Below are 255,209 nucleotides of genomic sequence, written 5' to 3' on the forward strand. Positions count from 1 at the left end.
ACACGCTCTCCTTGCCTGACTCTTCAGGGTGGAATGAGGTCACTGCCAGGCGTCCTGGATTCCCTACAGACAGGGGTCAGGCCCAGGCTGGGGCCCCTGTGGATGAGGCAGGGCCTCAGAGCAGGAGAGCGACCCCAGGCAAAGCGTGTTCTGCTCCATCTGAGGCTGGCCTGGTTTGCTTCCAGGTTTTGTTCTTTTTAAAACTGGTTCACTCAGTGGGTATTTAAGACAAAAACCACAGACCTCGGTCTGATTCAAGCGGAAGAAAATAGTATTGGAGGCTGGGAATCCGACAGATCTAGGTCGAATCCCAGCTCTGCCACTTACCAGCCGTGTGGTCTTGTAGTGGGGATAAGAATAGCTTTCACCTCATGGGTTTGTTGTGAGAAGAAATGAGATGAACTATGGAGAGCACCCTACTGGGTGCCTGGCACACAGTAGGTGCTCAATAAGTGTCAGTTACCTTTCCTTATTTCTGAGCAGAGTATGGCTGTCTCCAGTCTCTCTCCCATCCTCAGGGCCTAACAGTGAAATGCTGGTTATATCCTAAGTGCTCAGTCAGTGTGTCTTAAATGAATGGTGAATTTCTCAAAGTCCTTTCAAGTCTTCTCAGCTCATTTCTTTCTTTTTTTTCTTTTTTTTAAATCTGCACCCGAGGACATGCATTGATTTGAGAGAGAGAGACATTGATGTGAAAGAGAAACATCAATCGGTTGCCTCCTGTATTCACCCTGACCAGGGGTCAAACCCGCAACCGAGGTACATGCTCTGACCAGGAATTGAACCCGCAACCCTTAGGAGTACGGGATATTGCTCCAACCAGCTGAGCCACCCGGCCAGGGCCCAGCTCATTTCTAACCTCTATCCGCAGGTTGACTCATGTCTTTCATCAGGTCTGGGAAATTCCTCGAGTGCTGCCTCTCCCCCTTCTCTCTGTTCTCTCCTTGGGATTCCAAGTAGACATTGTGATACCTTCCCAGTCCATCCTCTGTGTCTCATCTCTTCCTTTTTCTCTCTCCCTCGCCCTCTCCTCCCCTCTCTGCTGTGTTCTGGATCGTTTCTCCCGATTCCAGTTCACATTTTCCTCTACATCCGAGGTTAAGCTGCTGCTTAACCTTTCTAAGAGTTTTAAACTTCCAGTTAATATATTTTTTATTTCTGGACGTGTGACCTGGTTCTCTTTCAAATCTGCTTGTTCTATTTGGAGAGCCTCTTGCTCCTTATTGGTGTTTTTGACTTTTCCTATTATTTCTCTAGACACCTGATGGGTGTTTATTTTATATTTCCAATCCGATAATACACACATCGAAAGTCCTTGGGGATCGACTCTCTTGTTTGCTGTTTCTTCTGTCTTGCTAAGGGTGACGTGTTTCTTAAAGGCTTTGAATTTTTGAAAATTGTCTGTGGGAATTCACTGAGGACTGGGTTGAGGGGTTTTCTTCCAGGAGAATTTGATTTCGTTTCTGTTGTGCATCTGGGAGCACCACAGACTTAATTTTGTATTTTTTATACTTTTAAAAATTGAGCACTTTTCTTAAAAAATTAAAATCCACAAGACATGAGAGGGACCACTATTGTAACAGCGGTCATCACTGATTAGCAGTGAAACTTTATACACATGGACTAATGCAGGGCTCTTTATCTTGATGTAACATTTGTGAGAGTCATCCACATCATTGTATGTAGTGATAATTTGTGGAATATTTCATTGGGTAAATATGCCATAATTCATTCATCCAGTTCCCCGTGATGGACATTTGGACTGTTTTCAGTTTGGTGCTATTATGAATGAAACAGCTATAAACATTGTTGTCTATTACTTTTGGTGAAGATAAGCACTTATTTTTTATTGAGTAAATACTCAGGAGAGAAATTATTGGGCGATTCGGTATATGGACGTGTGGCTTTCATAGATTCTGCCAAACAGTTTTCTGAAACGGTTGTGCCAATATCCACTCCCATGAGCCACATATGAGTTCCAAGTGTTCTCCATCCTCACCAGCACTTGGCATTGTGGTTACTTGTTGCTGCTGTGGTGAGGGTGCAGTGATGTTGTCCTCTGGCTTTCATTTGCATTTTCCCGATGATGAATGACATGGAACTCCTTGAATATGTATTGGTTATTTTGATACCCCGTGTGATGTGTGTTCAAACCTGTTTCCCTCTTTGTTGAATTTACTGGAATTAATTGGAATTCACTGGGAAAGTAAAGTGGCACATACTCCACACATGTAACCCCTCGGGTGGTGTGCAGGGCAGGGTGTGCTGGTCAGTGGGCTCTTGGAAATTTTTTTCAAAAGAACCTGATTTGTAGCATATTCTTCTTTCATGTAAACACGCCAAGCCTGGCCAATTTCAAGCTACCAACTGAGTGGGTCACAAAATTCCTGAATATTTAACAAACTAGTGGCCCAGTGCACGAAATTCGTGCACATCAAAGGGAATTAATTAGAGGAAATATTTTAATATTGCTATTTGTCCTTTCTCTATAATAGAAGTGTCAAAGATGAAAGAAAATTAGTAAAATGTATATGAAAATCTTCCTCCTGTCAGAGTCTGGGGCACGCTGCGGGACCCAGAGTCAAGTCCCTGCATACCCACGTGCACCTTGAAATCGTGCGAGACCCAAACCCGGCCGGCCCCATCCCCATCAAGCCCTGCTGGGTGGGGGTGGGGGGGGGGTGCAGTTTCAGGGCCCCCATCAAGCCCTGCCAGGTGGGGGGCACAGCCACAGGTCCCCCGTCAAGCCCTGCTGGGCTGGGGGTGCACCCTCAGGTTGCCCGGGACAAGGGGTACAGCCCGAGGTCCCCCAGCCTGGCGCTGGGGCAGGGTGCGCAGGTCCCCTGCCCAGGCCCAGTGCCACTCAGCCTCAGGTCCCTGCTGATTGCTCGTTGCGGCTCGTTACAGGAACCCTGCCTCCTCTGTGGGCACAGCCATCTTGTGACGGTGTGACAGAGTGAGTGTCAATTTGCATATTACCTCTTTATTATATAGGATGGCTCCCCTGAGCCACTTTGGATCATCTCTGTGACACCAGTGTGTGGAAGTATCGCCTGGAATTAAAGGAATTGATATCTCTGCAGCAAAATATGCAAATTCTCACACTGACTGGTATAAAACAGACTCATAGCAGTTGAGGTCAGATTTTTGCCTGCAATGAGTCAACCGCCAATTAACAGTAAAAGAAGAGCTTTCAATTTACAGAGCTCTTTGGGTTTTCACAGTGCACATAAAAGGTTGTAGATCCGTTTCTGCTTCTTGTCCACTGATTGCAGACTTGCTGACGCTGTTGGGGCATTTCAGGAAATCCTCTTGAACTTCTGTGCAAAGCAGCAAACCATGATTTTGAGCTAACTGACCTCCACGGTCCCTTCTAGTTCTGGAAGTCTACAGCTAAATAGTCAAGAAGTATTCCACTAATTGTCCACTTTGCTTTATTTCTGTGTTAGCATTGCTGAGGAATAGAGTCTTCCACACACAACTTCTGGAACTAGTGACCCCAAAGTTCACTACACAGCTCTTCCCACAGAAGGTTCTGGAGTCAGGCTGCCTGGATCCGAATCTTGGCCCCACCACTTATTTCCCCTTTCATTGGGGGCAAGTCACAGGTCCCTCTGTGCCTCCGTTTCCTCACCTGGTCATGAAAACTGAGGTTACAAAAAACTGAGTTCCTAGAGACCATCTCTGAACTGCCTCACACCTGAGACCCCAAGTAGCAGCAAGTATCTCGAGTCAGGGTGGGAGGGTATTGGGCAGATGGTTGTAGTGGCCACAAGAGGACCTGACCTTGCCCACACTGGTTGCAGGGTTGTTTTCCCATCTTTGCACTTCGAATGCCCACAGCGGTGGTCAGGGCAGCCGCTTGGTCCGTGGCACGCAGGCCTGAGGCCACTCCCTTCCCTCAGGAAACCCTATGCCTGCAGAGAAATACCCTGCCCAGCCTTCCCAGACTTGACAAACGGTGGACGTTCACCACTGTGAGCTATCTCAGACACGATTTCTCAAGTCTTTTTCTTCCCCTGGAGCCGCCATTTAGATCTGTCTCCTCCCTCTGAAGGGCAGTGGCAGCTGTGACAGACCTCGCGTCCTGTGCTGCCCAGCCCAAAGGACGAAGGATGCTCACCTGCTCCGCGTGGGGGCCGTGTCTGAGCCTGTGAGGTATGAGCATGCCCAGTGGCCCCTCCACAGGCCTTTACCATCAGACTACTCGATGCGTATTTTTCAAATTGGGTTGTCTGTCTTTTTCTGATAGATTTGTTGTTGTTGTTATTAATCCTCACCCCAGTATATTTTTTTTCCCTCATTCATGATCTCATTTTCTTTCTTCTTTCTTTCTTCCTTCCTTCCTTCCTTCCTTCCTTTCTTCCTTCCTTCCTTCCTTCCTTCCTTCCTTCCTTCCTTCCTTCCTTCCTTCCTTCCTTCCTTCCTTTCTTTCTTTCTTTCTTTTTATTTTTATTAGTTAAGGTATTACAAATGTGTCCCAGCATATTTTTTTATTGATTTTTAAAGAGAATGGAAGGGAGGGAGAGAGACATAGAGAGAGACACATTGATGTGAGAGAGACACATTGATCAATTGCCTTCTGAGCACCCAGATCAGGGGTCAGGGATCAAGCCTGCAACCGAGGTACATGCCCTTGATCAGAATCGAACCCAGAACCCATCAGTCCTCAGGCTGATGCTCTAGCCACTGACCCAGACCAGCTAGGGCTTTTTCTTATAGATTTGTAGGAGCAATTTATATGTTCTAGATATGAGCTTTAGGCAGATACATGTATTGAAAACATACCTTCTCCCAGACTGAGACTTGTCTTTGACCTCTCCTTAATGAAGAGTTCAATTTTAATGAAGTCTTCTTTATCATTCTTTCATCATTAGTCTTTGTTATATCTTCTAGGAGATCTTTAAGAAATGAAGATATTTATCCATGTTTTCTTCTAGAACTTTTCTTTTAATTTTTGTGTATGATGGAAGGTAAGGGTCGATTATTTTTTTCATATGCATATCTAGCTTTGACAGCAATATTTTTTGAAAGAACCATCTTTTCCCCACCAAATTGCATAAATTGTTACATAAATGGAATCACACAGTATGTAACCTTTTAGAATTGGCTTCTTTCACTCACCTTTAATTCACTTGAAATATACCCACATTGTTATGTATATCAATAGTTTGCTTCTTTTCATTGTCGCCCACTCTTCCATGGGTGGATATACCGGTTTGTTTAATCATTCATGCAGTAAAGGCTATCTGTCTGAGTTGTTTTCAGTTTGGGGTTATTATTATTATTTTTTAAAAATTAAATCTTTATTGTCGAAAGTATTACATATGCTCCCCTTTGTCCCCCATTGACCCCTTCTGGCCGGCCCCCGCCCCCACCCCAGGCCTTTACCACCCTATTGTCTGTGTCCATGGGTTATGCATATACGCATACAAGTTCTTTGGTTGATCATTTCCCACCCTTCCCTCTGAGATTCCACAGTCTGTTCCATGCTTCCATGTCTCTGGATCTATTTTGTTCTTCAGTTTATTTTATTCATTAGATTCCACATGAGTGAGATCTTATGATACTTGTCTTTCTCTGACTGGCTATTTCTCTTAGCATAATAGTCTCCAGGTCCCTCCATGCTGTCTCAAAGGGTAAGAAATCCTTCTTTTTTACTGCTTCATAGTATTCCATTATATACATACTAGAGGCCCAATGCACGAAATTCGTGCAAGGGGCTCAGCCCTTGCAGCCCTGGCTTCATGCAGAAGGTCATCCAGAAGGTCATTTGGCTGTCTGGTCTAATTAGCATATTATGCTTTTATTATTATAGATACCACACCTTTTTTATCCACTCATCTTATTATTAATAAAGTTGTTGTGAGCATTCATGTACAGGTTTTTGTGTGAACATAAGTTTCTATTTCTCTTATATAAATGCCCAAGAGTGCAATTTCTCAGCCGTATGGTAATTGCATGTTATACATATGTGTGTGTTGTGTGATATCTATATATATAAAAGGCTAAGCGACCGGCCGACCGGCCGACTGGCTGGTAGGTATGATGCGCACTGACCACCAGGGGGCAAACACTCAACGCAGGAACTGCCAAGTGACAGCAACTTTGCAGAGTGTCCTCTCGCACTCTGGGACCCCTCGGGGGATGTTGGACTGTCAGTTTCTCTGCCGAGGGACCTCACCTGCCAGAGGGACCCCACTAACTCCACAGATGCCCTTCGAGCCCTGGTGCCACCCCAGGTGCAGCCGGCTGGGGAGGGACCATGGGAGGTTGGCTCCAGCGCATGTCTAGCTCATCTCACCCAGTCTCACCCCACTGGCCACCTTCTAATTAATTTCCTTTCAATGTGCATGAATCCATGCACCAGGCCTCTAGCATTTATATGTTAGAGCAGTTTAGGTTCACAGCAAAATTATAGAGTGGAAGTTATAGAGATTTCCCACATATTCCCTGCAACCACTGTTGTTCAGACGCTCCTATTACCAATATCCCCCACCAGAGTGGTATATTGGTTATAATCTATTTGTTGTATATCTACAGTGATACATCATTATCACCCAAAGTCCATAGTTTACATTAGGGTTCACATTGGTGTTTTACACTGGGTTTGGACCATGCATAATCCACCATTGTGGTATCATGCAGAGTAGTTTCACTGCCCTAATAATTCTCTGCCTATTCATCCTTCCCTTTCCCCAAACCTCTGGTCATTACTGATCCTTTTACTGTATCCATAGCTTTACCTTTTCCAGAATGTCATACAGTTGGAACCATACAGTCTGAATCCTTTTCACACTGGCTTCTTTCACTTAGTAATATGCATTTAAAATTCCTCCATGTCTTTTCATGGCTTGATAGCTCATTTATTTTTTGTGCTAAATGAGATTTTATTGTCTGGATGTACCACAGTTTACCTATTCTTCTACTGAAGGACATTTTGTTTGCTTTCAAATCTTGGCAATCTAGGTATATAAAAGCCTAAGCGACCATTACAACCTGTCGACCAAACAGCAGGTCGAATGGTTGCTATGACGATGCACTGACCACCAGGGGGCAGATGCTTAACGCAGGAGCTGCTCCCTGGTGGTCAATGCACTCCCACAGCCAACCTCCTGTGGCTGGCCAACCTCCCACGGTTCCTCCCCCTGGCCGGCCAGCCCTGATTGGCCCCAATCATCAGGCCAAGGGACCCCGTCTGTGCACAAATTCGTGCATTGGGCCTCTAGTTATGAATAAAGTGCTATAAACATTCATGTGCAGGTTTCTGTGTGGACTTAAGTTTTAACTCATTTGGGTAAATGTCAAGGAGCATAATTGCTGGATCATGTGGTAAGAATATGTTTAGTTTAGTAAGAAACCAACTTCCAAAGGGGTGGTTTTATTTTGCATTCCAACTAGCAATGAAATAAGAGTTCCTATTGCTCTATAGCCAGGTGTTTTTAATGTTTTGGATTTTGGCCATTCTAATAGATATGTCATGGTATCTTATTGTTGTTTTAATTAGGAATTCCCTAGTGACGTGATGTTGAACATCTTTTCATATGCTTACTTGCCATCTGTGTATCTTCTTTGGTGAGGTGTATGTTTGGGTTTTTTGCCCATTTAAAAATATATATATATTTTTTATTGATTTCAGAGAGGAAGGGAGAGGGAGAGAGAAACATCAATGATGAGAGAGAATCATTGATCAGCTACCTCCTGCACGCCTCCTTCTGGGGATCAAGCCCACAACCTGGCCATGTACCCCAACCAGGAATTGAACCATGAGCTCCTGGTTCATAGGTCAACACTCAACCACTGAGCAACATTGTCTGGGCCCATTTTTTAAAATTGGGTTGTTTGTTTTGTTACTGTTGAGTTTTAAGAGTTATTTGCATATTTCCTATAACAGTCCTTTATCAGATATGTCTTTTGTAAATATTTCCTCCCAGTCATGACTTGTCTTCTCATTCTCTTGACATTGTCTTTTACAGAGCAAAAGTTTTTAATTTTAATGAAATTCAGTTTATCAATTATTTCCTTCACATATCATGCCTCTGTGTTGTATTTAAAAAGTTATCATCATACCCAAGGTCATCTAGGTTTTCTCTTATGTTATCTTCCAGAAGTTTTATAATTTTGCATTTTAATTTAGGTCAATGATCATGTTTAAGTTAATTTTTGTAAGTAGTGTTAAGTTCTGTGTCTAAATTCATTTCTTTTGTATATAAATGTCCAATTGTTCCAGCATCATTTGTTGAAAAGACTATTTTTGCTCCATTGTATTGCCTTTGCTCTTTTGTCAAAGATAAGTTGACTATAGCCCTAGCCAGTTTTGCTTAGTGGTTAGAGTGTTGACCCTTGGACTGAAGGGTTGTGGTTTGATTCCTGTCAAGGGCACGTACCTGGGTGGGACTTGTGCGGGAGGCAACCAATCAATGTGTTTTTCTCACATTGATGTTTCTCTCTCTCTGTTTCTCCCCCTTCTTCCACTCTCTCTAAAACTCAATGGAAAAAATATTCTTGGGTGAGGATTGACAACAACAGCAACAACAAAAAAGATAAGTTGACTATATTAATGCAGGTCTACTTCTAGGCTCTCAATTCTGTTCCATGGATCTATTCTTTCTCCAGTACCCCACTCTCAATTACTGTCGCTTTATAGTAAGTCTTGAAGTTGGGTATTATCAGTCCCCTGACTCTGTTTTTCTCCTTCAATATTGTGTTGGCTATTCTGGGTCTTTTCCTTATCCATGTAAACTTTAGAATCAGTTTGTTAATATCCACAAAGTAACTTGCTGAGGTTTTGATTGAGATTGCATTGAATCTATAGATCAAGTTGGGAAGAACTGTCATCTTAACAGTATTGAGTGTTTTTATCAATAAATGTGGAATATCACTCCATTTATTTAGTTCTTTGATTTCTTTTCATCAGAGTTGTTATAGTTCTTGTACATGTTTTGTTAAATTTATAGCTATGTATTTCATTTTGAGAGGTGCCAATGTAAATGATACTGTGTTTTTGTCGTTGTTTGTTAATCCATTGATTTTTGTAGAGTGGAAGAGAGGGGAGGGAGGGAGGGAGGGAGGGAGAGAGAGAGGGAGGGAGGGAGAGAGAGAGAGTGAGAGAGAGAGAAACATTGATATGAGAGAGACACATCGGTTGGTTGCCTCCCACATGTGTTCTATCTGGGGCCGGGGATCAAACCTGCAAACCTTCAGTGTGAGGACTGGTGCTCCAACCACTGAGCATATCGGCCAGGGCAATGATACTATGTTTTTTTAATTTCAAATTCCATGTGTTCATTGCTGGTATATAGGAATTGACTTTTGTATTTTAACCTTGTATCCTGCAACCTTACTATAATTGCTTATTAGTTCCAGAAGGTCATGTTTAGTTTTATAAAAACTGTCAAACTAGCCAAAACCGGTTTGGCTCAGTGGATAGAGCGTCGGCCTGGGGACTGAAAGGTCCCGGGTTCGATTCCGGTCAAGGGCATGTGCCTTGGTTGCGGGCACATCCCCAGTGGGAGGTGTGCAGGAGGCAGCTGATCAGTGTTTCTCTCTCATTGATGTTTCTAGCTCTCTATCTCTCTCCCTTCCTCTCTGTAAAAAATCAATAAAATATATAAAAAATAAATAAAATAAAGTAAAATAAAAACTGTCAAACTATTTTTCCATAGGGGCTACATCATTTGACATTCCCACCAGCAATGTATGAGTGATAGGTCTCTGCATCCCTGACAGCATCTGATGCTGTCACTGCTTTTTACTTAGCTGTTCTGATAGGCATGTATTCACATCTCATTGTAGTTTTTCTTTGCATTTCCTACTGGCTAATGATGCTGACCATCTTCTTAGTGCTTATTTGCCATCTGCATGTCTTCTTTGGTAAGATGTCTATTCATGCCTTTTGTCCATTTTCTAGTTGGATTATTTTTTTACTGTTGAGTTTTGTGGAGTTTTTCTTTCTTATATTCTAGATAATAGTCCTTTGTTGCAAGCATTTCCCCCAAGCTATAGTTTTCAGTATACCCTGAAATCTAGTGATGTTATTTATTCTTTACAGCTTTATGCTTCATCAATGTACTCTCTACAATTTTTTAAATTTTTATTGAATTTATTGGGGTGACATTGGTTAATACAATTATATAAGTTTCAGGCATACAATTCTGTAATACATCATCTGTATATTGTAGTGTGTGCTTACCACCCAAAGTCAATCTCCTTCCGTCACCATTTATCCCCCGTTTACTCTCTTTTACCTTTCCCTCTAGTAGTCACCATACTGTTGTCTGTGTCTATGAAGGGTTTTGGTTTTGGGTTGTGGTTGTTTTGGTAGGAAATTATAAGGGTCTGTTTTATACATGAGGAAATGGATGCTCGGAGAGGTAGGCAAAGTCACATAGCCAGGAAGTGGTAGATCTGGGATTCCAGTGCAGATCGTGAGACAGGAGAGCCGTGGGTCGTGGACACACAGGAACTGAGAAGTGATGCCGCAGGAAGGTGGTTAGTCCAGGGCTTGGCTGCCTGCGTTCACTAGAGGAGGGCTATTCATGCCTATCTAGGACAAATCCATTTCTTTTTATTAAATTCAAAATGAATAACCTATTGTGCTTTTGGCCAGCCGCTGGAGCTATCTCAATCCCACCACAAATGGCTAATCTCTAGGTGTTACACTCTGTATGGAGAGAAGCTCACAGCTACCTTTATCCAGGCAGGGTCATTCTGGACGGATACCCTTTCCCTTTCTCATGGTAACTGGCCCAAATGGCCCTGGGGATTTTAGCCTATGCATTTCCTCTCCAAAAAATTAAGTTGTCTGTTTCATACAAAGAATTATTTGGATAAGAAGAATGCTGTGATTGTGGATTTTATTTCTTTTAATTGAATTTATTGCATATGTCAGAGGGAAGAGTTGGGGGCGGGAAGAGATTAACCAAAGAATGTATATGCATATACCATATATGCATAACCCATGGACACAGACAATATTGGGGAGGGGGCAGGAGCTGGGTGCAGGGGGTCAATGAAGGGGAGAGGGGGATATTTGTAATACTTTCAACAATAAAGATAATTTTTTCAAAAATAAAAACAGCAGATTAAAAAAATTGAATTTATTGGGGTGACATTGGTTAATATAATTGTATAGATTCCAGGTATACAATTCTATATCATCTGTATTCACCACCCCAATTTATAGTCTCTACAATTGAAAGCCGTTGGAATTTCACATAAAGTTTAGAATGAGTTTATCAAGACCTTGAAAGGATTTTGGTTGGGATTGGGACCTAGAGATTAATGTGGGGAGAAGTGGCATCTTTCGCATAGTGTGTCTCCCAGTCCATGAACACAGCATCTCTCTCCATTTGTTCAGGTCTTTAACTCTCCCTATAGGGTTTGTAATTTTCACTGTAGAAGTCTTACACACCTTTCTTTTCTTCTTTTTTTTTTAAATTAAATCTTTATTGTTCAGATTATTACATTGGTTCCTCTTTTTTCCCACCATAACTCCCCTCCACCCAGTTCCCACCCCACCCTCCCCCCTCACTCCCCACCCTCTGTCCTCATCCATAGGTGCACGATTATTGTCCAATCTCTTCCCGCACCCCCTCACCCCTCCCCCCCAAGAATAGTCAGTCCATTCCCTTTCTATGTTCCTGATTCTATTACAATCACCAGTTCATACTGTTCATTAGATTATTTATTCACTTGATTTTTAGATTCACTTGTTGATAGATGTGTATTTGTTGTTCATAATTTGTGTCTTTACCTTTTTCTTCTTCTTCCTCTTCTTAAAGGATACCTTTCAGCATTTCATATCATACTGGTTTAGTGGTGATGAACTCCTTTAGCTTTTTCTTATCTGTGAAGCTCTTTATCTGACCTTCACTTCTGAATGATAGCTTTGCTGGATAAAGTAGTCTGGGTTGTAGGTTCTTGGTATTCATCACTTTGAATATTTCTTGCCACTCCCTTCTGGCCTGCAAAGTTTCTGTTGAGAAATCAGCTGACAGTCGTATGGGTACTCCCTTGTAGGTAACTGACTTTCTTTCTCTTGCTGCTTTTAGGATTCTCTCTTTGTCTTTTGCTCTTGGCATTTTAATTATGATGTGTCTTGGTGTGGTCCTCTTTGGATTCCTTTTGTTTGGGGTTCTCTGCACTTCCTGGACTTGTAAGTCTATTTCTTTCACCAGGTAGGGGAAGTTTTCTGTCATTATTTCTTCAAGTAGGTTTTCAATATCTTGCTCTCTCTCTTCTTCTGGCACCCCTATAATTCTGATGTTGGTACGCTTGAAGCTGTCCCAGAGGCTCCTTACACTATCTTCATATTTTTGGATTCTTTTTTCATTTTGTTTTTCCGGTTGGGTGTTTTTTGCTTCTTCGTATTTCAAATCTTTGACTTGATTCTTGCGATCCTCTGGTCTGCTGTTGGGAGTCTGTATAATATTCTTCATTTCAGCCAGTGTATGCTTAATTTCTAGTTGGTTCTTTATCACAATATCGAGGGTCTCACTAGATTTCTTGAAGATCTCACTACATTTATCGGCAGTCTCACCAGTCTTTTCGAGGGCCTTACTAAATTTATCGGCGGCTTCTAGACAGTTCTTTAAAGACCTTAAAAGTGTGGTTTTGAACTCTATATCCAGCAGTTTGCTTTCCTCCATTTCTGTCATTTGTGTCCTGTTTCTTTGTCTTGGCATTTTTTATGCTTTGCTGTGTCGATAGAGTGCCTTTCTGTGCTAAGTGTCCCAATTACCTGAGGTAGACACTCTTGGTGCACCCCCTTGTGGGCTTTGTGCACAGTCTTGTTGTAATTAAGCCTTGATTGTTGTAGTTATCACTGGGAGGAATTGATCTCCAGGCCAATTGACTGTGAGAATCAGCTGTGTCTGCAGTGGGAGAACTTCTGTGCTGGAGACACCCCTCTGGGGCAAGACTTGCTTCAGTGGGGCTTTGGTGCTCACTGAGTCTGCCCCCTGAGTGTGTCTTTTATGGTTCCACGGAGCTGCAAACTGGAAGGTCCCACTCTGACCTCTGGGCTTCCTGGCTCCTGGATCTCTAGGGAGGTGCTAATCTAGCCTTTGCCTGAGGCTATCCAGCAAAAGCCTCCCTGCAGGGCTTGGGTGGGGCAGGTCCCATGGGATCAACAGGGCGGGGCTAGCAGTTATGGCTGCTCTCAGTCTTGCCCTCAGAGGCTCTGCTTCTCAGTGTCTGGGTAATTGCTGCAAGCCCCTCAGAGAGAAAGCTGCCCTTGGGTTCTGACTGAAGCCAGACAGTCCCACTTCTCCCATATGAGTCTGGGTCCCTAGAGACTCGCCCGGAACTGGAGCTCAGAGCCTGAGACTCCCTCCTGATTGAAAACGACAACCGTGCCCTCAGCCGCCAGCCCGCTCCGCATGCACTCCGCACCTTAGTATTTTACTTCCACACTGCGCCTCCTCTGAGTCTCGGTATGCTTTTCTCTTTCCTTCTAGTTGTAGAATTTCCACTCAGCCAGCCTTCCTATGGTTCTGGATGGTGTCCTTTCCGTCTTTTAGTTGTATTTTTGAAGTGGTTGTTCGAGGCAACAAACTCCGGTGTTTACCTATGCCGCCATCTTGGTTCTCCCACACCTTTCATTAGAGTTATTATTCCTCAGTATTTGATGGATTTTGGTGCCATTGTAAATTGTATTATTTATTTAAATCTTATTTTTGTTTGTCGCTTATATATGTAAATACAATTGATTTTTGCAAATTGACTTAGGTTGCTGTTTCTTGAGATTCTACTCAGGTGATTTCCTTATTTCTCTGGATGACCCCTCTTTGAAAGACCTTATCCACTCTGTGCCTTCAGTCACTCTATCTCCAACCCCAGCCTCTCCCCTTACTGTCCGTTTTCCTGGACATCTTCTTGAAGCCTCTGGACAACTGGGATGCTCCTTGGCACCCAAGCCATGGTCCTGACGGCAGAACACCTAGCTCCATCACCCACTCAGTGGAACCCTTGGATCAGTCATCACCACTCTTGAAGCCTGGAATTTTCTCTTTGAGAAAAATAGTGTTGACCTCACAGAATTGTTGGAAGGTTCCAGGATTGGAACCTTCTTGGTTGCAATCCAACCAAAGAGTTTGATTGACAGCTCTTTGTAAAATGTGAGCCGTGGAGCCCACAGGAGGAGCAGCACTCACTATGTATCCCATAAACACCACGCAGGACACACGTCCCGGTGGGCTTTCCTCCTCCTTCCCTCCTTTCCCTTTGCCCAGACCTCCCTTCTTAAGGGCAGCCCTGCCAGCCACCCACACGAGAAACCCGAGCCTCATTTTTGCCTCCTCCCCTTCCCTCACCCACATCAGAATCATTAGCAACAACTATTGATTCTGCCTCTTTGACTTGTCTCTTAACTGTCTCCTTCCCCTTCCTTCTCACAGCTCCAGCCTAGTCCAGGCCCATCATCTCTCCTCTGCACAGTTGTGGGGGCCTCCTGCCTCTTACCCCGCTTGACAGCCATCATCCACACTGACCACCAGGGGAATCTTCGTTAAACACATCTTCCCTGTGCTCTGAGCCCCATCATAGCATCCCGTGTCCTCCGAGATGAAACCCAAGCTGTTCACCTGGCTCTCAAGGTCTTTCCTCTCAAGCCCCTTCTCTGGCCTGAGCTTTGCTGCTCTCCCCACGCTATTTGCTTCTCTCTGAATCCCCTGTGCCTCCTCCCTTTTGTTCATGCCAGCCCTCTGCCTAAACTCCTGCCTCCTTTCTCTGCCTGCAGTGGGGTTGCCACAGCCACTGTAGTGAGACCCACACTGCAGGGTGGGAGAGTGAAAGGCAGAGTGTAATCTCTGCACACACAACACACACAGCATTTTGATGTGACAGGGGTCCCACTTTTGCCAGAAATCTTTGGGGATAACCTCTTCTCCCCTAGGCTTAGCCATCAGATATGAGAGTTGCCTCTAAACCTAGGATTCAAACAAGTGGGTTCAACCAGATGGACTGCTGGGGTCGGGCCAACGAGAAGCTCCCAGGGCTTTGGGCTTGCCTGATGCCTGCCAGGTGAGGTGTTTCTCCCAGGTGCCCTGAGGGGGATCCAGAGACTAAGGCAGGTGGGATTTGGTTGTCCCTCTCCTCAGGCCGGTGGTGCAGATGCCCTGGTGATGTCAGCCTCGGAGCTGGCTGGAGAGAGCTGAGGCCAGAAAGGGGCAGAGACCCACCTGTCCATGTCCCTTTATTTCTCCCCTCTGCTCCAGGGGCCTCGGCTCCCAGCTGCACCCGCTCCCATGCCCCAGGGCAGCGCTTGGTGCAGGTCTCTGGGGCATTTCCAGCAAGTTGTCTTCTATTTTTAGCACAATCTGGGCCTTTATTCTGGTTCCACCACTTGCTCCTCGTATATCCTTGGAAAAGTGAATTTACTTCTTTGGGCCTCAGTTTCCTCTTTGAAAAATGGGACTGGGGTTTTGGGAGGATCAGCTGGAATGGCCCCTCTGAAGTGATTGGTGCTATTGATTGAACCCACGGTGACATTTTTATCTTTCCTGCCCTCCCACTTCCCCAAGGGAGAAGCCCTTTGTCTTATTCATACCTGAGGCACTCCTCCCGCCCCTGATACACAGTGGGTGCCATAGTGTTTTATGAGTTGCATCAGGTAAGGGAGAGTGATTTGGGAGGAATGGGTAGATGTGGGGAACGGGTGGCCCTAAGTGCACCTACCCATCCTGTCACACAGGCTTTCATTTTTGAGGCCTAACACCCAGGCTCAAATACTCTTTACTTGCTGTGAGACCTGGGGCATGTGATCTGGGGAACTGAGGTGTCCAAGCCTTAGTTTCTCTTCTGAAAGGGGGTGCTGAGTGATCCCCAGTTAAAGGGATGTGGCCAGAGTCAGGTCTGGCACACAGTAGGTGCTCAGGAAATGGGAGCCAACCTGTCCTCTTCCCTCCCTCCCTCCCTTCCTTTCTTCAATGTGAGAGATGTCTCCAAGGAAACGGGAGGAATTATTTTAAGAAAAGAGCTGAGGGCTTGGGTGGGAGCAGATGGTGGCTCAGGCATCTGGAGGCAGAGGCAGGTGGCTCTGGCCCGTCAAGGAGACAATGGAAGCCAAGTGCCTCCCCATCCCAGAAAGCACCAGGGCAGGGCCTGGAGGTAAACCTATGTGGAGGAGCAGAGAAAAAGCATTTCTAACATCACCTGAGCAGGGACAGAGCACTGTTCCCAGCTGTGCGTTTGACTCACTTGATGACCCTAGAAAAGCCCCAGCCCTCCTGCTTGTTGGCCTGTAGGCAAGTAGGAGGCCCTACTGCAAAGGGCTGGACAGGGAAAAGGTAGGACGGGGAGGGGCTGAGTTCCAGGCTTGGAATCATGTGAGTGAAGGTACCAGGGTGCTCCTGAGCCTGGCAGAAATTCATTATTCATTCGCTCACTCACTCATTCATTCAGTTCACATCCACTGAGCACCTTCCTGTGGCAGGCAATGAACACACCTCATTTCAAGTCCTCCTCAGAACATCCTCTTGTGATATTTTTGTCTCCGTTTTCCATAAATGCCCATCACCTTCAATTGAAAATCCTGACTCCTCAAAGGACCTCAAGGTCATGATGATCCAGTCCTTGCTGATCTTTGTGGCTTCACCTTTGAACTTTTGAGACTTTAGCCCCAATGAGCTGCCCATCGTGGCTTCATGGACCCCATCTGGCCTTTGTGTATACTGCCCCCTCATGATGGAATATCCTTTCTATCCTCCCTTTGGTCATCAGGCTAAATCCTGCACAACTCAGACATCACTCTTCCTGGAGGCCTTCCCATGTTTCCGACCCTAGGTCAGGGCCCCTCTGGGATTGGTGGGTTTTCTTGGGTCTCCCCTGAAGATAGCCAGCCTCCTGAGGCCAGAGGTGTTCCTTTTGCTACTTTGTGTCCCCGGTGCCCAGCACAGGGCTTGGCCCACGTGAGTGTCAGTGAACACGAGTAAAGGAAGGAGATAAGGAACCCTCTGGGGTTTCCACTACTAGCTTTACTCATCTCTTCTCTAAACATTTCCCAGGCACCTCCTCCATGCCAGGCCTGATATCCCTTCATCCCAGGGAAGACAATAAGTCAGGCTTGCAATTCACTTTGTGGTTTATAAAGAGCTTCCACAGTAGACACCACTACCACCATGCAAAAGTAGGTGTTCATGCTTGTGTCCATCTTTCAGATGTGGAAACTGAGGCCCAATGAGGTTGGATGACTTACCCAGTGACAGCCAGTATGTGACAGAGCTAAGATCTGAACCCAGGCCTGCTCATTCCATATCCCATACTCGTGTCACACTGTGAAAGCAAAGCAAAACAAAGCAGAAGAATATATGAATGCTCAGAAAAAGTGGAAAGTATAAGAAAGAAGGAAGGGGGCAAGTCCTATGCGCCACCCCCCCACCCCACGCCCCCCCCCACCCCCCTGCTAGGGTATATTTCATTAATAGTTTGGGAATCTCCTACTTATTTTAGCTGAGCCTGTGGGTGTAAGGAAGTGACCTGGCTAAGGTCACACAGATGCAAGCAGCATAGTCAAGGTCCCAGACTGTTGGAGGCCACGATTCGAGATCAATTCAATGTGGCCCCTGGCTTCACAGAGCTATGTTCAGTCTCATAGGAGAGATGCAAGCACACAGGTGTGTCTTTGGTTGGGTTCCCCCCAAAAGTAGTCCCTGAGCCAGGAACTTGAGTGCAGGTATTTATCTGGGAGGTAATCCTAGGAAGCAGGATGGGGAGAGCGCAGAGGGCATGATGGGGTGGGGAGAGAAAGTAAATAAAAGGTGCGTTAGTGAGCGGCCACTGTAACTCCATCCTGCTGGGACCCTTCTGAGACACAGGGAGGAGACGCCTCAGAACTATCTCCCCAAGCAAGGGAGGCTGGCTGAGGATTGTGCCTGAGGGTGGTAACTCCCCGGCATTCCAGGTTGTCCTGTGCTGGGGCAGAGAAAATGCAGAAAACACCCCAAGTGGAGAGACTTGGTGAATGCTTGCAGGAGGCCAATGTCTTGGAGCTGCCCGACCTTCCAGCGGCTGTGGCTGGGACCCAGGGTGGGCACTGAGTACTGGCAGCGAGGTGTTAGAGGCGGTGTCTGACTGCGTCTTCCTACACACGCTCCGAGTGTCTAGTTTGCAATGCTATCCTGTGTACATGGAATTTACTATGCTATCCTGTGTACATGGAATTTACTAAGTGGGTAGATCCTACGTGTTCTCACCACATTAAAAATGGGAACTATGTGAGGTAATAAACTGGACTGCGGTGATTATTCCACAATATATACACATACCAAAGCATCAAATTGTGCACCTTAAAGATACCCAATTTTTATTTGTCTATGACACCTCATTCAGTAAAGCTGAAGAAAACAAGTGCTTGTTAATACCACGGGGGTGGGGTGTGGGGGAGATGAAGTATTTTGGGGTGACTAACTGGAATGGGAAGTGGGGCATAGAGAGTAGGGAAGATTTCTCCAGAATAGGTGACTTTTGAGTTAAATTTTGAGATGCGAGTATTCAATGGGGAAGGGGCCCCTCAGGCTGAGATGTGAAACCACTTGTCTTCGGGAGAGACTGCAGAGCCTGTACCCAAGTAACGGGATTTGACCAGACTGGATTAGGAGAGGGTGCAAAGGCCAAATGATGAAGGGCTTCATATATCAGGGCAGGCAGTCCAAACGTTCTCCCCAGGTGGTAGGGAACCAATGCAGGGTTCTGCTCAGGGGAGGGACACAGATCTATGTTTAGAAAGATCTCTCTGGAGCTGGTGTGGAGGATTGAGTGGGAGGGGGAGGGGGAGACTGGAGCAGGAGCCCTGCAATGGTGGCTGAGCCAGGGCAGGGGCAGAGGAGGAGGAGGGGTCAGACCTAATGGCTGTTTAAGAGAGAGAAAGTTCAATAAGGGGGTGGGGTCAAGAGGGGGAGACCAGCCCCCCTGGCTGAAGGGGCTCAGGGAGACTCCTCTCTCTCTATTTCCCCAAGGGGCTGGCCCAGGCTGACCAGATGCCTGGTTGACCTGGGGCCAGGCATCCCCTGGCCCACTCCTGATGGATCTGGACATTGTCTGGTCTGTTCACAAGCCAAGTCTCATCATTAGCTGGATGTGGTCACTCCCTGGATCTGGTCATTATCAGGGTCTGTCATTATGCAGGGCTGGTTGTTACCTGCTGCCTAGGGGACTCTCTCCACTTGGTTTGAGTCATTCTGTCCTCTTCCAGAGTCCCTCCTGAAACCACGGCTCCGGCCTCGGCATGGTCTGAACTGGCGGGCTGATGGCAGGAGTTGGTAGAGAATCTGACATCCAAGGCACCACAGCCTCTTCCTTCTGGGCCCCTGGGCTGGGTCGGCAACTGTCCCATAGTCCCACCACTTCTGCTCCCCTCAGAGCCCTGACTGCTTCATGCTGTGCTTGTGTTTAAACACCCTTTCCCAAGTGGACCTGCTTGTACTCAACTCTCTCAACATCTCTCTTTGAGCCTCTCTGTCTCTCTCTTAAAATATGGACCTCAGGTGCACACAATTGAATTTAAAGTATCCTTGGTTCATGACATGATCTCAGCATTGGTCTATGAATGGCCCTGTGTATATGATATGACACAATATAGTGTAAAATACAGCATGATATGTACACCTGTAAACCACTGCCCACCCCAGGAACTAGGACAGAACCAAAATCTGGCATCACCTCTGTGCTCCAGCCCAGCCCATCCCCCAGCTCTCTGCTAAATCACTAATATTCTCCATTTTGAATTTCTCCTTCTCTAGTTTCGTTGTTTTTAGTTTCATTACATGTATGAATGCCTAAGCAATTTCTTATTTATTTTTATTTATTCATTTTATTTTAAAAGGTATACTGTATACAGTCTTGTCCCTTTTTTTTTTTTTAATTCAATGCTATGTTGGTGAGAATCACTTGTGTCATTGTATGTAGTTGTGATTCATTCATTTTGAAGGCTGTGTGACTATCCCACAATTTATTTTATCATTCTTCTGTCAATAGATAACTGGATTGTGTTCAGGTTTTCTGCTACTACAAACAATGCTGCTATGGAGAGATTAAAAATGGCGGCAGAGTAGGTGGATGCTGCATGGACATGCTCCCAGGAACAAGCTGGAATTACAACTGAAATACGGAAAGGCTCCCTGAATAATCAACGGAAATTCACAGGAGAGAACCCTGATACCCAAGGACTGAAGGTGGAGCCCGCATAGAGACTGGTAGGAGGGGTGGAGGCACGAAAGGGCTGGCCGGGCACCCACAGACAGGAAATGAAGTCCCGGAGCGATATCTCAGCTGTGGAGGGAAGGGGGAGTGCCACTGAGAACTCTGGGATCCAATCCCCAAGCTGGGCTCCCCAGCAGAGAGACCAGATCTGAGGGGTGCTGTCTGCCAGGGAGTGGCAGCTGAAAGTTCCGGCACCTTCCTGAAGGGCCAATGCACAAAAATTCCCTGTGGAGCTACCCACCGTGTGCTCTGGCAGAGGGAGGGTGAAGTGGATTGCAGCTGTGAGAGCAGAACCCAGGACTGGGGACTCGGGGGATAGAGCTCAGAAGGCAGACACCCCAAGTTTCCTGGGCTGAGTCATTCCCTCATGCAGTGGAGGACATCTTTCCCACATAGACATTTGCCTTGCTTGGGGAGAAGAGAGTCGACACAACCTATTGGAAAACACCTTGCCCTGAGGCCACTTAAGAGATTAAAAGTAACAGTTAGCCTCCAGGCAGAAGAAACTGCCCCGCCCTGTTGAAAAAAAAAATGCTCTTGCCACACCTGAGGATGATTTCCTGGGGGCAATTCAAGTCAGAATCCTATTAGTCTGTAAACCAGTGGTTCTCAACCTTCCTAATGCCAGGACCCTTTAATACAGTTCCTCATGTTGTGGTGACCCCCAACCATAAAATTATTTTCGTTGCTACTTCATAACTAATTTTGCTACTGCTATGAATTATAATGTAAATATCTGATATGCAGGATGTATTTTCATTGTTACAAATTGAACATAATTAAAGCATAGTGATTAATCACAAAAACAATATGTAATTATATATGTGTTTTCCGATGGTCTTAGGCAACCCCTGTGAAAGGGTCGTTCGACCCCCAAAGGGGTCGTGACCTACAGTGTAAACAGAGGTGGTCTCTGGAGGCTTTGAGTCTTTGCCTGATCCAATTAGTCAGAAACAGCCTTTAACACTGTTCAGCATTAGAGATGGAGAGGTGTAGAGGATCTACCTAAAACATAGTCACAAACCCAAGCAGACAACCAAAATGAGGAGGCAAAGAAACCCTCAAATGAAAGAACTAGAGAATTCTCCAGAAGAAGAGGTAAATGAAGCAGAGATAAGAAATTTATCTGAAATAGAGTTCAGAGTAATGATGGTAAAAATACTCCACAGTATGAAAAAAGATATAATAACTATGAAAAAAGAACAGTCTAAGATAAAGAATGACATAACACAAATAAAGAACACATTGGAAGAAATACACAGCAGATTGGGGGAAGCTGAGGATTAAATCAGTGAATTAGAAGACAGAGTTGAAAATATCACTCAATCAGAGAACCAAAAAAAAAAAAGAGCAATTAAAAAACAGGAGGACAGCTTAAGGGAGCTGTGGGACAACGTTAAACATAACAATATTCGAATAGCAGGTGTGCCAGAAGAGGCAGAAAGGGAGAAAGGAATAGAGAAGGTGTTTGAAGAAATAATGGCAGAAAAACTTCCCTAACCTGGTAAAGGAAAAAGTCACACAAGTTCAGGAGGCACAGAGAACCCCTAACAAGAAGAACCCAAACAGACCCACACTCAGACACATCAAAATTAAAATGCCAAAAATTAAAGACAAAGAGAGAATCTTAAAGGCAACAAGAGAAAGGAGAACTATTACCTACAAAGGAGTTCCCATAAGGCTGACACCTGATTTCTCATCAGAAACTCTACACAGGCCAAAAGGAAATGGCATGAAGTACTCAAGGTAATAGGAAGCAAGGATCTGAGACCAAGATTACTATATCCACCAAGGCTGTCATTCAAAATAGACGGTCAAATAAAGAGCTTCCCAGACCAAAAAAAAAAAAAAAAAAAGGCTAAAGGAGCTCTTCACCAACAAGCCAGCATTACAAGAAATGCTAAAGGGATTGCTGAGAAGAAGAAACAGAGAGAGAAACCTAGCCATACAGAATTAAAATGGCTATAAATAAGTTCCTCTCAATAATAACCCTAAATGTAAATGGATTAAATGCTCCAATCAAAAGGTGTAGGGCAGTGGTCGGCAAACTGCGGCCCCTTGAGTGTGGCTCTTCCACAAAATACCACGTGCGGGCGCGCACGTACAGTACGATTGAAACCTCGTGGCCACACTCAAGGGGCCAAAGAGCCACATGTGGCTCACGAGCCGCAGTTTGCCGACCACTGGTGTAGGGTAACTGAATGGAAACAATGCTGCTATGGATATGCTTGTGCATTTCTCCTAATGCTCTGCAAAGTGTGGTCCGGAGACCAATAGCTTTGGCTTCATCTGGAAACTTGTTAGAAATGCAGAACCTTGGGCCCTGCCCTAGGCCCACCAAATCAGAGTCTGCCTTTTAGTAAGATCCCAGGGGCCTTTCTCTGCGCGTTGGCCCAGCATGTGTATGTAGAGGTTTCTCCCGCAGTGGGTTTGCTGGGTCACAGGGCACACTGGTGCACTTCCCCTCAGTCCTATAGAAGAGCTGCAGGGTCCTGCATCTTCCTGACACTTGGTATTGCCAGAGTTTCGGGGTGGGGGGGCGGGAGGGGGTTGCCAGTGGAATGGGTGTGAAGTGGCATCACATCATTGTCTTGTTTTGCATTTCCTTGATGACTAATGAGGTAATGAGGTCAGGCACCCCTTCTGTGTTTATGGGCCATGTGTTTTCCTTCTGCGAAAGACCCTGCTAGTGTTTTTCTCTTTCTTAAGCTCACTCAATTCAACCCCTGCCTTTGCACTTACTGTTCTCTTAGCCTGAAATACCCTTCCTCTTTACTGCCTGGTGACAGTTCTTCCAGGAAGCCCTCCCTGACTGCTGCTTAGGTTGTGAGCCTCTTAAGCCTTACAGGAAAATTTGGTATCCCTGTCCCATCATTTTATCTCCTAGAGCCTCTTCCTTGATGAAGAGATTGCAAATCTGTAGGCTTGGCCCCTACAAAGTTGTGGAATTTTTTTATTTTTCAATTTAGTTGCCATAATTTAAAATATGGGAGATTTTGCATTTTTAAAAAATCTGAATTGCTGATTTCTCTTGAAAAAGAGAAAAGATGTATTCCTGCTGGGCCTCATTTCCTACATGGCAACAATCAGCTGGCCCTGAGTAGAGGCTGCCCCTGCCAGATTGTGTGTCACAGTCCCCGTGACTCCATGCTCATGCCCTGCTTAAATGACCTGCCCAGGCCCTGTAGGCATTTAAGTTTGTGATCCTTGCCTAAGTATGCCAGTTGTTTATTCCTCCAAATCGCTCCCATCTTTTCTCTCCTTCACATAACCCTGTCCCTGCTCAGGCCGTCAAACCTCTCATCTGGACAGTCACACCAGCCTCCCCTGGCTTTCTTCTAGTCCACTGGCCAAGTCACAATCCCACTCAAGAACCAACAATGACTACCCATTGCCTTTCCAGGCACCAACTGACATTGTAAAAAAAAAAAAGTATATGTAATCATGTTCACAAAAAAGTCTAGAGATCAAAAGAACAAATATCCATGTACCCACCACTCAGCTTAAGAAATAAACCAATTTAACTATATTTGAAGCCCCTTTTACATTCCCTTCCCTTTCTCCCTCACGGTCACTTCTCTCTTGAATTTGCTATTTATCACTCCCATGTGTGTTTTTACACTTGTATTACATATGTATGTGTCCTTAAATAATATATAGTATTATATTACACTAGTGGCCCGGTGCACAAATTCGTGCACATTGAAAGGAAATTAATTAGAAGAAATATTGTAATATTGCTATTTGCCCTTTCTCTATAATAGAAGTGTCAACCAAATTCACGATCAACAATGACAGATCGAAACACACGCGTGTGACTGGTGCCAGTGAGAGCTTTATATGTATCACGCATGCGCGAGTCAACTTAGCCTTTTATAGATATAGAATAAACTTGCTTAATTAGACCTGCTATCTGATTTAGCTAAACTTTTTCCAGCCCAGTGAAGCACCCCAACTTCTCTTTCAGGTAATTGTCAGCAACACAGCAGTAAATATCAACATGAAGCAGATTATTATTGTAGATTACGTAGGGAGAACAAAGGGTACAATATTTAACTGCAGCAGTGTTTAACTATATTCTGCGCAGTTTAAAAACCTGAAGTCATTTTCAAGGTCCACTATTTCTTACTTCTTTTCAGTTGGGTCAAGTTTCTAAGCTTTCTCAATTTCCGTTTTCCGGCTAATGAAAAGAAAATAGAATTCCACCGAGTCTCCCATCTACCTACTCCAGGACTTCTGTGAGAATCAAATGAGATGAGGCATGAGAAAATGCTTCACAGACATTTGGTTACAGTGTAAAATGTTTCCACCTGGTTATAAAGAAGTTGTGTTCCTGGGCTGAGGAAACTCCAAGGAGGCTAGTCACTAGGGAGAGGAAGCCGGGCATTGCTACTTGATGTCATTACCCGGATGGACACTTAGCACATTAGCCATATATATATATATATATATATAGAGAGAGAGAGAGAGAGAGAGAGAGAGAGAGAGACTAGTGGCCCAGTGCACAAAATTTGTGCATGAGGGGGTGTCCCTCAGCCCGGCCTGCATCCTCTCCAGTCGGGGACCCCTTGGGGGATGTCCGACTGCTGGTTTAGGCCTGATTCCTGTGGTATCAGGCATAAACCGGCAGTCAAACATCCCTCTCACAATCCAGGACTGCTGGCTCCTAACCACTCACCTGCCTGCCTGCCTGATCGCCCCTAACCACTCTGCCTTCCAGCCTGATCACCCCTAACTGCCCCCCTGCCAGCCTGATTGCCCCCAACTGCCTCCCACTGCCGATCTGATAGCCCCCAATCACCCCCGCTGCCAGCCTGCTTGCCCCCAACTGCCCTGCCGGCCTGATCACCCCCAACTGCCCCCCTGCCAGCCTGATTGCCCCCAACTACCCCCTGCTGGCCTGCTCGCCCCCAACTGCACCCCCCACCCCCCTGCCAGCCTGATCACTCCTAACTGCCTCTGCCCTGCCACCATGACTTTGTCTGGAAGGACGTCCAGAAGGTCTCCCAGTCTGATTAGCATATTACCCTTTTATTAGTATAGATGTTTTCAAACTTTATATATAGCTGGCATCAAACTGTGTTTTCTTCTGCAACTTGGTTTTTTAATCGAAAAATATATTTTTTTATTTTTAAAAACTCTATTGAAGTATAAAATGCATACAAAGAGTACTCGGATGACAACTTAGAATTTTCACAAACTGAATGAACAGTGTGTTTTTGAGATTTATCCTATGTGCATGCGTGTGGCTTGAATTCAGCTGTTTTGAGGATTATGGTGTGGAGAGCTTTCCGTTGTCTGAATGCTTCCCTATGTATCCAGTCTCCAGATGATGGACAGTCAGACTGTGTTCGGTGTTTCACTATTACAAATGATGTTGCCATCAACATCCTTGTACGCGTCTCCTGGGGGCCTTGTGTGAGGTATTCTTGAGGCAAAGCCTGCTCATTTTGACCTGACCTTATATTAGCAGATCGTTCTCCAGCCCTTGGCTCTAGGTGGCTCCCAGCTCAGATGACAAGGTCTTCTAACCTGCTTCAGGCAGTTCATTCTTCTACTTACTGATGCCTTGCCCAGAGGACAGCCACCTCTTTGCCTGCCATATACTCTCCCTCCCCTATCTTCCCCCCAGAACTCCAAACCCACCTTTCCTTCCAGGCCCTGCTGAAGCCCCACCTTCTCCAGGGAACTCTTGGGCAATGTTGGTCCTATGGTATCATCTCCTCTGAGTGACATCCTCTCACCATAGGTGTCAGGGCCCACAAAGACAGAGACAAACCTAGACCAGGCATTGGAAATGATGAAGGGAAACAGTGATGGACCGTTAGGGAGTGTGAGCAGCTAGAATATGCAACCAATTGCCCTGGGCCTTGATAGATGAATAGGAGTTTGTCTGGTAGAGATGGGAGGGCATTGCAGACACAGGGAAAGGCAGAGAAGCACTGGAACAGACGTTTCTGAGATGAGGAATGTGGGCAGGGTGGGCAAGTGGTAGATGAGGCTGGTTGAAAAGGGGCTCTGAGGACACTTCAATGCCATCCTTCAACACTGTTGTGACTCAATTTGCATTCAACTGGCATTCTTGGGAGATGGCTGTGTGTGGGAGCCAGGGAGTGTGGGAGCACATTCATTTGACACCTACTGTATGCCAGGTACCAGCAAGGAGCTTGCATCCATTCTCTCTGGTTCCTCAACCCCAAGTTTGGGATGTCATACTAGTGTTGTCCACATTTTACAGATGGAAGAATCTGGGGCTCAGAAGAGTCAGTCTCTAGTCCATGATCTCAGAGCCCCAGGAGAGGCAGAGTGGGTACTCAGCCCAGTTCCATCTGACTCCAGGGGTTTTTAACTCCTTTGGTGCCATAGACAAGAAGGCACCTGGGAGAAGGTTCTGCAGGAAACGGGTCACCAGGAGGGGGGCACAAGTTCCCAGAGGCAGGAGCCCCAAGTTCAAATCCCAGGGCCCTCCTGGCTTGCGCATGTGACCCGGGCCAGTTTCTGCCAGTACGGGCCTCAGTTTCCCTCCTCCGTGGGCCAGCCATCCTCAACAAAGGTTCCTCCTCACCAGCTCTGTAGCCTAGGGCTCCAGGCTTCTGCACTCCCGCAGCCCTGCTGTGTGACCTTGTGCCAGTAGCCTACACTCTCTGGGCAGTGGACTGAGGATCTCTAACTGCCCTTCCCGTTAGCGACTAAGCTGCGCTGGCTACGGCGACCCTTCCCCTCCCCCAGGGTAGCGGGGCATGAGTGGAGTTGAGCGCTAGAAACAGCGCCCGCCCCCCTCCCATCACCAGCCCCAAGCCAGTGGCCGAATCCACGCCTGGTTTTGGGCGCAGCCACGCAGCCCCCTCCCCCGCGCGCTTCTCCCCGCCTCCCCCCTCCCCTCCCCGCTGCTCTCGGGGAGCCAGGGCGTGCGGCTCCTCCTCCCGCAGCCGCATCTGGGGCGCCGCGCCGGCCAGAGGAGAGGCATGGGGCGCCCACGGGCCGGGACCGGGGCCTAGGCGGGCGGACCTGCGAGTGGACCGAGAGGCGGCGGCGCAGCGCAGCGGCCAGCGGGCCTAAGGCAGCCGAGGCGCCGGGCGCAGGTGAGGGCGCGGGGGTGGCGCGCGGTGGCCCTGAAACCCTTTCTGAGGCTGGTACGCCCCGTCCCTCCGCAAGACCCCAACATCTGGTTCTTTTCCAGGATAGACCTCCCTAAGCCGAGGGGTGACACTGGCGCAGAAAAGCCCCCCCCACCGGCCCCCAGCAGTTTTGTCTGCTGAGCCCCTAATCCGAGGGGGCAGCTCTGCGGCTGGGAAGCCCCCTTCTCTGGGAAGGATCTCCCCAATCTAGGTCTCCCTGGACCCTCAAATGAGGGGGCGGTGGCGCTGGGGCCCGGAACCCCCTATCAGGGCCAGACCCCGCCCCCCCTCCCATTCCAGCTCTTATTCCCCCCAACTCCTCCATGTCAAGGGACTGCCAAAGCTGGGAAGCCCGACCCTCGATCTGCAGGGCGGCCAAGGGACGAGGCAGACCCCTCTGCATGGCTCACCAACCTTGGAGCTGAGGAGAGGGAGCCCTGCCAGCGCGGGGCCATTCCTCCATGCAGCCCCGCCGCCTCCATCCCACCTCGGCAGTCCCGGAGCCTGCCCAGCAGGCGTACCCCCTTCCCAAGCTTTTTCCCGGGACCTGGTATCAGGGGAGGGGGCGAGGGCAACCTCCACCCCTCCAGCGCGGCATAGTGCCCCCTCCCTGTTCGGTCCTCAGGAGGGGCCGAACTGACCTAAGCACCTGGACTGGGAGGGAGGGTTGCTCACATGGCTATGGGAGGCCCCCACGTGCGGCTCCCCCGCCCCCCGTGGTAAAAGGGGTTCGCGTTCAGAGCGGATGGCAGGTGGACCAGGTGGCCAGAGAGGACAGCTGGGTCCAGATGTGCCTTCTGAGAGGGGACATGTGCTATCTGGACATGTGATGTCCCCTGGCCTCTTTGGACCAACCTACCTCCTCCGATCCTCCTCCATCCGTACATTCCTCTCCCTTCTCCCATCCTTCCTCCACTGCCTGTGCTGCAGCGGGGCTGCCAGAGACTGTTGATGCTATGGGGGAAATGAAATGCCGGAAGGGGTGATGGGTTGGCGAAGGCCAGTTGTTGGGGCGAGAGGGTGAACGAGGGGGCCGGAGGATGGGAAGCCTCAAGCTGGGAAGGCAGCCCTCATGGGGGAGGGTTCCTGCACCCCCCCTGCCTGCTAGTGGAAATGACAGAGGGGGAAGGGGCTGCAGTCCCCAGCCCAAGGGAGGCTGTGCCGGCCTGCCTCTGCCGCGGCACCTCCCCTCCCCGCCCAGTTCCCTGGGTCCAGGCTCTCTCTGCCTCTGAGCCTTCACCTGTGGGAGGAGCTATGCTTCTGCCCAGCTGGAGGTTGTATGAGACCATCTCGGAAAGTGGCTGTTGGAGGAGCCCACTTTCTGTCCCACAGAGGGGACTGTGGGCTGTCTGGTCCCAGGGTGGCCCGAGGGGCCTGAGCCAGATGGCTGTGAGCAGCAGAGCTGGGTGCGGCTGCAGAGCTGAGTGGCCGATGGGCTGGAGTGTTGGGAGCCACAACCAGGCCCCGGAGCTGGCTGTTGTCCAGTTAGCAGCAGATGCCGAGTGTGTTCCCAGCAGCTCCTGGGGACACTGCTGTGCACACGGGGCAGGTGCGTGTGCACGTGTGCCTGCACTGTGGCAGGGGTGCGTCAGGGCTCCTGGGTCCTCCTGGAGCGAGAGACAGCAGCTCAACTTCTGCCCGTGTGCCTGTGTGTGATGTCCATAGCACCCTCCCCTCATTCATCCATCAGAGCCCAGGCTAGGCCTGTGCTGGGGACATGTGATGGCTGGATGTGGTCCCCACTCTCAAGGAGCCCTGTTTTGTGTGAGAGGCAGTCTGTGCTGGGCATTGGGGACAGGCATTAGGGCCCAGATTAGGGAGAAAGTGTGGGGTAGAATGGGCCTGGTGGCTGAATTATGTGGGACCCAGGGCAGCATTGAGAAGGAGCTGCAAGTTTGAGGGCTGTGCCCTGGCTGTGCCTGACAGTGGAGTTGGTGTTTTTGAAGAGGCCATGCAGCACTCGGGAACTAAGGATAAACTGTACTTTAGACTTTTCAAAAAACTCAGTGACATATTGGACGCACCAGGGGCACCCACTGGTATCTTGTTAGGTTCTTGTGTGGTTTATGGGCCATTTGCTTTATAAATGTCAGCATCTCTATATGATGGGAAGGCTCTGAGGAATTGTGTTGGGTACTTTATGTGACAGGAAGCAGGTGGTTTCTATCCTTTCATTCATTTGTGATTGATAGATTCATTCATTCACTCAAAAAAAACATTAAAAATAGCATTATCTGGCTAAGTACATTTAAACACTTCCACTTAAACATTCTGAAATGTGAATTAATAGAATCTTTTTAAGATATATTTTTTATTGATTTCAGAGAGGAAGGGAGAGGGAGAGAGAGATAGAAACATCAGTGATGAGAGGGAATCGTTGATTGGCTGCCTCCTGCACGCCCCCTAGTGGGGACCAAGCCTGCAACTCGGGCATGTGCCCTTGACTGGAATCGAACCTGGGACCCTTCAGTCCGCAGGCCGCCGCTCTATCCACTGAGCAAAACCGGCTAGGGCTGAATTAATAAAATCTTGAGTGCAGATTTTTTTTTTTTAAGCACACAGAAGATACTCAATAAATGCCTACAGCTCCTAGGATGAAGCTCAGCCTCCTCCCCCAACTAGCCACCTGTATAGCCACATCTTGTACCCCCCTCTCCTCCCTCTTTGGCTCCTGTTCCCGTGGCCTGCTTGCATTTCCTGGAACAGGCCATGTTCCCTCCAGCCTCAGTCTTTGCACGTGCTGGTTCCTCTGCCTGAACATCCCACCCTGACCTGCATTTACCTACTTAACTACTACTCATCTCCAAGCCTCACCTTAGCCATCATTTCCAGCAGAAAACCTTCCTTGACACCCAGGCCAGGTTGTGTCCCTGTCACCACCTTCACAGCCCCTGGGGCCTCTGCCTTCACTACCCAGTCACCACTCGTTATTGGATGCTTCTTGGTGTGGTTAGTGTGGGGAGAGGCAGGGCCACCTCTTCAGGTCATTCCCCTGGTGCTGAGAACCAGTCTTGGCTCTTCCTTTGCCCTCAGTCCATTTGTCTTGGCTAAATAAATGGACGAACATGGTCTGGGCCAGACTGAGTTGAGGGCTTGGAGGTAGGGCAGAAGCCTTGGCCAACCCCAGTTGCCAATGTGACCATTCCCATGGGTTCCTGGCCTTCACCTGGGTCTGCAAATCCAGAGGCATTTGGCTGACTTCTGTGGAAGTTATAAGCTCATGGCTTCTAAAATCCCAGTGTGTCTGTGGGACCCCAGATGCTTTAGAAGAGTATGGGGGGGCCACATGTGGGCAGGACCCTGTGTTTTGGGGAGGAGGTGTCAGTGACCAACTAGTCGGGCATTTATTCCGGCAAAGTTCATTTGCTCACATCATCACCTGCTTACTTGTTCATTTGTTCTTTCATTCAGTAGGTCACCAGCTGGTCAACCCTCCATTTCCTAGTCTTCAATTTCTTCTTTAGGCCACCAGGGCTCTCAGTGCCCGGCTGTATGCCAGGCCTGGGGACACAGAGTCAAACCCAGGGGGCCCTGTCCGTAAACTGTAGTCATCTTGCCTGGCCCCTCCCAGTGATGGAGGCTGGTTCGATCCCAGTGCTGGGAAGGGGCCACTAGTTTGGACCTGTGGAAGTGCTTCCTGGAGGACAGCACGGGATCTGGAGTGGATTTTGGAGGATTAGAGGGATTTGGGTAGATGGAGAATGGCGGGGAAGGGCACTGCTGGCTGAGAGGATGGCCTTGGTAAAGGCAGGGAGGCAGCCCAGGGTGAGGCAGGCTTGGGGATGATGGGTCACACGTCCATTTAAGAGGAGGCCCTCCAGAGCATGCTATAGGGAGACTGGTCATGGAGGAGGACAGTGTGCCATCATGGTGGGCATCCAGTCTATGCCAGGAGCCCTGCAGTTCTGTGCCCCTAGATCAGGGGTGGGGAACCTTTTTTCTGCCAAGGGCCATTGGATATTTATAACATTATTCACGGGCCATACAAAATTATCAACTTAAAAATTAGCCTGCTTTGTTTGGTCATACATGTAATGCCTTGGTGGGATCAGACCAAATGATTCTGCAAGCCTTATATGGCCTGAGGGCCCGATGTCCCCCACCCCTGCCCTGGATGAAGCATGTCCCCTCTCTGGATTCAGTTGACAACCTGAAGGCTTGGACCCAGTGATCTCAGAGGAGCCCTCTGTGTGCCCTGCTGGGGGAGGGAGGGAGCTGACATGGGTCCTGACAGCCCAGGAAGGGAGTCCTCAAGGCCCTTCTCCCCTTTGGGCATGCGAGGGGCTGTCACAGGGTAGGCTAGGCTCGGTTTGCTCTAGTGGCTTTGGAGGGCTTTGAAGGGTAGCATGTGTTAGCTTCGGAGGCATGGGTCATCGGGGCTGACCAGGAAGAGACGTTCCAACAGAAAGCCCTGTGGGGGGGGGGGGGGGCGGTGCAGGGGCTGGCAGGGTTGGGAGGGAGTGCCCCCTATGTAAACTCTCCCTGCACCTTTATTGGGAAAGGCTACCACCCAGGAAAGGCTTCCTGTGCGTGGCCCAGGGCAGCCCACCACCCACTTCATCACACTCTTGTGGAGGCCCCTCGAGGAATCACACGACTAGGCTTTCTTCTGTTGTGGTGTGTGGTGTATGGTGTGTTCTGCTCCCACACCCCCTCCACGGTGACCCAGGCCAGGACTGAGGCCTGTAGGGTGTGTGCAGCAACTCTACAAGTTTGCAGAACAGATTTCATCCCCACATCTTCTAGCTACTCCCAGGGTAGGAATGAAAAGGGATAGTGTCTCCATTTGACAGATGAGGAAACTGAGGCTCGGAGCAGTGGGTGGCTGCCCAAGGTCACTCAGAGGAGGGGGGTTAAACCCGCAGCGCAGGAGCCCCCTGCCACTGGGTCCCTGTGGGTGCCAGCGGGCAGGGCCCTCTTGCTCACTGATCATACATCATTTCATGAGCCGATGAGTGGGTCCCTGGATCCCTCTGTGCCGGGTTTCGCAATGCCGCCTCCTCCCTGCCGAGTTGTCTGACGTGGCCTTTTCAAAAACCCAAAATGAATGGAAGCAAATTTTTGTTTGGAGAATTTTGCTACACCCTTCACTAGGGCTGGTCGCAAAACCAGGCTTGGGGATCCCTGCTGGTGTTGATGATGATGATAACAGCAACAGTGTCCTTGGCTGACATCCATTCATTCAATGAAGCATCGTTGACCTGACCATCTGCCAGCAGTTTGCACATTGCTGGGCCCTTTATTTCGTGAGCGTCAGCTCTCAGCACCTTAAATCCGCCCTCTCCTTTAGTCCCATCACGCCCTACGGTTCTGATCCCCATTTTACAGATGCGGTCACTGGGGCACAGAGAGCTGTCGTAAGCTGTCCAAGGCCCACAGGTGGCGAGGTGGCAGCACCAGAATGCAAATCCAAGCCGGTTATGTTGAGGGTCTGGTCTTAGTCCCGGAGATTCTGGAATTCCCATTTGTTCAACAGAAGTGATGGTGGGGCTGGAAGGTGGGCGTCAGGCCCCTGAGAATCAAATGCAGACCCGGATCCCGGCTTGGAGAACCTGGACACACGCTGGCGGTCAGCCTGACCTGAGAGAGTGGCCTCAGGAGTCTCCCTGCATGTCAGTGGGCACTCGTCGGTGGCCCACCTCCCAGGCCCAGTCCGAGGTCCCGGTGTGGATTTTAGGAAGAGGAGAGCTGTGGCCTCTCCCAGCTCCTCTCCTCACCCACAGTTCTGGTAGGTGGCCCATCGTTCAGGCTTCCTGGCGGGGGAGGGGAAGGTGACATGGGTGCTAGAAGTGACCACGCCTGCAGTATAGAGGGAGAACCAAATGCTTGGTCTCTGGAACCATCCTGTGAAGGGACAGACCACACACACACACACACACACACACACACACACACGTGCACACACACACACGCACACGCACGCACACAGCAGCCCCAGGACTCAGCCACAGGGAACGCGGTGGTTGTCTTCCCTCCCTCAGTGAAGAAGTCTGCGCAGGAGCCCTTCTCGGAGTTTGCTTCAGAAATGGCTAAAGCCCTTTGGTGTGTGAAGGGTCATCTTTAAAAAATACATCATGTGGGCAGGTTCTGTCTTTGATAGTAGAAATGGGGCAGGCATCCTGGAGTATAAATAAAACACAACACCATGTATCGAGTACCTGCTGTGTCCCCAACACTGTGCACACAACAGGGGCTCAGAGCCACACCCAGCAAGGTGCTTGTGATTGTGCAGGGCTGAGGGGTGCTGTGTGCCACCAGGTACCAGGGCTGGGGAGCGAGAACTTGACCTCTGGGTCCGGGTGTTTTTCTTTCTGTTGTGACAGATGAGCCTGCACTGAGGGAGGTGGTCCCAGGAGATGAGGACTGGAATGAGGGTGGTGAACTGGTTTGCTGCTGTGTCCCCGACTGAGTGCCAGCATCTCTCTGGGCATCCTGGTCTCCATCTATTTGTTGGGGTGCTGGGGTTAGGTCTCCAGGGTGACTCTAGCGGGGAATGGAGGCGGGCTTCTGTCTGGGTGGTGCAGGGAGCCCTCATGGTCCTCACCCCTGACCCTCTGCCTGGCCTCCCATCTCTCCCTGTCCCCCCAGCCCTAGCCAGAGGGAGGGAGCCTTTCCTTCCACCCACTGCAGACTGACTGCGTGATGTGACGCAGCAACCCAGGGCTCTGGAGCGCAGCTTGGAGACGGGATTCGGGTTTGCTAAAGACAGGGGAAGAAAGGTTCTTCCCACCACCCCCAGCTGCCTGCCTGCCTGCCTCCCTTCCCGGGCTGCTGCCAAGCCCTGGCACCTCCTCGGCTCTGCCAGATCCACTTGGGTGGTGGGAGACTCAGGGTTGGAGGCTCAGCTGAACAGGGCCCAAGTTCTAGTCTCAGTGTGCTGGGGCCTCGCCGTGTGACCCTGGCATGGCTGCCTGCCTTTTCTGGGCAGTGTGTACCGTGAGTGATGGGCTTCGGGATTCTGAGCTGACTGGGCAGCTGTGCAGTGGTGGCTCTGAGGGGGTTACCTGTGACTGCTATTTGGAGGGACAGGGCTGTAGTCCAGACATGGGATTAGAGTTAGCTCCAGGGCCCTGGGCCGCATGTGCTCTCCATGTGTGCACCTGCAGTGAGGGAGCAAGGTGCTGGGATCATCCCCATCTTCTATCTGGGAAACTGAGGCTGTACACTGGTGGGTGCTAGAGTGAGGATTTGAACTCAAGTCTGTGTGACTCAGGCATCCAGGTGGGAAAGCAGGCCCCAGAGAGGGCTGTGAGCCTCCCCATTCTCTCTCGGGGTCTCAGTTTCCCCATCTGTGCAGTAGGTGTGGAGTGAGGGGTTGTGGCTGCCCCTGCCCATCTCTGGGCCCTCACCGGCTCTGCCGGGAATTTTCTGAGCCTCTCACCGACCTCCAGCTCCCATCCTCAAAGCCAGGGTGTGAAGGCAGGTGAGGTGTCAGCATCTCACGCCTGCCTCTCCTCTGGGGAACCTGCCACCTTTGGGGTGTGAGAGATTCCTGGAGGACTGGGACTGTGTGAGGCCTCCCAGGGACAGCTGGGCCGGGCAGAGGCTGTTGGCTCTGGGTAGCCTGTGGTCTTGGCTGCTGTGAGGCCAGGCCCTCTGCCTGTCTATGCATCTGACCCTGTGTATCTGGTTCACCAGGGACTCTGGGCGAGTGCAGCGTGGACAGGAAGGTAGGGCCGCCCTGGGCCCTTTCCCACCCCTGTTTATGCATGTGTGTGTGTGGGGGGGGGGGGGGGTATTTGTGCATGTGTGTGTGTGGGGGGGGGTATTTGTGCATGTGTGTGGGGGGGGTATTTGTGCATGTGTGTGTGGTTGTGTGTTGTGTGTATATGGTATGAGGTATATGTATATGTGGGGAGTGTGTATATGTATGTGGTATTCGTGGTATGTGTGTGGTGTGTGTGTTTATGTGTATATGTGGTGTATATTTGGTGTGTATATGTGTGTGTGTGGTGTGTATATATATGATATGTGTGGGTATGTGTGTTTGTATGTGTGTGTGGGGTATATGGTATATATGTGGTATGTGTATGTTTATGTATATGTGTGGTGTATGTATTTGTGTATGTGGTATGTGTGTGGTGTGTGTGGGTATGTGTGTTTATATGTGTGTAGGTGGGGGTGTACATGGTATGTGTATGGGTATGTGTGTATGTGGGAAGTGGGAGGGCATGTGTGTTTATATGTGTGTATGTGACATTGCCCCCACTGAGGCCAGGCCTTTTGTAGATTGTCAGATCCTCTCAACACTGAGAGGCAGATATTATTACCTTCCCTTTCTCTCTTTCTTTTTCTAAGTATCATTCAACAAACACGTTAGGTGACTGCTGTGGCTCTAGAGCTGGTGCTGGGCATAGCTCAGCAAACGAGCCCCTGGTGCCCTGTGGAGTCCACAAGCCTCTGGGGAGGCTGGCAGTCATGACATAAACACCAAGGATGACTGCAAACCCACCTCAGTGACAGCTGCTGCCACCACTGGGAAGTACAGACCTGAACAGCCGGGGGCCAGGGAAGGCTGCCCCAAGGAGGGGACCCTGGAGCTGAGACATGAGAGTGAGAAGGCGTTAGCTGGGTGGAACAGCCTGGCCGAGGCCCTGTGCTGGGGTGGCCTAGGGAGTGTGAGGGTCTGAACCTGGAGAGAGGAGGAGGGGCTGGGCCTGAGGAGGACCCAGGGCTGCAGGGCTGCAGACGGACTGCTGATATGTGAGGAAACGGAGGCTCAGAAGCGGGGCAGCCTGCCCGGGTGGGCTGGGGTCCTGGCTGAATGTAGATCTGATCACCGAGGGGTTTCTGGAGGGCCCGCCCTGGCTGTGGCTGCAGAGGCCTTGGCCATCACTGGGTCCAACTCAGGGCATTTAAGCAACTTGCCTGAGCTCCTGCAGCGAGTCAGTGTGGAGATGGGCCTCCTCTTCACAGCCTCTCAGCTCTCCCTGGGCCGTGCTTCCCCTGAAAGAACTGGAGCCCCAGAAGGTTCCAGAGCAGGCAGACTCCCAGTGCTCTCCTGGCCGGTCACGCCCAGGCCTTCCCGGCACTGGCTGGGAGGGTTAGCTGTCTGCCTGCCTGCGGAGCCAACTGACCTCTGCTGATCAGTGTGTTGCCAAACTCTGCTGATACTGGATAGGCAGGGGCCAAGGCAGTGGTGGGCAGGGGCACCTCACGGCCAGCAGCCCTGAAGCGCCAGGAACCACTGGCCAGGGTGGGTTTGATAAATGACAAGGCCATTCCTGGGGGCTGATGGGGAAGCAGCTTTGTGCCTACAGCCCTTGGGGTGGGTCTGGGGTTTGGCTACGAAGCAGAAATTGGGTTCCTTCCCACCCCACCTCCCCCTCTCAGGTGTCTCTTGGCTTCAGTTCTCATGGCCTGTATACCCTCTACATGCAGGCAAAGTGACTGATCCAGAAACCACACCTGACCCCTCCACACCCTGTCATGGCCCAGAGCCTGGAACAGTTGACGCCTCTGTCACCTGCCTCGGTGTATTCCTGCAGCCCTGTCCTGCCCCCATCATGCCCTCACCTGCAGCTCAGCTGAACGACTCGGGACTCCCAGGGCACAGCATGTCTCTGGCCCCAGCCTCTGCACTTACTGTTCCCTGTGACTGGAAAGGCCTTCCTCAAAGTCTTCGCTCAATAATTCCTATTTGCTATTTACTGCTGAGCTCAGCCTCCGCTCCCCTCACCCCCCACCCCAGGAGATCTGCCCTCTCATCCCACGGAGTCACCTCGCCCAGACTCCAGGGGCCCGCTGTGAGGTCCACTTAGTGTCTGCTCCCCCACCAGGCAGAGGCCCCTCCAGGCAGGCCAGGCTGAGGCCTGGCACCCAGTGGGTACACAGCTCACGAGTGTCTGCTGAGCCCATTGGCTAGAGTACAGCACGTGCCCCTCCAGTTCCTTTCCCACAGAGGGGCCGGGTCACGTGGCAGGTGTCTCAGACAAGAGCCAGGTTGACGTCCCACTGTGGCCCCTCATTCCTTCCCCTCCCAGGCCCATCTGGGGTGCCATGAGGTGCTCAGGGGCTGAGCAAGTGGGAAGTTGGCTGGTTGGTTACCTTATTTTAGCTTGTGGACCCATCAGAGCTTTTTTTTTTTTTTTTTGCCAATCTGAGAAGCCAACTATTGGAAAGGAATATATTTCTCCTTCTTTAGGCCCCTGAAATTTTGGGGCCTGTTTGTTACTTCAGCCTAGTCCACACTGACTGATACAAATATCAGCTATGTGCCAGGCATTGTCCTAGGCACTGGGAATAGTAATATTCACCTCTTGAAGGGCTGCTGTGAGAATCTAATGCAAACTAGTACATGAAAGCCTGTAGCTTTGTGTGGCACAGGGTAAGCTCTGGGGGTCAGACGAGTTATTTCAGGTCTGCTCTTCTGTCTGAAACAGAGAAGCCGAGGTTGGGAGGGAGGACCCCTGGACAGACTGGGGGCCGCCAGTGGAAGCAGCCCCAGCCTGGGTCACGGTGAAGCTCCCCCTCCGGAGCCCTGGTCGCTCCCTCCGTCTCCCCATCTCAAGGCTCACCTTCTGTGTTCGTTACCTATTGATGCATAACAAATGACCCCAGAACTGAGCGGCTTAAAACAGAAATGGACATTTAGATCTCTTTCTCACACACACAGTCTATCTCCAGAAGCCGCTTTGAGGGAATCTGGTTCAGACTCGTCATCGATAGGTTGATGGGAGCGATGCTGGTGGTTTCAGTGAGTTCTGGGCCAGACCTGGGCGTCAGCCGTCTCCCCAGCACCCCCAGTGACTCTGGGCCCAGGTGAGGCACGAAGAGGGGGTGTGACACTCCTAAGGTCACTCTGAGACCAGCCTGGTGCCCTCAGGACCCACACTCTTACCCACTGCTCCGTCCTGCCCAGGGTCAGAGCGGGTGAGGGTGGGAGGGAAGGCTCCCGCCCTGTGGGGTTTCAGTGCCTGTGTAAAAATGAGGTGTTAATAGCAGTGAGTATTTATGTGCAGCCACTTTAATGCACACGTTTTTTTCTGGTTTTGTTTTTAATCGAAAGAGCAAACTGAGCGGGAAGGTGGACACTGCCTCCGTCCCAAGGGCCCTGGGGAGGCTTTTGGAGCCACAGGCCGACCTCCCTAGAGTGGCCACCGCAGGAGGAAGTGAGCCAACTTGGAGGGTTGGCCCGAGTTGAGTCCTGGCTCTCCTCATCAGCCGAGTGGCCTTGAGCAGATCACAGAAACCTCTTTGAGCCTCAGTTTCCCCATCTGTCCCCATGGGAGAACAGTGTCACTGCCTGCCTTGGGGGCTTGGTGTGAGGGTTCAGTGAGGTTCTGTGTGTTAAAGCACCCAGGACAGGGCCCAACACATAGGAGGTGCTCAAGGAAAAGCGGCTACTGTTGTTATGCTCTGTCATGAGCCCCTCAAGACACACGCGCACACACACATGCACACGCACACACTGGAGCCCTCTGTGTCCCCTCCCCCAAGCCCTCCTCTGTGTCCCCTCCCCCAGGCCCTCCTCTGTGCCCCCTCCCCCAGGCCCTCCTCTGTGCCCCCTCCCCCAGGCCCTCCTCTGTGTCCCCTCCCCCAGGCCCTCCTCTGTGCCCCCTCCCCCAGGCCCACCTCTGTGTCCCCTGTCCCAGGCCCTACTCTGTGTCCCCTCCCCCAGGCCCTCCTCTGTGTCCCCTCCCCCAGGCCCTCCTCTGTGTCCCCTCCCCCAGGCCCACCTCTGTGTCCCCTCCCCCAGGCCCTCCTCTGTGCCCCCTCCCCCAGGCCCACCTCTGTGTCCCCTGTCCCAGGCCCTCCTCTGTGTCCCCTCCCCCAGGCCCTCCTCTGTGTCCCCTGTCCCAGGCCCTCCTCTGTGTCCCCTCCCCCAGGCCCTCCTCTGTGTCCCCTCCCCCAGGCCCTCCTCTGTGCCCCCTCCCCCAGGCCCACCTCTGTGTCCCCTGTCCCAGGCCCTCCTCTGTGTCCCCTCCCCCAGGCCCTCCTCTGTGCCCCCTCCCCCAGGCCCACCTCTGTGTCCCCTGTCCCAGGCCCTCCTCTGTGTCCCCTCCCCCAGGCCCTCCTCTGTGTCCCCTCCCCCAGGCCCACCTCTGTGTCCCCTCCCTCCTCGCTGGCCTGGTTTGTGCATGGCCCACATTCAAGGTGGCAGCTTTTCAGTGGGAGACCAGGCAGTGGGAATCCTCCTTGGGGAAGCCCACCCAGGCCCACCCCTGACCCTGGGCCTGAAGGTGAGTGGACTCCTTCTGCCAGGGCCAGTGGCTGTGGGCCTGTCTGCAGGTGCTCCCCAAACTGCAGGCCTGCCATCCTCCCCCACTCTCTCCCTGTGTGTCCTGCATTGGGGAGCAGATATATTTAGACGAAATACTTTGTTCTGTACAAATTCCACCTCTACTGTGCTTCTGGCTGAGGGAGGCAGGGCCTGTGAGCAGCCTCCCCTGTACCTGGAGCCTGGGCTGCCTCGGGAGCTCTGGGGGCTGCTGTTGGGGGACAGGCCATGCTGATCCGAGGGGTTCCAGGTCTTCCTCTCCGCCTCCCTGTCCCCTAGGCCCACATCTCTCTGACCTTTGGCCTCCAAGTAACAGCTACGCTCAGTCATCCACTGCCCTGCTCCCACGTCCTCTGAGCCCCTCAGTCCTCCGCTGCCCTCTCAGCACTCAGCACACGTTCTCCCGCGTAGAGTCAGTGGTCAAACGTGGACTCCTGTCTGCTGTGGCCAGGCCCTTGCTGGACTCTGGGGACTTGGAGATGACGAATGAGGGCCTCCCAGGTGGCCACATCCTGGCCTGGGAGAGGGATCACAGGCCACCAGGGCAACATCAAGACACCTGTGATGGTAGCAGGGAGCCCTGGGACAAGGGACACCAAGCTGGGGCCGTGGTCAGGGAAGGTTTCTTGGAGGGTGGTGTGGTCCGAGCTGAGACCTTTAGATTAAGTGGGAGTGAGCCAACACTAGAGACAGAGGAGGCCCTCCTGGCCAAGGGAACAGCGTGTGCAAAGGCCACACGTTAGCAAGGACATGGCTGCACTTGGGAAAGTGGAGCAGGGAGGTGGGCAGGGACCGGATCTCACTGAGCCCTGAGTGTCAGGCTGGGGGTCTTGCTCCCCACCTCCCGCCCCTACCCTGGGCACTGGAGAACCTGGAAGACCTTCCACAGCAGGGCAGCGGCCAAGTCGTGTGAGCAGGCAGGGCGGCCGGGCAGTGGTTCTACCTGCTGCCCGCCAGGCTTGCTGCGCTCCCACGGCAGATGCGCGGTGCCCAGCTTGGTCGGGTGGGAATCAGAAATAGCTCACACGTGCTCAGCGCTTGGTGAAGCAGCTCCCCCCTCCCCCGCCTCAGTGCATTCATCTGCACCGAGTCAAGGACAGCTCAGTGCCTGCGAGCTGGGTGACCTTCCCCCTCCGTTTATTAATATACCGCCCACTGGGGCTGCAGGCAGAACTGGGAGAGTGTGTGTGGGTGCTGGGAAGGCACAGACAGGGGTCCCCCAGGAAGGGAGATGCTGAGGGGCTGCTGGGAAAGGATGCCTGCCCGCCAGAGTACTGTCCAGCCAGATAAACCCCAAGGTGCAAAAATGAGTGTGAATTCCCTGTAACCCACCTCCCTCTGGTGACCACCAGTAACATTTTGAGGTCAGTCTTCCAGAAGTCTGAGTCGGTCTGCCCTGGCAGATGGGTTCATTCATTCATTCATTCATTCATCGAATATTTGTTGAGTGCTCACTCCATGCCAAGCCCTGTGGCAGGGAGAGGGGACATGGCTCTGAGTGAAACAGACACTCCCCTGCTCTTAAGGAACTCAAAAAACAGGAAAACCAGCAACGAGGCCGACAGGTGAGGGTCGCAGGATCTATGAGCACAAATGAGAGGTCCCAGCCCAGACTGGGGGGTCAGGATGCCTTCCTGGAGGAGGTGACACTGTGCTGAGGGATGAGAAGTTGCCCTAGCAAAGAGGAGCTGGGGGACAATCATTCCTGGTGGAGAGAATGGCAGATGTGCAGGCCCTGTGGTGTGAGGGCAGTGGTGTTTTCAGGGAAGAGAAAGGAAGAAAGGGAGGCTGGAGTGTTGAGGTGAGGAAGGAGGACAAAGTGAAGCATGAGGGGATGGTGGGGACCATACCATGTGGAGCTCATGGGTTAGGGCAGTGGTTCTCAACCTTCTGGCCCTTTAAATACAGTTCCTCATGTCGTGACCCAACCATAAAATTATTTTCGTTGCTACTTCATAACTGTAATGTTGCTACTGTTATGAATCGTAATGTAATATCTGATATGCAGGATGGTCTTAGGCGACCCCTGTGAAAGGGTCGTTCGACCGCCAAAGGGGTCGCGACCCACAGGTTGAGCACCGCTGGGTTAGGGGGTTTACATGAAAGCATGGGCTCTGCTTCATGAACACAAGGCCTGGGTTCAAATCCAACTCAGACACTTAAGTCGGCCAATTCCACGCAAGTTACCTAAATTCTCTGTGCCTCAGTTTTCTCATCTGTAAAGTGGGGCCAGGAATGGCCCCTACCTTCTGAGAATGAAAAAACATAATTTTGAAGTCTTCTGTAGATGAAGTGCATATGTGCTGATGATTTTGCATAAATCAGGTCATATTAGTCCTGTTCATCTATAGCTACTTTTCCCCATGATATTGGCCATCTTTCTGAGTCAGTGGCTACAGAGTATCATTATACTTAAAATGTTGTTGTGTAACGTGTTGTAGAATGCATTAATTTCAATTGTATAGTATAGCTTGATTAATACATTCATATATGTGTGTGAATGTCGTGTGTGTGTGTGTGTGTGTGTGTGTAAAACACCTATAACCACTACTCAAATCAAGATATAAGATATTTCCAGCTCCCCCAGAAGGCTCTGTCATGTCTTTTCCCAGTTAACTCCCCACCCTTTACCCCTAGAGGTAGCCAATATTCTGACTTCTAAAACTATAGCTTAATCTTTCCTGTTTTGGACCTTCAGATCAATGGGACCATACAGGATGCCTCTTTTGTGTCTGGCTTCTTGTGCTCATCACTTTGTCTATGAGGTTCATCCACGTCGTTTGTTGGGTGGGTTGGTAGTTTATTCTATCATGTCACTCCCTAGTCTTCCACTGAGTGAACATTTCCTACTTTATCCACTTTCAAACAGCCCCTCCCACAAAGAGTTCCAGGTGCTCCACAGTCTCACGAGCACGCTGGTAGCTGCGGGGGGCTCCACTATGCAGTCATTTCTAATAGCTGTGGAGCCTGGCTATGCAGTCAGACCACCTCAAACCAGCTTCCAAGTGACCTTTAGGCTGTTGCCAACATTTACATGACTTAAAAAAGTTAAAAAAAACAAAAAACAAAGATGAAGCAATGAAATAAAAATTAAAAAATTAAATAATGGAAGCAACCTAGATGTCCTTCAATAGATGAATGAATAAATAAATTGAGGCACATCCATTTAATGGAATATTTATTATTCAGCAATAAAAAGAAATGAGCTATCAAGCCACAAAAAGACATGGAGGAACCTTAAACACAATTACTAAGTGAAAGGAGCCTGTCTGCAAAGATTACATACTGTCTGATTCCAACTCTATGACATTCTGGAAGATGTAAAACCATGAGAGACAGGAAAAAGATCAGGAAGGCTGCCAGTGAAGGGAAGGAGGGAGAGATGAATAGTTGGAGCACAGAGGATTTTAGGGCAGCGAAACTCTTCTGTGTGATACTGAAGTACATGACATTGTACATTTGTCAAAACGCATAGAACTTTACAATACAAAGGGTGAACCCTACGAGTAAACTGTGGACTTTAGATAATAATGATGTACCAATATTGGTTCATCAATTGTAGCAAAATATACTATACTAATGCAAGATGTTACTAATAGGGGAAACTGTAAGGTGGACATAGAAGGGAACTCTTGTACTTTCTGCTCAATTTTTCTGTGAATTTCACATTGCTCTAAAAAATAAAGCGTATTGCCCTAGCCAGTTTAGCTCAGTGGATAGAGCATTGGCCTGTGGACTCAAGGGCCCTGGGTTCGGTTCTGGTCAAGGGCACATGCCCGGGTTTCGGGCTCAATCCCCAGTAGAGAGCATGCAGGAGGCAGCCAATCAATGATTCTCTCTCATCATTGATGTTTCTATCTCTCTCTCCCTCTCCCTTCCTCTCTGAAATCAATAAAAATATTTTTTAAATTAAAAATAAAGCTTATTAATTTAAAAATAAATAATAAAAGTAAGATGTAAAAGTATTAAGAAGGAAAAAGAGGAAAACAGCCGTCACTGGAGGTGTCCACGGTCCTGCTGGAAACCTGTCCCGTTGCTTGTTCTCCCGGGGGTGGTTTTCTTCATGGTGGGATGACACTCCAGACACGTTTGTGTCTTCATTCCATTCCCTCTGTCCCTGCTCATTCTTGTGGTGGAAGCTCATCCCCAAATTTCTTGAAACTCTCCCTGAACATCATGTTTAGTGGCTCCCTAAAGTGGAAGGAGATTTAAATTCTGATGATGGGATTGGAGCCATTGTGTTTGGAGGAAAAAAAATGGAGTTTGATAAAGTGATGTTATTGTGGCGTCTTAGAATATGAGTGTTACATTTTAGGAGAAATGATTTAGCATTACAGCATCTTACTTGATACCAATTGCATCTTAGAATCTCAGTACAGTGATCTTCAAATGACAGAATGAGGTGTATTTACATTCTGGAAATAAATGATTATGGGTCTTTGAACAGATGAGACTTAACATTTCAAGACTCCAAAGAATTTCCGAACCTCTAAGTTGAAAAAACAGTCAAGGTATTCGCCCCGCCTGGTGTTGCTTACTGGTTGGAGCGTCAGCCCGTGGGTTCGATTCCTGGTCAAGGGCAGATACCTGGGTTGCAGGTTCACTCCCCGCCTCCGATTGGGGCCTGTGTGGGATGCAACCTCCCTCGCTCCCTTCCACTCTCTCTGAAAAGCAATGGAAAACGTATCTTCAGGTGAGGATTAACAATAACAACAAAAACCAGTCAAGGTATTTGAGTTTAATCTCTTTTTTTCCTAGTGTAACTTATCCCCCCCGCCCCCCCCGCTTTTTAAAAAAGCTTTTACTGAGGTGTAATTGCCATACAATAAATCACAAATATTTAAAGTGTTCAAATTGATAGGCTTTGACAAATGCACCTGTGAAACCATCACCGCAATCAAGATAATGAGCAGATCCATCACAACCAAAGGTTTTTCCAGGACCCTTGGAAATCCTCCCTCTTGATCCTCTTCCACCCCTTCCCCGCCCATTCTCTTGCCCCTCCCCTCCCCAGGCAAGCATTCATTGTGTTCCTAGAATTCTATATAAATGGAACCTTACATACTCTTTTTGTTTGGCTGCTTTCACTCAGCATAATTATTTGGAGGTTCATCCATGTTGTAATGTGTATCAGTAGTTCACGCTTTTTTTGATTGCTGAGTAGTATACCATTGTATGGCTTTGCCACAGTTTATTTATTCATTTACTTGATGGATTTTTTGGGTTTGTTTCCAGTTGGGGCTATTACAAATAAAGCTTCTGTGAATGTGTGTGTGCAAGTCTTTGTATGAACATATGCTTCCATTTCTCCTGGGAAAATTCCTAGGAGAATGACAGGACAATATAGTAGGTGTATGCTTAACTTTTTATGAAACTGCCAAGGTATTTTCCAAAGTGGGTGTACCCTTTTAAATTCCCACTAGCTGTGAATGAACATTCCAGTTCCTCCACATTCTCACCAACACTTGGCATAGTCTATCTAAGTTAAGCATTCTAATAGATGTGATATCTCATTATGGTGTTAATTTGCAGTTCCTTAATGACCAATGGTGTTGAGCATCTTTTCATGCTCTTATTTGCCACTTATGTATCTTCTTCGGTGAAGTGTCTCTTCAAATATTTTGCCTATTTTTAAACTGGATTGTTTTCTTATCATTGAGTTTCGAGGGCTCTCTTTGTATTCTGGATACAGTCCTATAAAGGATCTATGTTTTGCAAAGATTTCCTCCTCACCCCCTGTCTGTGGCTTGTCTTTTCATTTCTTTAAGAGTGTCTTTCAGGGCACAATCATTTTTAATTTTGATGAAGTGCAATTTGTAAATTTGTTCTTTTATGGATTGTGTTTGGTGTTGTTGTATGTAAGACATCTTTACCTAACCCAAGATCATAAAGGCTTAGTCTATGTTTTCTTCTTGAAGAGAAATTTTAGGTTTCATATTAGAACTATGATCCATTTTAAGTTCGTTTTTATAAATAGTGTAAGGCATGGATTAGATTTCACTTTTTGCTTATAATTATTCATTTATTCCAGCACCGTTTGTTGGAGAAAAAAAAAACTGGGTTTACTGCATTGTCTGTGTTCCTTCATCAAAAATCAATTGTTCATATGTGTGTGGGTCTATTTCTGGACTCTCTTCTGTTCCATCAATCAATTTGTCTATCTTTATACCAGTATCAAATCACACTATTTTGCTCCAACTTTGCTCTTCTTTTTCAAAGTTGTTTTGACTATTATAAGTCCTTTGCATTTCCACATGAATTTTAGAATTCACTTATCAATTTCTACAAAACTGCCTGTTGAGATTTTGATTGAGATCCATTTCAATCACTAGGTCAATTTTGGGAGAAAGAACAGTTTAACAATATTGAGTCTTCTAACCCATGAGGAAGGTATCTCAATTTATTTAGGTGGGTTGGGTTTTTTTTTGGGGGGGTTTTTTTTTGTTGTTGTTGTTTTTTAATCCTCACCCGAGGATATTTTTCTATTGATTTCAGAGAGAGTGGAAGAGAAAGGGAAAGACAGAGAGAAACACATTGATTGTTTCCTCTTGCACGTGCCCTGACCAGGGCCCTGGCAAGGGAGGAGCCTGCAACTGAGGTACATGCCCTTGACTGGAATGGAGCCCAGGACCCTTCGGTCCACAAGCTGACGTTCTATCCACTGAGCCAAACTGGCTAGGGCTTAGGTGTTTTTTAAAATATATCCAGCAGTAGTAATTTAGTTTCCCATATTTGGGTCTTTCACATCTTTTGTCATATTTATTCCTAAGTATTTTATATTTTTGATGCTATTATAAAAAGTATTTTTAAGTTTTAATTTTTTTATTATCTTATCTAATATATAGAAATAAAATTGCTCTGGCAGGGTAGCTCAGTCCGTTAGAGCATTGTCCCGATGTGGGTTCAATCCCTGGTCAGGGCACATACAAGAATCAACCAATGAATGCATAAATAAGTGGAACAAGTCAATGTTTCTCTCTCTCTCTCTCTCTCTCTCTCCCTCTCCCTCTCCCTTCCTCTCTCTCTAAAATCAATCAATAAAAATTTGAAAAATTAAAAAAATTGATTTTATATATTGATCATGTATCCTGTATGTTGGTAAACTTATTAGTTATAACATTTTGTGTGTGGATTCTATTGGATTTTTCTATGTAGGTGAGCATGTCATCTACAAATAAAGATAGTTGTTTTTTAAAATATATTTTTATTGAGTTCAGAGAAGAAGGGAGAGAGAGAGAGAGAGAGAGAGAGAGAGAGAGAAACATCAATGATGTAAGAGAATCACTGATCAGCTGCCTCCTGCATGCCTCCTATTAGGGATCAAGCCTGCAACCCGGGTATGTGCCCCGACTGGGAATCGAACCTCTGACCTCCTGGTTCATAGGTAGACGCTCAACCACTGAACATGCTGGCTGGGCTAAAGATAGTTTTATTTATTTCCAGCCTGGATGCCTTTTGTTTCATTTTCTTGCCTAATTGCCTTGGCAGGAACTTCCAGGGCAATGTTGACTAGAACTGGTGAGTGGACATCGTGTCTTGATCCTGACCGCAGAGGGAAAGCGTTCAGTCTTTTACCATAGAGCATGATGTTAGCTGTGGGGTTTTCCCTTTTAGTCTTAGTTAGCATTTTTTAAAAATCCAGAATGAATGTTGGATTTTTGTCAAGTGCTTTTTCTGTGTCTTTTGGGATGATCACATGGTTTTTATCTTTGGTCTGTTAGTATAATTAATTAGATTGATTGATTCTCAAATGTTAACTAACCCTAGGATGAGCCCATTTGGCCTTTTAATATACTATTGTCAAATTAGATATGCTAACATTTCTTTTAGTATTTTGGCATTTATGTTCGTGAGGGATCATAGCAGTTTTCATTTATTAAATTTGTCTGGTTTTGGTATCAGGACCCCATAAAATGAGGTGGGAGGTATTTCCTTTCTTCAATCTTTTATCAGAGTGTGTGTAGAATTAGTATTATTTCTTCCAAATGTTTGATAGAATTTCCAGTGAAGCCATCTGAGTGGTGAGTTTTCTCTGTGGGAAAGTTTTATCTACAAATTCAATTTCTTGAATAAATAGAGGACTATTTAGGTTATCTGTAGCCTTTTGATGAGCTGTGATAATTTGTATCTTTAAGGAATTTATCCCTTTTACCTAAATTGTCAAATTTATTGGCATAAAGTTGTTCATAATATATCTGTTAGCCCTTTTTAAAAAAATAACAGCTTTATTGACATATAATTTACATATCATACAGTTTACCTATTTGAAGTGTACAAATTGGTGGTTTTTAATACCATTGTACAGAGTTGTACAACCATCACCACATCAATTTCAGACCACTTTCATCACTCCCCTGCAAAAATCCATTCTTATTAGCAGCCACTCCCCTGTCTCTTACCCACTCCTCTATCATCAGCCCTAAGCAACCGCTAATCTATTTTCTATGTCTTTAGAGTTGATTATTCTGGATATTTCATATACACAGAATCATACAATATATGGCCTTTGGTGACTGGCTTTTTCCTCTTAGCTTAATGTTTCCAAATTTCATAGAAATTGTAGCGTGTAACAGTACTTCATTCCTTTTCATTGCTGAATGACACTCCATCGTATTAATCCACATTTTTTCTATCCACCCATCAATTTAAAAACATTTGGGTTGGCCCAGCTGGTGTGGCTCAGTGGTTGTCGACCTATGAACCAGGAGATCATGGTTCGATTTTGGGGCAGGGCACAAGCCCGGGTTGTGGGCTCAATCCCCGGTTAGGGGTGCACAGGAGGCAGCTAATCAATTATTCTCTATTTTTCTCTCTCTCTCCCTCTCCCTTCCTCTCTGAAATCAAGAAAAAGATATATTTTTAAAAAACACATTTGGGTTGTATCTTCTTTTTGGTTATTATGAAAAAAGCTGTTTTGAACACTGTGTACAAGTTTTGTGTGGGTGATATATGCTTTCATTTTTCTTGAGTATATATCTAGGAAGGGAATCATTGGTTCATATGGTCTACGTTGAATCTTTTGAATACCTACTGGGCTGTTTTCCAAAGTGGCTATTTTACATTTCCACAGCCGTGTCTGAGGGTCCCACTTTTCCCAGATCTTCACCAACATTTGTTATTGTCTGTCTTTTTAGTTATATCCATCCTAGTAGATGTGAAGCAGTATTTCATAATTTTGAGTTGCCTTGCCCTGATGGCTAATGATATTGAGCATCTTCTCATGTGTTTATCAACCATTTGTACTTCTTCTTCCAAGAAATGTCCATTAAAATCCTTTGCAAATGTTTAAGTTGGGCTACTTGTCTTTTTATTATTGAGTTGTAAGAGTACTTTATGTATTTTGGATACAAGTTTATTATCAGGTATATGATTTGCAAATATTTTATCCCATTTTCTCGATTGTCTTTTCATGTTCTTTTTTTTTTTGTCCTCACCCCGAGGATATGTTTATTGATTTTTTTTTGAGAGAGAGACATCAATGTGAGAAAGAAACATCAATTGGTTGCCTCCCTACTGGACATTGAACCCTCAACCTCTTAGTGTATGGGATAATGCTCCGACCAACTGAGCCACTCACTAACCGGCCAGGGCTCTTTTCATGTTCTTGATAGTGTCCTTTAGCATAAAAATAGTGTCCTTTATAGTCTTTTAAAATTTTGATGAAGTCCAGTTCACCTGTTTTTTTTCTTCTGTGTGTGTGCTTTTGGTGTCATATCTAAAAAACCATTGCCTAATTCAAGGCCATGAAGATTTACACCTCTGTTTTCTCATCAGAGCTTTATAGTTGAAACTTTTACATTTAGGTCTTTGACCTATATTGAATAAACTTTTTGTACATGGTGTGAAGTTGGGGTCGAAGTTCATTCATTTGTATGTGGATATTAAGTTGTGCCAACACCATTTGTTAAAAAGATAGTTCTTTTCCCCATGGGATGGTCTTGGCATCCTTGTTGAAAATCAACTGACCATAAATGTCATGGTTATCTTTTTCCTGGACTCACAATTCTGTTTCATTGATCTATCCTTAAGACAATACCACACTGACTTGATTACTGTAGCTTTTTAGTGAACCTTACTATCCTTTTATTATCTGTAGTGATGCCACCTCTTCTATGCCTGACATTGGTAATTTGTGTCTTCTCTCTTTTTATATTTTATGTATAAAATTTTAAATAAAATCTCTTATATATTTTATTTCTTTGATCAGTTGGCTAGAGATTTATCAATTGTATTGATCGTTTCAAAGAACCGGCTTTTGATCATCACTGAGTTTTCCCTATTGCTTTTTTGTTTTTTCTTTTATTGATTTCTATTCTGATCTTTATTGTTTCCTTTCACCTACTTAGTTTGGTTTCATTTATTTTTCTAGTTTTATAAGGTAAAAGCTGAGGTCATTGGTTTGAAACCTGTCATCTTCACTAAGATAGGCAGTTAGTGTTACAAAGTTTCCCCTAAATACTGCTTTAGCAGCACCCCACAAATTTTATGTTGTCGTGTTTTTATTTTCATTTAGTCCAAAATATTTTCTGACTTCCCTTTTCATTTCCTTTTGGCCTGAGGGTTATTTAGAAGTGTGAATTTCATGTCCAAATATTTGGGTATTTGGGGGAATTTTTTTGTTACTGATTTTTACTTTAATTCTATATTATCATAGAACATACTTTATATGACTTGAATTTCTTAAAATATATATTTTTTTTATTTCAGAGAGGAAGGGAGAGGGAGAGATAGAAACATCAATGATGAGAGAGAATCTTTGATTGGATACCTCCTTCACCCCACACTGGGGATCGAGCCCACAACCCTGCATATGCCCTGACTGGGAATTGAACCATGACCTCCTGGTTTATAGGTCAACACTCAATCACTGAGCGACTGGACCTGGCTTGAGTTTTTAAAAATATATTAAGACTTGTTCAGTGGCCCAGCATATGGTCTATTTTGGTGAATGTTCCATGAAAAGAGTATGTATTCTCCTGTTGTTGGGCCGAGTACTCTGTGAATGCTAGTTAGGTCAAGTAGATTGATAGTGTTGCTCAAATCTTCCATATCTTTATTTATTTTCTGTTTACTTGTTCTATCAGTTCTTAAGAAAAGGATATAGAAATCTATGACTATAACTGAGGATTTGTCCATTTCTCCTTGCATTTCTATCACTTTTTGCTTCATGTATTTTGAAACTTTGTTATTAAATGCATAAATACTTGGGGTTATTGTCCCTCATGATGGATTGACCTCTTTATCATTATGAAATAACTTACTTTACCCCTGAAACATACTTCTTCTGATGTTAAAATCACCTTCCAGTTTTCTTTGGATTAGTGTCAAAATGGTTTATATTTTTCCATCCTTTCACTTTTAACCCATATGTGTTTTTATATTTGAAGTGCATTTCTTATAGGCAGTACATAGTGGATCTGTTTTTTTTATCCAACCTGAAAACCTCTGTTTTTCAGCTGGGGTATTTAGACTACTTACATTTAATGTGATTGTTAATATGGTCAGATTTAAATCTTTTATCTTGTTATTTGTTTTCTATTTGTCCTATCTGTTCTTTGTTTCCCCCTTTCCTCTTTTTCTGCCTTTTTTAAGATTATATGTTTTTATTAATTTTATTTCTCCCTTGTTGATTATTAGCTATAAATCTATTTTATTACTTTAGTGATTGCTGTATAGTTTATATTATACATCTTCAACTTATCACAATCTGCTTTCAAATTATATCATCTCATATATAGTATAAGAATATTACATTCTCATGTTATTATTATGTATTTTACTTCTACATGTTATAAACACAAAATTACATTGTTATTATTTTTATCAAAACAGCCAGTTATCTTTTAAAGAGATTTAAGTTATGAGAAAAATAATCTTGTATATTTACCCATGTAGTTACTATTTCCGGTGCTCTTTATTCTTTTTGTCGATCTGCATTTCTTTCTGATATTATTTACCTTAAGCATGAAGGACCATAACTTTTTTTTTGTAGTGTGGGTCTATCTGCTGGTAATGAATTCTTCCAACTTTTCTATGTCTGAAAAAGTCTTTAAACTTCACTTTTGAAAGTTATTTTTGCTGGATATAGAATTCTAAGTTGATGGATTTTTTTCTTTAGTAGTTTAAAGATGTCTTCTCACTTGCATTATTTTTGACAAAAAATCTGCTGTCATTCTTATTTTTGTTCCTCAGTATGTGATTTTTTTCTTTTTTTTTACCTGACTGCTTTTAAGTTTCTTCTCTTCACACTGGTTTTGAACAATTTGCTTTACCTTGGTGTAGTTTTCTTCATATTTCTTGTCTTTGGAGTCACTGAATTTCTTGAATCTGAAGGTTTATAGTCTATCATTTTTTACACAGCAGAGTGAGATTCAGGTACCGAGAGGAAGTGTCAGGGTCAACAGCTTAGTGACTGCCAGTCCTGGCTCGGTTTCTCTGTCAAGTAGGCCAAGGAATATCTGCATTTCAGGACATTATCTTTTCCAGTGGGACTTGCTTCTAAGGTCAAAGTACACAGTGACAGTAGCCAAGGTGTCAGTTGGCTCGGTATAATTCGATGACTGGGCTACTCCTGATACCTCCTGTGCTGAGACACGGGGCAGCAGGCCCGGGCCAGTTGGGCCCCAGATCCACACTAAGAAGAGGCTAAAAATACACAGAAAATTTAAATAAATCAGAAACAGTGATGGTACATTCTGTTTGTCTATCAAACTGGCAGGTTTTTAAAAAATAAAGTTCAGCCTGGACAGTCTAGGCAAATAGGCCTTCCTGGACTCTGTTGCAAGGGTGTAAATCAGGACCCCCTTTTGTAGGGCAGGTTGGTATAGAATTATCTCAAAACTTGGGATTTCATATATATTTGACCTGGCAATTCCAGCTCCAGGAAATTATCATAAGAAAACAGTTTAGGTTATTAGAGCCAAAAGATGTGAGTGTGAACCTGGCTGTACCAGTGGCCACCTGCGTGACCTTGGGAAAGTGACTTTATCTCTCTGAATCTCTGTACCAGTAAAACGGGGATTTCATCTCTATATTATTACCTGGTTGTAGTGAGGGTGAAATGAGATTATATGAGGGTTAAATGGAATAATGTGAGGAAGATACTCAGCACAGAGCTAAGCACAGAGCAAATCTTGTGCTGCTGAAAGAGTTCTTGATGATGATTATGTATAGAAAATAGACGAGAAGGATGTTACCAAAATATCAGGCATGTTCATCTCCGGGAGAGGAGTCATTTTATTTTCCAAGAGCCTTTCGGTTTTCTTCCAGTTTTACGCAGTGAACATATATTGCCTGTGTAATAAGAAAACAATGGTGACAGTTAACACGATGTGTGTCATTCTTCCACAGCCTGCCTTTGAAGGCGGTGAGGAGCCCGATGGGCCAGGCCAGAGAAGGGGCAGCGGGACTGGAAAGGGCTACGTGACCAGTCCCCACTCCCGAGGCCAGGGCCAGGGTTGGAATCTGAATAAAGGCCGTGGAGGGAGGTGGTGGAGAATATAGACTCCAGGGCCCGACCCACTTATTCATTTACCGTGTGACCTCAGCCAAGCACCTTCACCTCTCTGTGCCTCAGTTTCCTCATCCATAAAATGGGCACAAATAGGATCTACCTCATAGGGTTGTTGAGGCTTTTTGGTTTTAAGTGCTCAGTTGACAGTAAATGTTAGCTCTTCTCACATTGTTATTATTATTACTATTATTATTATTATAGTCATTCATTATTACCTCCAATGCAGATGGAGAGCAGAGGGGACTGGCCATGTGAGATAGATAGCTCAACCCAGCTGGGGGCCTTTGAACAGGCCACCCCTCCTCTCTGGACCTCAGATACCCCCTCTAACCAATGGGGATAGTAATTTCCACCTTATAAAGAATAAATGGATCCCCATGTCTAGTGCCCACACACCAAAAGGCACCTAATGTGTGTTCTCTTCCCTTTGCAGATGGCCTATTGTGTCAGACAACAAGGAGAAGGGTGGGAGAGGCCATGTGGCCAGGCTGGGGTAGGGTCAGGTGCCCCAACCACCCAAAGGCACAGGCCCCGAATCCCAGCTGCCTCTCAGTCCGCTCCCCTGCAGCTGTGGAGGGAACAGGAACAACATGGGAACATTAATCTGCCTCATTAACTCACTTTGCTCCAGAGTTGTAGCAATTAGACCTGCAGTCTGGGCAGCATTAGGAGCTGGGCAGGGGTCACTCAGGCTGCTGGCACCCTGCCTGCCCAGCCCCTGCTGACCACTTGCTCTGTCCCTGGAGAGAGGGGCCAGACAAGGTGGTTATTCTGACATCAGAGTTTCTTGGCTTCTGTTCACGTACAGTCATTCACGTGTGTTTATTGAGCACCTACTATGTGCCAAGGAGACTGTGCCCACCATGGTTAGGTGTGGCTGGAAAAGAGTGGGGGAAAGGATTAGGAGATGAAGTCATAGAAATAAGGGCGGCATGGAGCTGTAGGAAGGACTTGGGCTTTTTCCTGAGTCAAGCCAGAGTCATCGGAGAACTTGGAGTGAGGAGGTGAAGAAATCAGATTTGCATTTCATGAGACTTTTCATCAGGAGAAGGGGTGCCGCGAGGAGGCCAGTGGGGGCTCAGAGGGGAAAGGAGTTGCCTATAGGCAGAGCTGGGCCACCCAGGTCTCCAGTCCATCCAGCACCTCCTCTCCCCACCGAACCCCCTACCTGTCAAGGCCTCCTCAAAGCCAGTGGCCTCAGTTTCCCAAGGCAAGGCAGCTTGTTAGCATCTCACAGAATCCTCTCTGCCTGCTGCCATGTATACTCATGGAGCTTCAAGGAGGAGGCTCCAGACAGGAGACTCTCTCCTTCCCAGAGCGAAGTCTCACCCTCTCAAATGCGGGAAATGTAGTCTGGCTGGAAAAGGATTTAATATTTTTTCCCTTTTTTTACTAGTTAGTACAAGAAAGCCGCTACCTCCCGTCCTGACAGCTGCACCTGGTTGGTTCAGAGTCTGCCTGGTGGGTTGGAGAAGGTGGGGGTGCTTCAGCGTCCTCCTAGGCCACAGGCTTTCGCTTTGGAGTCACAGAAAACTGGGGGCAGAGTTCATACAGGGCATCAGGGCAGCCTACTCACCCTGCTTAGAATGCACCATGTAAATGCAGCTCTTCTCCTTGCACTTGGGTATATTTGACAATTTCAGAGTAAGGAGTTAATAAAGGGGTTTTTATTAGCTGCAGGCTGGGATCCTTGGGGTGAGAGCCACCCCCTCCTTCATTGTCAGGCTTCTCTAAGTCTAGCTGCTACAGGGAAGTCTGCTCCCTGAGCTCCGAGCTCCACCCTTTGCATGCACTTCCCCTCATGTCTCCTGGACTTCTGTTAATTATTCAAGACTTAGTTCCAGTGTCACCTCCTCTCAGAAGCCTTCCCTGATTCCTCCAGGCAGTCATACCTGCTCCTGCCTCTGAGAGCCTCTAGTGCATCTTCCCTCACCAAAAGCCCCTTCACACACACACACACACACACACAGCACACAAACTACGCTTTAGGTGCTATGCTCTGTTTTTTGCCCAGGGTACAGGTTCGATTGCTTGTGTCCCATGAGGCAGGATTATCCCCCATGTTCATGAGGAACCTGAGGTTACTTGCCCACGGTGAGCAGTGGAGTGAGGATTCGAATGAGTGTAAGACCACGTGGCTCTCTCCCAAATGGCTTCCCAGCTCTGCCCTGCACGTCCCATGTCACTTTGTAACATGGGTCTTTTTGTCTGGTTCTCCCTTGCTGGCCTGGGAGCCCCCCTCCCCGCCCCCCAAGGATAGGTCCCAGGCTCTGGATACTGTGAATCCTGCTCAAGGTTGGCACCAAGAAGGTACTTGCCAAATGTGCAAAATCTAGATTCGCCATCTTGGAGATCACTTCCCTGGTCCCCATCATTATGGAGTGAAAGCAACAACCTGGAGTCTCATGGAGCCTGTAGAGCAGGAAACTCAGGGAGCTGCAAAGCCACCTCCCCCAGCCTACCCACAGGGATGACCAGATGTCTAGGGAGCAGCGTCTCCTAGGACAGCAAGAGGTCGTGTTTGCTGGATTGTTCAGCAAGCATTGATCAAACACGTAGTGTGCCAGGCACAGTGCTTGGCACTGGGGGCACAGCCAAGAACAAACCAGACCTAGTCCCTGCCCTCACAGAACTCTCATATGAAGGACAGAGGGTGAACAGACAAGAAATTGACAAAAATGCTGCCATGTGGAAAATAATTATGGACAACTTTGGGGGTGGGTGAGTATTGGAGACTTTTGGGGGAAGTGTTATTGAGGCTGAGCTCCACTGGATGAGAGGGAGCCAATCAGGGAGATGTGAGCGACAGTGTCTTCCGGGCAGAGTGTGCAAAGGCCCTGAGGTAGAGAAAGGCTAAGGGAACACGTGAGAGAGGTGTGACTCAAGGGCCTGGGGGAGGGGACCATGGCAGAGGAGGCGGGAAGCCATTGGTGGCATCTAAGGGGGGTGGCAGTGGAGACAGGGTTTGGTTTGAGTGCAGTTTTCAGGGGCCCAGATGGAGTCCCCATGTAGGAGGCTGGTGTAATTTTCAGGGGAGATGAAAGTGGACCAAGTCAGGACAGGAGCTGGGCCAGGTAGATTTTAGTGGCAGGGCCCACTGGCTTTTGTGCTGGGCTGGGGTGAGGGGAGAAAAGCGATGTCTGGCTGAGCCCTGGAGGTCGGGGACGCCGGCTCTGAGATAGATCTGGTTTATACAGCCAAAGCCCTCCTTGTGAGGATCCCCAACATGGCCGAGAACTGCTGGGTCCCTGGCACAGGGTGGACCCTTTCCCCGAAGCCTGTCCCTCCCAGCCAGTGTCTGGGACTGACGTGTCTAGTGGAGGTGAAAATCATGCCTCCTGCCTGTGCCCCAAATTGCCCCCTGGGGTTGGCAGAACACCAGGTGCCCATTTTAATTTTCCGACAGTCTTACTGTTTTATTGTTCCTATTTGAGGTTTTATTATTATTGCTGCTAATGGTTTGAAAAGGCCTTTTAATTAAAGCTGCAGGTTAGAGCTGGTGCCTGAACCCCTGGGAGGGGTGGGAGGAGGCCTTGCTGAGTGCTCACTCCACCCCTTACAGAGCTGGGAGCTTCTCCGCTGGAGTCTGCAGCCCCTTCCTCAGAACTAAGGCAGGGGCCCTGCCACTGAGACCAGGCCTCAGCCCTCCTGCTGTGATGCAGCCTTAAGATTTTCCCAGAACAGGTCACATGACATTAGCTTCCTGTTCAGAACATTCAGTGGCTCCCAATACCCTTCCTGCAGGGGGCTGTGGGCATGGTGGTGGAGAGCTTGTGGGACACATCTCGGTTTGAGTCTTGTCTTTGCCACTTACTGGATGCAGGACCTTGGGCAAGCTGCTTAAGGGCCCATAGCCTCAGTTTGCTGATCTGTAAAATGGGAATGCTGCGTTCCTACCTCTTAGGGTTGTTAAGAGGAATACAGAGAAGATCCAAACATCTGACCCGACTGAACACTCTTGTAAACGGAAGTTATGTTGTTGTGGCTACAGGATTGTGAGGCTCTGGAAATGTTAGCTGGTCTTGTCACTAATGTCCTTGCCTTCTTCCCTCTCTTCTCCTCCTTTTGTCCTGGAACACGCAGGAGACTTGACCTGCTCTTTACCTTTGCACATGCTGTTTCTCCATCTGTGGTGCCTCCCTCCCCCTCGCCTGCCTGGACACCTTCCAGACCCAGGTGTCAGTACCACCTCCACCCTGGGACCTCGGTTCTCAGAGTGGCCTGAGCATTCCCTCTTAGGGAACTTGATCTCCTGCCTTTAACTGCTGATTTCCTCCCAGGGGTGCAAGCTCAGGTGCCTGCAGAACCCGGCAGTTCAGGTCAAAGAGGAGCGTTGTGGAGAGAAGGACTACAGCCCTTATATAAGACTTCTGTTTCCAAGAGCTGCTCCCATCCTGTGGCCGGCCTTTTCTCCCCACCCCCTGGCCAGTTCCCTTTGGAGGGTTTGCCAGTCCAGCTCACATTTATTGAACATCTATTGTGTGTCTCCTTGGGCTACAGGGCACTTCCTCCACTGACTTCCTCCATTTTCATCTTCAAACCAACTATGCCATCTTTCTGTGCCCGTTTGACTGGTAAGGAGGCAAAGGCTACAGAGCTGACGTTTCTCACCCCCAAGGTCACCCAGTTGACAATTATTGATGTCCCAGACTGTGCACACGCGCTTGACCAACGCTGGTAGTTCCATCAGTATCCATTTCTGCCCCAGGGACTTGGCACTTGCTGTTCTTTCTGCCTGGAATTTTCTGCCCCCAGTTTTACAGAGCTTCCTCCCTCATCATTCAGGCCTGAGTTCAAATGTTACCTCCTCGGAGAGCCCCTTGTCCCACCTCTTATCCTTCTTTGTTTTGCCCTATGACAGTGGTCACACCCTGACATGTTATACATTTGTTTAACTTCCATCTCTCCCACTGGACTTCAAGGTCAGCAACACCCATTTGTTTTGCTCACCTCTTATCTCCAGTCCCTAGAGTGGTGGCTGGTGCACACTACCAATAGGTGTTGTGGCTGAGCGACTGCAGACTCTCCTGACATGTGGCATGTGGGTAGGACTGAAGGGAGGGTGTATTGGGGTCCAGCATTCCCAGGGGCAGGGTAATCAGAGGGCCCTTCTCTGCCCAGAGGGAAACCCCACCACCAGCCTCTCTCCCTCCTCTGGTTTCTCTTACTCCCTGAATGTGCCCTCAGGACTATGGCCCTGAGTCCAACCAGAGCATTGAACCAGCTTTGCTCCTGCCTGATGAGCACACACCCCTTCTCCTTCCTAGGGCTGCTCGGCCCAGCAGACCCCACACGGCCCCTTCCAGCACCCAGTCTCTGCCTTCTCTCTACTGTGCCCACCTGCCCACTCCTCCTAAAGGCTAGTCCATTGGAAGCTTTTGGGGAAAGGGAAGCTACAGCCTGGGAGCCGGGAGGATGGGGGAGAGCAGGTGGATGAGCGCCACAGCAGCATTCCCCCATCTGGATAGGGACATGAACCCACTTGCAAATTAGAAACAGGCTCAGGAAGGTCAAGTTGCTTGCCCAAGGGACAGAGCCAGATTCAACCCCCGCATTATGGACATACCTATGGGAGGTCAGACTTGTTCCAGCCCTGAGGGCAAAGCTAGAACCCAGTGGATCTGGGGTCACGCACCCAATCAAATGACATTATTGTGACCTGTGTCATGCTGTATGTGGGATGGGAGGGGGTTGGGACTGCTGGGGTGGGCTCTGGGAAGGCAGTCCAGATTTGAGGCTTGAAAGATGAATAGGTATCCCCTAGCAGTTGAGGAAGAAGTGGGGGCGGGGGGGTGGTTCCAGGTCAAAGGGAGGCACGCCCATGGGAAGCTGGGTCAGCAGCCCCTCCTGTGGCTGCTACAGGGGCTGGAGGGTGGGGTTTGGGCCACACAGAAGGTGAGGACACAGGCTCCTCTAGCTGTCCTGGCTCTGGGATCCTAAGCATTGTTTGCTGTAGCTGTGGAAGGAGCTGTAATGATAAGACCTCCCTCAGAAGGGGGAGCATCTACATTCAAGATGTTTTAAAGCCCAGACCTACCCCTCTGTCCCATGTCCTGTGAGAGCCCATAGGCAGGGCCCACTCATATACCCTCTGTGTCCTTTTGGCCTCGCAAAGAGGAAGAAGGCTTAGACGGGTTTTTGCCTGTCACCTGGGAGTGAGGAGGAGCCAGGGACCCTGTTGGGCACCCTGAGGCTCTGGGCCCACCCATTTTCCCTTCTTCCTCATCCCCAGGCCAAGAGGGAATGGGGATTGGCCTATTCCAGGAAACACAAGCTGAGGCCCCAGAGGGATGGACGCAGAGGTCTGGCCGGTCTGAATTCCTGCCCTGGCTTCATGGCCTGCACGGTGTGGGCCAGCAGCTCCTGCCCTGAGCCTCGTGGTCCTGGGCTGTCCGGGAAACTGAGACATAAGAGGAGTGAGGCAGAAGCCCCTTACCCTTTGTGTGATGTGCTAGACACAGTGGGAAAGAGCTCGTGCTGCGGAGACTCAGCTGCAAGCGCAAGGTGGAGCCAGGCAGGCCCATGTGGAATCTGCCGGAATAGTAGTAAAAACCACCAGTCATTCATTTAGTGAACATTTATTGAGCACCGCTTGTGTGCAAGGCCCTGTGTAGACTTCTCTGCCCTCAGGGAGCCAGTCCAGTGGGGGAAACAGTTTTCACATTACCACAAAAATAAATAAATTTAACCGTGCAATAAAGTGGAGGGTCCCGATCTAGCTGAGAGTGTGTGTGTAAGGTCCTTCCTGGGGAAGTGTTGCTTGAGCTAAGCTCTGAAGAATGAGTGACAGTTACCCAGGTGAAGAGGAAGGAAGGGCATTCTGGGTACTGAGGACAGGAAGACAAAGGTGCTGAGGCAAGAGCGAGCAGGGCAAGTGTGAAGGCCTGGGGAAAGGCTGGGAGGCTGGCCCACGGTGAGCCCGGGAGCGAGGGAGAACCAGGGGAGTGAGAGCCTGAGGAATGAGGGCTGAGGCTCAGGAGGAAGCGGGTAGCCTGTGCAATGGCAGAACTGGAAGCTAGAGCAGGGAAGGCAGTGGTCTGATTAGCATATTCATGATCACGGCAACCCTCATGAATATACTAATCAATCTGGGGAGGGCTGGATGGGGGAGGTGTCTTTCCTCTGTGGCCGAGGGGGGCCTAAGTTCCCAACACCCTCTTCTTCTGGGAATGGAGCCCCAGGTAGGAGTGGACTGGGGGTCCCCACATCCCCAACGTCAGCTCCTCCCTTCTCCTGGCTATCTCCCAGTCCCTGCAGGCCCCCCTCTCTCAGGAAAGTGTGGACATCACGGAAGCGGGAGTGATACGGAGTCCTACACACTGAGGATCAGGCCCCATCTCGTGACTGGCCTGCATGGGGCCAGCTTCACAGGACCAGAGCAGCGTGAACAGGACGTCAGTGACTCCCCCTCCCAGGGGCACGACTGGGAGGTGGGAGGACGCAGCGGGGAAGCCACCAGAGGGTCCGTACAATCAATAGCCCCAGGCCCAGGGCCCCTGGACATGGACCCCCAGCTAGGTCGGGGCCTCCACTGGTCTTGGTGTGCTTTAGTTCCTGTGGTCACAGAGTGGCCGCCCCAGGTCAGAGATGTTGGTTGTACCCCAGCCCTGTCCAGGCTCCTGGCTGAGTTTAGGGGTAGGGATGGGGGGGTCAGGACTGAAAAAATGTGAGAAGGAGGGGGAGAAGCTGCTTCCCAGACAGGGCCTGAGACCCCAGGTGGTCCCTACAGCTAGGCCTTGGGGCTGTCAGGAGGCTGCACAGGTAAAGGGGCCTCAGGAGCCGGTGTGCTTCCGCAGGTGCTGCATCCAGGGAGCGAGCGGAGGGGGCGGCATCATTAGCTGTCACGGTTAGTGAGTCAGGCACCACTCAGCTCTCAGTCTGCCCCAGGGGTGAAAGGGAAGGGGACTCGGCCAAAGTGACAAGGGAGCAGGTTGGGCCAGGCCTCCTCAGCTCCTCCCACTGCTCCGCCAGGCTCCTCCTGGGGCCAATGGAGCTCAGGCAGAAGCTTTGAGGAGGGCCTGGAGGACTTGTATCGCCCTCCTTACACAGAGAGGGGAGCTGAGGCCCCTAGAAGGAGCACACGCCCCTTGCTCAGTGCTCTGCCCACACAGCTCTCTCTTCAGATCCTGGAACATTGTGCCAAGCTGCTCCCTACCTCAGGGCTTCTGCTCAGCTATCCCTCTGCCCGGATTCTTCCCAGTTCTTATCCATCAAGGGTCTCAGCTCACAGGGTCCTCCTGCAACCCTGTCTTGGCCTCTGGTTTTCTCTGTCCCAGGCCCTGGGAACACTTATCATGATTTATAATGAATTGTTTTACCAGTTTTGTCTCTCACCCTTGCTAGGAGGTAACTGTGAGCTCAGAGTCCACATTGGTCTTGTTCGGTGTTCTAACCCAGCACCTGGCACAGCACAACAATAACCATAAAAATACTTGCTGTCCTGAGCAGGTACTGTGTGCCGGGCCCACCCACATTGGCCTTCGGTCCGCCCTTTGAGAGAGGCAGTGCCCATCATTCCCGTTTCAGAGACGAGGAATCGATCCTGTAGGAAGGGGGCAGGATTTGGTCCCAGGCAGTCTGCCCAGAGCTGTGCTTTCATATAGGCTCAGCCCTCTCACTCCCTCTACGTTAATGCACACAGTAGGCACACACAGTAGGCGCTTGGTAAATATTGGTCAGGTGAACATATAGAAGGACAGGATTCTCCCAGGCTCACCTAGACATGGAGGGAACAGCCAGCCTGTCGCCGCAGCTTCTGCCTCCCAGCATTATCAGAAGCCACGGGGGCATCACCCTCAGCACCCAGTGGGCACCCTGACAGCCTCCCACCTTCCTGCCCAGTGGCGGCACAAGCTGGGTCCCCTGGGGCACCTCATTGGATTTTCTCCTCATTTCTTTGAGCAGATTGAAGAGTGGGAGCAGAGACAGACTGTCGGGCCAGGGCTTCGGAGACGAGAGCTTTAATTTCCCAGGAGCCTCATGGCAGCTGGAGCAGACCCCTGAGGCCGGCAGAGGGGGCTGTGAACATAGGTGCTGCAGCCAGCGGGGGTCTTCCCAGGGTTGGATGGAGCTGGGCGGTGGATCAGCCCCCACACCTTCTCCCTGGGATCAGGTCTCCCTGGCGAAAGGGGCAAAGACCAGAAGCCGGAGCCTCCACACACTTGCTGTGTGACACTGGGTGAATTACTCCTCTCTGTGCCTCAGACTCCTCTTTGATAAAGTGGTGCAGGATGGCTCCAATCTCTTTGTACGCTGGGAGGACCTGGGAAGCTGAGGCAGGGGGGTTAATGGGAAGCTGAGGGGGTAATTTGTTGACTGAATGAGAAGGGAAACAGGAAGAATAGGCAGGGGGAGGTGGCTGAGTGGGTACCTGTCAGAGCAAGGGAAGTCTGTTCCAAGCGGGGACCTCAGCCTGGCAGCTTCTTCAGCTCCCACCAAAGCCACTTGGTGACAGCCTCAGAGCCGCCGATATTGATTAATGGCCACAAAATGCCTGGGCGCCAGCAGCCGCCCCACTTGGTGGAATCAGCTGTGATTTATAGGATCGGAGCCCTCAGGAAGCAACTGTCTGAGCTCAGAGAAACCTCAGACAAATGGGTCAGGGTAGGGTGGGGCCTGGATAGAGGCAACCGCAGCCAACTGGAAGGTCTCAGAGACAGATTCCTCTGACCCAGGGTCCTGGTGGAGAACCTGAGGCCATAGAGGGCAGGTGACATGCCGAGGGCCGCTCAGCAGAGGGATTCCTCAATGTCAGGACTTGTTACTCGGCCGCTCGAAGCCTGAGGCGCCCCCGAAGCTGCCTGGTGCACACATTTTGTGTCCCTGTTGTTTGCCGGCAGCACAAACCAAAGCCAGAGCCAGTGTGCAGAGCTGGGAGGCATGTTAGGCTTCATGATGGCCAGGGCCTCTCAGAGGAGGTGACTTACGTGCTAAGCCCTGAGGTATGAGCGGGAGCCGGTCATGTGAATGCTGAGGGAGAGGGAACTGGGTGGGGGACCAGCAGGGGCATGAGCTTGGAGGGGAAACGGAGGCCTGCATGATCAGGGAAGAGCAAGGAGGGCAGGGTGGCGGCTGGGGCGAGTGAGGGTGATGATGGTGAACAGAGCAGAGGCTGATTAGACCCCCAGCAGTCTTGGGGGCCCCAGCCAGGGGTTGGACCTTTCCTAAGTGCACTGGGAAGGCTCTAGAGGGGTGCCAGCAGCTCTGCCTCACAACATCCAAGGACCCCTTCACCTCTGTGTGAAAGTGAATTGGAGGAACACACAGGGAAACAGGGAGCGTTCAAGGCCAAAGTGGCCGAGGAGGACCCAACCCTGGAGCTGGGGTTTGTCCCTGGGTTTCCACTTGAAGCCTGTCACCCACTGTGGGCAGTGACCAATTCTAATATCTCAAAACCTGTTCCAATCCATGGTCCCCTGGATGCCCCACACCAGGGCCTGGGCCCCGTTTCATAGAGCCATCACCACATCAGACCAACTTTATGACTTGCTCAAGGTCACCCAGCTTGGAAGGAGCAGAGCTGGGATGGGAAGCCAGGCTTCTGGGTTCCACCACTCTTTAATGCCTTGCTTGTCCCTTATCTCCCACCGGAGATCAAAGCTGTACCTCCTCAAGGGGAAAAATGGGTTTTTGAGGCTACAGGAGCCCCCTGTTGGGCAGATTTGAATTATATCTGCGTGTGCGTGTGCACGTGCGCATGCTCCACTCAGCAGGAAATGTGGGACGGGAACAGCTCGGGTACATGTCTGGGCTTTCTCTATGCCGAGAAACCAGGCCAGAGCTGGAGGGGCCCCAACAGTGCTGTCCCAGCCCCGCCCTCTCCATGGCACTCAGATGCCTGCTGGCAAGGGCACTGGCAGGCACTGAGTGGCTGCTGGCCTGTGGCTGCAGCTGACACACATTGTCTGTGGGCCACTTCATGTCTCTGCCTGTGACGGTGGACCCTCCAGCAGGGCAGAGAGATCACTGTGGAGGAAGTTGCTCACCTGCTTCAGGTGTGGGGGAGTCCTGCTCCCCTTGCCGGGGGAAGCCGGGCTTTCCTGGGTGACACGTGGTAAGTCAGGTCCTTCTCTGGTCCTTAGTTGCCCCATCTGGTCAGTGGGAGTGGGGCTGGATAGATTCCGTGACTTCACAGGTACATTGGAATCTCTGCTCCCCATTCATTAGTGTGTGATCTTGGGCAACTAACTTTACTTCTCGGAGCCTCGGAATATTTATCTGTATTTTTATATCCATTTTAGTACTTACTTTACAGGACTTCTGTGAGTAGGAGGCAGGTAAATCTCTTAGAAGACCAGGCATACACCAGGCACCCAAACAAAATTAGCCTCCTGAAATAATGGCAAGTATACAATCTAAAAATAATACCTGGCATTCACTGAGCCTCTCCCCACACCACATACTGCATTCACTCTTCACTACAGATCCACAGGTCACTATGGTTACTGTCCCCATTTTACATTGAGGGAACTGAGCCACAGAGGCAAAGGGCAGGGCCAAGATCACAGTATTGGGAAGTGTGGAGCCTAACTGGTCATGGCTCCCTGCCTGTCCCCAGTACTAATCTTCTTTCCTGGATCACAACCCCTAGAAGAATTTGCTCCTGGAAGTATTTGCCAAGGGGGACCCAATCTTGGGAGCCTGGCTTGGTTTCAGCACCCCGGACAGCGCTACGGGCCTCCTGGCTGGTGCTGAGGGCCTAAGGCAGTGGTCAGCAAACTCATTAGTCAACAGAGCCAAAAAATATCAACAGTACAACGATTGAAATTTCTTTTGAGAGCCAAATTTTTTAAACTTAAACTATATAGGTAGGTACATTGTTATTAACTTAATTAGGGTACTCTTAAGCTGGCCTTTGCTAAAAACGTCCTCAATCTGATTGAGTTACTTTCACTGAGGTCAACCCCTTCCAACTCTCCCATCCACACTCGTCTTGTATACTTGTTTCGTCCATCTCCTTTCCGAAAACCGACTTCTGCTCATGGGCCACGAAGTTTCAATTGCACTGTACGTGCGCGCCCGCACGTGGTATTTTGCGGAAGCGCCACACTCAAGGGGCCAAAGAGCCGGCCACTGGCCTAAGGGGATAGAACTGAGTCACAACTGTGCCTGGACCCTGAATGGCAGGTTGTTTTCCGGGGGGGTGGGACCCTCTACCTCAGTTTCACTATGTGGAGACAGCAGGGCTCTGGATGAGCCAGCAAAGGGCCCACCTGTTGCCCTGACTCAATGAGTCTGCTGGACACAGGCCCTTCCTTCTGGAAGGAAAGGAGCCAGGACACCACTTTCAGGTCCCAGTATCACCACACCCTCACCGTAGGCTCCAGCATCACCATGGAAACAGATGGAGGATGCACTCCTGAAGACCCAGCTCAAGGAACTCAGGCCAACTTGGCCTTAGGAAGCCCAGGGTCAAGTTTGAAGGGACCTGAGGTCACCACTGGCTCTGCTCTCCCACTGTACAGAGGGAACTGAGGCTCAGGGAGAAGAAGACTGGATTCCTGGGATGTATGAACTGGAAGGTTCCCAGGGACCAGCTGGCTCTATTGCCCCATTAGATAGCTGACAGGACAGATGAGAAAACCGAGTCAAAGGAACCATTCTCAGGGAGGCCTGCAATAGGTACCCCCTGCAGTTGTCTTCTGGAGGAATCTCTGCTTTTCCTGCCTCGCATGTGCCATAATCTGAAAGTATGTGTTTTTGTGTGCTTGGTCTCTCTTCCCTGCTGGGAGGTGAACAGAACTAGGACTGCTTGTTCATGGTCATATCCCAGTACTGATGCTTATCCCAGGACATGGTGGTTAGAGTGTGGACTCTAAGGCCAATTAACCTGGACTCAAATCCACCTCCGTCACTTACCAGCTGTGAGACCTCAGGCAGGTCACTCCTCCCCTCTAAGGCTCAGTTTCTTCATCTGTTAAATGGAGAGAATGAGATGGTGCAAACACTAATCCTGAGTGTGGTGAGTGCCAGCCAGTGTCAGCTGTTGTCTTTGTTACCGGTGAACGGGTGCTTGATGAATAGTGAATGAATGAGCAGGATCAACCTGCCAGTAAGGGCTTTCCCCCAGGACATCAGAGGAAGCCGCCTCCTGAGTCTATTGCGGGTTTTTCATTCCAGTGGACGTTTACTCTCCCGCCTTGGACTTTAGCACACATTGGAATCCCTTGGAGGGGTTCAATTATACAGACTCCTGGCCCCAGCAAGACCCCTGGGATCCAACCCGCTGTGGGCAGAGCCCAGGGTCTGCATTGTTATGGGCACCCAGGCTTGTCACCAGGAGCTAGAAACTGCCGGGGCTGCCTCGGGGATTCAGTAATGGGCTGGTGAACAGAGGAAGCGGCCCTGTTCACCTCAGCAGGCCTTGCTCCACAGGCACTGGAAGCCTGAGCAAGGTGCTGGGCCCAGGAGAGCGAAGGATAAACCCCAGAGAGGAGCCACCAGGGAAGGCCTCCTGGAAGCAGCAGTGTTTCAACCAGGCCTTGAAGAGCGGGGTGATGTTGCCCAGCTGAGAGTAACAGATGGCACCGTGGACGGGGGAGCAGCACGCACAAAGTGGTGGAGGCAGGAAAAACAGGTTGTGCCTGGTGTGTGGTGTGGGATGAGCTAGTAGAGGATACACTCAGAGAAGTAGGTGGGGTTTATCTGGATCGCCAAGGGCCTCAGATGCTATGTCTTACACAAGCACACACACACACTTCCTTTCTCTGTTCCCCTTTCATCACTTGAAGGTCTTAGGACCCACTTTCCCCCCTCCCCAGTTCTTTCCCACCTACCTCTCTCCTCTCAAAACCACTCATACCCTGACCTTGAAATCTGTTCTCATGAAATCAATCCATGCTGAAGTCACAGTGGCCAAAAATGGGATGATTTGGTGGAGATGGGGACCTAAGGGTGAGGGATTGCGTCTTATAACAGGGGCTTTCAGTACCTGAGCCCAAGGCAGGGACACAAGTGGTGGAACTCATACAAGATGGAACAGGGAGGAGGCCAGCATCTTCTCACGGGTCATTGTGAGGATAAAAAGTGATGATGGATATCAAGTGTCCATCATTTATACTGGCACATAGTAGGTGTTCAATAAATAATGTGCTCACGTGTCATGATTTTCCCAGGAAAGTTCTGGAGTAACTTATTAACAGCTTCCCTTTCAGTTGTATAAGTATCCTGGTCTGGATAATAAAGTATATGGCCATTGCATCAATAAATAATCGCTATTTCTTGGGAAGCTAAATTCCCCATGGTAATTCTGGGAAAGCGGCATCCCCGGGAGATGAGCTGCCTTCCCCCCATGACATCCTCCCCACCCAGCCTCACTTTCCTGCCTCTGGAGGGACAGCCCCACTGGCACCGTGGTGCTCGCACCAGCCCCTCCTCCCCACGGGCTCCCAACCAGCGAGTGCATCTCACAGTTGCCACACATCCAGCCTGTGGGTCCCAGGTGGCTGCTTGATTTCCCTCGACGTGTCTCTGGAGGAGATGCCTGGGGACAGGAAAGTGATCTGCGGAGGGAGGCAGGTGGCTGGCATGTGCCAAGGCCAGTTTGTCCCCCTCACTCAGCTTGACCTTGGGCCTGTCTGGCCCCCTCCCACTCTTGGTACATTTCTTAGGTGCTGAAGAAACAGTTCCCTACGCCTGTCAGGGCACAGATGAAGTAGTAGCTTCATACCTACTGAGCGCTGTGGGAGGTGGGAGCAACTACCTGGGTCCAGTGAGGGCGGTCCCTCCTGGGCAGGGCAGTGGGGTGACCTCCTTCCATCTCATCCGCCTGGCCCTAGGGACATCTCCTCCGCATGCTTAGCAGCTGCTCCATTCTGGCCTTCTTGAGACTCAGAATTCAACTTCCTCAGAAACCTGGATTTGCAGATGCTTATTAAAAATGCATGCCTCACTCTCCTGGTCTGTAAAATGGGCCTGGTATTACTCACTGTTCCTGCAGGTGACATCCCTTTGTTTCCACAAGCATCCGCACAGGCCTCTGTACATAGTCGGTGATTACTAAGTGCTCCCTGGCAGATGGCAGGGTGGAGATGTGTGCTGAGGGGCTCCGTCTTCCCTTTGCAGAGGCCAGAGGAGAGCACTGTCACTTGCTGCCTGATTCCTCCTTCTTTGCTTGTGAGACCTCTGCGACCCCTCCCTGCTTGTCACCTGACAGCACCATGAGCCCCCGACTCAGGAACCCTGAAGGCCTGAGGGATTAGATGCCAGGCCAGGGGAGCTAGACTGAGGGGGCTGGGGAAAGGTGGTCTGTGGGCCCAACTCTAAGTTTTAATCCCAACTCTAACATGTGCTGGTTGGCTGACCTCAGGCAAGTCATTTCACCTCTTGAAACTTCCAGTTCCCTGCATGTAAAATGGGAATAATAGAAGAGTTCAGAGAGCCAGAGAGACCCAATTGCTTGGCACAGAGAAGCGAGTGGCACCTGCTGCTGCCACTGGGATGACCTGGTTGGCAGGACCTGGCATGCCATTGTAATGCTGCTGTAAATGGCAGACCCCCTACAAGACAATAGGGCAGTCGCTAGGTCTCACTCTTTCATTTACTCAGCAAATATTTATGAGCACCTACTATGTCCCAGTCACGGGGCTAGGGACTGTGGATACATTGGTAGGAAAGGTATCTTCCCTTCTGGGCTTACTTTAGGGATGGGCTTATCTGAGCCAGGCAATAGGTATGATGGACTTCAATGGCAGGTGTTAATACATGCTATAAAGCAGGGCAGAGGGATGGGATAGAGAGTGAGGGCAAGGTTAGACAGAGGATTCTGGGTCCAGGCCCCAGACAGCCTCTCTGAGGAGGTGACTTGACAGAAACCTCAAGGAAATAAGGGCAGGAGCCATGTGGATATTCAGGGAATAGCAAGTGCAAAGGGCCTGGGTGGTAGTGGGTTATGACTAAAGAACAGCTGGGAGTCCATTGTGGAGGGAACAGAGGGTTTTATGGGGAGGGGGAGTGGTGGGAGGCGAGGTCATAAGGGTGCCTGGAGGCCAGACTGTGTAGGGCCCTCACTCTGAGTGAGATGAGAGTCACTGAGGGCTTTGTGCAGAGACTTGTGTCTTAACAGGACCCTGTGGCTGCTGTGGAAACGAGGCTGAAGAGATCAAGAGTAGAGGCAGGGAGGCCATGGGAGACCACTGCCCTGCCAGGAGAGAGATGGTGGTGGCTGGACCAGGTGGTGCAGTGGAAGTGGCGAGGACTAGTTGGATTCTGGAGAGGTTTCAAAGGTCGAACAGGATTTCCTGATGGATTGACTGTGGGGGGAGAGAGAAGGGGAAGGAGGGAGAGTTGGAGGAGAAAAGACAGAGAGAGGAGATAGTGTTAAAAACCATGAAAATGGAAGAGGTTACCTGTGTTGGCAGAAAGGGGACCGAGTTTGGGTGATTAGAAACGAGTCCGGTGAACTGAAAATCAAGATGAAGGTCTCAGTTTTAAACATAACATCAAGACATAAAGAAGAATAAAACCTTTTCTGTCACCTCCTCCATGCCCAGCCTGGCCCTGGGTTCTGGGCCCTTGAGATGCAGCCATCATTGTCCTGGTTGGTGGGCAGTGGCCCCGAGCAAGTTGGGAGCCAGCTCCAGCTTGCGTGAGCTGTCTCCCCAGTGTGAGTAGCGGCACTGGCGTCAGGCAGGCTGCCTGGTTCCAGGAGGTTCCATGAGCGTGTGACTGAGCTTGGAGTGACTGCATCTGCCCCCGCACTGCAGTGTCTCTTCCTCTTCCCAGCGACACCAATCAAGACTGTAGACCGCGCTCACCGCCTCCGCTTACTCCTTAACCCACCGCTTCTGCCTTTGGTTTCCACGCTGCCCCCAGCTACCTGCTCCCTCCTTCCCCTCCCAGCCGAGCTTCTCAGGGTGTGGATCGCACTCACTGGCTCCAATCACTCCTCACCCACCGCAACCTGCATCCCACCCACCTCTCTGTGGTCACTGTTCTCACCAACGCCACCGGGACCTCCTTGGTTCACCTCAGTCCTCACCTCCCCCAGGCTGTGGGCGGTGGTACAGCCCCCTGACACCCCTCCACAGCTTGCTGGATCTCTGACCGCCCCTCAGCTTCCTGGCTGCTCCATTTCGACACCTTTGCTGGCTTCTCCTCCTCCTCCGTCCGTCCCTTAAGTGTCTCTGTTTCTCCGGGCATTGTCCTGGCTGCCTGTTCTTTTCAGGCCACGCCCTCTCCAGGACTCGTCATGGATGGCATTTCTTATGCACCAGGAGCACCTCGTACTCAGCCAAGCAATCCCAGCATTTCCACTCAGCCCTGCCCCTGCCACTCTGCCCCCTGACTGGTGAGGGGCACCATCGTCCCTGTATGGACCCTCATGGCTACACCCCAGCATCCCTTTGCCCCCTTTCAGCCTTTCTAAATCACAGCCTTCTTGGGGCATAATGTACATACCAGAAAGTTCACTCATTTTAAGTATTCATTTTGCTGAGTTTTAATAAATGTGTACAGTTGTGCAACCATCACCACAATCCAGAAGTTTCCTTGTGTGCATTTGCAGGCAGTCCCCACTCGTGTCCCAGGCACCAGGCAGCCACTGATCTGCTTTCTGTCTCTGTGGTTTTGCCTTTTCTAGAAAGCTCATGTAAATAGAACCACACAACACGTACTCTTTGTGTCTAGCTTCTTCCACTCAGCAACTATTTGTTTGTTTGTTTTTGTTCATCTGTTGTTGCATGTATCAGTACTTCACTCTTTTCTGGTGCTGAATTTTATGGATATATAACATGTTGTTTATCTGTTCCTGGGGCATATGGATTTTTGGCTGTGATGAATAATGCTGCTACGGACATCTATATACAAGTGTTTATGGGGACATACACTTTTGTTTTTCTTGCATTCCTCTCTTGTTTCTACCATCTTACCAAATCCTGATTTCCACTGGAGGAGCCACCTGGTCTCAGGAAAACTGACTCTTCCTCCCCAACCCAGGGACTGAGCACGTGACCCTGATTAAGCCAATCAGTGTGTTCCATTCCCCAGGCATGATGATTGGTTCCTAGGCAGGCATGTGACATAAGCAAGTCCAATCAGAGTGACCCTTGGGACTTGGCTGGAAGAGAAGTCCTTCCTCATGCCCCCTGGTGTTATTTGTTGGGAACAGCTGCAGCTATCGTGCCTGCCTGCAGGAAGCCAGACTTAGGAGGAAGCTGACATGGAGAAGGACTGGGATGAGAAAACATTAGCGAAACAGAGCTGGAACCTTGATTGAACTGTGCCTGAAGTCCGCCATGATACGAGTTAATCAGTTCACTTTATGGTTAAAACCAGCTTGAGATGGTTTTTCTTGTTCTTGTTTATAGTGCAGGGGTCAGCAAACTATGGCCATGGCCTGCTTGTTCTTATAAAACATTTGTTGGAACATAGCCACGCCCATTCACTTATGTATTGTCTGTGCAGCTTTGGAGCATTGAATGGCCCACAAGCCTAAAATAGTTACCATTGGTTCTTTAAGAAAATGTTTGCTGACTCCTCTTAGAGCCGAAAGCTTAGTACATTAAGCCCCTCCCCCGCCCCCACCTTATCCGCGGTTTTGCTTTCTGTCGTCTCAGTTACCCACAGCCAACCATGGTCCAAAAATATTAAACGAAAAATTTCAGAAATAAAAATGCATAAGTTTTAGCCCAGCTGGCGTGGCTCATGGTTGAGCATCAACCTATGAACCAGGAGGTCATAGTTCGATTCCCGGTCAGGACACATGTCTGGGTTGCAGGCTCGATCCCCAGTGGGAGGCGTGAGGGAGATGGCCAATCAGTGATTCTCTCTCATCATTGATGTGTCTCTCTCCCTCTCCCTTCTTCTCTGAAATCAATAAAAATACATATATTTTTTAAATTCATAAGTTTGAAATTGCACACTGTTCTGAGTAGCATGATGACATCTTGGGCTGTCTGCTCTGGCCTCCCCGGGACATGAGTCATCCCTTTGTCCGGCATTTCCACACTGTATACACTACATCCGTTAGTCTGTATGTGTCTGTCAGTCACTTAGCAGCTGTCTTGGTTATCAGATGGACTGTCAAATATCGTGGTGCTCGTGTTCAAGTGACTGCTATTTCACTTAATAATGACCCCAAAGCACAGTAGTGCTGCTGGCAATTCGGATATCCCAAAGAGAAGCTTTAAAGTGCTTCTTTTAAGTGAAAAAGTGAGTACAGTATAATAAGATATTTTTAAAAAGAGGCCACATAATAACTTTTATTATAGTATATTATTGTAATTCTTCTATTTTACTGTGAGTTATTGTTAAGCAATCTCTTATTGTGGCTAATTTACAAATTAAAGGTGTGTATGTAAAGGAAAAAGCAAGAATATATAGGGCTCGGTACTATCCACGGTTCTAGGCATGCACTGAGGGTTTTGGGATAAGGGGGGACGACTCTGTTCACTGTATCTCCTTAGCCACTCAGAGCAGAAACCTGGGATTCACCCTTGACTTCCTTTGCCTCTTCCTCCACATCTAACAGCCCTAAGCCCTGAATCTGTCCCTGTCCCCCTGCCCCAGTGCCCCTGCCCTCGGAGACACTGTCAGCTCTCACCTGGATCACACCGCCACCTCTAGGCTGCCCCGAAAAGCTACTGGTGACCTTTCTCCCACCCAGACTTGACTAAGGCAGTGAACCCTCCACTGCTCCCAGGGTCAAGGCCACACTCCCTGGACTGTCATTGCAGGGCCCTCATAATGGAGCCCCAACTGCGTTCCCAGCCCTGTCTCCTCTCCCCTTCCTCCTCCTCTTCCCCAGAGCACACAGACCGGCCCCCCACCTGTGCAGAATCCTCGCAGTTCCCGAAACCTGGCATGCTGTGTCCCTCTTTCTCCGCCTCCAGTGCCCTTCCCCATGCTGTCCACCTAGTGAACTCCCGTGCACCCTCCCAAGCCCAGCTAGAGCCTCACCTCCTTTCCGATATTTCTCTCATTCCCAGGCCGGTCAGGGCCCCCGTGTGCCCCCGGGCTTCCTTCCAGGGCAGCTTCCAGCACCTTGGACTGCCACCCCCCACTGACTAATTCATCTCATTGCCTTCCATGTGGCCTGGCTTGGGGTGTGCACAGAGTAGGGGCTCAAGGAATGTTTGTTTGTGGATCACACAGTAGGAACTCCCTGTCTTCTGCAACAGGCTTTGAATGAGGGACCGTCTGGGCTCTCTGTTAACAAGGGGAGAAGGAGGGGCTGGAACTTCCCCAGCCCCCAGGCAGGATCGCCTTCAGAAAGTGCAGAGAAACACCTTCTAAGACGGACAAAATGAGCCAAGCATGAGCTCCGAGAAGGATTCAGAGGAAGGAAAAGTAGGGCAGGTGAGAGTGGGCCGCTGCAGCGGGCCCTGAGAGTGCGGAATAGAAATGAAGGGATTACAGGGAAATGCCATTCAATGAAGATCACCCGTGGCCTCTGTAAGTCAGTGGGCCAGCTGAGAGGAGGCCAGATGGCCAGTGAGGGGGCTGCTGGTCCTGTCAGAACTGCAGAAGGTTTAGGGATTTATGAGACTGGCCCTTTGGAGGATTTGGGGAACATCTGATTTCCAAGTCCTCAACAGAAACACATTTGGACACCAGCTGGCTTGGTCCTGGGTGAACCTTCCCAAGAAGCAGGTGTGGGGGATCCAGGGCTCTGCCCTCACCCGCTGTGGGGGTCTTGGCTCCCCCCTCCCAGGCCTTAGGGCTGTGGCCCACACTCAGTGCCCATTCCAGAAGTACGTGCTCGCGTGAATCCAGTGCACAGAAAGGCAGAGACAGGCCAGGCCCAAACTCCGCCGCAGGGCTACGGTGAGGGGCAAAGGATGCAGTGGTTGTGAAAGGGCCTTGCAAATTGTGAGATACTGTGACAGCATGCCGTGTCCCCTCCTCTGGGCAGCCATCCTGGACTCCCCTGCTGAGCTGGTCACCCTGTCCACACCCCGGCTCCTCACACAGTGTATAAACCTCGTCCTGGCACCCAGCCGCTCTGTCACAGACCCTAATGTAGGACATGTCCCACCACCAGGCTGAGCTCCTTGGGGGCAGGAGCAAGTGTGTCAGTCTTCCACATCTGGCTCGGTGCCTGGCGCAGAGCGGGAGTTTGGCAGCTAGTTCTTGAATGACCTTGAATTGTAAAAAAGCAATTAGCTTGTGAGTGCTGGGTGGCCTGGGTTTATCAAAGTAAGGACCAGGTGGTACATGGTAAATTTCTAATGAAATGACAAAATGTTTTGTGAGTTGTGGCTCAAAAAGTGTGAGCATTTGGAAATGCAGTCTCGGGGTTGAGAATGTTAAAAGCCGTGTGGTCCTGCGCTATCCAGTAGGGTTGCCACAAGCCACAGGCAGCTATTTAAATTGCATTTTATTCAAAATTCAGTTCTTCAGTTGCACTAGGCACATTCCGAGTGCTCGGGAGCCATATGCGCCTCCTGGCTATACTGTCGGACAGTGCAAATGAGAATATTTTCGTCATTGCAAGAGTTCTCTTGGACAGCACTCCTCAGGACCTTGAAAATTCACATCCATGTGTTATCTTTGGCCCTGATAGCTGGGGGGCTTCCAAGATTTGGGGGAGAGAGCTGGGACTCTGGAGTGTGAACAGACAGGGTTTGAATCCCTGCTCAGCCATTTTCTTGCTGTGCAGTCTGAAACAAAGGAACTTCCATATTCTTCCTGGGGCTCAGTGTTGTCATCTGCAGAATGGGTGATGGTACACTGGAGCAGAGCTGTGAGGTGTAGAAGACAAAGCTGTGTCAAGAGCTCCTGGGTACTCTGTGCGAGGAGCTGCTATCATTCACAGGCTTGTGCCCTAGAGCTGTCAGAGAGCGGGAACAGGCTGCACATGTCAGAAAGGTCTTGAAATTTGGAGCGAAGCTGCCCATACTCCTCAAAACTACAAGCAGGGCATGATGAGTTCATCCGGGCCCTGGGGGCCAGTCTGGGGTAGTGGCCAGTGGGCATGACTGGCTGGGGGCAGTCAGTGGGTGAGAACAAGGCTGAAGCTGTGGGGCTGGAGCTGACAGAGCCTGGGAAATCCCGGACAGGGGCAAAGAAGCTCACTCCAGGACTCCCAGATGCTGAGAGGGGCTTTGCAGCCTAGCTTAGCATGCACTTTATGTACAGCTCTCTGCTGTCTACTAGCTGACCAGAGCATATTAACTAATAATAATATGAGGACTAATAGCAACTATATTTCCTGAGCATTTTCTATATACTGGGCGCTGTGCTAAGAGATATAATATGTATATGCATTAGCTCATTTAGTCCTTCGTAATAGGTATGTTAATGTTCCTATTTTATAGCCAGGGAACACTGAGGTCACTTGTTCAGGGTCACACGGCTACAAGGTGGTGGAGCTGGGGTCTACCGGGGCCCATGATTTAGATAAAGTCCGCACTCCTTACCTACCTGGCCCTAAAGCCCCTGCAGAGCCGGCCTAGGTTGGCTCTTAACCCTTCACTCGTTGCTCCCCACCTGTCTGGTCAAGTTCCCTAGACACCTAGGCTCTCCTTCCTATTTCTGTGTCCTTGTTATCCCTCAGTCTAGGTGACCTCCCCACGTCCCCTCTACCCTCCACAGATTCCTGTTCACCCTTCGAGACCCAGAGAAATCTTGAGGTCAAGAGCTGGGTCTGAGTCATTTTGTGTCATAATGTCCAGTATGCAGCTTGGTGCATTGGAGACTTCAGTAAATTACGGATGGTAGATTGATGGGTGGATGAGTGAGTGGATGGATGGGTGGGTGGAGTGGATGAATGGTGAGTCTGGGCAAGTAGATGGTTGGTGGGGGTTGGCAAAGTGAATGGGTGGCTGGTGTGTGAGTGATGTGGATGGCATGTGGGTAGATGGGTAGCTTGTGCTCAGATGTCCTGAGGCAAGATGGGGCATGAACTGAGCACAGAGCAGTGGGCATGGAGAGAAATGTGATTTGAGAGACATCAGTGAGGGGCAGGTTGGGGGAGAAGGTGATGAGATCCATTTTGGATGTGGGGGCGTAAGGAGCCTACAGAGGGAGAGCTGGGAGGCCGCCGGGGAGATGAGTCTCAGTGGGGTTCAGGGGTGAGGCCGGGCTGCACAGAGAGATCTGAGAGGTCCGTGTGGACGCGGGTCAGAGGGCCGGAGGACTGGCCACCAGAGGAGGCAGAGGAACCATGGTCCCTAAGGCAGAAGACCCAGGAGGAACACGGCACAAGCGGGGAGGGCATTGCCAGGTCAGGAACAGCCATAAATCATTGCAGGTGGTGTGTCTGGGCAGCCAGTGCTGAGAGATGCAGGCAGGAGACTCAGTGCTAGAGGTGGGCCGTAAAGGGCAACCAGGTGGAGAACGGCCTGGGAAGCAGTTTCCCTGAGCCGGAAACCCCGCAGGCAGAGGCAGGGAGCAGGAAATGAGCAGGTTATGTCCCTTGGAGCCCGCAGCAGGAGCTGGAGAACAGGAGGCTCCACATCTTTGCCCTGCCCCTGCCGGTACCCTGTGGCCACAGCCTCCAGGATCTGGGAGGACTCAGGGGGAATTTGGGAGCTGTGTTACTTTGGACAAGTCACCTTCCCTCTCTGGGCCTCAGTTGCCTCATCTGAAACCAGAGCCATTTGCCACTTGCCTGGTTTGCTGAGAGGAGTAAATGAGATGTGGGGGTGTGAAAATACCCCCATGCATGTGGAAACCCCATCAACGTTATTTTTAAAAACTATTTTTTCATTTCAGTTCAACTCCACATATGTTTATTGAGCTAAAAGGCAAGCCCATTTTGTATGTAAATTAAATTTGTGTATAACCAATACCATTTTACCTGGGTCTGGGAGGCCATTTATTATTTGAGGAGCTCTAAGTCGAATCCTTTTGAAAAGCCCCGGTTGCTTTGTTTTTTGAGGAAGGAGGATTTTGACTTTTCAGGCTTGCAGAGCGAGGCTTTTATTTGTTCCATGTGCGTTTTGAAAAAATCCTCCTGGCTGCTGCACAGGAAATAGACCGAGGGAGGCAGCAGGGTGCCTGGGGAGGAGGCCCGTGCTGTGGTCTGAATGAGAGATGGTGCCGCTGGGACAGGGGTGACTCTGGTGATAAAAAGGAGAGGATTTGAGAGATATTTAGGAGGATTAGAAATAAAGGACATGGTCTTTGGTTTTACAGATGAGGGGATGAGAGAGAAGGCGGAAGGGACATGGGAGCCTCTTGGCTTCTTGGTTACTGAAGAGGGTGAGCTGGTTCCAGGTACCAGGTCAGGCACTGATGCAAGAGGGCGAGGTCTCCGGCGAAGGTCACACCCTGGGCCTTGGACACAGAGAGCGTGAGGTGTCCACCTGGTGGCAGGCAGAACTGCCCGTAGAAATTTGACTATGCAGACCTGGAACTGCAGCTGAACTGGAGAGAAAAATGTCAGTGGCAGGAAGGAGGGGAAACGCAGAGCGCATGACAATAACTGTTTACCCAGCATCGAAATACATGTTGAGCAAAGTGTTCACCGAGCACCTTCACATGCTGGGTGCTGTGCTGGGCTCTGGGGATCTGGCCATAAACCAAAGAGACCAAACTCTCTACCTGGTTGGGCTGACATTTTAGTGGGAGGGGCAGGCAATAATCAGGATCAATTACTCATTCCCATGTCCTGTTACATAGTGGCAGGTGCCAAGGAGAACAATAAAGCCGGAGGATCAGGCCCTGGGAATGTTCGGTGGAGTGGGTGGGGGGCAGTGGTAGCAGCAGACATGGAGGTTGTGCTCACAGAAATCATCGACGCTCACCACAGCCACACGAGGAAAGTGCTGTAATTACTCCCGTTTTAGAAATGAGCAACCGAGTCACAGAGAAATTGAGAAACTTGCCCGAGGCCACTCGGCTATGGAACTGGCAGAGCCTGAATTTTACCTCAAGCCCATGCTCCTCAGTGAAGAGTTTTAACCATTATGCTGAACGGCCTCTCATTGACAAGGTCAGGTCTCAGCAAAGATCTGAAGGAAGGGACGGCATTAGGCTCACGGACATCTGGGCGACCAACATTCCGGACAGAGGAAGAGCCAGTGCCACGGCCCCGAGGAAGCAGCAGGGCTGGTCTATTTAAGAATCAGCACCAAGGCCAGAGTAGCTGGGGCAAAGGGGAGAACTGGAGGTGCTATCTGCGGCATTTGTAAGGCTGCCAACCTTTAGTGGAGGTGAAGTGAGGCCATGGAGTGTTTATAGCAGAGGGTCAGGCTCTGACTTGCGTCTTCACCTGCTTCCTCTGGCTTCTGTGTCAGGAGCAACAGCAGAAGCAGGAGATGAGAGAGGACATGGGTAATCCAGGTCAGAGATGATGATGGCTCCGTCCACGGTGGTGGAAGCCGTCAGGCGGTGTATGAGTGTCTTGATATAATGTGCAGGTGGATCTGGTAGGAGTTGCTGATGGCTTGGATGTGGAGGGTGAGGGAAAGAGAGGCATCAAGGATGACTCCAGGATGTGGGCCTGAGTGACTGGAAGGAGGGGGTTCCATCAACCAAGATGGGGGCGGCTATGGGAAGAGCCACTTCATAAAGTACTTTCCATGGCCATTATCCCTTTTATTTTATTTTTATTTTTGAAAGGTTTTCTGTTGTTAGGCCAACCTTTGCCCAGACCTTTAGTAAAGGGGAACAGGTTTTCCTCCTAACTCTTTTTTTTTTTTAATTATTTTATTGATTTTTTTTACAGAGAGGAAGGGAGAGGGATAGAGAGTTAGAAACATCAATGAGAGAGAAACATCGATCAGCTGCCTCCTGCACACTCCCCACTGGGGATGTGCCCACAACCAAGGTACATGCCCTTGACCAGAATTGAACCTGGGACCTTTCAGTCCGCAGGCCGATGCTCTATCCACTGAGCCAAACTGGTTAGGGCCATTACCCCCTTTTAATCCCCTGGCTACTCCCTGAGGTAGACATTGAGACTCTCAGGTTACTTGACTTGCCCACTTATCACTTGGCCAGAATGTGGTGGAGCCAGGACCAGAAGCCAAGTGTGCATCACAGGGCTTGGAATTCGATTCATTCATTCGATCAGCATCCATTTCTGAGCACCTCCTCTATGCCAGGCACTGCGCTGAGTGTTGACAATGCTGATGAGGGACGCGGCGATCCCTGCCGTCATGGAGCTCCCAGTCTGCTGGAGGAAGCAGGGTCAGCCAATCTTCATGGAAATGCTTTCCTCACCTCAGCACGACAGGTGGCCGGAAGGAGAAAGCGAGGGACCGAGGAGCCAGTAACCGGACCTAGTTGGGAGGTCAGGGAGAGGGTAAATGTGGAGTGCAAAGGCCTCGGGATAGAGGGTCGGGGGGGCATGGGAGCCTTGTTGGGAAACACTCCCTGGATTCCCAGGCCATAGCAGGAGAATCCTGGGAGGACTGCAGACTCCCAGGGAACAGCTACCCATTTGGAAGTCAAAGAATCTTCTCTTTTTTTAGTGTTGGATTGTTTTAACAGCTTTTTTTTGAGATATAATTCACATACCATATAATTTATGCATTTAACGTGTACAGTTCAGTGGTTTTTAGTATGTTCACAGAGTTGTGTACCTATCACCACGGTCCGTTTTAGAACATTTTCATTACCCCGAAAGGAAACCGCAAACATCTTAGCTATCATCCCCTCCCAGTCCCCCCCTGGCAACCACTCATCTACTTTCTGTCCCTCAGAGCTGCCTGTTCTGGACATTTCCTAGAAGTGAAATCATACACTATGTGGTCTTCTTTCACTTCAGATAATATTCTCGACGATCATCCATCTTAGAAGTTCCGGAATCTAAACGCCATCAGTGCTGACAGGGACGCAAGAGACTGTCTTGTGTGGGGCATTCCGGTCCCTCAGCAAGGAAGTAGGGGGACTCCAAGACAGGTCTCGGGATCCCCAGGTCAGGGCCACTGCCCCCCTGTCCTGCACAGGCGCCTCCCTCTGCTCTCGCCTCTTTTCCTTCAGCTTTGGACTCTGACTGGTTTTTGCTAAAAGTGACAACTTGGTTGGGAGCGCATCCTTCCAAGCCCTGGATCCTCATGCCGTGGCAATTTCATGCCCCGTGGTGCACCTTGAAATCTTTATGCAACTTTAAGAATCTGTGCCCACTAATTCAGAATTTTGGGGAGTTAGGCATTTTCTTTTCTTGCCACTTAACCACTTTTCATCCAGACGGCTATGCCTGTTTGTCTTGGTTGGTGACCTTCCTCTGGGGGAGGCAGGGGTTCAGTGCCAGGTCTTGGAATTAGATGCTCTGCCTCCTCGGTGTGTGTGCCCGTGGGTAACCACTGAAACACCCTGAGCCTAGTCCTGCCTTTGGAAAATAGTGATAACCTTGTAGGGCTGTGGGGAAAAGGAAAGGCCGTCAAGCTTGTGAAGGGCTTGGCAGAGATGTGAGGGCTTTCCAGGGCCCGGGCATGACCAGGAGAGAAGGATGACCCGCCCCCACCACTGATGGCCCCGTTCTCCATATTCCTCCTGTGTACTGACCCCTGTTCCTCCCCTCGCACGACTGAGAGGTGGAAGCCTGGGTTCAGATCCTGGCCCAACCTCTTGGATTCTGTGCCCCCGCAGAATTGGTTTCCATTGTGTCTCAGTTTCTCCACCTGTAGAATGAAAGGGTGGAGGGAGGGGGGATGCCACTGAGGCCTCCAAGGCAGCCCAGAGGCTCCTGGGAGGAGGTTATGGGATGGAGGAGCCCTTTTCTTCTCCCAGGAGGACTGGGTCCCTGCTGCTTTAAAGATCCAAGCAGGAGCGGTGGCACCTGTTCAGGAGAAGTGGGTGGAGAGGGACACCTGGCTTCCCTTCGCCTCTTGCACAAGATGTGTTATGTGGGAGGTGATGGAGGTGATGATGCAATGAAGGGCCTCCTGCTCTGAGTGCAGGGACAGGGACAGAGCCTCTACTCTGTGCCAGGTATTCTACTTGCATTGTCTTTTTAATCCTCACAGGAGCCCTCAGAGAAGGCACTCTTTTTAATTTATTTTTTTAAGTCCTCACCCAAGGATATGTTTCTTGATTTTAGAGAAAGGAAGGGAGAGAGAAACACTGATTGGTTGCCTCCCATACATGCCCCGACCAGAGATCAAATCCATAACCTGGTTATGTGCTCTGACCAAGAATCGAACCCGCAACCTTTTGGTGTATGGGACGATGCTTTAACCAACCGAGCCACCCAGCCAGGGCAGAGGAGGCACTCTTAATACCATTTGACAAGTGAGGAAACTGAGGCTCAGAATAGGACAGCTGCCTGCCCAGCAAGTGAAGGGCTGAGCTAGGATTTGAACTCAGCACGGTTTGGCTTTCCTGACTGCCCCTATTCAGAGAAAATGAGGGAGAAGCAAGACAGGGAGGATCAGAGCCTTTGAAACCAAGCTTCCCGGCTGCTGTGGGGATTTGGCTGCTGCGGGGATTCTGTGGGTGGTAAGAAAGGCATCATAAATATGCATGACATGCAAATAGGCCTCTGAAAAACAATGTGGGGCCCACATGAGCCGGGATACCAGAGTACTTAGAAAAATGTAGTGTACAAACACTTGGGTTTTTATGATTGCTGCATGGTGTGTCCATCCCCAGGGTCCCAGGACCCATCAAAGGGTCTCAGGGTGGAGAAATTATCCCAGGCACCTCCTAATTGACCTTCTCCCCCATCTCTGCAGGCACTGGTGCCTCCCCTTCTGCCAGCTGCCTGGTGGTAAGAACTTGGTCACTCCCAGCACTGCAGGGCCCTGTCCCACACTGGCTGCTGCCTCTGATTGAGTGCCTGGAGGGATGTGTGTGCCAGCCCTCGGTCCAGTGCCCGCTCCTGAGGTGACGCCTGCTGGTTCCCGACTGGTTCCTATTTTTCCTCTGCACGTAGCCCTCTGGTTGGTAAGTAACTGGGTCCGCCGTCTTGGGCACAGTTGGGAAATGCCCAGCTTTGCCCACCCAGTGACACCCACATGCTGGTGAGGGGATCTCAGTCTGAGCTCAGTTTATGATTTAACTGCTTATCTATCCAGTTGTCCCAACAACCCAATAGGTAGACATGGTGATGGCTTCCTTTTCATAGAGAAAACAGCCTCAGAGAGGGGAAGCCACTTGCCCGAGGATGCACAGCCAGCCCAGCTCTGTCTACCTCAAAGGCCAGCCCTGGCCACACCCAAGGGGCTGGGCAGTTGGTGACATGGGCTCAGGAAGGGAAGGGGAGGGGTGAGCCTTGCTGGGGCTGAGGCGAGGCCATCAGAGTTCCGGAATCCTGGGGATCCCTGTTGTTCCTGCCCCTCCAGTCTGTTCTGCCCACATTCCCCCAGTTCCCACCTGGACTGACTCCAACACAGGATGAGGTGCAGGGCCCGGCAGCCTCTCTGACCATCCGTCTGAGGTTGTGCAGCCCACCGCTGGCCACACACCTTGCCTGGTCCTGTCATCTTTCCCACAACGATGATCCCGAGAACATACCCCCATTCAGTGCCAGCACAGCACCTGACACTCGCCGTCTTCCTGCACCTCAACCTACCGCCACCTCCCGGGCCACACAGGCACAACTAGTCTAGGTCACAGACGAGGATGCCATGGTTCAAATGAGGGTCACCAGTCACCACCCAGCATTACATGGGACAGTTGGTTTATGATCTGCCTGTTCATGTGGCCTCTGCTCCCAAGGGTGAGCACTAAACTGCTTCATCCCCTACTAGACAGCCAGGTACCCAGCATAGAGTGGGAACACAGTCAATAGTTGTGGAAGGAAGGAAGTTCCTAGATGTCACTTCCCTCCACTAGACATCATCAGGAGCCCTGAGCCCAGTGGCCTTTTAGCTGCTGGTCCCTGCTGACCCCAGAGAGCATGCAATGAGCTCAGGCCTTCAGCAGGGTGGCCAGCCCCTCTGGTCTCTATTCTCTCATCTGCCAACAGCTGCCCAGCCTCCCTGATGGGATGGTTATGAGGAGGAAAAAGACTTGTAAATATGTATCGTATGCAAATGTTATAGGATAATAAAAAAGCATGTGAAGTTCGCTGTAGATAATGTAAGTAGAAGTGCTTCTTCAAGGCCAAGGAGTGCACTTGTGTGGTGCCAGCCTTATTATTAACTAGAGGCCCGGTGCACAAAAATTTGTGCACTGGGTGGGGGGGAGAGGGGGTCTCTCAGCCCGGCCTGTGCCCTCTCGCAGTCTGGGACCCCTCGGGAGATAATGACCTGCTGGCTTAGGCCTGCTCCCGGGTGGCAGAGGGCAGGCCCAATCCCTAGGTGCAGCGCCTGGTCGGGCTCAGAGCAGGGCCGATTGGGGAGTTGGGGCGCCGCCCCGTCATGCACAGAGCAGGGCGGATAGGGAGGTTGCGATGCCACCCCTAGTCACGTTCAGGGTAGGGCCGATTGGGGGGTTGGGGCACTGCCCCGTCACACTCAAGGCAGGGTCGATGGGGAGGTTGTGGCGCCACACCCTGCCACGCAAAGAGCAGGGCCGATCAGGGGGTTGGGGCGCTGCCCCCTGTCACACACAGAGCAGGGCCCATCAGGGGTTTGGGGAGCTCCCCCCTGTCACGCACAGAGCAGGGCCGATCAGGGGGTTGAGGAGCTCCCCCCTGTTACGCACAGAGCAGGGCCAATAGGGGAGTTGGGGCACCACCCCCTGTCACACACAGAGCAGGGTCCGTGGGGGGGGGGGCAGTTGGGGCGCCACACCCTGTCACACACAGAGCAGGGCCGATCAGGAGGTTGGGGCGCCGCCACTGTCACACTCAGGGCAGGGCCGATGGGGAGGTATGGCTCTACCCCATCTCACATAGAGCAGGGCCCGTGGGGGGGGGGGGGGGGTTGGGGCGCTGCCCCCTGTCACACACAGAGCCGCAGGGCAATCAGGGGGTTGGGGCGCCGCCCTCTATCACCCACAGAGCAGGGCTGATCAGGGTTGGGGCGCTGCCCCCTGTCACACACAGAGCTGCAGGGCAATCAGGGGGTTGGGGCGCTGCCCCCTGTCACGCTGATCCCGGTGCCGGGAGGCCTCGCGGCTCCGCTGATCCCACCCGGCAGGGTCACAGATCCGGGTCCCAGACCTCGGACAGCCCTGCCTGCTGCCGCCCGCCTTCAGTATGCAAATTAGCCGCCATCTTGTTGCTTCAGGGTGGGGGTCCCCACTGGGGTGCCTGGCCAGTCTGGGTGAGGGGCTGAGGGCCATTTTCAGGCTGGCGGGCGACTGGAGCTCCAAACCTCTCCTTTTTTTCTTTTTTTTTTATTCTGGCATTTATTTACCTTCTATGGCTGTCACTGGAGCTGAGAGCCGGCTTTCTCTCTGAGGCTCGGCTGAAAGCAGGTTTCTGGCCTTTGTTTTCTGTATTCGAAACAATGTTGCGACTCCAGCTCTGAGATCCCGGCTGACTGACAGGAGCTTTCTGGGCTTTTGTTTATCTTCTATAAATGTTACTATGTTTCCAACTGAAGCTCAGAGGCCGGCGGGGAACGTTGGAGTCCTCTGTCACTGAAGGAAGCGAGCCTCCCTGTTCGCACCAGCTGCCTGGCTGCCGGCCGCCATCTTGGCTGACAGTTACTTTGTATATCTCCCTGATTAGCCAATGGGAAGGGTAGCGGTCGTACGCTAATTACCATGTTTCTCTTTTATTAGTGTAGACTAGAGGCCCGGTGCACAAAAATTTGTGCACTCGGGGGGGAAGGGGGGGTCCCTCAGCCCGGCCTGTGCCCTCTCGAAGTCTGGGACCCCTTGGGAGATAATGACCTGCTGGCTTAGGCCTGCTCTTGGGTGGCAGAGGGCAGGCCCAATCCCTAGGAGCAGCCCCTGGTCGGGCTCAGAGCAGGGCTGATTGGGGAGTTGGGGCACCGTCCCCTGTCATGCACAGAGCAGGGTGGATTGGGAGGTTGCAATGCCACCCTCAGTCACGCTCAGGGTAGGGCTGATTGGGGGGTTGGGGCACCGCCCCCTGTCACACTTAAGGCAGGGTTGATGGGGAGGTTGTGGTGCCACCCCCTGTCACGCACAGAGCAGGGCCAATCAGGAGGTTGGGGCGCTGCCCCCCGTCACTCACAGAGCAGGGCCAATCAGGGGGTTGGGGCACTGCCCTCCCCCTCGCCCCCCCCCCCCCCCCCCGTCACGCACAGAGCAGGGCCCATCAGGGGGTTGGGGAGCTCCCCCCTGTCACGCACAGAGTAGGGCTGATAGGGGAGTTGGGGCACCGCCCCCTGTCACACACAGAGCAGGGCCAATCAGGGGGTTTGGGCGCCACCACTGTCACACTCAGGGCAGGGCCGATGGGGAGGTTATGGCTCTACCCTGTCACAGACAGAGCAGGGCCAATCAGGGGGTTTGGGCGCCACCACTGTCACACTCAGGGCAGGGCCGATGGGGAGGTTATGGCTCTACCCTGTCACACACAGAGCAGGGCCCGTGGGGGGCGGGGGGGTTGGGGCGCCGCACCCTGTCACACAGAGCAGGGCCGATCAGGAGGTTGGGGCTCCACCCCCTGTCACACACAGAGCCGCAGGGTGATCAGGGGGTTTGGGCACTGCCCCGTCACGCTGATCCAGTGCCAGGAGGCCTCGCGGCTCCGCTGATCCCGGTGCTGGGAGGCATATTACCCTTTTACTATATAGGATAGAGGCCTGGGGGCTGGCTGGTTTGCCCTGAAGGGTGTCCTGGATCAGGGTGGGGGTCCCCACTGGGGTGCCTGGCCAGCCTGGATGAGGGGCTGAGGGCTGTTTGCAGCTGGTCACACACCCTTCAGGGTGGGGGTCCCCACTGGGGTGCCTGGCCAGTCTGGGTGAGGGGCTGAGGGCTGCTTTCAGGCTGGCGGTTTTGACTGCTTTCAGGCTGGCGGGAAGCTCCCAACCGCTCCTTTTTTCTTTTTTTTTTTTTTCTTCTGGGCCAGCTTTAGCTCTGGCTCTAGCTCTGAGGCTTCCGCTGCTGAGCGTTCTATAATCGAAACAATGTATAACTTCAGCTCTGAGATCCCAGCCGGCTATATTTGTTAGAATGTTTCAAACTGCCAGCTGAGAGGCCGGCAAGTTAGGCGGGGAAAGTTGCAGTCTGTAGTCACTGGAGCAAGGAAGCCTCCCTGCTCGCTTCAGTGCATGGCTGCCGGCCGCCATCTTGGCTGACAGTTAATTTGCATAAGGATACGCTGATTAGCCAATCAGAAGGGTAGCGGTCGTACGCCAATTACCATGTTTCTCTTTTATTAGTGTAGATAACCATGAAAAGAGCCCTATTAATTAGCTGCCCCCAACCCAGCTTCCCTGATCGGTCCCCTGGCTTATTGTAGAGACTGCAGACAGCAGCCGCATTTGGCTGAGAAGCTGTTGTGGGAAAAGAAGTGATGACATCTCAATCTGAGAGCTGTGGGTGTCTGTGGGATTTAATCATTTGCAAATTCTCCTGGCTGTGCCCCAGTCCCTGCGTGTTCTCCCCAGGAACTAGATGTGTAACAGGAGCCACCTGAATAACGTCGAGCATTTCTTGAGCAATTACTATGTGCCTGGCATTTCACTAAGTGCTTCCTTTTCTTCATTATCTCAGTTAAACTCAGTGTCCACCTCTGCCCCCCAAGCCAGGCACAGCCAGAGGGGCAGGATGTGGCCACTGAGAACACAGCATAGCTGGCAGCCCTGGAATGTGTGGCCCAGTGACGGAGAACGGGATTCCTTGGCACGAGCTGGGGGAGCAGCCGTCAGCATTGTGAGGAAAGATGGAGGCCTGGGCGGCAGCGAGGGAGGTGTTACTGCTGCTATTTTGCTAACAAGCTAGTTATTTAAAGAACAGCCAAAGCCCAAGTCGGGAAATTGGATGGGGAGTCTCCATGCTCAGGACAGGAGTCCGGGAGCCTGGCTCAGTCAGTGCAGAGTAGCCCTACTTCATTTTTTAATTTGCTTATTTTTATAAATAATAGTAATAATAATAGCACTATAACAGTAAAAAAAAATGATTATTTTTGTGGAGAAAATAGGCCATAAGGCAGGGGTGGGGAACGTCCGGCCTGTGGGCTGTATAAGGCCTGCGAAATCATTTGGTCTGGCCCTGCCAAGGCAGCTGCAGGCGGGACTTGAAATTCAATAAATCTAGGAGCTTTCCTCATAGCAACATAAACTTACATTAAGTGAATGATGTTACAAATACCCAAATGGCCCTGGACAGGAAAAGGTTCCCCACCCCTGCTGTAAGGCTTGGGAGGGGGCTCAGGAGTGGTTTCTGTGACGCTGCTCTATTTATTGACCCAGGAGGTGGTTACACAACTCTTTGTTTCGTGACAATTCCTTCAGCAAGCATTCCTGTTTTATGTACTTTTTTCTTTATATGTCACAGCAAAAAAGGCTAAAAAGTGACTATAACAATAATAGTTAATATTTTTTGAACACTTACTAACTGCCAGGCTCTTGCTAAGTGTTTCAGCTCATCTCATTGAATCCTCACGGATTCTATTACGATCCCCATTTTACAGAGGAGGAAAGTGAGGCTTAGAAAGGTGCAGTTCCTTCTCGCGCAGCCAAAGAGCACTCAGGTGCAGGAGAAACCGGACAGGCTGACTCAGGCCAACATCACTGGCCGTGTTTGAGGATCGAGGGCCAGGAAGTTCCCCACCCAGGGCAGGGTTCCTCCACTTGTTCCTCAGACCTGTGTCACTGCCTCTTGCATTTTTAAGGCTCAGGAGGCCAGGCAGGTAGCTGTGACCATAGGCAGCAGATGAGGCATCTGGGAGTCTGCCAGGGGATTAGAGCAAAGCATTTAACCATTTGACAAGTGTTGGAGGATAGGGATGGGTCATCCCTGGGAACAGGGCAGGGGAGAAGGCCAGGGCATAACCAGGAATCATTCAATATAAAAAGCAGTCATCCAGGTGAGATGTGGTCAGACCCAACCTCTGAACTAACTGTATGTGGCCTGAACTGCCATTTCCTAAGGGCCTACTATGTGCTAAGCATGTCCATTATCTTCCTTAATCTTCAGAACAACCCTGTGAGGTCAGTGGTATTGGCCCCATTTTACAGATGAGGGAACCAAGGCTTCGAAAGAGGAAATGACCGGCCCAAGGCCACACAGCCAGTGAGTGGGGGGGGCTTCTCTGCCAGCTCTCCCAGGCTCCAGCACCCCGTGTGTCTCCTGTTGTGTGTGGCAGATACTGGTTGGTCCTGGGGTCCCAGCAGGGCAGGCACCTGGCCTGGAAGCTCCAAGCAGTTCTAAGGCAGATCTCTAGGTTCCTGAACTGGTGCTGGGGACGTGGCCTGGAGGGTGGCATGGCAGAGGGTGTCTCTAAGCCCTGAAACAGGGGCACCCGCTCTGCAGACGGGGCACCGGCCCCCGCGGCATTCCTGCATTCCCAAGACATTTATTGAGTGCTAGTCGATGCCCATCACAGAGCACAGAGCCTTGGACAGAGACAGATATTATACAATCACCCAAACAAATAAGTGAATAAGCAGAGACTCCATCATTGCAGAGAGGGACGTTAGCATGGTGATGTTATACAGATGAACAGGATAGGGGGGCCTGCATGGCATGGAACGGTTCAAGATGGCTTCTCTGAGGAGGTGGCATCTGAGCTGGGACCTGAAGGGTGACGGGGGTTAGCTGTGCTGGCGAGTGTTCCTGGCAGCATTGGTGATAGCAGGACAATTGGGAACCCAATTGTCTATCACCAGGGGACTAGTTACATTCATTTACTGCAGCCATACAGTGGCACCCACTGCAGCTGTTAGAAATGGGGCCACGGATCTAAACTTCCTGTTGCAGAAAGAACTTCACAGTGTGTTACAGAGTTGAAAAAGAAGAGGTTATAAAACAGAGATCATTTTTTTGTAAGAAGTATGTGGGGCACGGGGACATGGGAGATCTGCATTGTCTTCTTCATACTTTCCTGGGTTTGGAGATTTTCCTCAGTGCTAGGTCTTGGGAAGGCAAACAGGGGCTTTTAGGAGTTCCACAGTCCTGCCTGGAGCAGTTCTCCAATAAAATGAGATAAGATGTGGGCTGGGGAATCAGCAGATCTGGGCCACACCTCAGCTCTACCACTTCTTGGCTGTGTGACCTTGGGCAAGTCACTCGCTCTCTCTGGTGCTGAGTTTTCCCTTCTGTGAAACAGAGACAAGAATGCCAGTGTCAAGGTGGCTGTGGGGCTTCAGTGAGTTAAAACACGTAGAGGGCTGGAACAGTCTCAGTGTTGGATCACCGGGGGTGGCGGCTGTCACCACCGTGCCCGCCAGAGGTGCCACCTACTCTGTGCTCATCATGTCCTGCCTGTGCTCTCAGTGCTGACTGGTCCCACAGGCTCACCTCTGAGGGTCAGACCCAGTTGGGGGATGAGGCCCAGGGAAGTGGACCACTTAGCTGGGCGTACACAGCCAGCTGGACCCCAGACCAGCACCACACCCAACCCCTGAGCCCCGAGCCCCAGCTTCCTCCTCCGCAACTGTATGTGGGCCTGAACTGCTGCTTCCTAAGCATTGGGAATGAGCATTCTCACCAGAGATGCTGTTCTGGGGACACCCTGGCCCTATATTTGCTTGTTTGGGGTTTGTTTTGTTTGTATTTGCTTGTTTTTGATAACCACTAAACCTGCCCAGGAAGAAAGATACTACCTATGGACACAGAGTCTTAAAACGCAGACAGAGAAACTTACACTGGTGAAGTCAAACTCTTCGAATGTGGAATCTTAGTCATACATAATCCAGCAAGAGCAAACCTATGCATTTTACAAGTAAGTTCACTGTACTTTCTTGATGACAGTGATAAATTAGAAACTGCCCAATTATCTACCAGCAAGAGATGGTTAAATAAATTATGGGCCGGCCAGACAATGGCGTTCTCAGACATGGAAAACATGTCTGTGGAGCCTTGTTGGGGGAAAAGTAGGAGGATACAAAACGGTGAATATTGTACAATCTCGGGTTTTTAGGGAAATAAATAAATAAATATATGCATGTTCTGCCAAGAGAAACACCCAGAAGGAAAACCATCACATTGTTCATGGGGGTTGCCTCTGGATGGTGAGATATGGACAAGCTTATTTTTATTTTTGCTTGTATCATTCAGGTACTTTCCAAGTACAAGTGACAGAAAACCCAGCCCAAACGGATTTAAACAAAAATGAAATGTATTGGCTTGTAACTGTAAAGTTCAGAAGTAATGGCTTCAGGCTCAGCTGGATCCAGGGGCTTAGACCCTTTACCAGGACCTGATTTCTCTCACTATTTCTCATCTCTGCTTCCTCTGAATTGTTCCCGTGTTCTTCTTGTTGTTGTTGTTGTTTTTTAATCCTCATCTGAGGATATGTTCTTATTGATTTGAGAGAGAGAGAGAGAGAGAGAAAGAGAGAGAAGTGTTGATGTCAGAGAGAAACATTGATTGGTTGCCTCCCATATGCATCCCAACCAGGGATCAAACCTGCAACCTAGGTATGTGCCCTGACAGGGAATTGAACCTGCCACCTTTTGGTGTGTGAGATGACATTCCAACCACTGAGCAACCCAGCCAGGGCAATGCCCCCAAGTTCTTATAGGGCTCTTTTGTACAGAGATAAGATGCCTGTCCAGAGGAATATGCAAGACTTCTTCCCAGGTAGCCCAAATACAAGTCTCGAAACTGAGTCTCGGCATTGATTGGTCAAATTTGGAGGCGTGCCCACCCCTCAATCAATTGCTCTGGTTGGCAGCCTGGGCCTATGCACCACCCCCCAGCTGGGGATGGTGTCAACACCACCAGAACTTCACCAGTGGAGAGTGGGAAAGGATTGCTCCCCCAAACAAAAATGTGTGCTGCAGCCTAAATAGGCCAAACAGTGGCTAAACACAGCAAATTCGCCTCCTGTACTGATATGAATTTCCCAAGATGTGTGACTTTCATAATCAGAAAAAAAACAATGGTCCTACAGAAAAGAGTCCTGAGCACAGAACTTATAGTCAGAAGCTCACTGAGGCAGCTTTGGGCTCTCAAAATCAGAATCTCTGAAGTGCCAGTCCAGCTCAGGAGACATTGGCCCTCTCTGTGTCAGGGCCCATGCTGGGCCGGCAGGGAGCTGTCCTGGCCCTCAAGGGTCTTGCTGTTTTGAAGGGAGCGGGAGGGGCCCATAGATGATTTGTCTGCAATGTGGGTATATGCACAAAAGCCAGAATGGGAGCAAGGAAGTCTTCCTGGAGGAGGTGACACCTAAGCCGAGTAGCCAAGAAGAGTACGGAAAGACCATTGTTGCAGGAGAAATATGTCAAGAGCGTGTGGTGGGAGAACATCCAGTGGATGAGCAGCAGCAGGTCCAGACCACAAGGGCCTTGAATGCCAGGATAGGAGCTTGGACTTGATCCTGAAGGCAGTGGGGCGTCTTTGAGGGATGCTGTGGGAGAAGGGACATGTCAGCAAGCTCAATCTGGCTGGTACTGAGAGCATAACCTTGGAGGGGTCAGTCAAGCCCCCCATGGGTAAGGAGAGAAAAGACCCAGTAGTCCCTCAAAGGGCCCTTCGATATCCCCTGGTCTAAATTATTTCCTACCATGGATCAGAATTTCTGATCCCAAGGTGTCAGCCATTGCTTGCACACCCTCAGAGATGGGGAGCTCACTTTCTATTCCTTCCGCCTCTGATTAGAAAGCTCCTTCACCCGATCGAGTCCACAATCCTGCCACTGCCTGGGGCACACCTGGAACATTTCCCACTCACCTGCCACTGAGGTCTCTCCCCGAAGTGACCTTCCAGGGGATCTGGCAGGAGCCTGCCTCTTTAGGCCATAGTGTTCCAAGACCTAGAAGCCCTGGGTGACTGCATAACCTGCTGGGAGCTTGAATGGAGGGGGGAGGGCAGAGTCACATCAGCCTGACAGCAGAGGGAGTGTTTAGGCCTTTGGACACACATCTGCGTCAATCAGTTTTCCAAATGCCCTTTACATTTACAATCTAAAAACTGTGCCTGAGCCACCCCAACAACAATACAGAGCAAATTAGAGGCAGGTCTGGAACAGGGACCAGTCTCTTCCATCCCTGCCCACTCCCTGGCCCTCCTGCTCACCTCCTCCCACTCTTCAGGGGAGCCCTGGTTGCTTCATCTGCTCAGACTTAGGCAGCTTTGTTCTGGAAGCTCCAACCCTCCCAGATCATCCCCTGATACCCTTGTAAATTTGGAGGCAGCCAGCAAAATCCTCAGGAATCAAATGTTTTGCGACTTTATTTTGACAGCAGTATTTTTTTGTTTCTGATACATCAACACTGGGACATGCACGAGCCATGTTTTATGGGTCATCTCTAATACTTCATCGTGCCCCAGGGTCCCCATTTAATCACTCATTCTCACACTCCACAAACGTTTATTAGCACCTACCAGGTGCCAGGCGCCGTGCTATGGAGATGCATTAGAGCAGCCCCTGCCAGGGGAGTTCACCGTTCAGCCAGGGGGAGAGGCGTCTCCATCAGGGGAGCAAGTGCTCTATGGCAAGTCAGAGGGAGGTGCCCATCACTCAGAGATCTCCGGGCTAGGTCAATGGGCTCTCACCTGCCTCCTGCTAAACTCTGAGGCCACAGGGCCTGGAGGTCGGAGCGTTCAGCCCCGGATAAAGCTGGGAAGACCTCAACTATTGGGCCAGGGAGTTTGCATTTGATCCTTGCGGTAGAAGGGCCCAAAGGCAGGGCAGACCTGAGCGTTAGAAAGGTCCTTGCATTGGACTGGTGACAGCTGGGGGTGACAGTGGCAGGACCCCGGGGATGGTGCAGAGGGGTGTTCAGCAGGGAGATCCAACAGGACTTGGGGGCTTAGTGGGTGCTGCAGAAGGGGAGAGGGAGGGTTAAGTTTGATCCTGGGAGGGAATTGACGTGGGTTTGGGTGCCCTGTGGACCAGCGTCCAGATGAATCCTGGCAGAGGCTGCATCAGTGTCCGTGAGAGGGCCCGTAGGTAGGGCCAGCAGGGACCTCTTCAGCTGTCAGGACAGGTAGAGCAGCAGCCCAGTGAGACCTCCAGGTTCCCGTGTCCCCATCGAATGACTGGGACAAGTGTCTACCCCTCGTGGAGCCTGTTTGTTCGTCTGTAAAATGGGGTGATGGCAGTGTCTTCCCAGTGTTTGTGAGGAGGGTCAGAGGGGGTTGTGTATTGGGTAGGCCTTGCACGGTGCCTGGCACACAGTAAGTGACTGGTTACCATGGTCATTGGCGCAGAAGTGGCCAAGGGAACTGGGGTGTGCCACCTGCAGAGGGGAAACCAGGGACCTTGAGGGGCCTTGCCACCTGCCTTTCTGTCCCTGTGGAGGAAGGCTGGTGTGGGCCTGGCACTCAGACCTGGGGGAAAGCTCTGGGGAAAGAGATTCTAGCTTAGACTAGGAAAACCTTTTGGCTACAAATTGCTCATTGCTAATGGGTGTGGTGAGCTCCCCATCACTTGGAGTATTTAAGCAACAGCTGCATCACAACTTGACGGAAAAGTCTGTAGAGCATTTGTGATTCAGCTGAGGATCTGGAAGGTCCTTTCTAGCCCAGAGAGTCTGATTTCCTGATTTTCCTCCTCTGAGCCCCAGTTTTCTCATCCGTAATAAGGGGAAAATAGCACCCCTATCTTAGAGTTGGTTGCAAAGTTTAAGTGAAATCATTCAAATAAAGTGCTTAACCCAAATTTAGTTCATAACCAGTGCTCCGTGAGTAGCGCTGTTATGGCCATCACTGATGTTACGCTAAATTCTTCCACGTGTTACTTTCATCTGAGGGCCTCAGTGTGCTCATCTCTCAGCCAGGAGCTGCTGCCTGCCTGCCTTCCAGGACCCACTCTCTGCCCTTCTTATTGCCACTGCCTCTGTCTCCAATCCCCCCGAAAAAACCTCCCAGGAGGTGGTAGGAATTCCAGACCCTCTGGGCCCCTTTTAGCTCTTGCTTGAGCGAGAGTTGGCAGGTTGGGGTGGCGGGCGCCATCCGCCTCCCATATGCTTCCTGCTATTTAGAGGAAAACTCTCCCTGCGTTCCTCCAACCACACGGGCTGACATTTCCAGACAGACGCTGGCATCGGTTCTTGGGGGGATTGGCAGATAAATCTGGCCACGGCTTTTGGGAAAATCTTCAGCCTCACTGGGGAAGCGGAGCCCAGGCTCACTTGACTTCCGTCCACCCCGCGACTTCCTCTGGGGGCCGGAGTGCTGCCCCACAGCCTTGCAGATGAGGGTAAGTCTTACCAGCCAAGCCTTCTCCCAGGAGAGCTTCTGCTCAGGGAGTTGTGGCCTCCAGCTCTGCCTTCAGAGGCAGCAGGGGTTTGCAAGAGGAAGCTGTGTCTCTTCCCCCGTCCCCCTAAGACCCAGAGCCTGGACATTGCCCTCATCCACCTGGCAGAGGAGCAGATTCTGGATTAGAGACCTGAGTCCAAGGCTACTTGCGACTCTGTGACCTTGGGCAGGTGGCTCCACCTCTCTGAGCCTCTTTTTCTTTATCTGTAAGATGGGGGTGATAATAGAATCTGTCTGATTAAAAGCCCTTAGGATGGTGTCAGGCTCGTGCTAAGTGCTTAACAAATCCTAGCCACTATTACTGTCATCCTCGTCATTGTCATTATTATTATTTGGCCAAGAACAATGCCTGACACATAATAGGGGGCTCAGTAATATTAATGTTTTTCTCTTCTCCTTTCTTACAGCTATAGCTACTTAGGGAATACTGAGACATTTCAAAATTAGCTCAAGTAGGAGTAACCAGTGGCAGAAATGCAAGAATAAGGACATACTGAGTCTGCCATGTCCAGGGTAGAGTATAGTTGGCCAGTCTCCCCCCACCGCCCTCCCCCCACCGCCCCCCCCACACACACACACACATACACACGTGCTCACACACACGCACACTCACAACACACTCTCTGTCCCAAAGTTTCATTCACCCCCGCAGGAGTCTGGAATGCCCATCTGCTTGAATTCTGTTGGTGCTGAGATAGGAAGCCATACCCTGAGGACATGAGACACAGAACAGCTTGGTTTTGATGGACGGGAGGGAGAGGAAGGCCTGGCTGGAGGCAGAGCTGGGGGAGGCTCTGGGCACCGACTGCAACAGGAGGGTTCAGGGAAGCTTGAGTTCTATTTGGCTGGCGTAGAAAGTGGGTGGCGGGAAGGAGCGGGAAGTGAGTTTGAGCTTCATCCAGCACCTCCCGACTGAGCCTGAGCAGCGGGCCTCATGCCAGGCCCTGGGGGCTGATGGGAAAGATGGGCTTGTTTCCTGCCCTCAAGAAGCTCTGGTTCTGGTGGCCGGGAAGGGTGTAAACGACAAACATGCCAACAGTGATTAGCTCAGAATTAGCTCAGGTAGGAGTGCCCAGAGGCAGATATGTAAGAATAAGGGCATACAGAGGTTGCCATGTCCAGGGTAGAGTATAGTTGGCCAGTTCCCCACACACACAAAATTAACAAGATTCTTGGTTGTACTCAAAGAGACCCAGGGGCTGAGAGAGAGAGTGGCATGGGATGGTGGTAGTGGGTGCTGGATGGTCAGAGAGGACCTCTCTGTGACCTGAAGTTGGAGCTGATCCTACAAATGCGGATTGGGGTAAAAGGTGGGGAGCAGATGGAACAGCAAAAGCAAAGTCCCTTAAATTCCCTGGGAAGGTGGCGGGAGCATGATCCTGGGGGCCTAGAATGTCCGAGCCAGTTCGACTGCTCTTGAGGAAGGTCATTCTGGTGATGGGTGCAGGAGTCTGGTGAGGAAGAGCTGGGAACCAGATCTGTCTGCAAAGACTGAGAGCCTGCTGTGCACGCTTGCAGGCAGGCAGTGGGGATTGTGGACCAGGTAGAGCAGAGAGGAAAGAGAGCACTTCGCTGGGGTCGCGATCTGAACAGAAACCTGAGACTTGAAACAGGCCGTTTTCAAGGGAGGATCTGGACCTGTGTGCAGATGGAGGTGGAGTCAGGTAAGAGAGGAGACAGTGGGGGAACTCAGAGCCAGACCCCAGAGCTCAGGAAGAGTCTTAGAGGAGAGCCAAGTGCTGGGTGTGGGAAGGGCTTCCTCGCTGCCTGGAACTGCAGGCAGGACTGACAGCACCCACGTGACAGAGTGAGTTCAGGCTGAGGCACTTATCTGCATTAAACCCAGAGGCCAATTCAGATCCTCCACCTGCTGTGTGTCCTTGGGGAAAATCACTTGACCTCTCTGAGCCTCACTTGTTATAATACCGAATCAGTTGGAATCTCATTTGTCTGCATGTAACAGAAGAAAAAAATAACAGTGATATAAACACCCAGGAGGTTATTCTTCTCATGTAACAGGGATCCCAGAGGCAGGCAGGCCAGGGCCAGAGCACGTGGTCAAGGGCCCAAATCCCAGCCACCCTGAGCACCTATCTTTCATTCTCATGGCTACAAAATGGCTGCTTCACCTCCAGATCTTGTGTCTGAATTCCAGGCAGGACAAAGAAAGTAAAGACAGCATGCTCTCTGCATCTGCCCTTCTTATCAGGAGAACAATAGATTTCCTAGAAGCCCCACTCAGCGGACTTCTGCCTGCATCTCACTTGCCAGGTGTGGTCACATGGCCACCTTAGCTGCAAGGAAAGTGAGTGAAATGAGTGTTTCTAACTGGACACTTCTGTTAATTAGGCAAAAGGAGAGAATGGCTAGCAGGATCCCCTTTGGAGCGTCCACCTCACAAGGGCTGTTGGGAAGATTCCTCGAGATAATTAATGTGCATGAAGCATTTAGCACCTGGAATAGAGCAACCTCTCAATCATTAGTGGCTGCCTTTGTTACACTGTTCTACCTGCATTCACTGCCTCCCTCATTCACTCAGCAAGCACATGTGATGTTCTTGGAACGGCATGTGGTCCTGGAGACATGACAGAGGCAGTCCCTGCCCTTTTGGCACTTATAGTCGGAGAAACTCGAAGATTCACTCCTGCTTTTGCTAGCCCTGAAGACCTTGACCTAGCACCTGGCACATAATAGGCATTCAACATGAGTAGTGATCATGATTGTCATTGCTGTAGTTTCATTGCTGGGAGGACAGAATAGGCATTTACTGAGCCCCTATTATGTGCCCGGCTTGGTGCTGGACACACAACCTCATTTTATCACAACTCTGAGGAGGAGGCCTTGTTCCCATTTCTCAGAGGAAGACACCGGTATTCTTGTGTGCCTTGTCTTCCTCTTCTGCTGTCTCAGAAGTACTGAGTCGCTGGTTTTGCTGGGGGCCCCCTGAACAAAAGCCCTGGGAGTCCTTGAAGAAGGCAGCTCAAGGAGTTTGCCATGAGACCACAAAGGCAGCCAGCGAGGTCAGAGATGGAGGCAGACAGGGCAGGAATCTAGCTCTCATCAATGGGCGAGGGGCAATAAAAGATGGCCTCCAGGATGAGTGATGGTGTGCGACAGGCTGAAGGCTCAGAAATGCTTTTCCTCTTTAGTCAGTGTCTTGAGAACAGGGCAGTGAGCCCAGCCCTTGAGATGAGGTGGCAGCGGGCCTGGCCCTTGCTGCCACTCTTGGCCATGACACTCTGCCCAGTAGCATTCACTACTTGTGTCTGGAATGAGTCCAGGAGTAAAAAAAGAGAAGGCTTGGGAGGCCTACCTGGCCTTGCGGGGGAAGGGTTCCCAATAGAGTAGCCCCAGAAAGCCTCCCTGGGGCACCTCAATCACTGGAGGAGAAACAAGAAAACAGGCCTTTGTAATAAAAAACTGCAAATGGGAATAGAAATGGAAGTAGCTCACTCTGGGCCTTACAAATTGCAGAGCAGGTAACTACCTGGGAAATAGAGGTTTTCAGTGCCACCGCGCCCCCTCCTGGAAGGAGGGGTTTTGACACCAACCTTGGTGTGGGGCTGTTTGGGTGCTGACAGGTGAAGTAGCCCACCCAGTCCCTGGTGTCTCTGAGGGCAGAGGGTGTTGTCCGTGGTGCTGAAGAGAGTTTGGCCTCATCTCAGCCTCCTGGGATGCTATCCATGGTTCTGTCTTCAGAGTTCTCATGAATCCTTTCCAGGACTTGGGGTTTTGGGGGACCAGCTAGGAGGTCAGAGGCTATGGCCCTGGCATTGAGCAAATCCAAGCAATATCCAAGATAGGATTCTGGCCCATGTTACTGCCTACCAGGCACCATTTTAAGAACGTTTTATGCATTATGCATTTTATTTCTTAGCATCTACCTACAGGCAAGGTACTCATATGTATCCCTGTTTTAGATGTGAGCAAAATGAAGATTAAAGAATTTACGTAACATGGCCACTCTATTTCTCTCTAGCCTCAGCTTCCTCAGTCATAACAGGAAGGTTGTTGGTACCATTACACAAGTGAATGGATGAGGCCCAGCCTTTGTAAACTGATGCAAGGGTGGGGTGTCGATGGTTAAAGATATGATCTTAGAGTCTCACAAGGTTTCCTGGAAGGTGTGAGATTTGAGCCAGATCTGAAAGGGGGTGTGCAGCTCAGGGGTGGTATGGAAAAGAAGGGAATGCTTCTTTACTGAGCACCTGCTATGATCCAGGCCCTGTGCTGGGCATATGACATATCTAGTCAGTCTACCCCCATGAGCCCAGTGGGAAGAGTAATTGGTTCCATGTTACAGATGTGGAAGGAGAGAGGAGAGACTTCCCAAGCCTGTTACTTAGCTAGAAAGTGAGGGAGTTAAGAAAAGCCTTAAAGACTAGAAACCACAGACTTGAACATCAGGCTGGAAAGCATCCTGGGCATCACCAGGTGTGGCCCAGAGAAAGAGTGTGACCTGTTGGGGGCATCGATTCGGTAGCAGGACACAGACTGGATTTGGCTGCCTTTAGCATCTCTTCTTTTGGGTCTGTGGCACCGCCACTCTCCCCTCACCACTGGCCTAGGCTCCAGGGAGGTGAGAATTAGTGTTGTGTTGCAAACAGGGACTAGATGTTAAATAGGCCTGAAATTCAAAGCCTGGATCTGCCATCTGTGAGCTGCCGGCCTCAGATAAGTCACTTGCCCTCTCTGGGCCTGTTTCCCCATCTCCAGCAGAAGCGCGCTGTCATCACTGCCCTGCAGGGTAGCTTTGAGGATCAGAAGAGACAGTGGGTGGGAAAGAGCTGCCAGGTTAGTTGTTGTTTGTATAAATAAGACTCAGAGAAGGTAGAGAAGACCCCCCCCCCAAGGTGGCAGAGCAAGTATCAGAAGATATGCATAGAGAAGGGCCTAGAAATGCCACCCTGAGCCGCCAGTTCCACTTCCCAGTGGGATTGGCCATCAGGCTGGGGCAGCACCTGGCAGCCCTGCTAACAGACATTCCTTCAGGCAGACAGACACGAGCTGCAGAGCCAAGTGTCCCTGTGGGGATCGGTGGCCAGGCCAGCTCTGGCTGTACCCTCACCAGTTACCCTCACAGCTCCAAGCTTAATGCAACCCACAGGGCTGCTGTCATGCCCAATTAGGCTGTCCTGGACCACCCTCTCTCCAGGGTCCTGTTGTGACCATCTGAGGCCCTGGATGTGATCATGGCTACGCCCCTTGGCAGCTCTTTGGGGAGGAAGAGGCCACCTGCTCTTATGATCACCTATGGCCTCCGAGATCTGACTCCCTAGCCCAGCCCAGGAGGCCTTAGCTCTTGGGCCCAGAGATTTGGCTGCACCCTCCCCACACCTTACCCTGGCTCCAAGGCCTGGCAGTAAAACAAAGTAAAGAAGGAAAGAGGGGAAATGGCAAGTAATGGAGAAGAACGGGGGAAAGGGAGGCCACTGAGCATCACCAGCGACCTCCAGCCATAGCACCCACCCCGCCCACCTGCACTTTACAAGACAAGCCTGCCTCGTGCACACTCTCCTGTGACGTTTTCTGCAGCCCATGCAACCAGCAGGACACAGGGTCATCCCCATGTCACAGACCCCGAGAGACAATGTGATAGGGGGTCTGAGGTGAGGGCTTAGTCTGGGGCCAGGGTCAAGGGTCATTCTGGGGCTGGAATCATAGTGGAATGCTTTTCATGGCAAGGATACAACTTGAGGCCTTGGCCTCGGCCTCATCTCCAGCACCCATCGACACAGAGCAAGCATATCTAAGGGAGGGAGAGAGGGAGGGAGAGGAGGGGAGGGAAGAGAAGGGAAGGGAGGAAGGGAGGAAGGAAGGAAGGAAGGAAGGAAGGAAGGGAGGGAATGAGGGAGATAGGTGGGAGGGGTGGAGGGGGGAAAGGAAGGAAGGAGGGAAGGAAAGGAAATGCTGAAAGGCTTTCCAGGTAGAGGGAACTTTCACAAACCCAAGCTTAGAGGTATCATTTGAACAGTTTTCCATAAATTTTATCATAAAAATTAATTTCTGCCTGGCTGGTGTGGCTCAGTGGTTGAGCATCGACCTATGAACCAGGAGGTCATGGTTCAATTTCCGGTCAGGGCACATGCCAGGGTTGCATGCTCAATCCCCAGTGCAGGAGGCAGCGGATAGATGATTCTCTCTCATCATTGATGTTTCTATCTCTCTCTTCCTCTCCCTTCCTCTGTGAAATCAATAAATATATATATATATATATTTTTTTTTTAAGCTGAAGTCAGTTTTTTTTTTAAAAGAAATTAATTTCCTTTGCACTTTGCTTTTTTCACTGATCATGTTTTCTGTGTTTGGCAAACTGCAGCTCGGCAAACCGTGGCTCTCGAGCCACATGCGGCTCTTTGGCCCCTTCAGTGTAGCTCTTTCACAAAATATCAACTTCTGCGCATGGGCCACGAAGTTTCAGTCTCACTGTATGCGCGTGCCCGCACATGGTATTTTGTGGAAGAGCCACACTGAAGGGGCCAAAGAGCCACATGTGGCTCACGAGCCTCGGTTTGCCGACCACGGATCTAGCCACGCACAAGTGTAGCTATCATTCATTCATTTCTTCCACTGAGCAGTATTCCATTTGTATGTTAATGCCATGTTTTGTCCATTCTCCTGCTGGTGGACATTTTGGCGTTTCCATTTCTTTACCATAAGCAGTGTTGCCATGAACTTCCTCATGAGCGTGCATTAGTGTTTCTCTGGAAGCAGGTTTTCTGTTTTAATAAGCACGGCCAACTTGCCTTCCAAGGCAGTTACGCCACTTTGCACTCCTGTTATGGATGTATCGGAGTTCCCATTTTCTTAGCACCTCACCATCAGTTGATTTATCCCTCTTTAATTTCGCCAATCTGCTGGGCAAAAACATTTCATTGTCATTAGCATCACCCAACTATTAGAGAGGCTGAGCTTCGTTATATATTTAATGGTCATCTGAATTCCCTGTTCTGCAAAATGCCTAATTCATATACTTTGCCCAGTTTTTTATGGGTCACTTATATTTTTCTTATTAATTTGTTAAAGATGTTTATATATGTGGACACTAGTCCTTGTTATGTTTGTTACAAATACTTTCTCTCGGTGTGTTGCTTGTCTTTTAATTTTGCGTCTTTTTCACGCAGAAGTTTAAATTTTCGGTGTAGTGACGCATCATTTTCCCTTTTATTTGCTTTTACTTCTTTGCAACTTGTTAAAAAAAAAAGGCCTTCCTCACCCAAGGTCATAAAAATACACTATATTTCCTTCTAATAATTTCACAGTTCTGTTTTTCTTTTATGTTTCACATTTAGGTCTTTAATCCATCTGAAATTTTATATTTGCATGTGGTATGACATAGGGATCTAGTTTATGTTTATGTGGATAGCCTATTGCCCCAGCAGCTTTAATGGAATGTTTTATCCTTTCCTCACCGATTTGAAATGCCATCTCCACTTTATGTTTAAGTGCCCATGTATTTATGGATTAATTTCTGGAAGCTTTGTTCGGCCTCATTGATCTCGTTGTCTATTCCAATTCTACACTAATTACTGTACCTCATTGTTTTCAACAGAGGCATATTGGCATTAAGGGTAGGACAATTCTGTCCTGGCCTGGACCGTCCGGCTCATTATAGATTCTTTAGTATCCCTGATCCAACCCTTGCACTCAATGCCAGTAGAAGAATGCCCATAAGTCATTGTTACATCTGGCAATGCCCCCGTCATTTCCAAAGGCACCCTAGGAGGGCAGGCCTGCCCACTGTTGAGAACTACCACAAACAGCTGTCTGATGTGGCTTCATATCTGACGGAGCAAGCCCTTCCCCTGCTTCTCGATTCTCCTTTTGCATGATCTCTTTCCATTCTGCTTTGCTGACAGGAATGGAATCCATAGCATGATGCTTTGTCAGGCACCTCTGGAGCTGGGACTCCCTTCAACCAAGGCAGCCCATTCCTTTGGGGGAAGGGGAGCTCTGGTTGTTAGAAATTACTGTCTTACACTGAGCTGAAGTTGGTCCCCCTGCGATGCACTTGCTTCCCAGGGACTCACAGAACACAAGTCCCTCCTCCTTGGTCAATCCTTCATTGACCTCAGGGAGCAGACATTTCCCTTCCATCTCAACTCTTCTCTCCAGACTCACAAAGTCAGTAACTTCTGTTCCCTCCAGTGTTCCTCGAGGACTTGGCTTCAGTGGCAGGCAGCATGGTGTGTTTGAGTTTGAGTTTGGACACACTGGGTAGAATTCCTGCTCTCCCACTGATTAGCTGTGTGACTCTGGGAAAGTCAGCTAACCTTTCTGAGCCTTATTCATTAAATGGAGATAATAGAGCCTCCACCTCACAGGGTCAAGGAAAGATGTAAATGATTCAAAGCATGGCAAGTCCTAGGTATGGTGGGATTGCTCAAGAAGCGATAGCTGTTGACATTGTCCCTGTGAGTGTTACTTCTCTGTGGCTCTTGTGGTGGTCACTGTCCCATGCCAACCCATCAGGAGAACTGAGAGAAGCACCCAGGTGGGCTCTGGCCAGGGCAAAGACCACCATTGCCTCCTTTGTCTGAGAAACTCAGATGGCCACATTTGCTGCTGGGCTGATTGTGGGGATGACAAAGAGGAGTCAAGGCTGAATTTATTGATCCATTAGGAGGGTACAGCTACCATCAAGCAAGATGGGGAGACTGTGGAAAGAGCAGGTTGGAGGGGTCAGGAGTACAGGTTTGGCCATGTCAAATTCTAGATGCCTATTCAACGTCCAAGTGGAGATGTTGAAAGGACAGTTGGATACAGGAGTCCGGATTTCAGGGGAGGGAACCAGGCTACAGACGGAAATGTGTGAGTCATCAGATCTTCCCAGATCTTTTTCTCTGCCATTGTAAAGATGATGTTGTATTTTGTGTGCTTTTCTCATAAATAGAACCCTACTCTAGTTGATCTGCAGCCTTCTTTTTTCACATTTCCCATGGAGGTTTTTTCCCCAGGTCAGCACACAGAGACAGACCTCGTTCTTTTTCAATATGATGGCTAATATTCCACAGCGTGGATGGATGGAAATTATGTCCCCAGTTTGTTTGTTTTTTGTTAATCCTCACCTGAGCATACTTTTTCCATTGATTTTTAGACAGAGTGGAAGATAGGGGGAGAGACAGAGAGAGAAAAACATCGATGTGAGAGAGAGACATCGATTGGTTGCCTCCCGCACAGGGATCGAGCCTGCAACCGAGGTACGTGCCGTTGACCAGAATTGAACCCAGGACCCACTGAGCCAAACTGGCTAGGGTTGGACACTGGCAGTTTCTTGCCTTCCTCTCGCACTCATTGCACTGTGAGCAACCTTGCAAAGGTCTCCTTGGGATGGGGGACGGGGTGGAAGGAAGCACAGTAGTTAGTCAGGTTTGGGAGTCAGGGAGGTTCAAGCCCCAACTCCAGCCCTGTCTCACCATGTGTCCAGAGCAAGTCACTTCCTTTCTGTAAAGCTCTACTTTCCCATCCACAACACAGGCCCCCTCTCCCGTAGAGGAGTGGTGGAGATTATAGGAGATGATGGATGCCAAGTCAGGGGCTTAGCTGAGACTGTCATGGGCTAAGCACTCACTCTTTGTGAACTCTAGTAATTATCATATGCAACTGTGAGTCTAAGCTGTGAAGATTTCCCCATTCATTCCCTTGTTTCTGTCCTTCCTAGCTTCTTTTTTTCCCCCTTATATTCCCTTTTGTAAGTAAGAAAAAGAAACAAGAAATTAGGAGGAGAGAAAATAAAGATAGAAATGAGATCATTCAAGTTATACTTTGCTAAAGGTAGACTATAAATTTGCCTCAGAGCTTCTTAGTAGACAAAAAAAAAGTGTGGGGGCGGGCAGTACAAGAGGTAGCATGACTCACAGGGCTCTTGAAAGAATGCAATTAATTGTTCAGTTGTGTGCAGAGTGACCATGTCTTCAGTGCCATGTATATACTAAGTACAGGAATGGCGGGGGCTGCTACAACTCCAGTCTCCAAAGGATCCGAGGTTTAGGGGGGCTGTGACTGTGGGACCCTAGGGGCCAGGATACCAAGAAGGGGGGAGCCTGAGCTCTTGGCCTTCCAGTCTGTGGGGGAGACAGCAAGGGCCACACCCACCCTTCTGCAAGGCAGAAATGTGCAAACTGGACCAAGTGGCAGTGCATTTCAGCTGGGAGAAGGCTTCGTGGAGGAAGTGGCATTTGCCTCAGGCCTCAAAGGCCAGTAAGACTTGAATAGTGGAAATAAAGGCAGAAGTCATGAGATCCCTACCATGTCTTCCTAGGGAAGGAGCAGCAGTTCATGGCCTCTCACAGATAAAGGGAACTTAGAGATTTGCGTTAAACTGCCCTCCCCATGGTGGGAAAACTGAGGCCCAGAGAAGGCACATAGAGAGGTAGGGACGCAACAGGCCTCAAAACCAACCCTTCTGCCTCCTTGACCAAGACTAGTTACCTGCACCCAGCACCCCCACTCACCATGGCTCCTGCTCTGGGCTCTGACCCGCCTCCTGCAGGGTCATTACCCACCCACTCCCTGCCACGTGGGTCCTTATATTTAACTCCCACGTCTGCTTACAGCGGCCCAGAATAGCAGCCCTGGGAAGCGGGGGCGGGTCATGCCTCCTCTGCCCTTCCCTCTAGTCTGAACTGAACTTCTCTGCGTCATAGCTCCTTCCCCAGGACGGAGCAGGGTCCTGGATCCTGGGCCTCTGTGTCACTGCAAGAGAGCTGGCTTGTCCCTAAGTAAGACTCAGATTTAAGAGGTACAGTACCCGCCCGGGGAGTCCTGGGTGCATACTGAGCTCCAACTTTGATCCCAGTCCAAATCCTGACCCTGGCCTCAGACTGATTCTGACCCCTGACCCCACGCTGAGCTCTGATCTTGCCCCAGATGGTTGGCAGTAAGGGACATGAATAGTTGGGGTCAGCCCCTTCCCCCATTACTGCTAGAAACTCAGCTGAGGACCCTCCAAATCAAAGGCCAGTGGTTCCTGGCTCACTGTGCCCTGAGGGTTCTGTCTCAAACACCTGCCCCCCACACCTTGGCTTTGGCCTCAGATGCCTGGAGACCAGTAGCTGTGGGTAATAGACAAACCATTCAGTCCTGCCCTCTCTGACCCTGAACTCTGCATCCCCAAATGGGCTGCCAGCACAGCTGAAAATCTCTCTCCCCCTCCTCCTCATTTGCCTCCTAGCTAATTCCCCGTAACACGTGATCCGTGGTGAGGGCTGAGATATTTATAAAATCTGTGTCCTTCATGATACAGCCAGCCCCAGGGACCAGGGCCTGAGCAGCTCTATTCATTCTCTAAAGCCCCAAAAACTTCAAACCACATCCGCCTCAGAGAGCCCTCATCACAGTCCACCTGTCGCCAATTGAAGTCACAGCTCCTGCATTTCAGAGCTGCCCCCTCTCTTTTTCCCTGCCGGACTTGGAACATTATTCCCAGCAGACGCCAAGCCTGGCTGACTGGCTGAGCGGAAGGGAACGGGCGCTGGAAGCCGGCAACTCGGCTCCCGGCTCCCGGCTCCCGGCTGGGTGCCTGCGATGACTCACTACCCATCTCTAAGTGCTAATCTCTTTGTCTTGCAAAATGGAACAGTGGCCCCTAAATCCATGGGCTGGGAGTGGGATTCAGTGAGGTCCAAAGTGCTCAGCTTAGGGCTGGGCAGAGAGGAGCTACTACATTGTCCCACCCCAACCAATACCATGCGAGCAAGTGGGTAGGACCTGCTCTCACTTTCCCGCAGCCTGTCACGGTGCCTGCAAATGCACCGGTTGGGTTGTCTAGAATCTCAGTTAAAATACAGCTCACCATGGGAGGGTGGCAGCTTAAGGCTGCCCTTTTGAGAAATTGCAAAGGCTTCTGGGAACATCCTGACTTCACATGGTGGGCCCCAGGGCCTGCTGGGTGACAGGAAGCAAGTGGTTTGGGGTCATGCCCCTAAGCAGTCCCCTGTACCAACACCACCTTCACCAGTAGGTCAGAGACCTCAGAGGTCTTCCAGGCCATCCCTTCCCCTCACATTCTGCCAGCACTCCTCTGGTCTCTGCCTGCAACCAAGTCCACCTTCTCAGGCAACTCCTTGCACATGTGGAATTTTTCTTAGCTTGTGCTCTGAAGACCCAGAGGAAGAAAGCCCTAGGTGATCTATGCTATCAGAGTTCAGTTTTAGAGTCACAGTTTTAGGGTCAAATCCTAACTTTTTGTTATTTGCTATGCGACCTTGGGCAGGTCCCTTAGCCTGTGTCCTGTGTCCTTTTCTGTAATATGCAGAGGATGCGAGGTGATGTCGGTGAGGCATCTAGAACAGGGTCTGACATGTGGTCAGAACCTGATCAACGGTTGGGTTGGAAGATGCAGGCGGAGGGCAGGATGCCTAGGCTGGAACGGACACCTGCCCAGAGAGGGGGGAGGCAGCCCACGCTGGGCAGGGGCATGTTTCTGAGCAGGTGGTGCAAAGCCAGGCAGACAGAGGGAGAGGCGCTCCGGGCCAGTGGGCACTGCTGAATAGAGGTCTGAAGGCTTGACGCCCACAGGCTGTCATGGTGGCAGAAGCCTGGGTGTAGAGTGGCAGTTGAGGCTGGAGAAACCGCCTGTGTCATGTCACAAAGAACCCTTGTTATTGGGCTGCAGCCCGTGGTCACCATGGAGGCACTGAGGGGATAGGAAGCCGGGACAGGTGGCATGGATTGAAGGGGGCGGGACTGGTATGACTTTCCTGACAGGTGAGGGTGGCCAGGTCCAGGGTTGAGGAAACAGGGATGAAAGGTCCAGAGATGGAACTGCCAGACTTGGGCAGTTGGCTAGAAGGGAGGGAGCAGGGGGACCTCAGCAACCAGCTCAGTGCTAGAGGCTGCCACTAGGATGGGGACACAGAAGGAGCAAGTCTGCCAGATGAGATCCAGAACTCAGTTCAAATGTGTTGAGTCTCTGATGCCTGGTTGACACCCCGGCATGGCAGCCAGGTGCATGGGTCCTCAGCATCCCTGGGGTTTCCTTCATCACTCACTCATATTGATGCACTCATTCACTTGAAATACATTTATTAGGTACCTGCTAAGCTTTGGGCACTGTATTAGGCCCCACGATATGCAATGGAAGGATCCAACCCCAGCTTTCATGGGGTTCTCAGTCCATTACAAACAATACGTAAAAGAGATGAACAAATGCTCTGAAGAAAATAAACCTGGGTGACATGGGAGTGGGGCGTGGGGGAGAGTCTGATGCCTGTCTCTGAGGAGATGGCATTTGGGCTGAGTCCTGAATGAGAAGAGGGAACAGCCACATGGGGATCTGGGCCGAGCATTCCTGGTGGAGGGAGCAGGAGTGCATGTTCCCTTCCCCATGTCCCAGGAGGGGAGAGGACGCCGGGCAGGCTGAGGGCTATGAATGGGGGACAGGGATGGTCAGGAAGTGGGGTGTGGCCTCCTGGGGAGTTGGTTTTGGTCAAGAACTTAGGGGTGAGGTTGGGGGCAGGGTGACTGGAGAGCTGGGAGTCATTGAGGCAGAATGAGTGGTTAAAATCCTAAAACGGACGAGGTGCATTAGGGAGAGGGGGCTGAATGGGGAAGTCTGGCCTGGCCAAGAGCCCCAGGAGGGGTCCACTTGCAAGTGTCCCCTGGGCCTGGCGAGGTCAGAGGCCTGAGTTAGAAAACCCTGATCCCTCCACTCTCTCACTCACTGTGTGGCCTGGGCAGGTCTCCTCTTCGCTGAGTTTCATTTGCTAAATAATAACATTGATCCCTGATCCCCAGAGGGTGATGGTGGGAGAGAAAAGGGCTGCTGAGTGGGGAAGGGCTGGGTGTTTGGGAGGCGCTATGGTGATCTGGAAGTCCGCCCCTCTTGGTGAGGGGGAGAGGGTCCGCTGGCCTGAGTTTCTGGACTTGTTCCTCCTTCCCCCAGGTCTCCTGGAGGCCATGCAGAGAGAGCTGGCTGCTGGAGCACTGACCAGGCTAGAGCTTGTCCCAGCCTCGGGCTGGAGCTGGAGCTGGAGCAAACTGAGACATCGAGGCAGAAGTGTGCACATGAAGGAGAAGGAAAGGGAGGGAGGCGCCATTCATCCAGTAGCTGCTGTGTGGCTGCATCCTTTGGGGCGCGTTACACTTGTCTTGGAATTAGGCACGGATTGAAGTCTGTATTGTTCAGATGGGGAACGGAGGCTCAGAGAGGGACGTGACCTACTCACAGTCACACAGTGAAAGAGTGCACTCCAACCCTAGCCTGTCTCTCAGCCAGCCCTGCGGCAGCTGTGGAGGGGGCTCAAGGACTCATCTCCTCACCAGCCTGCAGTCGCCCTGAGCCCTACTGTCCATACAGGGAAGGTGGACTTTGGTGGCAGCCTTCCATCCCCCGTGCCACACTGGCCTCTCTGTTACCCTGAACCTGTGAATCTTTTTCTGGCTTCTGGGCCTTTGCCCTTGTTGTTCCCTGCCTAGACCCATATCTATATCTCCCTGACTCCCTCAACCCTTCCCTCCCTTCTCTCCCCGCTCCCCACTACCCCCCACATACTATTATCTCACCTCATCTTATCCTGTCGTTTCCTACTTACCCTTCATACCACAGATCAAGCCTTCCTTTCTCCAGAAAGCCTCGTCTGACTTGCTCTCCTTAAATGCTCTCCTTGACATGCCTACCCCATCTCTCGAGCCCTGGTCACTGCTGCGTTTTCATTTATTGTGTGGTTATGTGTCTATTATCTCTCTCCCCTGAGAGACTGACTGGTTGCCCCTAAGGGCAGGGACCATGTTTCTTATGGTTTCCACCGAGCCTAACCCAGAATAGGGCACAGGAAACACTGGTTGGATGGGTGACGGGCGCTGCTCTGTGCCCCTTGTCCTGTGGGGATCTGAGGCTGTAGGGGGTACAGAGGAGCTGCTGGTCCTTCTGGACACCTGTCCCTCTCCCTCCTCCTGGGACAAACTCCATGGTCCCCATCCCCCCTAGGGTGTGACATCTATTATGAAGCGGCTTCTGAGATGAGCCAGAATTGCGTGGGCTCTGTGGTGCGTGTGTGCGCTCATGGCCCTGGGTGCACGCACATGTGCACACGGGCCTCCGTGAGTAATTCCAGTGGTGCTTCCAAACACTGTCTCCATGGAGAGGCCACCCCCTCCCGCCCCAGCCCCAGGTGGCTTGCCTCTGCCACCCCTTCCAGTTCCCCAGTTCCCCTCCCGGCTTCTCTGTGACCCAGATTCAACCTGCCTCACCTCCCACATTGTGGGGTTCTAGCTTCTGACAACTCAGGGTTCAGGGGCCTCTCCCCAAACATGCCTCTCACTCACGATCAGCTCCAGGTTCCAGCAACACTTGTTGAGGCCACGTGGAAAGAGAGTGGGTGCTGGCGTGTGACTGCTGGAATGGAACCCAGTTCTTCCACCCTGGCTGTGTGGTCTGGGGACACTGATGGCCCATTTGGAGGATCCAGTCTTTACTGTGGCCCAGGGCCCTGCAGGATCTGTTCCGTCCCTTATACACTCCCCCTGGCTCCCTCGCTCCTGCCACACTGGCCCCTTGCACTAAGACCCTCTCCCAAAACACACTGACACATACTTTATACACACTCACGCTGACACACTCCCACATACTCACACTCTGACATGCACACACTCACACACATTTATACTTACACGCTCACACACATACTGATCCACTCCCGTATACTCTGAAACTCTGACACACTCACACACAGCAGTTGCTCCCTCACTTTTGCACCTGCCATCCCTCTACCTGGAATATTCTTTCCCCAAGTATCTCCAACACTCAGCCATCGTATTGCTTTCCCAGAAATCCTTTCCTGACCACCCATCACACCCCCTCTTCTTCACCTGCTCTAATTTGCTTCCAAGAAAGTATTGCTACCTGACATTTCCTTATATGCATTTCTCTGTTGTCTGTCTCTCCCTGTAGAATGTGAGCTCTTTGAAGGCAGGAACCTGGTCTGTGCCCTGTGTCCCAGAGCCTGGATTGCCTGTCACATGGCCGGTGCTTAATAAATGTCTGTTACATGAACAGATGACTGAGCCTAACGCCCTTAGCCTAGAGCCCGGCCTCGGTGACAGCGTGGCCACCATCCTTTACCCCAGAGCACAGCGGAGCTTGGGGAGCGCTAGTCGGGTCTGAGCTGGCACTTCAAACACCTGATCACTATGGTCCTCACAGTCAGCTCCGTGAGGTAGGGACACATATTATTGTTCACACTTTCCACGTGAGGGCATGGAGCTTCACGGGGTCCCGGGGTCCCTGAGGCTGGCCGGGCTGATGAGGTTGGAGCCCAGGCTTGTCCAGTCCCAGCCTCCAAGCCCAGTGCTTGCTGCCAGCTGCTAGGTCACCACCTGCAAATGCAGCAACCTTGGAAGCCCCATTTAAATAGCATCGTGGCAGTGGGCACTGCAGCCTCTGGGGAAGGGGGCAGCTCCATGCCAAGGAGAGAGGCCGGGCCCTGGGGGCTGGAGCTCTTGAGTTTTAGTCCCAGGTAGACCTCCTTGTGGGGTGACCTCAGGCCAGCAGATGCCCCTCAGCACCCCAGGGGTGCAGTGAGTGAGGTCACTCAGCCAGCTTGAGACCTCTTCCAGGCCCAATACTCCTGCGTCTAAGAGAACAATCAGATAGCATAGGGCCAGGTGCCTCCGAGCCCTAACCCCTCACCCAGCACACACATGTAGGTGTGACACACACACACACACACACACAAGATCCCCCGAGCGATAGAGATGAGGAAGTTTGACCTCCTTCTGGGGTAATTCCAGGGGCCCATTGAAGACCTTACACCTGAAGGCAACCTTAATCAGCCTCAGTTTCTTCAACTATGAAACAGAGACCCTAACAAACCCTACCCACTGTCCCAGGGCTGTTGTATTCAAAAGACTTGGAGGAGGGAGAATGGCCTTTGTGAGCTGTGAGTTCACCAGCAGCGACACCCCTATAAGAGGAAGCTGACCTGTGCTCCAGGGAGGAGTTGCTGGAATGAAAAGGTGCAGGGGAATAACCATATTATAGGCAAGTAACCTGAGGCTTGGGTTTGGGACTCAATTTCTCTAAAGTGGTTGGAGTAAGTTATGCAAGCGCCAGTGGGGAGGGAAGGTGGGCTCCCTGGACAGACACCCCTGACCTCATACTTTTCCTGAGGCTGCCCTGCCCTCCCTCACCTTGGTGCTCAAGGTCAGTGCACATGGGATTGCCCCAGAGCTTGTTAGAAAATGTAGGTCCCGAGGCCTGGCTGGTGTTGCTCAGTGGTTGAGATGGACCCATGAACTAGGACTGGGCTTGGATTACCTGAGATTGAATGGGGATGAGAAGACAAGGGTTTTATACTCAAGAGAACAGGTTGCGTTGCTGACTGCTTCCCAGCTTTGTGACCTTGGGCAAGTCACTTCTATTCAAAGAGCCTGGGTTTCCTTATCTATAAAACGGGCCCATATCCCCTGCCCTGCCTGCCTCACAGTGTTTTTGCAATCTCTGAAGTGCTTTGCACATGTGTGTCGTTGTTGGGCCAACTTGGGGAGAACTGAGAACATCAGGCTGGGGAGCAGAGCTGCCTTCCTCAGGGGTGACGAGCCATGGGTGGTCCTTGAGCTGGGGAAGGGCAGCGAATCCTGTGCCTGGAGCTGCAGAGAACTTCACAGATCCTTCATTTAGCTCCATCAAATTCAGTAACTATTTGTGAGAGGTGAATCAGTTTCAATGCTGAGCCAAGTTGTAGTTCATGAGCCAATTCCAGTGCATTGCATGGTGTGCAGATTTGAGGGTTCCAGGCTTTATCCACTCAGTGAGGTGCGCTTTCGATTAGCCATGTCTACCCAGGTGCAGGAAACACCAGTGGTGGCAAGTTCTATATCTGCCATTCAGGCTCTAGTCCAGAGGCTCTCAGAGGACAGCCTTACTCCCTCCCCCCGCCCCCCGCACACACACACAGAGACCAGTTTTGTTAGCACAGTAATTGGTAGGCACTACTAGCATGTACAGGGCAGAGAATTCTCAGTGAAGAATCGTCCCACCCGCATCCCACGTGACTTTCCAATGTCCAGCCAGCTGTTCCAGCAGGCAAAAAAAAAAATCTGTTTCAAATTCCCTGAACCTATTCCCTCACTATGTTTTATATGCATGCAGGAATTAAGTTCTGTGCGGTCTTAATATACCCAGAAAGGTAACTTCCATGTATACCAAGGAAAATATATGCTTTGCCTGCTCAGAACTTTACCAAGACTTGGTCTCCATTTTAGAAAAATCACACGCCCTCCAGCTGGTGGTACTTGTGATATTTGAGTAGCTGACTCAGCAGCACATCTTTCTCTGTCTGCATTCGCTGTCACCAATTCTGCATGTAGGTGCCAGCTTCTGATTCCTTTATTCCGCCTTCTAGTGGAGTTGGGTCCCAGCACTCACACTATATTATAAATCACATTCCTCTCGCTTCTCTTTTATGTTTCAATTAGGGCATTGTATTTTTTTAAAATTATGTGTGTGGGTAGGTAATATCTGTGAATTTCATCTCAGAATAATAAAGGGGAGCATTACCAAGTATTTGCTATAAAAATGAATTTGGGCTCTCAATGGTTTGGCTCAGTGGATAGAGTGTCGGCCTGTGGACTGAAGGGTCCCAGGTTCGATTCTGGTCAAGGGCACGTACCTTGGTTGCAGGCACATCTCCAGTAGGGGGTGTGCAAGAGGCAGCTGATCGATGTTTCTCTCTCACTGATGTTTCTAACTCTCTATCTCCCTTCCTCGCTGTAAAAAAATCAATAAAAAAATTATTTTTTAAATGAGATTTGGGGTCTCATGGGTTTGGAGGGGCTTGAGATCTACTGCTGTGGGCCCACTCCTCCCTGTGAGATGGGAAAACCGAGGTCCGGGGAGGGAAGAGGCTTATCTTTGTTCATATGGCAAGTGGGAGGCAGAACTTGAAGTTTATACTTTAGGAAGATTTGTTTCCCTTTGGAATGGGAGGGACATGGAGGCAGGAGACCAATGCAGTGCCTGGGGCAGGCGGTGGGGGGGAGGGAGGGGGCGGGGTTGGCTGTGGCCCTGGCAGGAGAAAGAGTGCAGAGTTGAGAGATGATTTGGAGGCCCTGATGGCACTGGCTGTGGGGGGCAGGGGGCGGGGGGCTTTAGTTCTTTCTTGAGGAATTCCTCCCTTTGCCGGAAGAGCTGGCCATCTCTGGCTGGGAACCTGAGAAGAAATCAGGCCACGCCACAGAGAGAGGAGACAGATCTCCTGCCACCGCCCCCAGAGCAACCAGAGACCCAAGCTAGGCCCAGCCAATCGGGCAGCCGTCGGCCACACCAGCTCCCTCCCAATCCTGCTCCCTGGGAAAATGATGAGTCTGTTCCGAAAAACCAAATATCTTACAATGAATCCAATTAGCTTTCATAGGCACATGAAAACACAATCCATCTCAAATGTCCTTTGCAAACCTCCAGCCACAGATAAATATTTTATTCCATTCCAAGCAGTCCCAGGCAGAATATCAAGCAGCATCCAGCCATCTCCCTGCCGGGTGCTGCTGCTTTAGGCCTCGTGTGACCTCAGGCGGGTGTCTCTTCCTTCCTGCGAATCACATGGCCTCACTTGCAAACAGGTTTCCTACAACCTCCGTCCTGCTTCTCGCTCCCCCCCACCCCCCCACCCCACCCCCCGTGGTGCAGAAGCTCATGTTCATTCATCTGACAAATAGTCACTTAGTAGCTCTGTGGCCAGCATTGTGGTTGGTGTAGGGGACACAGCTGTGAACGAGGCAGGCCAGTCCCCACCCTTGAGAGGAAGGGACGGAAATAAACATGTAAACAAAGACTGCTTTGGACAGATATGAGATTTTCCAAAGAACACAGTCCAGTTGCCGCATTGGAGAAAAATAGGGAGCACCTACTGTAGACTTGAAGAGTCGGGGAAGGCCTCCCAGGGGAGGTGACACTTGTGCCAAGATCTGAAGTGGGGGAAGTATTCCAGATGAGGACTCAGCAGGCGCAAAGGCTCTGAGGTGAAAAAGTGCTTGGTGAGTTTCAGGATCAGGAAAAGCAGTGTGGCTGGAGCCGAGTGAGTGCATGAGGCGGAGGAGGTGTGAGAGGAAGCTGGGGACAGTGGCAGGGCCCCCGGGAAAGAGGCAGGTTCATGGTGCATCTCTCTTCAACAGATGAATGTGAAATGGTTCCCAGCTGCAAATGAGCAGGGCTGGGGAGACATGCATGGCCCCAGTAGGAGGGGCACTGAGTCGTGTGTTTGGGCCCAGGTGCCCTGCTGTCGCTCTGCGGATGAGAGCACGTGGGCAGAAAGGAACCAGCCCTTATCTAGGACACCCCTGGACCTGGGCGGAGTTATTAGGAGTTCCCATCTCAGCTCTACTACTTACCAGCTGGGCAAGTCACTTCACCTCTCTGGGCTCAGTTCCTCCCCTGCAGGGCTATTAGATGGGCACGCGTGTCTGGTGGATCGTATGTGCCCAGTGAATGAAATAGTTTGTTATGATGCTGTCATCTCCATTGTATTGACTCATTTACTGCCCCCAGTGACGCTTTGTTACTACCCAGATCTTACAGTGGCTCAGAGAGGTGAAGCAACGTATTCAGGGTCACACAGATGGAGGAACGGAGATTCCCACCTGGGTCTGATGTATTCTGTAACGGTTACTACTTTCTCTTGGCCACTCAGGTCTGTGATCACTGGACAGTGGCTTGAAGAGAGAGCACAGAGTAGGAAGCTCGAGTCTCATCCTCTGAAAAAGGAAGGCAGAAGGAGGGGTGGCCATGCACAGGCTGTGCATCTGGCAGAGGAGGAGGCCAGAGGGGATGCAATCTCTACATGGCCAGCTCAGAGCAGAGGGCGCTTGTGTCTTCTGTAATCCCAGAGGGCAAAGCTGGGGCCCAGGAGGAAATCTCAGGGAGATAGAAAGTCTGAGCTGCCCAGTGGTAGGGAAGATAGCTTCCTAAGGTAGTGAGCTGCCCATCCCTGGAGGTGTGCTAGCAAAAGTCAACATGTTTCCAGAGGAAATGTCTAACATTGCTGCATAACAAAGTAGCCCAAAAATGTAGCCGCCTAAAACAACAATAGAAATGTATTATCACATGGTTTCTGTGGGTCAGGAATTTGGGAGTAGCTTAGCTGGGTGGTTCTGGCTCAGGAATCTCACATGAGGTTGCTAATCAAGATGTCAGCCAAGCCCGGCCAGTGTGGCTTAGTTGGTTGAGCATCGTCCTATGCACTAGGAGGTTGCTGGTTTGATACCTGGTTGCAGACTCGATCCCCAGTGTGTGTGTGGTTGGGGTGGGGGGAGGTTGGGGGTGCAGGAGGCAGCTAAACAATGTTTCTCTCTCATTGATGTTTCCCTTTCTCTCTCTCCCTCTCCCTTCCTCTCTCTGAAATCAATAAAAACATATTATTTTTTTAAAAATATGTTAGCCAGGGCTACAGTCATCTGAAGGCTTGACTGGGACTAGAGGATTTGCTTCCAAGCTCCTTTGCAGGCCTGTTGGTAGGAGGCCTCACTTCCTTGCTCCAGAACCGGTGGAGAAGACCACTCCATAGGGTGAGTGCGTGTACGGCATGGGGGCTGGCTCCCCCAGAGCTAGAGATCCAAGAGAGCAAGATGGAAATGACAATGTCTTTTTTAACCTGGTTCTGAAGTCACATACTGTCATTTCCATAATATCCTATTGACAGGTCAACCCTCGTCAGCGTGGGTGGGGACTGGCTGTCTAAGCCAGTGGTTGGCAAACTCATGAGTCAACAGAGCCAAATATCAACAGTACAACGATTGAAATTTCTTTTGAGAGCCAAATTTTTTAAACTTAAACTATATAGGTAGGTACATTGTTATTAACTTAATTAGGGTACTCCGAAGGCTTAGGAAGAGCCACACTCAAGGGGCCAAAAAGCCGCAGGTGGCTCGTGAGCCGCAGTTTGCCGACCAGGGGTCTAAGGGCATCAGAACGAGACAGACTCTCTGGGGGCCGACATGGAGGCCGGTTATCACAGACCTGATATGAATCAACACTCCAGCATCAGGTGTTCCCTCCAAGCCTCAGTTTCTCCATCTGGTATAGAGGTTGAACTGGGTGGTTTGTAGGAGTTCCTTCAAGCCTGTGGCAGGGTGAAGGCAGGGTCAGTGTGTCAGGTCAGCTGCAGGGCCCCAAGGATGGAACTCAGGAGCAGGGTATGCCAGAGGGGACAGTGGAGGCCATGGTCACTCCAGAGTCACTGAGGGGCACTGAGGGAGGTTGTAGGATATTCCCCCAACCCTGAGGGTGCCATCTCCAGGCACCAGGCCACCTCTGATGTGGCCAAGGGGTGTCACAGGGACAGGTTGACTGCAAAACCCACACAGATCAGATCCTATTTGATCCATCTCCCCTCTGGAGATCTTTTTCTGAAAGTTTCTCTAAAAAGACATTGTGTGAGGGGGTGGAGTGGAGTGAGGGAAACAGGAGGGATGGGGCTGTTAAGATGAGTTAGTATCTGTGCTTTGAACAGAGTCTGACACAGTGAGGCTGTCTGTGTTAGCTGCTGTAAGTTTTGTGTTCACATGCGAGGGGAGGCATGAGAAATTCCATAGTATCACAAGACAACCCTGTGAGCATCGGCCTAGCTAATAGGAGGTGCTTACAAGTATTTGTTGAATGAATGAATGAATGAATGAATGAATGAATATGAGTAAGCTGCCATCCCAGCCTGTGGGGGCCCCTGTCCAGTGGGGACCCTGACACTCACTCCAGCGCAGTGTGCAAAATGATCTACAGCCTCTGTGAGGTGCAGGAGCTCCTGGAGGGAGAGAGCCGTCTGGGCTGCAGGCCAGAGGGGCAGCTGGTGAGCAGGTCAGGGAGCGCCTCTGGAGGAGGTGGTGTGTGAGCGGGTCTTGCTCCAGATCCTGTGGAGAAAAGCATTCAAGGCAGAGAAACAACACACACAACAGCCTGGAGGGAGCATGGCCTGGGAAGAGTGGTCGATGTGGAGATGCTGCAGCAGAAGTGGGCAGGGGCAGGGTTGCAAAGGGCCTTGAATTCCGAGAGGAACGGGGCAGGCAGGGGTCCTTCATAAGGGAGGACATGGTGGAGTCTGGAGACATGTAGAATGGTTCAAAGCAGAAACTCTGGACTTAGGCAACCTGGGTTCAATCCCAGTTCTACTACCGACATCTCTGTGACCTTGGGCAAGTTACCCCTCATCTGTGAAACAGAGGTGCTGACATAGTTAGCTACCCCATGGGGCTGTTGAAGTGAGTCGGACACATAGTGAGGCTGTGCAGGTGTTAGTTATTGTACGTACTGTATGCATGCGCTATTTCGTTAACAAAGGTGGATGGGCCGGGGAGCCTGCAGGGGGCTGGGGACTGTTGAACCAGAGCTGATGAGGGTCCAGTCGTACAGAGGACATGGGAAGGGAGTAGATTAGGGTGGTGGATGCTGCCATCCTAGAACAGCAGTGATCTGGTAAATGTGGGAGAGAAGAGACGATGGAGTGAAGGCACCCCAAAGTTGGCAGGAGCCCCCAGTCCAGGGCATGCCTGCTCAGAAGCCTCCGATGATTCCCAGGAGCCTGCAGCTTATGATTTTTAATAAATCTTTGGAATAGGTAATATGTTAGTGTGGACCTAAAGACTAGATGCAATGTGGTGTCCTGGATGAGACCCCGAAGCAGAAAAAGGACATTCATGAATTGGGACTCTCCGAACACAGTTTGGAGCTTAGTTAATAGTAATGTATGAATATTAATTCCTTAGTTTTGACAAATGTCCCATTGTTACGTAAAATGTTCACGTTAGAGAAAACTGGGTGAAGGTTATACTGGAACTCTGTACTATCTTTGCCACCTGGAACAATCTAAAATTATTCTAAAATACAAGGCTTTCTTCTAAATGCTAAAGAAACTTAGTAAAAGTCCCCCTACTACCCTTTCTTCCATCCATCCTGTTCCTAGTTTTTTGGGGACCCTTCCACAGATATGCAAATGAGTAATATTCTTTTGCCTTCTCTTAGACCCGGGGTCGGCAAACTGTGGCTCACGAGCCACATGTGGCTCTTTGGCCCCTTGAGTGTGGCACTTCCTAAGCCTTAGGAGTACCCTAATTAAGTTAATAACAATGTACCTACTTATATAGTTTAAGTTTAAAAAATTTGGCTCTCAAGAGAAATTTCAATCGTTGTACTGTTGATATTTGGCTCTGTTGACTAATGAGTTTGCCGACCACTGGCTTAGACAATTAGTACCATTCTGTAGCAGATGCTGGGTGCCCTGCCCCTACCATTTCATCTCACTGTCTGGTTCATGCCCACTCCCTCCTCTGGAAATACCCACACCTCTAGCTGAGGCTTTGGTCCAGCCTCCGGGGGAGGTGGCAGTGCCCCGGGGAGTTGCTGCCCCCGGGCAGCCCTCAGCTAGTTCGGTGCAGAGCTCCTCGCTGAACTGAGCGCAGTTGCCCGAAGCTCAGGCCTGTGTCCTTCATTGCTTTCCTTGTTTTCTCACTGTGCTTCCTGGATCACCTCCCCAATAGACTCAAATCCTTGGCCAGGACCTGCTTCAGAGGGAACCCAGACTAAGGCAGATCCCATAGCCCTGTCCTGCCCCTTGCTGTTTTCACTTAGCAGTATATTTTGAAAGGTTTTCCCTGTCAGGACTTACAGCTGCCTTATTTTTACAGCTGCATAGTATTCCATAGTGTGCTGGGTCATAATTTGCTTAGCAAGTCTCCTACTGGATATTTGGGTTGTTTTCAGGCTTTTGCTAATACAAACAATACTTTAAGAAGAACCCTGTGTGTAAGGCAAGGCCCTAGAAGTGGAATTGCTGGTGCCAGTGGCCTTTGGGGCCCTGCTCTACTTGGATGGTGGATGGCTTGCCGTTTAAATCTAGAGTCCCTAGCGGGTTACGACGGCCCTCCCCGATCTGACCCAGGCATCTGCCTCTCCCACTCCCTCAGAGCTTTCTCCTCACCACTGGAACAACTTGCTGTTTCCAGCACTGCCTCCGTCTCTCACCTTTGACCATGATTTGTCTATGCTTGTCCCTTTATGAACGGCTCTCCCTCACACCTTTATCTGCTGAAATCTTACATGTTCTCAGAGAGCTGGCTGAAATGACACCTCCTCCAGGGAGCCCAGTGAGTATGAAGCCCTCCTTTTGTTGGGCTGCACACCTGGCTTCGACACGTCCTGGAATTTATTTTTATGTGTCCTCTGATTGCCATGCGTATTTCTGCCTCCTGCACTTGGCCGCCTGTTCCTGAAGGGCTGGAACCCTCTGAGTCACGGAGCAGGCCCCATTAATGTTGGAGGAATTGAATTAAATGTGCTGGCAAATGCTGCATCCTGACCATTTTGTTCTGTCATTTGCCAACACACCCTTCCAGGACGGTCCCTCAGCGGAGGCCAGAATGAAACAGACCGAGGCAGGTGACCTCCGGGTCTTGCCTGCCCCACAGTCAGAGTTCTGAGGCCAGAGAGCGGGGCAGTGTGTCCCCGGGATGACCTTCCTGTAATATTCCTCTCCCAGGAAGGTCATGGTGAGCAGGCAGCTAGAGGTTGTGTCCCCTGAGCAAGCCCAAGCTTGGGGTGCTCATGAGGTGGTGGCAGATGGGACATTGTGACCTGAAAGCTGAGAAGCAGCTCAGGGAGGTGGCTGGAGGCATGTGCCTCGATTCTCCCTCTGTAAAATGGGCCTAACGATAGGAAGCACTTCACAGGCTGGTCTGAGGATTCAGTGGAATAATTCATATAAAGTAGAGAGCATTGATACATAAGCTTCGGAAAGTTCTGGGAAGACTTTTGGGGTTCCCGTAAGAAGCACAGCTCCTCTATATCGAGCACTTGCTGGGAACGTCACTGGGTGCCCTGCAGGCACGCTCTTGCTAAAGTTCACAAACACCCTACAAGTGACAAACCTTAATTTTTAAATTGTGGTGGAATACACACAAAATTTGCCATCTTAAACCTTAAAAGTGGTATTAAGTACATTAACAATGTCTCGCAGCCATCACCACTATCTGCTTCCAGAACTCTTTCATCGCCCCTAACAGAAATCTTGTGCCCATTAAAAAATCACTGCTCACCCCCCCTCTTGCCAGCCCCTGGCAACCACTGATCTACTTTCTGTCTCTATTAATTTAACTGTTCTGGGCATTTCATATAAATGGAACCGTACAATACCTAAGCTTTTGTGTCTGGCTTTATTTTACCTAGTGTGATGTTTTCAAGGTTCATCCATGCTGTGTCAGCACTTCATTTTCTTACGGCTGAATAATATGCCATGATATAGCAAGTGCAGTATCTTATCCATACTTTCTAGGTGAGGAAACTGAGGCTCGGAGAGGCCAGCTGACCTGCATCAAGTCACACCACTGGCAGGAGGTGGAGCTGAATTCTAACACCTGCTCTCTTTTACCCCTAACGCCTCAGGGTGGCAAACACTCTGTCCCCAGCTAGTCCCCTTAGCCCAGTGGTTCTCAACCTTCCTAATGCCGCGACCCTTTAATACAGTTCCTCATGTTGTGGTGACTCCCAACCATAAAATTATTTTCGTTGCTACTTCATAACTGTAATTCTGCTACTGTTATGAATCGTAATGTAAATATCTGATATGCAGGATGTATTTTCATTGTTATAAATTGAACATAATTAAAGCATAGTGATTAATCACAAAAACAATATGTAATTATATATGTGTTTTCCGATGGTCTTAGGCGACCCCTGTGAAAGGGTCGTTGGACCCCCAAAGAGGTTTCGACCCACAGGTTGAGAACCACTGCCTTAGCCCCTCACAGAGGCCCCACTTGATTGGGATAATCATCTCCGTTTTCCAAAAGAGAAAACTGAGATGCGCTTCGAGGTGACTTGCCTGGGGCCACACTCTGAATTAGCTAGGACTCCCCATGAGCACAACAATGAATATTACTTTGAAATGGCAGCTGGGAATGGTTACTGAGGTCCCTCCAGAGCCTGCTGGAAGGGGACAGGGAGATGAGCCCTGCCCCTGCCCCTTTCCCAGCCTTATGGTCGTCCCAGTGGTGACTGGGGAGCCGTCCCTGGGGTTGATGGGAGCCCACTCTGCAGCTGTGGCCAGCTGTCCCCCACCATCACTCCAGGGCAGTTTTTTTGGCTTTTGTTCATCAGCAAAAAAATCATTTCTGTAGACCAGCACCTCCTCCAGGCGTGCTGACTGCTGACTATCCAGTCTGAGCAGCGGGGTGCTGGGGTGCAGCAAGTGCAGAGTCAGGAGACCTGAGCCCCTTGCAGCCTCCACCTGCTGTGTGACCTTGGGCGAGTCCCAGGCCCTGCCTGAGGCCAGTCAGCAAAGCGTAGCATGAGAGGGTTGGACAAGGTATGACAGGTTCAGTGCTGAACAACATTCCAGTTCACAGGCTTTAGAGAGGTTTCTATGGGGCCTGAGAGGGCGGAAGCCCCTCCCTACCCCCAACCAGTCCCAAGTGAGCATCATGAGCAGCAGCTGCGTGCCGTGATCCAGCTCCAGGCCGGCACTGTCCCCAGAGCTGTCTGAGGTGGAAACGGTCTGGGCTGCACTGTGCAGGCGCGGCCACCAGCCAAATGTGGCCACTGAGCCCCAGAAATCTGCCGGTGCAACTGAGAAACTGAACTTTAATTTTTATATAATTCTATTTAAGTTTGATTAAATGTCTAGAGCAGGTTAAGACAGTTAGGTTTTGGGGACACGAAGAGGGGGAGGACCACTCAGAAAGTGCCCACAGCCCAGGACACACTCAGCCCTTGTTGGTTGAAGATCTCTAGAGAGCACTGGCCTGGAAGTCTCGGGGCCTGGGTTCAAATCTCAGCTGCCATCAACACGCCATGTGAGCCAGGCCAAACCCCATTCCCTCACCTGAACTTGTAGGTGGCTAAACAGGGACGGTCTGCCTGTGGGTGGGTCCTGTTGGTGAGGACAACAGCAAACACTTGTAGAACACTCGCTGTGTGCCGGGTGCTGGGCTAAGCCATGTGTGTTACCTCGTTTATCTCTCCCAACAACCCTTTCAGGAACTGAGCTCAGGGAGGTCCATTAACTGTCTCAAGGTCACCCAGCACCAGGATTCAAACTTGAGGAGGCTGGTTCCAGAGCCCACATTCTCAGCCTCCTGACCTGCAGGGTCAGGGCTGTATGCATCCTCCCTGGGGCCACCACAGGAGTGGCTAGAGCAGGACAGGCCAGCCAGGCCTGCAGTGTCGAGTAGTAGCCCCCAGGTGAGGCCTGAAGATGCAGGGGTGTGAGGAAGTCAGGTCATAACCCTCTCCTCCTCCCAACTCAGGCTTTTCCTAGGTGAGGACGGAGGAAGTCCTGGCTTGGGTGTCGGGAGAAGAAGCTCAGATCAGACCTCATTAACTCCATCTCAGCCACAGACCCCTCTTCCTCTGCCCTGTGTCCCCATGTGCCTTCTAGCATGCGGTGAGCATCGAATTCATCATCTCAATCCTGACACTTTTCGGAATGAAACAGGCAGTAGCCATGAGGGACTCCAGGACAATAGGGAGAACCTGGGCAAAGCAGGGCGTCTGTCACCCTCCTCGCCATGAACATGTACAAGCGCCATCTCTGTGCAGGACCCTTGCTCCTGGTCCAGGGGGACACTCAGGGCTGTCTGTGGTTCCTTAGGCTGGTAGCTCCCATCACAGGGAACTCAGAGGGGGCCTCACCCCCATGTGCAAGGTCATGGAAGACTTCTTGGAGAAGCGGGTATCTCTTCTGAACTTCAAGGATATTAAGCAAGGAAAGAGGCTTGGGACAGTGTTTTCAGGAAGGTTCTGGGGAACAAAAACACCAGCCCAGCCCATCTGGGACCCAGGCATGGAGAAGAAACAAGAAAGGGGCCTGGGGCAACCCAACCACCAACTCCCTTCCCTGCTGTCAGGCAGCGCCAACCCTCTCCAGTTCCTCTCCCTCTGAGGCTCTAACTACCTCACTCACTTAACGACTGCTTAGTGCGCACCTACTATGTGATCACTGTGTGCTTAGTACTGGGGGTACAGTGGAAAATGAAACATGCATGGTCCCCCCAACTCTTAGAGCCCACAGAGCATGGAGAGACAGGTGTTAATCAAGTACACAAGGAACCAAGCAGGTAATGAGAGAACCTGATTAAGTGTTTTGAAGGAAATAAAAAAGAAGGTCGGTCCAGCTGGTATGGATCAATGGTTGAGTGTCAACCTATGAACCAGGAGTCATGGTTCAATTCCTGGTCAGGGCATGTGCCCAGGATGTGGGCTCGATCCCAGGTAGAGGGTGTACAGATGTGCAATTATTCTCCCTCACATTGATGTTTCTCTCTCTCTCTCTCTCCCTCTCTCTCTCTCTCTCTCCCTCCCTCCCTCCCTCACTGAAATCAATTTAAAAAAATGTTTTAAAAAGGGGGAGTGGAGAGAGAGAGCAGAGTGGGATGGAGGGACCATCTTAGACACAGGGGTCAGGAAAGGCCTCTGAGGAGGCGATGTTTGAGCAGAGACGAATTGACAGAAGCAGCTGGATATGTGAAGAGTTAAAAGGAAGAGCGTTCAGGTAGAGGGAACGGCATATGTAAAGCCCTGTGGCAGGAAAGAGCTGGGGTTGCTAGAGAAGTAACAAGTGAGGAGGCCGGCATTTTGCCTGAGGTCATGGGAAGACCTTGAAGGGGTTTCAGGGATCGGGGTGAAGAGATCTCTTTGGGAATTTTAAGGGATTCCTCTGTAGTCCCTGTGTTCTGAGGTTCTAGGTCCGTGTTTTCTCCCGTCTTTTTGTGTCTGCAGCACAAAGATGAGTGCAGGGGGTGGGAGGTGACTTCTGAAGCCTCAGGAGAGGCCAGGCAGGTTTAAATTCAGCACAGTCTCGGAGAGTCCTGTAAGCAAGCCTGTCCCCACCGATCCCTCAGCCCCAAATCTGCACCCTTCACCCCAAAGGAGCTGCAGCACCCACATCCTGGGCCCTGTGTTGAGAGTTCACTGTCAGGATGGGCGACACCGGAATTGGGCTCCAAGTGGAGGAGGGGGCCTGAGGTGGGGACAGTGCCGGTCACATGTCCCAGGCAGCCCAATCCAAGGCATCTTGTTGAGAGAACCACCAGTTAATTGAATGTCATGCTTTTCAAACAGTTGCTATGGACACAGACTTAGGTTGGAAACCGTTTGGACCTGGACCCATCAGGATAACGGAGCTGTCATAAATGAAAAGGATCCTGGAACCTCCGCCTGGAGAGCAAGGCTGTGGGCTTAGGAGTCCGATTGATTCACACCAGACTCCACCCGCTGCCCGCTTGTGGGGCCTGGAGCAGGTGACGTTAGCCATCTGAACTGCTTTTTGTCTTCCAACATGGGTGTATTCATTACCTATTTCTGCATAAAAATTACACCAAAAGTTGGCAGCACCTTAAAGCAATAAACATGTATTATCTCACACAGTTTCTGCGAGTCAGGACCCCAGGAGCAGCCTCTGTGGGTGGTTGTGGCCCAGGTTGCCGTCAAGCTGTCAGCCAGGGCTGCAGCCATCTGAGGTCCTACTTGGGGCTGGAGGATCTGCTTCCAAGGTGGCTGACAGGTAGGTTAGTGCTGGCTGTCAGCAGGTGGCTTCAGTCTCCCCCACGTGGTCCTCTCCTCTAGGCTGCTTGAGTGTCCTCACAACATGGCAGCTGACTGTCCCCAGGGCTGGTGAGCCAAGAGAGGAAGGCAGAAGCTGCATGTCTGCTCTGACCTACCTCAGAAGTCACATCGGTCATCTCCACAATGTCCTGTTAGTTACACAGTCAGCCCTGCTTGTGTGGGAGACAGGGCTGTTCACAAGATCACAAATACCAGGAGCCAGGAGGTGGGGATCCCCAGAAGGCATGCTGGTGGCTGGCTACCAGGTGCACCCACCGTCCCCACCAGGAAGAGCTGCAGTGAGGATTAAATGAGCTCATGTATGGGAAGCACCTAGTACACAGTAAGTGCTCAATAAAGGATCACTATGATTGGCTTAAACTGAAAACTTACCGCCCGGTAACTGCCTCACTTTCTGCACCATTGCTAGGCACCCTCAAGACCTTCTGCCACTCTTTCATTTAGCAAAAGCCTCATGAGCCTCTACTGTGTCCTTGCTGGGTGCTAGTGACAGAGCAATGACAAAGACAGGCCCTGTCCCTGCTGCTCTAGACATAAACCCAGGTGATACCGCAGAGAGGGCTGGCAGGTGAGGGGCTGCTTTGGTCGGTCTCTCTGCAGGGGTGGCCTGTGCACCAAGACCTGTTTGTTTGGAGTGAAGGAGAGTTTGTGTAGTGGGGGCAGAGGGGAGACAGAGCATTTCAGGCAGATGTATCAGTAAGAGCAAAACCCAAGATGGGAGTTAACGATCCCTGTTCCAGGAACAGAATGGAAGCCCAAGGGAGCAGGGGCAGGAAATGAGGTCTGGGAAGCAAGAAGTCAGAGGAATAAGAAGATTGACTTTTAGCCTGAGAGCCATGGGAGTCTTGTCATCTGGGTGAGAGACGATGGGGACCTGGCCCCAGCAGGGCTGTGGATGTGGTGAGAAGTGGTGAGGTTCTGGGAAATGTTGAAGGTAGAACTGTTTTTGAAGGATTTGTTGTTGAATAGGATGTGGGGGTGAGAGGAGGAGTCAGGGATGAGTCCAAAGTTTCTGACCTGAGCAAGCAGGAGGATGATGTCATCATGAGCTGAGCTGGGAAAATTGTAGGGGGAACAGGTCAGAGTAGGCAGGAGAACAGGCATTTGATTTTGGACCTGCCAGACACCAGCGCAAGATGTCAAGGAGGCAGTTAGAGATACGCGTCGGGTATTTGAGAGAGAGAGAGAGAGCAGAAGATGTAAATTTAGGAGTTGTTAGGTATAGGTGGTGTTTAAGCCACGAGTTTGGATGAGATCAGCCGGAAAGAGTGTAGAGAGAAGCCGAGCACACAGTTCCTCTAGCGTTTAGAGGTCAGAGGAGGAGAAGCCAGCAAGCAATGGAGCAGGTGTGGCAAGAGATGTGGGAGGAAAATGGGATGGGTACCCAGAGATGAAGTCACACCTGCCCCTTTCTACCTCTACCCCTTCCCCTACCCCAGGCAGCACCAGGCTCTGGAGGCCCCAGCGAGCCCATCCTTTCCTTTCCACATTTCATCCTTCAGAGGCCTATGCAGTGGCTGTGTCCTCCAGGGACTGCTGTGAACATACTAGAATGTTTGGCCATTCCACCCACATCATTTCCAGCCTTTCATCACTCAGCTCACCCTCCCACGCCCCACTCTAGTTGTCTGTCTTTCTCTTAACAACAGCACTCAACATTATACAGGACTATCCTCTCCCTTCATTTGGACTCTCTATCTCTGTTAATGCAGCCGTAGACAAAACCAGCCTTTCTAGTAGCACCAACTACAAAAGATATGAGTAGGAAATCGTAAGACATCTGGGCTGATTAAAGGGAGGGGCTGTGAAGAAGACATATGGGATTGGTAATGTCCGAAAAGGGGGTTGCGTTCAATCAGTTTGGGGGTCTTGACAGTCATACCAAGGAGTTTGGACTGAGGAGGGAAGAAAATCCACCGAAGGTTCTAAATTATGGAGAGAACACAATCAGATGGGTTTTGGTTCATGCTGGGTTCTGTCCCTAGCCTTGTCCCTGATGGGCTCTCCCATGCTCACAGGCCAACTCTGGCTCCAGGACGAGCTGGGATAGGGCAAGGAGGCCCCACTGTGCAGATGAGAGTGGCGGCTGCTGACACAGAGGCACCATGGAGTAGCAAGGGCTCCCAGGGAGGCAGCAGCTTCACTGGTTTCTCCACATTTCCATGAGGGCAATGAGGCTTATATTAATGAGAGGTAATTATGGGCACCCGGATGGGCCTAACTATAGCTCAGAGACAAAGGGAGCCGAGGCAGCCAACTGCTTTCCCTGCAAGGCCAAGGCCTGCCTATTTTAAGACCTCCCCAAGGTAAGGTTCCCATCATCCCTGGGTGTTGGGTGGCTGAGGGACTGACACCCAGGGTTTCAGGAACCCTAACCAAGAAAGCTCAGAGCGAATCAGTGTGACGGGATGTCCAAACAACCTTCACTCAAACCCCCTACTGCTTAGAGATGGACTGTGAGGCCAGAGAGAAGGACTAGTCTGAGGCCACAGCAAGTAAAGAGCAGAGTCAGGATTTGAATCCAGGTCCAACTGTGTGCACTTTCCACCATGTGGTGCAGTATCCCTCCCCTGGAAGCCTTGACCTGTCCCCAAGAAGCACTGCGAGGTGATGAGGAGAGAGTGACTGATATTTAGTTACCAAGCACCTAGATGCCAGTGGCTCTCTACAGGACACCACAATTAATCCTTATCATAACCTCAAAAAGGAAAAGTCATCACCTCATGTTATAGAAGAGGAAACTGAGGTTTAGAAGGAGTAATTACATCGCCAAATGTCCCAGGGCAAGGAGGGAAAGAAGTAGAATTCAGTTATGTCCTATTTTAGGGCCAGGAAACACCCTGAGGTTTGCATGGGGAAGTCTCTGGGAAACATCTGTGACAGGTGAGGGTTGCAGGATTGGGCAGAGGGAAGAGTTGAATGGAAATGCAGGTACAACAAGGGCCTCAGCTAATCCCAGGGGGAGCTCTGGAGCTGGGACAGCCCTTAGGGTTGTTCTGAATTGGCCAAGACAGCCAGGCCTTGGTGCCCACACATCAACCAGATACTGGACTCGGGCTGCCCCTGGGGAAGGAGCAGGACCTTGGTGAGGCATCTCCCTTTGGCTGAGAGCAAGTCCTCCTGGTACCCAGCTATGCAATATCAGCAGCCAGTGCTCTTGGCAACTGGAGATATGAGTGCCTCAGTCTGAAGGGGAGACCTGGGCAGTATTCACTGCCTGCCCATCTCCAGATCTTTTCTCATTCCTCTGCCCCTCAGATGAGAAGAACCAGCTCTTTCCCACAAGGAGGTTATGGGAACATGGACTCGTGTTCTTTGTGGAGCTGACAGGCCAGGGGATGCTGGGTGGCTGCATCAGTGTTAATGAGGCCATCAGTGCTAATGAGGAAGGAAAGAGTGAGTAGCTGTTCCAGAAAAGTTGAAAAACATGACCTATTAAAAGCCTATAGGGACAGAATGGGAGAAAATACTTGCAAATCATGTATCTGATAAGGACTTAATATATAGAATGTATAAAGAAATCCTACAACACCACCAAAAATGACAGAACACCCAATTAAAAATGAATAAAGGCCCTAGCCAGTTTGGCTCAGTGGACAGAGCATCAGCCTGAGGACAGAAGGGTCCCAGGTTCGAGTCCGGTTGAGGGCATGTGCAGGAGGCAACCAATCAATGTGTTCCTCTCACATCAATATTTCTTTCTGTTTTCCCTCTTTCACTCTCTCTAAAAATCAATGAAAAAATATCCTTGGGTGAGGATTATAAAAATAATAATTTTTTTAAATGAATGAAGGACTTAATATACATTTCTCCAAAGGAGGTATACAAATGGCCAATAAGCCCATGAAGAGATGCTTAATATCATTAGTTATCAGGTAAATGCAAATCAAATCCACAGTGAGATACCAGTCCATACCTACTAGGACAGATATATTTAAAAAAGAAAAGAGCCATAACCGGTTTGGCTCAGTGGATAGAGCGTCGGCCTGTGGACTGAAAGGTCCCAGGTTTGATTCCGGTCAAGGGCATGTACCTTGGTTGCGGGCACATCTCCAGTGGGGAGTGTGCAGGAGGCAGCTGATCAATGTTTCTCTCTCATCGATGTTTCTAACTCTCTATCTCTCTCTCTTCCTCTCTGCAAAAAATCAATAAAATATATTTTTTAAAAAAGAAAAGAAAAGAACAAGTGTTGGGCCCAGCCGGTGTTGCTCAGTAGTTGGGTGTGATCCATGAACCAAGAGATCACAGTTTGATTCCCTGTCAGAGCACATGCCCAGGTTATAGGCTTGATCCCCCGTAGGGGACATGCAGGAGGCAGTTGATTAATGATTCTCTCTCATCATTGATGTTTGTATCTCTCTCTCCCTCTCCTTTCTTCTCTTTCTAAAATCAATAAGAACATATTCAAAAACAACAACAAGTATTGGTGAGTATGTGGAGAAATTGGAACCCCACACATTGCTGGTGGGATATAAAATGGCACAACCACTGTGGAAAACAGTTTGGCAGTTCCTCAAAAAATTAAACACAGAATTACCATATGACCCAGCAATTCTACCCCAAGGTATATACCCAAAAGAATCAAAAGCAGGGACTCACACAGATACTTGTATGCATTGTTCGTTATAGCATTATTCATAAACCAAAAGGTGGAAACAACCCACATGCCCATCAGTAGATGAATGGACAAACAAAATGTGGCATATACATACTATGGAATATTAATCAACTGTGCCACGCCAGCACGACCAAGGGTGATCCCGAGTGGGGGGGTGAAAGGATTAAGGAAAGACAGACAAGAGAATAATAGCTGGGTCTCCGTGGGACGCTGCTCCCTGATGAGGAGACAACGACAGTGCCCACAAGCCGTGTCTGTATTTTATAGCAGATGCCACGAGGCAAAGTAGGGGCGTGATCACGTTGTTTACAGCATTCTCGTGAGTTTCAACCTCACTTAACTACATGCACCTGAACTCTAGCACAAGGCACGTGGGGCCACGTGTTCGGACCATAGGTTCAAGCTTACAGCCACAGCTGGGACTTTGCACGTGGCAATGAGAGGACCCTGTCCTTTCATTAGTTCGAGGCTTGAGCCTGGCCAAAACACTGTAGCCGCGCCCCACAATCTATATATGCTACAATATGGATGAATCTTTAACACAGTATGCTTAGTGAAATAAGCCAGATACAAAAGGACAAGTGTTCCTGGCCGGGTAACTCAGTTGATTAGAGCATCATCCCAATACGCCATGATTTCGGGTTCGATCCCCAATCGGGGCACATACAAGAAGAAACCAGTGAAGACATAAATAAGTAGAACAACAAATTCCTCTTTTCCTCTCTCTCTAAATAAATTAATTTTTTAAAAGAAAAAAATTTTTAAACAAAAGGACAAGTGTTATATGATTCCACTTAAGTGATATCTAGACTGGGCAAATTAATTGAGATAGAAAGTAGATTAAAAATCACCAGGGACTCGGGGAAGGCAGAGAATAAGGAGTTATTGCTTAATGGTTATAGAATTTCTCTTTGGGCTGATTAACAAAGTTTGGACATTGGTAATAGTGGTAGTTGCACAACATTGTGAATGTAATTAATGCCACTGAACTGTACACTTACAAATGGTTAAAGTGGCAAATTTTGTGTTCTGTATTTTATCACAATAAAAATAAGACCCATGGGAAATAGGTAAATCCATAGAAACAGAAAGCAGATTGGTGGTTGCCAGGGGCTGGAAGGAGAAGGAACAGGGAGTAATCACTTACTTGGTATAGCGTTTTCTTTTGGGGTTAAGAACATGTTTTAGAACTAGATACACAGCACTCTGAATGTACTAAATGTCACTGACTTGTACACTTTAATATGTTATGTGAATTTCACCTTAATTCTTTTTTAAGGGAGGAAAAAAATCTGTGGGGAAATGAACTCTATGAGATGCAGCCAAATGGGTACTTGCCTTTCCAATGACACAGTTGTTAGGTATAAGAAAGTCAGACAATAAGTGAATTAAGTTTCTAACTCAAAAGATGAACAAGGTATTGGAGAAAAGGAAGTTTCCTGGACCCCAGTGTGGGAGTGACAGAAGCAGAGCATACAGAGAGGGGGTGCCGTCAGGAAACATAACCAAGGCAGAATCACTGTGACTCGGGGACTGTCATAGTTGGGGTTCCCCAGACACATGCCCAAGACAAGGATCCAAGTGCAAGTACTTCATTTAGGAGTAAACAGCTCAGTGTGGGAGGGGAACGTAAGGCAGGGAAGGAGAGGCAGCCAATGAAAGGAGCGTTATCAGCCTTGGCCGGGTGGCTCAGGGCACATGCCTGAGTTGCAAACTCGATTCCCAGTTGGTTGAAGCATCATCCCATACACCTAAAGGTTGCAGGTGCGATTCCTGGTCAGGGCACATATCTAGGTTTCAGGTTTGATCCCCAGTCAGGGTGCACACAGTAGGCAACCGATTGATTTTTCTCTCACATTGATGTTTCCCCCTCTCTCCCTTCCTCTCTCTCTAAAAATCAATATTTTTAAAAATCCTCAGGTGAGGATTTAAAAAAGAAGAAGAAGGGAGCATTATCAAGCAAGTGACCACTGTGGGCAGCTGGAGCTCAGCCTCACTGGGCAGCTCCAGGAGACAATGTCTGAGGCTGGGGGAGATGGCCAGGGGCCCAGGTTCACACTCATGTGGTCCTCTTAGAGCAACCTTCCCAACACCCTATCCCCTCCAAATCCAGCTGACCCCTTTCTGTCTTCTCTCCCCAGGATAGCCGCTGCCCGGGAGAGGCGACCCGGGCACCCCGCTAGGGTGACGGCCCTGCCCCAAGGGCCGAGATCATGAAAGGCCTCGGTGACAGCCGCCCCCGCCACCTCTCCGACAGCCTGGACCCACCACACGAGCCCCTGTTTGCAGGGCCTGACCGCAACCCCTACCTGCTGTCGCCCACGGAGGCCTTTGCCCGGGAGGCTCGCTTCCCTGGGCAGAATGCTTTGCCAGGGGATAGTCTCTTCCCACTCAACAACCAGCTGCCACCACCAAGCAGTACCTTCCCCCGCATCCACTATAATTCCCACTTCGAGGTGCCAGAAGAGAGCCCCTTCCCCAGCCACGCCCAGGCCACCAAGATCAACCGGCTGCCCGCCAACCTCCTGGACCAGTTTGAGAAGCAACTGCCCATCCACCGAGATGGCTTCAGCACTCTCCAGTTCCCCCGCGGTGAGGCCAAGGCCCGGGGCGAGAGTCCTGGTCGCATCCGCCACCTGGTCCACTCGGTCCAGAGGCTCTTCTTCACCAAGGCACCCTCAATGGAGGGCACAGCAGGCAAGATCGGTGCCAATGGCAGCAAGAAAGGTGGCTTGGAGGACGGCAAGGGCCGGAGGGCCAAGAGCAAGGAGCGGGCCAAGGCTGGGGAGCCCAAACGGCGCAGCCGCTCCAACATCTCGGGCTGGTGGAGCTCCGATGACAACTTGGACGGGGAGGGCGGTGCCTTCCGCAGCAGCGGGCCAGCCTCCGGGCTGATGACACTAGGCCGCCAGGCAGAACGCAGCCAGCCTCGTTACTTTATGCACGCCTACAACACCATCAGCGGGCACATGCTCAAAGCCGCCAAGAACAATACCACTGAGCTGACTGCCCCACCACCCCCGTCCGCACCCCCGGCCTCCTGCCCCAGCCTTGGGGTGGGCACTGACACCAACTATGTCAAGCGGGGCTCCTGGTCCACTCTGACCCTCAGCCACGCCCACGAGGTGTGCCAGAAGACCTCAGCCACCTTGGACAAGAGCCTGCTCAAGTCCAAATCCTGCCACCAGGGTCTAGCCTACCACTACCTGCAGGTGAGTCCCTTCAAGGGTCAGAGTGGGAGAGGGATGTGAGGAAGGCACGGTTGTGAGGTCCAACTGGGTCACAGATTCACTTGGAAAGTTGTTTTAGTCAGGCCTCTGTACTCCCCTAGGAAATGGGCGACCCGTGATACCTGCTCATAAGGGGATTCCTTCCACTGGCCATGCTCTCAGCAGACACCAATTAGGTCCCTTCTGAGATCAGCCCTGAGTGGGGACTAGAAATGTCCCTGCCCCGTAGAAGACAAATCTGGAAGCTGTGCCATCTACCCACCTCATAGGAGCAATTGCATGATGTTCTAATTACCAGCCTCCTGCTTGCTACTCCCACCAGACTGGGCTCCTGGAGGACAGGGACCAGATCTGGTGCAGCTGTATGTCCCCAAGGCCCAGGACAGGGTTTGGCATAGAGGAAGTACTCGGGAAATGTGAAGGAGAGAGGGGTCGATGAACAGACGGACACTTAAATGAACAGAGCTAGAAATAAATAAGACATAGCCCCGATTGTCAGGATGCCTGGAGAGAGACACCTGAACAGACATGTCAATGTGAGCAGGATGTTCTGGGGAGAAGCATGGAGGGCTACAGGAGTGCAGAGTCCCTAACCCAGTTTGGGGGACTAGCTTTATTCTTTCAAATGCGAATGTTTATGGAGGCACTTGTGCACCAACACCACACTCAGGGAAAGAGGCAGAAAGCTCAGACATCTCCGCTGCCACACATCCCCCAGGTTTCTCAAGGGCAGGGAGATGGCAGAGCCCAAGATGTGGGTGGAAGTTAGAGGAAGCAGATTTTAAGAACATGTCAAGATGGAAGGGGCTGCTTCTGTAGGTAATGAGCTGGCATACCTTGGGGGAGGGGAGGATATGCCAGTGCAGGCCTGGCCAGGCTTTGGGAATACATTAAATGCATTTTGAACCAATGAACATCAAAGTCTGACAAAGCCCCGAGTTCTTGTCATTCTATATAAAATTCCAAAGACAGTGAGACTAAGGGGGAGAAAGGCTATTTTTTTAATAGGGAGAAAATAAAATCTAGGTAGTACTTTATATATTTAAGGCTTTTAATGCTCTCAATCCACTTCCTAGTTTAGAAATATAAGAGTTTTGGGTGACCTGGCTCCCTCTCAAAATGGTATGGTTGGTCTGATCATGTGAAAATGCTTCCAAAACACCATGAAAGGGTGAGCCTGCAGGCCCTGAGGCTGCACTGCCTGCTTGCATACAGGGAGGGAGATGGGTGGGGGTTATGGTTGCAACACATTTTGAGCAGAAATATACAAGGCCATGTTCCCAGGGACAGAGAGAGGTAAGGAGGCTGGACTAGCAAATGGTTTGGGGATAAAATATACAGGCTCTCGTGACTGTCCGGGTAGTCAGCCGGGGAAAGGGGTTTGAGAAGGCTGAAGGGAGCCCCTAGGGTGGGAGTCCAGAGAGGGACCATCCCTCCCTCAGCTGGGAATTGGCCACTGGCAATGTGGTATTTATGGTGTCTGTGCAGCCATGCTGATTTGGGGAGTGTGCATTTGTGTACCTAGTAAAGAATGGATATGTTGTGTACACTGGGAAATATGCGTACCTGGGCATCCACGGTGAAGTATAGACCTAGTGAGGGTGTGTCCTATATATGTGTTGAGGGAAAGATATGGTGATCTGGGCACATGTTGAGATGTGTCCATGATGCAATGGTGGCAAGCATGTATGTGAGGTGTGTGAGTATGCTCCGGGTTCACGTTGTATACATGTTGAGGGGTGTACACATGATGTAGGGGCTACTGGGGTGCATCCTTGGTGAGATGGGTGTGTATGGGAAAGTATGCTTGCTCTCAGATATGTACACAGGGCAAGGCCTGTTTACTCTGTGCTGGCACTGAGGTGCATGTAAGTGCTGAGATATGCATCCTCATTCATCACAAGGTGAATATGCACTGCGTGTACGTGTGTGTATTAGATGAACGAGGGGTGTAGGCTGTGGGTGCAGCCCTGGAGCAGAGCCTGGCCTTAGAAGGACAGAGGGGTTCCCCTCTGTTGGTTTCTGCCACTGTAACCACTGTGGACTAAGACTGCCTCACAGCTGTGATCTCACTTGCCCTTATCACAACCCCTTCCACAGGTGGGATGCCCGAGGTTCAGAAGGTAAAACCGAGCCCCTTTCCCAGCTTACCCAGCGGCTGCTCCATCCTGGAAGCCAGCTCCCCAGTACCTCAGTTTACTGACCTGTGGGATGAGGGATTGTGATCGGTTTGGAGGATGCAACCCCCATACTGATATGCCATCGTTCTCTCCCATCCTAGGGCGGGGCTCTTGGTGTCAGGTCTGGGGACCTCCCTCAGGCCTGCTGTTCTCATCTGTGCAGTGGGATGGATCAAAAGCCACCCTCTGAGATAGCAGGGGAGGTGACGGAACACTGGCTACTCAGGAAGGTAGCTGCGGTGGAGGCCTTTGTGAGCATACATCCTTGGGCAGTTTTGCTGGGGCACCCTGCCTGGATCCATGGAGAACTCTGAGGTCGTAGATGGGCAGGGACTTGCGTATGTACGGCCCATAGAGAAGCTGTGGCAGAGCCGGCTCTGGAACCCAGCCATCCTTCCCAGCCCGGGCTGCTTCCATGGCAGTGCCCAGCACCAAAGGCTGAGCTCTCTGAGCTGGGGAGCCCGAGGCTGAGCGGCCGGGGCTTCCCTGGAAGTGTCTGTGCTGAGGCCGTTCCTCCCATCCCCAGGTGCCCGGCGGCGGTGGCGGCGAGTGGAGCACCGCACTGCTGTCCCCGCACGATGCGGATACCACAGCGGAGGGCCACATCCCCTGCCGACGCATGCGCAGCGGCAGCTACATCAAGGCCATGGGCGACGAGGACAGCGACGACTCCGGCGGCAGCCCCAAGCCCTCACCCAAGACTGCGGCGCGGCGCCAGAGCTACCTGCGGGCCACGCAGCAGTCGCTGGGAGAGCAGAGCAACCCGCGCAGGTGAACGCGCAGTCCCTCCCCCTAGAGCCCCGCCCCAGGCAAGCCCTGCCCCGAAGCCCCGCCCCTAGGAGGCCTCTAGTCCATCACGTCCAATCGGGCCCCAGGAGATCTCAGCTCTCACCTGAGCCCCGGCCCCGCCCGTGGAAGCTCCACCCACAGGTTAACCCGGCTTCATTGGAGCTCCGCCCCTTCAGGTGAGCCCTGCCCGCACAGGAATTCTTCCCCTGGGGAAGCCTCATCACGCTTCCTACCAGCCCCGCTCACAGGTAAGCCTTACCACCTAGGTGAGCCCCTCACAGTTATGCCCCATCCCTGGGAACCTCTCCTTCCTCCCTTTTGGGTGCTCCCAGAGAGCCCAACCCCACAGATGAATCTTGCCTCAGATCCAGGTGAACCTGAGACCACAACGATCCGAGCCCCCTAGGTGAACCCGCCTTCACATTAGCCTCCTTCCTGAGATGCCCGTCCTCAGGTTGGCCCTTGCACTTGGATGAGTTGACTTTGGAAAGCCCCTCCATTTGGTGAACCATCTCATAACTCCCCCTCTTCCCCTCCCAGTTAAGTTCTGGCCACAGGTGAGCCTCATCCTTTGGTAAACCAGGAAAGCCTGACTCTGACTGGCCCAGGTAAACCCTGCCCTTAGGAGTGCCGTCCCCAGGCGAATTCCACTCTCACAGAGGACCTGCCCCAGGGAACACTTTACTTCAGGCGAGAAGGACCAAGGTCACCACTTACGTTAGCACTGCCCAGGAAAGGTCAGAGGCCCCTCTGCCCATCCCTCTGTAATGGACCCCTGGGGTGAGCTCCAAGATCGGGAAGGAGGGAGGATCCAGAAGTCAAAGAGAGATAGGCAGCCTTCACCTGTCCCATCACCCTCCTGCAATTCCACTATTCAAGCCTTATCCTGTTGCTTTAAGACTTGGAAGAGTTCGTGAAAGTACAGTGGGGCCTTGACTTACAAGTTTAATTCGTTCCGTGACGGAGCTCGTAACTCAAATTACTCGTATGTCAAATCATAAAGTGAACGAGACACGTGATGCTGGGCTGATGTTGTGGCGTTCACTGTGACGTTCGCTGCGCCAACTAGTGGTGGGGTATCTGAAGCTGGCTCGTAACCCGAATTTTAGCTCGCAACTCAAAGCAAAAAATCGGCCGAGAGATGGCTCATATCTCGAAAAACTCGTTAGTCGGGACACTCGTAAGTCAAGGCCCCACTGTATGAACAAATGAAACATATGCACACAGAAAGCAGCAATTAAAATGTTAAAGAAAGAGGTGAGGCGTTCACATGCAGAAGTCGCCATGGGGATTAGAACAGAAAAGAATGAGAGGCAAGTTATGGAAAGTCTATCGAATGAGTACAAAATGAGTGAAACTTGGTATAGGGGATTCAAAGTCCACTGAGGAAGAAAAACAGAAGCAAGTCAGAAACAAACAAAAGAAAGACTAGGAAGAGTTAAAGAAAACAAGCTTAGTCCTAGTTCCCCAACTACTGGGGGCATGGACCCAGGCTTCATGGAGGAGGTAGTTTGGGAGGACTGAGACAGAGGAAAGACAGGCCAGGTGACAGCAGGACTGAGGCAGTGAGGGGAGAAGCCAGGAGTCTCGCTGGCTGGGGCAGAGGCAGGGAATGGTCTGCTGGAGGGAATTCAGGACACTACTGGCCAGTCCCAGGTCAGTCCCTCTCTGAGCCTCATTTTCCCCATCTTTAAGTGAGAGGGCTGAGCTAGCTGATCTCTAAGACCTCTTTTAGGCCTGAGACCCCACAATTCTATGAATGACCAATGGACACTGATGTTGGAGAGGTGGTTAGGACCAGGGCAGAGGCCCTGAATAAGAGGAAATCAATCAATAATGGTAGCAGTAATAGTACTGAGGACCGTCTGCTAGCACTTGCTGTACTTTGGAGTCTACTGCCCCAGTGCACTTTAATCCGCACCACTGAATCCTCCCCGTCACAGCCCTGCAGGCACCCACAGTGTCATTCCACTTAATAGGTGAGGAAACTGATGCTTAAACAAGGGTGATGACTTGTCCAGGGTCACCCAGTGAGGAAGCTGGACTCCAATTCAAGCCCGTCTATAGCAAGAGCCTGAGCTGTTGGCTGCTTGGACCTTGTCCCCAGAGTAGTGAGGGGTAGGAGGGGGCAGAAGCAGGGTCAGGTAGATGTGAGAAAGATTGAAGAACAGGGGCCATGGAGAGAATTGGTGAGTCTTCAGGGACCTGGTGGAGGCCACCTGAACATCCTGCTGAAACTGAGGCCCTTTGGGCAGCCCTAGTCTGAAATCAATGCTGTGGGGTCTTGCCCCCACCTCCTCTGTCCAGCCCCTGGAATTGCCCCAGACCTGCAAGGGAGGGGACTGTAGCATTGAGCTGGTGTGGGCCACCTCAGGTTTGGAACAGTCAAACGCAAGTTTATGCTGCCACCTCACGGCTGCAGCGGGCATGACAAGTGTGTACTTCCTGCACCTGCCAGCCTCACAAGGCCTCCAAAGGCGAGGAGTGTTCCCTTTGCTCACTGCCCAACCACCACCACCATCACCACCACCACCGTTACTCGGGCTGGCAGTGACCTCCATTTTTCTCTCTGCTATTTGATGACCTTGGCTAGTCTTTCCCCCTCGGAGCTTCAGTTTCCCAGGCTGAACAGTGGGTGAGCTGAGCCCTGTCTGCTTCCCACCCCCACCAGGAGTCTGGACCGCCTGGATTCCGTGGACATGCTGCTGCCCTCCAAGTGTCCAAGCTGGGAGGAAGACTACAACCCCATCAGCGACAGCCTCAATGACTCCAGCTGCATCAGCCAGGTGAGGGTGGGGGGCAGCCAGAAGGACAGTGTGCTTGGCAGACAGAGCCCCCCTCTCACCCAGGGGGACACACATCAACGCCAGCCCCTGTTGAGGGGTCTGCATTGTGCTTCTGTTTAGTCTGTTCTCGGAGCTACCTATGTGTGTCTCTCTGTCCCACTGACTGTCCTGTGGCTGGCGAGCAGTCACAGGGCCTGACATTGCATGGCCTAAGCTGGGTCCTGAGGGAGGGCCCACACCATGGCTGTAGACGCAGGAGCCCTGCGGTTAGGGAACTGGAGACCTGGATTTGGGTCCCATCTTGTCCCTGACTAGAGGAACCCAGAACAAGTCGCTTCCTCCCAGAGCATGTTCCCTGATTTACCACAAGAGGGTGGTAATTTCTATTTCAACAGGTCGTGAGGAATCAATGAGATAATGAACATAAAGTGCCCAGTGAAGGGTAGCTACCTTCATGGTGCTTATCGCCATCTTGCTGTGTGACTTCACACAAATTGCTTCTCCACTCTGGACTACTAACAGCAATAAGCATACGGTGCTGCACTTTTAATTCTCAGCTCCTCGAACCCTCACAGCCACCCCCAGAGGGGGCATTACTATTCTTATCCTCATTTCAAAGATGAGGATACTGCGACTCAGAGAGGTGAGGTCACACAGCTAGGAGGAGGCAAAGCTGGGTAGGAATCCAGAGCTGTCAGACCCACCTCTGGATCCCAGCCCTTGCCAGGTGTTCAGTACTTTAGAGTTTGCAAAGGTGGGACTAGCCAAGGCTTGAGGGCTTCCCCCATGGAGTGGACTTGGAGACAAGGCCCAGAGAGAGCATACCCCGGCCAATAGTAGTACAGCAAGGCAGCGAGGGCAGCCAGATGCAGACCCAGCCTTCTCTCTGTGTGCATTCCCATGGCCCAGGCTAATGGACTGCTTAGAATCAGAAGGCTTTGGAACCCCCAACTCCTCAACACTCCATTATTCCTAGTCTGGCCAAACCTTTCCCAGGCCCCCAACCTCAGATTGTCATTCCCAGACTCCGAGGAGACTGACCTCAGGTGTGGGGAGGGGTACAGCATCCCAGACATGGGACCCTCTGCCATCCTCATCCTGGCCCCACCAAGTCTTACCTGAATAGTTGTCCTGGCCTCCATGCCTGCCACCTCCAGTGTGGTCTCAGTGGCCAGAGAGAGCTTTTAAAAGACTTAAGTCAGGCCCTGGCCAGGTAACTCATTAGTTAAAATGCCATCCCTATATGCCAAGGTTTGGGGTTCAATCCCCAGTAAGAGCACATTCAAGAGTTAACCTATGACTGTATCAATAAGTGAAACAAATAGATATTTCTCTTTCTCTCTCTCTCTCTCTCTCTCTCTCTCAAATCAATAATTTTTTAAAATTACATATACAGTGGCCTGGCCACCATGGCTCAGTGGTTAAGCATTGACCTATGAACCAGGAGATCAAGGTTTGATTCCTAGTCAGGGCACATACCCAGGTTGTGGGCTCAATCCCCAGTATGGGGCGTGCAGGAGGCAGCCAATCAATGATTCTCTTTTATCGTTGATGTCTTTATCTCTCTCTCCCTCTCCCTTCCTCTCTGAAATCAATAAAAAGAAAAAAAGAAATATACAGTGAAAGACTAAAGTCAGATCACACCATACCCCTGCTCAAACCCTCCCATGGCTCCCACCACACCCAGGTGAGAGCCAGAGTCTTTACTGGGTCCCGTGAGGCCCTGCCTCCCTCTGGGACATGATCTCAGTTTGCTCTGTGACTCACCCTGCTCTGTCCACACTGGCCTCCTCTCTGCTCCTTACACATCTTATCCCTGCCCAGGTCACTGCATTTGCTATTGCCTCTCCCAGGAGCACTCTCCTCTCAAATCTTTGCACGGCTGACTCTTCCCTGCATTTCAGGTCTTGGCTCAAATGCCACCTCCTCAGAGGGGCCTGCCCTCTCGTGTAAAGTAGCTGCCCTCTCGTGTAAAGTGCTTCATTTTCTTGGCAGACTTACCACGATCTAGCATTACATTTGTTTACTTCTTTACATAATATCTGTCTCACTCTTAAGACTGAGAGCTTCCTAAAAGTGAGGGCCTTGCTTGTTCCCCACAGTGTCCCCAGTATGGGGCACAGGGCATGCAGGTGTGTGCTGGATGGACAGCTTCCCTCCCTGTCTCTCCCATTCTATCATGTTCTCTTCTCTCGGCTCTCAGTCTTCCTGTCTGTACCTGTCTTCCTCTGTTTTTCTCTCACCTCATTCATATTTTTCTCTGACTCTAGTGTGTCTCATTTCCATGTTTCTCTCTGGGTCTGTCTGTCTCTCTCTCACACCCATCTTCATCCCCTGCCTGGCCCTGGCACTTGGAAACATTTTTGTCCTTTAGCTACACAAAAAGGCACAAGATATCAGTCAGGCTGGGAACCCCAGCAGGTCTCTCCTATTACCCCCTGACTAGCCCCAGCTCTGTCCTAGTATAGGGTCCTCTGAACCCCCAAACATTCACCCCCAGAAGCTTGAGCGACCTGAGCCAAAGTCAGAGATTTGTCAGCTCTAAGCTATGTCTCTGCAGCCTTGATTCCTGTCCGAGAGAGCTTGTCCCACCAGGCATTGGACTGTGCAGGCCCTGACCAGGGAAGAGAAGGCTCTGGGCTCTGTCCCTAAACTACAGATCTGGGGGGATGCCTGCCAGGTAAGAGACAGCAGACAGGGCATCCATGGTGCCAGGGGCTAGACCAAGAGAAAGATGTGTAAACAGCACATTACAAATCCCCTGAAGGAGTGAGCCTCCCATCCCTGGAGGAAGCCAAGTGAGACCTCCTAGCACCTGGGCTACAGCCAGTCTGAGGAGGAGGTTAGACCAGCCAGCCACAAGTTCTATTGCAGCCGAGCCTGAACAACCAACCCCAGCCCCAGCCTTGGTCTCCCCATAACCCTCCCCTTCTCTTTCTACAGATTTTCGGACAGGCCTCCCTGATCCCCCAGTTGTTTGGCCATGAGCAGCAGGTCAGTATGTTTACCATTTTTTCGTACCCCAATCCCAGAATCCAGAGCTGGGTCTTAGGCCTGGCATCTGGGTGGTCCTAGCTCCCAGCCTGGACAGGTAAAAGCAGAGCCAGCACTAGGAAAGCCACCTCCAATGAAGGTGGAGTCTAGGCTCATGTTGGCGCCTTGACCTTCCACTCCTTGGCCCTATTGCTTCACTTCTCTATGCCTGTTTCCTCCTCCCCAGAATAGGAAAGAATGGGTGAGGTTCTATGAATAGGGTAAGATATAACTCCAGGACAAGGGGAAGCATTCCCTGAGTCTTCTGGCTCCCTCCCTCCTCACCTCCCCCAATGCTGGGGAAAATCCTGGGCAGACTGTTTTATTTGGACAGGCTGGGGGCTGGTGGTATTGACCTCAGCCCCGAGATGCCCTAACTTTTCTCCTTTTGGGGCCTTTAAAGATGTTGGGACTTTCTGAATGCAGAGACTTTTCAATTTTACAAAAGTTGATGGAGGCAGGGCCAGTCCTGATATTGTCTTTGGTAAGGGTGCTTCCCTACCAAGCACACTCATCCTGCCCCTGGAAGTGGCCCTCTCTTACCCGCCCCCCTCCCCATTGACCCTCTCCTCCCTCCAAGCCCCAAGACCAGAAACTAGAGCAGGAAAGGTGCTCTGAGCTCAGCCCCTCATTGTGCCCAGGAGTAGGCAAGGGACTTGTCTAAGGCCACATTCTACAGAGGCAGAACTAACTACGACTGGGCCCCATATTGCCTGATGCCAGACATGGATGCCTTATGTGCCTCCCACCCCGATGTCACATTATCCTCAAAGGTCTTTGGGAGTCCACAGTAGGCCAGGCAACCCACAGGGCAGTTCCCTGCACACAGTGTGTCCTCAGTGATACACATGCCCCCAGCACAGAGGTGACCCCCCCACCCCCACCCCGCCAGAGCTTGCAAGCATCTTAACCAACACTTACAAATCCTTGCACTCACCCCACAGAGCTGCCCATGATACAAGGTACAGGTTAGCAGGTGCTTACTCTCCCAGACACTATTCTAAATCCGTGATATTAATTATATCACTTAATCTTGATAACAATCCTATGAAATTTGGTCTATAACTAGTCCCCATGTTATACCCTTGATCTTAGCCAAAAGGCTGAAAGCAGTATCAACCTCCATTTTATAGATGGGGAAACTGAAGCACTGAACAGTTAAATTACTTGCCCACATTCGTATTGTGAGGAAATTATGAACCAGGGATTGAAACCCTGGCAGTCTAGTTCCAGAGCTGAGCCATTACTGTGAAATCCCAAAGCAAGACCTCATTGCCCTTGGCAGTCACAAGGGCCTCTCAGTATATTTCAGGTGGCAGCGTTGGAAGATAAACACCTATCTCTCTTTACTAGCCCCTGCATTTTGAATATGCCACACTGCCTTTTAACTTATCAGCACTACCCAGTAGAACTTCTGCAGTGATAGGATTGTTCTGTAACCCATGCTCTCCAATAAGGTAGCATGAGCAAGTGAAATGTGAATAAGGAAATGAATTTATTTCATTTTAATTAATTTAAACCTAAATAGCCACACATGGTTACTACTGTAACAGCTTTAGACCTTTCCAAACATATGCTTGCAATTGGGCGATGTCATTTTACTTGATGCAGTCAGACAAGTACACAGGCATTTCATTTCATTTAGATGGAGAAACACTGACCCAGAGGATAGGGATGGCCTGAGATCACACAGCCCAGTCCAGAGCAGAGCTGGCCCAGGCCCAGCTCCATCCTTTCCTTCACATGGTGCTCAGTCATGGGCTTCCCTCCCCTGTAGCCCCAGGCCTCCCCCAGGACCTCCATCCAGTGTCCCTTTTTGGCCAGCTGACTCCTCAGCTTATACTCTGTGATCCCCAGTTACCAACATGACCCAAAACATGAGTCAGGCAGATGCTTCTAGAACCTTTGGAGAGTGTATGTATGGTGAGGACCCTCTGTGCTCACGCCTCCAGCTGCAGATTTGTAGGATCTTCATCAGTCATCTTTGGAAGAACACTTAGAAGCCATCTAGGTGAGATTGAATTAGATGTGAGATGGCAAATAGCAGCCATTCTGGAATTCTCCACACTGCCCATGGCAGGCATCACTAATCTGTCCTCACTGCCACTACCCTGGTCCGGTCTTAAGTTCTCTCAACAGACTATCCCAGCAGTTTCATCTCTGGCCTCTCCCTCCATTCCAGACCCCTCCCCAGTATCCACTCTATATGCCAGGGCTGGATTAATCTTCCTTAAATATACATTTGGAGTGTTTGGTTCTGCACTTACTCACTGGGTTCCCCTGGTAAGTGTCTTCCCCTCACTGCATGTGGTATGAGTTATCTCATTAATCTTGATAACAATCCTATAAAATTTGGTCTGTAATTAACGCCCATTTTATAGATGGTAAATATCTATAAATTTTAAGATAGTAAATATCTAGCACACCTATTGGTACCCCTCACTCCAGCATTCCGAGCAGACATTAATAACTGATTATAGCCCTAGCTGGTTTGGCTCAGTGGATAGAGCGTCAGACTGCAGACTAAAGGGCCCTGGGCTCAATTCCGGTCAAGAGCACATGCCCGGGTTGCGGGCTCGATCCCCAGTTGGGGGCGTGCAGGAGGCAGTGGGTCAATGATTCTCTGTCATCATTGATGTTTCTATCTCTCCCTTTCCCTTCCTCCCTTAAATCAATAAAAATATTTTTTTTAAAACAATTTATTATAGCATACATTCCCCCACTAAATTTATATGTGGCCGCAAAATCTATCTGTCCATCAGTGTGGACACACAGGTATAATCTAGTTAATATCCTGGAAACTATCCTTAACAGTTTCTCCTCCATTGTAGAGATGGGGAAATGAGAAGGGCTGTGTATCTCCAAGGGCTCATCTGCTCATCCCATTCTGAGATGGGCGGGGGGGGGGGGGGGGGGGGGGCGGGGAAGGGGGCTGGGTTGCGGCCCCACAGACTCCACAGCCCAGCACCTGAGCCAGCCACACAGTAGCCCGGCCCTGGGTGAGCAGAGCTGGCCCCTGACGCCTGCCTTTGCCTGGACAGGTACGGGAGGCGGATCTGAGCGACCAGTATGAGGCGGCCTGCGAGTCGGCCTGCAGCGAAGCAGAGTCCACAGCGGCGGAGGCGCTTGACTTGCCGCTGCCGAGCTACTTCCGCTCCCGCAGCCACAGCTACCTGCGCGCCATCCAGGCGGGCTGCTCGCAGGAGGAGGACAGTGTCTCCCTGCAGTCCCTCTCCCCACCACCCAGCACCAGTAGCCTCAGCAACAGTCGCACGCTTCCGAGTGAGTACCGAGTTGAGGTGAAGGGTTTTGTTTTGCTTTGCTTAGGGGAGGGGCAGCCAGTGGGAAATGCTGGGGAGGAATTCGCGGTGGGCTGGCCAGGATTGGAGGGATGATTAGGAGCAAAAGCAGGAGGCCTGAGGGCTGAACTACTCACCAGCTGGCGAATTGGTGCTCAAATGGGGGTCACAGCGGCAGATGCCAGCACTGCTGGCCCGGGGGAGGGGGCTGGAGAAGGCCCCAGCTAATGGGAAGTACTTGGTTGCCAGTGGCTGTCAAGACCCTGGCTCAGAGCAGCCACCTACTGGTGGGCTGGGCTCACTGAAGCTCTAGGCGCCTGTTTGGATTAGTTCCGTTATGCAAACCTGTGGGGAGGACAGGACCCTCCAGAGAAGGCAGAGCCTTCTGGGAGAGGATGGGATCTGCATTGAGCGTTCTCAAAAGGCGTGAGTTTGCAGGTTTCTCTCATACCCTTCCTGATACTTGTTCTAAATCCTCTGGCGATAACGCATGCAGGATCAGGGTAAGAAGAGAACCTGTATCACAGAGCAAGCCATGAAAATCAACAAAATCAAGGCCAAGGAAAATCATAGCACAATATCTGGTTCAGTAGAGAGAGCTTTGAGCTTACTCTGGCCAGCTGGTTCTCTCCCTGAGCCTGTTTCCCCATCTATAAATAGTAAATTGGGGCATAAGCCAGACCCTAGGGGGCCCTTGGGGAGATGAAATTATGACTGAGTGTAAAAAGTGTTTATCAGGGCCTTGCAAGCACTAGGAGCTGACAAGTGGTAGCTGTTATCAGACTGGACTCTGAGCTTCCTAACAATTGAAGGCAACTGGTGTTGGATTGTTGTCAAAAGAGAGACAGCTGTTTCAAGTACTTAATTGGTGTTTGGTGTTCATAAATGAACCTGAATCCTGTGGATAGTCTACACACAGGAAACCAGCTTGTTGACTGAACGAACTGGTCTTTTCAGGGGGGCAGAGCAAGAATCCACTTTGTTTACCTATTGCCTGGGTGATGCATGGGCAGATCCTTGAACTATCTCCAGCCACTTTTAAACCTTAAGGAACAGTCTCCTTTGCAGGTATTAAGAGCTCAGTCTGGTCTCATTTCAAACTTGTCTACCTCAGCATCTCGTGCACCTGCAGCTGGGCGTGGTAGTCAATGCCTTCTCTGTTCCTTGTTCTCCAGTGGCCGTTTCTGGTCCCTCCAGGTGGGAGGGCGAGGTAGCTAGTGCAGATGCTGTATGCTGGCTCTTTCTCCTATGTGGTGCTTTTGGAGTTTCTCCTATCCTGCAGGGCCACATGGTGCCTTCTTTTCTGACATGGGTGATGTCCCTCCAGCCCACTGTTTCTCCATCCAGTGGTCCCCCTCCTCCCCACTCAGCCTCTTTTTGCTAGGGGGCCTGGCCCTGCCAGGCAGCCACTTGGGAAGAATTCTCTGAAGACAGCTCCCGCCCTGCTTTCTTACTTGGCTCCCACATAACCCATGTGAAATGAGGCCTTTGCCTTGCAGCACTCTGAAAGCATGGATTGGTCTGCTCTGAAAGTACAGCCTTCCTTCTAGAACTGCTGTCACACATAGGTAGCCCTGCCAGCCATTCCATTTTAGAGGTCTACAAGCAAGTGACCTCTAAAGGCGCAGGTCCTATGGCCTTCAAATCCAGGGGATCCCTGCCAGGCTCTTCCAGTCCTCTGCAGTCCCCACAGGAGCCTCAGGTATATGATCAGATTTCCCACATCATCAGGCCCAAGAGAAATTCTCTAAGTACAAAGTGGGCCTGGGGGGACATATAGCACCCTAGCAATTTTCTTCAAATAAACCCCCATTCACTAATCTTCCCCGACACCAATCATTCATGAACGAGCTGAGGATGGATGATGGGCTACATGTCTCAGAACTATTTGGGTTCCTGTATTTGCAGGGGGGCAGATCTAGGGGGGCTATTGCTAGAGTAGTACTGTATAACAACCAACCACAAAATCGGTATGATACAACAGTTAACATTTATTTCTTGCTCCCAAGTTTGTGAATTAACTGGGACAGCTCTGCTTCTGTGGCTGAAGGGTCCTCCTGTGATCAGTGGCCTACCCAGGGCATAGTCTCATGGTGATGGCAGGAGCACCAGAGAGCAAGCCTAGCTATACATGCACATTTCAAGGCCCCTGCTTGTATAATATTTGCCAAAATGCTATTGGCTAAAGTAAGTCATATGACTGAGTTCAAAGACAAGGGATGGAAAAGTACTCTCCCACTTTTGTGTCAGAAACTGTATTTACATGGCAAAGGAGTGAAGAATCAGGGTCAATAATTCAATATACTACAGTCCACTCTGTTGGTCATATTGACTTAGAAAATACGTTTATCCTCAAGACCACCCCCCACCCACCCCCGAGTTTCATCCAATCGTAACATCAAGATCTCGACTTATGTCAGGTCTGGATGTGACTCCTCTTGATTGAGTGACCTAAAATCTAAAGAGACAGTTGTCCACCTCCTACCCGTAACTCTCCACACATCCAGCATACATTGGTGAAATAGAGACAAGATAACTGCAATTCACACTCCTGTTCACGAAAAGTAGAAAAGGAATTCAGAGACTTACTGATCCCTGGCAGTTCTGAAGTTCTGGGCAAATGTTGGATGAATACTCTAGGATAGGAAATTGCCTTGATGAGGCCCAAGCTGTACCACCAGGGGTTGACTCCCTAACCCATTGTTCTCAGCAGCTCTCGGTTCTGCTCTCTGAAAGCCTTTCCTGTTCTGTTTGCCTTTTTGGTCACTTCTGAAGAGAACATTGAAGAATGTGCTCTTTAGGCAGCTGAACAACTTTCTTAGCCTGCTTTCTCCCTAAAGGGAGTTAGGGACCCAGATGTCTTTTTACACCTAGAATGGTCTCAGTCCCTTCTGCCTAAGCTGATCATAGTTTTGGCTGCGCACCTATCTCAAACATTTTATGGGTTTCCTATGTATTTGATTCCACTTAACTCCTTGTGCCAAAATCACACCCACAATTATTTTTTAGTCATGCCAGTCTTTCTAGATTCAATTATGACTACTTTGGTACATCAGGCCAACCCCTTTCAGCTTTCTGGAAGCCCTTTTGAGCAGCTAAGAGCATCCACTAGAGCATCTTATTATTTTAGAGTATTAATAAAAGATGTTACAACCACACCCTTGATTTGATCTGGGCCACATGCTGTATCTTAACTGGCCATCACCTTGGTTTGATCTTTGTCCTTTGTCCTTGGTTTCATTTGTATCTTAATTTGAGAATGACTTACTAGCAAGAGAGGCTGGAGTTAACAGATTTCTTTTCCAACTCAGCAAGTTCTGGGCCCTCTATATCCCCTCTAAACACTCCTTAGTCCTTTTATGGATTTTCTTTCTTATACAACGCTATCAAATGCACCCAAAGGCGCCAGCTTTTGCTTTCAGCGTTTTGCCTGGAACCAACCTTGCCCAAATCTATGTACTTTCTTCAGGTTACTGTAGATTGACAGTGTTACCAAGCATTTTATCTCTACATGATATGGGTTACCTTTTTTTCAAGCCTACTGTAACATTTTACCTACTACTCACCACTTGGTCTCAGTGCCAATGCTACATACTTTTGTTGCTAATACACCCTACTCCTGGTACCAATTTCTGTATCTGTCAGCTATTATCACAATGACGCTGTGTAACAAATAAGCATGCTTTTTCAGTGGCACACAGTAATACACATTTTTTCTCATTCATGAGTGTTCAAGTTGTCTGGTTCTGTTCTGCATGTCCTACATCCTCCTTCTGGAACTAAAGGGTGCCCCTAGAATCACCACCCTAGCCAGGGCATGCTCTTGTCATGGTGGTGGCAGAAGTATAAAAGGGAAAGCCCCACTTTGCAAGCATATTTCAACTCTCTTTCACATCTACTCATATTTGGTTGGTTAACATAACTCATATTAGTCCAAGGCCAAGGTCCAGGGAAATATGTCCCACCTTTTGTGGGAGAAGCTGCAGTTACATAGCAAAAGGTATGAATTCAGGGAAGGATTGGGAATTGAGGCCAAAATTTCAGTCATAGCCTGCCCCCTCAGCACAGCCCTCATGGATGATTCAGCATCTGGCTTTATATGTAGGGATATGGAGCTTTGATTATTCTCATTTGGGACTTTAGCCCAAACCAAAACACTCAAGAAGGTATCATGTAACAACATCTTACACCTACCCAGACATGTGTGCACATATGCACCTACTTACAGGCATATATATCGTTTTGTACCCTTAGACCTCTATATGATATGAAAATGTAAATAAAAACACATGCACACTGATATTCTCATGTGTACACATAATATCTACATACATCTGCACACACACATACATGTGTGTCTCTAAGGCTCATGCCACCTTCTCACCTATGAGGACATCATGCCTCTAGCAGATTTGAGCCACCAAATAATTTCACCGCCTACGTTTCCCTGGTCAGCCCTCCCTCCAGGTCTCCACAGTGGCTCCTCTCTCCTCCATCTGCAATCCCCTCATGCTCACAAAACTCATCTCCCTCACCAGGAAAACCAAAGCCACCATATTTTCAGATCTGTGCCCGGAGCTGCAGCTGGTCCATACGGTACCTTTGTGTGCTGGGTTATTAAAGAGTGCCCCCGCCACCACCAGACACTTAACTCCCATCCCTTGAAAAATTGTCATGATGTACAGTGTTTTTTTTGTTTTTTGTTTTTTCAGAATAAGACCTGTTAATGCCATCTGCTAGAAACTTGTCATAATAAGTATATAATTTAATTATGTCTTTATTGTGAATGACACACCCCCTTCTATGTGGCATCCTTAATCAGTGTAAAACTTGCACAGTCCTGCCCATAATCACCTCTCTCCATATAGAAACACACAGGCACACAGGCACATCCTATTCAGCCACTGTCTCCCGTCAGGGGCCACATTGGTCAGAAGGCTGCCCCCTTTCCTTAGCATCTGTCTCCAAGGAGTGAGCAGTCTGGGCCCCACCACCACCACCACCTGCTGAGGGGCATGAAAGCTCTTTGTCACTTTCACATGGGCACATATGCAGGCGGGCAGATAGATGTAGTTGAGGGGGGGGTCGGTGTAATGAGACAGTGAGAGCCTGGGAGGGTGGACCCCTGGGGAGTGGCCATGGGCACGACATGGAGTGCCCACCCACCTCCTCAGAACTGGCCAGCTTCCCAGCTGCCAATGCCACTGCCACCCCTTCTCTCCCTCCCCCTTTCTGACCCAGATTCCACATTCCAAAAATAGCTCTGGCAGGTGACTGGCAGGCTGGGTCAGCTCCAGCTGGGATGGTGGGGAAAGCAGCAGCTTGGCTGCCTATACATGCCCCTTCCCAGCCAAAGAACCTACCTGGGAGAGGCCACAGGGGTTCATCACCCCTCAGTCTGCCTTATCCTGCCTCCTCTCTCTCTGCCTCTGAGAAAATAAAGAAGAAAGAACAAAGAATACCTCCCTCCACTCCTTCCCTTCTCTCCCTCTGCCCATCTTCCATTAGTGCTCATTCTCCTCTCCTCTCTCCCTTCCTCCATCCCTTTCTTCTAGCTCCCCCTCCCAACCCTCTCCCCATCTCTCTCCCCACCAGCTCAGCCTTCTGGTCTGTCTCCCTCAGCTCTGTCTCTCCCTGCACCCTCTATCCCTTTCTTCCCTCACAGTTTCTGGCCCTCCCCTCCCACCAGCCTCCCTTTGTGTCTCCCACTCCTACTGAATCACAAAGGAGGCTGTGACATCACCCCAAGTGTGGTCATGGTAGGCTGCTGGGTGGCACCCCCAGCTCCTGCCAACTGCATTCTCTGCCCCTAAACATGTGCACACATGTGTACACATACCCATACAGATGCGCACACACACACACTAGGGGTCACTCCCTGGCAGTGCTTGAGGCTGTAGGCTGAGCTGGGTGCTCCTGCCCTGGGAAACACCCTTGCTCAGGGACTGTAAATTCTAGTTTTAGCTCTGCTGTGTCACTCTGGGCGGGCCCCAGCCCCTCCCTGTGCCTCAAATTCTCCATCTATATTGTGGAGCTTGGGTTTGAGGATCCTTGAATATCTCCTATCCAAGTCACAGAATGTTCTGTCCTCCCTTCTTTGTTCCCCCCTCCCTCCCCCCTGTTGAACTCTCCCAGTTTCTTCTCTGATTCACTCCTCCTCCATAGACACAGGAAGGGAGGCTGACTACATTCCAGGAAACCCTTCAGTCAGCCTTGTCTTCTAGTCCTGTCCTAGGTCTAGCCCTCCACAAACTGTTTATTACACCACAGGCTCCTGTCAGACTGGACACTCCATCTGCCAGAGTGTCAGTGCTGAGAGGACCTCAAAGACAGACTTGTTCAGAGATGCAAAATAGACTTCAACTCATGTCATCTCTGATCCCTGGAGCTCAGGGCTGAGATTTAGTTCAGCAGAGAAGTGTGCTGCCGTCGATTAGTGATGTCTGCCGTAGCCAGGATAGTTGCGCATATCTGACATTCCAGATTTAACCCAGTTAACCTCTCTCACACATACATGCACATACACATTTACTGATATTTTACAAAGAAACTGCAGCCTAGAAAAGGTGAGTGTGAAGTCACGGTCACCCAGTTAGTAGGTCAAGCAGGTGTTTTCCGCTGACTTGAGTTTGCTATTATCCTGTGTGTGGGGGAGCCACTCAAGTCCTGGTAAAGAGGTACAGCGTGGCCACAGAGTTTCAGGGAGAATTATCAGGCAACATGGGCAGGATGCATCAGATAAACACTAAGTGAATAGTACACGTGCAGCATAGGACGAGTAAACTTACATTTTCAAAGTCTTAGGACTGTGCCTGGCCCAATAACCCCCAGTTGCTTTTGTTATTAATATGCCTTTAAGCAAAAACCAGGACAGTGGTGTCTGAAACACTGTACTGTCTTCGGTATGATTCTTTTCTCCTTTTTATTTTTTTAACCATAAAAATTATTTTATTTACATAATTTCCTATGAAATAGATTTTATACACTTGAGATTGAAAATTGAAACTGCTTTTCCCACAAAATAGCTGATGAATGATCACATTCTTAGTTCTTTCGTGATATAGTAATATTAAATCATTTTAGAAAATTAAATGGCATGTTAAAGCTAATTATTAGCACTTACAAATCAGTAAATTTATGAAAAATCCTATTATGAGGAAATACATAAAACACCAGTTGAAAGTGAAACTTGAGTGGAACATGCTGGAGAATATGAGGCATTCTTTTCAATAGGTTTACTTTATATTCACACTGTGGTTGGCCCAACATGGTTATCACCATTAAAACAGATCCTTCAGCAACCAGAAATTTTATCCTTTTTTTTTAAAATATATTTTATTGATTTTTCACAGAAAGGAAGGGAGAGGGACAGAGAGTCAGAAACATCAATGAGAGAGAAACATCGATCAGCTGCCTCCTGCACATCCTCCACTGGGGATGTGCCCGAAACCAAGGCACATGCCCCTGACCAGAATCAAACCCGGGACTCTCCAGTCCGCAGGCAGACACTCTATCCACTGAGCCAAACCGGTCACGGTGTCTTTTTTTTTTTTTTTTTTAATATATCTTATTGATTTTTTACAGAGAGGAAGGGAGAGAGATAGAGAGTCAGAAACATCGATGAGAGAGAAACATCGATCAGCTGCCTCCTGCACATCTCCCACTGGAGATGTGCCCGCAACCCAGGCACATGCCCTTGACCGGAATCGAACCTGGGACCCTTCAGTCCGCAGGCCGACGCTCTATCCACTGAGCCAAACCGGTTTTGGCCACGGTGTCTTTTTTTAAAATGTTTTTATTGCCGAAACTGGTTTGGCTCAGTGGATAAGAGCGTCGGCCTGCGGACTGAAGGGTCCCAGGTTCGATTCCGGTCGGGGGCATGTGCCTGGGTTGCGGGCACATCCCCAGTGGGAGATGTGCAGGAGGCAGCTGATCAATGTTTCTCTCTCATTGATGTTTCTGACTCTCTATCTCTCTCCCTTCCTCTCTGTAAAAATCAATAAAATATATTTTAAAAAAATAAATAAAATAAAATGTTTTTATTGATTTTTAGAGAGAGGGGAAGGGAGAGGGATAGAGAGAAACATCGATGAGAGAGGAACATCACCGATCAGCTGCCTCTTGTACTCCCCACTGGGAATCGAGCCTGCAATCTGGGTTTGTGCCCTGACCAGGAATCAAACTATGACCTCCTGATTTATGGGTGGATGCTCAACCACTGAGCCACACCAGCTGAGCTGGATTATCGTTTTTATTTTTATTTTTCCTAAAATAAAAAAGCAGTCTATGAAATATGAAATAAGAATAGTCTGGAAGTCTGATAGGGGCCCAATTTCAGTACACTGGCACTTTCCCATTCCTCTCGTTATTTCATAGAGCACTTCATTTATCCACTTGGAAAAAATTTATTTTTTTATATCAACTTGAGTCAGAATCAATGTCCCATTTGTGAGTTTTCCAACCTCTCCATTCCATCCACTTGACAAAATACTGGGAGCTGATTTCTTCTATTTGGATTTCCTGCCTTTCTGCCCTTTCCTCTTCTTTTTCTTGAAAATATCTGTGTCCTAGGCCAGTGGTCGGCAAACTGCGGCTTGCGAGCCACATGCGGCTCCTTGGCCCCTTGAGTGTGGCTCTTCCACAAAATACCATGTGCGGGTGCGCACGTACAGTGAGATTGAAACTTCGTGGCCCGTGCGCAGAAGTCGGTATTTTGTGGAAGAGCCACACTCAAGGGGCCAAAGAGCCGCATATGGCTCACGAGCTGCAGATTGCCGACTACTGTCCTAGGCTATTCCCCTTTCTTCTTCCTTTGCTGCCTTTTTTTCTCAGATCTGCTCCTACAAAACCTTGTAATTCACATAATTCTTTTTAGGAGGCTGAGCATAAGGGCTCGTTCCTGTTCCAGGACTCTTTTCTTTTCCATAACCCATGATCCCAAACCTGTGTACCTCCAACTGAACCTTTTCTAAGTTAAATTATTGTATAACCACATCTTTCTTTCTCCTTTCCCCCACCCCCGGAGGCATTCCTTTTTTCTTTTCTTTTTTTATTTCAGAGAGGAAGGGAGAGAGAAGAAAGAAAAATGATGAGAATCATCAATCTGCTGCCTCCTGCACACCCCCTACTGGGGATTGAGCCTGCAACCTAGGCATGTCCTGATTCATGGGTCGATGCCCAACCACTGAGACACATGGGCCAGGACTGTGTGCTCTTTTTGATCCAGCTTCTGTTTTGTTATTTCTGCTGTGGAATTCCACCACTGCTACTTGCTGTTCTTCAGGGAAGAGTTGATGCTGCAGCACAAGGGACCTGTGGTCCTGCTAGGGCACCAGTGGGGGTCACAGCAAGGGCACACTGCACTGTTCTCTGAGCTCCTAGAGCAGTGGTTCTCAACCTTCCTAATGCTGCGACCCTTTAATACAGTTCCTCATGTTGTGGTGACCCCCAACCATAAAATTATTTTCGTTGCTACTTCATAACTGTAATTTTGCTACTGTTATGAATCGTAATGTAAAATATCTGATATGCAGGATGTATTTTCATTGTTACAAATTGAACATAATTAAAGCATAGTGATTAATCACAAAAACAATATGTAATTATATATGTGTTTTCCGATGGTCTTAGGCGACCCCTGTGAAAGGGTCGTTCGACCCCCAAAGGGGTTGCGACCCCCAGGTTGAGAACCGCTGCCCTAAAGGAAGCTTGAAGGCTCTTCCTCTGGTCTCTTACAGGAGAACCAGGAGGGGGAGCTGGCTCTACTCCCTAACGCCATTGAAGTCCCCACATCTCTCTTGTTTCCCCTTCTCTTTCTGGTCCTTTTCTGTTCTGCTTCATCTTCTGAGTCTCCAAAGCTGTAGAGGTTCTGGAGCACAGCATCCAGAGGCGTGTGAGAAGAGGGAAGGAGGGGGACCCCAGACCCTGCTTCTGTGCCATTGTGGGGTCTGACTCCGTGGGATAAGGCAAAGCCCGCCTGAATGCCCTCCTTTCCTGTTTTACGTTTGGAACAGAAATGCACAGAGAAGGGAAGGAACTTGCCTAGGCCACCCAGCCAGGCAGGTTGAGAAGCAGGAGCTGGGTCTGTGGATGGCAGACCCACTGTAAGTGCGGCCTGGAGGGATGAGACCCGCAGGGAAACAACTCCGGAGCAGGACTGAGAGGAGGGTGCGCTGGCTGGGGAGAAGCAAGGACCCGGGAGGGCCGGGGGGGGGGGGGGGGGGGGGGAGGGGGGGCGGGGGGGGGGGTAGAAGGGTGACGTATGGATTCGGGCGGCACCTACTGCACTTGCCCTCCAGGGCGCCGTGGGGTGCAGGTTTCACTATGGCAGGCAGGAAACGAAGGCTCAGGGAGGCTGCACGGACGTTCAAGGTCGCACAACCCTCCAGAGGCTGAGCCAGGACTTAAACCCCACCTGGAGGACTCGGGGTGAGGACAGCAAAGTGAGGATGGAGCAACGGGGACAACTATAACCACTTAGGACGTAGAGCCGGTCGTACTAGAGGTCTCATTTGACCCTACAGGGGTGACAAGACCGCCGCGGGCGCTTGCTCTGAGCCTCACGAGGTGTCGCAGTGGTAAACGGGTGCAAACTCTCCCCGGCCGCCTCACGCACGGAGCATGCGTCCCGTTCCAGCTGGAACCGGTTAGGCTACGGCGTGAGGGGCGGAGCCCCCCTCCCGCGCTCAGGCCTGCGCGTGCCGACGTGGGCGCGCTCCCTCTCCCGGTGGGTCTGCTCGGGCGGGATCGAGCGCCCCGCGCGCTTGCGCACCGGCCGAGCCGCGCGTGCGCGCGAGGGGCCCAGTGCCCAGCCGGCTGCGCGCGCCCCCGTCCGCCCGCGACGCGCGCGCGGCTGACGCGGAGGGCGGGGAGAGGCGGGGCCGACGCGGGGCTTTAACCCAGAGGCCCCGCCCCTCGGGCGTACAAAACCGGAGCCTCGGGCCGGGCCGCGTGAGGGAGGAGGGTGAGTGCCCGCCGCTGGCCGCCGCTGTCGCCAGCCGGTCCGTCACTCCGTCCGTCTGTCCGGTCCACGTCGTCGCCGCCGCCTCCTCAGCCCGGACGCCCGGGGCCCGCCCGGAGCCGCCCGGAGCAGCCGCGGCCCCGCGAGGAGACGGGCGCCGCCCCCGCCCGGTCCTGCCCCCGCCCTCCTCCCCGTCTATCCGTCCGTCCGTCCGTCAGTCCACCCGCCCGCTCGCGCCTCCGTCCTTCTGTTCGGCCAGACCTCGGGCCGTCTCCCCGCTCCGCCCGCTTTGTCTCTCCCCGGCCGCTGTCTCTTTGTCTCTGCCCCGCGCTGCCTCAGCCCCTCCTTCGCTCCCCACACTCGGGTTCCCTCGACGCGTTCCTCTCGGCCCTCAGCCTCCTTTCCTGGACTCCTCCATTCTTCAGGACCCCCTCAGAGCGCCCCACACCTCTGGGTGCTTTTCCTTCAGAACAGCCTCCACACCCCCAGGGCTCCCCCACATCCTTTGGGGGCCTTCCCTTCCATCTGCGCCCCAGGTCCCTGGGGTCTTGCCTCTTAGCCCTCATTCCCTCAGGGATTTTCCTTTTTTTGGTGTCTCCCCTGTACACTGGGATCTCCGAGATCCTTTGGGGTCTCTCTCCTTGGAACCCACCTCCCCCCCCCCCCCCAAGCTCCCCAGCTCCCCGGCTTCAGCCCCTCCCTGCCTTCCCTTGGTTTGTCCCCTGTCACTGACTCTCCTTGTTCTCTTTCAGGCCTCTGCCCCCCCCCCCCCCACATTTATCTGGGTGGGGATCCCCTGCTTTGCTCTCCCTGCCTCTCTTTGCCCCCACATCTGTCTCCTTGCTCTCACCATTCCGTGTCTCTTGTGCTGAAGGCCCCCTTTTGAACCTGCTCCTTTGCCCAGAGCTCTTGGCCCCCTCGTCTCTCCGCCCAGCCCCCTGTCTCCTCTCCTCTGTCTCTCCCTCTCCCTTTTCTGTCTTTGCCGGTCTCTGGGTCTCTGGCCCCCATCCGGCCCTCATGGCTTTGTGTCTGGAGCTCTTGAAGCAATGTGAGTGGTGGGGTGTCCGGGTCGGGCGGAGTCTGCCTGCAGGCTGGCCGTGGCTGAGGCTCCCTGGGGTTGGCGCTGGGGCGAGGGCTGGCACCAGGGCTGGACACTGTGGGCCTCCCGACGAAGGGGGCCGGGAGGGGCCGGCCCGCGGATGGAGCTGGGAGTGGGTGGCCTTCCTGCTCTGAGGCTTCTGCTTTGGTTGCTTGAGTGTGCGAAGGGTGTCATGAGCTGGGTGTCCCTGCCTGCTTGGCCCTGCATGGCCTGGCACTTGGTGATCGCTTGTGGGCAGGCCTGGGCTATTTTGGAGCCGGCAGGATGTGATATCACTTGGGCGTTTATTTAGACCCGGCTGGGGGTGGGGGCTGCGTTCTTGCCAACTTGAGTAATGAAATGGTGCAGGGGGGTGCGGCCTCCTAGGCAGCTGGGCCGTGGGATTTGGTGCCAGGACTTTGCAGGCCACCAGACTGGGCAGGTGAGCAAGGGGCTGTGCGGCCTTGGCCTGTCTGAGCCTCTCGGTGAGGGTTGAGGGTAGAGAGGAGTTGTTCTTCATCTGACCATCCCTGAGTATTGGGTTTGGTGGTCCGACACCTCTGGGGCCTTCGTTCTGCCAGCTTCAATCGTGTGACCTTGAGTAAGACCCTCAACCTCTCAGCCTCAGTTTCCCCGTCTGTTTAAAGAGAATAATTGTGCCAGCCTCACAACGTTGTCTTGATCAAATGAAACATCTGTAGACATGCTTTGTGAACTCTCACCCTCTTTACACTGAGCTCCACAGAGGGGATGCAGCTTGCCTGGGCTACATAGCCAGTTTATGGTGTAGCTGGAACAGGGGTCAGGGCCCAGGAATCCCCATCCAGAGTTCTCTACCCTCCACTCCATTACTACCTGATTATTCAGGAGTACACCTGCCCCTATGATAGGGCAGGAAGTAGGCCATTCCGAATTTATGCCCTCATCCTGGTTGCTCTTTGTCAGTTTGTAAAGATAGGCAGGTATGCCCAGCTGGATGTTTGTGCTGGGAGACAGTTGGATTTTCCATGTTCCGTCCCATTGTTGTCCAAGGGATTTTTCCTTGTTTGGCCAGTGGCGTTTGGGAATAGTCACTTGTGGTTGTAAGCCCTAGCAGCTTTTCCTGTTTCCCTGTAGAGTGTGGGACAAAGTCCCCAGCTGAGAAAGGGTCCACACTCAGTGGGGTCTGCTGTCAGGGAGCCTTGGATGTCCCAGAACTTTGGAGGAGATGAGATCCGCTATTGTAGCCCCCTTATCTTATGGAAGAGGCCCAGAAAGACCAGGGACCCACAGATGGTCAAGCCAGGACTCCTGGGTACTGTTCCGTGGCATTGCCTCTCAGGAGGTCACTATCAGGCTGGTGTCACCTGCCCACTGGTATATAATGACAATTTCTTACATCCATTGACCTTTTACTGTAGACCTATGTTCGGCATGCTACACAGACTACTTACAGTGGGGAGAAGAAGGGGCTTGGTTCCCGTCTAGAAGTGAGGGATCAGGGTTCTGGTCCCCACATCTCACCTGTTCTCAGGGAGGCATCTTTCCCCTGGGCTTCCGCTTCCTTATCTGTAAAATGGGAATCATAATCCTTGTCCTAAGACTGGTTCTGAAGTCATGGAATCCCTAAAAAAATTCTGTGAGGCAGAATGCCAAGGTTCTATTCCTGCCTCTGATGCAGTGTGATTTCAAACAGGAGTCCTCCTTTATGTATTTTTTTCCTTCTAAAGAAAGGGAGTTGGGCCTATTAGGTGCTTTCAAGCTGACATTTGAGGATCCTAAGGTAATTCAAAGGTCACCTATCTGTACCTACATCTCATCTTACCTGTTAAAAGTGTGCTTGATCACAGAATAAGAGGGAGAATAGATTGAATGCTGTCAGATGTGTGCTGATGATGTGCTGTGGGGTTTTGTGGGAGAGAAAGGAGTCCAGGAGAAGGCAGTACTTGAGCTGGGCCTCTATACCAGGCATGTTCTGCCTTTTAAACAAGCATATCTCAGAGATACTGTGGTGCAGACCACCACAATAAAGTGGGCTATTATCTTTTTGCTGTTGGAGGATCTTGCCTTCAATTTGTAAAAACACAACATCTGTGAAGTGCAATAAAATGAGATATACCTGTACACAATTTCCCAGAGGGTAGGAATAGTGTGGATTTTAGAGCCACAAACACCTGGTTTTAATCAGTCTCTATCACTCACTGCCTATGTAATCTTAGTCAAGTTACTTTCTTTGAGCTTCAGTATCCTCATCTGGACTCAAGATAACCATATTTACAAAGTAGGATTATAGTGGGGATTAAGTGAGAATATATATAAAAAACACCCAGTACATAGTAGGCACTTAATAAATGTGAACTTTCACCTCCTGATAATATCTGGATCACTTTTTTGTGTGTGAGATCAAGACAGATGCCCAGCCTCTCCCCCCACTCCCTATGGTTGGGGTTCTGGTAAAAGGAAAGCACCTTCTGGCTGTTGTAATAAATAATAGGAGTAATCCTCTAATCTCTCACTTGCTGTGTGAGGCATTGTGTAATCTGCCAGGCTCTTTTCTGACCATTGTTCTTCACAACAGTCCTAGGAGGAAGTCGGAAGTGAAAGGAGTTCTCCATTTCACAAATGAATAAAGAGCCCAGAGAGGAACAGGTAGCTTCTCAGGGTACCACAGCATGGCTTTGTTGGGGCAGGCTAGCCCAGACTGGACTTCGCCCACAGCTTTGCTCCAAATTGATTGCTTCTGCCTGATAGACTACCCCCTCAGGCCACCTTCTCTGGGTCTGGCATCTGTTCTGCTAGAAGGGTTTGCTTGACATTTCCCCAGCCTCTGAGCTCATCTCAGATTTAAATGGGACTAACTGGAGGCTGGTTAGGGGACTGAGTCACCACCTTCACTGGCTTTCTCATCCTGAGCAGTAACCAGACACACCCAGAGGGCCACTGAGTGAGTGAGACCTACTGGTTGTAGACACCACACGGGACAGACTTTTCTCCCTGAACTCCTACTATGGTGGCTCCATATGTTTTTCTTTAATACCCAGAGATCTGGAAGCACAGGCCACATTGAGCAGTTACTGGCTTGGCCTTTCCTGCTCCCAGCCTTTATTTGTGCTTACCCTTCCTCTATGGTGCTCTCCCCTTTGAGGCACACGGTGCAAATGCACCTCCTCCAGGAAGTCTGCTGACTCTGGGTCAGACTGAATCAGTCCCGGGTCCACACTTGCTGAAAGTATGACCTTGGCGGGTCACTTTACCTCTCTGTGCCTCAGTTTCCTCATATATAAAATTTAGATTCCTCATCTTTATAAAATTGAGGTTCCTGAACTCCATTCCCAAAGATTCTCATTTGGCAGGCCTGAGGCAGGAATCAGATTTTTAAACCAATCTTTTGGAAGAGTCTGATGCTGAGAGTCTGTGGGCTACAGTTCTATAGTTTGGGAAAAGCTGAACTGAGAGTTTCCTGTGTTTGTATCACAGCTGGGCTTGTTCCTACTGTGTGACCTTGGATTGATCAACTTTTGTACCTTTGTTTTCTTCCCTGTCAAATTAGGATAGAAATACCTAGCTCACAAGTTGCTATGAGGATGAGAACTCATGTAGTAAAAGCCCTTCAATAAATGGGAACTTGTCTGCTACACTGCTGTTCACTGGGTGTCAGGGTCTGTGCTAAGCAGTTTATGGCATTATCTGACTGCATTATTGCAGCAATCCTATGATATGGGTACCAATGTTATCCCCATTTTACAGGTGAGGAATCTGGCCCTTCGTTATCATCTTTGTTTTGGGCAGGATTGGTTGTTCCAGAACCAAGTTATCCTTCTGCTGCTTAACCCTGGCAGCAGACACTCAGGCCTAGCCAGGGTGAAGTCTGTGGAATTGAACACCTGGGAAGGAATGCAATCCAGTTGTCAGCAGGAATTGAATGAGGTTGATGAGGTGTGCAATGAGTGCCTCTCAGGTTCCAGGTTTTCCAGTCTGACTGTGGCTGCCTCTTTCCCCTTTACCTGTGTTGGAATTAGCTGGTTCCTTAGTTCCTGGGAACCAAGGCTACCTTAGAGATAAATAAAATTCATATTCTAGAACTAAAAGATTATTGTTTCTTGTTCACAATAAGGAAGCAGGGAGGTGGCAAATAAGGACGTGCCTAGGGTCCCAGATCAAGATGATGCGAAGGCCAGCCTCTCCACCCAGGTCTCCCTCATTTCTGTAAATCACTGGTCCGGTGGAAAATGAGCACTGAGGTGTGGTTTGGCTAGTGAACAGTTTACTCTTGGGACAAGAGCAAGAGAAGTGATCCCAGCCCTGGCCAGTGTGGCTCAGTTGGTTGAGCGTCATCCCATGTACCAAAAGGTTGCCGGTTCCATTCCTGGTCAGGGCACATGTCCAGGGTATGGGCTTGATCCCCAGTAGGAGAAGGTATGCAGGAGGCAGCCAATCAATGTTTCTCTCTTACCGATGTTTCTCTCTTTCCCTTTCCCTTTGTTGCTGTCTAAAATCAATAAAAGCATTTTTTTTTTTTTAAAGAGAAAGAGAAGTGATCCCAAGTGGTCAGAGCTAGACTTGACTCAGTCTGGAGCTGAATTGGGTTTGGAAATCTTTTCTAATCAGGGGCCTGCTCTCCCAGCCCTGGGCCAGGCTCTTTGGCGATGGGAAAGAACAGATGCCCTCTGCCCCTGGGAACTAACTTATGGTCTGACAAGAGAGACAAGGCTACAATTACAAGAGACTGTGTGACAGTCTATAATTAAGTGTCTGGTAAAGAAAAGCATTGTCTGAGAAGGAAGAAGTGAGTGTGAGCCAGAAACAAACGGGGCTAGATTCTAAGAGACAGAGGGTAGGACTGACATTCTGGAGAATGGTTTGTACAAAGTTAGAGGTACAGGCGCTGGAAGGTAAACAGTGAGTAGATTAGTTCTGCTGATGCATCACGGCTCTGGATAAAAAACCTGGGCAAGACCAGGAGGTTGTAGGCAATGTTGAGCTTTAGCTGAAAAGCAGAGGCTTTGGGGAGCCATAGAAGGTTTTAGAGCAGGGATAGTACAACTGGACGATTTTCTTCAAGATGAATCAGGCTGGAATTAGAGTGAAGCTTTGCAGGCATCCAGATGACAGAAGAGGATGAGGTTCTGGTGGAGCCCTTGGGAGTGGGAAGAGCCAGTTGGGATAGCAGAGGATGTTGTGCTCCTCCCTGAGGAGAGCTCAGCTGGGGGCCTAATGGGCTAAAGGAAAGATACTGGGTGTTGCTGCTTTGGGGCAGGAAATAACAGTCTAAGCACATTGCTTGCACACCTGCTCTATGCCAGGGTCTCCGGATGTTCTCATGAAATCCTTACAATAAGCCTGAGGCAGGTGGACTTACCACCTCTGTTTTACAGATAAGGAAAATGTGGCTCAGACCCAAGGCTGACTGTCTGCAAACCCTGACTCTTCCCACAGTTCAGCTTTGCATCTTGGAAAGGAAACTCCTACTCTTAGGGTCCCAAGAATCTAAGCCTTCTTGCCTCTTGATTTGGGGGTATGCAAATATATCCCCTAAAGTTCATAAACCCTGCTTTCTGAAGATCCAGAAGGCTGGGGCTGGGTGCCGGCTTAGGATTTCTTCAAGGTGGGAGAGTCAGTGAAGTGAAGGGCCTTCACATCTGCAATATTACTCACCAGGCAACCTCCATAGTTGGGCCTCATATATGTCCGGTCCAACAGTAGGCAAGTCCATGCCTGGACTCATTGGGATTCTCAACTACCCCAACCAGAGAGAGTGTTTCCTGGCCCAGCCAGAGGAATCAGTCACCAACAAAGGTAGGAAAGGACTTGTCCCAAGGTGCCCCTCAGAACAGGAGAGCAAGGTGATGGAACTCAGTTCCCATTTCCTAGGCTGCAGCCAGGGATATCCATTGGGCAGAGGAAAGGGGAAGGGGACTGGTACGTACTGAGTGGCTACCATGGGAGATAGCAATGATTGGTCCATTGTGCAGCTAGAACACTGAAGATGGCCAGTCATTCTCTGTGTGCCCCCTGAGCTGGGCCTCATCCTCGGGTCATAAGGCAGAGCAACACATAGTAGTCATAGCCTCCATGGTCGCCTCACCGCACTCCTCCCTGCCTCCAGTAAACCCCCAGATCCATATGCCAGTCTTCTTTGGCAAATACTCTCTAAGTCCAGCTGTGGTCAGGATACAATTGTAACTGCACCCCTGTTTTTCATACCAAAATCTGGACAAAGGTTTTGATGAGGGATTTTTGTGTTCCTTTGGAATAGATCCAGTCTGAGAAATATCATTCAGACATTGTAACAGTGGACTAGAGCAACATGTGCTATCCCTTTCATTGTATTAATTTTACTGTTTGCCAAATGCTTTCTCATAAACTTGATCATTCTCCTGTATATTCATTCTTTTTATTTTGTTTTCAGAACATTGATTGTGGATACTTAATATTTGTTTAGTTTATTTGCAGAGCACTTTTATCCACCTTATTCCAGTAGATCCTTATACAACCCTAGGAGATCATTACTATTCTTTTTTTATTTTTTTAAATATATTTTATTGATTTTTCACAGAGAGGAAGGGAGAGAGATAGATAGTCAGAAACATCGATGGGAGAGAAACATCGATCAGCTGCCTCCTGCACATCTCCCACTGGGGATGTGCCCGCAACCCAGGTACATGCCCTTGACCGGAATCGAACCTGGGACCTTTCAGTCCGCAGGCCGACGCTCTATCCACTAAGCAAAACCGGTTTCGGCCATTACTATTCTTATCATCCTCATTTTCCAGAGTGACTTGACCAAGGTCACTCTGGGATTCATTGGCTGAACTACTCATTTATTCAGCTAATATTTGTTACGTGCCTGCAGTGTACTAGGTGATGAGCTGGCCCGGGGGATACAGTGGCAAGCAGAGCTGCCTTATAGACTTAATTTCTGACTTCCCAGAGTCCACAGTATCGCAGAGGCCTAGTCAAGATCCACCCCAGTGCTCCTGAGCTCTCCACCCTGGGTTCCTCCTACTGCAGACCCCTGTACTTTGGGTCTGTAGCTTAGATCTAGACTTTTGTAACCAGTGATCCCTCAGCCTAGAGCAGTGGTTCTCAACCTTTCTAATACTGCGACCCTTTAATACAGTTCCTCATGTTGTGGTGACCCCCAACTATAAAATTATTTTCGTTGCTACTTCATAACTGTAATTTTGCTACTGTTATGAATCGTAATGTAAATATCTGATATGCAGGATATATTTTCATTGTTACAAATTGAACATAATTAAAGCATAGTGATTAATCACAAAAACAATATGTAATTATATATGTGTTTTCCGATGGTCTTAGGCGACCCCTGTGAAAGGGTCGTTCGACCCCCAACGGGGTTGCGACCCACAGGTTGAGAACCGCTGGCCTAGAGCATCATGGTAAAGCAAGCCAAAGCAGCAGGTCTCTGCAAACTGAACTTCAAAAGTGACAAAAGAAGTCTTCAGTAATGACTTAATTATTAACAAGAAGGTGAGGAAGGGCATCTCAACAAAAGACCATCTGCTCTTTCTCCCCCAAGGGAAGTTGCCCAAGGTCTGCTGTACCTAAGATCCTGGCCTGAATTTTCTGCAGCCTCCAAATATTTGATTACAATGTGCACAGGTGTGGAGCTCTGTGGCCATGTGCTGAGCTGGGGACCCTCCCTGCCTACTTTAATATTAAATGAGTTAATAAAGGCAGATTCTAGGATATCAGGTACTACAGAGGACTCTGGCTCAGCCCCCTCATTTCCCAAGAGTAGGAATCAAGAGTAGGAGGGGCCCAGCGGGTATGGCACAGTGGTTGAGCATCGACCTAGGAACCAAGAGGTCAACCGATTCGATTCCTGGTCAGGGCACATGCCTGGGTTGCAGGCTCAATCCCCAGTAGGGAGCCTCCAGGAGGCAGCTGATCAATGATTCCCTCTCATCATTGATGTTTCTATCTCTCTCTCTCCCTCTCCCTTCCTCTCTGAAACCAATAAAAAATATATATATATAAAATATATATATAAAAAAAAGTAGGAGTGGAAGGGACTTATCAGTATCATACACTGAGGGATCTTCCTTCCCTTTCATGCATCTTATTAGCCTATCTTTACCCAGACCTTCAAGTAGAAACCCTCTCCTCTCAGCTGTACCTGTTCCACGTTCAAAGCCCTCTTCAAATCCTTCCCATGCCTTAATGTCAAGTTTTTCCTAAGTTTTCCCTGACATTTCTTCCATGCCTAGAACCCTACAGTGTCCAGTCTGTGTGTGTGTGTTGGGGAGGGAAGTGTGGGTGGGGACATACTCTCAGAGGCTGACCACCTATTCTACAAGGCTGGGCCAAGCAGTCTTTGAGGAGATGTCAAAATCCAGGGGCCTGGGCTCTGGCCCCAGGGAGTCTGATGCTTGAGACCTAGAGGAAGGCTTCACTGGATGCATTTTGCTGGAGTTATTTTTGTGTGTAAAAATTATATTTTTAGCCTGACCAGTGTGGCTCAGTGGTTGAGCGTCGACCTATGAACCAGGAGGTCATGGTAATTCTCTGTGGACACACACAGGTCCATGGCCTCCTTTTCCATGACCGTGTGACAGTCCATCTGTGGATAGACCACTAGTTATTCAGTCCTCTACTCAGGTTCATTTAGGTTGTCCCCAGTCTTGTTGCTATGAGCAGTGCTCCAGCAAGCACTCTTCCCCACATGTCTATGTGTGTGCATGCATATTTGTGGGAGCCGTTCCTGCAAGTGAAATTGTTGTTTGGAGGAGTCTGTGCACCTCAAATTTTTGTTATTTTCAGATTGCCTTCTTTTGCATTCTGAAAACGTATATATTTAAAAGTACCTTGCCTCGACCCCTGGATTCAAATTCATTTCCTTGGTTAAGAATCACTGTTCTCATCCAGCCCAGAGAGGGGAAGGGGGTTGGCTAGTGTCACTCAGCAGTCCTCAGCCACTGAAGTGTCCCAAATAAGATGCAAATGGGAAGAAGTGAGGAATGAAAGGAAGAAATGGGCTGAAAGGGTGGCAGGAGTGGATCCAGGATTGGGGGAAGGGGTCTCTGTTCCGGGTATTTTGGGACCTGTTTGTGACTTGGTCTCCAGGGAGAGGTGTCCCCCTTCCCATGCTGCATCCTTCTTCCTGAAGTTCTCTGGTTTGTGCTGCACCTGCTTAGCAACAGCTGGGCTATGAGCTCTTTCATACAGCAAATATTTACTGAGTTCCTGAATCCCAAGGCTGGCTTGGCCACAGTTTCCCTGCCCTTCTCTGAGCCTCAGTTTTCCTCATCTGAAAGTTGGGGAGGTTCATCACTGCCTTTCTCATGTCACCAGGCTCGGAAGACTTGGTAAACCAGCCATTAGTAAAACACCAAAAAACAGATTACAGAGGTCTTAACTAAACACTGTGCCAGGCACATAGGGTTAACAGAGTCTGAAGTTTGGCTGCTGTCAGTCTTAGCAGATGGCTTGGTCAGCCCTCAGGCTGAAATTTTTGGGCAGCTGTTGGTGTCTCCTCTTGCTGTGCCAAGATAGGGTCAGGCTGATACCTACAGGCTTCCTGAATTTACTCTTCCTCATGTTGCTGGGACTCCTCGTCTGTTAGGATAAAAGATGTTCAGATGACAAATGAGAGAGGTAGTCAGGGAGACCAGGAGGGTCTCCACACTGCAGCCAGAGTTTTGCCTCCTCCAAGCCACCAAGAAGGCCCTTTGGGGTCCCTCATGGGTCATTTTTATAGATCCTTTTCAGTCCTTAGTGGTGGCAGGAATGAGAAAGGGGAAGTTCTATCATTTTTCAAGTTTACAATGACGTTTAAAATCACCAGCCTAGCCCTGACCGGTTTGGCTCAGTGGATAGAGCGTCGGCCTGCGGACTCAAGGGTCCCAGGTTCGATTCTGGTCAAGGGCATGTACTTTGGTTGCGGATACATCCCCAGTAGGGGGTGTGCAGGAGGCAGCTAATCGATGTTTCTCTCTCATTGATGTTTCTAACTCTCTATCCCTCTCCCTTCCTCTCTGTAAAAAATCAATAAAATATATTTAAAAAAAAAAAATCACCAGCCTATCAATGGGGAAACTGAGGCCTGGAGTTGAGGGCCTCCTCCCAAATTTCCTTTATTGGAGTTAAAGCCAGGTGTTCAACTCTTCAGGGCCTTAACTCTCAGCATCTTTCCCATGTTGTCCCAATCTTTAGTTTCACTTTGGGGTTAACAACCAAAGTGAAAGAAAAAGGCAGAGCAGGAAGCAGCTGCTTCAGACCCAGCCCAAGGGCAGGCACCAGGATTCCCAGACCAAGCTGGCCTCACTAGTAGGGGGCAAGCCTCTTCCCCACCTTTGGCTCCCACCCTCATTCTGGAGTCCTGGATGGGGTGGGAGCTAGGTGGAGCCTCAAGGGAGCGGCCCCAGGCTGCAGCCAGGCAGTGGCGTTCTGACCTGGCCCTGTGCTGTCTGGGAGACAGCCAGTCCAACGGGTTCCTGGTGAAGTCAGCTTCACGGGGGTGTGGCCTCAGGTGGGAAGCTACTGCCTTTTAAACTCCCGTCCTTCCGGGCAGGGCTGAGCTGTAGCTGGGCCTGTGTTGGTCTGGGAAAGAAATTCTGGCCTTCTGAATCCAGCTTTCACAGGACAGTTCCACTCTCCCTGAAGGTAAGAACTGGTGCCCTGGCTCCACCATGAAGACTTTAAAACTTTCAGTCTCTGTGGGCACTTACCTCAACCTCTGGTGGTTTTCTCTTAAGGACCCAGATAGCTTGAAAGTCTTTTTGCCCTTTCCAGTCCCAGTCTTGGAGAGGACAGGAAGAGCAGGAGCCATGGCTTCCTGCTATGTTGATAGGTGATCTCAGGTAAGACCCTTTCCAACTCTAGACCTCAGATCCCCCATTGTCTCTTGGCAGAAGGGAGTTCCTTCTAACTCTGCTATTTAGTGGAATTGATTTGGTTTCTTGGAAGCTAGTGAGAGAGTATCATAAACCTGGTTTACTAGTAGTTGACTTGAGTATTTCAAAGATTAGCTGTTATCTAACAAGCTGGGGTCTTAAGTTCCTGTTTCTCTGTGCTTTTTCTAAGGCAATTCTCAGACTTGCCAAAGCATATATGGTATCAATGTTGTTGCTTCAACAAATATGATTTTTGTGTACTTCTTTTCTCCTCTCCACAATCACAAGGTCCCCAAACACAGAGCCAGTTTGGTTCAAGTCCACTCCCTGAGGGCACATGCTTGAGCACACAGTGGGTGATCTGGAAGTTGTTGTTGAATGACTGTATTAATGATACACACCTGGCCATGTTGGTCCCTGGGAATGCAGAAAGCTGGCATTTATTTATAAAGCCCAAGGGTCTATAGTTGAGCCAGCACAGTGAGGATAAGCCTATACCCCAAAGGTCATGCAGACCTGTAGTTAAGAGCAGAGCTCTAGATTCATACTGCTGGGGTTCAGATCTTGAGCTGTTGCCTAGAGCTGTGAGACCTTGGGCAAGTTGCTTAACCTCTCTGGGTCTCAGTTGATAGAGATGATAATATTACCTGACATTAGTCTCAGCGTGAAGACAAGAGAGAGAATGTGTATAAAGCACTGAGCACAGTGCCAACTGCTATTATTGATATCCACAGGAGAAAGAAGAATTGAAATAACTGAAGACTGTCCATGTCCCGAGCCTGTAAAGATGTAGATGGGCTGGGTGGGGTGTCTGGAGGGGAGTTGGTCATTTGATGGCTGTTTGCTGAGTGTAGGACTCTGATTTCGAATATGGAATGAATCTAGGTAGGCTTTAGAGAGGAAGTGACCTTCAGAACCTCAAAATATGGGTAGGCTCTAGGTAGACAGAGATTTTGAGGGACAGTCACTCTGGGTAAGGGAAAGGAGGATGCTCAGGATGAAGGAGGGATGGCAGGAGTTGGTTGTCCAGAGGCCAGGAGAGCTGAGATCAAACTATAGAGGCCTGCCCAGGGCCGTTAGAGTCAGCCAGGCACTCAGAGCTGGGTTTGTTTCTTCAGGGTCATCACTAGGCCAGTTTCCTGCTGGGGCCTTGATGAGGAGCCCATTGTTGAGTATGTTGGGCATAGATTGATAGTCCAGCCTCTTCTGGAACTTCTTGTCTTCCCCAGCTTCCCACGCGTCATGATGCAGCTCAGGGGTGTGGTAGCAGTGCAGGCCAGGGTAGAGTAGGAGGAGTGGGGCTTGTCTGACAGCACCTATAAAGGCAGGGCCACTGCTACTGCTGTCCCAGCACGTTCCTCAAAGGGTCAGGTGAAGCAGTGTGTGGGAGCAATCCCGAGGAAGAGGATTTGGTTCATCCCAGTCAGCTCCTCCCTCCTCCCCACCTCACCTCCACTTCTTCCAACACTCAGCCATTCATGTGCTCAGAGTGCCAAGTGCTGAGCCAGGGAGAGAATAGGGAACAAGATAGACTTTTCTCCTGAAGCTTCCATCCAGCTTGGAATCCCCATCCAAGCAGGTAACAAAATACTATCAAACTGAGATAAGAGCCCTGAAGGAAACAAATAGGTGCTGAGAAGGACCTATTCAGAAAGGATAGGGAAGGCATCTCAGGGAAGGTGAAGCGGAGAACAGGAAAGAGGCAGTCGGGGCAGGCTGGGGACAGGATTCAGGACCCTGAGGTGGAAAGTGGTATATTGAAGGAATTAGGCTAGAGGTACTAGTACATCTGGAGCGGTCTGCAAGGTCAGGCAAGACCTAGTTAGGATTGAGGCAAACAGCTTTGCTCACCCTATAGGAGCCAAAGGAATTAAGAGGTGTGATAATGAAAGTGCTACAAGTGGTTTTGTTTTAAAATTAATAACAGAACTGCCCAACCGGCATGGTTCAGTGGTTGAGCATTGACCTATGAACCAGGAGGTCACAGTTTGATTCCCAGCAGGGCACATGCCTGGATTTTGGGCTCAATCCCCAGTGTGGGGCGTGCAGGAGACAGCTGATCAATGATTCTCTCTCATCATTGATGTTTCATCTCTCCCTCTCCCTTCCTCTCTGAAATCCAGAAAAATATATATATTTTTTAAAATTAACAACTCCCAAATACTTCTTATTGGTTTTTATACTGATCATAAGTCATCAAGAAAAGGCTTCTTCAGCTCTCCCAAATTATTGTTAACTTCCTTTCACATACTACCTCACGGTTTGCAAAGCCCTGTTGCTTCTGTTGCTGAGAGAGGAAGGTTGCAGTTTTATCACTATTGCTGTTCTTAGAGATAATGTAACAGAGAGGCGATGTGACTTGTCCAAAGTCAGCTTAATCAAGAGTTGCAGTCATAGTTCATTGTTTTTTTCTATTTCACAATACTGCTTCTGTGTAAAAAACCCAAATCAGCCCTCACTGGTTGCTCAGTGGTAAGAGCATTAGCCCTAGACTAAAGGGTCGTGGGTTCAATTCCAGTCAAGGGCACATACCTTGGTTGCAAGCTCAATCTCCAGCCCCAGTTGGGATGTGTGCAGAAGGCAACTAGTCGATGTGTCTTTCCCACATCCATGTTTCTTTCTCTTGTCTCTCCTCCTCCCTTCCACTCTCTAATAAAGTCACTGGAAAAAAATATCCTCAGGTGAGGATTAACCAAAACAAAAAAAAAAAGGAAGAAAGAAAGCCAAAGGGGAATTTTCTATTTCTTTTTAGCAAAACTGCCATTCCAAATGATGCAGTTTAAAAGTTTGGGTATAGAATGATATAATAGTTATTTCACTGGGGCAAAGGGATTAAAATGACTTTTTTCTATTTTCTATAATATTATACAATATATTACAATTATTTTCTTAAGTTTTAATATTTTTATCTCCACACAACTCTCATCTAGCTTCTTTCCAGTGTTCTGTGATACTGACACATTTATCACTGCCCTTGTAGACCTCCAGTCTTTTTTATTTTCTGTTTGAATTCTTTTTTTTTCTGTTACCTTAATCTTAGGAAAGAGATTGTAGGCAGGTTGTAAATTAGCCCCTGCTCACAAATATATTTAACTCAAATCAATTTTTTTTTAAAATTTTTTATTTTTATTTTTTTCAGAAAAGAAGGAAGGGAGAAATATCAATGATGAGAGAGAAGCACTGATCAGCTGCCTCCTGCATGCCCCCTACTGGGGATGAGCCCGCAATCTGGGCATGTGCCCTGACGGAAATCAAACTGTGACCTCCTGGTTCATAGGTCAATGCTCAACCACTGAGCCAGGCTGGCCAGGCTCAAATAAATTTTTTTTTAATTAATACTTAATGTAGTTTTAAATATTTTATTTTGTGAATCTTGGGTTTGGGGTGAAAAAAATCAAAACAGTATGGTAACTGGGGCTCATTTTGTAGGAATTCTTCAGTGGACTCCTCAGCCCATTTTTTTAAAATTGTGGCAAAATGCACATAACAAATTTTTTTTTTAAATATATTTTATTGATTTTTTTACAGAGAGGAAGGGAGAGAGATAGAGAGTTAGAAACATCGATCAGCTACCCCCTGCACATCCCCCACTGGGGATGTGCCCGCAACCCAGGTACATGCCCTTGACCGGAACCGAACCCGGGACCCTCCAGTCCACAGGCCGACGCTCTATCCACTGAGCCAAACCGGTTTCGGCGCACATAACAAATTTTTACCATTTTAACTCCTTTTCAGTGTACAGTTCAGTGGCATTAATTACACTGACAGTGTTTTACAACTCGCTACCATCCATTTCCAGAACTCTTTTCATCTTGCAAAACTGAAACTCGATAGTCATTAAACAACTCTCTGTTCTTCTCTTCCCTGCCCATGGGGCAACCACTATTCTACTTTCTGTCTATATGAATTTGAGTACTCTAGGTATCTCATTCACTAGCCCATTTTAAGGAGGTATATTAGAAAGGGGGAGTAGCAGGTCGGTGTGGCTCAGTGGTTGGACGTCGACCTATGAGCCCGGAGGTCATGGTTCAATTCCTGATTAGGGCACATTCCAGGCTCTATTCCCAGTACGGGTGTGTAGGAGACAGCTGATCAATGATTCTCATCATTAATGTTTCTATCTCTCTCCCTCTCCCTCCCTCTCTGAAATCAATAAAAATATGTTTTTTAAAAAGGGGGGGTGAGTAGGTGGATATCTCTGAATAATTAACTCTTTCAGTGGCGATCAATTCTCCAAGTTAATGTACACTGCAAATCTAAGCTTTATGTGACAGATTCCCAGAGTTGTTAAAAAGACATCTCCTGGGAAGGTTTTCTCTATAGAGACAGTCTAGGTCTCAAAGCCCAGGGTGGCTTTGCATGGAGCCTGGCCACAGTCCCCTGTGGAAGTGGAGTAATGGAATGGGGAGGACTGTGGACTAAATCATAGGACTTAGGCAAATTCTTCACTTAGCAGCTTACTTGCTGTGAGATTTGGGCCAAGTCCCTCCATCTCTCTCAGCCTCAGCTTCCTCCTCTGAGAAATGGGACAATATTTCCTGTCATGTGTACATCCCAAAATCAGTAAGACAGATAATGGACTTCCCTTTAAAGTCTTGAGAATCCTAGCAGTGTTCAAATGCAGTTAAATGCAAGGAAAATGGGCTCCTAGTCCCCATTTCACAGAAGCAGCAGAGACTTGGAAGTGACTTGCCCAAGGTCATTCAGCACTTGTGGTAAAATTGGCTGAAACCCAGCCTCTCTCTCAGTCTACAAATTGCAGCTGTGTAGGGTTCCTTGTTGGTCAGTCTTTCTAAGGACAGTATACTATGAAACAGATGGTCGCTTTCCCATGTTACTGGATTTAAAATATTGCTCAAGAAGCTCTGATATCAGTGGGCCTGTAAGAGAGGACGAGGGGTAAAGGTTTTGGTGGGGGATCTCAAAGATAGTGATTCTGTATTACAGGTATAGAGTCCTAAAACATTTCTTTGGTGATCATCTTGCCCAGGGACAACAGATACCTTGCACTTGGCAGTTACTTCCAACATTAGGCCCACAGCAGATAGCACCAATCACAACTCCCTGAGCCTGAACACGGCTTCAGGACCCTTATTAACATAGTCAGGCACAACCAATCAACCAGAAGAAGCACACCCCGTGGAACCTGTACCATCCCCAGCCTTATACTAGTACAATCCCCAGCTTTTTTTTTTTTACAATTTTTAAAATATATTTTTATTGATTTCAGAGAGGAAGGAAAAGGGAGAGATAGAAACATCAATGATGACAGAGAATCATTGATCAGCTGCCTCCAGCAGCACCCCGCCCCCCGCCCCGCCCACTGGGGATCAAGAGTGCAACTGAGGCATGTACCCTTGACTGGAATCGAACCTGGGACCCTTCAGTCCGCATGCTGACCTCTATCCACCGAGCCAAACCGGCTAGGGCCAATCCCTAGCTTGTACAGATGGGTGGCTGTCCTGGAGGGGGTGGACAGTTTGAGGGGTGATGTCACAAGTCTCTTTGTGAGAGGGGAAGAGATTGTCAGGATAGCCCAAAGCCTGGGGAGGTGATTAGTATGCTTGCAAAAACATCAGGGCGGAACAGCTCTCAGAGAGGTAAAAGTTGTCAAGGTAAAGTCCGCTTTCATTAGGTGATCTTTGGGATGCTGGCTTGGGCTTGAGGTCTTACTGAAAGTGCACTCTAGCCAAATTCCTCCAGCAGAAAGGAGAGACCAGACTTCTCTTTCACAGTGGCTTCTAAGCTTTGTAGGAATGTGTGTGTTGGTCTTGCTTGTTAGTAAGCTTGTATTTTTTTTTTTTTTTAAACAATTTACTTTTTTTTTTTTATATATATATATATATTATTGATTTTTTACAGAGAGGAAGGGAGAGAGATAGAGAGTTAGAAACATCGATGAGAGAGAAACATCGATCAGCTGCCTCCTGCACATCTCCCACTGGGGATGTGCCCGCAACCCAGGTACATGCCCTTGACCGGAATCGAACCTGGGACCTTTCAGTCTGCAGGCCGACGCTCTATCCACTGAGCCAAACCGGTTTGGCAGTAAGCTTGTATTTTTGTTTCTTGTGAGACTAGATGCTATGAAAGTTGAACTCTGGGTATTGAAACCTGTAGGGGTTGCTCTCAGCAAACAGAACATGACTTGCTCTGTGATGCTGAGCAAATCCCTCAGTCTCTCTGAGACTGTTTCCTCAACAGCACAAGAGGAGATGGTGAAAACATCTTGTGGGGGTCAAATATAAGACTCAGGTATAAGGATCTTGGACAGTGTGATTGGGCTACTGTAGTAGCTACCAATTCCTGAGCAAACACTAACATCAATAGCTATGACTATTAGCTACTAATATGTTCATTGATTTTTTTTTAGAGCAGGAAGGAAGGGAGGGAAAAAGAAACATCGATGTGAGAGGGAAACATAGATCAGTTGTCTCCTGTATGCACCCTGACCAGGGATCGAACCCTCAACCTAGGTATGTTCTTTGACCGGGAATCAAACCCGCAACTCTGTGGTGTAAGGCCCAACACTCCAACCAATTGAGCCACCCAGCCAGGCCTCAGCCAGTTTTTAGAATGTGCCTAACATTGTGCCACTGTGGGAACAGGATTCTATGGATAGGGTGGGGAGATTGGTGACCTTCCCTTGAATAGGTATTCTTTCAGAATTCATCCCAAATGTCAGGATGTTGTGTTCTTAGAGATGGTTGGGGGGAAAAATCGAGTAGAAAGAGGAAAGGGGTGTGAGGGAGAAGCCTGTACCCATGACTTGTCCCAGCACCTCTGCCTCTGCTTGTCAAGTTGCTTCTTAGAGACTTCTCTACTTGCTGCATCCTTAGGGTAGTCCAGGGGAAAGGCCCTGCAGGACTGTACCTCTTTTGGGGCAAAGTCAAAGATAGGGCCCTATCTCATGTCAGCAGGCATTTGCCTGGGTACCTCTTCTGGGCCAGTATGAAAACCAGGTGGATCCTTTCTTCATGGGCTCAGATCTAAAGGGAGAGGCCTGCCCTAACCAGGGGATAGAGCGTTGGCCTACAGACTGAAGGGTCCCGGGTTTGATTCCGGTCAAGGGCATGTATGTCAGTTGCAGGCTCCTGGCCCTGGTTGGAGGCATGCAGGAGATAACCGATCACTGTGTCTCTCTCACATTGGTGTTTCTTTCTGTCTCTCCCTCTCCCTTCCATTCTTTCTAAAAATCAATTGAAAAAAATATTCTTTGGTGAGGATTAAAAAATAATAATAAATAAAAAGGGAGAGGCCTATAAAACAGTGTGATGGCAAGAGCCTGTGGTACATCTAAACATGGGGTATTGACCCAATGAGGGGAACCAAGGCGGGGGGGTGGGGCAGGGCCAGTCAGGAAAGGCTTTTTAAAATTTTTAAATATATTTTTACTGATTTCAGAGAGGAAGGGAGAAGGAGAGATAGAAACATCAATGATGAGAGATAATCATTGATCAGCTGCCTCCTGCATGTCCCCTACTGGGGATCGAGCCTGCAACCTGGGCGTGTGCACTGACTGGAATTGAACTGTGACCTCCTGGTTCATATGTCAATGCTCAACCACTGAGCCATGCTGGCTGGGCAGGAAAGGCTTTTTTTGAGAGAGTAATGCTGGACCTGAGACCTGAAGGAGGAGGAGGAATTAGGGAGGTGGTAAAGGCAGAAAGCAGCCAGTGCAAAAGCCTGGAAGCTGAGAGCCTGGTATGTTGGAGGGTAGTGGAGAGAAATTAGAGGGATGCCTGGTAAGACAGGCATGTCAGTAGTCAACACCCTAAAACAGTGGTCGGCAAACTGCGGCTCACGAGCCACATGCAGCTCTTTGGCCCCTTGAGTGTGGCTCTTCCACAAAATACCACACGCGGGCGCGCACGTACAGAGCGATTGAAACTTCGTGGCCCATGCACAGAAGTCGGTTTTCGGCCTGGGCGAGTCTATTTTGAATAAGTGGCATTAGAAGAAGTGGGGGTACGTTCGCTGAGGTCGACCCCTCAGATTGAGAACGTTTTTAGCCAAGGCCAGCTTAGGAGTACCCTGATTAAGTTAATAACAATGTACCTACCTATATAGTTTAAGTTTTAAAAATTTGGCTCTCAAAAGAAATTTCAATCGTTGTACTGTTGATATTTGGCTCTGTTGACTAATGAGTTTGCCGACCACTGCCGTAGAGGGATATGATCCCTTCTTCCCCAGCCAGTAACCCACAACCTCTGGTCTGTGGAATCTCTTTAGGGCTGGGATTGGGCCTCTCAAGTGATTGTAATCACATTTCCTCACCTGTCAAGGCCTTTCCCACCTGTGTACTCAAGTGATTCACAGCAGTTCTAGGGCAATGGACAGGGCAAGCTAGTATTGTTCACGTTTTATAGATGAGAGAAATTGAGACCCAGGGAACCTAAGTCATACAATGAGTGAGTGCAGGAACTAGTGCTTATGCTCAAGGACTCCTAACTTACTGGCCATGCCTGTATGTCAGCAGCAGGTATTGGGGGGAAGCAAGTATCAGCTGAGCACATATTCTGAGGATTAGTTTATCATCTCAGGTGGGGGGGCTCTGGACTGCCAGACTTCCCAGAGAAAGGTGTTTTAAGCCCTTACTGTGCTGTCTGAGGCCCTGGTGTTAGTCCTCACATCATTTCCCGTGTAGCTAGGCTGTGTGAACAATTTTCTCTGTCTTTTCTGCCTATTGATAACAATTCTTTGGAGGCAAAAACAAAACAAAACTTGAATTATGAATGTCACATACACAAAAATAATGTCTGATGTTACATCCAGAACGGGTTGTGAAGTAGGAGGGCAGAGAAAGAACAAACATTTCAGGCTGGAAGAAGTCTTAAAGATCACACCCATGGGTGTTTTGTTTGAGTCCATCTCTAGCATCTCCATCATGCTTGTGTCTAGCCTCATCTCCTAGGCAGCTCTGCTTCTTAGAAAGTGCCTCCTAATAATAAAGCAAAATCTGCTTCCCCTTAACAATCTCCACCTTCCCGTCCCCCCTCTGGTTGTAGTGTGACAACCTGTAACTATGTGTATATGTTGATTGTCTTCTGGGTATTTGAGGACAATAGCCATGCCTTTCCGAAGTGCCTCTCTCTTCCAGACCACTACTCCAGTCTCTCTAAGCCCACCCTTGTGTAAGACTAGGTGTGACTCACAGTGCACATGTGTCACACCCCATTTGTAGCAAATCTGTAACAGACATCACTAATCAGTCACAGTTCTCTTGTTCAGTCAGTCCCAGGCTTTCTCATGCAATGCTGCTCCATGTGGCTACACCCAGTTAGTAGAGGAGGCATTTCATTGTGGCTTCTGTCCTTTATTGTGAGTTTCTTGAGGACAAGGATTACTCACCCTGTGTCCTTAGTGCCTACCCAGTGCCCAATATATGGTTTCTCCTCTGTAAATAAGCACTTGTCATATGGGATGGATTTGAAACTTGTCCCCATGTGGATTGCCCTCTTCTTGTCAGGCTCCAATTTGGCAATGTCCCTTTTCCAGAATCACCAACAGTACCCACATTATCCAGAATTTAGTGGAGGCTGCCCCCTCCCTGATCCTGCACTTTTTTCTGTAGCACAATCTCAGACCATGTGTCTGTGGTAGGCAAGAGTTGTGAAGGCATTTTTCCACACATGCTGCCTTCTTTTGTAATTCTTACCTGGGGTTCCACACCCAGGATCTTAATATAAGCTCTGAGGATGAGGCCTAGTTCCTTCCTGTGTATCTGTCCCCAGCCCTGGCACCAAGGCACTCAACATTGCCTGTGTTGACCTGAACTGAACTCATGGTTTTCCCCATTCAATTCTGTACTGTTCATTTCATCCCATCTCTGCCCAGGGTTCTTGGCTCCTGATTCTGTCACCCGATATGCCACCTGTCACTCTAGACACAGTGAATGAGCCTGTTAACACCGTCTTTCTATTCTGGGATACGCTTGGTCATTCAGAATGATGAAAGGAGCCAGCAATCAGGGTGTGCAGGATCTGGCAGTGTCTGGCTTTGCACACTGGACACAGGGGCCTGTGACAGCTTGTAAAAAGCCAGGCTTTTGTGATCCATCACCAGGGTTTGAGACCAGCCCTCCAGAAGTAAGGGTAGTTTTATGAGGCTCTTCTAAGTAGTACTTCCCAAGCTAGGCTCCTGGAACCATAGGGCTTTTGAAAGGCAGCAACAAAGTCCACATGTTAGAACCAGTATTTTAAAAGCCAAATAGTATTTTTCAAAATATATTTTATTGATTTTTCACAGAGCGGAAGGGAGAAGGATAGGGAGTTAGAAACATCAATGAGAGAGGATCATCGATCAGCTGCCTCCTTCACACCTCCTACTGGGGATGTGCCCGCAACCAAGGTACATGCCCTTGGCCGGAATTGAACCTGGGACCTTTCAGTCCGCAGACCGACGCTTTATCCACTGAGCCAAACCGGTTAGGGCTCAAATAGTATTTTTAAAGCCAAATCTTGCATTCTCAGCCCCACCCCCCTCCCACTACCTCACCAGATCAGACAGGGGCTGTATACGTCAAGTTTTTGCATTAGACTGGAGCCATAACAGCCAGTAACTCTGCCCATCTTCTCCAATTCATCAGCACCCACTACTAGTAGTTATAGCTGTAATGTATGAGAAAAATCATGATCCAATAACCACAGCTTGGAAGCTGGCATCTCTTAAGCTTGGACCCCCAGGGGTGGTGGTAATAAGGTGTCCTGGGGAGTAGGGCAGGGGCCCCTGAGCAGAGCTATTGACAGAGCCAACTCCGCAGATGGGTCTCTAAGGATAAATAAGACGATGGTTGTGGCAGATTCCAACACAAAATGGGCGAGGGGTAAATGTTGCCTGGCAGGTTGCAGTAGTAGTGATTTTTGAGAAACAGAATGCTATTTGGGGACTTCTGATCAGGAGTTAGAGAGGGCAGAGCTCTCAAGGGCCTTCCTGACCTCTGAAGTCAGGCTGGGAACCTGAAGGCAACTTCCTTCCTTGTTGGGGGGGCACAGGGTGCAGACAGGGAACATACCCACACTCAGAACTTCAGGTAAGGGTCCTGGCTCTGAAACCTGATCCTCAGGGATTTGCCTTTCAGATCCTCGGTTTTCTTGTTTGTACTATGAGGAGGTCAAATTAATCTTGTAGGTCTCAAAATACCATGTAGACATTCTGTATGGATTTAAAAAGGAAAATGGTGCTGCTCCCAGAAACCTGGAGTAGGTGGGAGTTAAAAATCCTTCCCCCGGCCCTTTGAGGGCTTCCAGAACCTGGTTTAAAATCACTGGAATTACAATCTCCTAGGACCACTCCTCTAGCCCTGGAATTTGGAAGCTCCACATCCTTATTTTGATCTCAAGTGCCTGGTCTCCTGTAGATTTAAACTGTGACCTCCATCCAAGGCCAACTATGTGACATGGGACAAGTGCCTCACCTCTCTGAACTTAACTTAGAGGTTGTAGTGAGACTTCTCCAAGCTGGGGATGTCCTAGGTGACTGGGAAACACATGTCAGGGGTTTTGGTATTTCTGGTGAGAGGATGTCTGGGACCACACATCTGAAGAAGGGCCTGAGGAAGGGACAGTGGGCAGCCAAGGTCACAGGCAGGACTGAACACCTTTCTCTTCCATTTGCTCAGGTTCTGGTCCAGGGGGTACCAGACCTCTGCCCCCATGGCCAGCAGAGACAGCGGCTTCCATCATCTAACTCATTCAGAGAAAATCATCAAACCCAGGGATAGGGGTCCATAGTAGCCCTGACTAGAGAACTAGCCTAGCCAAGAGCTCAACCACATCCTGCTAGGTATCACCTAACTCTAGCCCTGGGCAGTGTGGTGAAGTAGTAGCTAACAGCAGCTGGGTCTAAATCAGAAAGACTGAGCTCAAATCCTTTTTTGTGACCTTAGGCTAGTCACTTCTCTTTGAGCCCCACTTTTCTCCTCTTTAAAATGGAAGTGATAAGCCTGGTGACGAGTTGGTGAGCTAATATAATTAAAGCACTTAATGCAAGGTCAGTTCATTAATTAAAGCACTTAATTCAAGGTCAGTTCATGGCTAGTCCTCAGTCAGGAATAATGCTCTGAAGCTTGTGAAGTCTTTTGATGAGCAGCTCCCCATTCTCTGAGAACCACCTGACCTGAGCTGTAGGGTTCATGTGGGGAGCATTGTTTAATCCCTTCCTATAGCCCCTCTGGCTTGAACATGTCAGGACAAAAACCCTCACACCCTGGACCCCAACTGGGGTGTGAACAATGCTTCTGAAGAGCAGCTGTCTCTAGAGCAGGGGTGGGCAAACTTTTTGACTCAAGGGCCACAATGGGTTCTTAAACTGGACCGGAGGGCCGGAACAAAAGCATGGATGGAGTGTTTGTGTGAACTAATATAAATTCAAAGTAAACATCATTACATAAAAGGGTACGGTCTTTTTTTTTTTTTTTCGTTTTATTCATTTCAAACGGGCAGGATCCGGCCCGAGGGCCATAGTTTGCCCACGGCTGCTCTAGAGGGTCAGAGCATGTGGCCCTGGCAACCAAGCAGGTCCCTTTTAGGCAGCTGCACCAGGCCTATGGGGAATGGTCATCTGTGCTCCAGATGGGGCTCTCCTGCCACCTATGTCCTGGTGCCAAGAGCCTGAACCAGACCTGGCCTGCCACCCAGAAGGGGCTTTCTCTGCTTTCACCCAACTGGACTTGAACACCACCAGAAGCACCTCCTGACTGCCTCAATTTCAAGGTTCCCAAGGGTCTCCTGCCTTTCCAAGGAAGAGGCTCTTATAGACAGGCTTTCTGGGAGCAGGGGGAGAGGGGCTAGAGCCTCAGAAGGAGCAAGAAGGTCTGAGGGCAGCTGCTCTAGCAGTCACAAATTGTGTGCCACAGGCCATGGTAGGTGACAAGCATGGACCTGCACAATATTTTTTAAAACTTTGAATTAACTAACTCCATTTTAAAATTCAGAGGTTTGTTTATTTTTGTAAGTCCAAAATTCTGGCTTTTTGCACACATTTGGTAGCTCTAACAATGCTGGACCCACTTCTCTACATGGCAGCTTTGGGCCAGAAGGGGTTAGATGCCTGGTCTCCTGTAGACATTTAAACTGTGACCTCCATCCAAAGCCAGTCCACTTAGCTTACAGCTGGGGAAACTAAGGCTCAGAAAGGATCAGACTCTGTGTCAGGTAGTCAGACCCACAGCCCACCATGGCCAGTGTTGAGTTTAGAACCTTGCAGTGTGGCCTCACAAAGCAGAGCTTTTGTAACACTGCCACTCATCTATAAAACATCAGTGATAAATATCTCCCCTACTAGGCCTGTTTCTGGAGTAAAGTAGCACCTGGCCCAGGACTCACTCAGTAATGATGCTTTTAAATCTGTACATATGATATGCCTTGCCTGGAAAATGTTGCTGGAAGCACTGCTTACTTTCTCTTTCTGTCACCTTTCAGAAATGGTTATTTTTCAAACAACTTCTGATGCTCAGTGGTTAGGATTTGTTTGCCAGGGCTGACCAGCAGACCCTGAGCAACAGATGAATGATTACTCTGACACAGATTGTGCTGTGAAAGAGAGGGCTAAGGGACTGCCTGGCTAGAAGGACCAGAAAGCCCCATTCGCCTGCCTCTTCAGGCTTTTATTGTAACAGCAGTTTGGGATAAAATTTATCTTTTAGATACAATCAGTAGGGTAAGTAATCTTGGGAGGACACATGCGTCTGCAGTGTCCTTTAAGCAAGGACATCTAAAGATTATGCATAAATATTCCAGCAAATTCCCAAGGGTCCGTCCACACATATACAGACTTGTTTGGAAAGGCCAAGGAATAATTAGGAGCGGTCACCTTCAGCCAACTTCCCTTGATTGGAATTTCCTCCTTACAAACTTTCCAACCAAGTCTTGAGCTTCTCTACATTTGTTGAGTTCTCATTCTCACAGTCTCACTGCCCAACTTTAAGCAGAATTGCTCAAGGCTCTACCTCCCACCAGATTGTGTGTGTGTATCTGTCTATGAGTGTGTTGGAGGCTGACCTCAAGGGAGTTCAAAGTCTGAGCCAACTTAAGAGTCAAAAGTAAATCATTCAGTTTCCCTGAGTCTCATTTTACCCAGCTATCAAATAGGAATTTGTTCATTCATTCAATAAATACTGAGCCCAGCAATATACTGGGCCTGGTGCTAAGAAGGCATCCTAATTTTATGTGATAGTTAAGGTCTCCAAGGGTGGGAACCTGTATTAAGATACTCAGGATCCTTATCTGGTAGGCAAGAGAGGCAAAAGACAGGTGAACCAATCAGTTGATCAGTACTTGAATAAAACAAACAGGATTCTCAGAGAAAGCATAACAGTTCTAGATATGGTGGTCAGCAAGCCCCTCATTTGAGTACGTGACATCTGAGCTGAGACTTGAAATCAGGATGAGAATAAGCAACATACAGACAGAGACACACACACAGTCTGGTAGGAGGAAGAGTTGAGCAACTCTGCTAAAAATTGGGCATGAGATCATGAGAATGAGAGCTCAACAAACCCTAAGCACTGAGCATCATAAGTTGTTTGAAAAACAACCATTTCTGAAAGGTGGCAGAGAGAAAATAAGCATGCAGTGGGGAGGGGAGTAATTACTTCAAACCGAGAATAACAGGTACAAAGGTCCTGAGGTAGGTACGTGTATAGAGTGAGGAGTAGCAAGAGGCTGGTGAGGCTGGAATGGAATGAGTGAGGGGAAAGTGCAGGAACTGAGGCTGGAGAAGGAGGGCATGGGTCAGTTCCTATTGTAGGCCGACGTAGGCAATGTGGAGTCTCTTCTTCATGAAGTAGAGAGCCTCTGAAAAGCTTTAGAAAGGGGAGGAAGCAATTCAATTTATATTTTAAAGAATTCCTCCGACTGCTGTTTGGAGAGTGGTTATGGGTGGGTTGGGCCACAAGCAAAGCAAGGAGGCCAGGGGTAGAAGGTGGAAGCCTAGACCAGTCTGCTGGGGATGAAAGAAGCAGGTCCCTGTAAGATGTGCTTTTGTCTGGGAGGAGGAGGAAGAGGGAGTGCAAATTCCCAGGCTTCTGGAGTATGTAACTGAGTGCATGGTGTCCCTCTTGGAGAGTTAGGCCAATGTGGGGGAGGGGAGGATTCAGATTCATGCTGTACATGCTCAGCTTGCCATGGCCTTAGCACTTCACCCAGCGCTGCCTAGTGCACTGGGCTATTGAAATAGGAAGTGGTACACCCTCCCAGCTGCTGTCAGGTCTGCATGCTGTAAAATCCTCTTGACTGCAGGCTAGTTTAGGGGGACTTTATGAGGGATTCTAGGTGCAGAAGAAAGATGCCTCCGTTTTCATTGCCCAGATGGTTCCAGGAAGCCACGGACCTCATCTAAGAGGAGGTAGCCCTCTCAGGCCTCCTTGCCTCTGTCCTTATCTTCCCTTCACCAGCTAAATTATCTAAACTCCACTTTGCCAAGCTGTGCCCTGCTCAAATCTGTCTTCCTGTATCTTGGGCTATGCTGCCCTGCTTCTTTGCTCAGAGAGGATCCCCTCCCTGAAAGCACTGCCTTTCCTTGTCACTCAGTGTCCCTTCTTCCAGACCCAGTCAACCTTAATGTCTTCCCAAAGGGATGTCCCAAGGAGTGATCATTCTTTCCTTCATCCAGAAATCACGGTAACAGGAGTTACAGGGACCCACCCCATGATTACACAAAGCATCATCATCATCATCATATCTGTCATCTCCTTGGCTCCTGTACACAATATATTGGATATCTCACCCCATTTGCTGAGTGAAACAATTAACGTACCCAAGGCTGCTGCCTCCATGTGACCCTCACTTGAGTTAATGCAATGGATGGGATACAAGGTAGTGGTCAGCCTTCAGGCAACCTGGGTTCAAGCCCCAACCCCAGCACTGCCTAGGCTGGGAGATGAGCCAGGATGAGTTGCTCCACTTCTCTGAACCTGACCTTAAAGTGGGGTAATGACAGACCTACCTCTCACATATACCCATGTGGAGGATTCACTTGGCCAAAGTATAGTCAGTTCTCATTATTCATGGTAGTTATGTTCATAAAGTCTCAGAAACACTGAGATAGCAAATATTGAACCATTGCTCCTAGGGGAAATGTAGGGACCTGAAAGCCTTGATTGATTTTCACCCACCAATCAGCATGTAACCTTGTTTTGTGTGTGTTTCTGTTTAAAGAATACTAGACAGCACTTCAGCACTACACTTGGGGAAGGGGGGCATTTTAAACAGAAATCACCAACAAAAAGCACAAAAATGTGAAAAACACAGCACTAGAGAGACCAGGAAAAGAACACTTGCTTATAACTTTAAGCTAAACTAACTCGTAAGGCACAGTGAGGGATGTGACTTCCAGACTGACACAGTGGAAAAGGGGGGGTCACATGGGCTGCCAATAGGAAAGTGGTTCTGAGAAGGCAGTCTGTCCCTGATCCTGACCTAGCTAATTGAATTCTCTCCCAGCTTCCCCTGCTTTGGGGGAAGAAGCAAAGGGAAAGAGGGAGGAATTTGAGGCTGGATGGGTAGGAGTCTTCAGTACTATTGTACCATATACAAATGAGTTGCTGGATTTAGCTGTGTGGTTTGACAGGTTATGCAGTGAGAGAGGGCATGGGATCTTATAGGTCCTCAGCCTCCCTCTGAAAAGCCTATTCCTAAGGTTGGCAGAGGCAGCAAAAAGAGTTTAAGGAGTTCTGGCTCTGCGTCCAGCTCTGTCCCTTCATGTGGGGCCTTGAGTGGGCCCCATTGCCTCTTCTGTAAAGCCTGCTGTCATGGCTCCCACAGTCTGGTCCCCTGCATCCGTCCCTATTCTAGACCTCTTCTTCAGTCCCCTGCCCAGTTTGGGCCCCTGGGAACCAGCAAGCACAAGGGCTATGCTAGGCCTCAGGACTACTAGCAAGTGCATCTTGGCCTCCAAGGCACGTGCAGGGGGCCAGCTCCCTGGGTTTGCTGTGTCCTCCAGTCATAGCCCCTCTTCTGAACATCCGAAGCTCTTGTTTAGCCATCTTATACACCTTGACATTAAAAAACAAAATGCAGAAACAAAATTTATTCTGGCATAATAAATAGGGTTTGCTGGATAAAATCTTGGGGCAGAGGCAGAAATGAGACAAAAGGACTCATTAGAAGAAGCAAGGACTTGTACAGTGTGGGGCAGGGAGTCTGGGCTGGATGTTTATGGCTAGGACAGGTTGCATGGAGGAGGCGTCACACACTGGCTTCTGTCTGAACCTTGGCATGAGGGATTGGCATGGCCACGATGGGGGCAGGGAAGCATGTGGCTCCTGGGGGTGGTGGTTCAGTGTACACATGCTGCTGTGGCTCAGCAATGCTTCATTCAGGATCTCTGAAAATATAAAACACAAGGACCAGCTGGAGGAGATGGTCACACCGGAGGGATGCTCACTTCTAGGCTTCCAAGGCAAATCTGAACATCTTCCAGAGTGAATGGACAAAGAGTTGGACCTATGTGCCAAGGGGTTAATTGTGGCACATACAATGTCTCCCTAGGGCAGGAAGGGCAATAGTCACAGTCTGGCCAAGTCCAACATCTTGGGTCTCTGGGGCACTTGCTTCTTCTAAAGTTTAATTGGCAAATGTTGGTTGTGCATTTCTGGGCTGGACACTGGTCCACTGATACACACAGGACACACTCAGAATCATGGCCACAGCCCTGAGTGCTCCAGTTGATCCACAAAGAGAGGAAAGGGGCAGACTCTGCCTGAGCCAGAAAGAACAGGGTGAAGAACTGGGTGAAGTATGAGAATCAGGGAGGACATGAAAAGGAATTCTGGCAGAAACAAGTGCACGTGCAAAGGCTTGGGTGCATGAAGAGTGAGCTGTGTTTGGGAAAGTGCATTTGGCTCTCTGATGCTGCAAGAAGCATGCTGGGGAGTGGGAGGACAGGAAATGAAACTGCACAGATAGGTGAATAGGACCAAACCGAAATTATCCAAATTTGGGAGGCAGTTAGAACCTTGGATACTAAAGTGCTGGGAGCTTTCACTAAATTACTGTGACTTTTGGGAACTGGGTGCAGGGTTTGTATCAATGATGAGATTAATTTTATTATCCAACAAATATTTATTGAGAGCATTCTGTACTTGAAGTATTACTCTTGGCCTGAGATTACGACCTGCTGTGCCAAGACAGACAAGAGTTCCCCCAACTGTTCTAGTCCTATAATCATCAAGCAAATCCCTAAATGAGCTAAGACAAATGTGATAGGTCCTCTGATGGAGATCCTGAGTGATATGAGAGTAGAGGGCAATCAAAGGAGGCCTCTCTGAGGATGTGACAGTTGAAACGTGAGGAGGTGAGAGCAGCTTTCCAGACAGAAAGAACAACATGTATAAAGCTGGGAGGAAGTGTAATGGGTATGAGAAACACAGGATGGCTGGAGTGTGATGTTGGAAGGGGCTGGGGAGGCGATGGCCTGTGTAACTAACATTTCACACATGTAAAATGAGAGGTGTCCTCTGCAGTCAGGTCCCATCCCCATGCCCTGGGGAGGACAGTGCTCAGAGCCAAGGGATGCCTGCCACCCAGAGAGCCCATGAGGCCCCGAAATCCTCTCTGTTAGTTACACTGCCTATCTGGCTGGGACCTGTGCCCCAGGAGACAGAGAATCCAAGATAAGTTCACTTTTCCTCTTATCGCATCTGGCCATCTGGCCTGGCCTCCCGATAGGTTGCTTTCTGTCTGAGTGGCTGCCTCAGCCAGGGCTCACGGCCTCTGAGAATACGTCAGGACTCTGGGCCTAGACAACCCTGAGAGCGAGATTAGAAAGTTAGTCCTCATTCAGTCCAGACCCCAGACTGTGGGCAACCCCATTGTATCCTGGGGTGGGGAGGTTCCCTCTTCCACACAGATCCATAAACACAGACAAATCAATTCCTGAAATCCCCAGTGAGTCCTGGCTTCAGCACTCTGCTCTCAATGTCCAGCTCTTGGGGGAAAGTGCCCCTCAGCTAATCAGAGAACCACCCATCCTCCCTACCAGTGGCTGGGGAGCGGTAAAATTTTGGCTCCCACCCCTATAACAGAAACCAGTAGGAGCCATGCCAGCCCTGGGCCTGTCTGAGCCTTAACCCCTGTGATACAGCCTGTGTAATCACTGTGCATGTATTTAGTCTTTTGTCATTTCATCACCTGTGCAAGTTCATGTATCCATAGTCAAGATACAACAGTTCCATCAATTAACACACACAAGGATTCCTCTTGTCATCTTCTTATAACCACACTTACATCCCCACCTCTTGTCCATCACCCTCTCCCCAAGCTGCCCCACAACCACCAATTTGTTCCCCGTCTCTATAATTAGGTGATTTCAATAATTTTTAAATATGCTTTTATTGATTTCAGAGAGGAAGGGAGAGGGAAAGAGAGAAACATCAATGATGAGAAGATAATCACTGATCTGCTGCCTTCTGCACGCCCCACACTGGGGATCGAGCCTGCAACACAGGCATGTGCCCTGACTGGGAGTCGAACCGTGACCTCCTGGTTCATAGGTTGACACTCAACCACTGAGCCAGGCGATTTCAAGAATTTTTTAAATAAAAGTATACAGTATGTAACTTTCTGAGATTGCTTTTTTCACTCGGCATTATTCACTTGTTGCTTATATCAATAGTTCATTTATTTTTATTGCTGAGTAGTATTCCATAGTCTGGATGTACCAGTTTCTTACTGTTATTCACCCACTGAAGGACATCTAGGTTGGTTCCAGTTTTGGGTGATTACAAAATAAGCTGCCATGATCATTTAGGTTTTTGTGAACACTTTACCATTTCTATGGAATAAATGCCCAAGAGTAAATTGCTGGGTTGTATGGTAATTGCATGCTTAGTTTTAAAAGAAACTGCCAAACCATTTTCCAGGGTGATTATGTCATTTTACATTTCCACTAGCAGTATGTGTGATTCAGTTTCTCTGCATCGTTGCAAGCATTTGGTGTTGTCACTGTTTTTTATTTTAGCCATTCTGTTAGATTTGTTTAGTGATAATCCATAGTGACAGATGGAGAGATTTTTGTCTTGTCCATAGCCCCTGTGGCACCTGGGCCTCGTTTTGTGGGATTCCATTGGGCCTTCGCCCTCTCCATAATTGGTAGCTCCTTGAAGTTAGGCTTAACCTCACTCATCTGGCTCCTGCTCCCAGCCTGGCCTGGACCCATGGAGAGGCTTGTTCCAGTCCTCATGGGGAAAAGGCAGTTGAGGTTAAGATGCTGAGAAAAACCACTGGATCTAACTCAGCCCCTCACAGCAAGTAGCTCCTGCTGTTTGAAAAGCACCTTCCAGCCCGGCCAGTCTTTCTCAGTGGTTAGTGTTGACCCCTGAACCAAAAGGTTACTGGTTCTATTCCTGATTAGGGCACATGCTCAGGTTACAGGTTCAATCCCCAGTAGGGGGCATGCAGGAGGCAGCTGATTGATGTTTCTCATAGATGCTTCAATTTCTATCCCTCTCCCTTCCTCTCTCTCAAAAAAATAAACACATTTAAAAAGAAGAAAAGCACCTTCCATTTTGGGCAAAAAGTTCAGCATTAAGAAGCCATCTGTGGGCCTTTGGTGTTTTGTGCCCCTGCTGTGAGCCAGCCCTAGAACACGCTGGGAATGGGATTCACAGATTACATCAACTCCCACCCATGGCAGGTCCTGGTTCCCTGAATCTTGGTGGAGAACGGGAAGTCAGACCAGATGTGATGGTGTCTTGAGGGAGGCAACTGGTGTATAGGTTTTCACACAAGAGGAGGAGGTGGGATGGGAATGGCAAGATGGGAAAAGGGTTAGCTGGGCCCTGAGAGATGTGTTGGTCTTTGCTCAGACATAGATGGGACATCCAAGTAGAGAGAACAGGGGTAGAGGGAAGGTAGAGTAGAAGGAAAGGAGCAGTAGCAGGGAGCAGTAGGTCTCTCAGTGAGCCTGAGGAAAGCAAGGTCAACCATTCCTTAGTCGTCCTGACCTTTACTCTGTTGTCACTACCTCCTCTGTCAGGCTCTGTCACAGCCTCCGGCACCATGAATTTCACCTCCTAGCCCATTCCACTGCTAGATAATACCGTTGTGTGTGTGACTGTGGTGAGGTGGAGGGTGTCTTTGGTCCACGTTGGCTTCCCCCACTAGACTTGGCCTTGGCACCTAGCATGAGGGTGGCCAGGGCCTATGTCTGTCTTGGTCATTGCTGTGTCTAATCCTCATTCTCCTGCTCCAGAAATCCTTGCTGAGGGAACTGCTGAGGCCAGGGCTAGAGCCAGGTCAGGTAGGGCTTCAGACTTGAAAGGGGCTTAAGAGAGTTGGGGGGGCCTCACCTTGTCCCTTGCCCTCCTCTCATCCATCTGCAGGTTCATCATGCCTAGTAGCGTATAAGAAGACCCCACCACCGGTCCCTCCACGTACCACATCAAAGCCGTTCATCTCAGTCACGGTCCAGAGCAGTACTGAGTCTGCCCAGGATACCTACCTGGACAGCCAGGACCACAAGAGTGAGGTGACAAGCCAGTCGGGCCTGAGCAACTCGTCGGACAGCCTGGACAGCAGTACTCGACCGCCCAGTGTGACACGGGGTGGAGTCACCTCAGCTTCTGAAGCCCCAGAACCACCCCCAAAATATGCAGCTCTGAAGAGTGAACAAGGGACACTGACCAGCTCCGAATCCCATCCTGAGGCCATCCCCAAAAGGAAACTGTCATCTATAGGAATACAAGTAGGGGCCCCTTTTTGCACTCTGTGTCATCAACTCGCTCTGTGCACCTGTCTGCGTGTAATTACATCTAGTGAAGGCCCACTACGTCTCCTGGGTGAAAGTGGTTTATCTGTATTTGGGGGGATCTAGTCGCAAGTGGCCAAATCAAATTCAACCGTTAGCCATACCTTCCTTGAGTTTGCCCACACGTGCTGCAAAGTCTGCAACCGTGGATACCTGTCCTTCCTCCTCCAATGGGTCATCCCAGTGAATGTAGTTACACTCAGCCAGCCATCTCCTGTCCGCTGTTTGTCCATTGTCTGTCTGTCCACTCCACCTTTTGCCCTGCCAGCCAATGCGTGGGAGGCGGGACTGGCCTAACAGTTCTCTAATCCAAGGTCAACTCGGGTGTGGAGGCCACAGTCCCACTTGGCAGTGGGAGCAGCGTGGAGCGTAGACACGGATGGGCCCGGGCCCAGGACCCAGGGCCCTTGAGCCACAGGGGATACTCAAGGGGAACTTTGCCCAGAGCCCTCTTGGACCCTGGGGACAGGTAGGTGGCTCAAGGCACCAGGCCTACGTCAGATTGAGAAGTGTGATGCCGTTCCAGATGCCTCCCTCCATGGGAAAGGATCCAGGGAGATAACTTTCCAGGACCAAGTGGCCAGAGCCAGGTCTGCTCACTGGAAGCCCAACTCACTCTGCACCCATGGCCATGATGACACACAGCAGGGCAGGGTGCACTAGCTTCCCCTCCACTGCTTCACTGCACCTCCTGCATGCACCTAGTGTCAGTAATCTGTTTCTATTAGTAGAGCTGGGAAAAGTTGGGCCCTGCCTTGCAGTTTTTAAGAGTTGCTCTAAATCCAGATTGAGAGGTTTCTCCTTGCTCTGGCTAGACCTCCAGACTAAAGTGGAGCACACCTGGCAGAAAAGGCAGCTACAGTGGGCCACGAGCTTGAGGAGATGGAACTGCTCCCGTCCCCCACCCCCCACCCCCCTCAACCCCAGGGGACAGTCAAGAAGATGAAGGTGGTGTGCATTGTGGCTTAGGTTTAGAAGGGATCTCCATTTTCCCAGCCGCCCCTGAGCAGGAACATGGCCAAGTAGATAACAAAGCACTAGAATGCCAAAGGAACGTGGTACACAAAGGGGACTGAATGGACCAAACAAGGCTCACTGAGCAATTTCTTGCACTTGCCTGAAATTTTTCCCCCCCAAGAGGCAGCTCTGGACTTCAGTTTCTCTGCATATATAAGGAGAGAGTTGGCCAGGAGACGCTCCTGTTTTCTGGGCTCCTTCATGAGGGATCCAGCCCCTGCCCTATACAGTGCTCCAGGAGGGATTCCCAGGAACACAGAAAGTAGCCTCATCTCTGACCATTAGTCCTGACCGCCCAGAGTCTTTGGGTAGCTCTGCCCTCTCCTGGCTAAACCAGATGCTCTCACCTTTCTGGAAGGTCTGAAGGAGAGTTAGGCTCATCCTTGATTCCTTTACTCAGAAGTATACGCAGGGATAAGGACTGTAGTTCTTGGGCCCATCCTGGGCTTCCCCTTCCCGGATCCACCTCTACCCCCATTCCGTGCTCCTGTCCAGTGATGCTGCATTTCCCAAGCTTGCTTTTGCTGAAGGAGAAATGTGGCCACATCCCCATGGCGAGGAGGAGCCTGGTGCTCGGTCCCCTGGCCCAGAAAGCTCCCTGGCCCCTGCTTCTTCCATAGAGCCAAGAGACTGGAGAGTCTCCAATTTCCAAGGATAACCTGGCAGCCCTTGTCCCATTCCTTTGTGCCTCAAGCCCTGAGTCAAGTGTGGGTTCTCCCTCATTCATGACAATCATGGAAGGGCTGGCGTGGCTACTCCATGGCCACACACCTTTGTCCCAGGAAAGAAAGGCAGGCCTAGGGCATCATCGTTGCTGTGTTTCCTTCTACTTCACAGGAGTATAGACAGAGAGTGCTAGCTTTGCACTTGGCCCTGGCCCTGGCCCTTCCTACCGCTTCCCAGGCAGACCAGTGCTAAAGGTAACCTCAGCCAAGTGTGAGTGAGGCCCAGGAACGGCATCTTAGAGAGTCCAGGGACTTTGCCATCTTTCCCATTGGTGACCATTTTCAAACCCAGAACTGCTGTCCAAGTTTTGCCCCTAGTACAGGTACCTCCAGCCTGTCCTTCAGCTGCAGGGTTGGGGAACTGAACACTGTTGCCTTGAGACAGCCCCATCTTCAACTACACCAGATAACGGCTGTGGCTTTGTGTGTGTGTGTGTGTGTTTTCTTTCTCTTTCGTCGTCCTTTCTCCCTTTCTCTCTCTCTCTCTCTCTCTCTCTCTCTCTGATGCGTGTAAAGGAGAGGACTAGAAGGAACGGTTCCCACCTCTCGGAGGACAACGGACCCAAAGCGATCGATGTGATGGCACCCTCCTCAGAGTAGGGAAAGCCAGTCATCTCCACCCCATCCCACCTCCTGCCCGCCTCCGCGCGAATGAGCAGTGCCCGGCTTAACCTGGTCCAGCCTTGGGCCCACGTGCAGTGTCCGCATGCCTCGTGTTCGTCTGTCCAAATGTCCGTTTGCGTCGTCCCACTAATGTGAATTTCAGCATCAAGTGTGGTGTTTGTTTTTTATTTTTGTCTTTGTCTCCGTGCCGTTGCTGTCCTTGTCCTTCAATAAGGTTGACTGCATTCAGCCAGTGCCAAAAGAGGAGCCCAGTCTCGCTACCAAATTCCAGTCCATCGGGGTTCAGGTAGAGGACGACTGGCGGTAAGTCGTATGGAGGTGGTGGCTGCTTCTCCCCTCTCCTCTTCCTCCCTCTGCTCTCACCTCCCCTGTGCCTTCTCCTCCTGCTCTCCCTAACCCACTTCTCCTTGCTGAATTTCTAATAACCAAGCTGGGTTTGGGTGTGGGCTGTGGCCCAGGAATGGGAGGCCGGGCAGGCAGGTGGGTGGGTAAATGAGCAGTTGCTCTGTGAGATGAATCAGCCCACAGGGGGCCACAGCTGGGCTGAGACATGAGCTACCCCAATGTTGGTGGTCTTCCTGGCCCCACTGCAGCAAACAGACAACCTTATGACCTTGTCCTTGTGTGTGTATGCGTGTGGGTGTGGGCGGGGCCAGGGCTGAGCAGAGAATGAGACGGGGGCTGTGGGACCCGCTTCAGGCGCATGGTGAGCAGATGATGCATCCGTTTCTCTGTCTCCCGTGTGTCCGGGTTGGGGTGGCCTCTGATCTCTGGCTCTCTTGGTGACTCTTATCTCTTCCTGTCCCGACCCCACTCCACCCCCCACCCACAGAAGCAGCGTCCCCTCTCACAGCATGTCCTCCCGACGGGACACCGACTCAGATACCCAGGATGCCAATGACTCGAGCTGTAAGTCATCTGAGAGAAGCCTCCCAGACTGTACCCCACACCCCAACTCAAACTCCATCAGCATTGATGCCGGCCCTCGGCAGGCCCCCAAGATTGCCCAGATCAAGCGCAACCTCTCCTATGGAGACAACAGCGACCCTGCCCTAGAGGCATCGTCACTGCCCCCACCCGACCCCTGGCTTGAGACCTCCTCCAGCTCCCCGGCAGAGCCAACACAGTCAGGGACCTGCCGCCGAGATGGCTACTGGTTCTTGAAGCTACTGCAGGCAGAAACAGAGCGGCTGGAAGGCTGGTGCTGTCAGATGGACAAGGAGACCAAAGAGAACAACCTCTCTGAAGAAGGTAGGTGCTACAAGGACATTGTCCTGGGTGAGGGGAGAAGGGATGGACACTAGTTCTCCAGCTTCTGACCAGATGGCCTCAAGCCTCCTAGTGGGAAGGGTCCTTTAGGTTCTCTTCCTGCATCAGCTGTGAGCTCATCTCTTATTTTCTTTTTTTTTTCCCCCCATCTATCCATCTACCTAGCCAAATCTTTTTCCAGAGAAGACTTATGGCCATAGCTGCCAGTTGAGTAGGCTGTGAGGTCAGTCACACCTGGGTTTGAATCCTAGCTCTTTCCTTACTAGTGAAGTGACCTTGTTCAGGTTACTCTGAGCCTGTTTCCTGATGTTATGTAGAGCTAATCCTACTCTCTAGCTGCATAAGCACATTGTGAGGATTGAATGTGGCAATCATGTAAAGGACCCAACAAAGTGCTACTGTACCATAATTATGCCTTCAGCAGCTCTGTATTGAGCACCTAGCACAAAGGGTCTGTGGGCCTCAACAGGGTTCAAGGAACTATGAATCGGTGAGACAGAAGTCATCTACTTTTCCACTTATGTTTCTATCTATACCATGCCTATTTCTAAATATTCCCCTGAGAAGTTAGTTCAAGAAAACTAGAAATATGTAGGGAGCCTAAATTCACAGATGGTTAATATATAGGAGAGTGGTGGTTTGGAGGCAGGCTCCTGTGGGAAGCTCCAGGCCACAGTGCCAGGAACCACACCTGTATTGGCCTGGTTCAGCCAAGGCTACAGTCTTCAGCCAGCCCCTTGTGCAGAAAGTCCAAGAAGACCAGGTCTGCAAGGTATCCAGAGGGTCGGAGCCAGCATCTCACTGACCCCTGGTGGGATGGGGCCTGAAGAAGCACCCTCTGATGACTCAAAGAGTGCTTCAGAGTCACTGTTTTCACTGTCCTCTAGGCCAGTTCCTATCTTTTTTTTTTTTTTTTTTTTTAACTAAAGCATTAGCATTCTTAGTTGTTTGTATTGATTTTTAGAAAGAGAGGTAGGGAGAGAGAGCTAGAAACATCGATGAGAGAGAAACATCGATCGGCTGCCTCCAGCAAGCCCTCCTACTGGGGGTCCAGCCCACAAGCTGGGCATGTGTCCTGACTGGGAATTGAACCAATGACCTCTTGGTTGAGCCACATCAGCTGGGTCAGTTCCCACTGTGTGTGTGCAGGGAACTGTTGTGAGGTATTTACCTATTACTTTTTACAGTAGTATTTTAAAAATTGGAACAGAGACAAGGATCAGTGAGAGCACTAAAACGCTAACAAGCCATCCAACCCACTGCCCTACCTTAGCCTTATCCATTGTCAGCCTCATCAGCTGCATATGCTGTGTTTGTATTTACCTTCACATTTCTTCTTTTAATGTGATTACCTTTTATTTCAACTCTAAAATTCATTATCATTATATATTGATTTCCTGCTATAATAGATGAGTATTTAGCTCTGTCACCTCCACCTCCTGTCTTACCCTCCATATATTACATCACAGTTTTGGGTTAAATAACAACCAATATTTCTCTTTACTAAGAGCATGTAAATATTGTTCACTGCAGAGCCAAATAATATATTATGGTTTCTTTTCTTTTTCTTTTTTTAATATATTTTTATTGATTTCAGAGAGGAAGGAAGAGGGAGGGGAAAGATAGAAACATCAATGATGAGAGAGAATCATTAACTGGCTGCCTCCTGCACGCCCCTCACTGGTGATCGAGCCCACAACCCAGGCATGTGCCCTTGGCTGGAATCGAACCTGGGACCCTTCAGTCCGCAGGCCGACGCTCTATCCACTGAGCCAAACCAGCTAGGGCTATTTTATTTTCTTACACATTTTGTTTTTCCTAGGATGAATAGTTGCCCCATCTTTCTTATATACTTTATTTTCTAAACTCTTATTTGTAATTTTTTCATATGCTCCACCAGATCTGCTAACCCTCCAGATGTGCACACATGATTTCCTGTTTTCCCTACTGTCCTCTCCTATCCTCTGCTCTGATCTAGCCAGGTAGCTTTCTGGGCCTGCTGCCTAGCTGCTGTCCAGTGACTTCCCTTTTGGTCTTGGCCACTTTCCCATGATGGACACCATGCTTTTTGGACCACATGTTCTTTTGCTTTCTTGGCATCAATCAGTCCCTCATCTTACTAGAGCATACCTTCAACTGGAGGTAAATTTTTGGAAACTGCCATGTCTTTAATTCAGACCTCACACAGTTTGCTGGGTGTAGAGTTGAAAGTAATAAATAAAAATTATATATAAATGTATTTATATGTATATACAATTTATATATATATATAAATAAAGTAGAAAATAGTTTTCCCTCAGAATCTTAAGGGCTGTATGTAATGTGTTAGCTTTCCTTGTTTGTAATGAAAAGTTTGGTGCCATTCCAATTCTTAGTCCTTTGTATTTTTTTTTATCTTGGAAGCTATTAGGATCTTCACTTTATTTATCTTGTGAAACTGCTCAATGATGTGCTATGGAATGGGTCTTTGTCCACTTATTGTGCCAGTAACAAATAGGGCATTTCTAAAGGATGTCCCAAAATTCACGCAAGAAGTAATTTTGATAGAAAACACAGGTTTATAATTAAAAATTGTAAATTTTTATTGGTTCATAAAGTATACAGTATAGGGTTATGTATGGAATAGCATATCGGGTAAATGGCCTCCACGGCTTTGCTGGCACATACACACTCTTTTGTTGAAATTTTCCATGACCAAAATGCGGCTGCTCAGGCAGTAACAGTTAATGGTGCTTGCTATCGCGACATGATAATCCAGTTTTTTGTGCCGTGAAGGCCATTTACCCGTTATGCTATTCCATACATAACCCTATACTGTATACTTTATGAATCAATAAAAATTTACAATTTTTAATTATAAACCTGTGTTTTCTATCAAAATTACTTCTTGCGTGAATTTTGGGACACCCTTTATGTGGGGACTCGGGTCTTCCATTTCTGAGAATAGTCTTTCATTAATTTTAAAAAATAATTTCCTCTCTTCCATTTGTTTTGTTTTCTCTCTGTGAAATTCCTGTCACTCACATGTTGGACCTGCTGGATTGATCCTCAGTCTCTGATCTATTTCTCCTAATACCTATTTTTTTGTTCTCTTTCTAGAAAGCTTTTTCTTTTTACTTATTTTCCCCCACACTATAACGACTTGAGCTATGCCATAAAATTCACTTTTTTAAAGTGTACAGTTCAGTGGCAGTTAGTACACTCGCAGTGTTGGCAGTGTTGTGCAACCATCACTGAAAAGAAACCCCATAACTATAACACATGGTAATTGTGTCTGGCTTCTTTTGCTTTGCATAATGTTTTCAAGGTTTATCCATATTGTAGCATATGTCAGTACTTCATTCCTTATTTCTGAGTAACATTCCATTTTATGGATATACTACATTTTACTTATACAGCCACCTGTTGATGAAGATTTGGGTTATTTCCATTTTGGGGTTACTATGAATAATGCTGCTCTATGAACATTTGTGTACAAGTTTTATATAGGTATATTTTTATTTCTTTTGGATATATACCTAGGAGTGGAAATGCTGGTAACTCCATATTTAACTTGAGGAACCTGCAAAACTGTTATCCACAGAGGCTATACCATTTAACATTCCCACGTGAGGGTTCTAATTTCTCCACATCCTAACCAACTCTTAACAGTATTGGTATTTTTTATTATAGTCATCTGAGTGGATATAAAGTAGTATCTCATTGTGGTTCTGATTTGCATTTTCCTGATGGCTAATCATGTTGATCATCTGTGCATGAATAGAGGAATCTATTGAGGTTGGGAGTTTTTCTTGACTTTATTTCAAAACTCTGTCCATCAAATATTCACTATGGTCATCTAAATAAGAGCTCTTTCTTATTCTGTTCCTTTTTCATAACATTTTTATCCTTGTTTTATGGATAGAGCAATATATACACACACACACACATATATACATATATATGTATACTATTATATGTGTATATATATGTGTATATATGTATATACTAGAGGCCCGGTGCATGAAATTCACAGCCTGGCCTGTGTCCTCTTGCAGTCCAGGAGCCCTCAGGGGATGTCCGACTGACGGCTCAGGCCCCCTCCCTGTGAGGAGCAAACCTAAGCCGGCAATTGGACACCCTTAGTGCTGTTGCAGAGGTGGGAGAGGCTCCCACCACCACCGCTGCACTCGCCAGCTGTGAGCCTGGCTTCTGGCTGAGCGGTGCTCCCCCTGTGGGAGCGCACTGACCACCAGGGGGCAGCTCCTGCGTTGAGCTTCTGCCCCCTGGTGGTCAGTACGCATCACAGCAACTGGTCAACCAGTTGTTCGGTTGCTTAGGCTTTTATATATATAGATACACACACGTATATGATTTACATAAACATTTTTAACTTTTCATTTGACCCTGTATTGTCTCTATTTCCTTTAGGGTTCTTTTTATATTTGTCTTTTGGGTTAGAGGCTTTTCTGGAATGTCCAGTGATCTTTGATTATTTACTCGTATTTAAAAGTGAGGAATTGACTCAGGAGTAAGACGGGAAGAAGCCGGAAATTGCTGCTTTTGTTGTAAGCCTAGTGGTTCCACTTGTTTTTTACTTCCATGATTTAAGTTAAAATAAAACTTAATTTTAGAGTTTCTAAAAGCTAACTATATAAAACAATAAAAAGAACAAAAGTCATGGTAATATGCTGTTAATGTTAGTAATATATGGTAATAACGTCAAAGATGAAGAGTCATTATTTAAGCATCAGGATCAAAACCCTTTAATGGCAGGATAAAAGCTATTATGAATAATGTTCAATCATTTGAATATAAAACTATGTAGTAATATCCTGACTTTCATTTCTGATGTTAGTAATTTGTATCTTCTCTTTTTCTCTTAGTCTGCTTAGCTAAAGGTTTGTCAGTTTTGTTGATCTTTTTTTTAAAATATATTTTATTGATTTTTTTTTTTTTTTTTTTTTTTTTTACAGAGAGGAAGGGAGAGGGATAGAGAGTTAGAAACATCAATCAGCTGCCTCCTGCACACCTCCTACTGAGGATGTGCCCACAACCAAGGTACATGCCCTTGACCAGAATGCCCTTGAACCTGGAACCTTTCAGTCCGCAGGCCGACGCTGTATCCACTGAGCCAAACCAGTTAGGGCTTGTTGATCTTTTTGAAGAAACAACTTTTGGTTTCATTGATTTCCCTATTTTCTATTCTCTATTTCATTTATCTCTGCTCTAATTTTTATTATCTATTATTCCTTCTTCTACCTTTGGATTTAGTTTATTCTTTTTATAGTTTCTTAAGTGTAAGGCTAAGTTGTTGATTTGAAATCTTTTTTTTTCTTTTTTTAAATATATTTTTATTGATATCAGAGAAGAAGGGAGAGGGAGAGAGCAGAACATCAATGATGAGAAAGAATCATCCATCGGCCACCTCCCGCACGCCCCCCACTGGGGATGGAGCCGCAACCCGGGCATGTGCCCTTGACTGGAATCGAACCCAGGACCCATCAGTCCGAAGGCTGACACTCTATCCACTGAACCAAACCAGACAGGGCTATTTTTTTTTTTTTTTTAATGTAAGCATTAATAGCTATATGTTATCCCCCTTAACACCACTTTTGCTGTATCATGTAGGTTTGGTATGTTGTGTTTTCATTTTCATTTCTCTCTAAGTATTTTCTAATTTCCCTTGTGATTTCTTCCTTGATCCATTGGTTGTTTAAATGTGTTGCTTAATTTCCACAATTTTGTGAATTTTCCAGTTTTCCTTTTGTTATTGATTTCTAACTTCATCCCATTTGATCAGAGAAGATACTTTGTTATCTTCTTTAAAATCTTTTGAGTCTTAATTTATGGCCTGGAAAATGTCCCATGTACACTTGAGAAGAATATGTATTCTATTGTTGTTGGGTAGTGTTCCGTATACGTCTGTTAGATCTAGTTGCTTTGTTGTGTTGCTTAAAGTCTTCTATTCCCTTACTTATCTTCCATCTAGTTGTTCTATCCATTATTGTGAATGGGGTATTTAAGTATCTATTCTTGTAGAACTATTTCTCCCTTCAGTCTGGCAGTTTTTCCTTCATATATTTGGATGGTCTGTCATTAGGTTCATATGTTTGTATTTCTTATATCTTCTTGCTGTCTTGAATGCATCTTTGATTCTTAAGAATACCTTCTGTATTCCAAAAGCATAGAGATTTTTTTCATGGTTTCAAAGTTTGTTTTTTGTTGTTGTTGTTTTCTATTGACTTCAGAGAGAGGGAGAGGAAAAGAGAGATAAAAACATCAATGATTAGAGAGAATCATTGATCAGCTACCTCCTGCACGCCCCCTACGGGAAATTGAGCCCACAGCTTGGGCATGTGCCCTAAGAATCAAACTGTGTCCTCCTGGTTCTTAAGTCGACACTCAACTGAGTCACACTGGCCAGGCCAAAGTTTGGGGTTTTATTTATTTATTTCTATGTAGGTGTTTAATCCATCTGCAATTTGTATTTGTGCATTCTAGGATCTCATTTTATTTTTTTCATATGGAAAGCCAGCTGTCACAACACTAGTTATTGAAGTCTCTACTTTTCTCACTAGTTAGTAATGCTAGGTCAATCACAACCTCTGCCAGATTTTAACATATGCAGGGGTGTGTTTCTGGGCTCCATTCTGCTCCTCTGCTCTTTTGTCCTTTTCTGTGTTAATACAACTACAGTTACCATAGCTTTGTAACATGACTTGGTATCTAGTAAGGTGAATCCTCCTTCCTTATTCTTTTTGTCCAAAAAAGAAAACTTAAATTACATCTTCACTCATCTAAGACTAATTTTAGAATTAGTATGTCAAGTTCCTCAGAAAAATTTGTTTAATTAACATCTCTATGAAAGTCTAAATATATTTTATTAGATTTATTCCTTAATACTTTTAGTTTTTGTTTTGATAGTAAAATGAAATTTTTTAAATCTTCATCCACAGATATGCTTTTTTATTCATTTTTTTAGAGGGAGAGGTGGGGGGGGGGGGACATTGATAAGTTACCTCCCACACCCCAACCAAGGATCAAACCCATAACCTAGATATGAGCCCTGATCAGGAATGGAAACTGCAGCCTTTTAGTGCACAGGATGACAGCCAACTGAGCCACCCTGCCAGGGCTCATCCTATATAATAAAAGCCTAATATGCAAATTGTCCCCTCGGGCAGTGGCTCAACCAGGAGATGAGAGTTCGACTGCTCACTATGATGTACGCTGACCACCAGGGGGCGGGGCGGAATATGGCGGGTGTCAGCGGTACTGGCAGTGGGCAGCAGTGGAGGTGCTGCCAGTCCCTTTGGGCCCCAAGGAAAGCGGGACTGCAGCGGGATGGTGGAGCCGGTGAGTGGGCGGTGCCAGCCCAAGGTGGGTACGAGCAGGGCCCAATCGCCTGGCCCATCACCCCACAGGAGGCAACCAGCAGCAGCTGTGGGGGGTGGAGTCACCGCCCAGCTCCCAGGTGCCGAGGGAGCTGGGCAGGGGGCCCGGCCCCAATTGATTGCCCGCAGGCGGGATGGTGGAGCAGGTGAGGGGGCAGTGCCAGGCCAAGGCGGGATGCCAGGCAGGGCTGCAGAGCTGCGAGGCTGGGGGCGTGAGCTGGGGCCCGATCTCCACAGGCCACCCCGAGGGACCCCACCCGTGCACGAATTTGTGTACTAGGCCTCTAGTTTTTAAATATTTATGTATTCCAATTTGTTATTGCTAGTAGATAGAAATGATGTTTGATCCCTGTACATTGATCTTGTGTCAAGCAGCTTTGAATAATTCTCAGTTCTCTTGGATTCACATCATAAATGATCAGAGAGCATTATGCTAAGTGAAATAAGCCAGTCAATGAAGGAAAAGTACCACATGATCTCACTCATTTATGGATAATAGAGACCATTATAAACTTTTGAACAATAATAGATACAGAGGCAGAGTTGCCTCGAACACACTGTCAAACTACAGCAGGAAGGCCGGGGAGGGTGCGGGGGTAGGGGGGGGTGGTAAGAGATCAACCAAAGGACTTGTATGCATGCATATAAGCATAATCAATGGACATAAGACACTGGGGGGTAGGGGAGGCCAGGGGATTGTCAAGTGCGGGGGAAAAAAAGGAGAAATATGTAATACTCTTTGTAATAATTTAAGCAATAAAAAATATATTTTAAAAAAATGATTATAGTGTTTGTTAAAATGGCAATTTTGTGGGTCTCTAATCTTACTGTGTCTCATGCATAGCTTGTCTAACTGCAAGAACTTAAGAACATTGTGAAATAGTAGGGAGAAGTAGCTTCTCTCCTCTGGTCCTAACCTTCATTAATTGAGCAGTTTACTGAATACCTACCATCTGCCAGGCACTGTTCTAGTTTTTGGTGTTTAGTAGTGAACAAAATAAAGTACTGCCCTCATGGAGCTTGCATGGACGAAGCAGTGTTGCTGTCTCATTCAGGGAGATCGGAGAAGGCCTCCCTGGTAAGGTGATTGGAGCAGAAACCTGAAGGGAGCAAGAGGTCTTAGAGATCTGAAGATCAGATGTAATTGCAGGGGCAGAGAATCCTATTGTGGGCAAATGATGGACATGTTCCAGGCCTAGGGAAGGTGGCCAGTGTCGCTGCAGCAGTGAGCAGGAGTGACCGGTGAGGTGGAAAAAGGCAATTAGAACCCAACTGAATGAGGGTTTTAAGAAGGTCAACTGTGTGCTGCTGATGCTGAGGGGCATCACTGCAGAGTGAGAAAGTGGGAAGAGGCTTAGGAGAAATCTGTGTGAGGAGAAATCTGAAATGGTCCTCCGAAGAGTGCAGGGGCACTGAGGGAAGGTTGCAGAGGGAGAACTGGAGTGGGGCAGGGTTAAAACTGGAAAGGTTCATCTTTCCTTTCCCTTTGACTGCTTTTTAAGAGTTCCTCTTTGTCTTTGGTTTTACTGTAAATAAGTGTGGATCTGCTTTGGATTCATTTGAATTCTGGACTCTGAGGACTGGTGTCAGCCATTTCTGGAAAATTCTAAATCATGATCTCTTTGAATATTTTTCTTCCATTCTCTCTATTCTCTTCTTTTAGAATGCTGATATTCTCCCTCTCTCTTCCAGGCCTCTCAATTACTTTCTTCATTATAGTTTCTCTTTAATACATGTAACTTTTATTTCTTAAAAAATAAGGTACCCTGCCCTAACCGGTTTGGCTCTGTGGATAGAGCGTTGGCCTGCGGACTGAAGGGTCCCAGGTTCGATTCCGGTCAAGGGCATGTACCTTGGTTGCAGGCACATCCCCAGTAGGGAGTGTGCAGGAAGCAGCTGATCGACGTTTCTCTCATCGATGTTTCTAACTCTCTATCCCTTCCTCTCTGTAAAAAAATCAATAAAATATATATATTTTTAAAAATAAGGTACCCAAGTGCAGTCTTATGGTTAGGAATTCAAGACTTTTTTTTTGTATTCCCACTCTACTTTAGACCAAGCCAGGCACATCCTGCTATCTCCGGCAAGGGGGTACTCATTTTATTTTCAGCAGCTTAGCTATTCATTTAATCAAGCAGTTTGAGTGTTTTGCATTGTTTACCGTGGCCTATCTGGTTTTCAGCAGGGTTTATTCATGTGCTGCTTGTAGCGTAGCCCTTGTTTCTGTGATGACCTAGTTCCAGAGCTCATGTTTTATCTCTATTGTCTTGCATCTGTTGGGAGCACCTCAATCTCTGCTTTGAACTACTGTTTTCACATACTTAGAACTAAATGTCATATTTTTCATCTACTCCCTGGCAACAATTTTCTGGTGAATGTTCATTTGCCACTTGCTGTTCCTATAATACCTCTGTTTAGCTCCTGTGTTGGTTCCTCTTGTCATTAGCTCATTATGGGAGGGCTGCTTACCATGCAAAGACCTCCCCTGCCTGGGTGCTGAACCAGGTTCAGGAAAGCCCTGCTACAGTCCACATCCCCTTTCATTTTAAATAAGAGATTATTGGCCTCTCCTCTCAAGGTGTGCTACTTTGGAGAACTCAAAACTGTTACCAGTATCTGAGACCTTCAACCTCAAGACCTGTCCCTGTGTGGCTACCAGTGCATGGTCATGTGGCAGCAGTTCACATTGTGCTCCAGGTTCTATCAGATATGATTTGCATTTCCACTTCTTGTTTACTCTGTTTTGCTTTTCAGGGATTTCTGAGAAGAATGGGAGGTAGTATTTCTTTAGTCCACCACTTTAAAGTCACACTAAAAAATCAACCTGTATTCCTGGCTAACTCTTCTTTTGGGAGTCTGTTTGCTTATATCTTATTTAAGACTTTTACATTTATGTTCATAATGAAAGTGATCTGTTCTTGGCATGTCCTATCTGCTGTCAGGGCTCCTGAAATTAGTTGTGTCATTTTCTATCTTTACTTACTCTTTGGAAGAGTTTGAATATAAGACGGGGATTATCTGTTCCTTGAAGGTTTTGTAAAACCTCATCTGTAGCCCTAGCCAGTTTGGCTCAGTGGATAGAGCGTCAGACTACAGACTGAAGGGTCCCAGGTTCGATACCGATCAAGGGCACTTGCCTGAGTTGCAGGCTCGATCCCCAGTAGGGGGCGTGCAGGAGGCAGCCGATCAATGATTCTCTTTCATCATTAATGTTTCTATGTCCCTCTCCCTTCCTCTCTGAAATCAATAAAAATATATTTTTAAAAAACAACAAAAAAACCTAATCTGTAAAAATACATAGGCCTGGTTTCTTTTTCTGGAAAGATTAAGTTCCGCTTCACTGTTTGTGTTTTTTTGCTTCACTTTTTAAAAACAGTTATTTACCTAATCAGATTTCCTATTTCTTCTTGAGTCTATGAGAGTAATTTACATTTTTCTGGAAAAATTTTCCACTTAAACTGTTTTCAAATTTATTGCCATAAAATGGAGTTCATTTTTATGTATTGTTTGCATTTTTCACAAAGACCAACTGCCATCTATAATAATAAAAGTATGATATGCTAATTAGACCAGACGACCTTCCAGGCGAAGCTGGAGCTGTGAAGGCCGAGGCAAGCCACCTCGGCTGCGAGGGCAGAGCCCCTTGCACGAATTTTGTGCATTGGGCCTCTAGTCACTTAATAATGACTGGTATCGCAAGATGGGGCAGGGAGATGGAAGCTATGACCCTGTCCTGCCTTCCACCCAGGAAACCTGTGCTTGGCTCAGTCGGTCTATTCCACCTTCTCTTTCTCAGTCTTAGGAAAAGTCCTCAGTGCTGTGGGCAGTGCCCAGCTACTGATGTCCCAGAAATTCCAGCAGTTCCGGGGCCTCTGTGAGCAAAACTTGGTGAGTGTGATTTTTTCTTACTCCACAGCAGGGCTTCTAGCCTTTGGCAGCCTGCCAGCTCCCTCAGCTGAATTAACCCCTCTGAGCCTCTGTGACCTCCTTGTGGCAATAGAAAGGTGATGACAATGCCTAGCACAAGAAAGGGGCCAGGAGTGGTCTTTTCAGATCGCTAAACCTTTTGAAACAGAAAACTGATATAAAAATAGCCAATGAAAGTTAAAGTTCAGTTAGCATTGATTTATTTATATTAGGCATATTCTACATCTAAGAAAACAGTCAAGGTAAGAAATTTTAAAATATCACCACTAGGCTTGATGGGTTTCCCTCTCCCTCACCCCTTCCTGCTGGGAGTGTAAAAACCTCTCTCCAACTCGCCAAAGGGGCTGTACTCGTAGAGGTAGAGGGCAGTGTCAGAGCTCGTCTCCAGGACCTGTAGGGGTTTGGCTTGGACAGTCATGATGAGGAACATGTTGTCAGAGAACAAAATGATGGGAAGGATCCTGGCTTCTCCCCACCTGACTGTGAGACCATGCCAGGAACTTCTGTTTTCTCCCTGTAAAATGAGAACTGTTGTTGGCCTGGCTTGCATTAGGGGCAGGAGGGCCTTCCTCACTGCAGCCCTACCGTGGTGGCAAAGGCCTCAGTCTCCCATGTATGTGCAGAGCCTACTCTCATGATAGGACTTGCTCTTTCTCCCAAAGATCTCCACCATCAGGGCTGGTAGTGACCAGGAACTATGCCGGGCGCACTGGGGCTTTGGTCTCTTCGCGTCTCGCACGGAGAGGGAGACGTGAACCTGCTTGTACAAGTTAGGAGGCACTTTCAGGATTAAAGAATAATGAAAGACAGGCATAAAATTAGATTAAAAGCTTGGGCTGCGTGTGATGTCTGCCCTCTGACTCGAGACACAGAGAGAGCCTGCCCTCTGATGGAGGGACAGACACAGAGAGTGCAAGCTGTTTATTATATACTCGAATTACAGGAAGTTACGTCACATCTGGGTGGGCCTTCGACATCATGAGATCCATCCCCTTACCACTGGGCGGGAGAGTCAGACTGAGTGGTGTCCAATCTCTTGACTGGGTTCCGCCTTCAGGGCGTGGCTTTGCCCTCGCACTTAATTTCAGCTGACGGTAAACTAAGCCAAATTAAGCCAGAGTGTTTACTAACGGCCCTTAACAAAGAACTACCTTAATTCACTCATGCAGATACTGACCCTGGGAATAGGAGAGCAAGACTAGGCCCCAAGAGACCCCAACCGTGGCTGGGGTGCAGGACATGTCTCTGCCTTGCTTGTCCCACTGATAACGCTCTGCCCCACAGAACCCTGACGCCAACCCACGTCCAACAGCCCAGGACCTGGCAGGGTTCTGGGACCTGCTACAGCTCTCCATCGAGGACATCAGCATGAAGTTTGATGAACTCTACCATCTCAAGGCCAATAGCTGGCAGCTGGTGGAGACGCCCGAGAAGAGGAAGGTGAGCATGGAGCAGTACGGAGGGGAAGTCCAGGGACAAATTCCTGGTCGGCAATAACGCTGCCCACATCGGTCAGTGCTGCTTGGCTCCCTTCTCCATGTGTCGTCTTTGAGCTGGGGGCTCACGTCCATTCATGCGTGGGGTCCATGCTCAGCACTCGTCCAGCATGCTGCTCTCTCTGTGTAGTGAGGCTGCCCTCTGAAGTATGCCACTGCATGTTCAGAAAATGGGGCTCCTTGGAGACGTGCCCACAGCCTTGAACACTAGAATAGGCTGTTGAAACTCCAGAGGCAGAAAAAAGGTCCTTCTCCTGGGGCTACGCAGGAGTATACCAGAGCCAGCTCTTCCCTGAGGCCCAGGTTCTTCTGTAAAACAGCAGAACCAGTGACCCTATGGTGACTGGACTGTGGGCCTTGTAAGTTCTGATCCCCTAGAACAGCATGTGGCCTGAGAGTCGGAGGCCCTGAATTTAATCCCATCTCTGGCTGTGACTCAGATAATTCCTGCCTGAGTCTCAGGATCCAATGGTTCAGAGCAGGGGTGGAAAAGGTCACCTGTCTATCCCTTCCTGCTGGAACATTCTAGGATTCTAAGCTTGCTTTTTGCTCCTATGCCTGTGCTATTCCCACTATCATTGCTTCTTGTGGCTTCCTGATTCCAAATGTGTGTTGCTTGTGCCCGATGCGGGGAGGCTGGGGTGGAGACTACAGCTGCCAGCATATAGGGAGTGGTAGTGCCACACCAAAGGTGGCACCTTTATTTTATTTCTCTTCCCTCCTCACTGTCTCACTAAAGGAAGAAAAGAAACCACCCCCTCCGGTCCCAAAGAAGCCAGCCAAATCCAAGCCGGCAGTGAGCCGAGACAAGGCCTCTGACACCGGAGACAAGCAGCGTCAGGAGGCGCGCAAGAGACTCCTGGCCGCCAAGCGGGCAGCTTCCGTGAGGCAGAACTCGGCCACAGAGAGTGCGGACAGCATCGAGATCTACGTCCCTGAGGCCCAGACCCGGCTCTGAGACCAGGAAGCAGGAAGCCAACAAGTTTCAGTCATTTTAAAAAAAAAACCACACAAACTAAATACGAATGGAACAAAAATTTTCTCAACCTTTAGTATGGTTATTCTATCTAGAGACCCTGAGCCAACTTTCAAATTGATGCATACAAGGGCTCACAATTTGGCTTTTTTGGGTCCCTCCCAGCTTTAGGTTATGAAGACTTCACACACAAAAAAAGTCAACAAAAACACAAAACTATAAAACTTTCTTTCCTCTTGCTGGCCGTGGTGGACTAGATGGAGGGACTTCAGCAACGCCCGGCCCAGCCTGCAGGTTGCAGTCTTTTTACTTGTTCTGTCTAATGAGAACTTAAACGAGCTTGTTTACAAGACGACAGTCCAAGGGCAGCCTTGGGCACCTGCCATGTCCTTCCTTTCCCAGCTACCCTCACGCTGACCTCGGAGTTTTCATTCTTACGTTTCTTTCCCTTCAGAGCTCACACAGGGGTCACCATCCCGGCTGGTGGCTTTCTGGGTCTCAGCCCTCTTTGCAGGGGAGAGCCCAGAGGACAGAGAGATGGACACACGTTCCCTCCCCACCAAGTGCTCACACACAGTCACACATGTGCACACACACAGATGTAGGTTCCTCTCAGCAGAAGCAACCCCCACCCTGTGATCTGCCAGCCCTCAAGTAGGCGATGCATCTCCCTGAAAAGATGAGGAGGGTTTAAGTCTTTGGGAGGGAAATGAGATAAAAGCTACAGTATCACATTCCAGACTCCTGCCTTTTTCTTCTCTCCAGCCCTTCTTCTTCCAGCAAAATGTATGGCTCAGTGACTCACAGAGGACACTTGAGAGAGGGACCCCATTTGTCTGTCCCTGGCCAAGCCTGTGTACAGTACCCGGGGGGGCAGGCGGCTGTGTCTGTAGTATGTGTACATATGCACATAGACCTTAGAGTGTATATTTAACAAACACCCATCTGCTCACCCATGCCCACCAGCGCCACCGCTGGCTCTTGGGGCACCTGGCAGGAGGCAGGTGTGTGAATAGCATATATTTTTACATGTACTATATCTAGGTGTGTGTATAAGTGTGTGTAAAAATATATACTTTGTGTGTAAGCAGCCTTTTTTTTTTTCCGTCTCCCACCTGCCCAGCCTCTAAGTTTTCTGTTCTGTTCTTTTTTTTTTTTTTTTTTTTTTTTAACCCCATCCACCCTTCTTTCTCCCTGCCCCCTAGCCCCACTCCCAGGGTGTCATGAGCCCTGAGCTGCAATGGCCCGGGTCTGTGGGGAGGGGTGGGGAGGGCAGGAGGAGGGGAGGGTGAGGCCCAGCCTGCAGCAAGCTCAGTGCACAAGGGCTGCTCTCCGCCGGGTGTAGGCTACAGCACTGGAGACATCCTCGTGTCCAGCACTTGCTGCAGGGGCCCTGGGTGAACTGAGGGCCTGTTCTGGGGCCCCATCCCAGCTTGGCCACCGTCTGTGACCTTGGGCAAGTCACTTGACCTCTGTGTGCCTCAACTTCCTCCTCTGTAAAATGGGGACAGTCCCTGCCCCTCCCTACCTCACAGGCATGTTGTGAGAATAAATGAGGTAACGTGTACCAAGGGCTCATGGTGTTATTGTGGTGGGTAGGCCAGGCTGGGAGAAGGCAGGGGGAGTAGACTCCCCAGAAGACAGCCAGACTCCCTCCCAAACGGCAGCTCCATGAAGACAGCAGGCCTGGGCACAGGCCGTGATTCCAGCTGTCAATCACCAGCTCCATGATCCTAGGCAAGAAAATCAAGTTCTCGATTTCCTCACCTGGACACGTGTATAGCATCTATCTTACCGGCTTCCTCTGAGAAATAAATGCATAATAGCTGTTGTATGGGAACCAAGATGGGCTGCCCTCACTAACAACCAGACCCAACTCTGCATGTGTCCTGGGACAGGGTACTCGATACCCCTACCCCCACAGCTGCCTCCACCCTGACAATGCACTGAACGTGCTTCCCGAGGAGTTCCTCTACCAGGCCCAGTGCCCGCAGTTCATTCAGAGCTCACACTCTGGTGGGGAGACAGACACTGAACCTGCATCCAAGTCTACAGCAGGTAGCAAGCTGTGGGGACCCACGATGGCACCACTGAACCTGCCTGGCCAAGAGCACTCTGGTCAGCTGGAAGGACGTGGGTGTTCACTAACTTCTGCGGACGGGGATTCTAGGCAGAAGGATGGGAGGCTCTGATGCCCTGTGGTGAGAACATGCCTTTTAGAAAGGCCTGGGGCAGGCTAGGTTGCAGACACCTGGTCTCCCAGTGACTCAGGCCCAGATGATGCACAGAGCGACCTTCCCAGGAGCTTTACTCAGGCGGCCACCCCTCCCCGGTGGGGCCTCTCAGAGCTCACCCAATCCTGTGGGCCAGACCCCTCATGCTCGGAATGCGTGCTCTCATCTCTGGACCCTGTTAGTGACGCTGAGCAGTGACCATGGGTAGCTCTGATGTACTAGAACTGCAGCCTTCATGGGCCTACCCCTACCCTGAGATGTAGCTGGGGGTGACTTAAAGGGTAAGTGAAGGGGTTTCTTGGGCACAGCCAGACACTCAGGGTGTGAGTGAATGCAGGAGACAGCCAGGCTGGATTTAAGGGCAACCATCCAGCTGGCCGCACAGCTCTCCCCCTGCCGGGCCTGTGGGGCCAGCGTGGACTGTTATCCCCTCCGAGCATGAGTGTTGCTGCTGCAGCAGGGGAAGGGCCTTGTGTTTTGGTCAGGGTCTTAGGGAAGGACCCTGCACTCCTTGTATCAGCCCAGTGGGGAGGGGGAAGTGTCTGATGTGCGGAATCTGGACCCCCACTCTGCCCCTGGCACAACAGTGGAGGAACCCCCTGCCCTGATTTGAAAGAATAGTATAATGAACACCACACCATGTCCTTTACCCAAAATCACCAATTGTCAACATTTTGCCATAGTTGCATCATCCCTCTCAGGTACATACACACAGTTTTCTTGCATCCATTTGAAAGTAAGCTGCATCCGCCACACTCCTTCACCCCTATACAAATACCACGCAGCTCCTAAGAACAGGGACATCCCTGCATGACCACAGTTCCTTCACCACCCTCTAATGCAGGGGTCCTCAAACTACGGCCCGCGGGCCACATGCAAATACAAATACTGTATTTGTTCCCGTTTTGTTTTTTTACTTCAAAATAAGATATGTGCAGTGTGCATAGGAATTTGTTCATAGTTTTTTTTTAAACTATAGTCCGGCCCTCCAATGGTCTGAGGGACAGTGAACTGGGCCCCTGTTTAAAAAGTTTGAGGACCCCTGCTCTAATGCATCAAAATTACAACTAAAATACAGAACAACTATCATCCAGAACGGGGAAAACTGGCTAAGTGGAAGTACTACAATTAGGGAGGTATAGAAGAAAGCACACTGAGACTGGTAGGAGGTACGGAGGCACAGAATGGGCTGGTCCAGCACCCGGGTGTGCCGCTTTTTTAATCGGAAGGGAGATCACCTCTTTGGAAGCTGCCTGGAGGAGCAAGGAGTCCCAGCTCCACACCAGACTCCCAGCCCAGGGTTCCAGAGCTGGGGAAAGAACACCCTACAGGCAGTAAGAACTACAGACTGTAAAAACATGTGCGAATTGGAGCTGAGTGATACACAGGCTGCTAGAGACCCAGATGCTCCTCTTAAAAGGCGGCACCGCGAACTGAATTTACAAGCTCCCACTTGTTCTGAGCTCCAGTGTCAGGCAAGGCTCTGGGAGACCCAGACAGGTACAGGAGAAACTGGACTGTCTGGCATCAGGGCAGGAACGCACGGCCGGCTTTCTTCCAGACGGAGGTGCTCCCAGCAGTCATTGTTCCTGTGCTGGGGCCTCCTGGGTGCAGGGCTGACTGGCAGACATTTCTGTTTGCTCTGCCCTGGAGATTCCCTGAGACCCCACACCCACCCAATTTACAACCCCACTCAAGCTATGCACAGTGGCTTTTGCATATGAATGGCCTGTCCTTTCTCAGCCTAAACCCTATCAACCAAGCGACAGCTGGGTCAGGGAGCCCCAAAGCTATCAATAAAAGGCTGGCACCAACACCATCCTGCCTTTCTGAACAGCTGGGCCTTGACTGGGCACTTCCAAATCTGATACAAAGAGGAAAAATCTGCAGATCTCTCTGTAGCTCCTGCTGGGTGGCCCTAGGCAGTGGCTCAATTTGCACCTCCTTGGAGATCCAAGAGCCAGTGTACCCAGTGATCAGTGTGAGACCATACCAGATTACAACTCTTCACATCCATAAGTGACACACTCAAGGGGCAGACTCAGTGAGCACCAAAGCCCCACTGAAGCAAGTCCTGCTCCATAAGGGTGTCTCCTGCACAGCAACTCTCCCACTGTAGTCACAGCTGGTCCCCACAGCCAGTTAGCCTGGAGGTCAATTTCTCCCAGTGATACCAACAGCAATCAAGGCTCAGCTACAACAAGACTGTGCACACAGCCCACAAAGGGGTGCACCAAGAGTGTCCACCTCAGGTGATTGGGGAGGCTGAGCCACTGGGCCCTATAGGACACCTACTACACAAGGCCACTCTATCAACTCAAGAAGACTTAGCAGCTACCCAATACATAGAAACAAATACAGGGAAGCAGCCAAAATTGGAGAAAAAGAAACATGTCACAGATGAAAGAAATGGAAGAAAGCAAAATACTGGACATAGAGTTCAAAACCACAGTTATAAGGTTACTCAAAAATCTTCTAGAAACCTCCAAGAAACTTAGTGAGACCTTCAAGGATCTTAGTGAGAATGCCAAAAAAATGGAAAAGGGCCAGTCAGAAATTAAGCATACACTAACTGAAATAAAGAGTAATATACAGGGATTCAGCAGTAGACTAGAGGATCCCAAGAATCAAGTCAATGATTTTAAATACGAGGAACAAAAAACACCCAACCAGAAGAGCAAAAAGAAAAAAGAATCCAAAAATACGAAGATAGTGTAAGGAGCCTTGGGGACAACTTCAAGCCTACTAACATCTGAATTATGGGGGTGCCAGAAGAAGAGAGAGAGCAAGATAGTGAGAACCTATTTGAAGAAATAATGACAGAAAACTTCCCCTACCTAGTGAAAGAAATACACTTACAAGTCCAGGAAGCACAGAGAACCCCAAACAAAAGGAATCCAAAGAGGAACACACCAAGACACATCATAATTAAAATGCCAAGGTCAAAAGACAAAAAGAGAATCTTAAAAGCAGCAGGAAAAAAAGTTAGTTACCTACAAGGTAGTTACCCATATGACTATCAGCTGATTTCTTAACAGAAACTATGCAGGCCAGAAGGAAGTGGCAAGCAATATTCAAAGGGATGAATAGCAAGAATCTACAACCAAGATCACTCTACCCAGCAAAGCTATCATTTAGAACTAGAGGTCAGATAAAGAGCTTCACAGATAAGAAAAAGCTAAAGGAGTTCATCACCACCAAACCAGTATTATATGAAATGCTGAAGAGTATTCTTTAACAAGAGGAAGAAGAGGAAAAAGGTAAAGATAAAAAAAATATGAACAGGAGAAACCAAGATGGCGGCATAGGTAAACACCTGAAATTGCTGCCTCGCACAACCACTTCAAAAATACAACTAAAAGACAAAACGGACATCATCCAGAACCACAGGAAGGCTGACTGAGTGGAAATTCTACAACTAGAAGGAAAGAGAAAAGCACACTGAGATTCAGAGGAGGTGTGGAAGTAAAGTGCAGAGGTATGGAGGCACACGTGGAAAGGGCTGGCAACTGAGGATGAGGTTGTCTTTTTCACTTGGGAGGGAGACACAAGCTCCCAACGGCCCTGATTCCAGTTCCGGGTAAGTCTCTGGGGACCCAGACCCATATGGGGAGAAACTGGACTGTCTGGCAGTGGGCAGAACTCAAGGGCAGCTTTCTCTCAGAGGGGTTTTCAGCACTTACAATGGGCCACTGAGACCCAGGACCTCTTAGGGCAGGGCTGAGGATCAGCCATAGCTGTTTGCTCCACCCTGTTGATTCCCTGAGACCCCGCCCCGCCCAAGCAGTGTGCAGAGGCTTTTGCATATGAATGACCTGGCCCTTTGCAATCTAAAATTACCTAACAAACTGCAGCTGGGTCAGAGAGACCCAGATCATCCAAAAGAAGGCCCAAGGCCCCCCAGCAGCTTGCATTGCTTCACAGCTGGGCCTCATCTGGGCACCTCCAAATCCCAAACAAAGAGGAATCTGCAGATCTCTCCATACCTCCTGCTGGGTAGCCTCAGGCAGAGGCTAAATTAGCACCTCCTTAGAGATCCAAGAGCCAGTGTACCCAGTGGTCAGAGTGGGACCATCCAGATTACAACTCCTCAGATCCATAAGGGACACACTCAGGGCAGACTCAGTGAGCACCAAAGCCCCACTGAAGCAAGTCTTGCCCCATAGTGGTGTCTCCAGCTTAGAAGTTCTCCCACTGCAGACACAGCTGATTTTCACAGCCAATTGGCCTGGAGGTCAATTTCTCCCAGTGATACCTACAACAATCAAGGCTTAACTACAACAAGACTGTGCACAAAGCCCACAAAGGGGTGCACCAAGAGTGTCTACCTCAGGTAATTGGGAAGGCTGAGCCACTGGGCCCTATAGGACACCTAGCACAGAAAGCCACTCTATCAACACAGGGAAGCATAAAAAATGCAGAGACAAAGAAACAGGTCACAAATGACAGAAATGGAGGAAAGCAAACTACTGGATATAGAGTTCAAAACCACAGTTTTAAGGTTTTTCAAGAATTTTCTAGAAACTGCTGATAAATTGAGTAAGACTCTCAAGAAGTCTAGTGAGACCCTCAAGAATATGAACAAGGACCAACTAGAAATTAAGCATACACTGACTGAAATAAAGAATATTATACAGAGTTCCAACAGCAGACTAGAGGATCGCAAGAATCAAGTCAAAGATTTGAAATACGAAGAAGCAAAGAACACCCTACCGAAAAAGCAAAAAGAAAAACATAATCCAAAAATATGAAGATAGTGTAAGGAGCCTCGGGGACAAGTTCAAGCGTACCAACATCCGAATTATGGGGGTGCCAGAAGAAGAGAGAGAGCAAGATATTGAAAATCTATTTGAAGAAATAATGACAGAAAACTTCCCCTACCTAGTGAAAGAAAAACACTTACAAGTCCAGGAAGCTAAGAGAACCCCAAACAAAAGGAATCCAAAGAGGATCACACCAAGACACATCATCATTAAAATGCCAAGAGCAAAAGACAAAGAGAGAATCTTAAAAGCAGCAAGAGAAAAAAAGTCAGTTACCTACAAGGGAGTACCCATACGACTGTCAGCTGATTTCTCAACAGAAACTATGCAGGCCAGAAGGGAGTGGCAAGAAATATTCCAAGTGATGAATAGCAAGAACCTACAACCTAGATTACTTTACCCAGCAAAGCTATCATTCAGAATTGAAGGACAGATAAAAAGCTTCACAGATAAGAAAAAGCTAAAGGAGTTCATCACCACCAAACCAGTATTATATGAAATGCTGGAAGGTATCCTTTAAGAAGAGTAAGAAGAAGAAAAAGGTTAAGATACAAATTATGAACAACAAATACACATCCATCAATAAGTGAATCTAAAAATCAAGTGAATAAATAATCTGATGAACAGAATAAACTGGTGATTATAATAGAATAAGGGGCATAGAAAGGGATTGGACTATTCTCGGGGGGGGGGAAGGGGTGTGGGGGTACGGGAAGAGACTGGACAAAAATCGTACACCTATGTTTGAGGACAGTGAGGGGGTGGGGGTAAGGGCAGAGGGTGGGATGGAACCGGGTGGAGGGGAGCTATGGGGGGAAAAAAGAGGAACAACTGTAATAATCTGAACAATAAAGATTTAATTTAAAAAAAAAAAGTAAAAAAAAAAAAAAAGAAAGTCAAGCAAATTACCAGATACAGCCCTGGCTGGTGTTTTCAATGGTTACAGCACCACAGTAACCATTGAAAAGTCGCAGGTTCAACTCCCAGTCCAGGGCACATACCTGGGTTGCAGGTTGAATCCCTGGCCCCAGTCAGGGCATATGCAGGAGGCAACCAATCAATGAATCTCTCTCACATCTCTCTCTCTCTCCTTTCCTCTCTCCCTCCTTCCCTTGCACTCTCTAAAAAATCAATGGGAAAAATATCCTCAGGTGAAGATTAACAAAAAATAATTTTTTTAATGGGTAAAGGATTTTTTAAAATATATCTTTATTGAATTCAGAGAAGGAAAGAGAGAGAGAAACATCAATGATAAGAGAGAATCACAGACTGGCTACCTCCTGCACATCCCCTACTGGGGATTGGGCCCGCAACCCAAGCATGTACCCTTGATCTGAATCGAACCCAGGACCCTTTAGTCCGCAGGCCAACATTCTATTCACTGAGCCAAACTGGCTAGAGCCAAAAAAAAATATTTTTAATTAAAATTACCAGGTACAGAATTCAAAACAGTGGTTATAAGGATGCTCAAGGAACTCACTGTGAACTTCAATAGCATAAAAAAGGACATGGAAACCATAAAAAAGAACCAGTCAGACATTAAGGATACACTAACTGAAATGAAGAATATATTACAGGGAATCAAGAGTGGAGTAAATAAAGCAGAGAATTAAATCAGTGATATGGAAGCTAAGGAAGCAGGAAAAAAAAAACAAAAAAAAAAACCGAAAAGCCAAAAGAAAAAGATTCCAGAAAAATGAGGATGTATAAGGAGCCTCTGGTACAACTTCAAACCTACCAACATTCACATCATGGGAGTGCTGGAAGGTGAAGAGAGAGAGCAAGAAATTGAAAACCTATTTGAAAAAATAATGGCAGAAAACTTCCATAATCTGGGGAAAAAAATAGACATACAAGTCCAGGAAGTGCAGAGGGTCCGAACAAGAGGAATCCAAAAAGGCCCACACCAAAACACATCATAATTAAAATGCCAAGGGTTAAAGACAAAGAGAGAATCTTAAAAGCAGCAAGAGAAAAGCAATTATTTACTTACAAGGGAGCTCCCATAAGACTGTCAGCAGAAACTTTGCAGGCCAGAGGTACTGGCAAATAATATCAAAGTGCCCTGGCTGTTGTGGCTCAGTTGGTTGAGTGTCATCCCATGCACTGAGAGGTCACCAGTTCAATTCCCTGGTCAGGGCACATCCACAGATTGCAGGCTTGAGCCCCAGTAGAGAGCGTGCAGGAGGCAACCAATCGATGGTTCTCTCTCATCAATGTTTCTTTCTCTCTCTCTCTCTCTCTCTCTCTCTCTCTCTCTCTCCCCCCCCCTTCTTCTCTCTAAAAAAATCAATTTAAAAAAACACATATTTTATTTTTTATTTTTTTAAAATATATTTTATTGATTTTTTACAGAGAGGAAGGGAGAGAGATAGAGAGTTAGAAACATCGATGAGAGAGAAACATCGATCAGCTGCCTCCTGCACATCTCCCACTGGGGATGTGCCCGCGACCCAGGTACATGCCCTTGACCGGAATCGAACCTGGGACCCTTCAGTCCGCAGGCCAACGCTCTATCCACTGAGCCAAACCGGTTTCGGCTAAAAAAACACATATTTTAAAATTCACTCCCTCTCCCCCACCTCAGGATTTGCTATGTCCCTTTATTTAAAAAAGAAAAGGAAAACAAAAAGAAAAGAAATATTCAAAATGATGCAAAGCAAGGACCTAGAACCATGATTATTCTACCCACAAAAACTATCATTCAGGACAAAGAACTTCCCAGACAACAAAAAGCTAAAGGAGTTCATCACCACCAAAGCAGTATTACAAGAAACGTTAAAGGGTCTCCCTTAAAAAGAAGTAAAAGAGGCATGAACTCCCCCTCCCAGGAGTAAGCCCAAGCCTTTCCCTTCCCCCTCTTCTTCCCTCTCAGTCATGCATCTCCTAAACTCTAAGGCAGCGGTTCTCAACCTGTGGGTTGCCAACCTGTGGGTCGTGACCCCTTTGGGGGGGGGGGGGTCCAACGACCCTTTCACAGGGGTCACCTAAGACCATCGGAAAACACATATATAATTACATATTATTTTTGTGATTAATCACTATGCTTTAATTATGTTCAATTTGTAACAATGAAAATACATCCTGCATATCAGATATTTACATTACGATTCATAACAGTAGCAAAATTACAGTTATGAAGTAGCAACGAAAATAATTTTATGGTTGGGGATTACCACAACATGAGGAACTGTATTAAAGGGTCGTGGCATTAGGAAGGTTGAGAACCACTGCCCTAAGGGCTCCTATAAGATTTGCAACCAGCCTAACCCCAGCTCATCCCAGGCTAACCTCCTGAATCTGTCTCCAAGTCCCACTTTTTTTCTGACTTCTTACTGAGCCAAAGCAGTCCCATGTAGGCTCTCTCTCCTGTTGTTTCTTCTATTTGAGTCCTTCCTTGCTTCACTGTTCCCAGCTTTAATAAACATGCTCTCAAAATAAAAATATGAACAAAATGGCCATAAACATATATGTATCAACAATCATTTTAAATGCAAATGAACTAAATGTTCCAATCAAAAGGCATACAGTGACTGTATGGGTAACAAAACAAGACCCTTACCTATGCTGTTTACAAGAGACTCACTTCAGACTGAAAGACACACACAGACTGAGAGTAAAGGGATAGAGAAAGACAGTTCATGAAAATGGAAACAGAAAAACAAAGAAGCTGGAGTAGCAATACTTATACCAGACAAGAAGACCGTAAAACAAAGGCTGTAACAAGAGACAAAGAAGGACCCAACAACTCCACTTCTGGGTATTTATCCAAAGAAAGCCAAAACACTAAATCGAAAAGACATATATACATTCCTATGTTTACTGCAGTATTATTTACAATAGAAAGACAAGGAAGCAACCTAAGTGTCCATCCATAGATGAATGGATAAAGAAATGGTGTATACAATGGAATATTACTCAGCCATAAGAAAGAATGAAATCTTGCAATTTGCAACAACATGGATGGGCCTAGAGCAGTGATGGCGAACCTTTTGAGCTCGGCGTGTCAGCATTTTGAAAAACCCTAACTTGCCGAAACCGGTTTGGCTCGGTGGATGGAGCATCGGCTTGCAGACTGAGGGGTCCCAGGTTCGATTCCGGTCGGGGGCATGTGCCTGGGTTGCGGGCACATCCCCAGTAGGAGATGTGCAGGAGGCAGCTGATCGATGTTTCTCGCTCATCGATGTTTCTAACTCTCTATCCCTCTCCCTTTCTCTCTGTAAAAAATCATTAAAATATATTTTTAAAAAAAGAAAAAAGAAAAACCCTAACTTAACTCTGGTGCTGTGTCACATATAGAAATTTTTTTGATATTTGCAACCATAGTAAAACAATGACTTATATTTTTGATATTTATTTTATATATTTAAATGCCATTTAACAAAGAAAAACGAACTAAAAAAATGAGTTCACGTGTCACCTCTGACACACGTGTCATAGGTTCGCCATCACTGGCCTAGAGAGTATTATGTTAAGTGAAATAAGTCAGACAGAGAAAGACGAATGCCAGATGATTTCACTTATATATGGAATCTAAAAAAACAAAATGAACAGCCCTGGGCAGGTAGCTCAGTTGGTTAGGTCACCATCCCGATATGCCAAGGCTGTGGGTTTGACCCATGGTCAGGACTCAATTAGTGAGCCTAGCCTGTGTGGCTCAGTGGTTGAGCATCAACCCGTGCACCAAGAGGTCATCGGGTTTGATTACCAGTCCGTCAGGGCACATGCCCAGATTTGGGCTCGATCCCCAGTGTGGGGCATGCAGGAGAGAAACGTCAATGTTTGAGAGACACCTTGACTGGTTGCCTCCCGCACGAACCCTTAGGGGAGTGGAGAGCGAACCCACAAGGGAGGTACGCGCCCTTGACCAGGACTTGAACCTGCGGCCCTTCGGTGGGCAGGCTGACACTATAACCACTGAGCACACTGGTCAGGGCTGGACAGGGTACAGGACTCTTTCGGCCACTCTGCCACTGCAGCCTCATCGCCACCCTCCATTGTACAGGAGGTTAGTCCTGCCTAACCCCCAACTGCGCCCCTCCCCGCAAGGGCCTGACTGGTGGCCCTCTGCCTGAGGACAGCGCTCCTCTCTGAGGCGCCTCTTCTCTGGGCCTGGAAAACAGCCCTACTTGGTCTGGCGGAAGGAAGGCCTTCCCTGGGGATGGCGCCGGGCAGTGGGGCCTTGGGGGAAAGCTGGGGGGAGGGTCTGAGAACTGGAGGTCCCTGGATGCTTGCTGGCCTGGCTGGAGAGGGGACGGCCCAGCTAAATCCCCCTCCGCAGGCTGCGGGGACGAGAGGGGGGCACTCACCCCATCTCCTCCCCCATCTCCAATGAAGGGGGGTGAGGATCACCAGTAGCGCCCCCGCCTTCCAGCCCAAGGGCCGAGGCCAAATAAGGGCCGGATTGGCTGCCCAGGCCCCGCCCCACAGCGCGCACATTCTTCTGCCTTGTAAGGCCGGCAGCCCGCCCCACTCGGCCCAGCCCAGCCCAGCCCCTCCCGACGGCGGCTCCGCACGGCTTCGCACCCGGCTCCGCTCCGCACCAGCTCTGCGCACCGAGAGTACCTTCTCCGCACCAGGTGGGCGCCTCCCAGGTGGTCTAGGGAAGGCGGTATGACGGCCCCAAGGATGGGATGTCGGGGAGTCTCTGGGCAGGGACAGCCGCTGTGGATTTGGGGCTGCGACGTGGCTCGGGTCCCACAGGGATTCTGGCGGGGACCGGGCAGCAGGGGGCTGCTGTGGGCTCTGGGAGCCAGTGGTCCTTTGGCAAAGGAAGACTGTCGGGTCCCTTTGCTGTGGAGTCGCCAAGCCCAGGGCTCCGGGTGCGGGAATCGGGCAGGGGGCTGAGGTCGCAGGTGTTCCCTGCCCCGGTAGACAGACCGCGTGTCTCGGACAGAAAACAGCCCCCTCAGGCTCCTCGAGATCCCTCCAGAACATACCTGTCCCGGGCAGGGGCGAGGGATGGATGGGGTAGCCCACCCCGAACGCACGCACCAAAGCTGTGTGCAGGCACCCAGGCTTCCTGGCTCTGGGCTGTCTGCCCATTTGTGCCTGTTGCCTGGGAAAGGTCTGCCAAGGGCTCTGGGGCTCGCCCTGGGGGGCTCAGCCCTAGAGGCTGGACAAGAGACTCCCCCCTGCTCTTCCCCAGCCCTCCAGCTGCTCTGAGTCAGGTAACAGCCTCAGATGAGGTGGCTCACAAGTGAGGCATCTGGCACTGCCAGCCTCAGGGACCATGAGGCAATGGGGGGCCACAGGCCTTGTCTTTGCTGTTATGGGGGGAGGTGGCACTAGTTACAGCCAAGTACCAACTCTCTGATCCCTGGTGTCCAGGACCCCGAGTCAGGGCAGGTGATGACCCCAGGGCTAGGGGCCCAGCCTATCCCTGACCCCAGTCCCTCCACCAAGCCTAGAAACTGCCTCTGGTCACACAGAGCTCTCAGCTGCCTCCATGAGCCTCTTAGGATATACGTTTCCTTCTGTGCTCAGGGCCATTTGCCACCCACTGACCGAAGCCCAGCCCCAGGGTCCTGGCTTTCAATTGGACTCTACCCCTCTCATGGGCATTCCACTTCCCTTCTTAGGTCTCAGTTCTTTTAACTGCACATTGGGGCACCGCCCCCCCCACCCCCCAAGATTGCTGGAATGGACAAACTGTAAAGTTGTAAAGTTCTGTGCTCTCAGTCATGAAGGCAGAGGGGCCCATCCAGTGTCAGAGCTGTGGTGAGGCGCCTGGTCATTCCTGCCTCTGGCCGTGGCTCCCTCCCCTGGCCACTTCTGCCCTAGAGCTTTGCAGCTGTGAATGATGATGACCATCACAGCCTCTGCCGGTCCAGCGGGCTTCTCCTTGGCTGCCTCCTGTGGGTGCCATCAAAGTTCCCCGAGAGCACCGGGCTCAGGGAAGGATTGGGCCCCTGAAAGCACTAAACCACAGGAGGGAAGGCGCTCCCTGCCGATGGCACCAACCCACTCATGGTGAGAAGGGCTTCTGCCTGCCTCCCGGGAGCATGTAGGGCCAGGTGTGTCGGCCGCGGGGGACACGGCAGCCCATGTCTCATGACTACAGGCATCTGTGGCCCTGGGGAAGGGCTGGGGATGGCCAGGCTCCCATCTCAGGAATTAAGATCTCAAAGGCCAAAACCAGAGAATGTCTTGAACATGATCATACAGAGGCCTGGAGACAGCTCGGGGAGCACTCACAGCCACACAATTTGGGGTTAAAAATAAAAGGCGGAAAAGGCTTTCTGGAGGCCCTGGACCAAGGGGTTCAGCACAGAGGAAAGAGGAGGCAGCAGCCTGGAGCTTGGCCAGGCCCAAACTGCCCCAGCAGAGAGCCATACAAGCACTTGGCCTTTTGGGGCAGTCCCCACAACCATGACAAGGTTCAGGGGAAAGCCCCATGTTGGGCCTTAGTTTCCCCGTCTGTACAGTAGGGACAGTGGACCAGCCACAGTTGCCCCCACCATCATTTGACAAACAAGCATCTGTTAGCCCCCTGTGGGCTTTGGTGTACATTGGGATTTACGACAGCCTGACTGATGGTGAGGGAGAGACCTTCACTTGCTGGTTGTCAAAGCAAAGGTGAGGAACTGCTCCCCAAGGGGTGTCTCAAGAACTGGGCTGGAGAAGGAGCACATTGGGGGGAGAGTCCAAGAAGGAAAGTCTGGGGGTATCTAGGGTACAGCTTAAGGTCCAGCTGGGCAGGTCCACAGGGGCAGGAGGGACAGTGAGGGTCCCGGGGTCAGCCAGAGTGAAGGGCCTTGAATACCAGGCTGAGGGCCCAGACTTGCTCTGGGTGGTGGTGGAACATTTGGGGGCTTGAAGGTGCAGGTCTCAGTCTGTATGGATAGAGGCTAAGAGACCAGGTCTACAGAAGGGGGACAAGAAGCTGGGTTCTCAGCCTGAGGGGGCCTCACACCCCTACAAGCACTGAGGAGTGAGAATAAGGAGTAGGGCCACCCACCTAGAGGCTGGTCAAGTGTGGGCAGCTGTGGGGAGGGGAACTGCCCAGAGCACTGGCTTCCAGAACCTCCAGAGCAGGGAGCACAGAGGGGTGGGGAGGAGGAATGTCAGGAATGCAGGGCCACAGATCCAGCTCCTTCCTGCTGGGGGGTGGCAGGGAGCTCCACCTTGTCATTTGAGAGATGAACAGTTCGTAAATGCTCTTAAGGATTAAAAGAGATAAGCATGGAAATGGTTGGCATTGAACCCAATCCTAAGCGTTTTACCCAAACAGTCACAGCAAAAATAACGTCCTCCGTGCCTGGCACCATTCCAGGGCCTTCTTGGGCACTAAGTCAGTAATCACTACTTCTGGGCCCTCCTCATGTCCCCAGTCCCAGATGCGGAAACTCACTCCGAGAGACAGAGGACGTTAAAGGGCCCTGCATGTCTGCTTTGGGATGAGCCGAGTGGCAGGAGCCCCAAGCCTGTGGGAGGCCTTGGATGCCAGGCACAGACATTGACAGTCGCTCTGGCCGAGTCACAGGCTCTCCTCCCACATGCACTTCCTGCAGGGAAGCCCCACCCACTGAAGCCAAGATGTCCAGTAAGCGAGCCAAGGCCAAGACCACCAAGAAGCGGCCACAGCGGGCCACATCCAATGTCTTCGCGATGTTTGACCAGTCCCAGATCCAGGAGTTTAAGGAGGCCTTCAACATGATCGACCAGAACCGAGATGGCTTCGTTGACAAGGAGGACTTGCATGACATGCTGGCCTCCCTGGGTGAGTAGGGACGGGGTGGGTGGCGTCTAAGTGGGCCCGGGAAGGTTCTGTACCTGGAGTAGGCTGATGGAGCACTTCCTGTGAAGTGACATGGAGTGCCCACCCCGAGAGAAAGTGCCATTACTTTCCCCATTTAACAGATAGGGAAACTGAGGCACGGCAGTTCGGCAGACAGGCTCACTCCAGGGCAGCACTGCCTCAAGCAGATGTGTGGATTGGGCTGCCTTATACCATTTCATTTAAAGCAGGGGTAGGGAACCTTTTTTCTGCCAACAGCCATTTGGATATTTATAACATCATTCGCTAAATTTAATATAAATTTATGTTGCTATGAAAAAGCTCTTAGATTTATTAAATTTCAAGTCCCGCCTGTGGTTGCCGTGGCAGGACCAGACCAAATGATTTCGTGAGCCTTATAAGGCCCGCGGGCTGGACATTCCCTACCCGATTTAAAGAAAGGGGTCAGCGACTAAAAGAAAATCTGAAATGCATAGACTTTCCATTGTACGGAAGGGCAAACTGAGGCTTAGAGGGGAGGCCAGAGCACCTCTGCTCCTTCAGAGGTCACCTGTGCCAGGCTCTCAGAGCCTCTCTGACGCCCGTGACTGCCCCAGAATCAGAATCTTAGAGCTGAAAGGGCTCAGGAGTCTAGTACAATTCACCATTGCTCAGATGGGGAAACTGAGCCCGGAGGCCAGACCTCCAGACACCACCACCCCAGCCTGTGGCCCTGCCCCACAACCCTCCTCACGTGCAGGCCAGACAACCACCCTCAGCCCCAGTTCCAGGTGCCCCCTTTTTCCAGAGGGGAGCATCTGAGCCAAACACTGGCTGGGGAAGAGGAAGCCTCTGGCAGCAGAGAAGGCAGCCTGTGATATTCAAGCCCCGAAGCTCTGGGGCCACAGTGGCCTGTGTCATCCCCTGGCACTGCTCCTCACAGCTGGCTGGCCCCACTTGGTGCCTGTGGCCCTCATGCACCCACAGTGTTGTCTGGTGGGAGGACTGGGCAACCCTGAGTGGGAAGGATGACATCAGACACTGCCCCCCACCCTGGGCGCCAAACCTCTCCCAGCTTCTGGCCAGACTTACTTGAAGGTTCCCTCCCACGGAGGTCACCTACAGGGAGGACTGAGGCCTGATGAGGGGAGGGGCTGTGGGTCCTGAAGTCCTAGCTCAGTGATGGCGAACCTATGACACGCGTGTCAGAGGTGACACACGAACTCATTTTTTTGGTTGATTTTTCTTTGTTAAATGGCATTTAAATATATAAAATAAACATCAAAAATATAAGTCTTTGTTTTACTATGGTTGTAAATATAAAAAAATTTCTATATGTGACACAGCACCAGAGTTAAGTTAGGGTTTTTCAAAATGCTGACACGCCGAGCTCAAAAGGTTCGCCATCACTGGCCTAGCTCCTCCCAGGCCTCAGCCATCCCTGGGGACACAGCAGGGTGAGTGAGGCTCAGAGGAAACAGGGACACGGAGATTCCTTCCCGCTTATGAGAAGGGCCCTAAGCCAGAGACTCGCTGACAAGCCCTGGGTGTCCACACAAAACCCACACTCCTGTTTGCAGCTCCTGTCAATGGGTCCACTGACCAGTCACCGCCTTCTGGTTAAGAACATTGCCCTCAGGCTAAAAAACAAGAGCAGCAAATAAAATAGGAAGAAGCAGCTCTGCAGGTATCAGAGTGTAAATTTCCAAGCAATTCTATTGAGTAGATGTGACCGTCATTCCCACTTAACAAATGAGGAAACAGAAGCTCAGAGAGGTTTCATTTGCCCACGGTCACACAGCTACGAAGCGGCAGAGCTGGGATTTGAACTCAGCAGTTGATTAGAGTCCATAGGACTGTGCTAATAGTTAGTTATGTGCATTTACAACCATTGCCTTCGCCATCTTCTTAATTCTCCTAAGAGGCCGGAGAAACGGAGGCACAGAGCCTTTGTGAACCAAACCTCACTGTTTTAACCACTTTTGAAACAGAGCCTAGAATCTGGGGTCTGGTTGCCTGGGTTCGAATGCCGGCTCCACTCTTTCCTTGCCGTGTGACCACAGTCACCTCACCTCTGTGCCTCAGGTTCCACACACGTGAAGTGGGTGTAGGAACACTGGCCATACAGGGTGGTGCCAAGTTAAGTGCAATAAGGCCGGTGAAGCAGCGGACACAGTGAGCAGTCAGCAGATGGTAGCTCTTACATGTTCGAGAGCGTTCCCGCTCTCAGAGATCCAGCCCAGAGGAGGGGACGCATCAAGGCCCCCATGAGAACCCCAAAGAGAGAGCAGTCAGACAGCTGGCTGCCCAGCAAGATGCCTACCAGTTTATACAACTTCCTATCACCGGTCTGTAGGACTCACACACTGGGCCATGAAGGGAGGGCCAGGGAGGTGGGAGGGGACTGGCGCTGACAACAGGCATGAATGCCTCCCCCGCCACAGGGAAGAACCCCACGGATGAGTACTTGGAGGGCATGATGAGCGAAGCCCCTGGACCCATCAACTTCACCATGTTCCTGACCATGTTTGGGGAGAAGCTGAACGGCACGGACCCCGAGGACGTGATCCGCAATGCCTTTGCCTGCTTCGACGAAGAGGCCTCAGGTGGGCAGCCTCCTGGAGGCCTGGACGGGGCTGGGGCTGAGCCCCTCACCTGGGCACCCCCATGTATGCACGTGGGGCCGGGTCATGCTGGGGCTTTGGGGCCGCTGCCCCCACAGGCCAGAACAGAAATTACCCATCTGCTGGCTTTGGCACCCGAACTGTAAAAGACACGTTGTTCCCTTTCCAAATGCGAAACCCAAACAGTCCACATCCACCAAGCTTCCCACTTCTTAGTTCACCTGCTGGCCCAACACACTCTATCTCTGCTTTAGATCTTTCCAGAAACCAAACGATTTCAGGCCCTGCTGGCCAACAAGGTACAGACACCAGCCCACATCCTCAAATCTTCAGAAGGACTCCCTGTCCCACAGCTAGTTTTTCCCAGGGACAAGCCAGGGTGAGGCTGGCGGTGGTAGTTTCAGCAGTTTCTTAGGGACCACAGGCCTAAGTGTGCTCAGGACATTTTCCTGACTGCCTTCACAGCAGTTTTCACCCCCATTTTCCAGTTCAAACTGGCACAGCAGAGAGGGTAAGTAACTTGCCCCAAGTCACACAGCTAGGAGGAAGGGGGATCAGCATTCAAATTCGGGCAGTAGAACTCTGGGGCTCATGCTCCAAAAGCAGGACATACCCAGTCCCCCACACTGAGCCCCAAGTTCCCCACAGAAACACCTCCCAGACAACCCCACTGCAGAACTCTACCTTCTGGGGCCCTGGCGAGCTAAAAGTGACCAGAGGCCAGGGTTCTTCCCCACCTCCACCGCCACCCCAATCTGCTACAAGGTCTACAAGGACTGGTGGGAGTGCTGAGGGGTAGGGGATGTTGGCTGTGTCCCAGCCTGCGTCCCTATATCTCATGTACCTTGGCCCCACCCCCAGGTTTTATCCATGAGGACCATCTTCGGGAGCTGCTCACCACCATGGGTGACCGCTTCACAGACGAGGAAGTGGACGAGATGTACCGCGAGGCACCCATTGACAAGAAAGGCAACTTCAACTACGTGGAGTTCACCCGCATCCTCAAACACGGTGCCAAGGACAAAGACGACTAGGCCTCCCAAGGCCCCATGTCCAGCCCCTGTCCCAGTCACCTGCTCCACACACACACAGTCTGCACTGCTCATGCCCAGGGGACCCACTCAGGGGAGCCTCCCTCTGAGGGGTTAGGGCCCAGCCCCCAGGGGAGGAAACAGGCCCAGAGAGGCAGTGCCAGGCAAGGATCACACAGCCGCTGTGAGGCAGGTGTGCCCACTGGCCCTCCAAGGAAGGATCATCTAGGGAGCTGGGCCAGAGGGCTGGGCCTGAAGGTGCCAAGGGAAAGCCCCGAAGGAGAGCCCAGGCTCGGCTGTTGCCTGCCCATCCCCGGGCTGTCCCCACAGGAAGGGCCCTGTGTACCACTTCAAGTGCACCCCATGCGGGGCATGAAGCCCTTTCCCAGACACTGCCACAAACACGAACCTCACCCCACACAGTCCTCCCGAGGACAGGGTAACAGAGCCCCCCTTGCCCTGCCCAGAACACCCCACCCACGGGGAGTGGGCTCCTCCGAGAGGCGGAGTCTAATAGAAGGCTGAACACTGCTTTGGTCCGTGTGTCTGTGGTCTGTGAAATAAGGGCCCAATAGACTCCAAACAACCTCCCACCTTCTCCGATCCCCAGTGGCTGCCCATTCCTCCCCTCCAGCCCCGACTCCCAAGGTCCAGCTGCGACCAGACCAGCAGTGGAGAGTGGACAGAGGTGCTGAGGGAAACAGCCTCCTGGGAGGTAGAGGGCAGAGTGGGAGGAACTACAGGAATCGCCATAGCAAATCCCAGTGGGGGTTCTGGGCCCCTGAGGGGGCCGGGGTCAAGGTCATACGGCTGTTAGGACTAGAGCCTGCATCTCCAGGGCCACCTCAGTGTTTCTGGAAAAACAAAGAGTCTTTGGAAACTGGGAAGGACACATCCCAGTAGCTCAGGGATGGAGGTGGGAATGAGCTGGTTTCACAGATTCCTGAGGTCAGCTCCAGGCAGCCACCAGGGGTGCTCTGTACTGTACCCGCCATGGCTAGAGGGTCATTTCAGTCACATGACTAGCAATACAGCTGGCACAGCTTTTTACACATGCAGGAGTCTGGCAGAGCTGGGATCCCTCTTGCTTTGAATGATGGGGACACTGACAACAGTGCCTGGGGCTTAGGAGGAATGGAAATATTGCCAGAATGAACCAAGACTAAGAAGGGCAGGGACTGCCTACGGTCACCTAGTGTAAGTGGGGCACAGGGAGGGCTTGACCCCACCTTTGGGATCCTCCAGGGGGGTCAGGCCAGGACTGGACACATCCCACCTGACCCCAGCAAAGGTCAGGGAGCAGGTGAGGGCCTGCCTGGCTTGGTCCTGCTGCCTTCCCTGAGGGTCACCCAGAGCCATTCAGCCACAGCACACAGTAAAGGCCTGAGATCAGCACCAAGGGAGTGCTGAGCACTAAGGGGACCCCACCCTGGCCCAGGAGGCCCTAACCTCCCACAGCCTCTGCTCTACCTCAGCACCAGGCCCTCGTCAGAACCCTATGAAACCCCTCTTGCCTCCAAACTAAGCCCGATGAGTCCCTGACCTCAATCCACACAGAGCCAGCTCCAGTCAAGTTCCAGCTGGGCCCCAAGTACTATTCCAGGTTCAGTCCCAGCCCCACCCCTGACCCTGGCCTTCGACTATGTGCCCTGAGTGCCCCTCAGCTCAACCCAGTGCTGAGCCTGACTACCCTCTCACTGCAGCTGGCCCTGAGGAAGTCCCAGATCACTGGCCATACAGGCCTGACACCAGGTCACAGGACATTCTGCAGAGCCACTGTGGAAACCAAAGGCTTTCCTGGAAGAAGGCAGGGACATGTGGTTCCCTAACCACATTGGTGGAGGGACAGACACATGTATCAATGGAATGGGGAGTCCAGAAGCAGACACACACATCTGTGGAACTTGTTATATGACAAGGTGATAGATCAGTGGGGAAAGGAGGGACTCACTACATGGAGCTGACACCCACTGAAGGGGCTACAGTGAAAACATTCCCAATACCAAGTACTGGTGAGGGTGAGAATGGGGACACCTAGAATTCTCACACACTACAGAGGGGTACAAACGGGTACAACCACTTTGGAAAATTTTGGCTAAAGCTGAACAGACATCTACCCTAAGATTCAGCAATTCCTGTCCTAAGTATGTACATACCCAACAGAAATGTGGACACATGCTCACCAAAAGGCAGGTGCAAAAATGCTCACAGCAGCACCACTATAACAGCCCTAGACTAGAAGCAACCCAATCTGCCCAGCAGAATGGACAAAGGAATGACAATGAACCACAGCTCCATGCATCAGCATGGATACATCTCATCAACAGGTCAAGTAAAAAAACCAGGCACAGGATTCGATCAAGAGACAGAAACCACGCTGGTTATTTCAACAGAGATTACTTAATATAAGTAATTGTTAACTAGGTATAAAGTTTAAGTTAAGTAACAAAGGGTAAAAAGAGAACACAACACAAGCCTTTTGAAAATATGGGTGGGAGCATAAGACACAACAGAAAATTTGAATAGAGTGATCCACACAAAGAAAGTGAAAATAAAATATTTGCAAATCATGTATCTCATAAGACACTTGTATATAACTCACAAACTCAATAAAGAGAAATAACCCAATTTAAAAAGGGCAAAAGATATGAAAAGACATTTCTCCAAAGAAGATATGCAAATGGCCAGTAAGCAAACAAACACAAAGATGCTCAACATCATGAGGCATTGGGAAATGGATGGCAATAATAACAACAACAGAAAACAGCTAGTGTTGGGGAGGATGTGGAGCAATCGGAGCCCTCTACACCATGGGAAGAAGTGTAAAATGGCACAGGTGTTTTGGAAAACAGTCGGACAGTTCCTCAAAAGGTTAAACAGAGACTTACCACATGACTCAGCAATTCCACTCCTAGGTATATAACCAAGAATATAAAAGCAAACATCCACACAAAAACTTATACACACAAACGTTTATACAAGCATTATTCAAAATAGTCCCCCACCCCCCCCCCCAAAAAAATAGAAATAACCAGATGTCCAGCAACTGATGAATGCATAAGTAAATATGGTAGCGCCACACACTGGAATATTATTCAGCAGCTAAAAGAATGAAATACTGATTCACACTGCTACGTAATATACCTCAAAACATCATGCTATGCGATAAAAGTCCATTAACAAAAGACTACATGCAGTGTGGGGCAAAAGTAGGTTTACAGTTGTTTATGGAAAATAATACAATAATCCTATATAATAAAAGGGTAATATGCAAATTGACCCTAACAGCAGAATGACCAGAATGACTGCTGGACCAGTCACTATGAGGCGCACTGACCACCCTTGGTCCCTTTCCCCAGCCAGCAGGCTCCGATCGCCTGATGGCCACCTGCTGCAGGGGCGGCCGGGTGAGTGGGCGGGAACAGCTGACCTCTCAGTCCCTTCTCCCGACCCTTAGGCACCGATCACCAATGGCGAATGGGGAACTGGGGGTGGGTGGCGGGTGGGAGGCAGGGCCAGCTGCAGGCAGTTGGGGAAGATGGCCCTGATGGCAGGCCAGGCCTAGGGACCGTATCCATGAACAAATTTTGTGCACCGGGCCTCTAGTTAACTATAATATAAGAACAAACCTGTGTTTCAAGTGCTCACAACCGTAAACCTACTTTTGCCCCACCCTGTATTGCATGATTCTATTGATATGACATGTCCAAAACAGGCATATCTATGGAGAATAAGGTAGATTAGCATTGGCCTATGGCTAGGGTAGGGAGGGCGCAGAGGCCAGTAAAATTCGATTGTGCTGATGGTTGGGCAACTCTTCAAATATACTAAAACTAACTGAACTGTACACTTCAAATGGGTGAATTTTATGGTATGTAAATTACATATCAATAAAACTGTCAGAATAGTAACTAGTCCTAAATAAATAAATAAATAAATCCCTCCTAAGCTAACGTTTTTTGTAAGGTTTGTTTTTTTTCTCCTCAGAGGCTAGTACATTTGTATTCTTAGAGCTTCAATGTCAGAGAGTGCAGTGAGCAGCGGAGGGGCCCTCTCCTCCAGGCCCTCCGGCCCGGTCCCCCGAGGCCCAGCAGCAGACTTCGTCCCTGCAGACCCAGAGCCCTCCCTGCGGGTGTGCCCACTGGCCAGGCCCAGGCTCGGAAGCAGCAGGAGCCTCTCTCCCACCCCCACCTCCATCTCTGCCACCTGATGGCGTTGGCCTCCCCCAGGCGCATCCTGTGGACCGCAGGGTCTCCAGGCCTAACCCTCTGGGGCCTAAGCGGAACCCCCACAAAGCCCCAGGACGAGACCAGCTCCCAGGATGAGAGGAGCCCCTCATGCACAGAGGGAGGCCGTTAGGGCCTCAGAGGCCGAGAGGCGGGTCTGTGTGGACACAGCTCACCCACCCTTAGGGCTGGGCACCTGGGTGGGCGCCTGGGGTGACTCCTCCATCCCAGTGGGAGGAGACCTCATCTCGTCCTCACCACGATGGATAAGGCCTTAAGGGCCGAAGGTGAGCGGAGCCCCATCCATGGCAGGTGGAGCGGTGAGCGGGCCTTCGGGCGGTTGGTCTTCGTTCTACTATAAACTTTGGTGTCGGAAAAGAAATGGCAGAAGGAGATGCCACATCTGGCTACTAGGAAGGGCCCACCACCCTTTGTGAGGATTCACTGGCCCTTTAGAGGTGCCTGTACATATAATATGAAAAAGCTGCTCTCAACTTTCCCCCTAACCTTTCAAGAGAACTTTGCTACATCTAGGCCTTCTAATGTATGATAAAGTAGAGTTAGAAAAGCACACTTCTTGCAAATGCCCATTTTTTAAAAGAAATGTCTTCTGGAAATGACTTTGAGATGGAATGGTCAGACTACCTCTAGAAATGGCATGTGACATGGTCCACATTTGCCCCGTGGGTAAGAGGACCTGGAGGAGGAAGAAAAGAAGGTTCTATGCCAGACTGGTCATAATTAGAAGATATTTTCATATTATAACCATTGTTTTATGTGTGCATTTTATTCCTCACTACTGTATAATAGTTGACAATGCCAAGTACTTTTTTGAAATATGTATCTACATGTTCTTAAAAGCATGATAAAAGTAAAGGTAGTAAGTCCTCCCTGGCCAGTGTTGCTAAGTGGTTAGAGCGTCCGCCCAGGCACTGAAGGGTCACGGGTTCAATTTTCAGTCAAGGGCATCTACCTGGGTTGCAGGTTCAGTCCCTACCCTATTAATGTTTCTCTCTCCCTGCCCCCCACCCCCACCACTTCCCACTCTCTCTGAAAAGCAATGGAGAAAATAGCCTCAGGTAAGGATTAAAAAAAAAGTGGAGGTAGTAAAAAGACATTTTAGAAAATATCTTGCTAAAAAAAAGCTGTGGTACACACAATGGAATACTACTCAGCCATAAAAAATGAAGGAATCTTGCCCTTTGCAACAGCATGGATGGACCGGAAGAGCATTATGCTAAGTGAAATAAGCCAGTCAGAGAGAGAGACAAGTACCATATGATTTCACTCATATGTAGAATCTAATGAACAGAATAAACTAACAAATAGAAACAGACTCATAGAAAACAGACTGATAGCTGTCAGACGGGGGAGGGAAGGAGGGAAGTAAAAAAGGTGAAGGGATTAAGAAAAAAAATTCATACACAGAGACAGCAGAATGGTAATTACCAGAGGGAAAGGGGTGGGGGAGATAGAAGAGGGTAAAAAGGGGATAAATGGTGATGGAAGGAGACTTGACTTAGGGTGGTGAACACACAATACAATATATAGATGATGTGTTATAGAACTGTATGCCAGAAACCTATATAATTTAATTAACCAATGTTGTACCTCAATAAATTCAATAAAAAGAAAAAAAGAACTTCCATGTCTTTATTTTCTGGAATTTTTATATTTCCTTATATTTATGTAAGCCCCATTAACTCTAATAAACCAAACAAAGCTGCTTGCATTTAAGAGATGTTACAATTTCACTTACTAATTAGCATACTATGGAGGTAGAAATATTTCAGACTTGTACAAACACAATGAAAACTTTAAGCTTCAGTGCTACAACCTCAGCCATCTGCCAAAGTAAACCAAGAAACACAAAAGCTCCCTGGCCCACATCTCAGCAGGCTATTCTTTCAATGCTTTCTGATTCTGTTTCTCTCAATCTTTTAATTGATTTGAGCTCACAAATAGACAAAATATCAAAAAAACACTAACATCCGATTCTCATCTCCCAACTGACAGAGAACAGACGCCCACTGTCCCTGACAGACATCAACTAATAGACCCTAAAGCCAATTGTCAATCATCGCAGCCAGCATTGGGAAACAGCAAGGATAACACCAGAAGAGTCAGAAGAGGGGAGGGAGGGAGATGGCGGGGCGAGAAACAGTCAGTGAAGGTGAAATTTTACTGATGCTTAAAATTCACTCCAGGGGCCAGAAAACGGTGTGCCTCAAACAGCCCCGAAACCCCTTCACAGACAGCACTTCCCTGGCTCTGGCAGGCCAGCCCGCTGCGCATCACAGCAGATTTCCTCCAAAACTCAAAGCATGATGCTCAGGAGGTTAGATGTGACTCGGGCATTCCACAAAATGCCTAACCAGTACGCTCAAAACTGTCAAGTCATAAAAAAAAATAAAAAATGGAAACAAGGCAAATATCCTTCAAACAGTAATGGCTAAGCCAAGATAAGCCAACTGTGGTACATTCATCTTCCATCAATAAAAAGTAACCAACTGCCTACAGGTATACAACATCAGTGAACCGCAAAGACATTATGCTAACAGAGTGGAGTCGAAAGGCTATACTCTATGATTCCATTTACATGAAATGGATATGGAAAAGTACAGGACAGCAAAGATGCCGAGGAAGGGAATCCTCATACACTGCATGATGGGAGACAGACGCCAGGCAGGACAGCACCTGTGAATGAGTGAATCCCTCGTGACTCAGCCCGTCTACTGTAAGCATGGCCTGGAGGGGCAGGACAGCATGTTCGCTGCAGCGGCATTGATGGCAGCAGGGCGCTGGAGGAACCTAAGAGACTGTCACAGGGGAATAAATAAGTGAAATGTGACAATGTGATGGATGCATGCTGTGGAATACCATGTGGCACTCTGATGCAATGAACTAAACACTCAGTGGTTAGATATGAAAAACAATGTATGTGTGTGTGGTGGGGAGGACTGAGAGCTATCTCCCAATAACTTAAATGTCATTTTTAAGCATGCACAGGATTTTAAGGTACTGTACATACATTTTCCAAGGAACCAAAGAAAACATTTGAGGGTGGATCTGTGCTAAGCTCGGTGGGAAGGGGGATATTCCAGGGCATATTTTATACATCAAAATAAATCTGAGGAAAGAAATGTAAGCAACTCATAATTCTTCATATGACACCCCATTTTACAGAAGAGGCTTTGGGGGCTCAAGGTCACCTTGAAGAGGTACTGGTGTTCAAACCCGAGTTAAGTGGGGTTAAGTTCTGCTAATAGTATCATACTTGCCCTGGCAGGTGTTGTTCAGTGGTTAGAATGTCAGCCTGCAGACCCAAGGGTTGTGGGTTCAATTCCTGGTCAAGGGTATATACCTGGGTTGCGGGTTTGTTCCCCAGCCCAGTCGGTCAGGGCATGTGCAGGAGGCAACCAATCGATGTGTCTCTCTCACATTGATGTTTCTCTCTCTCTCCCTCTCCCTCCCCCTTCCTTCCACTCTCTCTCAATGGAAAAAAATATCCTTGGTGAGGATTAATAACAACAAAATATATATATATATAGTATCATACTTACTGGCTTATGAGTAAGATACACAAATACATAAGATGCATCCCAATATTATATGGAAAGTTCTGGGGAAATAATTTTGAGATCAGAAGTAACACAACAGAAGAATTAAGAGAACAAAATTAGGCTGCAATCCTAGTTCTGCCGTTTATTAGCTCTGTGAATTTGAGCACATTATTTAATGTCTTTGAGGCCCAGTTTCTTATCTATAGATGGTGATAATAACATCCACCACATAGAGTTGTTAATAAAATGAAATTTAAAATACACGTATCGAATGTAATCTTAAAGTGGTTTTATAAGAGAGAAACACTTTTGTTATGTAAATACAGTTTAGAGAATTCTAATAGAAATTCACAAGCCCGGGAAAGAACAAAAATCCCAAAAGCTAAGAAAAAATGATATCAGTGAATAGTAATACATTGTAAGTAATAAGACACACTGGACTTGCCGGTAAATTAAGCCCATTTCATGCACACAACGATATAAAATAAAAATGCCAAGACAGCATCCAAATTAATAAAAAGCAAGTCACAATGCAAAAATATACTGAAGGAATATTTTTTATGTGGTACCTGCAGCGAAAGTACCAGCTGAAAACCCATCCTTGCAGGATGGTGTGTGTTATCACACGTCCCCACTAGGGGTCGCCCAACGTCACCCAGAGAATTTGGGAGGAAGAATTCAATTCCCAGCCCATCTACTTTTCTGGACACCAGCTGTCTCTAGGACCCGCAAGATGCCTCCTGCTCCAACATGCTCAAGGATACTGATTCCTCTTCAGACCACACAGAACTTTCCCCTTTTACCAAAATGCTCAAGGGACCAGTGGACCCAGACTCAAAGAGCCCTTAAGAACTTAAATGAAGGGATTCTTCAGTCCGGAGTGCCCAAGAGCCACAACCCACTGAACAAAGCATAACTGCATATGTAAGCCACTGGTCGACTTAAAGCTAATGTTGATTAAAGGTAACCATATGTAGCCCATCAGTTGGTTGAGTATTATCCCGAGTACCAAAAGGTTGCCGGGTTGATTCCAAGGGCACATGCCCGGGTGCCACTCAATCCCCAGAGGGGTGTGTGCAGGAGGCAGCTCAACTATGTTCTGCTCTCACATCCCGGTTTCTCTTTCTCTCTCCGTGTCCCTTCCTCTCTCTCTCTCAAAAATCAGTACAAATGTTTTTTTTAAAAGGTAACCATTTCTTTCTCTTTAGTATTGCTTGTCCATGTCCCCTAGTTGTTTCTTTTTAAATAAAATTTACCCACTTTAATGTACAAAATGAAATTAATTTTAGCAAATGGTAATGGGCTTCCTTCACTTGTGTTAGCAAGGTTTGCTGAGAAGTAGGGAGACGCTGGAGGGGTGTAGGGGAAAGTGATTCAAACGATAAGACTATGCACAACCAGGGCATGCTTGTAGGCAAGAGGCTCCAGGGCCCAGGGTGACCAGAACAAGATCTACTAGCAGTCTGCAGGCATTTGGGAGAATGCTTGACTTCCCCAGAGTACAGAATAGAATTTCCAATGGTCTTATCAAGACCAGGGCAGGAAGATCCAGCTGACACAGAACATCTGGGCGAGTCCATAATGACTGTGAACACAGGAGCTGGAGGAACACCTGTTGACCCACCTGCAGAGGCAGGGCAGTGGGTGTGAGGTTAGGAGCATGGGCTTGGGAGTCACTGTCTGGGTTTAAAAATATGGCCCGTGCCCTAACCGGTTTGGCTCAGTGGATAGAGCATCGGCCTGCAGACTGAAAGGTCCCAGGTTCGATTCCAGTCAAGGGCATGTACCTTGGTTGCAGGCACATCCCCAGTAGGGGGTGTGCAGGAGGCAGCTGATCGATGTTTCTCTCTCATTAATGTTTCTAACTCTCTATCCCTCTCTCTTCCTATCTGTAAAAAATCAATAAAATATATATATTTTAAAATATGGCCTATTACTAGAGATAAAGAGGAAAGTTTTATAATGATAAAAGGGTCAATCCTTCAGAAAAATATAAAAATTTTCAACATATATGCACCTAACAAAGCACCAAAATATATGAAACAAAAACGGACAGAAATGAAGGGAGGAGTCAATTCAACAATAACAACTGGAAACTTCAACACCCAACTTTCATTAATGGACAGAATAGGCAGAAGATCAACAAGGAAAGAGAGGACTTGAACAACCCGGTAAAGCACTGAGACCTAACATACATCTGCAGAGCTCTCCACCCAGCAAATGCAATACACATTCTTCTCCAATGCACACGGGCCATTCTCCAGGCAAGACCTATGTCAGGCCATAAGCAAACCTCAATAGATTTAAAAGGAAATAATACAAAGTATGTTCTCTGAGCACAATGGAATGAAATCTGAAAACATTAACAAAAAGAAATTTTGGAAACTCACAAATAGGTGGAAATTATACAACATACCCCTAAACAACCAATGGAAGATGGAAAGAAATCACAAGGGAAACTAGAAAATACTATGAAATGAAGGGAGGGGAAGAGAGAGAGAAACATTTATATGAGAGCAACACACTGATCAGCTGCCTCCTACAAACCCCGCAGGGGATCAAGCCCACAACCCAGGCATGTGCCCTGACTGGGATTCAAACTGGCAACCTTTTAAAAAATATTTTTATTGATTTCAGAGAGGAAGGGAGCGGGAGAGATAGAAACAATGATGAGAATCACTGATCAGCTGCCTCCTGCACGCCCCCTACTGGGGATTAAGCCCGCAACCTGTGCATGTTCCCTGACGGGGAACTGAACCGTGACCTCCTAGTTCATAGGTCAATCAATGCTCAACCACTGAGCCACGCGGGCTGGGCAAACCAGCACCCTTTAGGCGCATGAGATGACGCCCAACCAACTAAGCCACACCAGCCAGGGCAAATGCTTCTTTTCAAAGAAATTTTTTCTATTAATTATGATACTTCCAAAAACAAAATTGCTTTACATGTATGGGTGTATTGTTTTTAATGTCATAGTCACTGTTGATTTAGACCCACAGCCCCTTGTTTGCATCCTCTGGAGCCCAGTGAGGACCTACCTCATATTATCTCCATCTTCCAATTCCCACCATGGTTCTACTCACAATAGTTCATCACAGCTAAACGGCACTAACCTCAGTAAAGCTCTGCACAGGATGAGAAAAACTGTCTTTGTCCTGAAATGTGGAAAAGTTTTTCACATCTGATTTAGTTAAACTTCCTTCCAAGGCATCATTCCCGTAAGTGCTTATTCTTTTTTTTTTAATGTTGTATTTGTTTGTTTTTTAATTTTTAGAAAGGAAGGGAGAGGTAGAGACAGAAACATCACTAAGAAACATCAACATTGCCCTAGCTGGTTTGGCTCAGTGGATAGAGCGCCAGCCTGCAGACTGAAGGGTCCCGGGTTCGATTCCGGACAAGGGCACATGCCTGGTTGCAGGCTCGATCCCCAGTCGGGGGCGTGCAGGAGGCAGCCAATCAATGATTCTCTCTCATCATTGATGTTTCTATCTCTCTCCCTCTCCCTTCCTCTCTGAAATCAATAAAAATATATAGATTTTTAAAAGAAACATCAACATTGATTAGTTGCCTCATGCACACCCCCCCACCAGGGAACAAACCCATAACTAGGGCATGTGCCTGAACCAGGAATTTTATTGATTTCAGAGAGGAAGGGAGAGATAGAAACATCAATGATGAGAGAGAATCATTGATCGGCTGCCTCCTTCACACACACACACCCCACTGGGGATCGAGCCTGCACCTGGGCATGTGCCCTTGACTGGAATCGAACCCAGGAACCTTCAGTCTGCAGGCTGACGCTCTATCCACTGAGCAAAACCAGCTAGGGCTACTTTTTCTTTTTTAAATCCTCACCCAAGGAGTGAGCATATTTTTTCCATTGTTTTTTCGAGGGAAATGGGGGAGGGAGAGAAACATTGATGTGACAGAGATACATCAATTTGTAGCCTCCCATAAGCAGCCCAACCTGGGATGGGGATCAGATCTGCAACCCAGGCACATGCCCTGGACCAGGAATTAAACCCGTGACTCTCTGGTGTGCAAGCCCATGCTCTACCCACTGAGAATGCTGGTCAGGGCTAAATGCTTACTTTTTAAAAAATATATTTTATTGATTTTTACAGAGAGGAAGGGAGAGGGATAGAGAGTTACAAACATTGGTGAGAGAGAAACATCGATCAGCTGCCTCCTGCACACTCCCTACTGGGGATCGAGCCTGCAACCGAGGTACATGCCCTTGACCGGAATCGAACCTGGGACCGACCCTTCAGTCCGCAGGCCGACGCTCTATCCACGGAGCCAAACTGGCAAGTGCTATGCTTACTTTTTAAAAAAGAAGATTTTCAATTCAATAACCCAACCTTCCACTTTAAGACACTGGAAAAGAAGACGAGCACAGCAAACTAAACTTAAATCAAGAAGGAAAGATATAATAAAGCTCAGAGCAGAAATTAATGAAATAGCGAATAGAAAAACAGAGCACATTAACAAAACCAAAAGTTAGGTTTTTGGAAAGACTTCTTTTTAGGAATTGACAAGCCCTTAGCTAGCCTGACCAAGACAAAAAGGGAGAAGACTCAGAAGTACCAGAATCAGAACTGGAAGAGGGGACATTACCACTGACCTTGTTAGCAGAGGTAGCCAGATGTTAAGGAGGAAGCAAAGGGAATCAGACACTATTACACATAATGAAACTGGGGAGCATGAGCCTGTTTGCTTCACCAGAAGCTACAGCTTCACACACACTCCAGGGCTCACAGCACTCTCTCCAATGGGCTAACCGTCCCTCCTTCCCACCCTCAGCACCAGACTGGCAGGGGCAGGAGGAGGGAAGCACGTGTGCAATAGAAGTAAACTGTCGCAGGGAGAGTGCCTGCCCGGAGAGGCCTGTCAGTCTAGCCTGGGGAAACAATGGATATAGGTCAGGGGGCGAATCCATCAGAAGCCCGGAAAAGCTTGGACAGTTGGTTACCTTGAGAAAGCTCTTGGTCCTTCCCAAATCCAAGAAGATGTAATCCCCAAGGACACAAAAAAGAGTTCTCTCACCCACCCAGTAACGCACCGGCACTGGCCTTTTGTTCAGGCTTTCTCTCTGGCCCGGGAACACGCAACCATGCTGGTCTAGCAGCCAATGGGGGCCACAGCAAATTGTGCAGGCTCCAAAGGACTCAGCTTTAACAGGAAACAGACATTCCTGACACTGGCCTTTGTTTTAGCCCCGATGAAGACAAGATTAGACTTTTCCATGGCAGCCCCGACGGAGATTGGACACTGAAAACCCGGGGCAGCTTTCCAGAATAAATCTTGCCACACCACAGTCTCCCCTGCATGGATCCCTGAAATGCTTTTCTCACGAGCCTGTGAAAGAGCATCATTTCCGCCAGCAACAAACTTATAGAAATAAAATCTTATCTCCTCCAATGACCAGTGTAATGGCAGGCAGGTTACCTGCCTCCATCTCCTCTACTCTTCAAAAGGTATTTTTCTCAAAAGGCTATGAAGAATAAACAAAACAATTTATGTCAAGTATCTAGTCAAGATCAATTAGTCATTGCCACTCCTCCAGTTGCTTTTCCTCATCCGGTCCTTCAGCCATCTGTTTTGTTGGCTCTCCCTTCACAATAGAACCAACTGCTTCTTCACCTCGTCTACCTCATCCCAAGTTGGTCCCAAGTCACCATTCTCTCTCCCTGCATTAGGGCACAGCCTTCTAACTGTTGCCTCCTCCAATTGTCTGTTCTCTACAAAACCACCACTGCCATGCTTTTAAAACATGGTGATGCTATGTCTCCATTCCCCTATTCTCAATTCTGCAATGATTTCCCATTGTTTGTGGAATAAAATACGCACTCTTTGCCATGGTCTACCAGCCCTGCGGATCTGGCCACAGGTATCACTCTCCCCTTTGCCTGCAGGGATCCAGCCACACTGTTCTTGTTATTTCTCAAACTCGCCCAACTTGTTTTGATCTCAGGGTCTTGGCCCTTTGTATCCTCTGCCTGAACACCCCCCACCTCTAAAGACCTACGCACAGCACGGCTGGAGTCTCCAATTCATTGGAGAGTCTGCTCAATGTCACCTCCCAAGGCAGTGCTCCTCTGGCCAACTTACCTCCAGCAGCTCAGACTCTCACGGTCCACGCGGGAACTCTGCTTTCTTTTTCTTCCCAGTACTTACTGACGTTGTCTGTTTATTGCCTATCTCCTTCCGCTAGAATGTGCTCTCCCTGAGGCGGGGCCTTTGCTTTATATGGTGCTTTTACCTCCAATGCCCAAATCAAAGCCTGGCACATGGAATGTACTCAATAAATATCTACTGAAACAGAAGTGAAAGTTCAGCAGTAGGACCCTCAGAAAAATGGGACTTTGTATTTGGTGTAGGATAAAGTTAGCATTGCAAAAAGGCAGACAAGTCAACACAGGTGTTGGGACCATTGGGAAGCCATGTGGGGAGGGTGTGTGTGGGGGGGCGGGGATTCGGAGCAGAAGACAGGGATTTATCACAGGCATGTAATTTGGCTCCCTCTTGAAATGCTACTTTCAAAATGCATAAACCCACAAGAAAGAGGAAAAGGGAAGAGGGGATGACAACAGAATTTTTGAGGGTAGAAAGTAAATGGACAAGTACTAACTATCAGACAATGAAGCCAAGCAGGCAATAAGAAAAAGGGAAAATTTAACCTGATTTATACCTGAATCTTTAAAAGGCTCAGAAATTTTAGAAGGGGGCTGAAGGTGAGGTGAAGGGGAAGCTGCTATAGGAAGGAAGATTAGTAGGAGAGGATTTAAAAAGCTTACAAAATAAAAACAGTAGAATCCTAGATCTCCCGCTCCCCGCACCATACCCCTGCATCCTCATGATTGCAACCCAAAACCTGGCAGATCAGAAATGTACTTTTAGAAGAGGGTAGAAGGAGGTCCCTAGACAGGTGGACACTAGACACAGGAGACAGAGAAGATACCAACAACAGAGGCATTTTACCAAAGTTCATGTACTAACTGTTGAGGATGTCCAGACCCTCAACCCTCTTCCACCCTTCAGCTCTGGGAACATTGCCAGAGAGGCATGGAGCTCATAATACTAAATGGCGAGCCTCCACCCCCACCCTAGGCTTTCATCCCCAACTTAGCTCCCAGCACAATGGGGAAAAACAGACTCCTATCAGGGCATACTATCAAGAAATTCCAGTTCACGAAAGATGACAGGAGATTCTAGAAAGTCCTAGAGGAGAAAAATTAGCTCATATACAAAGTATCAGTATTCAGAGTGACTTGAGACGTGCCAACTGCAATACTGAAAGCTGAGGAACAGCAGAACAATGCCTTCAAAAGCTTATGAAATTCCTGGGTATATACCCCAAAGAAGGGAAAACAGAGACTAGAGCGCCCATGTTGACAGCAGCATTATTCAAAAGTGGAAACTCAGGTGTCTAATGAATGAATGGACTTAAAGACTGTGATATATACACACAGTGGCTATTATTCAGCCTTAAAAAGAAAGGACCTGCCCTGACCAGTTTGGCTCAGTGGACAGAGCGTCGGCCTGCGGACTCAAGGGTCCCAGGTTCGATTCCGGTCAAGGGCATGTACCTTGGATGTGGGCACATCCCCAGTGGGGAGTGTGCAGGAGGCAGCTGATCGATGTTTCTCTCTCATCGATGTTTCTAACTCTCTATCCCTCTCCCTTCCTCTCTGTAAAAAATCAATAAAATGTATTTTAAAAAAAGAAAGAAAGAAAGAAAGGACCTGCCCTGGCTGGTTTGGCTCAGTGGATAGAGTGTCAGCCTGCGGACTGAGGGGTCCCGGGTTCGATTCCAGTCAAGGGCATGTACCTTGGCTGCGGGCACATCCCCAGTAGGAGGTGTGCAGGAGGCAGCTGGTCGATGTTTCTAACTCTCTATCCCTCTTCCTTCCTCTCTGTAAAAAAAATCAATAAAACATATTAAAAAAAAAAAAAAAAAGAAAGAAAGAAAGAAAGAACCTTATGACACAGGGTACAATATAGATCAGTAGTTCTCAACCTTCTGGCCCTTTAAATACAGTTTCTCATGTTGTGACCCAACCATAAAATTATTTTCGCTGCTACTTCATAACTGTAATGTTGCTACTGTTATGAATCATAATGTAAATATCTGATATGCAGGATGGTCTTAGGCGACCCCTGTGAAAGGGTCGTTCCACCGCCAAAGGGGTCGTGACCCACAGGTTGAGAACTGCTGATAGAGATGAACCCTGAAGACGTTATGAAAAGTGAAGTAAGCTAGCCACAAAAAGACAAACACTGTATGATTCTACTTATGTGAGTTACCTAGAGTAGTCAAATTTATACAGAAAGTAAAATGCTGATTTCCAGGGCTGGAGAGAGAGGGAACTGGGGAGTTACTGCTTAATGGGAACAGAGTTTCAGTTTGAGGTGATGAAAAAGTTCTGGAGATGGATGGTGGTGATGGCTGCACAACAAAGTGAATGGACTTACTACCACAGAACCGTATATCTAAAAATGGTTAAAATGGTACATTTTATATTATGTATATTTTTCTTTTCTTTTTTAAAATACATTTTTATTGATTTCATAGAGGAAGGGAGAGCGAGAGGGAGCTAGAAACATCAATGATGTGCCTGGCTGGTGCGGCTCAGTGGTTGAGCATCAGCCTATCAACCAGGAGATCACGGTTTGATTCACATGAGGGACATGCCCGGGCTGTGGGCTCCATCTCCAGTAAGGGGTGTGGAGGAGGCAGCTGACCCAGGATTCTCTCTCATCACTGATGTTTCTCTCTCTCTCTCTCCCTCTCCCTCTCCCTCTGAAATCAATAAAAATCCTATATAATAAAGAGATAATATGCAAATTGACGTCACACCCTCACACAAGATGGCCACCCCCACATGGTCAAAGATAGCCGCCCCCACATGGTCAAAGATGGCCACGCCCACGTGGTCAAAGATGGCCGCCCCTGTGGTCACAAGTTGGCCACCACAAGATGGCCGGCAGGGGAGGGCAGTTGGGGGCGACTGGGCCAGAAGGGAAGGGCAGTTGGGGGCAACCAGGCCTACAGGGGAGGACAAGGGTGACAAGGTCCACAGGGGAGGGCAGTTGGGGCAATCGGGCCGGCAGGGGAGCAGTTAGGCGTCGATCAAGTTGCCAGGGGAGCAGTTAGGCGTCGATCAGGTTGGCAGGGGAGCAGTTAGACGTCGATCAGGCCGGCAGGGGAGCAGTTAGGCGTCGATCAGGCCGGCAGGGGAGCAGTTAGGCGTCGATCAGGTTGGCAGGCAGAAGCGGTTAGGGGCAATCAGGCAGGCAGGCAGGCAGGCAGGCGAGCAGTTGGGAGCCAGCAGTTCCGGAAAGTGAGAGGGTTGTCTGACTGCCGGACATCCCCCAAGAGGTCCCAGATTGGAGAGGGTGCAGGCTGGGCTGAGGGCCCCCCCCAAGTGCATGAATTTCGTGCACCAGGCCTCTAGTATATATTTATTTTTAAAAGTGTCAAAATCAGAGTAAAGGGCTAGAAGTTTCATTGTCTAAGAGGCTAGGGGGACAAATTATAAGCAGATCTTCTGAATGAATAAGGCTTAATCTTTGCCAAGATATTTATCCTAAGGGTTGAAGGCAGATCCAGGTTTTGTGGAACCTGAAACATATAATTTGGGAGGCCTTCATTAAGAAAAAGAATGGCCTTGGTTGGAGCATTTGGTGTTGTCCCATACACCAAAAAGATTGCAGTTTCAATTTGGGGCACGTTTGGAGGGCAACCAATTTATGTTTCTCTCACATTGATGTTTCTCTCTCTCTCTCTCTCTCTCTCTCAATAATCCTCACTCAAAATAAAAAAGAAAGCATAGGGAAAAAAAAGAAAGTGTGTAGGTGAATAGGCTTTGATCACTGGTATTCTTTCTGAGGCTAAAAGCAACAAACATCACAAAGATTGACATTTAACCAAGTGAAAAGTTTAAACATGAAAAAAAGAAAAACAGCTGAGAAAGATGTAAGGCAAACAATACTAGTAATCTTGGTGGGGAAAACCTACCTGCAACAAATATGACAAACAAGGGTTAAGTAAGCAGCATCACTACTAAAAACGGGCTTGCAAGTCAAGTGTGTGTGTGGCGGGGGTGATTGGAAGCAAATCTTCCGCATTATTTCAGGCTGAAAACAATCAAACCCCAACAAACTCAGCAGAGTTTGGCATGTTCCCCCTTTCCTGCCTAAAGACATGCAGAGGGCAGGGAATCTTAGCATATCCAGCTTATCGCGCATATGAATACAGTGTGGCAGACAGGGAGGAGCCAAGCAAAAATCTGCACTATAGATTCCCCTCTGTGTCATTGTTTCTGGGTGACTTTGCAGGAATTTGTTTGCCAAGTGTTTGCTCTTTCTCATCTGCCTATGAATTGCCTGCCTCCCCCTCCTTAGTCCACAATGACATATATACCTCATTTAGCCTCACTCTCTCCGGAACTTTCAAGCTTCTGTCAATTCCCCACGAAAACATATTAAATTTGATTTTCTCCTGTTACTCTGCTATATGACATTTGAATTATTCTACCAGTCAGAAGAACTAAAGGGGTATGGGAAAGTTTCCCTGGCTGGACATCAGAAAAAAAACTCATGCCTAGCTGGGTGTGGCTCAGTGGTTGATCCCCGACGTAGGAACCAAGAGGTCACGGGTTTGATTCCCAGTCAGGGCACATGCCCGGGTTGTGGGCTCAATCCCCAGTGTGGGGTGTGCAGGAGGCAGCTGATCAATGATTCTCTTTTATCATTGATGTCTCTCTCTCTCCCTCTTCCTTCCTCTCTGAAACCAATAAAAAATATTAAAAGCCCTAACCAGTTTGGGTCAGTGGATAGAGCGTCCGCCTGCGGACTGAAGGGTCCCAGGTTTGATTCCGGTCAAGGGCATGTACCTTGGTTGCGGGCACATTCCCAGTAGGGAGTGTGCAGGAGGCAGCTGATCGATGTTTCTAACTCTCTATCCCTCTCCTTTCCTCTCTGTAAAAAAAATCAATAAAATATATTTTAAAAAAATATTTAAAAAAACAACTCATGAGGACTTTATAAGATACTAGGGGCCTGGTGCACAACAATTTGTGCACTGGGGAGGGGGTTCCCTCAGCCCAGCTTGCCCCCTATCACATACTGGGAGCCCTAGGGGATGTCCTACTACCTGCTCCCTGCTCCCCTTGGGGAGCGGGCCTAAGCCACAGTCTGGCCTCCCTTTGTGGGAGTCGACCGGGCTGATCAGGGGAAGGCACCAGCCCCATCACCGCACTGTTGCAGCCACTGCCAGTCACCGCAGCCACCAAGGTGTTTTCATCAACATGGACTCCAGTCCCTTTACCATGAAAAAATGACAACTTTCTTTAGGCATTTTCAAGAAGTGTCTTTCATAGGATATGACATTTCTTTCTTTCTTTATCCTCACCTGGGGATATGTTTCCATTGATTTTTAGAGAATGTGGAAGAGAAAGGGAAAGACAGAGAGAAACATCAAAGTGAGAGGAACACTTTGATTGGTTGCCTCCTGCATGAGCCCTGACCTGGGCTGGAGCCAGGGAGGAAACTGCAACCTAGGTACATGCCCTTGGTCAGAATTGAACCCAGAATCTGCGTTGGGCAGGCCGAGGCATTATTCACTGAGCCAAACCGGCTAGGACAGCATATGACATTTCTTAACCCTCCAGCAGCAGACCTTCCTTTTTTTCTCCAGGAGTGTGGTAAAAAAAAACCCTAGATCACTTTTTGGACTCTTATTACCCAAGTTACTAAGAATATTACCAGTGGCATACAGGGAGCTTAACCAATCAGCAGTCAGAAAAGGTGTTTCCTCTGTAGTTCACACCAATTGCTGGTTTGGCCCCTGTCCAGGCCTAACGCCTCTGGCGAGTCATTAGCCCTGGGCCAGGGCGCTCCCAGCCGCCGTGGCCATCAAGGATCGCTGGCTGGCTGCACCCCGGTTCCGGCCACCACCACCATCAAGGATCACTGGCTGGCTCCTCCCCGGCCCAAGCCTAAAGCCTCTGGCCGAGGCGTTAGGCCTGGGCCGGGGCACCCCCAGCTCCCGGCCACTGCTGCCACCAAGGATCGCTGGCTCAATGATCACTGGCTGGTTCCTCCCTGACCCAGGCCTAAAGCCTCAGGCCGAGGTTTTAGGCCTGGACCGGGGCACCCCCAGCTCCCCGCCGCTGCCGCCACCAAGGATCGCTGGCTCAACGATCGCTGGCTGGCTCCTCCCCGGCCCAGGCCTAAAGCCTCAGTCCGTGGCTTGGAGCTGACATATGCAAATTAGCTGCCATCTTGGCTGGCGATTAATTTGCATATCTCACTGATTAGCCAATGAGAAGGGTATCGGTCGTACGGCTGATTACCATGTTTCTCTTTTATTAGATAGGATGGAGATAATTCAGGTGACAAATATCCAATAATTATTCAATTTTAAAATATTCAATCTCACACTGAATGGCAGCTCAGTGGTTAGAGCACCAACCTGTGAACCAGAAAGTCCTGCATTCAATTTCCAGTCAAGGGCACATGCCTGGGTTGCACATTGAAGTTTTACTCTCTTCTTCTCTCTCCTCTCTCCTCTCTCTCCCTCCCTCTCTCCTTTCCTTCTCTCTCTCCCTCTGTCCCCTCCCTTCCACACTCTCTAGAAATCAAAGGAAAAAATATCCTCGCCGAAGCCGGTTTGGCTCAGTGGATAGAGCATCGGCCTGAGGACTCAAGGGTCCCAGGTTCGATTCCGGTCAAGGGCATGTACCTGGGTTGCCGGCACATCTCCAGTGGGAGATGTGCAGGAGGCAGTTGATTGATGTTTCTCTCTCATCGATGTTTCTAACTCTCTATCTCTCTCCCTTCCTCTCTGTAAAAATTCAATAAAATATATTTAAAAAAATATATATATATCCTCACTCCTTAGCTGAGGATTAAAAAACATATATATATTCAATCTCTGCAAATTAAAAAAAAAAAACAAAGGCTCTGGCTGGTTGCTCAATTGGCTAGAGATTGGTCCCTATATGCCAAGGTTGCAGGTTTGATCTCCAGTCAGGACACATACAAGAATCAATGAATGCATAAATAAGTAGAACAAGAAATCAATGTTTTTCTCTCTCTCTCCCTCCCTCTCACTCTAAAAATCAATTTTAAAAAGTTAAAAAAAAAAAAAACCAACGGATACTCTTTAACCACCAAATAAGCAAAGATTAACGTAAACTTGTACCACTTGATGTGGCTAAGGACTGACCTAGAATTCTACAAATGCTATCATGGAGAGCACTTCAGTAATATGCCTTTAAATTATTCACTCTTACTCTTTGCCCCAGTAATTTCACTGTAGAGAATCTATTTCAGGAGAGTATCAGAATTGCAAAGATACTTATGTAGAAAATATTAATTGCAGCCCTGATGAAAACTCAGAAGGAACGTAAATAAGAGGAAGGAGAGAAAACTCTCAGGCTGCGTGTATATTTGCATGTGTGCACATGAACATAGAGAAAGGTGAGAAAGAACACATACCTGTTATCACGGCTAATGCTGGAACATGGGAGTGGGGGGGGGGTGTTACTTTTTCTTTACATACTTCTGCATTGTTTACATTTGCCATAATTAACATGGTGTATTTGCTTTTGTAATTAAAAAATACTCCAGAGATAAGAGAATTCCCACATAGAAAAAAGATGAAACCATTCCAAAGGGAATTTGATCCCCATCTATCCTATCACCCAGACTCTAATAAAAACAAGGACTTAAAATACAGTCATTAAGTCTCCCAGGCGAAACAGGCAACTCTGACCAGCTGGTTTCTATAGCTGTTTGAGTAGCTGTAACTAGAAGTGCCAGTACCCAGTGGCTAATGGGCAGGAGAGCAGAATACCAGAAACTGAAAACAGATTTTTTAAATCCCCAAATTAAAAGCACAATACTCTCTATTTAACCTGTGGCTAGAAGCCAGAAGACATCAAGAAAAGTGACTGTATATGGAGTTTCCTCAAAAAATTTAAAATGGAACTCCCATTTGACCCAGTAATCCCACTTCTAGGAACATATCCCAAGAAACTAGAAACACCAATCAGAAAGGATACATGCACCCCTATGTTCATAGCAGCACAATTTACAATAGCTAAGATTTGGAAACAGCCTAAGTGCCCATCAGCAGGTGAGTGAATTAAAAAAACTGTGGTACATCTACACAATGGAATACTACGCTGCTGTAAAAAAGAAGGAATTCTTACCATTTACAACAGCATGGATGGGCCCGGAGAGCATTATGCTAAGTGAAATAAGCCAGTCGGAGAAAGATAAATATCACATGCTCTCACTCATTTGTGGAATCTAATAAACAACATAAACTGATGAACAAAAATAGATCCAGAGACAGAGAAGCATCAAACAGACCATCAAACTTCAGTGGGAAGGCAGGGAGGAGGAGGGGTAAGAGACCAACCAAAGGGTTTGTATGCATGCATACAAGCCTAACCAATGGACACAGACACTAGGGGGGCGGGGGTGGTGGCCCGGGAGAGGTCAATGGGGGAAAAGGAGACATATGTAATACTATATGTAATTCTTTAAACAATAAAGAATTTAGGAGAAACCAAGATGGTGGCATAGGTAAACACCGGAGATTGCTGCCTCGAACAACCACTTCAAAAATAACAACTAAAAGACAGAACGGACATCATCCAGAACCACAGGAAGGCTGGCTGAGTGGAAATTCTACAACTAGAAGGAAAGAGAAAAGCATACCGAGACTCAGAGGAGGTGCAGTGTGGAAGTAAAATACTAAGGTACAGAGGCGCACTTGGAGCAAGCTGGCAGCTGAGGGCGCGGTTGTCTTTTTCAATCGGGAGGGAGTCTCAGGCTCTGAGCTCCAGTTCTGGGCGAGTCTCTGGGGACCCAGACCCATACGGGAAAAACGGGACTGTCTGGCATCGGTCAGAACTTGAGGGCAGCTTTCTCTCGGAGGCGCACAGCGATTGCCAGGGCCTCTGAGGGCAGGACTGAGAGCAACCATAACTGCTCCCTCCAGCTGCCCTGTTGATCCCCTGGGGCCCTGCCCCGCCCAAGCCTTGCATGGAGGCTTTTGCATATGAAAGGCCCAGCCCTTTGTAATCTGAAAATTATTTAACAAACTGCAGCTGGCCCAAGGCCCCACGGCAACTTGCATTGCTTTACAGCTCGCTTCTGCTGGGTAGCCTCAGGCAGAGGCTAGATTAGCACCTCCTTAGATCCAAGAGCCAGTGTACCCAGTGGTCAGAGTGGGACCATCCAATTACAACTCCTCAGATCCATAAGGGACACACTCAGGGGGCAGACTCAGTGAGCACCAAAGCCCCACTGAAGCAAGTCTTGCCCCATAAGGGTGTCTTCAGCACAGAAGTTCTCCCACCGTAGACACAGCTGATTCTCACAGCCAATTGGCCTGGAGGTCAATTCCTCCCAGTGTTACCTACAACAATCAAGGCTTAACTACAACAAGACTGTGCACAAAGCCCACAAAGGGGTGCACCAAAAGTGTCCACCTCAGGTAATTGGGGAGGCTGAGCCACTGGGCCCTATAGGACACCTAGCACAGAAAGCCACTCTATCAACACAGCGAAGCATAAAAAATGCCGAGACAAAGAAACAGGACACAAATGACAGAAATGGAGGAAAGCAAACTACTGGATATAGAGTTCAAAACCACAGTTTTAAGGTTTTTCAAGAACTTTCTAGAAACCGCCGATAAACTTAATGAGACCCTCAAGAAATCTAGTGAGACCCTCGATGTTGTGATAAAGGACCAACTAGAAATCAAGCATACACTGACTGAAATAAAGAATATTATACAGACTCCCAACAGCAGACCAGAGGAGCGCAAGAATCAAGTCAAAGATTTGAAATACAAAGAGGCAAAAAACACCCAACCGGAAAAGCAAAAGAAAAAAGAATCCAAAAATACGAAGATAGTGTAAGGAGCCTCTGGGACAGCTTCAAGCCTACCAACATCCAAATTATAGGGGTGCCAGAAGAAGAGAGAGAGCAAGATATTGAAAACCTATTTGAAGAAATAATGACAGAAAACTTCCCCTACCTGGTGAAAGAAATACACTTACAAGTCCAGGAAGCTAAGAGAACCCCAAACAAAAGGAATCCAAAGAGGACCACACCAAGACACATCATCATTAAAATGCCAAGAGCAAAAGACAAAGAGAGAATCTTAAAAGCAGCAAGAGAAAGACAGTCAATTACCTACAAGGGAATACCCTTACGACTGTCAGCTGATTTCTCAACAGAAACTTTGCAGGCCAGAAGGGAGTGGCAAGAAATATTCAAAGTGATGAATACCAAGAACCTACAACCAAGATTACTTTATCCAGCAAAGCTATCATTCAGAATTGAAGGTCAGATAAAGAGCTTCACAGATAAGGAAAAGCTAAAGGGGTTCATCACCACTAAACCAGTATTATATGAAATGCTGAAAGGTATCCTTTAAGAAGAGGAAGAAGAAGAAAAAGGTAAAGATAAAAATTATGAACAGCAAATACACATCTATCAATAAGTGAATCTAAAAATCAAGTGAATAAATAATCTGATGAACAGAATAAACTGGTGATTATAATAGAATCAGAGGCATAGAAAGGGAGTGGACTGACTATTCTTGGGGGGTAAAGGGGTGTGGGGGATGCGGGAAGAGACTGGACAATCGTGCACCTATGGATGAGGACAGTGGGGGGAGGGTTTAGAACCGGGTGGAGGGGAGCTATGGGGGGAAAAAAGAGGAACAACTGTAATAATCTGAACAATAAAGATTTAATTTAAAAAAAAAAAAAGAAGAGCATGGAAAAAAAAAAGAAAAAAAAACAATAAAGAATTAAAAAAAAAAAAAAGAAGAAGAAAAGTGACTGTGGCATCCCTACCTGCAGGTCACCACCACATCCGTGCCACACCGACACCCCTGAGTTATTATGCCATAACTTAGGCCCATCTGAAATATTCTTTTCATGCAAACTGTTTACATAGGAAGAAAATTTGATAATTAAGCATAACTAGACCACAGCTTAGCCTGGTTGTTTAAGAGAGCATGCAGAGCAGACATACATAACTTTTAGGTAATATTCCTCACCATTTAAACCAACAAAGATAAAATAAAGATAAATACCAGTATTGCCTAAGCTTGGGCAAACAGGCATTTACGTTTATATATGACTAGTGGCCTGGTGCACAAATTCATGCACATTGAAAGGAAATTAATTAGAAGAAATATTTTAATATCACTATTAGCCCTTTCCCTATAAGAGAAGTGTCAACCAAATTCATGATCAACAATGACAGATCGAAACACACGTGTGCATCTGGCGCCAGCAAGAGTTTTATATGTATCGCGCATGCGCAAGTCAACTTAGCCTTTTATAGATATAGAATAAACTTGCTTAATTAGACCTGCTATCTGATTTAGCTAAACTTTTTCCAGCCCAGTGAAGCACCCCAACTTCTCTTTCAGGTAATTGTCAGCAACACAGCAGTAAATATCAACACAAAGCAGACAATTATTGCAGATCACGCAGGGAGAACAAAGGGTAACCTATTTAACTGCAGCAGTGTTTGACTATATTCTGTGCAGTGAGAAAACCTGAAGTCATTTTCAAAGTCTACCATTTCTTACTTCTTTTCAGTTGGGTCAAGTTTCTAAGCTTTCTAAATCTCCATTTTCCGGCTAATGAAAAGAAAACAGGATTCCACCGAGTCTCCTATCTACCTACTCCAGGACTTCTGTGAGGATCAAATGAGATGAGGTACGGGAAAATGCTTCACAAACATTTGGTTAAAGTGTAAAATATTTGCACCTGGCTATAAAGCAAGTTGTGTTCCTGGGCTGAAGAAACTCCAAGGAGGCTAGTCGCTAGGGAGAGGAAGCTGGGCGTTGCTATGTAATGTCATTACCCAGTGACCATTTCTGGGCTGGGCTGGGCTGAGCTGGGGGCTGCATTTTGCGCCATGGCAGCATCGGCTGCGATTTGGCCAGCTGTCGCTCCAGGGTAGTGGCAGGGCCTGTGTCCCACTTGGGGGAAGCCGAGTGTTGCTTTGTCGGTGCCAGGTCTATGCCAGGTCCGCGCTGCCATTTCTCTGTAAATGGCCAGTGCGCATCACAGCAGCTCCTGTGTTGAGCATCTGCCCCCTGGTGGTCAGTGCATGTCATAGTGACCGGTTGGACCATGAGAGAGACACTTAGCATATTAGCCTTTTATATATATATATAGATTACTTTAAAAAATATATAAGCTTTAGATGACAAAATGTGAAAGAAGAGATCTTTAGGATTATCATGTCCAACCCTCTCATTTCTCAGCTGAACTTTACATCTGGAGACTGTTTTGTAACTGCCAATTTATACTTCTTAATCCATTCACCTTGCCCAAACCCTTCATGAATGGTCTAGCCCAGCCGTGGGCAAACTACGGCCCGTGGGCCGGATCCGGCCCGTTTGAAATGAATAAAACTAAAAAAAAAAGACCGTACCCTTTTATGTAATGATGTTTACTTTGAATTTATATTAGTTCACACAAACACTCCATCCATGCTTTTGTTCCGGCCCTCCGGTCCAGTTTAAGAACCCATTGTGGCCCTCGAGTCAAAAAGTTTGCCCACCCCTGGTCTAGCCAGTGGGTTCCCCATCTTCAAACACACAGCCTGACATGCACTAGGCACAAAGAACTATGTGAACGAGTGCATACCCAACACTAGGAGCAAGTAAATTGTGGTTGACTAACAAGGTATTACGGACTTTTAAGAAACTGTCAAGCTGAAAATCACATTAGATGAAAATGCAGAACCTTATGTGAGAAAGCCACAAATCTCCCAGATCTTAGAGCTAGGACTCCATTTGTTTAGCCTTAGTTACCCAGAGCTGCTTCACCTGTTCCTCCAACCTCTTCCCACCTTTCCCGAGGCACCATCTCAGGACACCCATAGCAGCCCCTGCAGGCCAACTGTCCTAATAAATATACCTTGACCATCCCCCAGGTTAGTGTGCACAAACTTACCCCATTGCAACATCCCGTTCCCTGGAGGTCCCAGAGTTGCTGTGAGCTGTCACCTCCTGGTGAGTGGCATGTAGCTGCTTGCAATTTTCCACCAGAATGCAGAGTGCTGCAAAGAACAGTCTTGTGTAAGCATTTATCTTTGGGCTGAGATTAGTTTTCATGAGAGAGTCCTAAATGGACACATTTTAAATTCTGATACTAATTGAGAAACTTTACATGGTAATGCTCAAACTTCATGTACTTAGGCTTTACCTGATGGATTTGTTTACAATGCACAATCCTAACAAACAACAAGTGATGGTGAAGATGTGGATAAAAGGGAACCTTGTGCTTTGTTGATGGGAATGCAGACTTGTGCAGCCATTACAGAAAACAGTATGGAGGTTCCTCAAAATAGAACTATCTTATCACTCTGCAATTCCACTTCTGGAACACTAATTCGAAAAGATATATGCATCCATATGTTCATTGAAGCATTATTTACAATAGCCAAGATATGGAAGAAACCTAAGTGCCCATCAACAGATGATTGGATAAAGAAGATGTGACAGATATGTATTCATATATAAAATATTCCATAATGAAATATTACTCAGCCATAAAAAACAATATTTTCCAATTTTCAACAACATGAATAGACCTAGAGGGTATTATGCTAAGTGAAATAAGTCAGAGAAAGACAAATACCATATGATTTCACTTATATGTGGAATCTAAAAAAACAAACAAAATAAAATAGAAACAGACTCAAAGATACAGAGAACAAACTGATGGTTGCCAGATGCAAGGGGGGTAAGGAGATGGCTGATAAAGGTGAAGGGATTAAGTACAAATTGGCACTTACAAAACAGTCATGGGGATGTAAAGTACAGCATAGGGAATATAGTCAATAATATACTAATAACTATGTATGGTGCCAGGTGGGTACTAGACTTATGAGGGGATCACTTCATTCGTAAGTTATGTAAATGTCTAACCACCATGCTGACACCTGAAACTAATATAATACTGAATGTCAACTATAACTAAATAAAACATCTTTTTTTCTTCTTATATCATTTATCCCCCCTATACCCTCTTCTACCTCCCCCCCACCTCCCTTTCCCTCTGATAATTACCATACTGTTGTGTCTATTAGCTGTTGTTTTTTGCTTAATCGCTTCACCTTTTCCACCCTGCCCCGCAACCCCCCTCCCCTCCAACAGCTCAATCTGTTCTCTAAAAAAACCAAAAAAACAACTTTTAAAAAATGCAAAGTCCTGACACACTAACAGCCTTGCTCTATCTTCCAACTCCCCTCCCCCGCCACGAAGTCTGGGGAGGGACTCCGGAAGCTTCTGGCTAAGGGGGGAAAGGAGCTACTCCCATTTGCTCCAATGCACCTCATCTAGAATGAGACTGAGGATGCACTGGCCTAGGGGGCTGGTGCTGGTGGCCAATTTTCGGGGAAGGTCTCTGGGTTCAAGCCCAGGTCCCCAGTGGCTTCCCCAAAATGGGACAGTCTGGCTGCCTGGCACGCTAAGTGCCAGGGAGAATCATATCTCCAAGGGTCACTTGGATGCACCCGTTTTCCCTTCTAGGTCCCCCCTTCTAAAGGTCCCTGGGCCACACATGTTCATGATCCTAGTGACCAGGGCCCGGTGGTTTTATCTGTCTTACCTGAGACTCTCCAAGCCTCTCTTTTCTTTCTCAGAAGGCTGTGGACCAAGCACCACTTCCCCACGATATTATTTGGGGCCTCCTCTCTGGGCCTCAGTTTCCTCATCTGCGAAATGGAGAACACTGGATAATGGCACTGATACTTTGGGTGCTGCTGGGAGGAGAGCAGTGAGGCATCTAGGTTTAAGCGTTTGCAGGGAAGTGTGGCTTCAATGGGAAACTCAGGTGCATCTTAACAGCCACTTAATCAGCATTCTGATTGGCTTAGGGCCTACAGTATTTGGAGAACATTCGATTTTTGTTCAAGTTCTCCATTGCTGAAGTGCAATTAAAGACCAAAACCATTTCAAGGCTCCTGATTTCCAAGCTCAAGGGTCCTAAATGTCTGGATCCAGATGAGGAACCGGAGGCCCAGAAAAGGCCTTGACCAGTTTTAGGCTGACTCTGTGCTGGGTAGGGGCCACGAGCTGGGGTGGGGAGGTCCCTGCGCCACACATGGTCCTGGGGGGGGGGGGGGGGAGGGTTGGTCAACAGGTGTTCCACAGTAAGTGGTACAGAGATAAAAAGCAGGAAAGAGAGTACTGGCAGGCAGAGTTGGGGAAGAGCGAGGGAAACGTCCTGGAGTTGGTGCGATGGGCAGAGGAAAAAGAAACCAGCCAGGAGCACTGGAGCTCCTGGACGGGTGGTCTGCCCCTCAAGGGCCTGTCTCAATGGGGCAAAGCCTGGCTCCGGCTCCGCCGTGGGATCCACC

At 49.1% G+C, this 255,209-nt stretch overlaps 2 protein-coding genes and 1 long non-coding RNA gene across 7 annotated transcripts; 2 read left to right on the forward strand and 1 right to left on the reverse strand.

Moving 5' to 3' along the window:
* Nucleotides 1-17,070: 17,070 nt before the first annotated feature.
* Nucleotides 17,071-28,315, reverse strand: LOC139013867 (uncharacterized). Its single transcript, XR_011472139.1, has 3 exons — nucleotides 28,177-28,315; nucleotides 19,139-19,243; nucleotides 17,071-17,274 (listed from the first exon to the last, which is right to left on the reverse strand). It is a non-coding gene; the product is annotated as an uncharacterized lncRNA (long non-coding RNA).
* Nucleotides 27,147-208,193, forward strand: DLGAP4 (DLG associated protein 4). 5 transcript variants are annotated; one of them, XM_070420257.1, is made up of 13 exons: nucleotides 27,147-27,281; nucleotides 81,616-81,826; nucleotides 131,418-132,488; nucleotides 135,213-135,457; nucleotides 138,147-138,261; nucleotides 141,205-141,255; nucleotides 144,336-144,576; nucleotides 188,792-189,153; nucleotides 191,797-191,885; nucleotides 192,415-192,833; nucleotides 204,024-204,115; nucleotides 205,439-205,665; nucleotides 206,390-206,473. In XM_070420257.1, the coding sequence occupies exons 3-12, from the start codon at nucleotides 131,490-131,492 to the stop codon at nucleotides 205,649-205,651; spliced, it is 2,826 nt and encodes a 941-aa protein (XP_070276358.1). In that variant the 5' UTR covers nucleotides 27,147-27,281; nucleotides 81,616-81,826; nucleotides 131,418-131,489; the 3' UTR covers nucleotides 205,652-205,665; nucleotides 206,390-206,473. The 5 variants fall into 5 exon arrangements, with proteins under 5 accessions (XP_070276358.1, XP_070276357.1, XP_070276356.1 ...); XM_070420256.1 differs by lacking the exon at nucleotides 191,797-191,885 and adding an exon at nucleotides 191,475-191,554 and having other exon boundaries at nucleotides 27,148-27,281; nucleotides 205,439-205,594; nucleotides 206,390-208,193; XM_070420255.1 differs by having other exon boundaries at nucleotides 27,151-27,281; nucleotides 205,439-205,594; nucleotides 206,390-208,193.
* A 10,908-nt stretch (nucleotides 208,194-219,101) lies between these two features.
* On the forward strand, nucleotides 219,102-226,528 carry MYL9 (myosin light chain 9). The gene is made up of 4 exons (XM_070420278.1): nucleotides 219,102-219,202; nucleotides 222,137-222,345; nucleotides 224,787-224,948; nucleotides 225,828-226,528. The coding sequence occupies exons 2-4, from the start codon at nucleotides 222,162-222,164 to the stop codon at nucleotides 225,998-226,000; spliced, it is 519 nt and encodes a 172-aa protein (XP_070276379.1). The 5' UTR covers nucleotides 219,102-219,202; nucleotides 222,137-222,161; the 3' UTR covers nucleotides 226,001-226,528.
* The last annotated feature ends 28,681 nt before the right edge of the window (nucleotides 226,529-255,209 follow it).

Source organism: Myotis yumanensis, unplaced genomic scaffold (assembly GCF_028538775.1).
Source record: "Myotis yumanensis isolate MYYU_CA2020_CCGP unplaced genomic scaffold, mMyoYum1.0.hap1 SCAF_7, whole genome shotgun sequence".
NCBI lineage: Eukaryota > Metazoa > Chordata > Mammalia > Chiroptera > Vespertilionidae > Myotis > Myotis yumanensis.

What these genes read in the sequence shown, in the direction of transcription:
- DLGAP4 (XM_070420255.1), top strand. Translation starts at nt 131,490, where the DNA reads ATGAAAGGCCTCGGTGACAGCCGCCCCCGCCACCTCTCCGACAGCCTG. An exon ending in TGTCATCTATAGGAATACAA is followed by an intron (nt 189,154 to 191,796) that starts GTAGGGGCCCCT and finishes TCCTTCAATAAG; the next exon opens with GTTGACTGCATTCAGCCAGT. An exon ending in AGACGCCCGAGAAGAGGAAG is followed by an intron (nt 205,595 to 206,389) that starts GTGAGCATGGAG and finishes GTCTCACTAAAG; the next exon opens with GAAGAAAAGAAACCACCCCC.
- MYL9 (XM_070420278.1), top strand. Translation starts at nt 222,162, where the DNA reads ATGTCCAGTAAGCGAGCCAAGGCCAAGACCACCAAGAAGCGGCCACAG. An exon ending in TGACATGCTGGCCTCCCTGG is followed by an intron (nt 222,346 to 224,786) that starts GTGAGTAGGGAC and finishes CCCCCGCCACAG; the next exon opens with GGAAGAACCCCACGGATGAG. An exon ending in CTTCGACGAAGAGGCCTCAG is followed by an intron (nt 224,949 to 225,827) that starts GTGGGCAGCCTC and finishes CCCCACCCCCAG; the next exon opens with GTTTTATCCATGAGGACCAT.